At 40.8% G+C, this 288,358-nt stretch overlaps 7 protein-coding genes across 8 annotated transcripts; 3 read left to right on the top strand and 4 right to left on the bottom strand.

Annotated features, from left to right (window-relative positions):
- Positions 1-2,091: 2,091 nt before the first annotated feature.
- PSMA6 (proteasome 20S subunit alpha 6) lies at positions 2,092-14,452 on the bottom strand (the record flags this gene model as incomplete). The annotated part of the gene is made up of 7 exons (XM_082000382.1): positions 2,092-2,149; positions 3,842-3,936; positions 6,140-6,318; positions 8,677-8,832; positions 9,083-9,164; positions 9,916-10,010; positions 14,377-14,452. 7 exons carry the CDS (start codon positions 14,450-14,452, stop codon positions 2,092-2,094), a joined length of 741 nt encoding a protein of 246 aa, XP_081856508.1.
- Positions 14,453-19,381: 4,929 nt separating this feature from the next.
- PRORP (protein only RNase P catalytic subunit) lies at positions 19,382-72,972 on the bottom strand (the record flags this gene model as incomplete). The annotated part of the gene is made up of 7 exons (XM_081999997.1): positions 19,382-19,510; positions 21,226-21,421; positions 22,896-23,044; positions 49,870-49,977; positions 64,877-65,009; positions 71,221-71,268; positions 71,984-72,972. 7 exons carry the CDS (start codon positions 72,970-72,972, stop codon positions 19,382-19,384), a joined length of 1,752 nt encoding a protein of 583 aa, XP_081856123.1.
- Positions 72,973-74,356: 1,384 nt separating this feature from the next.
- On the top strand, positions 74,357-89,942 carry PPP2R3C (protein phosphatase 2 regulatory subunit B''gamma; the record flags this gene model as incomplete). Its single annotated transcript, XM_082001073.1, has 13 exons — positions 74,357-74,405; positions 75,293-75,420; positions 76,583-76,687; positions 77,256-77,368; positions 78,194-78,291; positions 80,999-81,069; positions 81,653-81,785; positions 82,933-82,988; positions 83,062-83,137; positions 83,783-83,919; positions 85,575-85,712; positions 88,960-89,019; positions 89,724-89,942. The coding sequence occupies 13 exons, from the start codon at positions 74,357-74,359 to the stop codon at positions 89,910-89,912; spliced, it is 1,353 nt and encodes a 450-aa protein (XP_081857199.1). The 3' UTR covers positions 89,913-89,942.
- A 3,000-nt stretch (positions 89,943-92,942) lies between these two features.
- FAM177A1 (family with sequence similarity 177 member A1) lies at positions 92,943-107,593 on the bottom strand (the record flags this gene model as incomplete). The annotated part of the gene is made up of 5 exons (XM_082000147.1): positions 92,943-93,155; positions 94,002-94,099; positions 95,858-95,924; positions 103,164-103,340; positions 107,507-107,593. The coding sequence occupies 5 exons, from the start codon at positions 107,591-107,593 to the stop codon at positions 92,943-92,945; spliced, it is 642 nt and encodes a 213-aa protein (XP_081856273.1).
- A 4,828-nt stretch (positions 107,594-112,421) lies between these two features.
- Positions 112,422-124,401, bottom strand: SRP54 (signal recognition particle 54; the record flags this gene model as incomplete). 2 transcript variants are annotated; one of them, XM_082000037.1, is made up of 15 exons in its annotated part: positions 112,422-112,513; positions 113,173-113,268; positions 113,718-113,888; positions 114,671-114,779; positions 115,030-115,103; positions 115,519-115,605; positions 115,707-115,807; positions 117,167-117,315; positions 118,234-118,384; positions 119,092-119,149; positions 119,228-119,294; positions 121,083-121,187; positions 122,117-122,201; positions 122,759-122,850; positions 124,324-124,401. In XM_082000037.1, the coding sequence occupies 15 exons, from the start codon at positions 124,399-124,401 to the stop codon at positions 112,422-112,424; spliced, it is 1,515 nt and encodes a 504-aa protein (XP_081856163.1). The 2 variants fall into 2 exon arrangements, with proteins under 2 accessions (XP_081856163.1, XP_081856164.1); XM_082000038.1 differs by lacking the exon at positions 113,718-113,888.
- Positions 124,402-185,445: 61,044 nt separating this feature from the next.
- Positions 185,446-250,576, top strand: BAZ1A (bromodomain adjacent to zinc finger domain 1A). Its single transcript, XM_081999898.1, has 26 exons — positions 185,446-186,062; positions 193,247-193,525; positions 205,138-205,281; positions 211,519-211,620; positions 212,887-212,974; positions 214,885-215,019; positions 215,679-215,781; positions 218,460-218,626; positions 219,486-219,581; positions 221,465-221,603; positions 222,040-222,186; positions 224,548-224,643; positions 224,772-224,996; positions 225,660-225,825; positions 226,089-226,202; positions 227,406-227,530; positions 229,135-229,743; positions 233,088-233,251; positions 233,432-233,586; positions 235,982-236,130; positions 244,150-244,397; positions 244,499-244,725; positions 245,962-246,446; positions 247,566-247,711; positions 249,727-249,814; positions 250,367-250,576. Exons 1-26 carry the CDS (start codon positions 185,950-185,952, stop codon positions 250,555-250,557), a joined length of 4,701 nt encoding a protein of 1,566 aa, XP_081856024.1. The 5' UTR covers positions 185,446-185,949; the 3' UTR covers positions 250,558-250,576.
- A 15,445-nt stretch (positions 250,577-266,021) lies between these two features.
- CFL2 (cofilin 2) lies at positions 266,022-266,704 on the top strand (the record flags this gene model as incomplete). The annotated part of the gene is made up of 3 exons (XM_082000383.1): positions 266,022-266,323; positions 266,424-266,500; positions 266,592-266,704. The coding sequence occupies exons 1-3, from the start codon at positions 266,064-266,066 to the stop codon at positions 266,702-266,704; spliced, it is 450 nt and encodes a 149-aa protein (XP_081856509.1). The 5' UTR covers positions 266,022-266,063.
- Positions 266,705-288,358: the final 21,654 nt, after the last annotated feature.

The raw sequence follows: 288,358 nt of genomic DNA on the forward strand, positions 1-288,358 counted from the left end.
TTTCCCCATTAGGTCAGGTATCCCCATCTGCATAGCTGCCTCATCTTAAACAAAAAAACTGAAAAACCCTCATCATTAGTATGAAAAGAGAATAATGAATTTTTACTACAGGACAAAATACTATCAAAAAAGGCATTTCAGTTGCTGCAATTTTAACTTTGCTTATAAAAAAGGCAACTGTCTCAGTTAATATTGTAGACAGCTTATTTCATCACCTCTGAACACAGGATGGGATGTTCTGCATTGCAAAAGCATAAGGTATGAACAAACACCCATTGCTCTGAGAACCACCACCTGAGCTACACAATCACATACAAGCTCCAAACTTTAGAATTAAAGGTGTTGCAGGGAGTCTTAACACTAAATACTACACAAACATGCTCTAGTCGCTCTCCAGTTCATCTTCCTTTGTTTTGTTCAAGAAGTCGTAAGTGAAATTTTATACACATAATTAAAGTTGATGTAGAACAAAGTATCAGTAGATTATATTTCATGGCAGAGTAAATGATGACTTAAGTCTACTCAAATTCCAGGTTGTCATACAACTGGAGTATTAGAAAGAAAGGTCCTAGGAAGTTTCAGAAACTCAGCTGTCACTTGGAACAACACAGACCTTTCCAAATGTGCCATTAGTATTTGGAAATTGTTGCACAAAACCACACAGAATTCTCAGATAACCAACCCAAAATCAGAAGCCAGGGTGGCCTCATCTTGTCGTCTATACTACACTATTTGACACAAGGGAAGCTGAAATTTGGAGGCACTAGTGGAAATTCAGAAAGCTTGTGAAGTCAACAATTCACAGTACATTTGAATCTCCTCAACTCAGTTATCACATAACGGTAGCATTATCTTTTATTAAAACCACCAAACACAGAATTGCATCTCCTTTACTACAACGAACTTGAAAATTACACATTCAAGGGGTTTTAATTTTTTTCTTCTTGCTTTACAGTTAAGCAATCCCAGTTTCTGATGACTTATGAGGCCTTCCCCAAAGGTCTTAAAAAAAAAAATCAAAGGGAATATTGGAGTAATTAAAGACAATATAGGAATAACATGGCAGAGGAATGAAGGTAAGGAGCTAAGTCATACTAGCTTGGCATTCTTCCAAGATGACTCTCATGGCTACCCAACAGCTAAAAACGCCTGGTCATTTTCCCTTTCTCCTCAGTGTCCCCTCCCTCACAACTTCATCATCTCCTTTTTTGCTGCTCAGGCTGAAATCTCTTCAACTGCAGCCAAACGAAACCACATTTTTCTTCACCTTGACTCAAGTTTTTGCAATCTTCTCTTTTCTCCTAACCCAGAACTTTTGAAGGAGCAAGGGGAATTGCTTCCCAGAGACATTCCTGTTGATGGACTTTGTCTGTTGGCCCCATCTAGCCCCAACATTGTTTCTGGCACTGCCCAAAGCCTCAAAACCAGGTAGGTGACAAACAGCCAAAATCACAAAGCACACTGCATACAGAATCAGTTCCCCTAAATAAATGTTAGCTTCAGAGCTGTTTAATTATAGCAGAAGTCCGTTAAATTCACTACCCGCACCCCAGATAAATCAGACTAAAGGAATGCACTGCGAATCACAGCTCAAGTTTTTTCCTTCAACTTTTGTCCTACATCCTCATACAAAACCTGAGCAAATATTAAGATCTTCTTACTTTCCCCACAGTTAAACCAGTAATGTTATAAACCTTTCAACATCAGGGCAACAAAAGAATGCCTCTAAATGTAAGAATTATCTCAAGACACACACACCACATAATGTGATAGAAAACTTTACACTAGGAGCCAAATAGCTTAGATGAAAAATACAGCAGAGAGTATAAAATTTCTCTTAAGATATAGCTAAAAGGCAAGCAATCATCACAGAAACATCCAAAGTCATCGAGCATTTTGATGAGAATTTCATAGAAGTTAAAAAAATTACATTAAAAGATGACACCAGGTATTTCAAAAACCTCTGTTTTATTTGTACAGAGTAAAATACATCATATAGTGAACATTGTTTTCCACCCATAATCTAAAGCCATTAGGTAAGTGTTTTCTTTTCACCAAATATCCTGGCCAGAAGCACAGACAATGGGAATGCTAGTCTCTCTCTGCCAGAGCTACAAGGTGCACATCAATCTCTGCTTCTGTAAGGATCCTGAAAGAACAAAAAGAAATCTTAAATGGCTTAAATGATTCTTTCCCTTAAGCTCCAATATTACAACCTAATATCTACACAAGCAAGTTTTATACAATACATCTTTCAGCCCTTTAAAGCACCACTGCCAGGGCCACAGGCCGACATTCCAGTTCTTTTTGAAAAATAAAGGAAGAATCAAAGGCACTAGAGAGCAAAGACGTAACAAATGGCAGGAAAAGAACAGGTAATTCCACTTGAGTAATTTATTTGCAAGCTGGGACCTGGTGAGAGAATGGGTATGGTAATTAGTATGATTACTCCACGGGCCACAGGTTTTCATAGCCTTCTCCATCTGCTTGTTATCCATCCTTTCTGAAAAGGACCTAAGACCGGTAAATAAAGTTTGGCAGAAAGCTAGCACTTGACCCTTGAGCAACAGTAGAAAAGGGGTAACGCTGCTGCTGCATGCTTTCTCAAAAATGCTATGCTATCCTGTTCTAAACATTCAGCACCAAATGCAAAACTACCCACCATCACCATGTCAGCTTTAAACATGTTAGGAAGCATTCAAAAGACTGCACCTGTAGGACCCAAAGGTTTGAAGCCTCTCTCCAATCTCCACCAAGCAGCTAGACTAAAGCAGCAGAGGACCTTTCTTTCCCACCTAGCTGTTCCTCTCTGTTTTTTTTTTTTTAAATAAAAAAAAGCAATGAAAGACTAAGGCAGAAATAATTGTAGTCCTCTGCAGCAAGCCAGCCTTAACTAAATTTTAGATAAGACACACCTACAGGGTCCTTTTGCATTAATAAAAAAACCCCAAAACTTATTCTCTCAGATTTCATGCATACTTCTGCAGCTATATATTGTATTGTGAGAACGCTGTCAAGGACACTGTATCTGATGTATAGCTGAGGTATAGCCCTCAGCAGGAAGATTTCCAGGTGTTGTCTTGATAGATTAACCAAGTAACCTTCCTGCATGCAGTGTGCTGCATTCAGATTGAGGCAGTAAGTGGGGAGGAAGGAAACTGCATGTGTCTTGCTTTCATGCTATGTGGGAATGCAGCGTACTCAGAAAGTAAAAGTTCAGCTGGTTCCAAATCACTGCAGTGAGTTTTAAATCTAGGATCTTTCAATCTTGTCAAATTTAAAGAGAACATTTCAAATCATACAATTTGATAATCTATTAACTATATACTGGAGATGTTAAAAACTGCTACAGTTACAAGGTAAGCAAGAGTCATTTAAAGAAATGACTTTCCATTTTGAAAAGGAGTAAAAAAATTAAGGGACTTGCAAAATTTTCCCCAATACAAAACAGTCTTTACTGCATTAGTTGTCATGACTATGATTTGGAAGTGGACTCCAGATACTAGCACAAAAAAAAATTTTTATCCTTTTAAGCATGAAAAATCCTCTAGACCAGATGTAACTGCATTTTGATCATCGCATAAAGCAGTACAACACTTTTCTCTACTGGATCCCTTAACCGTGTTGAATATTTTAAAACTGTGTTATTTTTTTTAAACAGTGTCTTTTACCCCTACATGTTTTGAAGAATGTAAAAAAAAAAAAGTTAAAAAAAACAGCTCCAAAACTTCAACTTCTGACATTTTTCTCTTTTTCTCAATTTACCATTACACAGGAAGTTAAAACTAATTGCACATAGCCAGAGAAACACACCAAGTTTTACGAACACTGAATCACTTACCTGAATTTAGGATTTTCCACTGTAACTACACCAACTTCTATTTCTGAAGGTTTGAAATCAATGGATAGTACAGTAGACAGGCATGTTATTGCTGTCTGAAAGATGACAAAAACCCCTATCATTAAATAGAAAGCATCAAGGCTTTTTTTTTTTTTTTTTACATAGCACTAACAACTATCCTTCCTTCTAGTTTTAAGTTATTTCCTTCCATCTCAAAACTTCATCTGAAAAGTTTCAAATAGTTTCCCCTTGTTACAGAATACAGTCCCTCTCCGGTCCTCTCCCTAAAAAGCCCAATCTACAAAAACCAAAGGGACACGTCATTTCTGTAGCAGAAAAAAACCAAAACAAACCTAAAATCTTTTATCACGCAAAGATTAAAACCCCAGGTCCCAACGACAGAACATGTTTCATCAATGGCAAAGACGACATACATCATCATTACAGTCCAAGATTACTCAAAGCACATGTCACTCGCATAGCTTCCATTTTGGCTTTTCTTCTGGTAATTAACATTACACTGGCTGTTTTTAAAAGCTGCACTTCATCATGGCTTAACTTATTTTTTTCCACCCTAATCATCACCTGTTTTAAAAGGCATTCTTTGCAACCTCACTCATACTTAATGCTGCAGTAGGGTCATAATAATGCTAAAGATGTATTCCTAAAATGATGATTCAGCACAAAAAGAAGTTCCATAAAACAGCTATGTCGCCAGATGCTTATCAAAACAGTTATTCTGACGTGCTGGCATTTAATTCTGATCACTAATGTGTTAAGAAGTGTAGAACACCAGACAAGACTTTTCTAAAGTTTGTTTTCAATATGTTGATAATACATTGATTCTGCAATAATTCTGTAAGACTATATAGATGTCTTATCAGAGCACTGCCAAGTTGAAAAAAAGCCAAACAAAACCAAAAAAACAAACCACCAAAACACCCCCAAAACTCTTATCCATGGAGCATTACCTCTAATGGACCACAAGCTTCTAAAAAAAAAAAAAAAAAGGGCAGAGAGTGTGTGTGTGTGAAGAACATTACAAAAAATGTGATTCTAGCTTTTGTTTGACAGACTTGCTTCTCCCTGTCACTGCCAACTTTTAGAGTACGTGTCTGATCTACATTCCCAACCTCAGCATTTTAACAAAGACAAGAAAAAGGTATAGAATCGTATCCAGGATTTGACTGGCAGATTAATTAGCAACTAAGTATTTGTACCATACCATGGAAGTTTTATGAATTAAAAACAAGAATATGAGAAGACTGTTTCATCTACCTCCAACTCAAGAGACAACTCAACTAAGAGACAAGCACAGTATAATCAAGCAGTAATAGAAAAATACATTTAATGTGAAAATTATTTAGCCAGGATAAAGGGTCTCTGAGGGAATTTCAAATACACTCAATTCCAGTATGCTATGATTATTCAAGCCTCCCAGGATCTTGCCTTTAAAGGAATTACATATTAAGGAAATCAGTACCTATTAAAATACACAAATAAAACTTATAAAAACTTATGAAGAACTTTCTGTTTAAATGGTACTTTCACAGTAAGGTAGACTCCAGAACTAATTTAGCTGAAGGTCTGAATCTGCATAGCATTCACACGGATCTTAATACAATACTCTGTTTAATCTTACAGGGGGGTCAATTGCTTAGGTTATTATTCCTCATTTCAACTGCTGATCTTGTGATGCAGGAAACACCGTATTATGAGAGAAGAACAAGGCCTGGCAGGAGAAACAGGTGGGCCTTGGAAGAGGACTGTTTAGACAGATCTCTACAGTGTAAGTGAAAAAGTAAGGATAATTACAAAATCATTCCATTGACCTATTTTATAAATAGGATATGTTTTTATAATGCGCCTTGATCAACAGTTTTCACAGTAGGCATGACAACTGGTGTTACCTTTACTAAGCTGACGGACAAGCACTGCACCGTCCTGTTTAAAACAATCTTCATGTTAGAAAGCATTTCAAGTGCCACTAGAAGAAAACTGTACTGATATCCCCAGAATCAAGCACTGCAGTCACCAACCACCAGCTACAGCGGAAGTGCTACAATTACAGATTCTGCTTCAGCTAATATAAAGCACAAAAAGCACATGAGATGAGTATTTAAACACTTGCAAAATAAAACCATTTTCTGGTTGGAATAGCTATACTTGCTCTGGCAGCAATACAGAACTGTAAGAAAACAGGAAATGCCTAATTGCATTCCTCTACCTCACAAACCTACATACACCATGTTCATTAAAAATACTTTAACAAATCTTTATTTCCCTCCGCTGGCTTACCTCTACTGTTTGTTCGTATGTCCAATCAAATTTCTTCTTTACTTTCTTTTCAAGAAAACTGGTTGACTCTGTCTGCTTAACTCCTGCAGCTGTGGCCTTGAATCCACAATAGTAACCTGCTGGATCACACTTGTATACCTGAGGGCCGTGTTCTTCATCAATACCAATCAAAATCATACCTTGAAGAGAAAAATTGTTAATTTATTTCCTTCCCCAATTTTAGCAATTTCATGCAACTGAAGAATAGACTAGATACTCCTTCAGCAGTACAGCAGTACAGTTTTGGGAACCAGTCCAATACCTAGAGCTGTGACTTCCTCTTTATCTCGAATTTACCAGCATCTCATTACCAGGTGTGCAACTCAGTTTAGTGCAAACTAGATTTATATCATTCCCAAAGAAAGCTACTCATTAATCACAGAAATGTTTTCGCCATGCTCAGTGTGTAGAGAACCACAAAGTCAGGATATACAAAAGTTTAATCCTGATATGAAGCCAACCCAGCCACAGTTCGCTTGTATGACACTTTAAAAATGTAAACAATAGTTCTATTAACAAGTACCCTTTACCAGAAAGCAACTTTACAAATATGTTGAAATTAATGGAAACATTTGAAGATCAACTTTAGATTTCTCAACTTTAATCCTGAAAAGCACTGCATGACATCTCTTTTCCTCTTTTCTTTAAAGGAAAAAAAAATCTGGAACGAAATGTGGAAATATCACAACATAAAACTGAGTCTTTGAGGACCATTTGACTAAATGCTTTCAAGTTGGACAGACTTCAACTAACACAAACTGGTTACACCACTGAAATCACAGAATCACAGAATCACAGAATCACTAGGTTGGAAAGGACCTTTAAGATCATCAAGTCCAACCATTAATCCAGAACCACCGTGTCCCCTAAACCATGTCCTGAAGTGCCACATCCAAACGTTTTTTGAACACTTCCAGGGATGGCGACTCCACCACCTCCCTGGGCAGCCTGTTCCAATGCCTGACCACCCTCTCAGTGAAGAAATTTTTCCTAATATCCAATCTAAACCTCCCCTGGCGCAACTTGAGGCCATTTCCTCTTGTCCTATCACTAGTTACTTGGGAGAAGAGACCAACACCCTCATCGCCACAACCCCCTTTCAGGTAGTTGTAGAGAGCGATAAGGTCTCCCCTCAGCCTCCTCTTCTCCAGACTAAACAACCCCAGTTCCCTCAGCCGCTCCTCATAAGACTTGTGCTCCAGACCCCTCACCAGCTTCGTTGCCCTTCTCTGGACACGAAATGCATCTGTGTTCACCCACACTTCTAGATTTACAGTTTTATGGTCTCAATATGCATATTAAAAATAACTTGAAAGCAATACTTGCAAAAAACCCCAAAAAAACAAACAGAACAAGGTCAAGGTTTTAAATTATTTTCTCTTTACACTTGTGCAACTTTTAACTGGTAGTTATAGCTGATAAGCTTCTGAGCAGCTATTACTACAACAGAAAAAACATTTCCCATCATCTTTTCAAAAAAAGGATAAGGGAAGTTAATAAAAATACATTATTATTCATGTATTAAAAAAAACAATAAAACTTTCCAGCAGTATCAAGGCGTGGAAAATGCCAAGGGAAGAAAGAAACAATCATTCCTGAACATTTCAAGCATAGGAAAATTGCCCCATCATGGAAACTGTGGTGCAACCCTGAATGTTACTTCTTTAGTGAGATGTGATGGTGCTTACTATGATTACGAGAAGTGATTCATCAATTCTGAAACTATTCTCCTTAAAAGAAAAAAAAAAACCCCAACAAGCAAATAAAAAGAAACCCAGAGAGAATGTTTGATGAAAAAAGTAATTGAGGAAACATTAAGTCTTTTGTCTCAGTTCCCGGACAGCCTAACAGTATGGTTATAATTTTCTCACAGACAAATGTAAGAGAAAAAACAAGTCAGAACCAACCTCAGAACACACAGATGACCGCGAATATCTACAAAAAACAATTTTACACACATCTTTTTTTACTTAAGCTGCATTTGCTGTTATAAAACAAGACTGGTGTAGAAATGTTTGCAAGTGAAATATTTTTAAGCACTTCTCCATATTATATACACCATGGTTAAGAGTAAAAATTATGCAGATTTTTGTCCTGTACATGCTACTTAGATAAAAAAGCCACAAAATCTACACAAGCATAATTGCACTCTCCATATGTCTGTTTTAACAGTGATATTTACCCAGACAGACACTAGTAAAAAGAGCGTCTCCCATTCACAGACATCACTGTGCAGTGCAAACAGACAAGGCCCCAAAAACTAAGGTGAAATAGTATCGCATGTTTTAAAGAGGCTAAATCATTTACTCCAATTCAAATGCTGAGTCAATGGTAAAATCATGGCTCCAATTCAAGACTTCCAATACCGCTTTGTCATTTGGTTGTTCACCCCTTACTCCTTATCTCGCACAATTTGAAAATGGGTGACAATTTCTTATGCTTGAAGTTGCAAGCTTAGACAAGAAACAGAAAAGATGAATTTCTTACACTATACTTACAGCAACCAAGAGGCCTCATTTCAGCATTTTGCGTATAGACCTGAGAAATATCTGCAATCCTTTTACACAGCATATCCACAGGGATGTCATAGCCATACTTGTACTTCCAGTTAGCAGCCTCGTAGCGGGCTCTCTGCACCTGGGATCTGCTGTCAGCTGGACAGAAAGAACTAATATTAATTTCACTGCACATGTAGCATGTTTATTCCTTAAGAATGCAAATTCCAGGCCCAGCTTTAAATTGTCTTTAAATATACACATCAGAACTAGACAAGTTCTCCAAAACCAGATTGAGTGGAACAGATCTCCTAGAGCACTTATTTGTTTTATGTCATGCAAAGTTGGCGAACTACATAAAAAAAATCAGACAGACTTCAGATACTTAAAAAGATGGCAAATTAAATACCTGTCATGCCTGTCATCACACAGCCAATATTTTCAGTGATTCTGAATAAATGAGTCACTGTGTTGGAATCCAGTAACTTGTCCTAAAGAGGAAATAGAAATACTCTAATAGAAAACACTGTCCTTCAAGTAAAAAAAAAAAAATACTAACTCTGCATGCTCTGGTATCTGCAGAAGAGCCCAAAAGAATCAACTAACAGCTAAAAATTTCAGGCTCTCCACTATTTACTGCTATAGGCATGCGAAGGAAGAATAGGAGAGTAGGGAAGATAAAAACCTGCAATATCTGGTAAGGAATGACAGCCAGAGCGTGACCAACATCAAAGTCCTTTTCCCTCTGACAAAACTCTAAGAATACACACACAAAAAGCTTGCAGTCCTACGGCATGCTGCCCTTCAAACACAAGGTTTTCCCCTTTGTCAACAATACATCACTGCTGTGCTGAAACACTCACGAAAATCTGTTTGCATGCTATTGGTATAACATTTTCTGAGTAGGAATTAAAGAAATCATGAAGGCAATTACAGACAACTCAGCCCTTGGAAGCCAGAGTGATGTATGGATGCTGAAGTACAGCAGGACCAACTTTGTTTTTGAGCTTTATCCCTTCAACAACTACAGAGAAAACCAGTATTATGGTACTTGGTGAGGAAATGTACAACTGAGCACTAAACACAGCTAGAACTTGTAGTAGGCAGAACGATAATGAGATATTCAATTCAAACAGCAATATATGTCAATGCTAATAAATATAATATCCATGTTGCAGAGTCTCATCCCCAACTTTTTTTCTCATCTCCTTCCAGCTTCCTTCTCAAAAACAGACTACTTACAGGTACTTTCTTCTGTGTTACAATTACTGCAGAATCTTTCCCTCGAACAGCTACAGACGTAAGTCCACCTTGGTTTATGGCCTTAAAAGCATATTCTAGAAAAATATGTAAAAGTTAATAAAAAACAATGTTAGAGATATTTGCACAAATAACACCTGCCCCCAGACAGGAATCTCACCAAGTTCTGGCCTTTTTAACCTTTGTGCAATGCTTTGTGTCTTTAAGGTCTTTAGTACAATGCACAACAAGAACTTTCTGATGGGAATTAAGTCATTGATTCTCTTCACAAAACCACTATCACTACTTCCTTCAAATATTTCAAATAATTTGCCTTTTTGTTCAGTTAAAATGCTTAACAGCAATGGAATTTGTTTTAGAACAAGAAGGCTGTTCTGTACTTGACCAAAACGGTCCAATCTGAACACACAGTGACTGTAAATCCTTAAATAAAAATTTTTAACATGCAGAAGTTTAGTATTGCAAGCATTATCAACACTGCAAGGATGTAATTTTCTTTTGTAGATTTTAAGCTATACAGATGAAAACTGAAATGATGGACCAGGCACAGAAGATGGGTTTTAACCTTACTATCACATTTTCTGACTTGACGTTCAAACACTGCAATGCTTTTATTAACTTTTTAAAGTGAAACTTATAGACTAGGTAGCATTATTCAGATAAATGTAACTGACTAAGATGTACTTGGTATATTCCATTAAATAAATTTCCCTTGATTGATGGTTTCAAAAGCCTCAAGAACAACAACTTTAAAAATAATTTATCTGGCAATATATGATAAACGTTCAGAACTTCCTAATATCTGGTTGGGAGAGGGAAGTTTCAGGCACTAGTTAACTGTAGATTATTTTTTTGTTAGCTACGTGCTTAAGACTGCAATTTAGAACATGTCTAACCAAGAGCACAGCAAACTGCTAAAACTATCTTCTAAAATAAGGGCAGCAAGAAACTCAGACGTTTTAAAAGCTGCATTCAAATCTATGGAAGAGACTGCCCACAGGAGAGGAATAATCTGAAAACTGAAACACACATCTTGCAATACCATGATCTTGATGTTCAATCTGCTGAATCAGTGTTGTGGAAGGGCTGATTTCCATGTATTTATGGCACTGTATTTATTACTCTGAAGCATCAGAACATTTACTGGTTACTCAAACATGCCATAAAGAATGTTCCCTCTTTCTCTCTGCGAGATGCACAATTTCATTCACCTTTTCACTTCCCTTCCCTGGGATGATCAGTGCTAGCCTGCAGCAAAGCAGCGAAGAACCCAGTGAGACATGAGCTAGCACTGTCTGCAAACTGGTCAAGTTTGACGCCCCAGGCCAGGGCTCTGCAACACTTGTTTATTTAAGTGTACAAATATCTGAAGGGAGGGTGTAAAGAAGATGGATGAAGCTAGGCTCTTTTCAGTGGCGCCCAGTGACAGGAGTAGAGGCAATGGGCACAAACTGAAACACAGGGGAGCCCATCTGAACATCAGGAAACACTTTTTTACTGTGAGAGTGACCAAGCACTGGCACAGGTTGCCCAGAGAGGCTGTGGAGTCCCCCTCCTTGGGGATAATAAAAAGCTGTCTGGACGGGGTCCTGGGTATCCTGCTCTAGGTATCCCTGCCTGCACAGGGGGTTGGACCAGATGATCTCCAGTGGTCCCTTCCAACCTCAAAGTTCTGTGACACTTAGATGGAAGAGGAATAGGTGCTTTCGCAAACTGTTTTTGCTCACAAGTACTGACAACAAAGCTTGCTGAACTGCAGTGTCTTCTCACCCTGTTCCTATTGCCATCAGAAATACTCAGTTTTCAAAGAGACAAGCCAAAAAGCATAGGGGCTCTTACAGTATAACAAATCCAAATACATATATTGCTAGTGGTGTCTCTTTTCTGCTATGCAAGTATTTCAGTAGTACTGTGCACACATTCTTCCTGAAAACAGTAGTTCCTTGCTGTTCCTCAAATATGTCAGAACAATGAGAAATTTGAAAATAATAATTTTCTTCATCTCCTAAAATTCTGCTTAGATGAAACATCACTTTTGAAGACTGGAACTAATAAGTGGCAAGACTACACTGATACTCTGAAGGTTTCTAACTACAGCAACAAGAAATACACATGAAATAACTGTTACTCTTCTAATATGAGATTACTTCAAAGGCACAAGAGCATTCTGAGCTTTGGAAGCAGAAGACAGACCTAAGGCAAAGCATTGGCATTTCAGTCCAATATCACTATGCTGGAAACCTCTGTTCAGTGTTTCCAGAAAACCTTCCAGAAAAATCTCATCTTAAGACAGCCTTAAAGCAACACGTATCTATGCCCCTCCTTGACAGCACCTAGTTAATCTGCACCCAGCAGATGTCCAGGATTCAAGAAGAGAACAGCAGAGCAGAGCTAGATTCAGATATCTGACCCCAAGCAAACATGAGCTTTCTGCCCATGCTGTGGGTAGATGCTGGCCAACAGAGACGTTGGTGCGGCACCATGCCCGAGTTATCAGCCTGGCTGTGGGTAGAGTGAGCTCATACTTGCTTGAGGTTAACTATGCACACCTACATATTTTTCTTCCTATAGCATATAGGTACTCAAAATATCTTTAAGACAGCTTCAGGCTGTGTGCAAAGGCTCTCGAATACACATGCAGATACTTGCTTCTAAGACATGGGTAAAGGATATGGAGGTACTGCAGATTTCTCACACATTAACCTAATGGCTGAATATACCCAGGAGGTAGAAAATCAAGACTCAGTTTCCTCTTTGCTACAGGATGCAGAAACCATTCCCAACAAGTAGTACTGCAACAGCGAAACAAACAGAAAGGTGATGCGGACCAACCAGCCTGTTTTAATAGCAGAGGTCAGGTCAGAGCCTGTGACTCTTCCATCACAGAGCCACTGACATCCCATGTGGGGAAGTGCTGTCCCTACCATTCATACATATAAGGCTTACTACGCAAGTTGCATACAAACCTTATACACACTCCAGGTATAGCACCTGAATGTAGGTATCTAGTACGGGTAACTTTCTACCTGTGTATAGACACCTGCACAGAGGCACTTTCCTAGCTGCTCCTTGGAGAAAGGCCTGCTGGAGACTGGGCCGCCTGCCCATGAAGCCTATTCCAGATAGCCTTCTTCCCGAGAAAAACTCAAGAGCAGACACAAAAGAAACTACTGGCTACCATGGATAATTCATGCAGCCTGGTCTCAGCAACCTCATTTCCGCGAGAACAGATGGATGTATCGACATGCTGTGCAACACACGTGCAGTGAAGCCACTGTAGCTGGGGAAGAGCCACTAAGCTCCAGCGGAGATGATGCTGCCAAAACAATTCATCCGGCCCTGTTTTGATGATCCTTCAGGAACACTCCCAATGAACTGTCCTGCCAGACTGCAAGCTGACTATACTGTCATAGAGTATTCTGCACAAGGAGCACCATGAGGCTATTCTGCAGAGTCTGGTGAACTGTAAAAATAAAAATGAAAGATTCAGTGACCTACAGAAGAAGATGAAGCTGCAGCTTAATTGCAGAATGCCTTAGCAGGGCCTGTCGTGATAGGACATGGGGTAATGGTTTTAAACTAAAAGAGGGTAGATTTAGACCAGATATAATGAATGAATTTCTCACAATGAGGGTGGTGAAACACTGGAACAGGTTGCCCAGAGAGGTGGTAGACGCCCCATCCCTGGAAACATTCAAGGTCAGGTTGGACAAGGCTCTGAGCAACGTGATCTAGTTGAAGATGTCCCTGCTCATTGCAAGCGGGTTGGACTAGATGACCTTTAAAGTTCCCTTCCAACAAAACTATTCTATGACTCTAAGCCTGGAAATAAAGGACAGTTGCTGCTATCTCACAGGCTATGATGTATAGAACACATGGCATTCAGGTGTAACCAGAGGGAGCACAGGTTACCTCCAAAAACTGACTTTGTTACTCAGGCATGCAGTGTTTGAGGCACTTCAAACAGCTATTGTAGTTCTCAGATTCCAAAGCACCATGCTCCCAAGTTTAGCAAGATAAACTTAAAGAAACACTTTAGGGGGAATAAACAGCTTCTGGATAACTGTTAGTCTGGTCTTCAAACATCTGAAATCAAACATCGGGAAATCGCAGGAGGTGCCTCCCCGTGGCAGGGGACGCTCGAGAGGGCCGACCCTAGCTCTAAGCTTTCCTTGTCTCATGTGAGGATCCCTCCCCCGGGACCCCACGCCGGCAGGACCGGGACCGCAGCTGCTCCCACAAGGCGGGAACGGGCAGGGCGGGAACCTAGACTCCCCGGCCACGGGAGGCGCAACGCTCCCCCCCACCCCAAAGGCATCGAGGCTCGGCAGAGGTTTTCCGAGCCGGCTGCAGCCCTGCTCGGCAGGAAGCGGCGGCGGCGCGGGCAGGCCGGGCCCGTGACAGGGCAATTCAGCGGCAGCATCCCCGGGGCCGGACACCCACCGACTTGGTAGAGGCGGCCCTCGGGCGAGAAGATGGTGATGTGGCGGTCGAAGCCGGCGCTGGAGCCTCGGGACATGGCGGGTGCGGGGAGGGGCGGCACAGCCAAGGGGCTCACAGCGTGCAGGGCCCCACCGCTACTGCAGGCAGGGTACCCGCGGGAGCACTTCCGGGTTACGCGCTCGGCGCAGGCGCCGAAACACACGCCGCTCGCGCACCGTCACGCTCCACCGCTGCCAGTGCGCATGCCCGAGCCCCGCGGCACTTCTGCTTCCCTCGCCCCTGCCGGCCTCCGCCTCTCCTCTGCCGAGCATGCGCACTTGCGCGGCCAGGCGCTGCGCGCTTATCCTGACTGCGCCGGCGCCGAGCAACGGCCGGTGCGCAGCAGCGAGCTGTCGTGTGGCGACTTGTCACCTACGTCGTGTGCAAAATGCCGTCCTTTGCAGCGCGGCAGCTATAACGTGTTAACCAGCGGGGTGGAAGCCGAGCGTCAGGCAGTCCGACCGGCGGGGGGGGCGGGAGCAGATGGGAAGCTGCGACTTGCCAGGCTGATCAAATGATTTCTGATGCGTGGAAAACCTCGAACATGCTCGACGTGCATCAGAGAATGTGCACGGAAATACCACAAAACTGGAGAAGAGTATCACCATGAGCTGTACAGACAGCCAAGAAAACAAAACCCCTCTTAAATTTTCTAAACAAAATAGTTCCACGTGTTTTCTTCAATGAGTATAATTTTAAAGCAAAGAAATAGCACTAACATCAAAAAAGACATTTAAGATACTCCTAATGAGTAATTGTTGCCACAGCTGCATTATAACGTGATGTTTAAAAGACTTAACTTTTTATCAGTGTCCAGTACAAAGGGAAATTCCCAAATTTAAACCCATGAATATATGCTCTTTCTGCCTTTCAGCGTCTTGGATTTCCCCTGCTCTTTGTGGGAAGGCCTTTTTTTAAAGTCAGTCATTAAAAGAGTTGGAAAAGCTGTGTTTTGGTATCCACACCTCTATTTTAAAAGATTATTATTAGATGAACTTACTCTTTGTTGAAATAGCAGATACAGGTGCATTTTGTGTACGCCATACATTAAAAGTCTGCTTTCTTGATTTTTTCCTTATACTTTTCCTTGCTTATTAATACTGTGGGAGAACAAAATGTCTCTTTATGGACTACAAGCCATTTGTGGGCAGACATGAAACGCTTAAAGCTGTGATGCAAGCACTGGAACATGGAGAACATGCAAACGTAAGAACGTCTCCGCTGGGTTAGACACAGACCGTCCAGCCCCATGCCCCATCTCCAACTGTAGCCAAAAGTGGATGCCCAAGGAAAAGTACTGAGACTACAGAGAGCCTTTAATTATGCACTCCCTGCATCCTCTCCCAGTCTCGAACCGTTTGGAGGGACTTCCCAAGGCAGAGGTAGTGTCTGGTTATTTAATAACCCTTGCTGGATTTCTCTTTCATGAACTTGCTGGTCTCCCTTTGAACTCACATGAACTTCTTGCATCCATGACATGCCGTGGCAAAGAGCTGCTCAGCATAATGATGCGTTGTGTGGTTTCATCTGAAACTTGACCTTTTATCTGAACCTTCTATCTGCCAGCACCATTTGATGCCACTTTTGTACTGGAAGAGACAGCGAGCAATCGATCCCTCTGAAGACATCTGCTTCTCCAGGCTGAGGATTCCTACCCTCCCAGTCCTTCCACGTACAAAGCTCTTCCATTCTATAATGCTGGATTTTAATGTCATATTTTTTTTCCCTTGAGAAAAAGAGGATGGAAAAATGGAAGTAATTATCAATCATTCATCCAGATATCCAAAAAGTAACTGAGAAAATACTTAAGTGGTTGGAATAAAAGATTCGATATTTGACTTAGATCGAGGAAAGAGTAAATAGTTCCTCAATACCATGCACGTGGCGAAGTGGAAGTCATGCCACATTCAGGATATAGTTTCCATAAGTTTTCTACATCTATGCAGCAATTTTGTCAGTTTCCAAAATACAGTTTTGCTTCAGAAGAACAACCATGTATTTTTGATTTAGTGTTCATCATGTCTAATATGAGCAAAAAGTCTGTGTTGCAGGATCCCGAGGAAGACTGTTCTCACTGATATGTTTCTAACATAGTAAACAATAAGTGGGTGAGCTTGGAGATGAAGCTATTCACAAAATAGCTACAGCGCAGGCTGACACAGTTCAGTCTTCCTCAAGTCTATCTTGCCAACGCGTCTTCGTCTCCATGGCACACTCAGCTAAGCGCTAATTCCTTCCGATTCCTGTTCTCCTCACTCAGTGTGCTAGCAAAGGGCAGTCAGTGTCATCTGCCATGGTTTTGAGAGTACAAGTTTCTCCAGTGTTCGGAGGACTTCCCCTTCTGGCATTCAGTGAGGACCTATCAATCTAATATACTACTACCTGACGGACATGAAAAATCCTTGGATTTTTACTATACCACTGTATAAGCAGTCTTAGTTGTCAAGTTGTCGGTAAGCTTTCATTTCCAATGAAACCCCCCAGAATTCCTTTTACATAGTCAGAAGCAAATCCTCATATTCATTGTTATCTCTAAATTCCCCATTTCAATAAGCCGAAATTTGAAGACTTACAGCAACACAAAAGGAATATTATTCCACAAATAGTTTAAATAAAACGCAAATAGTTAACCTCAGACAGAACCGAGCCTCTGGAGATATCTGTATGATGTACATCTACATGGACTATATGGACAGGTAGTATGCAACCGAAAAGGTCTGTGGATTGATGACTAATGTTTCCTCCTTGGTTCCAAAGAGAGGAGGCCATTAATTCCCTCTAAGGATCTACAGTAAAGTGCATTAGCAGCAAACATAAGGAAAAACAAAATTCACAACAATTCTCACACTAATGTAGGGACACCTTCCTGTTGTAAACTCCAGACTCTGTTCTAAGAATGTGTACTTAAGAAGTGTTACTATTTAGAAGGTATTACGGTATCTCTGTAAGAACAGTTTTTGAGGTGAAACCCAAGTGATTGATTAGGGACACGTCTGTTCTCAGTCAAAAGGAAGTACAGGATGTGCTTATTCCAGTTAAATGTTGATATTATGCATGTCTGTTAATGACCAGTGTGAGCTAAAATACAAACTTCAATGGATGAACATGTCTGGCAATGAAATGGATAACCTGAAGGTACAGTTTCTGGTCAGCTAAAGCTGACCTAAGGCAAAGCTGCAGGGGCCCACCTTCTGCAGCCTGACATTTCAGTTTCCCTCCCACACAGGTACCAGTACTTGTGCAATGGTGCCAGTTCAGTACAACACCACCAATTTTGATCTAGCCAAATGAATTTTTTTTAAAGGGTTTGCATTCAGCTGACTCAGCTCTGAATTGCTTAGGACCACACAATCACCAGAGCTAGTACCAAACTGGGACCATAACAGCACTGATTCACATCAGCTTATGCTGTTGCAGAACTTCATACAGAGGTTAAGTAACCCTCATAGAGAGCCACAGTTGCTTACTAAACAGTCCTGTACAGGAAAAGACACTTAGTTTAAGAAAGCAGTATTTACATCTTCAAGGAGACCTGGCAGTTCTTTAGCTTACAGAATTGTAAAAACAATCTTCTGACAAATTAGAAGTAAATCGTTTTGAGGAGCAAGAGAAGATCCAATCTCTCTGCTTCCCCTGGCAGACTCCAGAAAGCAGGTGACGTGTAGGAGCTGGCATGTTCTGTCAGAAAATGGGTCTGTGATGAATGCTACCAACAACATGATGAATTTAAAACAAGGTTCTAGGTTACCTTAAGAGGTATCCAGCTCCTCTATACTTTCTGCACAGTACCTGAAGGAGATGACTCCAATGCAAATCACAGCGGTTGGTTTACAACCCAGGAGTAGAAGTAGTGTCAGGATAGCTCTCTGATGTGAAAAAAACATAGCAGGGAACATGCTTGAACGCTAAGAGTCCCAAAGGAGCTTGTCATGGGACACTGCAAAAGCTCAGAACTGCAAATACTATACAAAAAGATCCCTATGATTCAGCTCAGTTTCAAATGGGATTTTTCAGTGTGCAAGACAAATGTGACAAAAACATGATCATTCATCTGAGATTAATGTGGCACTTCCATGTGTTTTGGGCGATGGAAGTTTGCATTAAAGTGGTAAGTGCAATAAATGAACTTAGAAATAATAACTGAGAACACTTTTCCTGTAATACACACTATTTTTCTAGCTTTATTTATAACTTGGGATAGGCTTTGTAAAAGTATCTCCATAAAATGCAGTTTTGTCCTATTACTGCCTGTAAGAATGTCTAGTTACGATCAATTTTTGTTTAGAAAATCCATGCATTTCTATAAGCAAACTATTCCAGTGGCATGAAATCCTGTCAGAAGCAGCAAGTTTAAGAGTGTGAGAGTGCCACACAATATCCCACTGGTTGTTTCCTAATTCTTCCAATCAAGAATCTTAATATATGTTGCTACAACAAATCTTTTGCATTCTATGTGATCAAATGAGTTCCAGCTAATGTGAGCAGGTATTAGGGCTATGTGTGTCTGGCAAACGGTAAGCATACCATTTGACCCTGTTGTGCAACACTGTTGCAAGGTCAGCTTGTGCTCATTTTGAAGGTACTTTGGAAGTTCTGCTTAATTTCTTTGAAGTACAGAGTTTATGGATTTCAGCATAGATGAAAAGCTTGAGGGGAAAAAAAAAATTAAAAAATACAACCTGAAATTCCAAGAGGGAAAAACGAGTTTTAATTCAAATCACATTGAGAGGCTAAAGAAATTGCCTGTAAAGATGGAAATAATGGACCTAATTTGTCCCTGATGGACCACCATTGATGTTAACAGATTTACTGCAGGAATCATTTTGACAAAATGCAGTTACTGAATTTTCTTTCATTTTAGGCCTCACACATTAATCCCTTAATTGTACTGCTGAGTTGTCCTAGTCAGCAACAGTGATTAAAAAAAAAAGAAAAGCAGCTTCAGCTTGTGAAATTACATTCTTCATCATTTCTGTTGAATGCAGAGCCATTTTCTTGGTACTTGATATGAATATTTTTCCTCAAAAGTGTCTTTATAGGGGATATGCCAGGTATCACCTGTGGTCTGTACCACACAGTCGTAACAGAAAGTAGGCTGTTGGATAAAGACAGATAAAAACATTTCAAACATTTTTTTAGACTTTACACAATATATTACTGAAATATCAGTTACAAGGAGTTATAACTTCCAACACTTACCTTAGAAATCTCCATAGATTCATCTCTATAACAACTCTCATTTATTGCCTTCCACTAAACAAATTCTAAATTTTAGTACTGGAGGAAAAACTAAAACATCTTTTAGTATTTTGTGGTCTAGGAGTCATTGTAAATGGTTAAAATTATGTCTTCAATCTCCACCAGATAATAATGATTTGAACATAGTGCATTCAGTTTCTAGAAATAGCAAAATGATTGGCTTTCCGTTCAGTAAAATGAAATCATATGGGAATTAACACAGGATGTGGAGTTTACAGGCTTGAACTGATAGGATTTAATGACATTAATGACATCTTGTGTTTGTTCTTCCAGTGTACCTCTTTACAGAACTGACTTGCTCTGTGCTGAGGAGGATGTAAGAAAAGTTTAACATTAACACTGTCAAAAGTGTCTAGTTGAACAAATATAATGAACTACTTTTCTGGTCTATTATGTTACAGGTGTACTAACTCAACATATATATAACACAAATACAAAATAAACATTATTGGTTGGCAATTACAGTTCTCAGAACATACTAGCACTCTGTGTGTATAGTCTCAGAAGTCTGCTTTCCTATGACAGCTTCCAGAATAACCTAGAAGACAGCTATGGCTGGGAATGTCAGTCATGCAAATCACTTGTATGGGAATTAAGATATGAAAACTACTAGCTCTTTCATACACAGGAAAGAAACAAGGTGTAGCTAAAGCTGTGTTACCCCTACGTTCAGTATGTATTACATCCATAAAAAGAAATGTATGTATGACAACACGGAATGAAAGGCTGTTGTTCTTATAAGCCTGTATCTCTATGGTCTGTTTGTAATGATGAATATTATTTTACATTTTTAACCAGAGCAGCAAGACAATGCATCTGCATAGGTGCAGTATTCCTTTAAGTAGGCAATAACAATGCAGACAGACCAGGTAACAAAAATCTGCATAATATGGAATGTCACGTGATGAATTTTTCCCAAGAAAAATCTTAAAACAGCTGCACTCCTGTTAATTTACTGTGCATGGCTCATAAGCATACATGTCTCTCGAACAATAACAGCAGTATTCTGCTATAAGATGATACTATGCTTGTAAGACTGTAATTTCTGCAGCTGAATACTGACTATAAACCTCACTGTTCTGGGCTTTCCTTCATGAAACTCTATACATATGTTAGGCTAATATTACGGTGAATACTGAAATACCTGTATTTTCCTGCTTCTTTAAAATAAAGATGAAAGAAGTTCTATTGTACGATCGGAAGCATGATATTTTATAGTAGTTCTACAGAGGACAATAAGGTACTGCAAAGTTTAAAATAAATGAAAAAATATTGGCACTTACGTTTTACAGCAATGGAAAGATTTGTATACACAAACATGCATTTACATTTTAAACATTTAGGCAGCATTTCTTATCTTTTTGACAGTTTTCATGTTTGTGACATGCTTTGTGAATACAGTGCATTTTCAGTAAGCATGGAAGTTTTGAGCCCATCGGTACAAATCCATTTCTTAGGCTCCAGCAAGAATCTTTTCGCTTCCAGAGTTTGAAATTGTGTATCTTTAATGAATATGCTTTGTGTGCTTTCTGACTGCAGCAGAAAACTTACCAAAAAATTGATATGCTTTCCTTCTACAGAAGGGGAAAACACTATTTGGTGTCCACGCTGCCACTTACGGAACAGATGACGTGTCATACTGTCGGAAAGACAAGCCTTGTGATCCCGGAGGAAGTCTCTAGTAACAAACTTGCAATGCTTGCCTGATCGAAGAGTGGCATATAACAAGAAGGCATCATCTTCAGAGCTTAACAAAACAAATGGAGAAGACAGACGTCATTCACAAGGCAGTAAGTGGTTGCAGGAAATGAATCAAATGCTGATCTGAGATTTGTTCATCAGCAACACTGAAAATTCCCATCACTACTCTAGTCCCCTGGTAAAATAAAGAACTTCTGGTTACCACAAGGCACCAGCAGTTAGAGTGCAATAAAAATTAATTGCATGCTACACAGAGCATTCTTCCTTCCCATCACAATCTGATAATACAACACTATCTTCTTTTGCCACGTAACAGTAGAACAGAACTGCTAAAACTCCTAAGGGTACCCCCAAAATTTTGTTGGAATACAGTCATCACAACTGATAATAAAGTGTAACATTGGCAACAGCACAAATCTGAGTGGTCTTTACATGGGTAAATACACTTCCAAAAGATATTACGATTATTTGGAAAATATATTCAACATTAGCTGCTATTAAACTGAAACAATTTCAGGGAAACAATATCTCAAAATACATTTATAGTGGGCATGAGATACCCTATATCTGGAGAAGCTGAGGAGAACTTTGCTTGAAACCACTTTTTGATTGCTGTGGCTTACTGTAATAGTAAGTGACAAGACATGAGATTAGCGAGGATTTCCAACCTGGGGTAACAGTCCCCTTGGCTAGTGCTCAGAGAGCAGGAAAGCAAGCAATGGGATTCAACAGCAAAGAGCCAGCACTGGAGATTGGATGAAGGATAACAGATCTGAAACAAGGAGGCACAGAGAAGAAACTTGGACTGGCTGTTGGGACAAGGAACTTGGTCAGAAGTTCTGGGAACTGGGATCACAGAAGAAATGGCAGAGACAGGTGAAGGATCAACAGTGCCCAACTCAGAGATAAGGTGGAGCTGGAACTGAAGGAAAACTGAAACTCATTGTATGAGAAAAGCAGGGCAAGGAGAGGGGACACTGCGGCAGAGGCAAGTACCTAGTTTAGAGACAAGGACAGGCTTGACTAGGCAAGAGCAAGGGGGCCGTGCTTCTTGAATTAGGGAGGCAGAGGGTCTATTTCCACTCACAGAAATATTCTCCTCTGGGAGCAGAAATGAATTCAGTGCTCCAGACTCTCCACACTCCTGGGGTACCAAGCAACACTGGCCAGGCATGAATTTCATCTCTCTGGAACACAACAGACCACAACTGTAGGCTGATGCTATCAGGTATTCTGTTAAGTTCAGGCCACTGTGGTCTTGGCAGTGGTTTTAACAGTTATAAATCCAATAAACCATACAGATGTCAACATGATTCCAAGTGATGGAATTCTTCATAATGTAACTTTTAATATGTATTGTTTTTTGAAGCTAGTATAGCAAGGGATATGTTTCTCTTTCACACACACAGAGCCAGAGATACTAGTAATGGTACTAAAAAGTACAGCTGTTTATAGTGATTTAAAATGCACATAAATCAGGTGTTGATCGCCATTACATTAAGCCATTTTCTTAAACTTACATATTTTCAGCAAAGAAGAAGTCTGCCTTATTCTGCATCTCCTTCATAATCTCTCTTTTCCAATTTGAAGAGTTAATCAGCATGTGTTTGCGGCCCAGCACAAGCAACCGGGCATTGTCTTTTGCCAGGCAGTTGACAGCATGAAATAACTGCAGAAAACAAAGCAAAACCAAAGATTTTCTTAGCTGTAAAAACAGACTGACAGGAAACACTTTCACATCTGTGTCTCTACTAGGACTTCTGGCAAACACTGATTTCCCACAGTTCTTAACTGCAGTATGAATTAAGTAGATAAATAATTTAACTCCCTAATGACAAAAAAAAAAAACCCAACCAAAACCAGAATCACACAGAATCACAGAATCATGAAGGTTGGAAAAGACCTTTAAGATCATCAAGTCCAACCATCAACCCAACACCACCATGCCCCCTAAACCATATCCTGAAGTGCGACGTCCACACATTTTTTGAACACTTCCAGTGATGGTGACTCCACCACCTCCCTGGGCAGCCTGTTGCAATGTTTGACCACTCTCTCAGGAAAGAAATTTTTCCTAATATCTAGTCTAAACCTCCCCTGGCGCAACTTGAGGCCATTTCCTGTCATCCTACTGCTAGTTACTTGGGAGAAGAGACCAACACCCACCTCACCACAACCCCCTTCCAGGCAGTTGTAGAGAGCGATAAGGTCTCCCCTCAGCATCCTCTTCTCCAGACTAAACCACCCCAGTTCCCTCAGCCGCTCCTCATAAGACTTGTTCTCCAGACCCCTCACCAGCTTTGTTGCCCTTCTCTGGACATGCTCCAGCACCTCAATGTCCTTCCTGTAGTGAGGGGCCCAAAACTGAACACAGGATTTGAGGTGCAGCCTCACTAGTGCCGAGTACAGGGGCACAATCACTCCCCTACTCCTGCTGGCCACACTATTTCTGATACAGGCCAGGATGCTGTTGGCCTTCTTGGCCACCTGGTCACACTGCTGGCTCACATTCAGCCGGCTGTCAACCAGCTCCCCCAGGTCCTCTTCTACCAGTCGGCTCTCCAGCCACTCCTCCCCAAGCCTGTAGCGTTGCGTGGGGTTATTGTGACCCAAGCGCAGGACCCGGCACTTGGCCTTCTTAAACCTCATACAGGTGACCTCAGCCCATCGATCCAGCCTGTCCAGATCCCACTGCAGAGCCCTCCTGCCCTCCAGCAGATCAACACTGCTGCCAAACTTGGTGTCATCTGCAAACTTACTGCGGGAGCACTCGATCCCCTCATCCAGATCATCAATAAAGTATTGAACAAGACCGGCCCCAGAACCGAGCCCTGGGGAACACTGCTTGTGACTGGCCGCCAGCCGGATTTAATGCCATTCACCACAACTCTCTGGGCTCGGCCATCCAGCCAGTTCTTTACCCAGCGAAGAATACACCTGTCTAAGCCAGGAGCCACCAGTTTCTCCAGGAGAATGCTGTGGGAGATGCTGTCAAAGGCTTTACTAAAGTCCAGGTAGACAACATCCACAGGCTTTCCCTCATCCACTAGGCGGGTCACCTGGTCATAGAAGGAAATCAAGTTGGTCAAGCAGGACCTGCCTTTCATGAACCCATGCTGGCTGGACCTGATGCCTTGGTTGTCCTGCACATGCCCTGTGACAGCCCTCAAGATGAACTGTTCCATAATCTTCACCGGTACCGAGGTCAGGCTGACAGACCTGTAGTTCCCGGGATCCTCCTACCGGCCTTTCTTGTAGATGGGCGTCACATTGGCAAGCCTCCAGTCGTCTGGGACCTCCCCTGTGAACCAGGACTGCTGATAAATGATGGAGTGGCTTGGCAAGCTCCTCCGCCAGCTCCCTCAGTACTCTTGGGTGGATCCCATCAGGCCCCATAGCCTTGTGGGTATCCAGGTGGAATAGCAGGTCCTTAACTGTTTCCTCCTGGATTATGGGGAGTTTATTCTGCTCTTCATCCCTGTCTTCCAGCTCAGGGCGCTGAATAGCCTGAGGATACCTGGTCTGGCTATTAAAGACTGAGGCAAAGAAGGCATTAAGTACCTCAGCCTTATCCTCATCCTTGGTGACAATGTTCTCCCCCGCATCCAATAAGGGATGGAGATTTTCCTTGGCTCTCTTTTTGTTGTTAATATATTTGTAAAAGCATTTTTTGTTATCCTTTATGACCGTGGCCAGATTAAGCTCTAGCTGGGCTTTTGTTTTTCTAATTTTGTCTCTGCTTGACCTAACAAGATCCAATTCATTGTAGGAAGCGGCTCTTGAACACACAGAAAATACATTGCTATTATAAACCTCTCCTAGCTCTTGCAGCTTGAATGACATGAATGAGCTCAGGACGAGTTGTACAGCCATTTCAGAAATTTGGAGTCAGCTGAGGGAATTGAATCACATTGGGATTTAAGTAATACCTACGTTTGGAAATAATTCAGCATTGAAGCCTTTGTTGGTATTAGAGGACCGAGCCCTAAACCATACTGCTTTTCCAGCCCCACCTATTGTCGAAATATGAGAAGTACATGTGATCTGGGCTGCCCTGTGGGGAAGAAGCAAGCAGCAGTAAAAGGAAATCTGTGACCTCAGGATTAAGGGTTTATGAAAGCCACATCCAGACTAGCCTCCCACTTATGAACCAACATCCTGAGGTGGCAAATTCACTGCTACACCAGCTACTTTTCAGAGGGACTTTTCACCAGTCTCTTAGGGCTCTGCCTGTTCAGCAATAAATGCTTCTCAGGACAGGCACTTGAAGCTTTCCCTCCCCGGTTCACCCAGAGAGAGCTCATGGAGGGCAAAGGTTCTGCCTTTCAGCATCCAGTTTATTACTGTGCACTGCTTACAAAGCAGTGGCATTTCAATTCTGCCCAGAAAGAGAGAAGAACTGTTTCTTGAGACTGAATCATCACATTTGAAGGATGAGGACAGTATGCTCAACCTCCAGGGAACGGTGTTTCCTAATTTTTACCTGCATTTGCTACCACTATTTGTCAATATACAATCTCCTGATTTTTCTCTAATCCCTCTTCCTGCTTTTCTACCTATTCCCTCTCCCCTATTTTCTCCCTGCAATACCTCCAATTGCCTTTCCCTCTCTTGCTCTTTCCCCTCCTATTTGTGATCCTTATCATTATTTGGTATCATTATCTTTTGTTTCAGGGGCTAGAAAGCATTGTTCTTCCAGCCCTTGGGTACAACTTTAAAACACATTTAGTCTGATCTACCAGCATGTAGCAGTGGAAAGGGGTAGTCCCACTCAATCCTCTCTCAAGCTGCACATTCCCACTGCACATTCCCACCTAACAATGTCACAACTACCCATGAGCTCACTGATCCAACAAAATAATTTCTTTTTGCAGGGTTGAGCTTGCAGCCACAAAACTGATAGACCTGAGGCAAAGACGATGACTGATGGGGACACATCGCTGGAAGTGGTGAGAGCAGGAAGCGTGGGACTGCCCTTCTCAGCAAAGGACCTGCAGGTGGATCGAATTAAGTATGCCATGGATCTGGACCTGAGGATCTGAGAAAGGAGGCTAGAAGATTTTCTGCTTTCATTTCAACTGTTGACTTTCAAACTGCTGATACCAACGTTGACTCTGAGGGACTGAAGGCTCGGTTTTCATGGCGACATAGGATCTAATGCAAAGCACAAGAGCCTAACAGTACCTATCAGAACTGGCTTCGGGCTCCCAGGAGATCATGCTGGACATCAGCTATTTCTCTGCATTCATATAATCTACTTTTCCCTGGTTAAAACAAACAGGACATAATGTGAGCAGGAGAAGGCCAAATGCAGTAATTTCTGCCTATAACATGGCAGGTAAAAATAAAAATGGCATTCTCTCTATTGCATGTCCTGCATCTTTGAAGATACATTTCGGAACTCTTACTGGAACACCGAATTGAAAGATACAAACAGAAGCCAGCATTTTTATGTTACTGAAAGGCTTTCAAAGTAACTATACTAAGTAATAACATATCTTTTTGTCTATGTCACTAATTTATTTGATTATTAAATTATGAGGTTGTTAAAAATTGAAAAACTGAAGTTCAGTTTTTCAATACTGACATTTCTTTTTGGGATGTCTCATCTGGGCAATAAAAACTGGCTCGTCAATTTTACTTGTTTGTGGTCACTTTTATTTTCCAGTTCTCATGCACTGGCCCAGTCCTGCAAATAGCTGGATACAAATACCAAAGGAGAATCAAGTTTGTTAAGCTGACTTTATTAAACTTAGTAAAAAGTTAGGAATGTACCTACTACATTCACACACATTTTCATGTAGAGAAGTCAACAGTGAAGAAATACCGACCATGGGTAACTTAAGCAACCCCTTACAAATTCCAAATGAAAATACTTTCTCTTCTTGCCTAATGTTTTGCTACGATGAGGGAAGGTTAGCAGAAAGTCATGTGGAAAAAACAAAGTTCAAACATTTTTCAAAGAACACTCCAGAAAGAAGATCCCACAAAGTCTAAAATAAAAAACTTGACAGCAAGAGCACCCTGATGGGACAACAGAAGAAACAACTTTTAAAAGCAGACTATGAGTCAAAAAGAGCCTCAGGAACATAGCTGCACTAGTAGTACTGCAAGTCAAAAAAGAACTGCCAGTATTTGAGCTGCTGGAGTTTACCCTCAAGAAAAAAAGGAAACACCTTTTAATTACAATTATGGTTCAGCACAAAGGCATCTGGATTTCCAGATACAGATTGGTCAACTGGGGCTATTCCAAGTTTACAAAAAACTTTGCTGGCTTGGATCCAGCTCCCTCAAGTCTTTCTGAAGGCTATAACTAGTGTCACTTTGTACCTGCTAGTTATATGGACTTTCTTCTCCCACATACTATTAGCATATGAGGTTCTGTAGCATGAAGTGCTTCTGGGAAAAAACTGAGGTGTAAACTAGCTACAGTTTTGCAATGGAAAAACTCAAAACAGGCTTAAATCCCAATAAAATTAAAGGGAATCACCACTGAAAAATTTAGAAACTCCTGCTTGCATAACAGCATGCTGTCCCTCCTCTACTTGCCACAAAGATTAACCTTTATTTACACAACTAAGAGAAGATAGAAATTATTTTTGCTTTCACAAGATAAAAATAATTTTGTTCTGCACACTTCCTTGCCTGATGCAACTTTACTAAAGAGCATTTTATCTCATTTAAGGCTTGAGTGCTTAACAGGGGTGGCATACAGGGAGTCACAGAACTTACATGGGGGGTTTCCTAAGCGTGTCTACTCCTACGCCTGGGTGCTTCTGAAGAAAGGAAGACGTGAGACACACAGTACCACTTGTTTTAGTCATAAAGGAAACTGAACATAATACTGTTAACAAAGAAACAGCAGTAGTGATCTCTCACTTCAAAAGACACGAGTATTTTATTAATCTAGCATTTCCAAACATTATTTAAAAATTATTGTTATCTGCCACTACACAATGCAAATATGCTACATGCAATAAGCTCTATGTAAATACACCCTTTGAATGATCCCACATTATTTAGGCAGCAAACATCAGATGCTGAGTTGGATTATCTGTTCAAAAGGCAATCTGTGGAAAACATTCAAAAATATACAACACACATTTCCCATGCTATCTGTTCTCTTGAGAATGAGGATTACAAAACTAGTGAAAGAATGACCTTTTATTAATATTAGTATCTTTCAAATTTGTCAGCAGAGCATATAAAAACACATTTTGTCTGAAAACAGGAATTACAAGACGCCATTCTGCAGAGAAGGGAAAATAAGTATGAATAGACTGGCTGCTTCAATTCATATGGCAAGACGCGGCTGAGGCAGAGTAGGAAGAAGAAGTTGTGAATCGCTCCTGTTCTGCACAAATCACTGGTCATGCAACAAGGCACTAAAAGCACTACTGAATTATATAGATAACTATCGTTGCAGTCGGTCTTACTTTCTTTTCCTCTGACAGGCCAGATCAGGATCCATGTTTCTTTCTGAACTACACAGACATGTTAATCAACTGTTTGTGAAGATCACTACATCCTCCCCCAAGAAACTCAGGCTTTTAAGTATATGCTGAATACGTTCTGCTTGCAGTCCATTTCATCATTTATCAGTTACATTTAAATTGTCACAGTCTTTGTCAAGCTTCTCCTTGACATTAACCTTAACATTTTACTTACAATGCAAACAATTTTGTGATCACAGCACTTTAGCAAACGGCTCTGATGGAGCCAGGGTGCAGCCACTAAGTAAGAAACTACACACAGATCGATGGAAGAGTGAATACCAGCTGTTCACAAATGTATCAAGTATCTCCCAATGTGGTTCTTCTAAGCACACTGCTAATAATTATTTTTTCTATGATTTTTTTAATTATTAAAAATAATCCATAATTAAATGGATGTATGTATCCCGTGTGCATGTTCTAACTCTGATTTCTGCACCCTAATCTGTGACTCGGTGAAAACCTAGCACATTTGTACAATACTTTGCCTGAGTGTATAAATTTTCTCTTTCCTTGGGACGGTCCCAGAGATATGAGCTACCTCCCCACATGTAAATGAGTTCTTTTTTGTTTCTGCAGCAATACCATTTTATGGAATTCCCCCTCCACTACCAAGCTCCCGCCCTCATCTCGCAATGCACTTTATTTTTTTTCTGTTGTGCTGATATAACCTATTTGTTGGGCCATGTTGTCAACCAGATCATGGCACAATTACAACTGCGCTCATACAACAGGGCTTCTGGATCAGAGGAGCCGGGGTGAAAACAGGTGGGGAGGCAGAGCAGTAGGACAGAGAACGCATACTCCGCAGGATCATGCTGATGTTGAGCTCCTCATATCATGTAAAAAGCCTGAGCTTTGCAAATAGGAAATAAAGCAACTGAAAATGCTGTAACTGGCACTTAACATCTTAAAAATCAGCAATTTATACCTTAAAAGAACCACTTTTCAGGTAAGAATAAATATCAGCAGTTTCCCATCAGAAGGGAACTTTTCTATACAAATCACTGGATAGTTTTGCAGTGATCCACATTTACAATTCTGCACAATTTAATGGCGATCAAATGCAGGAATTAAGCTGTGAGAGCAGGAAATCCTTGTCACACTGAAAGATAGATCCTCATCCTTTACATTTCACAACAGCCCTATGAAGTAAATGTATAATTACATCTCCATTTTACACAAGTGCATGATGGAGCACAAGGAAGACAGAGTAATTACTCTACCTCATACAAGGAACTATGAACAGAGCAGGATACAGATTTCCTAAGGCTTCACTGCCACTCACCTGTGCTGATAGCTAGATCACGATGTGCCACGTGTCCCAGGTTCAAAGGTTAGCTTGCTGCAGGACAACCTGTCTCCTTGGACACTACTGGTGGTTTCCCACTTGTCAGATGGGAAACCCCTGAACACTTCTGCTGGGAGTCACACCATTCACTGACTTAGCAAAATGTGGCTCACCTCTATACAGGTAAAGCAAGAAGACGTATTCACCCCAGAAAAATTTAAATTGTTGTTAATAAATCATGTTTGCCATCACATATGGTTTCACTAACTGCCATTTAAAAGCAAAACACACCTACAATCAAGTACCTACTAATAACAGCAACAAACTGCTCTATTTTTGTTATTGTGTTATTTTCACCTGTTGTTAGTGCAGCCTCCCAGCAAACACTGTAGCTGTGCAACTGCAGAGGAAACCCCAACGCTTACCACAGGTACACAGCTGCTATAGACACACTGTCAGGTGGGGCTGAACATGAGCATTCTCTGCAAACCAAAGGTTAGCAAGGAATCAATTCCCACCATCACCACATTTATTTGACTTACAGTTTCATCATTTTTAGTTCACTTTTTACATACTGTAGACAAAGAAGCTCCAAAAACCTGTGTACTTTAGTACCACACCCAGAAGAGAGAGAGAGGATGCAAAGCAGGAGTTTCTTCCCACAGCACGGCCAGTTACCCAGGGAAGGCAAGGGTGCTGCTTGCAAGAAAGGCTGGGCTTTCTCACTGAGCCTGATAATTTCACCAATGCAGATGCAGTACCATTATCACAGCACCAAACACAACGGAAGCTGCTTCTTATATTCTCTACATTATTACTGATGACACAGTGTAAATTAGTCACAAAGTCCTCTTTACTCAAAGGCAGGGGCAGCATACGCATTTCTTCATCCCCTGCAGACTACCTGCCCCTGACTAGCATGGGGACAGCTACTTAGAAGGGAAAGCAGTAATGGATGAGTAAGTAACAGTCTCTAAGCTTAATCAGCCTGGTTTACTTTATGGTCTTGAGACACCTGACAGCTAACTCCTGGCAATTGCCCCTTATGACATTGGGAATCTCTGCAATACTGCAGAAACAATATTCTTGGGAATATTTGTATCCTGTGTTACAGTAGGACTATTCAGATTGATGCAACACACACATCATCATGCGAAACTCTACCAGTGACAGCACTTCACACATCAATGACAGCAATCACACATTATTTAACATGTTTTAACCTGTCTACATTGACTCCACACCTAGAATTGACTTATCCTCTCTTGCCGCACTCACTAAAGATATGTCTAACTCCTTATCACAATTCATTAAAATCTGAAGTTCATTTTTAGATGCCATTTTCTGCTCTTGACTTCCCAGTCAACTCTATTAATCAAAGACAGATTATTGATTGAGCAGGAAAACAAAACCATAAAAGCAAAGATACCCAAGCTGATTTAATATAGATTGAGGATTGTATGGTAGCCTCAGTTTGCTCAGATGAGGTGATGCCTAAATAGAGCTCTGCTGTTTGCCGAGTAAGTTTGTATTCAGAGACATCCTGAGGATGCTCTGGCAGCCAGGTCCAAACTGCCTGGGTACTAAGACACTCGGTGGCCCTGCACAGTCCAGTGTTCCCACTGACTGGAGGGCTTGGCTCAAGTGCAGCACTGGGTCAATGTAGACATATTACTTCCAGGTCAAAAGTAACTACAAGGATATTACATAGACTGCGTCCAAGCTAACGAGCTCTTTTGAATCCTGGGTGGTGGGGATAGTAAAACAGAGCAACCATAAACAGATTCAGCTCAGGTACCAAAGCAGTAACGTAATTTATATTTTCCTGTATTCATGGTACCCTGGCTGTTATGCCAGTAAGAGAGATATCTTTAATTACAACTCTACTTGATTTCAACTGAAGGTGGAACCTGCTCAAAATAATCTCCGAAACAGTTCTGAATGTAGAAATAATGTATTTGTAATTAGGCTCTGACATTATATTCTGCTATATTATAAACTATAGGTAAAATTTCCAATTGCAAACAAGCTGGAGGAGACACCTGTTTTTTATTCTACTGACCAGCTCAGAGAACAGCAAACCAAACCTATGTAAATTAACTTTAGGTTTGGAAGGACTGTTACTAATTTCTCCTGTGCAACCTGACGGTAGGGATAGGTCCTTCCCAGCACAGAGGCATGAAAAAAAGGTTTTGCAATAGGTATTTTCTAATATGTAATTCAATTACACCCATATCCTGTTCTGCCTTATTCCCAAAAGGCATCACAAGTAGTGATTTGGTGGATAGTGAAACAATATTTCCTAGGAGAATTAACAGAATCAAGGCAGGATGCATGCAGGGACTGAAGAAATCTATACACCACTTACTACACAGAACTTAAATTGTGTGTATGACATGGAGGATAGGGAGGCAGAAGCAGGATCATCAGGTGGAGGAGACACTAGCTTTTTGAAGTCTGACTTTTCAGAATGGATTGTCACTTTTAAAAGATCTTAGACACTTTGTCAGACCTTACACCTGACAAACCTTTTGGTGTGACCATTCTTGCTCACACTTTTTGAATGTCACTCCTTTTGAATGGTAGTGTTTTCATCATCATGATCTTTAGATGAATAAAGGTCAACCATGAATAAAAAGAAAGAAAAATGGGTAGTGACAATAGTTAGCATAGCATGTTATTAAATGAACAATGTGAAGAACTCCAGAAATGATGTCAAAAAAAAGAGATGGACAGTTGGGGAATTGCTGAATTTTATAGTATAAATTACAAGAGAAAAGCAGGCAATTTCTTCTGACTCCTACAACAATTCAAGAAATACGTGGACAAACAAACAAACATTCTTTAGTTGCATAATGGCATTTTTGGAAGCTGAATTTTGCAATTCACTGCAGTGTCAGTCAAGTTTCTCAATCCAAAAGTTTTGTTAGCCAACTACAATACCATTTTCTTCCCCAATCACTTACAAAAAAATGTAATGTTGGTTTTAAACATGCAAGCAGATCCTTTGATGTTGGCTCAGCAATTATGAAGTAGGCCTAAAGATGGCAGAGAAAGGGTGAATCTGAAATCCAAAGTAGCATTTTGATACGGCAGCAACTGGGAAATGTTCAATTTTCAATTAACTATAGCCCAGTCCTAGCAGCTTAAGTTTTGTATTTTAATTATGGACTGGCAGTAAAATGTTTCCTTTAATGAATTTGAATTTTCTGAATGTCCTCCTTTCTTAAGTCATGTAAAAGGGCAAAGATATTTCTCTTTTTCTTATCTCTGAGATATTTTTTCTATGTAGCTGATAGCATTGTATACTTTCATGTCTCCTCTTACTCATCTTCTTTCTTGCAACAAAGAATAAATACCAAGATCTTGACAATACATACGGGGCATCTTACATGGATATGTTTAAATCCAGATCTCTCCTAGGCACTTACTGGTTTGTACCAAAACCTGGAAATTTGCAAAGTATTAAAAAGAGTTATCAGTATCACCCTTCCACACCAAGGAGATGAGGTAGGTGATTCTGTCTATCCATGATTATACATGAGTAGGAAAATAAATACGTAAAAGCTGAAAGGACATGAAGTGTTACCTGCGTGTTTCCACATATCAATACTATCCTTTGTTCTCATCCTTGAACTCTTTCTGCCTGCTCTGCTGTTTCTTCAACAGTATTTTCTTACCGATCACTACTACACATTGCTTCACTGCACCAAGTACTATGTAGATCATCTTTATTTTCGTAAGGAAGCAAGTTACATAAAAATGAAAAGGTATGAGGTTTTACTTATTTTTATAGAGGCTTCAGAAGTGACACTTTACCTATCAGAGCCACGGACTGTAAATGGAATAATTGTCCCAGCTTCAAGGGTCTGACAATCTTTCACTGTACATCCAGTCTTTGCCATTACGTTGGTACCCCTGCATTTCTACTATTATTGTAGCAGCTGTATAAAACAACTTAAGGCCATTAGAGTCTCTCTTATCATTTCTCATTTTAGAAAGAATGTAAAAAGCTCACTATTAGAAAGGAACATTTGTGAACTAAATACAGCTGTGCCAGTCTTAAGATTTTCACAGTGTGGGTCAGAAGTTAAGTACTGAAAATCCAAAATGTGAGCAGGATCTCTGGGTGGTGATGGCAGCAGCGGTGGCAAAGGGGTGTTACGAAAATGAAAGCACAAACTTGACTGATCCTTTCCATAGATAGGAAATAACTTGGTGCAGGACTGAAATCGGCTTTGTAAGACTGAAACTGACAGTTTAAAAGATACCAGTATTTTAGATCGCGCCACTGTCCCATGCAGATGTCTGCACAGCGTCACTGACCTAGTCTGATGTTAAGTGTTTTCCCCCCCTCTCCAATCTGTGGTTCAAAAAGTCCCAGACGGTACTTTTATTCTTTGAGGAAAGGTGCTGCAGCAGCTGGGGAGATCACGGTTACAGAAGGCACAGACATGGTGCTGTTCAAGGCACATTAAACCTATGCTTCTGCAGCGACACCCTATGTTTTAATAAACTTGATAGTTCCACAAAAACTTTAAAATAAAGACGATTTCTATGCTCACAGGTCAACAGGCTTATCATCCAGGCAGAATGACACGATAACCAAGGAAACCCATCAGTAAATTGATTGCTTGCAGTCAAAAAAAAGAATCAGACTATGACATGCAGCAAACATTTGTAACACAATTTTCACACTGCTTTTCTTCTGTTTCTCATTAGTAATATTTTCCTGTTGCCTGCTACAGATTGCTATGCAGAGATAAAGAGGTTACCTTCAAAAACAATTGTTCCAATAAGAACAATTTTGCAGTTAGTAACCCAAATAAACAGATTAACAAACACTACTCAAGTGAGTGGTGATTTCTCTTTGAAGGACAAAAAGATGAAAAAATTGTTTAATATGAAAGAGAACATATAAAATGTTCTTCTTCAACAGGACGAAAATCAGCAGAAGCAAACTCAAGCACAAAGGTCTGAGGTGGAAGAGCAGCCGTGTGGTCACAGTCAGGCCATGTGCTCCGGCTAAAGCATACATCAAGGCTTTCAGCAACGAGGGACCAAGGAAGGAATCTGTTTAATATTGGTAAAAGCATAATACCAGGCTGGAGAAAACTTAGGGGACTTTCATGTACACCAGTACACCTTGCACTGCCAGTCCCATGAGGCAGAGGTTCAGCTATCTCATTTGGATCAAGGCTGCCCTCCCTGGTAAGTAACATACTGTTTCTGCAAAACCAGGAAAAATCTGATGCAGAGTGTATCACAAGTGACTGTAAACTATGGGTCAGCATTATTTTTCCTAAAACAGTCATCACCTTTGATTGTACATCACTGCAGACTCATGCCATTTTACTACTAGTAAGACTGCAGGCAATATCTACGCCTGAAGATCCTAGGCAGTGAATGTTTGAAAGCCCCCCACAATAGCTACAATCCACAAGATCTAATTTACTTCAATGCTTTTAATATACAGTCTACAATACTCAATAGCTGGACACTGGGCAGGCCACTGTTTTATCTAAAGTATTTTTCTTTAACTCAGGAGATAAGATACAGCAATTTGACAAACAGATAATATTGTCAGCTCTTACAAATTAATTATGGATGATATTTGGCATTTGTCTAAAAGCTCTACCTCCTGGGAACAACTGGTTATATGAAAATCTTCATCTACTTAGTAATTTTTTTGTCCCTGTAGTCAAGAGAAATAAGCTTGAGAATACGAAAATATGACCACCAGCACAGCCTGGACAACAGAAACCAAGTAAGAACCACCCACCCCCTATTTCATAAAAGGATCTCTTTTTTTAAACAAATTTTGCTTTGGGGACTCAGCATTATGGTTTCCAGGCATCTGTATATGACTGGATCGACAGCACATTTGAGGAATTCTGTTGCATCTTTCCCTCCTTTGTCCATTTCCATGGAAAAAATGCAGATACCCACCTAACAATTCCTGGAGCACCCAGGACCAAACAGTACTACTCAAGTGCAAAAGAGCACTACAGTTTCAGAAGTATTTTGTTTACCAAATTTATCAGATAGCTACGGGTTACAACTGTGTCATATTACTGGTTATGTTAGCTAGGCTGGCAGAGTGAATGGGCTTGTAGAAATGACAGTGAGTGGGATGAGAAAAAAGAAATCCCTAACCTATAGCATTTGTATTTCTGAAAGCCCATTTGGGGATGCCCATTGAATGGAAAGTTAGAGCTTTTCACTCTGCAAGGCATGAAAGTATGAAGATACATACATATCAATGAGAAGTGAAAATGTCAAAAGCCTCCAGTTCTTTTATTTAAGCCACTTCCTTTAACTATTGAGACTTAGGGCCATCATACACAAATGGATTTAAACAGTACAGTGCAATGTTTTACAGGGATACCATGGAAATTCCTTCAGACGCTAAAAGCAGTCTAGCATCATTAACTTTAGGCAAGCCCAGGATAACTACTCCTAACAAAGAACAGAGTAAATCAACATCATTAAGACTGACTGGTTCTGCTCTATGACTACCTGCTTGCAACCCTCTTACTACTACTTCATTTTATTTACTCAAATGCGTGCCAACTTAAGGCTGCAGTGGAAGAAAATTCCTATAAATCAATCAATCAATCAGGTAGTATAGGCAGTATTCAGGGAATACCAATCTTACACTGTGCTTTCCTCAAACTTGCACTGAATGTAGAGGCTCAGTTTCCAATGAACTACAGCTCTAATAAGCACCTGCATCACACTTCTACCCACCCACCCCCAGTATATAGTGTAAGCACTAGTTTACCCAAATATCACACAATGAGGAGATAAACAAGGAGAGAAGGCAACAGCAAGGTTGATCTTCCCACAGTGGTACACCACGTAAGTCCGGAACAACTCCACAGAACCAGTGGAACTGAACTGGCTTTTAACTTCTGTTAGAGAGCTTATGGCACACATTGTACACACCTTGCTCACAGAGCCATGACAACATGACTCCTTAAAAGCACAAGACTCAAAAAGATTCAAAATATTAGAAACGGAAGAAATATTACTGCCAACTCACTGTTTCCTTTTTGGTGATCGTAGAAGTGAGCAGGTAAATGGATGAGTGCTGGAGAATGATGAGGACAGACATAAGCATCACTACTATTTCCTGATTTACATAAAAGGTGACCTAGTATTGTCAATATGACAAAAGCACAGGTCCAGTTTTAACAGTCACTACAGGAAACATTGTGCAAGGACATGACAATGCAGTAGTTGGAAACGGTAGAAATTATTTGGAAAAATTAGAAGTATCAGTTAATACTTCATAAAATCGGTTTGAAAAGAGAATATATTTTGTTTGCATAATTTTGATAGCCTCTTTAGCTTCTGACTCACCTGTCTCATTAAAACTTCAACTCATATTTCCAGCTAGAATTGTGAAAAGAACTATTCAGATCATTAAAGAACTGACTGGTGAATAATAAATCAGGAAGAAACAGCATCACAAGCTAGTATCTCTGGGTGGAAAGGAAAAAAACAGTAGATACTTGTAAAGATTAGTATGAAATATGTAAATTATTTGAAATAAGAGAATTTCTCATGAAGAGGAAGGTTTCCTAACAATAACACAGGGCAGGAAGTGCAATGCCAGAGATTAAGCATTCAAAGTGACGTAAAATGTAATTTTGGGGATTATCATATTTAGGAAACAATATTTATAGAATAGAGAAGATGAATGTTCATTTGATGGAGAGACACGTAAAAAGGAGAACTCTAACACAAATGATGCTTTATCAGGTTGTGTCTTCAATGACTAATTTTTAAGATCTTGAAGTAGGCATCTTTCTTGGAGGATGGGGATTTAAGAGTTCTATTGCATAACAGATAGCACCTTGGGGCCATAGCACCATGGCTCCTAATAAGTAAATACATACATACAGTTTTAAATTTTCAGTTCATCCTCTACCATTTAGAAAAATACAAGCCAGAAGATCTAAAAAGTGGTAAAAACATGTAAGCAACAGAGGATATCAGGTTAAGAAGGAAATAAGGAAAAGTGTTCAGAGAGTTTCCGGAAGTACTAAGGAAAGTTCCACAGCACAGGAAGTTCCACCTCAACATGAGGAAAGACTTCTTTACTGTGAGGGTGACGGAGCACTGGAACAGGCTGCCCAGAGAGGTTGTGGAGTCTCCTTCTCTGGAGACCTTCAAAACTCGACTGTGGATGTGTCTCTGTGCAACCTTCCCTAGATGACCTTGTCTTGGCAAGGGGGTTGGACCAGATCATCTTCAGAGGTCCCTTCCAATACCCACCATTCTGTGATTCTGTGAAAGTTGTCTTGCTTTACCCACGCAGATAGGGATGACCTTATACACAAGATCGACCTCGGCAGCAGTAAGCCACTGACCTGCTAGACTAGTACAACATGCATATGAGGTGATCCAGCAGATACGAGGCTCATTTTCAGGAGATCCTGCAACTCAGGACCTCCTCCGCAGTTTATTTCAGCTTGGGTCACATTGCTATGACTTTTCTCCTAGAAGCAGTCCCAAGAATCCCTGTATTTCCTAGAGCTCATTCTATGACAGAGGAAGAAACCATGTAGATTAGCATTGCCTGTGCTGGAGATCAGCCTGTGGGTTGCTTTTTTTTTTTCCTGAAATTTTAAAGAACAGCAGCAGCAGCAAAAGTAGCCATTGCTTTCTTATTATGTTCTTGGTACTGGTATTCTTACATCACTCCTGTTCCTCACTTGATACCAAGCAACAAAACCATTTACAAGTCCCAGCACGTACAATAGTAGCTTAATTACATTTTGTATGGACAGATCAGGTCTGATTATAACCATTAATAGACACGCTTACAAGGCTTCTAGGCATTTCACATTTTGTACTATTCCAGACCATGTTTCGATTGCATTGGTGGTGGGGAGTTAGACAGATGATGCCAAATCACTGCTCCCTGCTCCTGCTATCTCCGTTGCTCTCTTGTAATTGAACCACAGCAGAAGCACACCACACATCACCCATGGGAGACTGAAATGGATTGCTGCAGTGGCACACACAAACTTCCAAACCTTTCTGAGGTGGAATTAATTTTCAATTTTGTTTAAAATCTTATATTCATCTCATCTCTTACACTTAAAAAAATAAAAATAAAAAGCTTATTAGGAATTTTCATTCTCTACAATTAAGAATGTATTTTAAAAAATGCTGAAAAATCCATAGGAAACTTTGTCTTGTTATACTAACGACAGGTAACCTGCAAGACCAGGATACTTCAAGCTGAGTTGCTCACAGTCAAACAGGAGATCAACCATTACACACTAAAATGCTGGTTTCCTGAGTCCGATTTGAGGGACATAGCCTTTAGCCCAACGATAGCCCTGATTGTCATCATACACACCTAGGCGGAACAACGACCCTATCAAGAAAGGAACAGTTAAAAATGAAAAAGAAACAAAAATCCGCATGATACCTATGTGGGTATACCTACAATTGTATACAATTTTTTTTTATTCCAGATAATTTATAAAAAGAATATGCTAGTTATTTGAATGGAGACTGTTCACCATTTCTCAGCACAAGCAGCAGAGGCCATCAGATAAAATTAACGGACAGCAGGTTTAAAACAAAGACAAGCACATGTGTTATCATATCCTATATAAATGTGGGACTCATTGCCACAGGATGGCTTGAAAACCAAAGGCAAAAATAAGTTGGGAAGGAAATTAAATAAATTTATCAAAGAAAACTCCACCAATGGCAATTAAATTTCCTAGTCAGGATGCAACTTCTTCATCTAGAAGTTCCTAAATGAGTAACAAAATCTGGGAGATTATAACAACTGGAAACATCCCTCCAAACTTGTCTTGTTCTTGCACTCCTAATCCACTGCTGACCACTGTCTGATTAGACAGGTTACATACTTTGGTTTGAAACAATACAAATGCTCTTATCTTTTTAATAGCAAAGAGGAGAAATTTTTTTTAATGATTTCTAGAAATTGACTCCACTTATGGTATGGTCCTGGTAGCAGCCTACAGAGAAGTGACAAGTATTTGAACAAGATCTCTTCTTTATATTAGAATATGTAAACATATTAGTTTAATCTAATTTGATGTAACTTAGATTCACACCACAGATAAAGGCGTAAGTCTGAATTAGTCTGGGGACTATTTTATTTTGACTTTTTTTTACCCTGCCTCCTTCCCCCTCCCTTGTTTGGAGGAACTGCACAAACATACCCTTAAATAAGCAAAAGATAGAACAGGGACAGCCTCTTGCCTGTCACCTCTGCATCTGATGTACAAAATCAATACTGTAAAAAGGTGGGGTTTTCATAATACGTGTTTGATGCAAGAGGTCACCTGTAATGGGCAACAGTATTTTGGATAAGAATTAAGAGTTTTTACAACTTTTCAGAAGTTCAGTTTGAAATAGGAATTCTTGAGAATTGGTTTAAGCAAGCATACTGCAAGTGTGATCATGTTCCCAGCATGGAATTTTAATTCTGGTGAAACTGGTCTCCTAGATTCAGATAGGAGTTCCTGTTTCCATGTTCTAGACAACATGAAACAATGAGTTTATGAACAAATTTAGATTAAAAGCTGTGGACAATTGTACTTGACTTGCTATGAGTCTAAGATGAATAAAAAATAGAATTACTTTAACTTTGGTTTTAAACTTCACTACAGATTATAGTAATTTTATAACCTCAATTTAAATGTATTGAATTACCTGTACATAAATGTCTCTTCCACTCTTGCTCTACAAGTAGAATGCAACTAGTAAAAAAACAACGAATGCAGCTTAATGGATTGTTGGATCGTTAATCAGTATGTAAATATATTGAAATCCTGGGGAATAACCTACTGTTCAAAATATTTAGGCTTTCCTAACTTCATAAATAAATCCAAAGGCAGTTTAGGCTTTTGTTCCATTGTACTGTTTTTCCTTCAGATAACACAGCTTCCAAGTATGTCTTCTTTCCTACTTTTACTAAAAATAGCATGTCAGATGTAAAAGCCAAGTGTGAACCCAAAATTGATTGCTTTTCAAAATATATAAATAAATCCAGATGTACATAAATGAATGCAATCGCTGTTCTGAGGATTTTATCTACCTTACCTTAAGACAATACTAAAAACCAGCATTTCTCAGGCTCAGATCAAATATTTATTCTTACACAGAATTGGCCTATAGTAACCCAACCTTCACATTTTCTGGCTTGCTTCCTACATCGTAATAGCACTATAGTGTCTCACTATTATGGAGACTTTCCATATGAAAATCACTTCTAAAGAAGCAGTTCAGTTCCCTAAAGACCAGGTTTCCGATCTGGAGGCCCAGCATGCCTCTTACTGCCACATTGATAACAATTCCATTAATAGGTGAATCAGTCAGGCTGCCCAAAGAAATCTCATCTTGTGGTTTCTAAGGGAGAAGTGAAAACAGCAAGATTGAAACTCAAACAGTTCAGAAGATACCGTCATTTGACTTCATCACCCAGATTCTCGCAGGACTTCACTAAAACACAGAACAAACAACTTGTTGCTACAGTTACCAAGTTCACTAGGACATAAATCATCAAGGCACGTTCCTTCTGCTCTGATGAATTTCAAGCTTATATTCCTAGTGATTAGAAGAATTCTTGTTATGAAAGATATGATGCAATTCCCCTCATAAAAAAGGAGTGCTTGGGTGCTCCTGTACTTACCTTTGCTTATGCTGCTATCACCAAATACAAAAGTAGGTATTATAAATACCAGACAGAAACCAACAGAGATCATTAATTTAATCACATAGTTTTTATTCAGTTTTATAGCCAGCAACAGAGGTTGCAAATAGTAAGGGGAGGCAACACCAGGAAGTATCTGACTTTGAGAGAAACAAACAGGGAAGAGAAGTCAAAATGCCTGATAGATTTTTTTTTTTTTTTAACCTGCTCAGTTTCTGCTGCTCTGTTCTTCTCACCAGGAAACAGAAATCAGATTGGAAACCTCTGAAAGGAAAAATAGTTGCTTAGAGTTGACTGTTGAGGCATTTAGTCAGGGAATCCTGCCAGCTTCCCTCCCTCCCCCATTTCACAATATTGGGAAGTTAAAAGTTTTGAGAAAATTGCCCTGTATACACTGATAGCCAGCCTGACTTTGTATTTCCTTTCTTAAGAAGTCCTATCTGCCTCCTACTCTCCCCTCCCAGTGCTGCAGAAGCAGCAAAGGATGTTGGAGCATATGCTTCCCTATGGGAAGGGCCAAACTTGGTGGCTCAAGGTATGTAGTCAACACCTGCGTTTTGTCGGTGGAAGCATACATGCTGACCACTCGCAGGAGTACTTCTACAACCTCTGACACACTGATGTCCAATACACCTTCACTTACTGTGCATTGGTATACCAAGTTGAATATATTAAATGTCCTTTTATTTCTCTTTTAGCCACAAATGGAAATTGTCAGGTTTCAAGAACTGCAAGGAGAGAAGGAAGACGTGCAGGCCAGGCCTTTCCCCTAGGTTTCACAGGCAAACGAGTACAGTCTCCTTCACCTTTCCTGAGAAGCTTTACAGCTTTGCTCTTCTGGATCTGGTGACCAAAATTTTTGAGCTTGATCTATTCTATTTTAGGATTGCCGCAATATAGGAGGGGAGGGGGAAGATTTCAGCATATCACTATCAGTCTCTTTTATGTGGGTTCAGAGAACTTGTCTCAGTCCACCTGCTGAGATATTCAAGGAACCCCAGAAATTAACTGATGAGAGATGAATGCAATGCTGAATGTTCCAGTCACACATCTCTAACACTAAAAATAGATGAAGTTTCAAGGGTACCCCTTAGTGCTTGAACTCTTCTCTTCTAAGATCATGTTCAAAATATTTAGGCTTTCCTAACTTCATAAATAAATCCAAAGGCAGTTTAGGCTTTTGTTCCATTGTACTGTTTTTCCTTCAGATAACACAGCTTCCAAGTACGTTTTCTTTCCTGCTTTTACTAAAAATACCATGTCAGATGTAAAAGCCAAGTGGTTTTTCAACAGAGGTTGAAGGTGATTTTCAGTGAAAACACCAAAAATCTTGATCTTTACAATTTGTGCAATACTTAAAGGAAATGGAAGTACAGGTCTAAAGAATGAAACACGTGTTGCAAAGATAGAAATCTCTCCAATCTTTAGCAATAGGGCAAATGTTTCATTATTGTGGAAATGCAAACTTGGACTACCATTAGAAGACCAAAAAAAAAAAAGAGACGGAAAAGGCTGGGAGCAAATGAACAAACACATGTCTGACTGCTTTGTTGAGTGGTAAGACAAGAGTTGGTGGGAGGAAGAATTGATGAACTGTCACAGTATGACAAATAAGACCTCTGTTGGATGTATTGATTCTGAACAGAGAATGACTCATGGATCTACTTAATTCTTGCTTCATTTACAGACAGTAAAGTACTTGAACAAATCACAGATGCTGCCAAACGAGTCAAAGAAGAAAAAAATTCTTTTCCATGCAAGACTTTTTTGGGACAAATTTATTAACAACTGCTTGTTTTGCAGGACAGCTCACACAGTAGAGCTCGTATTTTGTATCAATTCTCACTCTGCAGTTGATCTCTTATATGCATGTTGTACAGTTAAGACAGACTTGAAGGCTGGGAAAAATTACCATATGAAAACCTGAACATATTAGTACATGTATTTGTCAACTATATATGTATGCACAGGTGTTAATTTCTTTGTGTGTTTCGTGGCCTCAAGATAATTTTTAGTAAGCAGGACTTCAGAGAGAAAGTTTTGCTTACTATTTTCCCCAAACACTATAAGCTCCAATACTTTCTCTTCCCCTTTTTTTGGTCAGAGAGGATTTATAGGCACAAGAGAAGGGATTTCAAAGAAACAAAATTATGCTTCCAAATTTATTTGGGTTACTAACCCAAGAGAATGAAGAGTCATAGGTGCCATATTTATGGTTTTATTTTTACTCTTTTTTAAACTTTAACTTCATTTGAAGAGTTATTATTTTTGTCTCAATATTTGTCTTTATATTTGGAAAACAAGCCTTGAAAACGTGAATAAAGTGCATGCCAAAATGATGGTTCTGAGATGAATTTACAAAGCATAATTTGTCAAGGTTCTTCAATTCTGTGGCCAGGGTTGGGCTTTTTTCAAAAATTTAACATGACCATTCACCATTTCCTGTAGACTAGTATCCTACACCCTGGTTTTCTCTCCTATCCCGATGAAATTCTTACTCCCAGCTTTCCCTTCAAGGCTGCAACCTTTCTCTACCCACTCTCTTCCATACTGCTAAAGTAGGCAGGGAGTCCAGGAATAACTACTACAGAACCACTAGAATAACTAAAACTATAATATTAGTTTTAAACCTTGAATCCCCTTGATAAATATTTTTTAAATACTTGAACATATAGAAAACGAAAACACAATAACCTGTTCACACATGATTACTATGCTACTTGCAACCACACAATTCATTTAGTCAAAGAACCCTTTTCCAGTTCAGAGAGCAGCCTCCACTCAAGAAGTCTGCTGTTTTCCCCCTGGAAGTGACAAGAAATAGCTGCAAGGCATGTCCTGTCCCCTCCACCTGTCACAGAGCACCCCCAACTACAGCGGTCACAGCCTGGCTTTTTGTGGCAGCCTGCGAGGTGCAGGAGGACAGGTCTAGTGGCTTTGTTGGCAAGAGCCAACTGCTGCTGCAGGCGGGAGGTGTGGTAGGGGTGGCATGCCAGCTGCTGCCACCAGACTGGGACGGGATGGGAGGGGAACAGCAAGGATCTGGCTTCATCAGCTGTTGTACAGGCCTACTGCAATTTACATGGGAATTACATGCACTTACGCAGTCCATTTATAGAAATGCTGATTAAGTTTGGAAGCAACCACTTTGAACTACCCGCCAAGAGCAAAAACGATTCCTTTGTGCATTGTGAGCCTTCAGGAACTCAATCTGGAACTATTTTACCAATCTTTTAGATGTCTGAGTTTAACACAGAGATTAGAGAGGGTAAAGTTAGGGCAGAGCTGACCCCAGCTGCCAAACTGTTTGAAGAAGGGAATTGTGAGTTAGCTTTGATCCAACACACATTTGAAATATATATTCAGTTACGTCTAACACCAGATGGGTACAACTAAAAAAGGAGCTGGCTGCATACCTCATTTACAATATACTAATCTCAGTGTAAATTAAAAATAGCAAAGTACTCTTTAAATTGCGCTTGCTGATCGTGCTCCGTCACTCCTCTCTCGCCCCCCACCCTGGCCCTTCACAGTCTAGGGGTAGCGGGAGCACAGCTCATCGTAGTTCCTTCACTCCTCTCCCACAAGCAAACTGAGATGCTCTAGAGCCTAGATATCCTGCTTGCACTTGGATTCCCTCACTTCCAAGGAATACTTCTACAGAAGATTGTGATAAACAGGAAAAAATACATTTAAGAATTATGTAACAGTTTGTGTTTAATAAGAGAACCAGACAGTTAGCGTGTGGAAATTCCCTCTCTTGATGTTTACAAGGTGAAAGGTGGGGACACTATGGGGAGTTATGGCAGCAAAGAACAGAGAGTACCAAATGTCATTGTGGTGGCTAAGGATTTATGTAATTAGATACATCTGGAGGAAAGGATTAACTCAACGTCACGATACAGCCTGAATCAACTTTGCTTAGTTAAACTGCAAGGACATCTCAGTTTATAAACTACCATGTTTGCAGTACAAACAGTGACTGATTCATCAAGGCAAATACGCATCAGGTACAGTCTTAAACGGCAGCACAATGCACAAAAAACTGGAAAAAGACAAGACTGAATGATTTTAGACTTTATGGGAGTTTGTTTCTACTGTGTGCATTATATAGCAAAAATAATTTCCATTCTATATCTTCTAATTAAGAGTCAACTTTAACATCTAATTTAAAGTCCTGCAGTAAGGAAGCAAAGGGTTGAAAAGAGGTGCTGGCTAATATCCAGTGTTGCAGTTTTACAGTCACTGTGTGTGCAGTGCCTTCAAAACAGATGATCTCATCATTCCCTAGCCCTCAAAAATCTTTGTTCTCACCCTCATGCTGCCTCCTCTTTCCATCCGTAACTGATGCAGCCACATGGTGATCTGTACCAGGAAACAGACCTAGTATAAAACCAACCTGGAGAAAAAGGGGACTGTACTTACAAACTGTCAGTGCCATATACTAGAGAAATTGCCACAGAATATTCCTGTAAATCTGCCAAGTCAATAATATTTATGATGATCTGCTAAGGAAGTGCTGGCTGTGAGGACTGAAGTTGCCTGGGGCTGCTGGAAATCACACATCTAGTTTTCCAAAATGTCAGAACACTTCGGGGATTAAATGAGTAAAAAAATTCCTTCAGCTTCTGCTTTTTTTCCTTCTCTTCTCATCCCTCAAGGTACTCGTGCCTTAGTCCACATAACCCATCCCCTTTCCCAAGATGCCTAAAGAATGCATAATTGGAATGACAAATGTTAGGATGTTTGAAAAAAGAAAGGACTATTTTACCAATGCTTTCTTATTTCAAGCATATGACTAAGACTTAGCTAGAGTTGGTCTGCAGCAAAATAGTTACAGTTCTCAACGCTAAATCACAAAGTGGAACAGTATTTTTTGTTAAATTTAAATAAAGACCAGAATGCATTTAAACTACCATATTATTGTCACATAAATCTTAGGCCTTCTCCTGTGTTTAACAATGCCCTTTATTTTGCTATTCTCTCTAAAGCACATAAGGGACATGGTCCGAAAAACCTAACAATTTGCACGTAGTAACGCTTACAGTGTGTTGTAAATGGAGAGCAGCAATCTCATTTTCTCTTCCAACCATCGCTGTATCCTAACTATGCACTGGAACAGGAAAGTTTACAAAACAGTATCCTCTCTGGGTCTAACAGCTGCAGTGATGAACCCTTGAAAGCAGCATAGACTGACTTCCACCCGGAGACTTAAAATACTTAGCTTTTTGATAGTAAAACACGAGTTGGGCAGCTTTTAACACAGGCCCTTGGAAATACTGCTCCTTTATTATTACCTCTCAAGTCGAACAGAAGAGGTCACCAACGAGTCACAGCATGACCCTCTTCTGCAAAATGGCCCAGTCATGCTGTCCTAGCCAGCCAGCTTGACCTCAATGGCCTTCACTCTTAGATTTTTCCATCCTTTGTGCTCTAACGCCAACTTCTCTTGCATTTATTTCTCCTCTCCATCCTCTCAGTTCTGCATTATGTTTCCCTATGTACCCTGAGGAGTCTAATAAGGCAGGCTGTGAATGCCCCAGACCTGCCACTCCACATTTTCCATCCAGCTGCCTCTGGTGTGAGGACAGCAGCCTCCAAAAGAGGATGTTTTGTGGTAGAGTCAGCCCTCAAAGGACAGACTACAGCATTCAGAGAGGTCAGCATTCACAGATGGGGGACTACTTGGCAGCAACACCAGTAACCAGGAAAGAAACACATGCAGAGATTCCTGTGGCCTTCCCTTCCCTCATCTGGAAAACAAGTTTGGAGGCAGAAGAAAGGATTGCTCTGCTTTGCTGGTTTGGGTTTTTTTTCCTTTCTGTTTTTAGCAGTCTTGAAAAAAAAGAGTAAGAAAACAAGAATACACGCTGCTTGTCAAAAGTATCTAAAATAAGAACAAAGACACAGTCCCTTCCTGTCACGTTACAACACAGGAGTTCAGTCATGAAGAAATAAAAAGCAGGATTCGTGAGCATCCAGCACCATCTCACATTTAAACAATGTTTCCAGTTCAAAAATGTAAACTCAATAGTTAATACTGTAATTGTGTATAAAGACATCTATCATAAAAAATAGTTTAGAAGTATCTCAATGAAAAGAGAGATACAGAAAATAGCCTTTAGTAGTTCATATGTCTAGAAGAGTATTTCTTCTGGGCAGTGAAGGAGCTATTTTGTTGCTTAGAATGCAAATATACACTTCCCATGACAAAAAAGCAACTATCCAGACAGTGAATATCTGCAGGTGTAAAGCAGGAGTAATGGGCATGTCCATCCTATCTCATGTAATGACTCCACACTCTAAAAAACAGGATCCAGGTAACAGAAGCAGCAAAAGACTAGCTGGGGGAAGCTCCAATGGTGAATACTTTTTGTGCGTGACAAAATGCAATAATAATTAACAGCAACATAGCTTGTAAAACAAGTACATTTTAGCTAAGAGAATTTTCTTCTGGAGGTAAGATGGGGTGAGCCCAAGCTGCTGTTCAGTTGTGCAGGAAGGAAAGGCAGATCTGCCTAAAAATCCTCCTAATCTGTAAATACCTGGGATTCAAGAGAGATCTGACCTGTATCTATATGGAACAACCTAAATGGAAAGTTGATGCATCCTTATGGTCCTGCTGGAGCTCCCTGGCATCATGGATCCCAAAGTCCTTCCAATACAGCAGAAGCTAAGGAGGAACTCAAAGGTAGTTTATGCTGCTCAGCATGCTAGTATCTGCTAGTAAGACTCCTGATCACAAATCATCAGTAATTATCCTGCAAAACCAGGCTGGCTCATTCCTCTGTTCCAGCCTTTACAGAACGTTCAGGATCCTGTTCAGAGTTCCCACACGGGGACAGGCATGCACTGAGGAAGGAGGTTTGTTTCTCTTCCCCTTCTTTGGCAGCATAGCTCTGTCTTTCTAAGTCCTAAAACACTGTGGCACTACATGCTGCCTGGGATTCTTCTCAGATAATCAACACCTCCTCCCTGATCCCATCCAAACAACTTGTAAACTTCCTTTTCTGTTTTCAGAGTAAGGAAAGTACCCTCTTCGTGAGACAGTATCTCATGAAACTTCACTGCAGCTCTCAAACAAACATCTTTCAGCAAGTTTATCTAACCTCCCTAGCTCAGCTACTTTTATCTACATATATGAAAGCATATCCTGCTTCTTAAGAATAGTTTTAAAGTAATTCTTAGAATAAAAACTTATTTCTTGTAATTACTAGAAGTAAATTACTTCCTTTATTATCAAGCTCATTTATAACCTAGTTTCAATTTCAAGATTGTGAAAATTTAAATTCTGGCTTTGTAATACAGGTGAGCAGCTACTTTATTATTCCTAATTTAAAGTAAATATTTGATTGAAAAAAAAAAAAACTTTAAGCCATTTCTTAGTGAAAGGGTAAAAGGGAGTGCCAAGAATTCTCAAAAATCAATATTGGTAAAAAAGCAAGATTATTATTCTAATAGCCACCAAGTGGAAAGAACTGAAGCCAGTTTGAGCTGCCCTTGTAAGAACAGGGCTCAAATGCTTAAGGCAATAGAAGTGAAATAAAGTTTAAACTTGTACAGGATGTGGTTTGAACTAAGTAAGGGGTTATTTTAAGAACTCTTAGCAGCATAACTATATTAGACTATATTTTCTACATGGTAGATTTACTCTGTTCCCCAAAATCCCTATTATTATAAAAACATGCACACTGACACAACATAATAACGCTCTAATAATGTTATTATCAAGAACTTTGCTGTAACAATAAGCATTGCATACACGGGGAAATTTAGCTATGATTTTTTATGGCTAATACAGCCAAATATGTAAGAAGAATCATCTTCCCACTGATCCTATTTAGTCTGCAAAGTCTAGATAACCCTTCGAACTTCATTGTAATGTGCTACAAAATTGTTTGATCAGTTTCTCAAGAGATAAGTAATAATGAGGCAGTAATTGTTTTACAATCAGCCTAAGCATACACAAAACTCTCGATGAATATTTAACCAGCACTTACATTTTCACACTGCATCTTTCTGGGTTTTATGTGGGAAACATTGAGTCCATCAATAACAATGTCAAACGGAAGTCGATTTTCCACAAACATTTGAAAGGCTTCAAATTCCTGAAATAAATAAATAAACAAGGGGAAGAATATGTTGAGTTTAACAGAAACAGATTTAATTCAGTTTTTATTTAAAATAGAAACAAAGCCTAAATCTCTCACTTTTCCTTCATTGGCTCTATTTCCCATCTTTACTTGCATATTTGCTACAACCACAAAAAAAAATTTAAAAGCCAGAAGTGTTACAGTGGATACTTCCAATATAATTCTACATCACATTACAACTGAAAACCAAAACTTTACAGTCATCCAGATTTTCAAATTTATAATTGGAATGGTACTCTTTTATAAAGATGCATATAAAGATGCAGTCATTGTTATGCAAACAGCTGCAAAACAAAGCAACTTTACATACTAGTAGACTGTGACACTATGACTAACTCTTAAAATTTCCAAATGTAAAATAAGCATGGTATTTAGTTTCTCTGTAAGAATTATGAAATATCTGAATGCTAATCTTTGGATTACAGACCTATATTTATATAAACATTCCTTTAGAAACACAGCACTCCATTTGTGAGAAATACACAGCTTTAAGGCAGCAAAACAATGAACTTTCTTACTAGGTCAGAAATATAACACAGTGGTTGAGCAAACCAACAGCATCCATCCAGTTTTTCCAACGGAAGGAAAACCGCAACTGCTTTAGGCCTAAGACCCCATAGGAGGAGAACAGAATACAAAGTTTTAATAAAATCTTCAGGAATTCCTCCCTAGATTTTTGAGGAAAGATTTAGTGCTTTGAGCAGACAACTTGCATTAGATTTCTACTTCCTGCTTCTGACTGTTTTTAATAGGCACAGGAACCCTAACCCATCCTGGTGGGCAGTGACCTGGTTTCATAAATGACCTTTCAGTAATGGTTAAGACTTACTTATGGTGTAATAGAGGTTTCACAGTCCAAGGCTATAAGTAAACTCTCATAGGACCTCAAAACAATTGCAAATTTCATGCCTTCTGCTCAAAATTCAAGAAGCACTTTTCTAATCTCACCTTCTCCCATGTAGCCACATAGCAACATATAAATCTAAAGAAAAACCACCCCCCACCCCCCTAAACAAAAACTTGTATAGCATATAGCATATACAATTCTTCCTCGGAGAAATGAATGAAAGAAAGAACATATTTGTCCAGAAAATGCATTACTGTCAGGCAGTAAGAAATGATCACCAACTTCAAACTTAGTCAGAAGGCTTATGACAAGTATTAAGAGTACAAACCAACCAAGTGAGATAAGGATGCCTCATTCAGATGTTAAAATTTCAGGTAGTTTCCAAGCGAACAGAGGTGTACTGGTCAAACGCACACTGACGAGAACACAGGTAACGCAGGGCTCAGCTTAGCGCCACCAGAATCAGTTGCCTTTTGTGTGATCTTTCATTTCTCCATGGCTTAAATAAATGTTATTATTGAGAAAGTTTAAAAAGCTGGGCAAGAGAACTATCATCTTAAACAAAAAGACATTGTTGGCACTTGTGAAGCGTTTCCCCCTGCCCTCTAGCCCCGATCTCAATGTATTTTATATAGATGAATAAATATCCTCATTGCCATCTGCCGGGGACACCAAGACACAGAACAGAATTCACTAGCAAAAGCAGTGGTGGGGATAGGGAGGAGAAACAAATACAAAACCAAACAACAAGGATTCCTGACTTATAGGCTTATGCCATTCAGTGGACTTTCCCATGGTTCAAAATCAGATGAGTCATCACTGCAATACTGGATGGCTGTCTGAAATGTGGGAAAGATAAAAGAAGGAAAACACATGCAGACCGAACGAAGGTAAAATAGAAGAGCTTTGAGACAAAGAAGAGTGAAAGTCGAAAAGACAAAAGAAAGTGGAAGCAGATGAAAACACACGGTCCAACAGAGCATTATTTTCCTAATGCCAAAAAATGCCAAAATTATCTGAAGAAACATGGTTACAGCCAAGGAGACCTTTTTATAAAGTTTAATGTAATCTTGTCTTTAAGGGTCAGTTCAATACAAACCAAACACTTTGTGGAGTATTTCTAAAGCAGTATTTTATTTCAAGTGACAAGAGTTATAGAGCAGTCGCTGAAGGGGTGGGTTTTCCCTGACAGGCAGAATGCTTTGTTGAGGGAACACTAGAGCACAAGTTGGGGGAGTAGCAGAGGAGTTTGGTGGGTCAGCCATCCCCTCTGCCCACTCTTCGCTTGGCTCCCTCTCTTCTCCCAGCAGGGCAGAAGGAGTAGAAGCTGCCAGAAGGGTCCTGCTGAGAGGCACCAGGATAGGCTCAGCACCTCCCAGAAGCCAGCTCCTGGCTCTCTGGGGTTTACTTTTGAAGCTGGGGAGAAGCTGCAACCTTTTCAGTGTCATTCCCTTGGCCACACCACCTTTCCCTGCCATCTCTTCGTGGCCACATCTCCCACTCCATTCTCAACAGATGCTTAACAGTATGCCCCTGCCAGCCTCCCAGATCTGCTCAATTGTTTTGTCTCATTACCAGTAAACTGTGCAATACAGTGGGAGAGAAGGTTTGCTGCCACAGGAGACTCTTATCCACACAGGGAGATGAGGAGTTAATAGCAGAATAAGTGCAGAAGACAAATGGCCAAATTTAATTTATGCCACCAAATACAGAATACTCCAGTGAAAAGTCTTAGACAGACTAAAAGCCCCCAAGGATCTGTTCATTTTCTCCTTGCCATCCATATTTCCCCAGCAACGCACAAGAGTGCCTCTTTCCTTAAAAACAAACAAACAAACAAACAAAAAACAACAACCAACCAAACAAACAAACCAAAAAAATACAAAACAAAGAACCACAGAGAAGACCCAGGTCTGGTCTCCTGGGAGACAGTTTTTGAGTTGCCCTATTCCCCATCCTCTCTGGACACAGGGAAGGAGAAGGGCGAAGCCTGGGAATAAGCAGCAGGCTACATCATCCAGATGCAGTACAGAGTTACTCAAACACACAGAGACTTACATTATAAGAGAAAAAATACACAATTTGAAGGATGCTGATCTTTCAAAGATCATTATTTGTCTGGATTTTATGCAGATCTTACTTACAGCCACAGTAATAAAGAGATGATTCACCCACAATTCTCTGAAAATATTCCTCTCACTAGCTAACTGTAAGAAGAAATTGAAGATCATCTTTACAAGCAGTAAATTAAGTTGAGCTAGGGTACAGCTGATCAGAGAAGCTGGACACAATAATCATCAATGCAGTACAATGATGATGAGAAAGTTGGTTTAGGCAAAAAGAAATGAGCTATTCAAACAGGCTCCCCCTTCCAGAGAATGCAACGTATGATCTACATACAGCCCTGCGTTTGACACAGGAATGTTTACATGGAAACTTCCTGCTGAACATGACAAGGGGAACTTCTGATGAACCCCTACAACATGCCAGCAAGTAGTGAAACATCTCTCTCTCTTTCCCCCCACCAGGTAAGAGCACCAAAACAAACACAGCAAACCTTACACTAATTTCTAACTTGTTCTGACTGGGTTAATCTCACAAAGTTTCTGAGGAAAAAGTTCTGCCAGCTTTGGAAACACTACTCAAACTCACTTCAACAGACTTGGCAACTGAAGGGACAAAACTTTAAAAACACATTCAGCATTGCTTATTGACATGACCCTCTTAACGCTGGGGAGCGACAGAGAAGCGTTGCAATACAGCAAGGCCGCTACCTCACTGCAAGACTTCCCACCGCAGCCGGTGCACCACACGAACATGTCTCCCTGCAGCAGGAATACGTGCAATGCAGCAGGGCATTCGCAGGAGGCTCCAGTGATGCCCTGTCCCATACAATGTGCAAAAGAAAAGGCAACTTTAAAAAACCCACCTGATTTCATTCATTGCCTCTCTGGGAAAATAGGGGAATGCCAACTATGCAACTGGTAGAAATGATTCACTGCACCTTCTATTAAGAAAACATCTTTGCAAATGGACACCACACTAACTAAATCGATTTGGAAGTAAGAGGAAGCCATAACAAACCCATGATGGAATTTATCTTGATGTGAAGAATTAAAGACATTTAAAATAATTTTTTGTTTAACGACTAGAGTGTGGGTGGCTCAAGTCCATTCACATCTTGGCAAAAGTACAAAACCGTCTTGCATTTTTTTGGTACTTCACACCAGCTGGTTGACTCATGGGGCTATTTCACCATCATTTTATACTGGTATGTACTGGTGCTGCCACAGAAAGAGGTGTTTCTACCTTCTCCCTTCCCTCAGCCACTCATTCCTAGCCTTGCCCCCTACTCTACCTATGCAAACACGTTTGTTGGCACAAGGAAAAAGAATGAAGTGGATGAAGGACTGAGCCACCATGAACTGAGACAAGTAGCAGTCTTTACCCTGCACCAGTCCCCCTGTTCAGGTCAGAGCACAGAGGTTTGTCTTGGCGTGAAAATGCAGCCAGGACATGGAATAGGAATGAGACTGGTAGCAAGGGAGACTACTGGGATCACCCTTTTCCATTGACTATGCTAACTTACTGGATTGTGAAACAAAAACATTTTGTGATTTCTCTCTGAACCTGGGGTATTGCAGTGAAACAAGAGATAGAGATTGGTTTTAAAAAAACAGAAGTACAGGAATTATTATCTGAAAAAGAAAGAAAGAACAAAGATTGGTTTTGCTATTTTAAACCATTCATTTAAAAAAAAAAAAACCCAAAAAACCACCCTGTGACCTCAGACTTCAAAAGTCTGGCTTACACAGCCAATAATATTTGAAATAAGACTTTTCCATAAGAGTATTAATACTATTTCAACTCCTGTAAATACATTTATAAACAGAAACGTGTGTTTTTATTCCAGTACCAGTGCACACACAGACTACAAGCCTCAAAAGCACAACAAAAATGAGCAGAGGAATTAATTATTAGTATTTACAGATTTACTATGTTAAACAAGGTAACATAGAAATAAACATTACAATTGAAGACAAAACAAAGAAAACATAGCTAAACAAGCATGTCCTTTGATCAGAGCAATGAAAATAATTCAAATGAGTATTTTGAAATCATTTGAATTCTGTAACAGATCTAAGAGTATCGCAAGTTTCCGATCACAGAAAGGTTAGATCACTTGAGCATTTTTCTCCTCAAGTCTAAATAGGAAATCTAGTGGCAACTAGAAATAAAAATCATGGTGTTGCTCAAATTCTGCAGCAATCCAATAATCTAAATGTCAAAACCCAAAATAATACAACATATAAAAGGAGATACATGAGGTTATCCATAGAGGACTTTTGAATATAAGAAAGGCTATTAAGTTCATGCCAACACATGGAATTAGGGAAAAAAAAAAAAAGGGAAAAGAAAAGAAAACCTACCAAAAACTATTAAAATCACTGCAGGAAAGGCTGCGTGTCACTTATTCTAAGCAATAAAGTTTATGCTCACTCATCAGGAAGGGTGGAGAGATACTAAAGTCAAATTAAAAAGTGCAAAAAAAAGTACAGTATTCAACATATTTTGTTTCCAGAAGCATTCACAATAGTTCAAGCTTTGTACAACAGAAGAAGCAGTGCTTTCCATCTCCATAATAAACGGCAATGTACTCAAGTGCAAGGAAAAAGCAAATTCTAATTAAAAGAATATTATATCGCACTTAAGGATTATAATACTTATTTAACTCTACCCAAAGTATCACACAGGGTGTTTTTCAACACCATAAGAGCAGCTTTTAGAGAAGCGAAAACATTCACTTTTTAACAGTTTCATAAAACACAAAGTGATGGAGGTTGCTTTGTTTTCAGCAATGTTTCTTGGTGTCAGAAGGAAAACACAGGAATGAGCATGAGAGTGTGAGAAATAAAATTCAGCTGTCAAACTGAAATCCAGCCAATTTTTTTTAAGGCGCCTTGTTGGAGCACTCTTAAATCTGTTTGTTGCTCTGCCTGAAGGGTTTGAATATTTCCCCCACAGTTTCAAAGCTTGGAAATCCCCTTCAAACCCTTATGAGCAGGAAGGCTTTTCTCAGTATTGTGTACAGTATCACTATGTACTCTGTATTGCATACAATTTGTTTGCCCCCCTGTTATATGCTTCTAAAGTTAACAAATAATCCAGGAGTCACAAACTGCGGTGGCTGTTAGCCTTCAGAGATACCGTCGCAATCAGGAAGGTACTGGCAGGCACACTGACAGCCTGGCTGAGATGTGCTCTGTGTTGCCTGTTCATAGTCCTCCATCAACAGCAGGCAGTGTTGTCGTGGGACTTGTTCCTGCCCGCCCACATCAGACAGCAGAAGGTCAGTCACAAGCCCAATGCAAAACCTGGACCTCAACAATCCAGGCAGCGCAGTTCTGAAACGTCCTTCCTGAGCACACTTAACATGGAGGGGGGAACAAGCAGTTTGCACAGCTGTCCTCAGCGGAAAAATGCCCACATCTTTGCAAGGCTGTCATCATAAGTGCAAGAGTATATAAATGGACCATACCAAGCTTTCTTTTAAAGCAAACAAACAAAAAAACCTTGCAAAGTCAGAAATATTTTGAATTCACAGTGCTTTCAAAATTAAAAACACTATTTTGGAACCGTTTCATCTTAAGGGAAATCACCTAACAGAATGCTAAACCAGGAAAAGATTGACTTGAATGCTTAAATACAATGTAACGAGCATTATAGAGAGACAGTCGAATAATAGAAAAGCAGTGCATCATGAGCTGCATAGAAAAGACAGCGTCCCAAGTGAGGCACTTCGTTACAGACAATCCACAATATTCATGTGGAAAGATGCTACATGAATGTCAGACAGCTGGATATACCTCCGTGCTGCTTTCTCTGCTATGCTGGTACAAATGTCTGAAGCTAACCTAAACAAGGAACTTACCTAGCTGAAAAAACATCCACAAGAAAACAAAATATTATTTTGTCATCTAGGTTTGCCCCCTGCTTTCCATGGGGCTGTGCTCACTTGTTTCCTGGCACACTTGCAGAGGCCAAAGGGGGCAGGAATGAACAGCCGGCAGGGTGGTGAGCCTAGTTATGCTAGTTTAAAAATCACACTGCCACCAAACGCTTACGCTAACTAATACTTGCAGCCTCAAGAGAAATAGCAACTGTTCAGGGTGACTGAATGACACCCCCTGTTCTACCCCTATTTTAATATTTCTAGCAACTATCCAGAGAATTATAAACCTATGCAGCTGTACACTGTAATATAGTTGAATCAATGACTAAAAATCGTGCAAACTCTCTGGAATAATATGATCTGGTAGAGTTTAAGGTGCACACCTTTTGCAAAAGAGTATCACCAGAAATTCTTTCCTTGTGTCAATGAAAAAGTAAGTAAAATAGAAGCAGATGGCATTAATTAGATTTTCAAAAAACCTGACACAAGACTTCATAACAAGCTACTAAAGCACTGAACTAGTTATAGCATTAAAAAAAGGCAGAAAAGTAAAAACAAAGGGTCATGCTAAAAAATTAGCTGCATCTTTAAAAGTTCTGTACTAATTCCCATACATACGAAATATTCCACAGATATTTGGGAAAGGGGATGGCACAGAAGCAGCCAAACCAATGATGAAAACAAAACCAAATGAAATTTAGCATCAGAAAGATGAAGCAATGCATAATATAGGAAGAAAGTGTACATATATATTACAGATTTCTGGAGGAACTGTATCGACTTAAATGATCACCATAGTGTAACGAAAACATCTGCTCAAATTGCTGATGTTCTAAAACAAATCTAATCAAATCCTAAGAGATAAGGCATTGGATAGATAACATAAATTATTAGAACTTAGTAAGCTATTCTAATTATCATAAATTATAATGAAGCCCTATATCAGACAATTCCACATAGGCCTCTGCAGCATCAGAAGAATCTGTTTTTGACCATAGCTAGAGATCAGCTCCTCAACTTAGAAGACCCTTTGGTAATGAACCAAAGGACCAAATGGTAAAAGACCATTCGATAATGCATAAGTTCCAAGAGGTAACATTTCAAAGTGTATTAAATCAACATGTGCTCGCACTAATTTTACTTTAGAAGCATTATCAAAGAACTTAGCAATATTCAAAGACAGCAAACACTTAAAAAAAAGGATGGTAGTGTATGCAGCCTGCATTATGTAAACATATCTTCAGATCCTACTTAGTGGAATGTATGAGCTGCAAGTAAAGGACTGTGTGTCCAAAAGGTTCCTGATAAAAGAATTTCCTTAAAAATTAGCTACTCAGATAATTCAGATTAGTTTAATTCTTTAGTTAAAAGTTACTGTTCTGACTTCATGTTTATGGTCTTGTCTACCTCTGTGATCAGCTAATGAACAGGAAAAAATAAATAATTTATCAAGGTACGCCGTTCTTAAACCTTGGTGAAATTTTTCAATTTCTTCCATTTCTCTCTATTTCTTCTTATACGTTCTAGATAATGTAAGGAAGATACAGATCTGAGAAAAATCACTGCATCAGCAAACCGTGTTTGTATTTTGCTTAGCAAGTTCTTCAGATGATAAACAGAGGAAATAAGGTTAGCAACTGTATTTTAACCAAGCAACTGGTGTTCAAAAAAATAGATTAGAACCAGATTTTTCTTATCTGATTGCACAAACTGGAATATGAAGAATGTGTCATGTTAGGAGAATTTCCAAATACAGTGTTGACAAAGTAGTGGTTTACAAAGACTGCGTAGGACAACGAAACAGGTTTAGACAGTGGATTGGAAGAAAGGAGCGTTCTTGTGTTGCAGGGTGGCCTAATTTTGCTGCATAACCATCTGATGGCAAAGGAACCCAAGTGACCTGAACAAAATCCCAACTCAATCCTTGCTATATGAATCAAGAAAAGGAGGACTGTGGACCACCCTTGAAGATCTGACCCACCCCCAAGAAAGATTGTCTAATACTGAAGTAATTGAGGGAAAGAAATATGCGCTGAATTTATAATGTTTTCATCTAGATCTATTTCTTGCTGCTAAGGAAGCAGATAAGTCTTTTATTCTCCTGCCAAAAGACTCTCTGTGCTTCTGTTTGCTTCCATTATCAGGAGCCTCTGGGGTAAGGGAAGATGCAAGAGAAGCCTTAGAAAAAGTCCAACTGCCTTTGTCTCTCACCACCCATTTCCCATTCAGGGTCCCCTCTTCCCCTCCTTTTCCTTCCTTCCAGAAGTTGCCTCCCCTCTAGCAGACCATATCACAAGAAGAATGTAACATCCACCCTGAATTAAATGGAAGCAGGAGGACAGAAAGGAAGCAGGATAAAGGCTGCAGCTTGGACTGCGGTTCTCTCAAGATTCTGGGCACTCTACTACTGCCATTATCTTAACACCCACCATAAAACATTACCTGTCTTTATTCTGTGCTTACTAGACCTTACAAGATGGAGTAGTGGATCAAGCTCTGAGGCTAGTGCTCTCCCTAACCCCCAAACTAACTCTAGTTCTATCCAAAACACAGCTGAAATAACCTCACAGCTAATCCTGAGCCCCGCTCAGACAAGCTCTCCTCTATCCTTGTGGATGTTACAAGATCCATCAGCAAACCTGGCTCTTAAGGCAATGCAGGATCCTGTCCTACTGAATCCTGACTAAGTCCAGTGGCCCATATTTAGCAGAGATCTAGAAAATAAAAAAGCTGTTTAATCCTATCTGCAAATGTTATCTCATCTTTGTAGGTTTCCCTAGACCTATGATTGCACATCTTCAGAATCCAGGAATCTTCAGGCTTGATATCAGTGTATTTAATTCTAACTGCAATGCTAACCCTATCCTTATCTACAAGCTAATGACCATATCCTTCTCAGAACTAAAAACTAGCCACAAGGCAACACTGGACTTAGTCATCAATCTGCTATTCTGCAAAACCCGTAGAATTAAACTTCTCAGCACTGCCATCCTATAATCAAACAACAGCTATAAGCAAATTTTTTGATAAGCAGTGTTACAGACTAGATTACACATTTGTCCTTACCGATGCCACCTCTAATTTAATGCTCTGGCCTAACCACAGCCATATGAGGTGAGTATTTCAAGTATTTTAACTCTTAGATATCAACTCTTACCCTAGTCTTATCCATAGCCCAACAACACGTACCGAAAAGGCTACTAATAAGCCCTTCATCTCCACTAGCATTAGCTCCCACTCAATCCTAATGAACTTGCAGGACTACAACAATAACTCAAGTTCTCCAGCACCTGCTGTCCAAAACACTAATCCCTAAACACCACACTTTCAGGACTTTCTAGATTCAGCAATAACAGGTTATTCCATCCTGGATATCCTGAAACCCCAGCCTACCTACATGCCAGTAACACATACCCATCCAAAAATTAGTCATAATTTGCTCATCTAAGCCAGCCTCAGCATTCATCCTACTCTTGGGCCTCCTACAGGGCGGGGGGGGGGGGGGGGGGGGGGGAAGAGAGAAAAAAAGAAAAGAAGGAAAAAAGAAAAGAAGGAAAAAAGAAAAAGAAGAAAAAAAAAAAAGCAGAAGCTCAGAAATCTCTACCATCTTGAAGCCTAGGCTTAGCCCTAATCTTAACCCTAACTATAGCTCACAACCCCTATATCCCTCTGCAGAATGAACGGAAAGCTTTCAACCCATGCTGGCACAAGCAGGATTTTCATCCTGCCAGCACAGTTCTTGCAGAAGCTAGTTCTGAATCCAAGTGCTGACATTTTAAACAGAACCCTAGCAAATTGACCCACCCTGCCACAGAACTGACAAGAGGACTTTCAGTCTTTCCCACCTGAGAAGAAACCACAGGAATTGTTCCTGCCCAAAACCACCCCCATCCCAGTGCAAGGGGCTTTGCAGCATTCAGAAACATGCCAAATTTTTGTACTGTACAGGAGAAACACTTAACTGGAAATCTGAACCCTTTGCTGCAACATGGCACATATCTGGGAAGGAAGGGGGCACATGAAGAAGTTGGGAGAGGACACAGCTGGGACAACTGACCCCAACTGACCAAAGGGATATTCCATACCATATGATGTCATGCTCAGCATATAAAGCTGGAGGAAGACGAAGGAAGGGGGGCATTCAGAGTGATGGCATTTGTCCTCCCAAGTAACTGTTACACGTGATGGATCCCTGCTTTCCTGGAGATGGCTGAACACCTGCCTGCCCATGGGAAGTAGTGAATGAATTCCTTGTTTTGCTTTGCTTGCGTGCGCGGCTTTTGCTTTCCCTGTTAAACTGTCTTTATCTCAACCCATGAGTTTTCTCATTTGTCTGATTGTTTACCCCATCCCACTGTGGGGGTAGTGAGCGAGCGGCTGTGTGGTGCTTAGCTGCCGGCTGGCGTTAAACCACAACAGTGGTACACGTTGTGCACACAGGATCAGCTGTTTGCTTGGAAGGGGTTTTCTCCTCTTCAACCCCCAACCTTCTCAGGAGACACAGCAGGCCTAACCGAATTAACTACTTTTTTCTTCCTGAGGTCAGGCAAAGCAGCCATGACATCGACCATAATCACCCAGGCATCTCAGGGCAAGCAAGGGCACCTTGGAAACAGCTCAAGTGCAGGCAATTTAGCTGATCTTGACCAGAAGTTGAGAGCCGACAAAGCAGGTAGAAGAATGAGAAGATCACTGGAAGTTGGGAGTGAAGGCTCTGCCAGATGGGCTTAGGGCAGACTGTGGCAGACACAGTTTTCTTAGAGTTCTGAGTACATAGGGGTTTTTGGAAGTAATGAACTACTCCATTCAGAACGGGATTGACACATACCACACAGAGCTTTGGGGAAAATCATGGAGCTAGGAAATATTCACATGTGAAAGGAGAACCAAAGCATTATAGAAAAGGAAAGGCATCAATCTAAAAGTAAAAGATAGAGCTTTATTTTCAAGGCGCCTTGGAAACAGCACCACCTCATTCAGTTGCAAAAATAACACTGAGATGAATGGGCCACTTCCTCTTCCCCCTCCAATAGCTTATATTCTAGAAGAATATGTAAAACCCCTTTACACACACAGCCCAGATCTAGTGTGGGGATTTTACATGCCCACAAACCCATCTCTTCCTGCCTTCTTGACAGCACATACACATCTCCCGTGTGCTTCCTCCCCCCTGCACAACAGTCCTTTCAGGCTTATCAGGGGTATGAAGTAGCCACAAAGGGAATGAAATTACTTCATTTGCATATTTGAGAGAAACACCTGGGAGCAGGTGCGACATGAAAGCAATCACAGAAAAAGTTGATTCCGCCTCTCAGTATACCAATTATATCATCTCAGGCTCAATGGCATAGCTCCCAATTAAATGCAGCCAGAGTAAACAGGCATCCGACTGAAAACATCATACAGACATTGGTACAAAAGGTGACAGTCTTGTTACAATTGTTTTCTTTCTATGGCAGCCTGCAAGGTTGCAGCTCGCTATATTAGATCATCATATGACATCCTAGTAGACTTTTCAGTAGTTATGCATAAAGATTAAAATCAATGTCTATTTTTAATGTTACAGCTATTTCCTTATCATGGATAATCAGTTTTCTAGTTCACACAAGCCATCTTTTCAACATATTTGTAAATAGTGTTCACTACCACTCTGATGTACAAGCCTAAGTTGTTTGATTTTCTTTCCTAAAACTAAGTACAAAAAAGTTGGTTTTTTTAATCACAGTACAACAGACTACTTTTTGGGGATCCTCAACAAACCAAATCTTTGCTCCTAATTTTCTACTCTGATCGCATTTATTCTTAAGTGAGGGAAATAAAATCAAATAAAGCAATGATGCTATTGCAAAGCAAGACAAAAGACTATTCCTTGGGGAGGAGGAAGATTCCAAATGCATTACATATTCAATTTGAAATGCTGTTGGAAAAAAAAATGTCTAGAGCTCAAAACAACTCAAACTGTTTCCCTGACTAATCATTTCATTGCAAGAAACATAGATGCACTAAAGAAAACTAGTTAGGAGAAAAGAAGGAATAGAAAGCTAAAATGTTTTCTATTTGAATTGCAGCTACTACAAAAAAGTGATTGACTGGAAAACGGAAACCCCCCTCTCAGATATACTTGCTTACATCCTATTTTCAGCCTCTTCACCTAGTTTCCCCTCTGGAAAACCCTGGCTGCAGGAAAAGTCACACAGTCTGGCATACCTAAAATGGGCAGCATATTTTCATCACCACACATCTGCTTTCACAGCACAAGGGCAACTAAAAAGTCCCAGATTTATTTCTGGAAACCTCTGACACATCATGACACTGTTTTGCCTCTACCCCAACATCCATGCTCAGAATTCACTGAGGGAGCAGACTTTAAGCTGTATGGCCAACAGTAAACAAACTGAGTTCGTCTCCATTCAGCCTCCTGATGACCGCCTCGTTGAGCAAGGTCAACTTGGAACTAGCAAGTGAGTGGCCTCAGAGTGGTAAATGACAGAATTTCAGCTATCACACAGACTAACAAAATCTACTGTCATCAAAACTTAAAATAGCGTATTGAGTCTTTGTTTCATTAGACTGCATTCATTTGATCAATCAGGTTCTCAGACCAGGGGAACATCATTTCCACTACTGCTCAGCTTGGGCGTGAATTGGAGGTTTAGGAACTCCCTTCCTAAACCTCCCTGCCTTCAACTGGTACTGCTAATCTAGACCTGTGTATTTGACAAATTTGAAATTTTCAAGCCAGCAGTCACCACAGGGAACAGAAACGAAACTTCACAGGCTAGACAGTTAACTGGTTAAGGAATTAAAATTTTGTTGTTGTTGCTTTCTTTAATAAACCAACCTTATCCATAATTTTCACAAAGGCTTTTAGAGTACAGATAAGAGTTAGTTGTACAGTGTGCAATAAAACATATCCTTTTGTTTATCTTATAATATTATAGCACACCAGTACCTATTAAATACTTTAAATTATTGCTAGATTTTTAAGGATAATTTTACTCCCCTGTACAATTCACAGCTAGATCAGCTAAAAGTCCTGAATTGAAGAGAAAATCTGTGTGGAAATTAGACATCTGAACAACAGGCTGCATGTACTACAAGCACCCCACACTAACAGTTTCAAGTTTCTATAAAACTGTTACATATGTGCAAAGTCCATCTCTGCAGAAAGCCTGAAGAATTAAACCTGGTGTCCTCTTGCATAATTTCAGAACGAGTGCAGAACTGAGGTGCCAGCTGCAGCAAAATGACATCAAGACTTGCAAAGTTAAAGCGAACCCACCCAGAGATGTGGTGTGGGCTCCATCTAGCGAAGCTCAGCTTCATTCCATATGGCTATTGCTGAATGACTGATCTCCATGCAAAATGAGTAAGAAACAGAACAGCAATATAATAGAGTGTCTGGGAATTATGCCCTCTCGTATGTTTACAGTGATCTTTGAAAAGCTTGATACTCCTGATGTATACTGTAATTATAAATATGAAAGTGTATCTTTAAAATTGAGGGGTAGTTGGCTGGTTGGTGGGTTGTGAAAGTTGATTGAACAAAAAGGTAATTGGTTCTTTATTGTTTCTGGCAACAAGCTGCCCAACTGAAAAATCAAATATTCAGCACATAAATGTAAGCTTCAGCTATGATACTGAACTTAAGAAACACTAGGACTTCTACTTTTTTTGCAAGCTCAAAATACTAGATCTTATTTTGTTCTAGTTATTGTGTTTTATTCCATATTTAAAATTTAGCTTTTGAAGGATTAAAAGAGCTCCACATCTTTTAGATTTTTTTAATGTAAAGAAAAAAAATTACATTTTAATTATTTCAGTATCCATTAACAGCTGACTAAAAATATAAGAACAGAGACAATATGAAAGAGGTCAATATTTTGACCCATTTTATAAATACAACTGAAAAAGATATACAGGATACTGAAGTATCTAATGGCCTACTAATGTTTAAAGCAAAGAAAAAGAGATTTGTGGTGTTTTCAAAGTACCTGAACATTAATTGTATATTACCCTCCTAGTCAATGAACCTGACAGTGTGCAAGACCTACCTGTGGGCTTGTCTTTCTAAAAGTGTCAGTTCCATGTATCACGTCCCTTATTATTCTTTCTCTGAGATTATTATACTGCTCTTCGGTGAGGTCACCATCCTCCAACTGATGGTTGCAAACTGGGCACTGTCCACTGTAATGGTAGTAAAACAAGAAAATAAGAGGATAAAGGCTTTTAAATGAGAAATATCTTAAATTTTCCTAAATTATTGAGCATCTGTATATAATCACAATTCTTTAAAAGAACTCCAACACAGTATAATCATCAGAAAATTAATTGTACTCTTTCTGGGATGCATCCAAAACCACCTCCCTGGGCAGCCTGTTCCAATGTTTGACCACTCTCTCTGTAATGAAAGTTCTCCTGATATCTAGTCTAAACCTTCCCTGGAGCAACTTGAGGCCGTTTCTTGTCGTCCTATCGCTAGTTACTTGGGAGAAGAGACCAACACCCACCTCACCACAACCCCCTTTCAGGTAGTTGTAGAGAGCGATGAGGTCTCCCCTCAGCATCCTCTTTTCCAGACTAAGCAGTCCCAGTTCCCTCAGGCGCTCCTCATAAGACTTGTGCTCCAGACCCCTCACCAGCTTCGTTGCCCATCTCTGGACACGCTCAAGCACCTCAATGTCCTTCCTGTAGTGAGGGACCCAAAACTGAACACAGGATTCGAGGTGCGGCCTCACTAGTGCTGAGTACAGGGGCACAATCACTCCCCTACTCCTGCTGGCCACACTATTTCTGATACAGGCCAGGATGCTGTCGGCCTTCTTGGCCACCTGGGCACACGGCTGGCTCACATTCAGCCGGCTGTCAGCCCGCATCCCCAGGTCCTCTTCCACCAGTCGGCTCTCCAGCCACTCCTCCCCAAGCCTGTAGCGTTGCATGGGGTTGCTGTGACCCAAGTGCAGGACCCAGCACTTGGCCTTATTAAACCTCATACAGGTGACCTCGGCCCATCGATCCAGCCTGTCCAGATCCCTCTGCAGAGCCCTCCTACCCTCCAGAAGATCAACACTGCTGCCAAACTTGGTGTCATCTGCAAACTTACTGCAGGAGCACTCGATCTCCTCATCCAGATCATCAATAAAGTATTGAACAAGACCGACCCCAGGACCGAACCCTGGGGAACATCGTGTGTAAAAGAGTTCAATTTTCAGCATTACCACAAATTCCCACATCTCTAGTATTTCGAAGTTTCCCTACTACACAGGAAAGTCACCATGGATACATACAGCCCAGATCTCAACGTGGGAAAGTGATGCAGTTGCACTGGCCTGGGCAGAACATAGAACATAGAAAGTAGTTGTAGGCATACCAACCAGTTGAAGCTAGCAGGCAGGCCACAGAGCCTTGGTCTAGCTATAAATCCATTCCAAAGTGTTACAACAAGAAAATGCACCAGTGAAATGCTCCGCTATTGTGACACCGACTGCTCCTACAAAAAAGGTAAGCTATCTGTGCGGGGTTTATCAAGGTTTGGAATAACCAAACCTGCCACAGGTGTAAGAATAACCCTGCCCAAAAGAAGGAAAAAAAAAAAAAGAAAGGAAAGGTAACATAAATCTGCTGTATGGTTGGAAAAGCAAGACTACTGCCTTTGTGCCACTTGTATTTTGCTACCAGACTTTCCCTTATTTCTAGGCTAAAACTGTTCAGATCTCTCCAAGGTGGTCGAAGTGAACAGACTGAGAGCAGAACGTCACTAAAACAGGAATACTGTTTGCTTTGAAAGCCCTCAGCAATACTAAGTCCCACTGGCACTGTGTGTCTGTACCATGCCCAATTCCACCAGAGACATTCTAATATCAGGCTGGCTGCATCCAAACAGAAAGCAGCTTTACGTTGCTATCTCCTGATGACTAATCACTACTTGCTTCTTTATTGATAAGAAACTTCTGTTCTTGCTCTGTAGCAGGGGCTAAATATCATCACATGTATCTAGGAATGCGGACTACTGCAGGTGAAAAAGCTCTGCACCTACAGATTTAGTAGCCATCATTTAGTGTTCATTTCCCAGAGCCAGAAACACCACTCCATCATACACAGCTGAGTCAGTAATTACATGACTGCATGCAGCACTGGGACAGTTTCTTTTATCATTCACATCATCCATTTCTCAGTACTCTTCGTTTCCCTGTTGCAGGTCCAGCAGCTATGGTAATGACTGTGATTCTGCAAATCCCAAATCATAGGTCATTTTCTCTGATACACACAAGAACTCTCCACTGATTTGTCCATGCATGTTTTTAGTATTAAAAACCCAAAGAGACTGAAAATCTATCATACAAGAAAAGATTACAGAACAGAATAGGGCATGTGAAAAACCAGACCTCAAACTTTTTAGTTTCACAGAATCACAGAATCATTAAGGTTGGAAAACACCTTTAAGATCATTGAGTCCAAACATCATCCCAACATCACCATGCTCATTAAACCATGTTTCTTGAACACTTCCAGAGATGGTGACTCCACCGCCTCCCTGCAGTCTGTTCCAATGTTTCACCACTCTCTCAGGAAAGAAATTTTTCCTAATATCCAATCTAAACCTCCCCTGGAGCAACTTGAGGCAATTTCCTGTCATCCTATTGCTAGTTACTTGGGAGAAGAGACCAACACCCACCTCACCACAACCCCCTTTCAGGTAGTTGTAGAGTGATGAGGTCTCCCCTCGGCCTCATCTTCTCCAAACTGAACAACCCCAGTTCCCTCAGGCGCTCCTCATAAGACTTGTTCTCCAGACCCCTCACCAGCTTCGTTGTCCTTCTCTAGACACGCTCCAGCAACTCAATGTCCTTCTTGTAGTGAGGGGCCCAAAGAAGAGTGCTGGCATGTCACAACAGATCCTGAAAAATTTTCCAGAACAGCATGAGTGAGGAAACGCTACAGAGAACACACAGATCCATGCCAGCCAAGAGGCACAACTTTTTGTCTAACCAACCTAGTGCTGCAAAAACTCGCCAGCACTGGGAAAGGCCATCAAAACAAACCACAACCACAAGAACCATGTCAACTGCTCAGTTAGGTTTTTCTTCCTACAGCCTGCTAGCACAGCACACAAATAATTCCAAGATGCAAAACAAGACAGGCCTAACTTCCATGGCTACCTCTGGATTTTTGTATGATCCCCCAGAACTATATCTTGAGAGAAAGAACAAACGTCTCTTTTAATATCTAGCCTTTTCTGTTGTTTCACAACAGCCACAACCTCTTCCCTAACACATAGTCTGAAGGAAATCAAAGTGGAACTGTTATTGCTTCTATGTCCCATTTGTTCATTCTTTTCTTTCCCAGTTGTCTCTCCCATGAGCCCCTATAAACTAAACACATAATCAACACAATGCACAACTCCATCCCCAGGACAAAAACGTATGTCATGCATCAGTACCATGAACCTCTAGGCCCACCACAAAAGCCGCATGTAAGGTGGGGTAACAGTGGAGGACTGAGACAAAACAACCTGCATCTCTGTACTTGAATTGTGAACTACATTAACCTCTTTTTTTTGCTCCTAAAAAACTTACCTGAAAGTTTCGCAGATACACTTTCTAAAGACAAAACAATGAGATACATATATGTAGACTTCATGGGAACATTTCTTGACTTGCATCTCTGATTGTGGATTAAACCTAGAAATTTTTCCAAGCTTAAGTCTTTAATAACTACATGAAAAAGGAAGAAGAAACAGTCAGATATTACACTAACATACACTAAGGAAATGCAGTCAGTTGTGTCTCTTCCCAAGCACTTCTGCCAAGAATACTAGACATGAGACCAGCTTACATCTTCGTCACCAGACTGGGCACTCCAGCCACAGTACCAAGAAAGCAAGCAGAATCTAGTAGCTTCTCCAACAGACAGTAAAATAACACTTAGTCTGAATGGGTCTTTGGTTCCTCCTGGCTGACAAATAATGACAACTTTGCTACTTGCTCCCACTTAGGCTTCTCTTATACGCAGGATATGTTTGATGTTTCACATTTTTCCTTTCTATCATGCTCTGTTCAGAAGCCTATACTCACCCAGCTGCACATAATTTTAACTGAAGGAGTAACCATTCTTCTCTAAATCCATCCAAATATCTTATTTTCTCAAGCACAATCTCAGAACTGAATTGTAGGATTAGAGCTTTAAGTGTTAAAATGGAACAAGTTATTCTCCCCTGGCTGTCTTCACAGAGATATCCTAGAGACACCAAAGCTAAGTCATGGTAATTTTCTAAAACCATGGCATTCAGAAAAGCTAAATTCTCCCAACAATTGATGTCTAGTATACATTAATGCACAAGACCATAAGCCAAGGCTGCATTAATTGCAATACTGACAGCACATTTACCGAATCAAAAAAAGTTACACATGGAATCCCAACAATGGACATTCACTGCTGCATAGTCTCATACAAACAATACGTTCCAGTTGCTCAACCCACTGTGGCCACTGCAGGCTTAGCCTACATATTAATAAATGCAATGAGACTGGCTCCTCACACAGCTGTAAAGTTACCATTAAATACATCTAATAGCATTAAGGAACTTCACACTTTGGCAACAGAGAAGAAAGGCCTAACTATCTGTTATGAGACTATTTCAAAATCATTAAGCCTAAAGTTTAGGGACCTATCCTGTAGTTAACCTGGATCCTTTTTGCAACTACTGATTTCAGATTATTTGAAAAAAACAAATCTTCCCATACTCCAACAGATCAACCCACCCCAACTACCTATCAACAACCAAAGCTCCTGAAGCCATTTTCTTCTTGTGAATTCTTAATGTGGATTCCCAAAGAGAGCAGAGGCAAAGCAGGCACAAGAAACATTCAGCAGCTTGCAAGACTGGACCCTTAGTCTAACTGCTACTTTGTCACAACCATACCTTTAAAATTATGTTGCAATTTTTGCAGCTTCTCACTGATCATTTTAGGATTTCATGCCAAGAAATTCCCACACAGAAAGCTTTCACCTCTGTAGGATATATAGCCGTCCTTACAGCTAATTGACCACTTAACTACTTTTTTGAGATAGATTTGGAGTATTACGGTGCCTACGTATCAAGCAGAAGTCAGATATGCTACAGTAACATGAACACAGGCTCAAAAAACTTGAGCTGCAGCTTTCTATAGCTCATTTTGGAAATCCAAAGCTTTTGTAACTCTCAAAGAAAAATGGGCAGCAAACTTCAAGGTTTGTTTGCAGGGGGTTCAAGCTTCTGACTATCACAGTTCAAAGAAACTAGGAGCTCAGTGCTAAAGGACGAAGAAAATATCCTAGATATGAGCATCTTAGATATAACTGCCAGTATTTATTCAAATTCAGAATAACCTACAAATAAGCCTATTAAATTGCCAAATTCAGTTCAAGAAAAAACAGACAATAAAGATAACAAGCTACCACTTAACCAAGACAATCAAATTTAGAATTTTAAAATTCTAAAGGCTGAAAAAGGTTGTCTAGAATTTAATGAATTATCATAATACTGTATAGTAACACACACACATTCATATGTACTAATAATCCATCTTACAGTAAACAACAACTATTCTTAGGACAGCGAGTTATGCTGTTCTTTCATGGGCTTCAACAGCAGCAGACTCTGCATGTGGTTTTACTTCAGAGTATAAAACACTGTATTTTTATAAACCACCAAAAAACCCTATAATCTATTGGAGACTTATAATTAGTACATTTATAGTTGCCAAATTGCTACAGAAACACAGAACTAGGTTTCAAACAGAATAACATTTAAAATAGGAATTTACAGACATTAAGAAAACTGTGCTGTAGTAGAAACACATACCCAGGTTAACCCTGTGAAAACCTAAAATAAGAATCATTTTGTCTTCACTGAAAATCAGGTGGGAATGGAGAACCCTTCCATCTGCACAAATTAACTGCAGCATGTGGACAGTATGTTTTCAAGAAGACATCTATTAAATTGTCAAATTCAGTTTAAGAAAAAACAGTTCTGGATTCACACTCCAAAGCTGCTCTGTTAAATATGGTGTTAAACAATGGTATTATACAGCCAACCAAAAAAGTAAGCCCTTCACTCCACAGTAAACAGATAAGCCACCCAGTACAATGGCAGCTCTCATTTTTCTCGACGTTTTTCTGTCTTGGCTCTGCTTAGCATAACTCCTTTCCAAATGTGCATGCTGGGTCTTGCTTAATGCACAAGAATGAGTTGGAAACTGGAGTTTGGGAAATCCTAGGTACACAACAAGGGTTCATATTCTCAAGGATCAAAACATATTCTTATATAAGGAAAGCTATTTTTTACACTTCTGAAAGAAGAGTTCAAGACAGAATAATCAAGACAACACCTCACTTTTAAATAAAATGTTGCATTTACCTGGCTTTAATGTTGGTCAGCTGTCCTCTCCAGTTCCCTCCTGGTATACTAATATGTAGAGGGAAAGATGAACAACAACATTAGATTCTTATTTAACAATACCTGAATTACAGCTAAAGAATAATTCCTTTTTGAAATTATTTAGAAATAAAAGACCAATCAATCATCTACCCTGCAAAGAAATCATACAAAGATTAATATGTAACTTAGCAACATCTGAAAATATTATATAAAGAAACACCATTTAACAACTTGCAGAGAACTATCACCATCAGCCTCCCCAGTTTATGTCATCCCTCTCTCCTATTCTATACAAAGTCAACACTTAGTCTTCACTTCACCCATGCACCCATGCTAAATTTGCTGCCTCTTTCCTTTAAGGAGAGAAACTACCTAATTTTCAAATAACTTACTACTTCTACACTCTGACAGATTATAGGAAAAATCCTCATACCTGTCAATATTCCTTATGTACCATCCCCAGAAAGAGATTAAATCAGATATTTTGAACAGCCATGGCCCATCAGAATTTCCTACTTTCGGTACCAAGGAGTAACATTTAACAGATAAAATCTTTCAAGTAAAGGTGAAATCAGTAAGAATTTTACACTTCTACACTAATTTTGGAGCAAAAATAAAATATATCTTTTAATGACAATGGAATGCTGCTTCTCATGGAGAAGCAACAACCAAAATGAGATGCTGTGGAATAATCTGAATGTCACCCTCATGAACTGGAACTTCCTATTGCAACATTATTTACCTTTCAAACCATAGCTTTATACTCCGCATAAATGTTCTGTGAGGGTATATTTGGTTGTCTCTCAAATATAAGAGAATACTAAACAGCTCTTTTTGTAGCTCAGCACCTTTCATACCCCTGCTGAAGTCAAAAAAGGCCTGCAGGACATCCAACGTTGGGACCAAATCCTTAGTCAACATTTCATGGTAAAGTTCAAATGCGAGACTCATTTCTTGGTGACGGCTGGCTGCTTTGATACAGGATTCATAGTTTGTTCGTGAGGGAATCATAATCTTTTTTACTTCTTCCAAAAGAGTCAAAGCCTTTCTCCATTGATCTGAATTACTCAACCCCCTGATAAAAAGGTTGTAAGCCCCGCTTTCTAAAATCTTAAATCTGATTTTCATTATATCATACACATCACAAATTTCTGAAGTCTGCCCCTGCTGGACACACAATGCCAGATATTTGATCAACAAATTATATGCAATGTCACCATTACTCTCTGCCACGTGGGTCAGCAAGGACTTAGCCACATCAATGGGGCTGTTGCACCTGATCATACTGTTAAACATCACTTCTTCAAATATTTCAGGTGATTGAAAGCTTTCTCTCAGTCTGTTCCATTCTTCAGCCTGCAAAGGTTTTTCTGGAGGCTGTACGTTGGTAAACTTATGTCTTGACAGAATTTGATTCATTAACCGTTTCTTTGGAGCTCCAACAGACGAAGAAAAGTGGAGTTTCCCTTCAGTTTCCTCATCCCATCCTTTTCCTTCTTCATAATCAATTTCAGACCTCTTCTTGGTAGAAAAGACATCAGTTCCTTTGGGATCTACCGGTAATGCAGTACTGGAAGATGTCATAAAACTGAAATAGCTAACCTTTTCCCTCTTGGGGATGCCAAAAGACACAGCAAACAGTCGTTGGCATCTTGAAATAGGCCAGAACATACGACATTTCCATAGCAAAGCCTGAAAACTCTGTTGACTAGTTTGAAAAAAGAGTGTCATCACAAGAAGAAATTATCTCACTATTAGAAATTATAGAATGGAAAAAGTAGTTTAAATAGTGACGTTTATTATAAAAGCCAAAGGGCTGTCAAGCTGTATAAGCTTCAGTTTCAAAATACTTGTTCTACAAGCCCTTTCTGCCTCCTATGAAAATGGTAAACATCTTTTTTGACAAAAAATCGATCCCTTAGACAGTAAGAACATTCATCCAAAATGAGGGTATCTTTCTTTCTAGGGAAGATGCTTTGCAGGTTTGCAGCTTATCATTTCTGTTTGTTGGTTACTGTAAAGATGAGTGCTGAGTATGTTGTACGCAGATGGGCAACTGTGGTACAGCTAGGCAAAAAGTGCGGGTTTTTTTCTTCCTGCCTTCATCCAAGTCAAGTAGGAAAGTTTCCTAAAAATAAAAATAACAACACAACATCACAACCTGCTCTGTGCTTTCCTGTCATATTTACATTTGCATGCTAACAAACGCAAATTTCAAGGTAGCTCGATAATTTCAGGTCAGGAATCCCAATCCTGACCTCTCAGGCAGTCCCAGCACAGGATTCCTACACTGGGTCCCTCATACCTTTCAGCCTGTGACAAACTTCTGTTTAACTGGTTTCCTCAATCGTAAATCCTTGGTAACGCCGCTGCCAAAGAGGCAGAGCAACACCATTGGCAATAATTACAGTGAAATCCCACGTAAACGTTAGGTTACAAACGTAAATACCGGGAGGTTCACCGGCAGCCAGGCAGGCAGCTGGTGCGGCTAATGAGGAGGACCCCGCAGGGCCTCACGTCCCTCACCCGGTGCCCTGCGTGTCCGTCCTGGCCATGCCCTCGTACACTACAACTCCCAGCGGGCACAGCGGCCCGGCCTTCGGCAGCGCGCTGCCTACTGGGAAAGTCTCCCCTCCCCTCCCCTCCCCTCCCCTCCCCTCCCCTCCCCTCCCCTCCCCTCCCCCTCTTTACCCCGCCAGAGCGTAACGAAGCGCAGTCTTGCTGCGGGCTTCGCTCTTACTCCTCCGGTATGGGCCTACCTCGCTCGGTGCGCGGCGGCCATGGGCACCTCGGCGCTGCGAGGCGCCGACAGGGAGGGGCTTTCAGCAGAGGCCACCACACGGCAGCCAACACGCTCACCCCCCGATAGCCCGGAAGCGCTATCGGGCCCGCGCCTGGACTTGGAGCCAATCGCGTCTCACTGGGCTGGTCGGCACGTGATCCCTCGCGGCCTGTTAGGGCGGATGGGGTTGCTCCGCCATATTGGTTGCGGGTACGGCGCCCCGAAGATGAGGTGCTTCAGGCAGGGCATCGCGCATGCGCGCGGGGCGGCCGAGCGTAGGCGGCTGCGGCGCTCACGTGCCGCCGGGCGGGTGGAGTGGCCGCCGCGGGGGCCATGGACTGGAAGCAGAGTCTGCGGGGCCGCTTGGCCGCCCGCCGCGCCCGTGAGTGCGCCGTGGCCGGGGCTGGGATCGGGCGGCGGCACTCCTCGCCGCGGAGCGCCGGGGCCGCCTAGGCGGTGCCAGCCTGGCGGGGAAGGTGCCTGGCGGGGAAGGTGCCTGGCGGTGCCGGCCTGACGGGGAAGGTGTCCCCGTGGGTGAGCGCGGCCGCCGGTGCCCGCAGTGACAAGGGGGTGCGGGGTCAGGCCTGGCGGGGCGGTGGGGCCAGCGTCGGCGTGCCCGGTGTTGCTTTAGTTCCCCATGTGCAGGCTGCCGTGCGGCCGGGCAGGTCTCGGGGTCGTTCTGTGGCGGAACGAACACCCTTATTTTAGGGGCCGGTGACAGCAGGGGCGGGGCTGAAGAACACGGAGGAGCCGTGTGGCCCTTGGTGCTGTAAAGGCCGGTTTGTCTGTAGTACGTACCCCTGCAACAGCTTCGGCTGGTAACTCCTTACCCGTCAGTGAGCCCAGAGAGAGCTTGTGCAGGCGTATAATGATACCCTGGAGGTTACAAAAGAGTGAAGGGTGATTTTATGCTGCTGCTGCTGCTTACTGCAAGCAGCATCTTAAACAGTGGTACCACTGTTAAAGAATGCTGCTGCTTTGTCAGTCATAACCATGTGTCTTAGAATCGCATACCCTACAGAGAATCGGGTGCGTGCAGTTACCAAAAGAGGTGCTTTGTAGATATGTTGAATATGTCACATATATATTCTGTTTGAGTATCTGTTATATAGTTTACATAATAGACCTGTGCTCCATTCACTTTCACCTAATATTTGTACCGTTAAACAGCATAGCTGTATAAGCCTCAGCATTAACTCCTTTTTTCAAGCTCTCTGTTAGATGAAAACTCTGGAATACGACACAAAAGTTCTTTTCTGTGTTAATCAGCCAAAAAGAGCGAACAAGAGCTAAAAGATGAAGAAATGGAATTGTTCACAAAATATTACATGGAATGGAAAGGAGGACGAAAAAGTGGCAATACGTCATATACCAACATACCACGATTTTACTACAGGGTAAGTGAGGTATCCAGATAAACTTCAATGACAGGCTTTTCTGTGTTATAAAGAAAGTTGTGCTTACTCAAAGGCACAATTCAGCTTCAGAAGCTTAAGTAGATTGAAATCTGAATGATGTGGATTCCTAAGCATAATGTTTCTGTTTTGTACAATTGTTGGATCTTCAGCAGTTTCAGATAATTACTAAGCATCTCATCAAAGGCCATGACATAGTTTTCTAATCAGGCAGTAGGCTTGGCTGTTTACTAGAGATAGGAAGTCCTCTTTCAGAGAAACTTCTTGTTTTAACTAAATTTTGACATACCAGTGTTATAAATACGTATCTTCCCGCTTCTGTTTAGACATGATGGGTAGCTCTTTCATGAAAGTGGTGGGTCATTGGTCTTGCAGACTAGAGATGGGTCTGTTGCTTACATCATCCAGCAGAAATGCTTGGTCTGGCAACTTATGAGAGAGATGAATCAGATTAGGATTGGGGAATATAGGAGCACAAGTTTGACATCTTGATATTGCTGGCAGTTGTCAACTTGACCACCCAGTTGCTCTCTAACCTCACATGGTCCCATATTCCTTAGGATCCTGAGTTTCTGCCAATTAAGTTCTCAGGTACCTATGTATCAGTTGATGAATACATATGCAACCATCCAAGTTCTCATAGTGCTGTAGAGTTTTGCATGTAAACGTCGGCAGAACTTTCATACTAAGTGTTCTTCCACCTGTTTTGTTGGCCAAAACGAGTCTAGTAGACATTCACGCTTTTGAGAGTCACACCTACTACAAAATAGAAAGTACTGCTCGCTCCCGAGTAAAATCTCACTAGTAGATGTCTTTTATGTGTGAGCCCTCATATGTTGCAGCTATGGGCAAATGCTTACTGGATGGGTTATCGGGTATGAGGTAGGTCTCTGTCTCTCATGTTAAAGATGTCCTGCTTTAAATAACTATTTTAATATTGAAATAGTTTGCAACAGTATGCAAGTGATATTACTGTAGAAGAAGCAGGTACCATACTGCATTCTGGTAGATAGGTCATTATTTTCTGTCAAGTAAACAGCTTCATCAGGGTGTATGAGTCAGGACTTCCTGAGAGTACTTGCTGGATGTGTGGTTTTTAAATGGTACCACTGTACAGAAAATTAAAACACCACAATGTTTCTAGCTGCCAGCTGAAGATGAAGTCTTGCTTCAGAAATTAAGAGAAGAATCTAGAGCAGTCTTTCTGCAAAGAAAAAGTAGAGAGCTGTTGGATAATGAAGAGCTGCAGGTAAGAAAATATTTTCTGTACATCTTGTAATGGCTTCTGACAAGACTTCCTCTTTCTGCAGAGTTTGATTATCTCCTGTCTGTCCACTGAATCTTGTGGTAAGGTGCTTTGTATTTGGCTGGTTCTGAAGTACTAGCTAAAGCTGCATAGTCTGGGGCTGGTAATGCCAGTGTAAAGCTTCCTCGTTATGATGTATATGAGGACTAAATCAATGGCTTCTGGTTTTCCAGCACATTCCAACAATTTCCCTAGTGGGCCCAGAAGAAGAAATAAATTGTTTACTTATCACTGAGGGAGACTGCAAAGACGGTTGAGTTTACTGCAGTGCAAAGACAAAAGGGATGTGACCCTAGAAATCCTAGTGATTGGGGGGGGCAGTGTTTAACACCAGTTTAGAGCAACGGAAATACCGTTTGCTTGCTTTCCTGGGTGAACTGACGATGTGTACTGTAACTGAGAGAACCTTGCAGCAAAACCACATTTTTGCTGCATTTCTTAGATGCTCTATCTTAAGCACTTTGACATCTCTAGAGAGATACCTTTTTAACCAACTATAAATGCCTTTAAGAATCTATGGTTTCTACTGGACAAACATCAGACATCACCAATGATTGGGGAAGAAGCAATGATCAACTATGAGAACTTCTTGAAAGTTGGTGAGAAAGCTGGACCTAAATGCAAGTAAGGCTTTCTTCTCTTGTATATGCTTACTTTGGCTAAACCTAAGTGCTGCTGTAACTTCCAGTTGCTAAAATAGATGGAAACGGTTTAACGGAGAGGGAAAACCATGTCCATGTAGTTGTTGATGAAATAGTTGCTGTGCATCCTTGCAAAGGTGTATTGCCCTACATCTCTGAGGGAACTTTTGATAGAGATGTCTTTGAGGGGTACTGCATCCTTTTCAAGAAGAAATTCTTATCAGCATGAGCATTTTTATGAAGTTAGTGTCCAGTAAACAGCACATCTTGTGTTTGAAGAGGAAATGATGTCTCTGGTGATATTGCCCAACGTTCCCTAATACCTTCTGATGGAAAATTTCCTACCAGATGTTCTGTGTGCAGCATACAGTGAATATTCCTTCTTTATGCTCCTGTTAGAGACTGCTGTGGTGCACATAGCTTTGTGATTGAGTTTTGGGCAGAAGCAGATTAGTTGTCAGTACTGGCAGTTCCTTTTATGTGCATATCATTGTGGAACATTGGAAGCTACCAAATATATTGTACTAAAGAGAAATTAAATTGACTGAACGCTCTCAAAACTCCGATGTCACTGAATAGTCTCATGAGCGGCAAAGGCAGCTGGTTTTTATTGAGTTTACCATTGTTACTTGGTAGGATCTCACTTGATGGGTGTAGTGTAGCAAATTAACACATTTGAATACACAGAGCACATTCTGTATTGTTAAAACAGTATTTTAAAGTGTCTGTAAGTTTTGGATACTGTAACTGGATTTGTCAGTGCAGTGTAATCAGATGCATAGAAGTAGCTTTGTGTTTGTTTTTACAGGCAGTTCTTCACAGCTAAGATCTTTGCTAAATTACTCCATAATGATCCTTATGGGAGGATATCTATCATGCAGTTTTTCAATTATGTCATGCGAAAAGGTTAGTTGATGCTTTTTCTGTGTTAATGAGAAGTTTTATTTTCAAGGCTATTTTAAGCTTTATTGATTACTTGCTGTTCTCTTCAACAGCAGTGAGATCTATCCCTTGATTGGTAATGCTGTTTTCCTGGAGGCTTGGGATTTTTTTCCGGTTACTAGGAGGTGGGAGCTCACCCTACCCCTGAAATCAACCTCTACTCTCAGCCAGAGATATCCTTGATCTGTTTGTTATGTATATTGTCTTTCTAATTTCCTTTATTCAGGCAGTACTGTAAACAGCAAAACAGTAAAGTTATGTAGCGAGTGTGAGCCTAACGGCTGTGATCAGACTGTCCGGCAGATAGCTTTGCTGTCTTTCCTTCTACGGAGTAGTGTTATCTGTATTTTCTAACTGCTTGTCAAATACGTCAGTATGTTCTTGCCACTATAGCCTTACCATATTTTCAGCTGTTTTTTATTATAAATAACCACTTGGGCTGAAAAATGCAATTTTTTTTTTTAATCTGTATTAGATCTCATTTAAAAAGATGAGGCTGGTGAGCAGAAAGGAAGGTTGCCTCATTGCCTTGTCCGCTGGCTACGGTGTTCTTGGGTCTGATAGAGCCTTTAGAAGGGGAGAATGGCACCTTTCCCCAGAGCAGCTCAGCTTGTTTAACTTAAAATCTTGTGGTGCGAGGGATGAGAGATGTGTTGAGCAAGAAACCTGGTGAGCAGATGTGCAGAGTATGCAAGAAAGGAGTAACAGGCCCATTTGCAACAAATAGCAAACCCAAAAGTTGCAGGATAGGAGACTTGTGAAGGAGTCTGTGAAAACTGTATGTATTTCAAAAAGGCCTACACCGATGGACCCAACAGAAATTCTTTCAGAGCCTTTCATTTCATTTGTTTCACCCAGAAGTTTTAATTCTCATGTATTTATGGTGAAAACCTTTTTCTAAAACAAACAACACAACCCCTTTCCCCCCAAAAACCCCACAACAACCAAACAAAATCCATTAAAAAACCCACCAAATTTAGAGACAGGAAGCCTTTTGGCATGTCCCATCTCAATCAGATTTCATTTTCAGACTCTGGCCAACATAAGGTCTCATCACAGTGTTTGTTTACAAGTCCCTCTTGGGTCAGTTGAATAATCCTTGGTCCTGTTGTACAGCGTTCCATATGAAGGCTAAAGACCAGGGCAGGTATTAAAGGAAGAGAAGACTTAAATTCCTGTAGGAACTTTCAGTTGATGCTTTAAACTGGAATTAGTGATTTCTGTCTCTACTTACTGCTAAATGTCCTTCAGTGTGGCACTGAAAGGAGAGGAAATTAACACCTGATGAAGAGAGTTATTCTGCAGCTGCTTGAGCTGATCCAAGTTGGGGCAGTGCAGTCCCACATTTCACCTTGTTTTGATGAAGCTCATGCAGCAGAGCAGTCAGCCTCCAGAGTGGTGCTGCGGCAGGGAAGAGGCCATATCACCTTGAGCTTAAAATGTCTTTAACTGCTGTGCCTCCGGTGTGTGATGATATTCTCTAACCAGCTGAATTCATTAATGAGCTTTTGGGATTTTTCTTTTATATGCTTGTTAAAGTCTTAGGGATAGCTGCATGTATTCTCTGACTTGTGGTGAATGTGTAGCATTCTGTTTTTCTCCTTCCTACCTCCAGCCGGAGGATTACAGCCTTTCTTCCTCTTTCTTAATGATCTACGCAGTCCTTTTGGAAGGATGATGAGAGAATGGTGAAGTTAACTGAATAATGGTGAAGCATTTCCCAAGGCACCATCTGCCTCCAGTAGCGCTCTCCCTTCAGGAGGAAGGGTGGTCGAGTCCATTGGTTTTGTCCAAACAAGCCTAGTAAAAGTGTCTTGAATCACTTCAAGGTGTATCATACGCTTACCTTTAAACTTCAGCCGATAGAAGTAACAGCCTCACCGTATAACCTCTCTCATCTCTGTGTGATTCTTAGTCCACCTTGATAAACACTTACCTTGAAGAGACAAATATTGGTATGAAGCACAGCTCATATTTCATAAGAGGAACTTCTATAGTAGTTTCTTCATAGAATGGAAGTTAAATTTAACATGGAGTGTGTGAATAATAGTTTTTATGCCTAATCTGTACTCCGTCTCTGTTACTGTGCTTTAACAGTGGCCTCAAGCACATTGTCCTGTAGCTTGTCTGATTAATGCACCCTCTCATTGCAAAAATAGATGCTAGTGCTATTCTAATTCTCCTGTTGTAACTCAGAAGTGAGGGCAGGACCTTTGGCTGTAGCTGCAACACCTTGTGCTGCACAAGGGGCTGTAGCAATCTGACAAGAAATCTGTATATGACATTGTACAACTGTTTTTAATGCACTGAAAATGCACTGCTACACATATCCCTAGGTCAGCGAGAGAGAATGAATCTGTGTGATTCCATGTACCAGAAAAAAATGTGGTGTCTGCTCAGCCGTTTCTCGCATCTAGTTACTACAAGGCAGTCTTGGCCAGAGCATACCACATATTGCCAGTGACTCTTACCAACTTAGAGACTGAAACGGCATTTCTAAGCAGGGCTGGTACATATCATGGTTTTGCTTAAATCTCAGAAAAATGGGAAATAGAGAGAGGCACTTAACATCCAACACTGCCGTGTGGCCTTTAGAATAACTTCGAATTTTGGTGAGGCCTGAAAACCCCCCTATGTTTCTTACATTGTAATTCTGTTTTCTGTTTTACAGTATGGCTTCATCAGACAAGGATAGGTCTCAGTTTATATGATGTGGCTGGACAGGGCTACCTCAGAGAATCAGTAAGTAAATTCTTGATTAACTTAATGTCTGCCTTTCCGATACTCTGTCGTTTGAGTAAAGGCAGACATTAAGATATAGTAGGATATAGTAGAATATATAGTAGGATATAGTAGAAATGACAAAAAAGCATGGCTAGAGTGGGCCTCAATGAATTATTAAATAAATAAGAAGGTTCTAGTTACCACCCTGCTTTAAAAAATGGGTGGTAAAACCTTTAAAACCTGCTAATAAACTTGTCTTTTCTACTCCGGTATATTCAGCAATAGGATAATCCAGTTAGGATTTATGCATTGATATTTGAAAAAGTTACAGTTGAGTGCATTTATATTTACATGTAAATATCATCTACTTTTAACACTATGCTTTATTTGTAATCTGTTTCAGTCATGGCGTCACATGTGCATGTATGTGACCTAGGATTCCTTGCATGGAGACAGAAGCGCTTTTGTCTGCTTTCATGCTCCTTCCTGCATTGTTGCAGGATTCTGTTTTTAACAAAATATACTTGAAACCCAGGGTGGAATATAGTAAACATGCAACAACAGTAGTGTTTAAAGCTTGTTTTCTTTCTTAATTCTGCAGGATTTAGAAAACTATATTTTGGAACTCATCCCTACTTTGCCACAACTGGATGGTTTAGAAAAATCTTTTTACTCCTTCTATGTCTGCACAGCAGTTAGAAAGTTCTTCTTCTTTCTGGATCCTCTCAGAACAGGTAGGTCCATGTTTTCAAAATTCTAAGTATGTGGGAGTATTTTCACTTTTAAAATGTTTCCACCGAAGCTACTTGTGTTTTCAAAGTAATATGTAGTTGTCTTTGTACTCTTTTGTTCAGCACTCTTATATTTGAAGATTAATCTCCACTGAAGACCATGAGTCTTTGTGTAGGTCTAATAATCTACTTCTAATGAGATTCACAGCATTAGTTTTAGTACTATAGAGTTATCTCACAGAAACTGACAAATAAGGTACTGTTTCATCATAATGCATCACTAGCAGTAGCTAACTTTATAAGTGTTTAGGGTGAATAAAAATCACAGCAACTAACAACAGAACTGCTTGGCGGAACATGCACAGAGCTGTGGAAATGCTCAAGAATGTTTATTGTGATCTCCTCCTGTGATTAAATCTGTGTGTACCATGTAAACCCATTAAAAAAGGTTTGCAGTTATGGCTGCTAATACTTATTACAGTTGTAGCTCCCTCAGACAACAGTTTGCTTTTTCGTATGCCCTTCATTTAAGTCAGAAACTGCATGTTTTTTCAAGATCTAGCTGTGCTGTCAGAGTTGTGTGGGCAGTAGTCTCTGACAGAGGTAATTACAAACACGTAGAGAGAGTGTGTGTGAAGTTATAATGCCATTATTTTGCACAGCTGTTTATGCGTTGTCTGCGCACCAGTCAAAGCTACACCAGCAGAAGTGCATTCTGCCACCTTAGCTTTGTGTCACATCTGTAGTTTCTGAAGATGTAAAAATATCACGTCACTTAAGAGACTCTTACTATTCCAACAAATGTTTTAAGCATGGTTTCTTTGCATTTTTAATTTTACATTTTGAGTTTATGTTGAACACTTGCTTTTTTAATGTAAGTTTCTGGATTTTAAGGTCTCCTGGTAACTCCTCTTCCATCAATATTAGGCTAGTTTTATTCAGTCATTTTAAAAGCTATTTTTGTCTCTTAAGTTGCAGCCTTATCCTTGACGTTAGAAGTTAGGTTTGTTTGGGTTTGTCTTTTTAAAAAAAAAAAATCTTTTCTGCTCAGAATACTTCTTTCTTAAGTAGAACCACCTAAATGAGAACAGTGAAAACAGGTATGTTGACTGGGTGACTGTTAAAATGTGTTTTTCTTTTCTTGCTGCAGGGAAGATAAAGATACAGGATATTTTAGCTTGCAGCTTCCTGGATGACTTACTGGAGGTAAAGATCTCTTAGTATATATTACTGTATTTTAATTTACTCTTTCTGAATTCTAACTTTATGTTTCACTTAGTTAAGGGATGAAGAACTTTCTAAAGAAAGTCAGGAAACAAACTGGTTTTCTGCTCCTTCTGCATTAAGAGTTTATGGTAGGTTCCTTTTATGTGAACGCTTCCCCCCCACTTTTTTTTTCCTCGCTCCCTCTCCGCCATGTATGACATAGTCACATTCTTAGTGTTATTTTTCTTCTGTTTTTGTCTCTTTAAAACCTGCTAATAAACTTGTCTTTTCAACTCCGGCAGCCATCCTTTCAGTATATCTTCCTGACTTTCTTTACAGTTTCCGTTCCCCACTGTTGCTCTTTTATCATTATTTTGCAGATTTTATCTCTGTCATTTTGTGCTTGTTGCATAAGTTACAAGATTCCTCTGTAACTTCCTCTTTTGACTGTTCTATTCATGCTTTTGCATCACCTTTAGCTCTTTTTTTCATGCTTACAGCAGATCAGTTTAATATGTTCTTAGCCTTCTGCTCCTTTCTCTGTATACACAAGCCTTTCCTTTTGAGCCATTACCTTAGAGTTGAACTATTAACACTTTGTTATGGGGATCCTGCTTCCCCTCCCCTCCATGTTCTGTGCTCGTTTATGATGCTGTATGAATATTATTGTGGGTCTAGCATATTCCCACTTAACTGCATTAACTTCATGATGAAAATTAAATAAATGTTTAAAAGATGCTACATTTTCTTTCTCTGTTGAAACAATTCTGTTTTGCCCTCTATATCGTTCCTAGGACAGTACTTAAACCTTGATAAAGATCACAATGGCATGCTCAGCAAAGAAGAACTGTCCCGGTATGGGACAGGGACTCTGACCAACATATTTTTGGATCGTGTCTTTCAGGAGTGCTTAACTTACGATGGTGAAATGGTAATCACATATTTTCACTTTGTTCACAATATAAAAGCTTTGGCTTATTGAGATGGGAGATGTCTTGTAATCAGTATCTTTAAGAGTAGCTTGAGGTAAAGTAACTTTTATTTATTATTGTGCATACAAATGACCATGCAGCAGAGTAGAAAATTAGTTTTCTTAACAGCAAGGTGATCGCAGCATGGCCTACAGCCAAGTTTCTTGTTTTGAAAAACAGAGGTCATACAAAATCCAGACAACTTAGGATAAAGCTTCTTGTAGATTCAATAACATAAAGTGTGTGTTGAAAACATGTATAGATGTAGAAATGCTTTTTAGTTACATGTAATTCTCATGCAAGAGAACCAAAGACAAGTGGCACACTTGAGACTAGTGCAGGATAGCTAAGCTGTCCACTTCTTCATGAAGACAGCAGTGGTTTTTGTTGTAAGCTTTCCATAGCTGTGAAAAATGGGAAGTCTAACTAAATTACAGTTAAAATAAAAACTTATGTCGGTATCTATTTTGAAAGCTGTATGTCATTGCTACTGTTGTTGCTTGCATTCAGATGACTGAACTCTGAAAGTGATAAATTAGAAATTCACTATACAGTCCTTCTGCCGCCTTAGCAGTTTTTGCAGAATCACAGAATCATTGAGGTCATGAGGGATCCTCTTAGTTGCCCTTTGCTGGACTTGTGTCACTAGGTCCGTCTCTCTCTTGTACGGGGGAAATAAGAACAGGACCCAGTGCCCAGATGTGGTTTAAGCAGTGCTGAGTAGAGGAGAAGGATCACGTTCCTCGACTTGCCAGCAAAGCTCTTCGTAATGCAGCTCAGAATGCTGTCAGCAGCCTTTGCTGCAAGGGCACATTGCTGGCTCACTTTCAGTTTTGTTGCCCATCAGGACGCCCAGGTCCATCTGTGCGAAGCTGCTTTCTGACTAGTCAGTCCCAAGCATGTAGTGGTGCTTGGGGTTATTCCTCTCCAAATGCAGGATTTTGCGTTCGCTCTGTTGAACTTGATGAAGTTCCTGTCAGCCCATTTTTCCAGCCTGTCAAGCTCCCTCTAAATGGCAGCACAAGTCTTTCGTGTTTAAGGTAGACAGGATTATTATATACATAGGACTGAAGGATTTCTGTCCTTGTCACAACTGTATTTTTATCAGGAAACCAAGAATAGGTACTAATGAAAAAGTGTGATACATATTTGTGATGTCTACTAATGCTTCTACCACATGATTTGCCAAACTACCTACCCTGATCTAAGGATTACATACTTCAAATGGTAGGCTTACTGCCACTGGATGTTTAATTTCTGGTCATGAAAACCTTTTATATGGCTTTTCTTCAATAATTACGTATGTTCAGCAGTCTAAAGATGTATTAAACATTGTTTAAAAGTGTATGTAGTAAACGTATATCCATGTTTAATTTGGATTTATGCTTGGAATCCTATTTTACTTCTAAAATGGCAGGATTTCCTATTGTCAGCAGTCATTAAAAACTAACTTTTCTGTTCACATTGGTGGTAGCAGCCATTTTCTATTTCATGTTGTCTTTTTCAGAAACTAGACTGATCTCCTGCAATGAAATAGCTGCCAATTATAAAGTTCCTGCTTGCAAAATCAATTTAGAAAGAAGACTGTAATAAACATGATTGTATCTACTTTTAGGACTATAAAACCTACCTGGACTTTGTGCTTGCATTAGAAAACAGAAAGGAGCCTGCAGCTCTGCAGTATATTTTCAAACTGCTTGATATAGAGAACAAAGGATACCTGAATGTCTTTTCCCTTAATTATTTCTTTAGGGTAAGTCTCTTTATACAGGTAGGCCATTTACTGTGTTTATAGTGTTACAACCTGTGTGCTTCTGCATGCAGATCTGCAGGAGATGACTTTAAATTACCAATACCCACTGGGAGGCTAATAACTACTTCTAAGAAGATTTAAAATATTATAAAAAAAAATTCTAAAACTTGGAAAGAATTCAAAAGGTATTGTCAACGTTTTATCTGCAGTTGAAATTAACTGTTTTGATTTCGTTTAGGAAAAATATTTTCCTTTTTTTTTTTTTTAAATTGAAATTGTCCTTAAATTGCCTAATGATTACCTACTAAAATCTCTTGTAATGGTTCTAATTGGTTATTGCCCATGGTTTTAATTTCCACTGTAATCCTAAAATTCAGTAGAAGAAATTAAAATGATGAAATGCAGTGATGGGTCTGTACAGCTGTGGAGTTTTTCATTCAGCGTATTGATGGCAAAAAACTTCTTGCATTTTTCATATTCTGTATTTTTCTGTTGCTCCCAGAATAGATTTAAAATAAGCTTAAGGTTTTTTTAGGTGCTGTTAATTTTAACATAAGGCTTGTAAAGTCTTCTTCCAAACTTTGGTTTGTGTGGGAGTGGTTTTTGTGGTGGTTTTGGTTTTGGGGAGGTGGGGTGGATGTTTTGGTTTTTTGTCTTTTTTTTTTTTTTGATACGTGGTTTAATATCAAGATACCCAAGGTATCTTGGGAAGGGAAATGTCATGCAGTAAAACAGTATTTTTACTGTGGATGCTTTAGGCTGAGTGTGGTGCTTTTTTCGTGTACAAGATCCCTTCAGTAATATCCATTCAGACAGAGGGACAAGCACTTCAGTTTTCTTTGTGTAGATCTTTGTTTATTTTTACAGTTAGAATACAATGTCATACCATATGCACAAAGTATGACGAACAAGGTGCGTACTTGATTCAGCTCATTAAGTAAAGTGTTCAGGCCTGCTCAAGGAATAATCTTACATCCACATTATTTCTATATTGTAATAAGTTTCCAGTGGACATGAAATTTGATAGTGAGTACAACCATATAATTTTGTAAAAATAAGATTTCTTATCTGGAAGACAAAAGGAAAGGCGCTTTTTTTTTTTTTAACAAACAAAAAACCCCACCTTTTTTTCTTTTCTTTTCTTTTAGTGCCTTGGAACCATTAAATAATTTAGGGTGGAATGGACCTTTGGAGGTTACCTGTTCCACCATCTGCTCAGAGCAGGACCATCTTTGTGGTTAGGTCAAGTTGGTCAGGGCCTTGTCCAGGCGTTTTTTGGGTTTCTGCAAGGAGGGAGACTCCATGGCCTCTTTGGGCAACGTGTTCCAGTGTCTGACTACCCTGACTGAGAAGACTTTTCTCCCCTCACCCTTTCTCTCATCTTTGTCTAACTGGAATGCCTTTTGCTGCAGTCAGTGTCCACTGCCTCTTGCCCTTTCACTGTGTGTCTCCAAGAAGAGTCTTGCTGTGTTGTCTCTAACAGCCTGCTAGGTAGGTGGTAGTAATTAGATATTCCCTGCCACCCCAGACTTCTGTTCTCCAGGTGAATTCATCCCCATCTCAAGCCTCTCTTCTCAGCTGTGCTGTGCTTTAGCCCCCCAAGCATCCTGAGAGCTCTCTGGTGAGTTCCCACTGGTTTGTCAGTGTCTCATAAAGGGGAGTCCAAAGATGTGAGGCTGCATCCCAGGAGTACTGTGTCCAAATGTTGAGTCAGGAGGAATAGTCACCTCCCTGAACCTGATAGCTATGTTTGTACTAATGCAGCCCAGTATTTATCTGCCTTCATCACTACAAGGGCACTCTGCAGATTCTTGTTGAACTTCTTGTGTGCCGAGATGTCCAGCACCTTTCCTGCCAAACTGCTTCTAACCAGCTGGCCCCTAGAGTGTACTGCTGGATGGAGTTACTCTGCTGCAGGTACAGGCAGGATTTTTGCATGTGCCTTTTGAATTTCATCATAAACTTTGTTTAGCAGATATATTTGTGTTGTACGCTTGATGGGCAGCTGTCAGGCTAGGAGTTGGCAATACTAAGGATCCTAGAGAAACCAAGCAATGACTCATCTTCTCTCCCTGCTTTTACAGCTCACCATTCCCACCACTTTCTCCACTTCTGTTCTCATGGCAGTAAGATTCAGTGGGGCCAGGGGCCGTATTGTCTGACTGTGATTTTAATGAAGGGTGTTAATTTATAGTTTGACATTTTACATAGTTTGACATAGTGTTGTCATAGTACATAAGTGGTTCTAATATGAAAGCAATTTAACAAGGTAATTCTTCATAAGCTACTGTGGCATAGCTATTTTTGTGCGTATCTCCAGTTACATACTTCTCTAAGGCTTAGTTATTGAAAAAAATTCCTCAACTACAGCAGATGCTTGATCATACTCCAAAATGTGTCCCTCCTTTAAACTTTTGGAAATGGAATGTTCTCAGTTTTCCTTGAAATCAGAACAGTTCCTTTTGACTCTGTGACTAATTGCTTTTTTGCTAGCGTAAGCATGGGTAGGTCTGCACCTACAGACATTATACTGATACATGTGTGCTGACAAGGCTAGGCAGCTTGTGCTAGTGAAACAGTTTTGTTTATAGCTGTTATTTGCAGGCAGAGGTTTGGTGATGCTGTTTATAGTACTACACTAAAAGAACTAATATTAGGGAATATTATTTTGTTCAAAACGAGAAATGCCCACTTACGACATGAACTGGGAGAATCCTTCAACCCTGGGAGAAACCACGGACAAATGCTCAAATAGACAAATACATTGTCTCCCTCACATTATTACTTGATCAACCAGAATACAGGTTCCATTTACAAAGTAACTGAAAGTGTGAGTAGCCACACTGCTTTGTCTGTCTGCTGGTTGGTCTTTTCCCTTCTCTCTTTCCCTAGTCTGTATTTCGCACCTTGTCAGAAAACTGAACCTTCTGGTTTGAGCTTATTACTATCTTAAGCTTTGAGTGATAATATTCAAGTGTCTGCATATCCCATTTGCAGAGTGCTCAAACACTGGCCATAATGACAGTTGAATTCTTATCATATTGACTAAGAACCGTGAACCCAAAGATGCGCATCATTGATTATGCCTTAACTCACCCCTGCCTCACTTGTGGAAGAGAATTGATTGCAAGCTGTACCGTGAATGCTTTGTAACAGGGCAATACAGCTTCAGATGCAGGAGCATTAAAAAAGTTTCATACAGTGTCAGTATAATACTGCACTAGCTATTCCTTTATTTTGTTTCTAGGCTATTCAGGAACAAATGAAAATCCATGGACAAGAACCAGTTTCTTTTCAGGATGTCAAGGTTAGTTTTACTGAATAGAGTACTACGTGAAATACTTGAATAAGCATTTTGTAATTTACTTGCGTTCTATGGTGGTTTCTAGGTTGTTGTATATTTACTTGCAGAGTAGTAGAGGTGAACTGACTTGTCCTACTCATAGGCTTGAAAACGTCTTTCTATTCAGCAATTGCTCTGTGAGAAATCTGGTATGCAACTGTTCTAGTAGTTTCCTTACTAGTAGACAAAGTACATGTTAAATACATGTCGCTGTGCCTTACACTTGAAGATACTGGGTATGTCTATTTTGTGGTTCAGGATCATCCCTCAGAGGGAGGGAGTGGACTGGTGGCTGAAAAAATCTGTCTATACAACTGTCGTTAATTACTGCCTACTTTACATTTAGCAGTTTTAGTACTTAAAAAAAAAAAAAGTACAAGAGTGTCTATAAAACTTAGCTCATACAAGCAAACTGAGTTTCATGTTTCCACTTTGAGGCCAAAGCCTCCCCAAAAAAGTGAATTCTTATTTGAGATGTGGGAGCTGAGCACAATTATATTGTGCTTTGCAACTTAAATGGTTTGGGACTTAACAGCTTTTTTCAGTAAATTGGTGTGGGTGGCACTAGTTACCCAAAGACCATTCTGTATATGGTATAAAGTAGCCATTATTCTGCTCATGAATGTGTGTGGGTTTTTTTCCCCCCAATTTTGACTTTTCTTTCATAGGATGAAATCTTTGATATGGTGAAGCCTAAGGATCCTTACAAAATCTCCCTTCAAGACTTAATCAATAGCAGTCAAGGAGACACAGTTACCAGCATTCTAATTGATCTGAATGGGTTCTGGACATACGAGAACAGAGAGGTCCTTGTGGCAAGCGATAATGACAACACTGCTGATGTTGATGATACGTGACTTTGAACAGGAGCAGACTGTAGCCATAGAGATATCTCAGTCTGATGCACCAACTGTTGGAAGCTGGAAACATTCATTATCTGAATCCATGTCTCTCCCATTTTACTTCCCTCCCCTCCCCTTTCCCCCCATATAATATAAAATGTGGTATGTAATGGGAATTGCAGAAATAATTTCTGAAACCAAAAAAGCAAGTGTTGCTTAAGGGGTAAATTTTTTTTTTAAATAAATATTTTTGAACTTTTTCCCTCTGTACTAAGCCCTATTCTTACTTGAATATTCTATGGATGTGGTTCTCAGTGTCTTCAGCACTGGCCTGTATCCACTCAGCCATCCCAAGCCTCCCACTGCATTCTGTGTGGCCTCCTCTTATGATAGCACTGTTGAGCATTCTGTTGTGAGGGCAGAAGTCTTCAGAGGTAAAGAGTTTAGGCCTCTTTCTTTTATAAATGTCCAGCTTTAAGTGCCCAACAGGAAGGGTAAGTAACTATTGGACTGACTGAACAGTTACCTAATTCTTCAGAGGTTCAATAAAACTGCACTAGCTTTAGGTCTAGTTAAAACCAATCCAAACACCTGTATAAAGGCTTTCACCCACTTAAGCTCCTGTGCAAGTATCTTAATGTGATTTAACTTAATTGTACAGCTGAGCTACAGCAGTAATTAAAGCAGTGAAACTCTTACTCTTTCATCAAGCTGTAGAAACATTTCAGCTTTCAGATAAAGTTACAATAGCTCTAGACCAGAGACAGTTGCAATCCTTTATTATTTATTAGCTTGAGGTAGTGCTGAATGCATTGAGTACGTTAACAAGTACTATGTGAGATTGTAAAGAAGGCATGGGGATAGTATATTTTAAATTTCACTGCTTGAATGTTCCACCAGGATGTGTGACTTGGTAAAGATGAAAACAGTGAACAGGCCGGTGCTCCTGTCTGCATGCATAAAGTTTCAAAGGCCACACAGTTTTAAAGGAAAAGCCATAGCCAACTTCCAGTTCAAAAAATTATATTAAATATAAAATAACCAGTTAATGCATTTACAGAAAAATCAAACCATTATGAAAGTAACCACTTTCATACAGTTTGCAAAAAACTGAAGGAAGGATTAAGTTAAGGCACAGTGAGTACAGTATTTTATACAAAGAAGTTTAAACCCAAGGCAGTGAGAGCATTTCTGATGCAACAGATAGTAGGGAGAGAGGGGAAAAAACCAAACACAACTGACATTAATTTCTTGGCAGAAAAGCAAAGCATCCTTCAGCTGTAAAGGTTTTACTCTTGAGCTTTGTGAGGCTTTCTATCTTTGACAGTATAAGAGCTCCCAACAAGCCGTTTTCCTGTGTATTCCCTGGTGCTGAACGCAGCTTCCCCTTGCAGATGTTCAGGGCTAAGGAATGATCTTACACAGCTGTCAGCAACCTCTGTCTTACTCTCTTCTTTGCTTCTTTTTAATTGTATCAAAACAGATGGAATAGAGCTGATGATTGAATCTTCTACTGAAGATTTTCTGTAGTGCTAGAACACCAAGGGCAGGTGAGAGGACAAGGAATTTGTGCCCTACAGGCCATGAGTTCAGGCAGAGGGTTGTCTGAAATACATAACTGGAGTTCTGGAAACTAACAGCTGAGTTACCTGGCCTCTGATGTTACAGCAGGCCCTTAGTTGGTAGTGGGACCAAGGCCAGGGACATATGAGGACACCCAACACAAAATTTCACTGAAGACTATTTTTAAATTTTTTTTTAGAAATCTCAAGGACAGAAGTAATGTTTCACATCGTAACTAGGGCAGGTTCTCTGCTCCTTTATGTACAATTCTCTATAGAAAGTGACTGGGGCACTGACATGTGATTGTCGCAAAGTAAAAGGTGAATGGTTTACAAGCTCTAAGTGGAACCAACAGTCATTGCAGTAAAATAGCCTTAATTGGTATTAGAGCTACTACCCATGCTTCACTTAAGACAAAAATAAAAACTACTTGCTGTTGCAGTATTGCAACAAACTGTTTTGTTTATTTAAGAAAAAGGAAGAATCCTAAGTTGGGTTTTGTGATGTCTATTTATTTATGTATTCTGCCATCTGCAATGGCATATCCCTTGCTGGTAATTTAACATTAAACAAATAGTCTGTTTAGGTTAATCAAGTACACTGACTCAGGTAATGTACATCCAAAAAAGTTGTCATAGTTCTAGATCGGTACCATAGGCAGTGTCCAATGCGTTCAGTATTATTTAGCAAGACTTCAGTTTCCCAGGACTATTCAGAGCATGTAAAGTATTCAAGCAAGTGCGTCTCTTAATTCTTGGATTTGGAGTGAGAATATCTTCCACTGATGCTAGTTCTGTACTTTGCTACAGCACTGAATGGAGCAGCTGAGCTCTATTAGCATCCAAGGGTGTTGGTACTTGTTAGTACAAGTTCTTAAAGGTGTTTACAGCCTCCTTTAATTCTTATTTTTTTTCATTAAAAAAAGTCAGTGGACCCTTAAATCTCATTAACATTAAATCTAACATTATCTTTTGTGTTCAACAACAGAAAAAAAATACATGCATACAATAGTGACAATAAATAGGGGAAATCAGATGCTATTATCATGACTTGTGAGTTACAGGATATTGATTCTTGTTAATCTATTCATAGAGAGCTGAGATGCAAACAATGTGCAAATCAGAAATAGGTGTTTAGAAGAAGGAAACAGCACTGCATCTGCAATCCACAGGTGTTAGAGACACAGCAATTCAAAGAAAAGACATTTTTACTTGCTTTACACAGAAATTGGCTCACACATTCAATTTTAGACCAAATGTTTGTAGTGCAATTTTCATTTTAAGTGAAGTGCCAATTTGGCAGAATGCCACAGCCTTTATTAGCCAGACAGACGGAACAGACATCACCTAGCTCTCTCCTGATCAATAAGAATGCTTGAAGTTGCATTTCGCTGAACAAGTATAATCCTATTTTTCCTGCTTCTTATAGCCAGATTATGACACCTGACACTTCCTATTTCCTACATTACACAGAGCTTTACACTTAAGGAGGGACAGGAACTACATCTTGTTTATTTTCCCCAATGGACTGGCAATCTCCCTCATTTTCAAAGTTTACATTCACGAATGAAGTGCATGCTGTTGCTTCAGGCTGGTCTGTCTGGACAGGAGCTTCAGCTTGTGGGTTGTTCTGCTGTTCCTGATGCTGTCTTTCTGCTTCTTCTGACATCTTGTTTTCCTGTTCCTCCTCTTCCTCCTAAAAACAGATAATCAGATTCGTAAGCTACTATTTACCACTTACATTCACTTTAAGTCTTTCTGTAAGAGCATACCAGTTCCTGTTAGAAGGCAAGGACATTTGTTCCACTAGAAAATGGTCAGTAGTTGATCATAAGATGAGGTATATTCCAGAATTCCCATTGCGGGGGCGGGAAGGAAATGCCAAAAGTGAAGGATTAAATTGTGTTGAACAAGCACAGAAAAAATGTCACGTTTCTAGATAAGCAGTTTTTAGTCAATACCAACAGTGGTAGGTCCACCTTCTCTAAAGCTTTTTCAGCTCTTAATAATAAAGAGCTATCAAAAATGAAAAATAAGTAGTAAAGCTTTAAATATGTTTCCCATCTCTTCCAAATGAAGATCATTAAGGGCTGGGGTTTTTTTTTTGCATAAAGCATTGGCTACCTATTGGTCATTTCCAGTTATGGTTTACAACAAATGGTATAATCATGTTCAATTTACCCTTGACGCTTTGTTGAACATGTTTTAAGAGTTGGAAAGTGTATTCCTCGCAGCTGCCTCTTTACAGTGTGCAGTAACTGCTCTATCCATCTTTCTCACACTGCTGATTTGAAAATACATTGTACAACAGAAACAAATAGAGCCGTGGCCAGGACCCAGCCAGTTCTAAGACTGATGGGCTGGTGAGAAAAGGCTGCTGGATAAGCAAGCATTAATCGTGCATCAAAAGAAAACTGAAGGCAAGCTGAAAGAGAGGGTCTTAAACTTCATTTTAATGCTGCAATACAAATTTTTTTTTTTTTTAAAATACCACGGAAGGCAAGTTGGGAGAAAAGGTGTGCAAGAACCGTTAAACGCATACCTCTCTCTTCATTCTGTAGTACTCATCAATGGCATATTGGTATTTTGGTGTGCTTATCCCCAGAACAGATGCAATCTTTTCCCCAAGGAAATCACACACTAAAAAATAAAGAGAGGTTTACATACACTTAGTATCCAGAAGAAAATTCTTAAGCACAGATTTCAAACACTTATTTCAAAAGGTATCAGCATCTTTCCTGAATGGTTTTCCATAGTCCTGCTTCACTCAAAAGACAAAACCAAAATCTGCTAGGCTAATCTACTTATATGTAACCATTAGCTCAATATATTAATAATTGTTCTTTAAGATACAGAATGAACAAATGGAGAACAACATGGAAGTTAATGAAAATCTAGATGGTGGTAGTGTTTGTTTGAATTCTACTAGTTTCAGCTTTGGATCTAGGTTTGTTTTGCCAGGGCATCAGTTAAAGGACAAGCTTTTAATTGAACTTTAACTGAAAATTAAGGTTAGACAAAAATACATGGCCACCAACTGCAGTGGCACTTTGGCCTGATGGTACCAGCAAACTAGAGTTATTTATTGATACATGCATACTTCAAGTCAGCAGCAGTCTTAATAATGCTCTGTGTTGCATACTAATGGATTCATAACATATTCAGGTTTCAGCTGTCTCAATTTTCAAGCTGGAGGCTCCATGCAGTGCTACTTTGCTAAAACAGGTAGCGCACAGTCAGAAGCATGGAGGAGGCGAGCTTGTGCCAGTCAGTCTCTATCATGATGATGGCTACAGCACTGGTTCTTGAGTAAAGTCAGGCAAGAAGTTAAATATATTGCACTTCAAATTGCAAATCTGCCCCTAGGATGCAAATGAGTTAGTCATCTTCAGGGAAAACAAGTTAGAAGTTAGCAATTGAATATTCAATGAATATTCACCATTTAATTGTAAATATTGTGATTCATGAATATTCACCGTAACTAATTTTATAGATATCCTGGCATCCAGAGCTCTGTGCAAAAGACCAGTTCAAATTACAAATGTAAAAAGCAAAACTGAAGTGGGAAGAAGGAAGTACTAATCTTCAAATTCATAAAAGAATTCTGAAAAAAGGAAAGCAATATCTACCTTTGTGCAGGAAGAACAGATATGACAAGGAACAGAATTACACTGTGTTTCTAAAAATAAGGATAGGTTAACAAACAGAATAAGCCACCAATAGTTTTAAAAAATATTCAACATGAGATATACAGATATGTATATCTGTATATCTCATGTTGATATGACAGAAACTCCATAATCTTTGTCCAAAAAACCTCACTAAAGATACTTCACACCTTGGGAAGAATACAGACTAGGACAAGCATTTTTAAAACTTGGCAAAATTTTATGAGGTCCACAGGTCAAATTAACTATGCAGTGAGTTTAAGACTCTTGACAGTAGTCTTATTTTTGTTTATTTTGTAACCTCAGAATTCTGTTGTAAAGCACAAGACTAGATGTCTTCTTGGGATAATTTCTAGTTGTTGTCTTCATAAAAACTGTCAGTTTAGTTACTTTAAACAGCATTCTTTTCAGATAATGTCACACAAAATGGTGCCATACAAAGCCTAATAGAAAGCTGATATACCACATATCTCCACATGGAGAAAAAGAGGGGGAAAAAAAGCATTGAGCTAAAGGGTATTTTCTGTTCATTCTTCCACTCAAGAGTTGTTGATTGAAAGTAAAAAAAAAGTAGTGCCTAAGGGAAGAGAGTACATCTCCACAGATTAAAATACAGATTCATTCATACTTTTGAAAAAATGGCCAGTAGCTCACAAGATGATTTACAGTCTGTCAAAGCAACTTTCAACATTCCATTCCTGGTTTACCCAAGAATTAAATAAAGCAATACCTGATAAGGTTGATGTGGCAACTCGCAGCATGTGAAACCACAAGTAGGGTCCCCATGTGAGTGTTGTCTGTAAGAACAAGAGTAGTATGAATACATATAGCTGTATGTTCATGGCACAAAATATTACATGCAAAAGCTCAAACAGATTGAGAAGATCAACAATGTTTCCTGTTTGCTAGCTACCATAGTATTTTTGCTTTAAAGTAAGTAAAGACCAGACATACATGAAGCAAGATTATCACTGTAAGATAGCATTATAACACTTTACAGGTGGGAACATTTGTTTCACTGTTTTTTGTTTCTCACTTCCAGACTTGGGAAATTGCAAGCATCTAACTCAATCCCGAAGTAACTCCGATAACTAGAAAGACTCTTCCACAATGTTCTGAATTCTATCAGGCCAAGCAGAGAAGTGGGCTAACCAAGTAGTCCCTCATTACAATTACTGTTTAAAACCAAGCTTTCAAAGTGGTCCCTGAGCAAGAGGCTGCTTCCAAGTATTTACAACCAGATACGAATTATCATTTGGAATTGCACCTGAAGAACAAAACCAGGAACCATGAGGAAGGGAGAGAGTTGCCGCAGCCCTCTGAGGGAGCGATGGACAGGGCTGACAAGTAAACGGCCTGGGGTGAACAGCGAGGAACACAAAATGAACAAAGCAGGGCTCAAGTGGGGTCACCTCAAACATTTGGATCTACGTAAGGAAGTCTTTCTGAAGTGCCTGCACACTAAGGCACACAGCATGGGAAGTAAACACGAGGAACTGGAGATCTGTGTGCAGCTGCAGGGCTGGGATCTTGTTGGGATCCCAGAGATGCGGTGGACGGCTTGCACGACTGGAGTGCTGCAACGGAGGGATACAGACTCTTTAGGAAGGACAGGCTGGGAAGATGAGAAGGGGGAGTTGCCCTTTGCACAACTATGGTGTATTCACCACCAGCCTTTAGACTGCAGCCTCCAGACAAATTGAGATACCTACACACAGGAACTTAAAGAAAATGTAGAAATTAATGGGCATATATAGGCTATTCTCTTCACTAAGGAAAGAGGCTGTATCCCTTTTAAAAAAAAAAAAACAAACACACACCCCCCCCAACAGGCCATGTAAAAAGAAGGGGAAAAGCAGATTCTAATCTAACAGGGAAAAAGCTGTAGGCTTTAATTTTTGTAAAAAGGCAAACTCAAATTTCATAGTGAACTAAAACATGTCTATAGTTAACAGTCTGTTGTATCCAGGCAAGCTCTGTTATATATTTCCCCCCACAGTAAAGATGTCTGCAGAGGTACTTTCCTTGCAGAAAGTAGCAATTAAAAGTGTCAGCTTTTATTAAATGAAACCCATTAGCTCCACTCAGTTACAGATGTATTTGTAACTTGTTGCTAAAAACTGTTTGATAGTAACCATTTTCTGTAATCTTATTTAATAGATACCTGTACAGGACAACCACTATTACTGTAAATAATACAGCTACAGAGACTAGTCGGTATAGCCTCAGTATGCACGTACACAAGCTACTAGAATTCCGTGCTTTCCAAGCAGAGCCTCTACAGATCAGTGCAGCAAGAAATCATCCGTCAATCCAGAAACTCAAGTTGGGCAGGCTGAAAAAAGCCAGATGCTATGTATTTTTGGCAGTGGGTATGGAAAATGCCCTGCCAAGGTAAAAGTGTAAGCAAAACCAGCTGCTATCCTGCTTGCACAAAAGCACCGCCAGCTTGTTGATTACGCACTCAGCTGGCAGACAGGCTAACGACAATCATTTCTGAGTTTGTTCAGCTGAAGAAGTCAAGAGAAGTGCTGGAAAAGCTTGTTGCCACCGGTGCAAATAATGGCGTTGACGAGGCTCTGTAAAATCCTTCATGATGAGGTGACAAGGTTAAAAAGCATTCACACAGCGCACAGGACGAATGAGGGCCTGAGGTGCGGCTGTAAGCAAGAAGCTACAAGAGCCTCCTTAACATTTAAGAGTGAGAATACAAGCTGAACTTCAACGTGACAGAAGTAACTCAGACAGAATATTCTAACATGTTTGTAGTAACACAAACGTAGGGAACGTCTGAGGCTCAGCAGAGACAGAGGTGCTGCCTATTTCTGCTGTTCCCCCACCACAATTAAAAACCAGTTTGGTATGTCAGGAGCACTTCTAAGTTCAGCTTCACAGAAACCTCTGCTTTCTGACAAAGCTCAACCAAACACCTCTTCACCCCCGCCAAGCAAGGCTTTGCCAGTCCCCTCAATTTAAAAAAAAAGCATCCTTTCAAGTGTCTCAGAAGGCCATATAAAACCTAAGAGAAGCTACTTTACACAAATTCAGCAGGAGAAAGGAGATGCCTTGGGGAGTAAACCACCAAAACCAACCAGGAACAAGGGAACCCATGCAGGGAATAATCCTCCTTTCTTTCCCCCTCAGCCCTTACTTCATCAGGGTAAGTTTGGGTGGTTTCCCAGAGCTCCTCAGAGATCGAAGCAGGAATGGCAAATGTAAGGAGAGAAGAGGCACTGGAGAAAACCAGAACCGTTCGAGTAGTATGAACAGGGCTGTTAGGCAACAGCTCAGTACAAACTCATCCTACTCCGTGAAGTAGCTTTAATGCATTAAGCAATACTGGAAAATGGTACCCAGGTCAGGTCCTACTAATGCTCAGTAAGAACCACATACCCAGATACTGTACGTCAATCTCCTTTGGCCAGAGAAGCCTTAATGTTCCTTCTTTAATCACTGCAAGGACACAGTAATACTGTATTTCTTCACTGGAAACAAGGGGCAGCAGTATGAAACACAGGACACTGGTTTATTATAAGAGGACAGTGTTTCTACTGCCACCGGTCTCTTTAGCATACGTTTCTACAATGCTTAATTATACTATTCAGCTATCCTGGCTCTAGTTTGTTGTTTAAAAGGGAAAACAATGGTTATGACTAGAAGAATACAAAAATTCTTAATATACGATTTTAATCCAAGTGCTGCATTTTAAGTAGGAATGAACATAATGGATTGAACCATTGATAAAAGCATGAGGGCTCTGGTTCAACAACAGAACGTGATTTTGTTTCCTAGTATGGGGCTGCCAAAGGGAGCACACACACACTCCCTTGAACTTCTGAGTGCACCATGTTCCTAAACAATCCGCACCTATACTTACTTTTGCCAGATTTCAGTCCCTACGAACACTTGAACTTCCCAAAGAACATAGGGTTTCTTTTTGCCAGAGAAAATGGCAAAGTGAGGAAAAGAAAAATTTCCTGATTTAAGAAAAAACAAATCCTGTATTTAAGAGTTAATATACACCACCAAACAGACACTTTTCCATTGTTTTCTGTGCCAAGATGAATTTTTAAATTTTAAATAGGTCCTTCAGTCTATGCACCATGTAAAACCATGGCATCTAAGACAAGCTGGTGAAAAGAAGATCAGAACACACACGGCATCCTCCATCAAAAAGCTTCTACCATGTTTTGAGTAGCTATTACTTGGTCAGTAACTATTTTTCTTCCTCATCCCCAAATTCTTGAAAGAAAATTACAGTTCTATGGTCCTCAAGAGAGGACTTGTTGCTATTTGAAGTTAAGCTCCTTTTAACTACAGGATATCCAGATAATCTTCCTGGAAGAATGTGCTTCAATCTTTCAGAGCACAGAGGGTTAATAAAAGTAAATCTCTTCTGGAGCTTTGTTGCAGAGATACTCTCTAAGGTTATCACCAACAGTTATACTGCTTACCACTGCTCCACAAAGACTTACACTCCACCTTCTGCCTACTCATGTAATAGGTGAATGCAATGAACAGTTTATAGCAAGTGTACCTCCAGGGATAAACAGAAAGATGATCTTCTAGAACAGGTTAGAGAAATTTAATTACTACAAAATAAAGTTTTGGTGGACAGAAGCAAAAGGAAATTTACATATAAAGTGGAAGTATCTAAATTTTAGGACAGAATAGATGACTCAAAAGCTAAGCATTTCTGTTTTTAAAGCATTTAAATTTTATTTGAGAACCCTCAGATAACACTGAATGCTATTATCTAAAAAATCCAGGGAAAAATTTATTAAGTATACCTTGTGTTCTGGATTCAACTCATTCTTAAAAAAAAACAAACAAAAAAACCCAAAACACAACAGAATGGACACTCCAGTCCAAGAATGTTAATGAACTGAATGCTGATCTATAGAAGTATCAGAATCGTCATTTCAAAGCAAAATTTATAACCCGTTTCTTTTTGAGAATTTGTTTTGTTACGACTGGCAGCAGTCCATCACACTCAATGCTTTGCTTATCATATTACCAGGATATATACATGTTCCTTTGCTTAGTCAGAAAGACGTTATCATTGTCTGCTTAGCTCTAAAACACAATTAAACCAAGGTACCTACTGAAGAAGTTTCTTTACAACATAGGAAAATATTTGTTTCCCTTAAACTCATTCAGAAGCTGACAGCATGCCAATACCAGCTGAGCTTTGAAATTTCATGATACATAGTTTCTATTCAAAATATTAAGATGTGCTTTTTCTAAAAATAAATTGGACCAGAAACAGCGATTACTTGCAACATACTTTTCCATATCCCAACTGAGATAACAAGTTTTAGACATGCTGGTCTCAGCAAACTGACTATTTAATTGCCCTTATAGAAATCCTATAATAAAAACATTGTTAAGGCAGCTGTTGGCTAAAACATCAAAGCTCAGCTTGGACTAACATTTCTTCAATTGACTGGCTCAGCTGGGATACACAAAGCATGCAGCAGATAAGGTAAACTTCACTTAATGGCAACCCTTGGTCTAATCAAGTTTATTCTGTCAAGGTAAAAATCAATACACAAGGCATACTGTGCTCCACAATAAACTATTCTGGTTTGGGGGGGTCCTTTTATTAAAAAGTGTAATAAAAATTAAGGACTTCATATACTATAAAAGGAGAATAAAGCAATCTTAACTGTGCCATACGATATTCTTTTTGTATTCAGAAAAAAAAATCCGTACTAGGGAAGCAGGAGAACAATCACACAGCGTTCCTGGCTGCTGCGCATGTCTGAGGGCTCTTTAGTTAAGTGTCCATTTGTACAGCAGCATGCATGTCTCTGGCCTCAAAACACGTACATGAAGGCTCATAAGCCTTCCATCACTGCACCACAGTGGAACTCTTCCACTGAGAGGAAATGGCACAAAGAATTATACAGATCTGGTCCCCTAATTATAGCTGGGAAAAAACCTCTTGCACATCCGTGGATATCTGACCTGACCTGCGTAGTGGGGAACAGATCTGACTCTGAAGATACCAGAACATTACCATAATATTCAGTAAGTTTCACAGTTCTTGCGTTTCTTCGAGTAGATCCTTAGGGAGGAAAAAAAACCCCAACAACCCAGCAAGGCAGCTTAACATCTACTCGTTGTGAGCAGAATACATTTACCTTCAATCTATAAACTTCAGGTGTGTTTTATACTGACGACATCCTACCCACTCTCACAAGAACTGCCTAGCAAGAAAGAGACAGCGGTACCATCAATCCACCCAAGCTGAAATGCAACAGCTTCAGCTGTGAATCACTAGGAATCACAGAATCCTATCGGTTGGAAGTTTGGGTTGGAAGGGACCTTTTAAGGTCATCTAGCCCAAACCCCCTGCAATGAGCAGGGACATCTTCAAGTAGATCAGATTGCTCAGAGCCACATCCAATCTGACGGTGAATGTTTCCAGCTGAATTCCCATAGTCTCACTGCAGCTCAGTCCTCAAACCACTTTCTTCTTTTCTTTCTTCAGGATAAATTCATTTTACAGATGGGGGAAAAAAAGAACCGATTGACAGTCCCTCCCAAAGCAAACCCCTCATGGTTTGCCACTTCTTCAGAAAAGAATGAGCAGAAAGTCAAACTCTTCACTGCAGTCCTTTCAACAAAGCCAAGCTCTCTCAGGATGGATTGCATATAAATAAATACAGGGCCTACTACAGTAGAGCTTCAACCACATCATTTCTTAATCACAGATTCCCAAATGATCATGCAGAAGTCATTTCAACAGCAATGTCAAGGAGAAAACAGGGCACTGGTTTCCATGCATGCAAAGACTCTTATCTGAAGCGTGGGAACGAGCAACTCTACACCAGCATCTGCCTCCTATGTGCAACCAGGCAGGACTAGCGGCTGCCCACAGCAAGGCCTCCCGCCTGCCTGACCACGCTCCAGCACATCAGGAAGGACCCAGCCAACTTCGGAGTCTCCACCTCTAGCTCAGTTCTGGCAACAAAGCCCAGAGAGGGCCTGGAAAGGAGCCCCACCAGCAGGCAAGAGATAGGACCACAGACCCAATTTATTGGGGTAAGAATTGTTGTAGGAGAGTAGAGAAACGAGGTTGTTGGGACACCAGTTTGTGGGAGTGTCATAAAAGAAACTCATGGGTTTTTAACGTGAAACTCATGTTTCCTCTTTTGCTGAGGATGTGGGAGATGAAGAGATGGATGCGGATATTTTCAGGGACTGACTGCCAGAGGGTGGGCAGCTGCTGCCGCCAGTGCTGGCACGCTCGGCTGCAAGCTTTACGAATACACCATCACTACAAAACAGATTGTCAGACACACCAACGGAATAAAACAGATTATATATTTCATTTAACTTCTAAGTATAGATCCAGAATCGTTGACAAAAAGGAAAATGTATTTTAGCAGCTATAATATATGCTATTAGAGACAGCCTAAATTGTCGAAACTCCACTTGAATTTGAACCAATAAATGGAGACTCCATTCACAGGTTGAGCAACATCTTAATGGCTTACAAGACAGATGAACATTACAAAAACAGACTAGGCAGGTCCTTTAAAACCTGTTTTTGATATATCATGAATTACACCAGTTTTCCTTTACTTCTGCAAGTCATCTGTTTCTTTCCCTTCTATACTCTTTCAGTCATATCAAATTGCTGGTATGGTAACACTAAATTACAGATTCAACTCTCCACTGTCACCAAACATAAGGAAACAAATGCCTTCCCTGCACATTTTTTTAAACAACAGTACAAATCAATAAGATTATTATTATTAGAGGGGGAAATGCCAGAGAGGACAGACAGAACCATGAAGAAATTAAACTCATTTCTAATTAATAGGGCTACTTTAGTGGAGGAGGACTCCAGGACAAAACTTCTCAGGAATACTTCTCACAGATTTCTCAGTCCCTAGAACCAATCAAATTAAGGGAATCTTTAATACTAAATGCTAAATCAGATTTGTGACACAAAAATTAAAGTATAAAATGTGGGTAGGTAACCAGTAGACCAGAAGTAGCAATTTATCAAGTAAAATACCTACAGGATCTACAGGCGGCAACAAGTCTTTTTTCTCTTGTTCATCTTCCTCTTCATCTGTGCTATATTCTTCCATTGTTTCTCCACTTGCAAAATGAATAACCCTTCTTGGAATTTTCTTTTTCTTTCCTATGACACCCAGCTCCACATTCTCAAAGCCTCTGTCTCCATTTGCAAGTTGCTATAAAGAAGAAAAAAAAAAATCATTATCTCAAGTATATGCTTCTGGAACTGGAAAAGTTCTCCCTTAAAAGACTTCATGAGATATTGAAAATATATTAGCTTGATTAGCATATACAATGGACATTTGCAAGAGCTTGGCTGTAGGTAAAAGATAAGACTGAAACATTATTGTTTGCAGATATGTAAAAACTGATCTCTTCACTAAAAATAACAAAAAGGTAAGTGCTTTCACTTCATCATGGACAGGTGGTATTAAAAGCATCTATTCTGAAAGAGCACCATGTTATGCAGGAGTTTCTTAGCGGGACACTTTTGTTTAAATAATTTGATGAACACATAAATATTAATATTTAAAACTATCATTGGTTTCAGAATGAGTATCTAGTGAAATTAATCAAGTAGTTCATAGGCTGTAGCCACCTCTTTGAAAGCTTAGACAGACACGTCTAGCACAAAAGAGAACTGAATGAAGGATAACTAAGTAGCCAGGCTTAAGCTTTAAAAAGATGCATGAAGGAATCTGCCTCTGTGGGCTTTCAACAGCAGTCATGATTAGTGATTTGGTCCCTTTAGCCCAAGGGACCATGCTGAAAGAACAACACTCTGAGTTTTGTGGCTAAGGACATATAAAAAGAGAAGTACAATGTCTGGGTTTTGTTCTTCCAGCTGCTGAATATGACGATGTAGTCTTTGGGTCACAAGCAGTAAAAAAATATACTTCTAGTTCAAAGGCCAATCAATAATTCTTTAGGCTAGTAACTCCTGCGGCCAGAGAATTTTAGCAACGTTTTGTATTGTATCTATCAAAACAGAGCCTTCACCTTGGAAGAGCTTTTAGGTACTACTGCATGAAATGCATAAAACTGTTCTGAAAACACTTCTGTCATGCAGAGAAGGACACAGAAATCAGGAAATGCCAGCCGCATGTTTTTAAGGTACCACGAAGGTTTTTAAAAATGCACGAGCTCATGCAATTTGAAACCATATCATAAGGAATGAGATGTGTGCACAGAATTCAGGTTGCATAAAAACGGGCACATTCCAATTTTCGACTTCTTGCCTATGCAAACTTAATGCTCTCCACAGATCACAATTCAAAATTATTAATAAAAATACATTATTTTATCACATAGTTGCAAGACATCCCTTAATCACTGCAAGCACAGCGACACTATTCCCATCTCTTATGCTAATAAATTAGCTTTGCAACACAAACAGGCTCAGTTAGCTGGGAAAACCAGTGGGAACAGTAGACAGGGGCAGGAGGGGGCTGTGCGGAGCGGAACAGCTTCCTTAATTCCAGGCACAGATTTTTCTCATGCCCATAAGGAAGAGGGAGGGAAAGGTAAAGATCACGTGCCGAGCTCTACAGCGTGGAGAGGGAGTGCACACATTCATCATCTCTCCCAGCCCTCGTACCACCGCTTCGCAAAACTGCAAGTCATCTCAGCTTCCCCTAGCGTTTCTTTAGCTACTGTGGCACATTTCAGGCATTCTCTTGGAGGAGCAGAGCAGAATGAAATGGCAAGTTTTCAATGGGGTAATTCAGCTGAAACGGCATTACATTTTCATGCAGAATTACGTTTTCATGTAGAAAGACAAAACCGACTATCTGGGGCCCAGCACACTCTTTCTGCTGCGTATCAGTCCGGGGAACAGAGCAGGAGCAGAACACCAAAGCTACAAAAATACGAATGCTGAAAACAGTGAAGCAACCTAAGTACAGGGAGTGCTCCTTGCCTCCGCAGTAAACGTGGGCGCTGCTCACTGTGGCTCAGTTCTGTATTTTTTGGAGCAAAGAGCACCACGGAATCGGCCTTTTATGAATATTTCACGCTCCTTTATTGACATCATACAATGATGCCATTTTTTATGTTTAGTCACAGTGCTGAAGAGCACTGTTTCTTGCAACACAGCATCACAAATACTACTGTGATTAATAACAGCAAGCAACACAAGCCACTCCTTAGAGCTCTTCTAAAGGCAGTCTCTTCATCTGATTTGGGCTTGTTGAACTCAAGTGCTTCAAAAAAAATCATAGCTAATATTTAAAGTTTAAAAAGCAGGCTTTAATGCCCGGTGCACCCATCCCACATTCCACTTACACTACCTACAGTAAGCAGCTCCACATAGCTGGTACTGGTACAAAGCTTCAGACAACTGCAGTAGCTCAAGACAGTAAGGAGTCATCAAGAATGATGAACCTAGTTCAGAGTCCTAAATCATTAAATAAAGTAATACCTATCAGATGTTGCTTTTGTTACCACCTAGTCAACAAACCTGGATGTGGGTTTTAGTTTTCATTGTAGGATTTGTCCTTTTATTTTTTTAAATGCACAACATCAATAAAAGCCAACTCTCCTAGCTGCAAGCAGGAAGTTCAACACCAGTAAATTTTATTTATCTTTCCAAAACTGTGGCAATGCAGATCTACTCTAGAACTGCCACCTAGACTCACTTTATAGCTTAAATGTTACAGTATCTACTGTTTGAGGCTTTACGCGATCTTCCTTTACAAATTCATCTTCCTTTCCAATTCAAGAAGTCGTTACAAAGATCAGCCTTCTAGGCCATGGCTTTAGGTCAGGTTGCCACCTCATTTTTTTTCCACTGGCCTGTCCCTCTCCAGCACATTATATGGGTCTGGAAAAAACTCAGCATTTGTCTTAACTTCATGCCATAAAAGCATTTACTTTGCCTTCTATTCCAGCAACTATTGGACACAAAAGCCAGTCACCCTCGGGCTTTTGCCACACTAGCTAACACTCTTAAGGTACTCGGTGACCACTGTAAAGCAGCTTCCGTTTTCTTTTAAATGCCCTCTTAGAGTTTTTCTTGGCTTTATGGCACCCTTGCAAACCTCGCCTGGCAGGAAGCCAGCATCTGAAACTGCTGCTCCTTTTTTACACCCACTCTCTTATCTCACCCTTCGGCGAGAGCAGGGCACATTTTGACAGTGTTGGTACAATAGCCAGCACAATGGCATTTCAGTCCACATCCAAAATGCCAAAATAAATAAACTACAATTAAGGATGAGGTGTTCCAGGACACCTACAGGTAAGCTAGGAAAGCTCGCACAACTAATATTAGGTGATGCAATAACATAGTTTCATCAAGGAACGGAAGAAGAAAAGCAAGAAATAATACAGAGAGCAGCCTACACACTTTGGCATATTTTAATCTGTTGGACTCCGGTATCCTTACAAGAGCTTATGACCCAGAATGCCAAAGTCTGTGATGTCCACTCTTCCTCAGAAAAATGACTAATTCATTTTGCACAGATCTACTGATCTGACAGTGCTAGTTACTAGAAGGCTGGTCATAGCTGATGAGTAATATTTCTACCCATGCTATCTTGCCTGTCTTACTGATTTCATTTGTGCTACTTTTTTTGGCTAGGGTTTTTGGGGGGGGGGAGGTAGTTTGGTTTTGGGTTTTTTTTTTCATACTGCTCGATTTTCCACCCTTGTGTTTCAACTGAAATTAAAGAGTACGAGTCTTTCTGAAACAGGAGATCAGAAAATAACAGAGGATGACTGTGAGAAAAGACAGAATAGCAAGCTGTTATTATAATAGCATATTAATAATCAGAATAACAAGCCTTGGAAAGGCACCACACTCGGTGAAGTTGCAGTGCACAGACCACCGAGGTTGAAGCTGCGGCCACTGCGAGGGACAAGCTGTGGAAGGGGTAGGTGAGCTCCCAGGTCACAGCCTAATTAAGAGCTGGTGTCCCTGACCGTCTCCACAGCCTTCGCGAACTTGACCACGCGGAGGGAAGTGGAAACCTGTCTCAATTTAAAATTTATCAGGCTCGTTTGTAAGAGGCACTATCTACCGGTGATCAGGCGACACCCGAGACACGCCTGCCCGCCGTGCTGACTGTAATTAATTACAGAGCGCTGGAAGGAAGGACGGACGGACGGACTGGCCTCCTACCCCCGCGGCCGGGCCCCCTACACTCACCACCCACTGCAAGACCCGGCCTGCGCCGGGGGCGGCCGCCGCTCCCGCACACCGCGCCGGGGGCTCAGGCCGCCGCTGCCACCCACGCCCCGGCCGGACCCCAGCGCCGCCGCCCGCCCCGGTCTCCTCCCCGGCCCCGCTGCTGGGCGGCCCGGCCGGAAGGAACGGGGGAGAGGCCACTCCGCCGGCTCCGCTCACCTGCTCCGGCTCCATGGCGCAGGCGGCAGCTGCGGGGCCGGCGGCGGGCGCGCAGTAGAGGGTGATGGCGGACAGCCCCTGCTCCATCCTCCCGCCCGCCGCGGCGCCGGGGGAGGGCGGCAGCGGGCCCGCCGCGGCCCAGGGAAGCGAGCAGCCGGCCGGCACCGCCCGTCACACCGCCCGCCGGGGCGGCGCCTCCGGCCCGCCGCGGCCTGCGGGGCGGCCGCCCGCTCCCCGTCCGCCACCCAGGCGGGAGAGGCGGCCGGTGGGTGCCCCGGCAGCGGGCCCGAGCCAGCACCGGCGCTGGTCTTTTTTTTTCTCTCCGCAGCCCGGCAGCGACCGGAGCGCGGAGGGCGACGGGGCCCGGACCAGAGGCAACCGGGCTGCCAGGCGCAGCCATACCTACCCGCGGAAGGAAAAGCGTACCCCCTCCGCAGAGAGGGAAAACTCAGCCTGCCGGATGTCATCATCCTCGAATGGTGTAAAAAACCTGCAAAATAATAACAGACTATTTTGAGAAGTGTATGAAGTTACTTGACTGTATTTAGGAGCCCTTCTCTCTCGCAGAGCCCAGCTTGCCAAGCCTAGCAGTACCTGCTGCTGGCTCGGGCACTGCAGGACAGTTTAAAGGCCAAACCACAGAACAAGAAAGAAATGCAGGCTGGGTGCCCTGGCCCCTGGGCTGTGTCTGGGTAAAAAGTAACGTTTATTCCCAGCAGGTGGGGGAAAGTGTTTTGTCAGGCACTTGGGTTGCTCAACTGCTCCAGGGCACAGGGGGGAGGCCTTTTCCCCCCCTCTGCTGAGGCCTCTGTACTGCAGGTGATGACCCAGCACTGAACAAGGCAGAAGGCACATAAGCCAATGCCAACTACTAGTGAAAACAGCTGGAGGTGGAAGTACCTTTTTTTATGCGACTGAGGAGTGAGTAATTTGCTGGAGCTAGTTTGGTTGGAGCCAATGGCTGCAACATACACTTAACTTGTATCACAGCAAGAGCCATCCTTCAGTCCCATATCATTAAGAATTGCTTCCAAAGAATTACAGCTTCTAGCATAGATGGGCTCTCTGGCACTTTCTTAGTCATATTATCAAAGCATTATCCAGTTCCCATAACAAATTTAAGTCCCAAGTTAGACTTACCAGATTTACAATGATACTAGCACAAGGCAGAAAATATTCCCCTCATGAAAAACACTGACACAGAGAATGTACTATTGAATGTGTGATTACAGAAACACATGAATAAAAGACTGAAGTACTACTTCAGGTAGCACAGGACTGAGCATCTGCTGTGTATGTTAAAACAAAGAGGTATTACTTAACACTGCAAAGAAACTGATGTAGGGGCACATAAATACCTTTAGAATATATATTTTTTTATATATATAAAAATACCCTTAGTAGAGTCTACATTCTGTTGTTAAGGACTGGTTGAAATACAGTAGAAGCTCTTAAGGAACAGCATTGAATCATGAACAAGCAAACTTGCTCTCCTTTGCCTCTACTGCAATTATAGCAGCTCTACAGCATCATAGAATAGTTTGGGTTGGAACAGACCTTTAAAGGTCATCTAGTCCAATGCCCCTGCAGTGAGCAGGGACATCTTCAACTAGATCAGGTCGCTCAGAGCCCTGTCCAACCTGACCTTGAATATTTCCAGTGATGGGGCATCTACCGCCTCTCTGGGCAACCTGTGCCAGGGTTTCACCACCTTCCTTGTGAAAATTTCTTCCTTATATCTAATGTAAATCTACCCTCTTAGTTTAAAAACTGTTATTCCTTGTCCTATCATTATAGGCTCTGCTAAAAAGTCTGTCCCCAGCTTTCTTATAAGCCCCCTTTAAATACTGAAAGGCTGCAATCAGGTCTCCCTAGAGCCTTTTCTTTTCCAGGCTATTGAATATTGAAGTATGTATCTCTCTAGTAGTATTGATGTTAACCTTTCACCTCCAAGAACAACTGGCATTTGCAGCTTAGACAAGTTGAACAGATTTAGCGAATGTCAATACTGAAAGTCATGAGGAAAGGTAAAGACTGTTAACAAATAAACCCATGGCTGTGTGTGCTAATAGTTAATTGTCCAGCTCCTATCACACAGCTATTGACCATCATAACTGTCTCTTAGTAGGCTGCTCAGCAGAGAGCCTTAAGAATAGTTGCCATGAACTACATGCATCCTTTGCCCTATCCACAATAAGAGGATATTTATATTTGAACTGCCAAGGTCCTCCTCTGAGGAAGTAAAAAAATTCCATCAGACCTGTTGTTCCAGCCCTATGGGTAGGATTTTCCTTAAAAAGGCAGCAAACTGATAAAGCATGCACCAACAATACATGGTTATTCTACAGCTAGTGAAGGTCTTCCACTTCTACAGCACCACCACCCTCTTCTAAAAAAAGTAAGCATGCAACAGATACCTATTTCTTTATCAGCATGCTGATGTCAAAGCTTATTAACGTCCTGTAACAAAAGAAAAGGGCGACTGCAGGATAGTTTTGAAATAAGGGCGCACTTCTAAAAGAGAAATAATCGAGCCGATTTCGTACATTACTCTTGTCCGTTGGCTCCTTCTAGTGGCCTTCCCCGGGCGCTACAATTACCTGATGACCCAAACCCTTTCTTACCTACCTACCTACCTCAAGGTCTCAACGAACTTCATTTAGCCATGTAATCACCAAAACAGCGGACAAACTTGTCTGAGCAGCAGCAACAGCTTTCAGTAAGATATACACAGAAAGACAGACCTCAGTCTTCTAAGTATTTCCACTGAAGTTTGTTTGCCTCTAACTTCTCAGGCTTCTTGTATGCCAGAGAAAACTACTGCAGAACATGGCGAGATCCTGTGGAGACAGAGTACAAAAAGCCTAATACAAGAAAATGGCACTGGGAGAGTTGCTACTCATGGCACTTGCAGGCAGTGTTTTACGTGGTCTCTCCTAGCTTGATGCAATTAAGTCTCCAATTCAGAATACCAAAATTGAGAGAACATATAGAACATGATATAGAACATTCTACCTAGCATGTTAAGGTAAGAGCAATATACTGCTGTTTATTCTAGTGTATACCTTAGAAATAACAATTGCCACATCTTAAAGGAAATGCTTTCTGAATTTGCCCTTGCCTCTGCCAACACACAGCTAGTGACAGCTCTCTTCTGTCTGGTAGCAGTGGTACTAGTTTGGAAGCGGTGAACTGAAGATTAAAATGAAATGTATGCAATGAAATAAAAATAGGAAGAGTTAATTGTTGGTAACTTGACAGTCTGAGCCTGGCCAGAAGCACAGTGCTTTGCTGTTCCTCCTCAATATGCTTATTCATGTTTGGTTTCCATCAAAAGCATTCAACTATCCACTCTCCCCTACTTGACCACATTCCAAACCAAGATTTATTTGCTACTCTTTGCTGCATGGTTTTGTATACTGCATTTGTTTGTACTACTGAAGAACTGAAAATACTACAAAAGACAACAGTTTTAGTAAACACACATCACTTAGCTGAGGACAGCTACCCCACAAGCTCGTGATACGCAAGGCCTCATGCTTTTGTTATATTACAATACAAAAATACTACTGATCCTTTTACAGATTAATACTATGCATAAAATGTAGTGCTGCAAGTAAATGGCATACCTGAAGATTTTTCATACATTGAAAACTACACTGAATACATGTACCACTAATCCTGCAGAAGATGCTTCTACATTATAAACTAAGTTACAGCATACCTTATGTTTTATTAGCACAAGAGCATAATTACCTATATAAGCTATTCACTGTCAGCTGTGTTAGCTGCTACCTTCTCAAAGAACTGGCTGAAAGGGACACTTATTTATTTTTTATCTTATCTAAGCAACAGAGATGGGTGTTCATTTACAACCCAAGCACTCTGCAGTATATTAAAATACATTCATAATATACCCTCTTGCCTTAAGATAAAGGTGAAAGATCTTACCATATTTGCCAAAATGTATGTTTGTTTTCAAAGTTCATCTGGCCTACCTTGTTTGTGAAGTGTGCCTGTAGATTCCACATTTTTGAGATCACAGTAAGCTGAAATATCAGAAGAAGTGCTATAGGAAATTAGTATCAGATTGTAGCTGAGTTGGGGTAGTATGCTCTCAGATACCGCTATCTATCTGTTTTAAGTTCAGTACCAGCACAGAATACCATCTAGTATGTTTTAGAAGTTACCTCTGTAACAAAAGAACTATTTAATTGGCAGCCTGGTATGATTATCTTCAGTATATGAGACAGCTTGGTATCTGCATACCTGAATGTTTTTAGTGACTTCATTCTTTAGGTATAGGGAAAGAACAATAAAATTCTGGAGAACAAAGTTTTCTACAAACCTGAGCTAGCACATCCACCTTCTAACAATGCTCCAAGGAGAACACCTGAACATCAACAGCACATTTCAGATACTGAATTATTCTTATAGTATCTATGCCAAACATGAGTTACAGAAACAAATCAAACTAGGGAAATAATCTCATTACACACTGATAAAAGACAGTTATGAAAGAACCGAAGAAACAGGCTATTCCCTTGTTTATAACCACTTAAATTTTATTTTACAGTATATTTGTGACATTTTATGTTACTATAACCAAAGATCAGGGTTGTTTACAAATATAATGGCTGCCATTTGATGTAAACAATTAAAAAGTGTCTCTACATATTAAAATTTTACATCATGATTTTGTTTTATTAAATTGAGTTACTCTTGTGCCATCAGGTATTAGTGGAGAAGAACTAATTTAAGCAAAAATAGTTTTCAGAAGTTAGATGTAGAAACTGAGAAGCCTCAATAAGATTTCAAAAGACCACTCCCCCATCACTGTAAAAAGGAAGAAAGCAAATTCTTTCACTGAAGTTGCAACGAAGGGTCAACCAAGTCCATTTTTATTAAGGCTTCTTTACATATTATTGAATCCCATCATGCCTTTCATATTCCCAGCAGCACCTTGTTGAAATTGTCTCATCATTGACTGCAATCCTGCCATGCCACCTGCAGAAAATAAGTCAGAACATAGATGTGTTAAGTAACTCTGAAGCACAGCTATCTTGCTTCTGAGGCCTCATTACAGCACACACAATTTCAATAATATACAAAAGCCCAAGACTGTCAAGCCAGGTTTAAATGGATATTGAAAATGAACAACTGAGTAAGTAATTACAGAAAGGTCTGCAAAACATCAAGCTTAAAGTAGGTTTTAAGATGACCTATGCATTACGATCTAGACAAAAGAAAAAGCCCTGAAGGAGTAACTATTATCACTTAGCAAGGTTCCAGTATGGGCATCTTTATTTATAGCTGCTCTTGTCAAATTTAATTATTTAAGGCAAAGCTTAGAAGAGAAGGGAAGTTTAGGAATAGATTTGCTTTTACCACAGTCATGCTTTAAGTCATTACTTTACTATTTCATCAGACACTACTCCAGTTGCTTATTTTGAGAGCTGAATCCAAATGAAGAGACAAGATTAAGCACTGCTAAGTGCAAAGCATTCATAACATATGGACTAAACCTTCTGATTCTTGTTGGAAAACCTGGAAATACTTAATACTGATATATAATACATACATTGTCATACCACCCTCCTCACTTCTGTATTTCAAATGCTCCACTATAATTGGCCGTCCTTTCTTGAAGCTGTAAAAACACATACCCATATGATGAAGAACTCTTGGATCCATCATCTTTGCCATCTGTTGGTTCAGTTTGGCCAGTTGAGATGGATTTACATTCTTTGACATATCACCACCTAAAAAAAATTAATGAAAGAAGCAAAGGTAAGAAAGGGGATTAATATATGGGGCTAAAAAACGAGAATCTTACCTTCTAATTCTAGATTCAAGTCCATTTGAGTCCATGATCAAAAGTTACTACATCAGCCACTTAAACGTATTTTAAGGATCAACAGTCCCCGTGCCCCACATACCAGACTGAAGTGTCAGTATTGTAGTAGTAATGAAGTCTACATTGATGAAGCAAAAAATACAGTAGTTTTCACTGCTAAGTTACACATTATTGTCATTAAGGACAGTGCAGCTCTTACCAGTTACATCAAAGAGCTTTCAAACATCATGAAAATGAGCAAGCTGCAACTCACTTTCTCCTCTCCCATCACCCAGTTGACATTTTCACATCTCCTCTTGTGTTCACACATGAAGTGACCTCCCCACTCAGCTAATAAATGTTTTTCTTTTTTACCTTTGAAAAGCCCTTTGATGCCTCCCATCTTTTTCACCATCTGTGCAAACTTAGTGTATTGGGTCAAAAGCTCCTGAACATCTCTGGTGGAAACACCTGAACCTCTTGCTACTCTTTGGATTCTTCCTGGCTGCTTACTGAAAACTTTGGCACCATCTGTACTGTCAAGTTCTGCAATTACAATATGGGAAAGAAAAATCCATTCAGTTACAGACATTAAAATCTGTTACAGCTGGTAGCAAACTTGTTCTTGTTATTGTTGAGAGTTTAGTTGAGCCAGAGAACAAAAAAACTAGTTTTAGAAGTGACAATGTAGAATTTTACATAAATAATTGAGATATAATATTCTAGGGAATAGTACTAAAAAGCTGTTATGTTCATATGTTAATCACCATGATAGAAAAAGTCACTTGAATAAATTATGCTCTCAGCATACTTGGTCTTAAGCCATATTAGTGGGTTTAGCTCAACGGTAAGAGCATACTACTCCTGCAACAGTTATGGGTGGATTAGAAACAACACACCTTGAATTCCAGAAACGAGGCTATGTCACCACATAAATTTGAGGGTGGGTAGGAAGAAAGACACCAATGACATATTAAAGATGAATGTAGCTTTTAATTGGCAAGTATAGCGTTAATAATTTAAGAAGCACAGTTACAGCATGAAAAGTAAAGATACATTAATTTCTAATAGAATGCTTCAAAATACCACCCATTCTACACAAGATAGAGCAGCAACAGGCAATTGTCAAGGTATCTCTCTAAAATTTTTGACTTATTCAGAAAATTTGAGACGCATTATGTACTCTTTGTCATTTCTAAGAGTGATAAATGCTCATTATTTTCTGTCACTATAGACGCTGCCTTATTGTCCAACTTGTTTCCAAAAAGACCTCTGTAAATAAGCTTTTTTAACAATGTTCAAAAAATAGTGAGTGAAGTTTGTTTTACCTTGGTCATTCATACTGTCCATTATAGTCATTAGTTTCTTTAGCCTTGCCATCGATTCCTGTTCATTGCCTTTACTCATGAAGTCAGTTCCAAAACCAGGGATCATACCCTTGTTTTAAAAACGGTAAAAAAGCTGTGTCAGAATAGCCAAAGCTAACTTTAATTAAGCAGCCAGAAATATGGACAGCAAGTTTAGTTCAGCAGTTATGTACCACAGTACATAATCATTTCACCTTTTTGAAAAACATAAAGCACAGACTGTAAAACTCTTCATTGAAACTGGTGTTAAGTTTACAGCAGAAGTTTGTCAAGTATAAATGAAAATCTGATAAAATAAAATGATTATTGGGATAACTAACCAAGATCTGACTGAATGGTCCCATTTTCATGATGTTTTGGAATTGTTCATACATATCTCTTAATGTAAATTGACCTGAAGTACAACAAAAAAAGGTTAGCAAAAGTCACACTAGAGTAGTCCTTTCTCAATTATTCTTTATATTTACCAGGTAAATACTATACTGCATAGATAACTAGATAAATAAACCTCTTCTCCACTATTAACATGGCTAAACCATTTTAGATGGCACACCTAAGAGTTAAGCTAGTTATTCTGCAGTTATAGACAGTTATAGTCTGACAGACCCACCACTTGACAAATGTACCTCAATTTACTTGCCTGCTACATTTATTAGAGAAATAACAACCATTCTTCACTATGCACATGAAACAAGTTACTTGTCTCTACACATAACACAAATTAACTCAGTTGCCTACATCTCTGAGAGAACCTGATATGATTAGGTCATGGTAATACACCCACTACTCAGGCCTTGGGAATAACTTACCATGTTTGAGCTTTTCTATAAGTGCTTCGTTATCATCCAATTTTAACTCATTTACTTTATCTATCAATCCTTCAATGTCACCCATACCTGGAAGAAAAACAGCAGCTCTGAAGTTAGCATTAAAAAAATTACACTGACTATTATCCAATTCAAAGTGTCTTTTAAGTACAGCTGTACATAGTACATACCAAGAAGTTTGCTGATGAAAGGCTGTGTTTTAAAGGGTTCAAAGTCATCTATGTGTTCGCCAGTTCCAATAAAAATAATAGGACTCTTCGTGGCAGCAACTCTGCAGTAAAACATATTTGAAATATATACAAAATGGCCTCTTAAAAACCACCTATCTTTTGTACCACCTATTAACATAATCAGCTAGGCATCATAAACACAAAGCATCCACTCTGAAATACCTTTCTTACTCGTCAAACTATTAATGCAAAAACATCCAGCATTTAGGATCGGTAGTTGGGAGTAGCTGACAAGATGTTTCTCTAATTAGTACTTTGTAAAATACAAACTCTGCTTTGAAAAATCAGAAGTTGCTTATTTTCATTGCTGAGTTTAAAGAAACTTGAGAGGAAAGAAAAATACAACATCCCCACTTTATCCTAATATTGGGAGGTCAGATGAGGCATTAAATACTTTTTCTTCAAGGTACCTCCTACAACAGACAGCAATTTCATTTTCATAGTAAGAAAAATCAGACCCTTTTCACCAATCATTTGCACTAGCTTTTAGATGAACTCAGCTTCCAGTCTACAGAAAGTATAGAACACAGCAGACTTAATGCATACAAGCACATGACAACTGGAACAAGCTTTTGGTGTTTTCATTTTGCTCTTTAGTTTTCCATCACTACGCTATAAATAACAGCAAAATACATATGGCAGTTTAACAGCTCTAACACTTAAGATCAAAGTCAGACAACGATTTAGTAAGTTGGTGTCAGTTAACTTTGACTGTTTTGACAAATTAATCTCAGCTCCATACAAGCTATACCATTGAAATGCAGCTGAAGATTAGTCTGACATGCCATCATGTAAGGCTGAAGATAAAATGTAACATTTTCTACTCAATAGAGTCTGTCAAGGTAGAGCACACGGGAAGTCCAACAAGAATGAAATTTGTGTAAGTATGACTGCAGACTGATTTTTTTTACCAAATTGCTGGACGCTGGCAATACAGAAGTTTGATTTGCATTGCAGTTTTAAGGCCACTAGATATGACTAACTAGAGTTTTTCTCCTTTCGGAAAAAAATTTGGGGCATTATATGAGAAGCAAAACTTTTCATGTACACCGTATCTATTAAGTCCAAATTTGTATTTTTGATAAAAACTCTTGATACACAAGAGGCAATAAATAAAATTGCTTGATGCTGTTTTCAGAAGACAGAAGTCTGACATGACAATGCACACTACTGTATTGGAAGTACATCATAATACCTCATTCTGACTAACATTAAATATCAGTGGGTGATCCCATGCACCAGAAGTAGGGTAAGAACATAACTGTTGCTGACTTAAATCTCAGATTCTGTGCAGTGTGACAGTGACACTTTCACAAGACAGGTTTCTGTGAGACACCAAACCATTTCATGGTTGTCCATGCATGGACAGATGTTGGACACTATTATATTGCAATACTTACGCACTAAGAGCTCCACCTCCTTTTGCATGTCCATCAAGCTTAGTAACAATAACAGAAGCTACATCTACTTTATCTTTGAAAGCTTTAGCTTGAGCTTCACAAGCTTGGCCAATGGAAGCATCCATCACATAAACAATGTTGTCTGGTTGCTAGGAGAAATAAGATAGACACAAAATAAGCACTTCCTGCTTTCTTAAACAGTGTTCATGCATTATGTTCAGTAGCAGAACTTACTGCAATAACAGTATGTTAAGGGCTGCGCAGCTTAAAAGAAAAGGGCAATTATTTCATTAACAGTATTGTCTAAAGACCATTCGAAAACTCTGATGCTGTATTACTACATGAAACTTATCTACAACACAGTATCAAAATTTAGTAGGTTTACAGTTATTGCTTGCATTTTGAGTCATTTTAGCCAGTATCTGAGCCAATAAACAAATTAATATCTTCGAGCAATTAATGGCTAACAACATCTTCCATTCAGTTTTACATTTAGAGCTTTAAGATATCCATTCCTCCAAAAACAAGTTAGCCATTAGCAGGAGTTGTGTGGGAAGTATCATTGTCATGGAAGACCATAGAATCAAATAGCCAGACTTTTTAAACTTTAAATACAAGAAACACCAGCTTCATTTACATATCAAAAATGTTTAAAGTTATCAAACCATCTTCTCCATTTCAGGGCAATTATTCGTCACAATCACAGAAAACTTAGTACACATAGCTACAGGAAACCAGATCAGACTGGTTCTTTTATCTAGTTTCTCAATGCAATGATCCTGAAAAGGAAAAGTTAAAGCAGGAATGGTACAGTCCTGCTAGGTATACGTCTGTGAGTATCCTTGAATTACAGATAGAAGAATTAAAACTGACACAGAACTATCAAGCACTGATCATCTGGACCTTGTTTATTCATATCTGTTTGTAATTTCTAATATAATCTAGGAGTTAAAGTACTGACACATTCCAGAGGAGCAAAATCCACACAGAACATTAGGAGAGAAACATAAATGAATTGTATTCAAATTACTGTAACAGAAGTTATTGTATTTCTTGGAACTACTCACTATGGCATTAGCAACTTGTAACATCTCTTCAAACAAAGAGTCTTCCTGTTTGTGACGTCCACTTGTATCAACAATGATGATTTCAAAGTTTTCATTCTTAAATTTCTCAACGCCTTCTGAGGCAATAATTACAGGATCCATTTCTGTATAACTGATCACATAGAGAAGCATATATATATGCACAATTCTTTGTTCTCCAAGAAATTAATTCAAACTTTCAGCACTTGACTGTAAACTTGTTAACTGCAAATCTATCTGGATTTCAAGAGGGACTTCCTCTTATATCAAGCAAAAATTGATTAAAAAAATATGCCTTCCTAAGCCATTTGCCCTTACTGTTCAGTGAACTGAAGCACAACAAACTCGCTGTCTCACCTGCTAAAGACTGCACCAAGTTCTACTAGCCCCTCTGAAATAAGATTTAACTGAGCATCTAGACAATATACCTCCAGTGAAGCTTACAGGAAAGTTACTTACTGCTTTATAAAAGCTATTTTAGGTCCACTGTTGCCTCTACTTGACAATAAGAATTAAGGATCCAAAAAATCATATCCTTTGGTGTGTAAAGATACTTCCTGAAAATCTGAATGTGGCTGGTAAAGGCCTATAAACTGTTATATGCTGAGAGAATGTTCTGGGGAATTTTCCCCCTGATCTCTTCTTACACTATCCCTACCTGCTACTACTGGCAGGCAATATATTGAACTAGGCACAATTTTCATCTGATCAGAGCAAATATTACAATAAAATCAAAGTAATTAAGCAACACCGGATAGGGCTTTGTTTGAGATGTTCAATAAAGAATAATACATCACTGGAGTTGAATCGTTCTCCAAACTTACTCTGAAAGATGCTTACCTCCCATAAAAGGGAATTCTTGCTTTTGTGGCATTCTGCTTTAACTGGTCGAAAGCACCTGTAAGACAGGTATAGTCAAGGGACTATTTAAAAAAATCTTTAATAGTTGAAGAGCCACATCATTCAAGACTATTACCTGCTCTGTATGTGTCTGCACATATTAAACACGTCTTCCAACCTTTCCTCTGATAGAAGTACGCTAACTGTGAAAAAGAAATCCAAAACAACTAGTTACACCAAAACCCCACTAGAAAGCATGACATTGTATAACAGCTTAAGTCACTGAAGTACATACAAAGGACAAAAAGACAAGCCAGCCTTCCTATAACTGAGACCACTTAGTAACACTGTACACCTATCAAATGTTAGTATGACCATTATTTAGAAAAGTATGTTATATATATAATTATTAATGGCAAGATGAAAACAGCTGTTTGATTCTGCTCCTGATGTCTGTTTCCTGAGCTAGGAATGACTACAAATAATTCCAGTTCCCATTTTACCAATTCCTGGATTCTGCTTACTGTTAATACTGCAGATAGGACTAGCTTTTAGGAACTACTCAAAGCAGTAACTACTTCAATATTAAGTACTGTAATGGCTACAATTTGTACATCTCTGTTCCTGTACTTCCAGAAGAACAAAGGTATTTCCATTGCAAGGACATGTTTTAAAGCAACGGATGGAATCCTTACTTTCTTTTAACATTCAGCTTCACTGGTACAATGTACATTTGCAGAACATTCAGTTTACCAAAGACAAACTTCCAAAATAGTTTGCCTACAGAAGCACTAGGAAAGTTTTATGAAATTCCATATAGACTATATGTGAATCTTAGCAGCAGATGACCAAAAAAACCCAAAAACGCAAAGATGCACTAGTCTTTCCATAAGACAATTTTTCCTCCCAACATCATAAATATGCTGAGTTGATTCAGAGCATTCTTTTTTAGCCTTAAAAATACAAATCCAAGTCTCCTCAATTAATTTAGGGCTAGAACAGGTTTCACACAACCCCCTCTCGGCTGGTTCTGGCTGGGGTAGAGTTAATTTTCTTCTAGTAGCTAGTATGGGGCTGTGTTTTGGATTTGTGCTGAAAACAATGTTGATAATACAGGGGTGTTTTAGTTACTGCTGAGCAGTGCTTACACAGAGTCAAGGCCTTTTCGGCTCCTCACACCACCCCACCATCGAGTAGGCTGGGGGTGCACGGGAAGCTGGAAGGGACACAGCCAGGACAGGTGACCCCAAGTGTCCAAAGGAATATTTCATACCATACGACATCATGCTTAGCACATAAAGCTGGGGGGGAGAAGGGGGCTGACATTTGGAGTGAGGATGTTTGTCTTCTCAAGTAACTGTTACACATGATGGAGCCCTGCTTTCCTGGAGATCGCTGAACACTTGCCTGCTGATGGGAAGTGGTGAATGAATTCCTTGTTTTGCTTTGCTTGCGTGAGCAGCTTTTGCTTTACTTACTAAACAGTCTTTATCTCAACCCACAAGTTCTCTCACTTTTACCCTTCCGATTCTCCTTCCCATCCCACAGCAGGGAGGAGTGAGCAAGGGGCTGGGGTTAAACCACAGCACACTCATACGTAACTGAGATATCTAACACAGGGGCCAACTTCCACTGATTCCCCTAAATAGGTAATAGAATGAGATAGCATTAGTACCATTCTTCGTACTATTCTTAAACCCAGAAAGCGAGGAATAGAAAAAAAATCTTTGTTATCCACATACAGTATTGTTTCTTCAAGAGTTTAGTTTAAAAAAACCTTGAAGGAAGTGCTACAAACCATAAATTGTCCCAAAAGAACAGGACATTCATCTTATCTCAGAAACCATCCTACAAAAATACCTCTACATTGTGATCAGTTAGTACTTTCCTACTAATAGAACAGATCACAAGCAAATCCTACCAAAGGAATCCAGTGACCATCCCCAACCACCAAGAAAAACACCCATGCAAACAGATTCAGTGCAAGTTACCTTTGAACATGTCGTCGTTTTACCACTTCCTTGCAAACCAACAAACATTATAATATTCTGTTTTCCTTTGGTAGGTGTCCATGCTTTGACTCCAGGATCTACAAGCTATAGAACAAAGCACAACATACGTTGCAGAACTGAAATTCAGAAGCACACAACAGTCAGTCACAGTCATGCTAGGTGCCTGGCTTTCAATGGAGCAAGCCGATTTTTGCATGTTCTAGTCTTAATTTGGCTTAGGTGCTTGCTGATTTACAGTGACAGCAACAACCTATGCAAGCTATCTATAGTACATAGTCTAATGCATAATAATCCTGTAACAGTAACAGTGTTAATTTCTTTCTAACCCAAGCATCAAAGTCAGGGTGGCCTGTATATAACGGCATAAGTATAACAACAAACACAGACACATGACCTCTACCCCACCATCTCTGCTCAAGATGGATCTCTTTTGGTGAGAATCCTACAGTACAGAAGACTTTTTAGGGTTGCTGCCTCACTACTCAAATGAGCAGAAAATACATACATTCCAGGCAGCCATCATACGGGTGGGCACCCGCTACAAAAGAGCAAAAGACTATAGTGAAGACAACACAATACTGACACCAAGGTGCTGATCTGACCAAGCAGGCAGATTAAAGTGAAATGTTGCCATGAATTTCTGGATTGTTCCTCAATACTTTCTGAAAGGCTTATAGCTTGAACAAATCTTCATTTGGGTACCAAAGGCATGTTTCTGGGACAACCAAAGACAGTCCAGAGGCTAACAGTACTTTACCCTTATTTTGTCTTTAAATTTCAATTGAAGAGTAAGAATAGCTGGACTTGAAGCTTAAATCAGTTAGTCTGAGAGATACCCAGGAAGTAGTGTCAATCAGACTACTACTAGTGTCTGCAGTAGTAAATAGCCTTAAAACAGAAAACATAACTGTAGGTACCTCACAGTAACATGAAAGCTTGGCTTGCGACTGTACTGCTTACATAGCCCAGGCTGTACAAGAAAAGTGACGCAATACAGAATTTCCAAGTCCTACCTTAACAAGTTCCTTAAAGACAGCATGCTGAATCATTTTTCTTTTGTTAAGGCCAGACGCCATTTCTTCAAGATCAATTGCAGACCTGAGTTTAGGAAAACCATGAAACACTAATATAACTTAAAGAATCACTTTAACCTAGTCATAAATTAAGTCTTTGCAACTGGAACAGCACACTGATTTGCCTTGAGTTTTCAGATAGGACATATGTAAGAAGAGACACATGCATTGAAGACATTACTTATGTATGCAGGACAAAACCAGGTTTCTGAAATACTTGCATCTGCTTGAATTACACATCTGAAAATAGCCAAGGTAACAGTACTGGTCATATACACAGATCTATTTATATCCAGCACAGCACATGTGAAGGAAGTAACAAAGAACTTGTTTATTATACCACTCAACTGATGAAAGCAACAGTTTTTTGAAGGAAGACTATAACAGCAATAACTGTCTAAACTTGACGAAGATTCTTTTGATGGAATTGGCTAGACATTTAGTTCAAACTGAGTTTCCCTGTTAAAGGTAAATTGGGTGTGTCTAACAAACTATATAAAGATGGAAGTTAGTTATTTTTCTGTAACCTCAAATTACACCTGTTACAAACATTAGAAGTTAAATGCATTTTATTTCACTTACTTGACATTTTCTCTGAGTTGCTTCACAAGTTTAATATTAACATCAGCTTCCAGTAATGCTGTACATACTTCTTTTAACATAGCATTTAAAACCTTTGGAGTATAAAGGAAAAATGGTTTTATAATACACAGTATTGAGTAGGCCAGTATTATTTCAAAATATGAATGTGAAAGTGCATTTATGACACAACCAAGGCTTTTACAAATTAAATGCATGCAGTCCTATCATTATAGTGACTGCCACATAAAAGAGTCTATGCATTTGTTCCTGTGTAAATGCAATTTAAATTTGAAAGGGTAACACTGGAAAAGAAGGGTCCTCAATTTGTAATATGCACACTATAACAAAGTAACACAGAACACTTCCTATTGCATTAAGGACAACAGCAGCAGCTCATATGGTAGCAAGGCTTCCTAAACTTCCCAAAGAGTACTCCTTAGAGACAGTTGTAACTGAAAGCCACAAAAGAATCCCTTAACACAACACAATCTCTGTAAATCAAAGTATTCCTTAAATGCAAGATGGACACACTGCTATCTGCATTTTCAGCAGAAACCAGACTGCTGCTCTGAGGTATGCCTTTTAGGCAAACAGGTGTCTCAGGAACCCAGTTTAGTAGTTCTACAACTTTTCAAAGTGAAAAGTCTTGAACAACAAGATTTTTTGAAAGTAACACCTGCATAAATGGCCTCGTTTGCACAGCTTGAGCTTTTGCAGAAGAAAAGTTTCTACTGCTGAAAAAAATTAATTGGGCTGTATTTGATTCAGTTAAGGATTTGATTCTCCCAGATGAAGATTTATTAAAATCTTCCCTTTATGCGTAAGTTCCAACCTTACAACCCTCAATAAGCCTACTTTTTAGATACTATAAGCCACTCGTTTGCCTGCTTGAACCGAGTTTCTAGCAATTTGTTTACTCAGAGGCACTTCTAAACCATCACATCAGTTTTCTATCTTGCTTTTCAGTCCATATAACAGAAAACATTTATAATTTCAAATTCTTCATTAAAAAAATACAGACTATACCAAGTCAAACAGCTTCCAGAACCATACACTGTATTGGCCTGAATATAAAGGCAGCAAACTTTAACACAATCCTCACATTTCAGACATCAAAGTTTACATTGAAAGCTATTTGCTCTTCCATGCTTCAGCTTCTAGCAGCCTAGAACACATCTCCATAGTCTGGCTGCGCACACACACATAAATCAGAACACCCTACGCAGTCTCACAGCCTACCTTCCACCCAAACTTAGGCACATACTGCCTCCTCCAGCATCCACCTTTTCAGAACACTAATCTCCGCAAGTACAGCCGCTAGGCTCAAGGACCCTTTGACCATGGGACCCATTATGCCCAAAGTGATTATACATGTCTAAACCTTGTTCTAAGTTTTTGCAGTACTATTAAGGAGTTAAAACCTCTAGCTAGAAATTTTACTGGAGAGAAGAAAAGAGCTTTGGGATAACACGAACCTACTTCAAGCTTCTCATCTGCCTTTGAAAACTACTTCTCAGAACTTTGATTTCTAAGTGTTAGTGCCTTCACATATGCATACTACATACCTCTTCATTGATAATTGTAGCATTGCTCAGTGAGCGTAATGCTGAAGTTATTTTTCTTCCAAGGTCTGCTAGAACCATTTTGGCGGCTTCAGGTACAACTCAGAAGAATCTGGAAAACAATTAAAAATTAAATTTAAAAGCAGTTGAAGCTATGCCTTCATAAATTAATTACTGCAGTATCTTTTGGGTTAAGAAGCCTGCTTTGCATTCCAGAAAGCACACAATTTTTACTTTTTTTTAAGAGTTATTTTTAGGAAATATTGACCCAAAGTTAATTTTAGGCTATCCTGATGGCCTACTTAAAGATACCACACTGCAATTAGGAAGCATTTCACTGTCTGGAATATTTGTGCATTGAAGTCGCCATGATAAAACAGTCCAGACTTCCAGAAAGAACGCTAACTGCTTTTTATCTTAACAGGAATACACTACATGACAGAATAAAAATCAAGCAGAATAGCATAGAAGCTCTGCATCCTGCAAAGACAGCAAGATCAGAAGCAAAATACTTTGCTAGCAAAACTGAACGTTATTGATCTGTTCTATTTTACCTACCTTACACTATATCAAACTGAACTTCCCATTTAAGCAACCCTACAAACATAATTGCATTTTAATAAGCAAAATTAACATTGTATTTTTTAACAGCTTTATTGGAAAATGAGACTATTTTTGTTCACTACAGGCACAGATCTTACATATAAGCCTAAAGCATACCACAACTTATAGTTAGCAAACCATGAAATGTTAATTTCTGGAGGGTACGCATAGTCTAGTCAACATGCTAAACCACTCCACCTCCTATACAAGGTGGCAAGATATTCAGCAGTACACATGGCAGAAACAGCTATCTAAAATTCTGAAAAAGGGCAAACCAAAATTTGTCTGAAGAACAAGAAAGTTGCAACACCATAGTTACTGCTGAAATGGAGCACTTCAGATTCTTCTTGTTTATCTTCAAATTTCACAGTTGTTTTCTTGTACCCGGCTGAAACTACTCCCTTGCTGATAGCTGAATTCAGAATCTCACATTGAGTTCCTCCTTTCAGAATTGAAAGCAAGCTTTCCAATAATGACAGTTTCTGTAGTCAGAGTAGCTAACAGTTTTCAAGATTTTCTGGACTTCCCCCCCTCCTCAAATGGGTAGAGAAGAAAACAGACAAGAAAGGCTGGTCCATTTAGTAAAATGAAGAATACATCATTAGCTTTATTCTTGTTTAATTTAAGAGAGGGCTCCAACCTAGGTAAAACAGAAAGAAGCTCATTATATACACACTGAGATTTATTAGCTGCACAGGCCCTGAAAAGCAAGGCTTACAATGTGTTTATAAATAAGTACAGAGCTATATTCCAAGGTAGACAAAACAAGTCACCCCTGTAAGCCAACCTCCTGACTGCTTTGCCTAGTTGAGAGTTAATATTGTCACAAAGTTAGCAGGTTAAAAAAAAAAACAACAAATTGCCAGTCCAACCCCTCCAATACTGAGGCTACAATGCAGAACAAAGTCTGCAGAAGTTTCAGAAGATGTGGGATAAATTCAGTCTAAGTACAGGCCTCAGATGCAGCAAATGATGCAAATATATTTACACATTGTAGATTTAACATACATTGTACATACAGGCAATTCCAAAGTGACATATATTACCATGCCGTCTCAATATTTAATAAAAAAATAGCCTATGGTTCCTAAGGAACTCTGTGAAATATTTGCAGATCAGTACGCTAACAGATATGGATGTCCATCTATGCTGGAAGAGGACTTCTACATGACATCTGAAGTGGGAAACTCTCAGTTTTCCTTACGGGGCACATTCTTTCAGAACAATTCTGGAAAAGCATTATCATCAATATGATCTACCGAATTATGTCAGCAAAACAGATGTTCAAAATGTTTTTCAAGCTCATTTCCCGTAGAAATCACAATAATGCAAAAAATCCACACAAACACTTTAAAAATAGCATTGCATCTCAGTACACTTTGAGCTGCTAAATCTGCAGCCATGGACAAAACCTAACTAGAACACTTAGATACAAAAGCTAAAAAAGCTGACAGAATGACCAACATAGAGCTGCCAGGTGAACACTCAATATTTAAAATTAGTTTCCAGAGTTCTACGGATCTCCAAATACAGAGAGTTAATTATGTCCTAATAAACAGAACTCCAAAAGCTTCTTCCAACAGCCTTACAATAGAATAATGCAAATATTATGCTAAGGGGATGAGTTTAAGTATTTTAATATCAACTGCTTTCCCTAGCACATTAAGAATTTATAAGGCATCAGAATTACTAAGGGATGCCAAGTACAGAAATGAATGTAACTTTACACGTACAGTCAATCCAAGTTGTGAGCCACACTAGAGACAAAAAGGCACTTAAGCTGTTTTAGCAGGTAGCCAACTTAGGTTGGCAAGTAGCCAGAACAGCATTAGCAGTGACCGCACTGCAGAAGGCATATATGCTGCGTTCAGAGCATCTGTAGTTCTGGAAGAGCTTTTTAGCTTTGATGCAGCACGCCACAAACGCACTGAACGGGTTTAGATCTGGCAGGGCCCCATAGTAAACAAACCAGGCTGTATCAAGCAGGCCTCGTGCTGTGGAAGGCCGTGAGCTCTACACAGTCTGAGCTGCCTTCAGAAGCAGCCTGGGCATCTCCAACCTGAGTTCCCAGGTCACCATTCTACTGCACAGGGTCCCAAGACCTCTTCACTTGCTGCTGAAAGGCTGACACTTCAGGAATAAAGGGGACAAAGGCAGCATTGGGTTTATTTTTAAACCATAGCAAAACAGCAATGAAACAACTCCAAAAAGACAGACTGCCTACCCCTGCCTATCCATCTAGTATAAACCTCTAACCAAAATTTGTCTAGTTAAACTAGCAGTACTCTTTAATACAAATAATTTTTAGAAGATAGCAGCTTTAACAGGTAACAGCTGTTTAAACAGCTGGTTTTAAACTAGAACAGCTGTTCAAAAAGTAACAAGCAAAGAGACAAGTCACTTAAAGTCTGTACAACAAAGTTATACTAAATACATACATACACAGGTTAAAATCTGCTGAAAGCCTAGTACTGTAATGCAAAAAAGGGCTGATTCACAAGTAGAAATAGCTTCAGCTACTGCAATGACACTCAATCCCAACTTACTGATTTCCACCGTCTAAAATTAACTGACATAGAGCCAAGGAGAGCACCCCCAGGGCCGCAGCAGGGACCGGCTACCCCGCTTACGGCCCGAATCCCTCGTTTTCGCAGAAAAGAAAAAAAACGCTAAAGGCACAGCCTTAGCTACACGCCTGGCCCCCGCCTTTCCCGTGCATCCAGGGCTGGCCACAGACAACGGACTAGGCACCGGGCTGGGCAGCTCCCGCCCCGGTGACGCGAACGGCCGGGGCTCGCCCAGAAGCCCCGCTCCCTCGCGGCCAGGGCGGCGCAGCCCAGCAGCGGCTCGGCAGACCGTAGGCCCCTGCTCACCCCGCGCCCGGGCTGCCGGAGGCAGACTCGCCCTCCGTTCCCCGGGGCTCGTTCTCTCCGCCGGGGTTGGGCCGAGGGCCCTCGCCTCGGACCAAGAAACCGCCGCCGGGAGCGGTCCCGCTTCGCGCCAGCAGCCCGAGCACTCACCGGGAGCGCAGCGCGGGGCCTGCGGGCGGAGCCCAGCCCAGCCCAGCCCGCCGCGGCGAGGGCGCGGCCGCCCAGCGTTCCGCAGCCACCACCGGTAACCGCAAGACACCGCCGGCCGCTGCTGCCCGCTGACCAGGTAAACGTCACCACTTGCCCTCACCCCGGGGCCCCAGGTTCGCTTCCGCTTCCGGGGCGCGCGCGCCCACTGCCTCCTTAAGGTGGCCCCGGGGAAACCGGCCTGCCTGCGCCCGGCGGAGCCCCGCGGCACCGCCAGGAACTGCGCCGCACCAGCTTAAGGACGGGCGGCGCGGCCACAGGCAGGGAAAGGGGACGCGGACGTGCACACCGAGAGGGAAGGCGGGGCCAAGCGCAGTGCCAGCAAGCAGACCCAGCGCCCTGAGCATGCGCGGAGGGAGGACTTTTAACGGCCAGACCAGGCATGCGTGCAAGGCCCCCTTCCGTGCGGCTGTGCCCTCCCGCATGCGCACTAGTGGGTAAGTGTGCGCAGCCCGCCCGCGCGCGCGCGGGGGGCGGGGCTTTCCCTTGGCACCCTGCGCCCGGTGCACGTGCGGGCGGCGGAAGGCGGGCGGGCGGTTCGCGCAGGCGCGGCGCGAGGCCCCGCCTGCCTCAGGCGGCGGCAGCGGCGGCGGCGCCCCCCTGCGGCGGCGCGGCGCGATGGAGCTGGAGGCGGCGCGGCGCGCGGTGCTGGCCGCCGTGCGGGGCACGTGCGCGGCCGAGCTGCCCCGCCTGCTGCACTGGATGCGCAACACCAGTAAGCGCGGCCTGGCCCGGGCGCCGTGCTCCGGGTGCCGCTGTCGCCGCTCGGCAGCTGGCGGGGCCCCGCGGACAGGCGCCGATCGCGGGGAGAGGCCCAGTGGGCGTAGCTGGCCCGGGCCGTGCCCCGGCCGGGGGAGCCGCTCTCGGCGCTGTGGCCTGGCTGCCCCGTCCCGGTACGGTGCTGGTGCCGGGCCGGCGGCGGGCCTGCGGGAAAGCACCGCCGGCGAGGCCAGGCGGGCGCTGCGGTATCCAGGGCAGAGGGGCGTCCCTCCCCGGCTGGGCCGCGCGCCATCCGAGCGCGTGCCCACCTAACGGTCGCCGGGCTGTGGGGAACCGTGCCCGGGCTGGCGCGTTCGGCTCTGCCGGTGGCACAAGGCTAACGGGGCCCGCCTAGGCGGGTGGGTGCCGGCCGGCACCGAGGCCGTCCGTTACGGAGCAGCCTGGCGCGCTGCTTCGCGGCCCGGCCTGGCCGGGGCGAGGGGGATGCCCGGGCGCGGGGCCGCCGTGGGGTGCAGCGCTCTGGGAGGCCTAAAGTTGTCTCTGAGGCCGCCCGCCCTCTCTTACTCATAAGCAGGAGCCGCTGTGCCTGAAGCTGCCCGTTGGCTTCAGGATGGCACGTCTGTCTGAACTGGAGTTGATGGCGTGCGTAGTGTTGTGAGTGTCGTGGCAGGGGTACAAGCACACAGTTCTGCCAGCTGTGCTGCAGAGACGAGAGCTCCTGTTATAACAGGACTGGCCTGGTAACCTCTTAAACTCCCTGGCATGAAACGTCAGAGGTCATATGGAGGCACTCTGCTCCTGGCACATCTGGAGATTTTTAGGCATTAATCTTGTGTTGCTTAACTTCACACATGCTCCCAGCAACCTTGCAGAAGCTTGGAAATAGCGGTTTAAGCTAATTTGCAAATGCTACTTTCCCAATTTAATGTCATCTTAAGATAGCATTCTGTTAACTTTCTTGTTTGTGCTTCAGTGTAATTGCATTTGATAATTTTATCATCAAGCATCTCGTGACAGGTGAAGAAAGGAAATGTGGGTCAGTGCACAAGCTGGCAATTTACAGATGAACAAAAAGGTGACATGGAAGACCTGAAAAAAAAGTGCACTAAAGCTGCAGGTACACAGTGCCATGCTGCATAAACTGAATGCTGCTTAGTCTGTGTGTATATCTGCGTTTTGCCATTGCAGATACGAGTCTTGAAGGTCCCCGGAATCCTTTGATCCAGTCTCAGGCAGCCAATAAGTGTGCTTTCTGTTTATTAACCATTGCCTGTTGGGATGGTAAATCCACTCACTGGTGATCATGTGTGATCATGGGTGGGAAAAAATTATCACACACTACATTACTTCACCAAGCCGTGCCCTGTTGTGCTAGGGTTATTCTTGTTCAGGTCTTTTGTTCCAGCATCTCCACTTTAGAGTAGAAACATGTTCAGGAGCAGACACATGGGGACTGTTGCACAAAGGCCAGCTATGACACCTAGAAATCATCCAGCTATCCAGGTACTTGGAACTGCAAACTCACTGTTGCCCTGTGGTTTGCAGCTCCCACGGCCACTCGGATGGAGAGGCAGGAAAGATCCTTTCTCTGGCTGAGCGGGCCCTCTGCTGGCATTATGGGAAAGGAACCAGCTGGGAACATGGCCTTTACCCTCCTCAGGTGGACACACAGCCCTCCCATGCCAACGTGTTCTTTTCTAGGAAAGAGGTGGCCAGATGTTTCAGGGCATCTGTGAGTCAGCCTTCATGGTTAGAGCAGAGATGGGAGTCAGTCTTGAAGGCTGAAGTTCGGTGGATGTAGTTAGTGTTAATTGTAACTAAGCATTGTTATTTTCTGTGCGTGCGTTGGTACGTACACATATATAGACGCATGTATATGTCTACATGCGTTTATAGACATAATGGTAGAGCAATCTGGTATAAGCAATATTTCATAAATACAATAAATAAAATGGTATAAGCAATATTTCATCCCTTTTTGAGTCCTTGTCTGGATGCAGTAGCATGCTCTGCTTGCTAAACGGTGCCAGGGTTAGTGTAAATAATCTTGTTAGAAGTGGTTTTCTTCCATCCAATATGCTCTAATTTAAAAATCTGATTGAATTTCGTATGCAATCATTCATATTGCTTGTTCACTTAACATAAATCATTACAGCTTCTTCTACACTATATTAGCTTGTGTGGTGTGCATATATGGCTTTCTCAGCTTATTGCCTCTTTTACAAATACAGTAAAGCACATGGAAACTTACTAGTAAAACTTGAAAATGCTAAACTGTTTCAGTTAGGAAACACGTACTTATTATTTTCTTCACTTTGATTCTATGATCGTGTTTTACCATAGGAATTTTTAGCCAATGACATAGTTTATGTAGTCTTGCAAAAATCCTTTGTCAGTGAGTAACTTTTAAAATTTTTATTTGTATCCTATAGCTTCCAAAAATTCTCATAGTTTCTGTGAAAGACAAGTATGCTATGGTTCCTAGCTTGTATTAGATTATGATATCTCAGGTTTTTTTATTCTGTATTTTAATGATCTAGATCCATGCCTAGGTCTTTCAGTGAAAAGAATTATATATTCTTGCTTCATATTTACTCTTCATAATTAAGATACAAGTTAAAGTGGAGATCAGGTTCCAGATTTTGAACTACTTTGTGTTTGGTACATCTGAGCAATCTATGTCCCATTTTTATATTGTTTGCATCAATGCTGATTGCTGCTACTTCACTATGTACATCATCTTAAAACTTACGTAATGAGTTTTGTAGTTGCCATTCGATGGCTTTTTAGCTCATATGCTGCAGATCAGAGGACAGAGCAGGCAGGCAATCAAGGTTCAAGCAGCTGAAGTAATGAATATAATTTCATCTCTCTCATCTCCTTGACAGGCCATCTTCAGGATCTTTTTTGTTTCAGTATTCTTATAGTCACTATGCATGGTATTGTATTGTCTTTGTTTATAGGCTTGTGCTCTGATAATAATTTATACTAATTTTCTCTCTCTTTTTAAGAAAAAAAATTATCATTGTTAAAAGTCCTGGCTGGATGCTCTTAATTTATTTTCTGAGAAATGAAGTTGCACTTTGGGCATCTGCATCTTTGGTATTTTCTTACAGTTTGTGATAGTAGTTTGCCAAGCGCTGATGCAGTATAAAGCTATAGGTAACCATACTTGTTCCCAGATGTGTTATTTGGGATATGTGTTACAGGCTAATTTTATTTGACAGATTGCCACATTTGTGGAGAAATTTGGAGCCTATAGAATTTGGTCTCATGCTACTGCTTGTAGAAGTTACCAGTTTCTGAATCTGTTGGTTACGATTAAGGTTAAAAGTATTAATTTTGTGCTGTCATGAGGTGCTGCAGTTTCCCCCCTCCTTAACATACATATGTGTGTACATGTAGGTATATGGTAGAGAAGAGGCAATTAGAAAGCTTTGTGCCTATCTATAAGAACTTTTTGTTGTTACCCAACTAAGGTATGTTTCATTGCCTCTTTGGGCCATTTACCTATTCATGTTTTTCCACTCTGCTTTTTCTGAATGGTTGTGTCCTTCTGGTTTATCTCCATATTTCTTTTTCTTCACCCTGAGCAAGTGCAGGACTGGAGTCAGAGAGAGATCTCTCTCTCTCTTTTGCTGGTTTTATTTTCCTGCAGCATTTAAGAGTAAGTAGAGGCATTTGTCCAGCAGGTCACATTCCGTTACCCTTTTTGCAATTTCCCCAGAGTTGCAAATATTTTGGGTGATGTGCCCAACACAACACTCTTGATGACTCTTCTCTTTGTATTGTTTCTCTGAGCTGCTTCTGTGGCTGCACATACTGACAGTAACTTTGACTGTGTTTTTTTTTTTTTCCCTCAGGATTGTTGCGTTTCAGTAATTACACTGCCCATTGTAACACCTAGACAGTGCTCTAATAATTAATACTGATTGGACAGAGGATAGTGAGAAGCTGGTACCTGGGTTTCTGCTCCTGTATCCTGAATACAGCTAGAGAATTTGGGGTTCTCTCAGTGCAGAGAGAAAACAATTCTATGGGAGATGCTAAAAAGTTACCAGATCTCTGTACCACACAGAAATAAAAGCCTAGTCTTTGACAATACAGATGTAGGGAAGAAACCAACTTCTGATGAACAAAAGAAAAAAAGGTGTAGGGACGGGGGATAATATTCTGAATGAAAAACTGTAAGCAAACAAGGATAGGGTAAATGGAAACAAAAATGGCATACTCACAGACAAGTTGTTTTTCTGTGGTGTGTGGGTTTTCCCCTCACCTCCTACTACCATCCTATTCCTGCATCTATTAAGATGTTGAGCTTATAGTTTTCCTTCCAGCTGAGGAGGACTGGGCATGATTCCAGTGTTAGCTATAGTCAGGCTTTTTTCCTTCCTCATGCGTCTCTCAAGTAAAGTGTACGTGCAGCCTTAGAGTCAAGCCCTGCATAAAGTGGTTGCCCTTTAGGATTAGTGTTGTTGCATTGGATTAATGGTTGGACTTGATGATCTTAAAGGTCCTTTCCAACCTAGTGATTCTGTAATTCTGTGATTCTGTGAAGACAGCCTTATTGATTAATTTAACTTGGTTGGTATTTTCTAACTCACGTGTTGTATGCATGGAATGTTATTGAGAAACTTTTCCGTGGAAGAGCCAAATGACTTTATAGTAAAGGAAGTTATCTTATCTAAAGTAATGTAAGTGGAACTGAGAGAACGTTGAATGGGTTCTCACTCTAATGTTCTCTGAGTAATCTTCCTTAGCAATTACGGGAATGTAAGCGTATGCAAGATGCTATTCATTTTCTTCTTTGTACAAATACGGCATAAAATAACTAGTCATGCTTTTTTTTTTTTTTAATTGCAAATTTTAGAAATTCCAAATCTTTACGTATGATGGAAGAAGACATTACTGTTTTAAGGCAGCTGCTTAGCAACACTGCTTTGCTGTTTCGCAATCAGCCAGCTCTTCCCACACACTGCAGTGAAATGTACGTCATTTCACGGTGACTTGCATTCCAGCTTTTCTTTTGAGTTAGTCTTAGATCTCAAAGAAAATGAAATAATAAGAGTTGGAAAGAATAACAGGAACCTTTGGTGTCTTAACTGAACTTTTTTTATAATAGAATGATTAATGCTTTAATATCCTTCTGCAATAACCACGTTCCAGAAGTTCTGGCTAAGAAAACTTGGGTGAAGCCCAAGAGCTAATTCAAACCACTTGGGGAAACCCCCCTGAAGATCCCCCCTCAGCTGGGTCCCAGCATTTTATGTATAGCTTCTATATAAATGTGCGCATGGCCATATTCCTTCTCACTCCTCCACTGCCCAAACTCTTAAGGATTTTCAGTAGCAGGAGAGGTTGCGTTTGGTAAGAGTGGGTGCTGGAGAAGATAAGCAGTGAAAGCAGAGTTGATCAAGCTATCTCTATACATGAACAGAGGTACAGGAATCAGAGGAAGTAAATACAGGAATCCTAATTTCAAGTTTGAGATTGTGTCACCAAACCACTCTACTTACTGGCAACCGCTGAACACTTTTGCTGTACTTAGAACTTTAATGCAGATTACAAAAGCCTATCTCTCAATTCATGTCAGTGAAGCACAGATAAGGTGACAATAAGACCCTTTATGGTTTTTCATGTACTGTCGTGGGGTCTAAGACAGATTAAAAAAAAAATTTTTTAATCAGGGTTTAAAACTGAATGTTCTAATACTAGCTTTTAATTTTTTTTTCAGTCATTTAACAGTAAAATAAAACAATCTTAGAAACTTTTTCCATTCTATGCATTTCATTAGAAACACTTGAATATAAAGCTAATATTTAAAGTGATGTACTGGTCTGAATTTTCAATTGTTCATACAGTGATGTATTACTCAAAACAACCATTAAATAATAAACATTTGCAATCCTCTAAGTTAAGGATAAACAACATGTAATTGAGGAAAAATTAATTTTTTTCTTGTGGATTCACTTGTACTGGGAGCAAACCAGCTTTTTAAGAGATTGGTGTAGGATTTAGTCTTATGACTTGAAAGTTGAGGGCAGTCAGTGCTGTAAGTTCAAGCTTTTAACAGGCAGTGAGGGAGGGGTATCTCACAAAATTAACATAACTGGACCATGGTGGACGTGCTGCTTCAGTACAGTGTGCTGCATAGGGAGAAGAATCTTCTCATCATACTCTTAGGAACAGACCAAGTTCGTACAGCTTTTTCTATTATGTACTTTATGATCTAGGCATTATTGTGTTTCCAGACCTGATAGTTAAAATTATCAGATTATGATTTTCACAAGACAAGAGTAGGAAATAATATAAGAAAAAACTTGACTCTTTTACAGGAAGTGGTCTTTAATATTTTCTATCAGTACTGTTGTCACTGCAGGTGGAAATAAAGTGGAATGAATCTCTTTAAAAGGATGAAAGCATGGGTTTCTGCAAAGTGGCGAGTAGAGTACGTAATTTTTATGTGTGTGTGAAAAAGCAATTTAGTACAAGGCTTCATATCCAAACTGGTAGAAGTGATTTATCCAAATAAAATATCCTTTCAGAAGAGATCAAAATAGCGTTGCAGAGCCACATTAACTGGAACGTATTTCTTTGTTAAAATTATGACATACCAAAAATCTTTTCCACTACTCTGTTGTTTGGTAAACTAATATGGGATGTTACCTGTAATTTGATGAATCGCCAACTTTGGGAATTGGCATTGGTTTCCTTCATTGTGACAAATGATACTGCTGTGAGAGAGGTCTTGAGAATACCAAGTGCTTCTAAGTTGTTAGTCACTGAAACTTAACAACAGTGGGGAAAACTAGTGATGGTAAAATAGCTATGGGACTTACCTTGTTTAAAATTTAACTTTTAAGCTTCTTTAAATTTATGAATGTAAAAGACTTAAAGAATTAATAAAATAAGCTCTGGTTATATTCCTATTGGAAAAAGCTGGTTACTTGCTACCAATACCTAAGTATGCTTAGGGGTAGAAATAGTATTTAGAGTTCCTGAAGCAGTTGGTATACTGAGGTTCACAGATTGCTTCTGAAATTGTTTAGCCAAAAAAGGAGATAGTAATGTTTCAGAGATATGGGACTTCCTCCTTGACCTGTTTGTTTAGTATCATTAAAACACACCACATGATTAAATTAACCTCAGTATTAAGTAACATGAATGTTAATATTTCCTTTTTATATGTATCTAGAAAACCATAACGTGCTTGCTGTTATGGTTGCCTTTGCTAAATCCTGTTCTTTCCACATGACATGTAATCTTCTGTTGTCATTTGGAAATCATGTCTTCAATCATGTATTTCGCCGTGCCAGGATGTTTAGATGTTGGTATAGCAGTGCTCTCTATCCGGTGTGAGGCTTTGTGATGTTTTCTTAGCTTGTGTTGTATTTGCCATAGAAAGGCTGAGCACCACCATGGTGTTAATTAGACTTTTTGCAGTGTGTTAATTAAATTTTCTAAACGCATGTTGAGTAGATCCAGTGGAACCGGTTTTTGAAGTAAAATACAAACACTATGCACTCAAGACTTCCTCCATAAACAAATGATTGTGATTCATCTTGCAGTATGTCATGAACTGTACGGTTCTTTCCTGGTTAGTTGTCTGTTCAATGAACAGAGGGGTTGGCTTGCACACTCTCCATTTCAGATATATATAACAGGCACTAAAATGGTATAAAAAGTAGTTTTCTATTTTTGTTTCTTCTTTGAAGATCCCTTGTAAGGTTATACTGAGATTCTCGAGAGTGAACAATTTGTTAAACATGAGGGTGGAGTTGACAAAACTGTACTGGTCTGAGGCAGAAATGCCTATTTTCATACTCGGCACCTGTGTTCTGTACTTGATGGCAATCTATGAATATTTACGTACTGCCAAAGTAAATGAGTTGTTGTGGTAGGTATTGCTGTTTCTTGCTTTGACAGTAATGAGGCGACTCTCCGCATCTGAGTTCAGTCACAGACAATACACGCAAGTGCAGAGCGCTGCATGTGCAACTTCTGCTGAAGCTGCCATTTTGTTATCTCGGAAGGAGTGCGTTCAAACCTCCTTCTCTTTTTTTATTCCTGCATGAAAGTGCTTTACAGTATTAACTGGTAGTTGCAAAGGAGCATTTCCATTAATTTATTTTTCAGGATCAGTGTTTCAACAGTTTTTCATTTGAGCTGCATGTATATCACTGGATTTTCCTTAGGACCTGTTTCATACAGAGCATCCACAAGAGCTCTTCTATGTCGTACTTTGTTTCATAAGGAGAATTCAGAGGGCCTCACGTAAGGTAGTCAGTGTTGTGACAAGTATTGTACAAATGGAAGTCAAGGCAGGGAAGGGGTATTCTGGATTTGAGGAAGATGAGTGTGCTACCCATCTCCCACTGAAAGTATCTGTTTCTCTACTGTAGAGCTGGGACACTGATACAGAGCTGTCCACCACTAATGTTGGCCAGAAAAGGTCACCCAGGCCATGAGGGAGCAGATCTTATTGACACAGCAGCTCTGGGAGAAAGGGAGCTGAAGTTCTGCATTGGCAGTGTGATGTGGCTGGCCTGGTGGTCTATGAACACTTCCTGCATTTAATTAAACGCTATATATGAATTTGATACTCCTAACAGGCAGTATAACAGCTGGATGAGCTCTCTTGCATAGTAATAGTATTGTTTTAAAGCATGTGCCAGATGTAGGGGCTTATTGCCCACAGGCACTGGTCTGTACAGCTGCTAATATCAGCTTTCTCCTCTCTTATTCTGTCTGTAGCACAATTTTTCTCCTTCTTGCTTCCTCAGATGTTATCCACCTCAGCAAAACTCTGGCTCCTTTGCACTCTGAGGGCCTGTCATGGTGCTCATGGTCCCAGTTAAGCACCAGTTAAATCTGTCCACCTTCCCTTCCCATAATCTCTGGGTGTACTTCTGTGCTGTGTTACATCCATAGAGATCTTCCCTGAGCAGATCAGAAAAATCACTCACTGCTTCTGGGATGTTTATAACGAATTTACAAGTTGTTGGATGGACCATGAGGTTAACAGGAGATGGGTGCTAACTAGAGGTTTCAGATGAAAATGCTGACAAGATGGAGCTGCTGCATTGCACCTGTTGTGGTGTTCGTGCTGCTGCTGTTGCAGCTGCTGCCTCTATCCCTCCTGTGTTCCTCAATGCAAAGTCTACAGCGCTTTAGGGATCGAGAGTTCTGAAGAACTTAACTGTGGGCTCTTTGGAACAGCAAATTGTCTTCGTGTTGTAAAACTACCAATGGTATTGTGCCCATCAGGACCTTGGAGCATTATTGCTATACATTAATAAATAATAAACCAAATATATGTTAAGGGAATCCAGGTGATTTAAAGTTTCTGCTCCTTACTATGGGTGATTCAGGATTATCTGTTGGAGTCAGTTTTGGGACATGTTGAAAGAACTGTTTACATTTACAGAGAGTGGCTTGCACTAATGAATGAGGGTTTCTTTAATCACATTGTTCTCACTACCATGCTTAGGCAAAAAGCATTTCAGAAGCATTTCATAGTTAAAAGTTTAGCTGGTCTCTGTTTCCTATAGTAGCCTTAAAATTTCTCACTGTTACTAGCATTGCCTGTGTTCCACAGGGAACATTAAGTAGAGAAACTTGTAGCATGTTTTATATTTATTTTGAACCTGCTTGCCATCAGACTTGTCTATACTAATGTTGCCACCTGGGACAGCAATGCTAACAAACATTAACTTTTTTTTAACACCCCTAAAATCTGTTGGATCTCCTTTTGGTGAGTGATATAAAAAACACACTCCCTGGCCAACATGGTGGCAATCTACATAGAACACGAAACAAAGCAGAAGGGGTGGGGAGGAGAAGACAAACATGTCTATTTTTAGACAAGAATCAATAGGTGGGTTTGGTATATTTTTCAGGATTATTTTTGTGGTTGCTTTTTGTTGTGTGGTTTTTGTTTCTTTTACAGGTATGTAGTTTTGACTTGAGATGTGCCTTTGTTTAGAACCAGTTCAGTGCACTCAGAGCAGTGAGATGTCCAGACAAAAAGGAATTTCATCTAGTCCTTTTGAGGAAAACATAACATAAAAGGAACAGAGTACAGGCGTACAGCAGATTTCATGCTGAATGTCAGTTAGAGGAATATCATACTCTGGGAAGAGAGCTAACATGAAACTGGGATGTGTAAGCAGGATGTTGTCTGCAAGATGTGAAAAGTCTGATTAGTGCAAATAAACCTTTAGCTGGATTAATGTGTCTAGTTCTCAATATTGCAGGTCATAAAGGATGAGAGAGTACAGAAGATCCACAGGGGAGTGAGCAGAATGATCAGACTCCTAGAAAAAAATCAGGAAAGGGCTGGATAAGTGGATCTTGTTTCTTCTAAAAAAGAAGACTGATGGGACACATGATAAGTCTTCAAAGAAGTAAAAAGCTATATACAGGAGATGAACAAACGTTTCTATTTCCATTGCGAGTGGGACAGAGAGCACTGAGTTTAAATTGTGGCAGAGGAAATATAGATCAGTTATTAAGAAAAGTATACCTTTGTAATAGTAGGTGTAGTCAAGCACTGGAATAGACTGCTAAGCGAGATTGTGGAATCTCCAGCATTAACAATCTTTTTTAATAGAATGGTCTGGAGAAGTAGTGACAGTTATTATTATGATTCAGCCATGGAAGAAGAAAGGATTGGTGACTTCCCAAGGTTCCCTTGATCTTTTTTTCTAGAAGTCTTAAAAAAAAAAAAGTGTTAAAGTAATGCAGGGATATCCTGGAAAAACAGTAAGAATTTACAGCATGGCTTTGCAAAAGTGTACTGGTTTACATCCATTCATATTGTCTTTCACATTTAAAATATTTTGATAGTTTAAGTTGTGTAAAATGTATTGTAAGTTGAACTGTTGAACTGTGCATTATCCGTGATTTTTTTGTAACCACTTTATTAGAAAGATGGTATCTTTTTTCTTTTTATAAAAAGAAACTTGTATATAAAAAAAACATTCAGGCAACTATGAGTTTTGTAATTTCTCCAATAGTTCAAAAACATCTTTGATGTTTTTATATCTTAAGTTGAAACAGTATCACTTTGGTGGCAGCCCAGACCATCATATGTGAGTTATAAGTTTATAAATATGAAAATAATTTGAGATTTCAAAAAAGCGCTACGTTTATTTTAAGTGGCAAAGTTATTACGATCCAAATCTGTCATTGGCTGGAAAAGCTAACAAAGGCTGAAAAATGCATTTCAAATAAAAACCTTATCCATCTGGTATTGTTTATGTCTTGCAACTGTATTGTACTGGTCATCACTTAGTCCACATGATCTACATATGATTGTTCAGGGGTTTTTGTTTGTCTTGATTTATAGATGACTTTGATGAGCTTGTGGTGAGTAACAATGATGTTCTGCTCAAAAATATCGCTGAAGATTTGCGGAATCGTTTACCCATCGAGGCAATGTTTAATTCAGAACATCAAGCTGTTCAGAAAGTAAGCTAATTGTTATGGTCTCCTTTTGCTGAACCACATCATTTATTTGGGGACTATGCTGATTTCAGTTATAGTAGTAGTTCCTAATAGTGAGTGAACAGTGGATTGAGGCATAGGAAATCTCCGTTTGGCTCTCAGGTCTGTTGCTGCATGATTGTGTGACCCCAGGAAAGTTGCTTCATAGTTCTTAACACTTTGAACATAAGTTATTTGGCATAGGTTTCATTCTATGTGATATGGCACCTGTCACAGTGATTCTTTAATGCTAGTTCCATAACAGACTCTTAACAGCCCCCTTAATGAAAACAGAAATACAGGGCCAGTGTTTTGCTGTTGACATAATGTGGGCAGCCCAAAAATGATTTCCAGCTCTTTTCAAATTCTGATGGCTCAGAAAGAAGGTGGGCTATGAGTCCTGTGGGAGGGGAGAGCACCTTTTCTACTTGAGCTGCCGGTATTGGTGGCAAGTTAACGCATTTCCCAGAAAAGTCATGTGTGGCTCTTAGACGGGAAAAGTGGATTGGCCACATGCAGCAAGCCTGGGAGAGGGAGGAAAGAGGAGTAGGAGGATAAAGATACACTCCTTGAAAAGACAAGAAGGCAAGCATCCCAACTGGTATGCTTTCGATTGAAAATGACACCCGTGTTAATCAGGTGTGTTTCTAGATTGAGGCATAAGGCAGGAAGATGAAAATGTTCAGACTGTTGAAGCTGAGAAGCAAAATTGCCCTTTCTCCTAAATTTAAGTTACATTCTCCTCATTAAAGTGGAAGAGAAAAAATCTTCCTTTTACCCTGTACCTCCTTTATAGCCAAACAAGCCCTAAGAAGACAAAATTCACAGCAGGTTTCCTACTCAGCTATGGAAACCAGTTTGCTTTCCTTTGTCCACTTCCACTTACTGGTATTTCAGTGGAATTTGATGAGCCAGTTTACATGCAGGTTTTCTGTGGTTTAATTTTGATATGTAGTTTTTGAGTAGGGAAAAACTTGGGTCTTGGGGATTTTGGGAATGGTAGGATAGTGGGACAATTAACTGTGTAACAATGTAAGTGAAATTAAGAGACTTGGTTATGCCTTTCTTAGGTTTTGTTCCTCTTCTCAGATACACCAGCATCCACTGCCTATGATTCATGTTGATGCATTCCTTTATGATGATGATTTTGTTGATTCATTGTGTGAGGAGGGGAAGTTGAGTAGGAGCTACTGCACAGAGTGTGGCTCATACAAGACTGCATCTTTAGGTAAGTGCTCTTTTGGGAACATGAGAAACAAATTCAGTTTAACTAAACCGGTTTGTGCAGTGACTCAGCTGGGCAACACAACATCCAACTGTTGGAGGACTTTGTCCAGGCTGGTGTAGTACAGAGGCCAGAATTCTTTCCCATAGCCAATGGGAGGAGACTCATGCACATGTAAGTTGAATTAATTTGCAGTGTATGTGTGACGCTAGTTGCTGACAAAAACTGGGCAGGGAAGAGGCAGGGCTATGTACCACTGAAAAGGAAGATGCCAGAGGAAGACAATACTGTAGGAGTCCATGCAGTAGCCTCAGTCTCCCCTCACACGCTGAAAAGCAGTAGAAAGCACCATCTGTCTTAAAGCCTGTATGTGGTGTGGTGCAGATCAATGCTGTCGCCAGTATAGCACAGGCATTGAAGGAGGAATGGTTTGTATGGAGAACATTCTGTTCCTTAAAACCTTGGACTTGAAATTCAAGCTATTAATATGTCTGCCCATAAAAAGGTTTGCATGAATTATGTTGAGCCTTAGGTACCATGTTTCCTTTTTCACTTAAATGATTCCAAGTTACTGTTTTTTGTATTCTTTAATATATGTCACGGTGCAGAAAAAGGTAATTCGGTTTCATGAAGAATTTCAAAATTCTCCATGTAGGGGAACGAATCCCCAGACTCGAGACAGACTACTTGGCAGGCTACCTCTGATCTGCAAGTCCTGGTTTTCCAGGGTCCCCAACACTAGTCCAGGCAGGAAGCCATACAGGTTTTCAGTGATGATAACTCTTCAGCTTGATTTCATTGGTTAATAACACAGTAGTTAGTACTGCCCACCCAACACCTTTGTTCTGTTCTTATTTCCCAGAGTTTATTTCGCATTCCTTTTCCCTCATGGAACTGAAGTTTCTTTATCAACATGTACTGCCTGACCTGACAGGAAAGGTAGTGGTTGACGTTGGCTCCAGGCTTGGTGCAGTGCTATTTGCGGTAACTTCCAGCACAGGAATTCATATTTTATTACTGTGACAAACATTTTCCCTCTTCTCTGACTGCCTACTCTCGCTACTCCATCTTGGATGGGTCATTCTGAGAGGCACCTCTGATCTGACACTGAACAGTATAAGGTGCTGTTTACTAGTGATTTCAGTTCATATTCTGTTCCTCACAAGAGGGAATACCCATGATCTTGCTTATGGAGAGGAAAAGTCTGTTGTCCAATAGAGTAGCATATTGCTGTCACACATGCTGCTCTTTTGCTAGTTCCTGCTCGGTCTCTTCTTCCTAAATAAGTTTGTCCTCTATGTCTTGACCATGCCTATATATAGATTAGTTATGTTAAATTCCTTTATGAAGCTGACAAACTGTTAAATTATACAAAGGAAGACTTTGATATGAATTTGTCTCCAAAAACATATTGTCCTGCTCTGCGTTTTAAAATGCACATAAAATACTTCTTCGAGAAACTTGAGTGCAATTTTGATTGCTTTTGGCATGGCTGGTGCAACATATGGCCAACAGCAATGCAAAGCACACATTACAACTTTCTTACAAAAGTCAATGGCTGTTTAGGGCTCAGTCTTGGAAACACTTGAGCATGTAATTTTACTCATCTGAATAATCTAATTTTGGGACTACTCAAAACGAGGAAAGTTAATCCCATTTGTAAATATTTGCAGCATTGGTCCTTAAATGGTAACACTTCTGCTAGCCTGAATTTGTTTTGAAGCACGAAATGCTTGTATTGTTGTACTGGAAGATAGTCTCAAGATAAAGCAGGGAAAATGTTTTTAAAAAAGAGGTCTCCTTTTTAATCACGTTCTTGGCTTGTATTGGAGGAGGGGTGACTTCACAGGTTGCTTTTCTACTCTCCGAGTTGAATGGTTTCAGAAAACTTTAATAATTAGATTGTAATACATAGATATCTCAGATATTCTGTATCTTTAGCATTGTTTGCCTTTGCCATTATTGGCAAAGTGCAATTATGGTGTTCAGTGGAGACAACAGCACTTAAAGCAGTATCTTCATTAGGGCCGTGTAGGCTCAAGAATTTGTACTTTTTTTTTTTCCTAACAACTCCAAGAACTTTCAAAAATCTCAGTCCAAAACTGAACCATTATTTTTGGTTTATTATTAAGGGATAATTTACCTTTTTTCATATGTACCTATATGAAGCACCTGCAAATGGCAGTAATACAATACTTAGAGGTGCTGACAAAGACTCTGTACCAAAATATCCCATTATATTACTGGTACATTGTCCTCCGTTTTCACTCACTTGGGCTATGTGTATGTCTCATGTTTGGTTTTTTCTCTTGCTATTTTCTTCTTTTATTCTCCCAAGAAACAAAATTGTACAGAGTTGCCTTTCACACTATTTTTGTAACTTGGTTTGTACTGCTTTTTTCCTTCTTAGACCATTTTCCATCTATTTTGCAACTGAAGTAAAGTTGGAGCTTTCCTTTTCTTTTTATTATTTCGACGTGACATTTTGGACCTCTTACTAAAATTTGTGAGACGTAAGTCAGAATTGCCAAATCAGGGGCTTAGCTCTGAAAAACATGTCACATCCACTGAAAGACATTTCTCAACTTACTGTTTTAAAATGCTTTCTTAATCTTAACCTGTGTTTTATATATTTTCCAGTTTAATTGAAATTTTGAACTTACTGTAAAGGCATCACAGTTACTAAATTTCCTTTTCCTAATGTAGGGTTATCTTTATAGCTCAGCATCCCAACTATATGGAGTAGAAATGAATACAGACTTTTGCCAGTTGCAAGAAATGATGGTTACAAAATACCAGTTCATTGACAGAATAAAGGTAACTAAATATATTGTTTAGTGTGTATATTTTTAACCCCTGTAGACTAGGTATTCTGTTTATGTGAGTGGCTGGTAAATCAGCATTCTGAGAAGAAGTTTCTGCCCTTGCTTGTTTTGGTCCTAAACAAAGGGTTTGCACTAGGAAAAAAAAAAATCTCATAGAAAAGAGGAAGAGGGAACTTAGCAAAATATGATAACATGTGTTGAATCACTTAGCCTTTTTCCTGAATGGACTTTACCGGCTCACGCAAAACAGATATGTCATAACTGTTTCTTCCAGTGAAATCAATGACATTATGCCACTAACTTCTGTTTAGTATATACTTCAGTATACTGACTGTATAAAGAGCTTCTGTCATGAATAACAAAACTAAATGTCTGTGTTTCATTAACATTGGCAGAAAGATGTTTGTAGGATTTGCAAATTTGCACCTAAAAACACCTAAAGACTTATGGCCATTGGTATTTCCTTTCTTGGAACGTCAGGGCATATGTGTCTTCCACAAACAAAATGGGTTTCAAACAACGTGATATCATTATGGGAACCATTTCTCTAGTTCTGTTATGGAAATAACTACTACTATTTTAATGAGGAAAAAAATATTTTTTATATACCAGTTATTTTGTTACCAGTGAAAGCTGGCAAGTAGAATATGCTGGGTAGAATACTGACTGTGCTCTCTGCATGTGCTCTTGAATGAAGTCACAGAAACTGCTGGATGTAGTAATTTCTTGGGAATTAAAGTAACCAATTTTAAACTGAGAGGAAACAATAAACATAAAATGTTTAATACAGGGTAAGCAGTATCATTGGGTTGCCCAATTCAGTCCCAGTTGTTGCCATAACCTTTGGTTTTTGCATGTTTTGTGTTCATAACGCCTTATTGTGATGAGACTGAAAGTGCAGTTAGGAAGTCCATCAAGTTAATTTAGTGGAGCTGGAGGTATATATGCATGCTCTTCAGCCTTGTATGTTGTTTATTATAAGCCTTTTTGTTTTTCCTTCACACCTTACAATTCTGCTGAAGTATTCATTTCAGAGCATAAAGATAAGAAGCTAATACACTTTCAGAGCAGTGCCTGAGGACTTAGCTGTTTGAGTCTCATTAGATGCTAATTTAGTCATGTGACTGCTATTATCACGCTGCTTTGAGCATTTCAATCTTAGATTTTTATTTCACCCCCAAATGAATCCTCTCTGGAGATACATACCAGCTTGAAAAATAGTCAGAATCCAGTTGCTGATAATAATTTATGATACAAAGCTGAAAAACTTTTAAGAGACCCTTCTTAAATAACAATTGTTTTTTCAGGATATTTTGAATTTTTATTAGAGTATGTTCCCAAAGGACAGCAGGGTGGTATGATATCTTTAGTGGCTAAATCTCTGAGTGAACCTTGTGTTTCTTTGGTCAACATTTACTTTGTTAAAGTACGTAGAAAGTTGCTCAGCATCTTTTGCCATTTGAGCAAACACTTAGATGCTAGGAAGAAAGTAAACAGTTCAACAGATCTTAGGAAACTTGAGACCTTAATTCAAAAATTGCCTGTAGTTATGAAAGGCTTGGTGTGTATTCCATTGGGCAACAGGTCTGGTTTAAAATCAGTTGATGCCCCCTCTGTTATGCCAGCACAGAGTCAAGCGGGTCAGGGAACTGGTCCAGCTGAAAAAGAACCCAGAAAAAAAAGTGGTGTTTTGGCTGGAGCAACACCTGGGTCTGGCTCATGGTGCAGCCACACATGCTTATGTGGTCCCAGATTCCCCAGTAGGAATGAGGATGTGTTTGGGGAGAATAGGGTACTTAGGTCACTTTAGTCAGCATAGTCACCTGCTCTGTAAATGCAGACTAATTTTAAGTCAGGGTTTAAGTGTTATTCAAGTCAAGGAAACATCAACATATGTTCAAAGTTTTGCAGTAGTTTAAGCATCTTTCTGAACTGACACTTAAAATACTAGGACTGCCATTAGTAGGGCATTAAGAAAGTTTAGTGCTAGTCATGATTTCGTGTGCTGCAAGAAATCCACTGGTGGAACAGTCCACAAGTCACTTGTGTTTGGATTAAAGGACTGCTGCTCAGGTTTTTTGTACAGAAATTCTGGGGGTTTGTTATTTTGCCCCTTGAAAATAAGAGAGTAAAGTAAAATATCTCCTTAACCTCAGAAATAGTGATCCAATTCCCACTTACAGTCTAGGTAAATTTGATACATGAGAGTTTTGGCAGATCTAGGTGAGGCATGTTTTGGCCCTAGCTGGCTGTCCTGCCCTGCTGCAGGAGACTGTTGCCTGTGTAACAGGGCAGCAGTCAAGTTTATGTCCATAATATCTCTTACCACCCCAATTTATGATCTTTCATTTTTAATCTACAGTTAGCAGTGACTTTATGCAGAGGACATGAGTTGATAACCAGGACCTACTGTATTTAGGATTACTGATGGTGGCCTAACCAGTCGGTCTGTCTTTCTCTGCTGCCTGAATGCTTGAACTTCTTAATCGGCTCCTGTACTGCTACAGTTTACAGTGCACTGTTTTAAGATAAATTATCACCAATCTTAATTGTCCTAAAAAGTTCTTAACTTTCATAAACCAGTGGATAAATAGTTCAGATGTCCACACACTAGAGGTGAAGGTAGAAATTTGACCAGTCATTCTGAGAACTAAACTGTCCCTATTTCTCAATGAGATAGAGTGTTCAAACACTAACCAGCCAGTTCTGGGTAAGGTGGAAAACCACAGTTGCTTCCTTTCCACTCACTACAGGCAGTGGTGAACAACTTGGCATGGTAATGTGTTTAAGGAGATAAAGCTGTTTGTTTTACTGATTTGGAGCACTTGCAGAAAACCCATGCAATACAGCTCTCTAAGATGAAATGCTGTGATGCTTCGTTTTTTATGAATGGTAGAGTTTGTTTCTGTTATTACTGATATTGAAATATTTGGCTGTAATTGCAATTGCTATAATGTATTCTGATAGCAATAACCGGAGTCATAAACTGTGGCAACTCATCATCTTTTCCACACTTGAACCCTTAAAAGTTGCAGGGGTGGTAGTATTTGTTTCCTCTGTCAATCAGAACAGCATGCTTTGCATGTTCGTTATGAGGAGGAATATGTAATTTACCCTCCCAGTATGTATTGATATATTAAGTGGGCAAAACGTTTTTCAACAGTTAAGTGTTTTTAATCTTCTATACTAACATTCAGCTTTCCTGTCAGAATTAAGAATTCCTTTTTACATCTGTTCAGTATTGGCAGGATTTGACAAAATGTGAACTGTCGAATCCATCAGGTTAGCATATATATTGCCAGCACAACGTAGTAATAGGTCACACAGGAAGGAAAAGAAGTTGTTCGGATTTTCTGTCCATTTTCAACATTCAGGGATGCACTTTCAAAAAAATAATTGTGGAATGCAAGTAATATTCAGATTGACTTTCTCTCCCTTACCCCTTCAAAAGATGTTCCAATTTATGTTTTTCCTCAGATTTAGGATGTGATGTATCTCTCTGTGTTTAAGAGGAAATCAAACACATCTTGTCAGAGTGTTAATGAGCATCCATATTCTCCTGTCACTATAATGTCACCTGTTTGAAAATGACATATGCTAATATCCTTTTTGGTAGGTGAAGGTAGATGAAATCAAACCAGCTCCTATGCTGACTGGGGAGGCAGTTGTTTAGTAAAGCAAAGCCCTTGCTGTCCTCCAGTGCCACTGAGCATCCTGCCTTTCCAGCATTCCCAGTCCCAATATATGTCGTGAGAATTCAGCTGTCAAACCTGGGTCTGTAGTGTCTCTTCTAGCTATAATCTTTCAGTAACCCACTGGGCCTGTGAGATGCCTTTAATAGCTAGCTTAGTTCCTTTCCTGCAATTACTGAGCATTTGTGAGAAAATATAGGTAAGTGAAATGTAACAGCCATCACATACATCATCTCATCTTTTATGGCACACAGTGTTATAGACCAAAAGTCAGCTGTAGCTGATTTCACTTAATGTAATGAATTGAGTATTTTAATTAGATGAGATAAATCTGATTTTTATCTTTTCATTTTTTAAAGCTTATTCTGTCTATGTACTTCAGTTTTATCTACTATGAAGCCAGTGAAATACCCATTTTTGTGACTGGTTCAAAATGGTGGTAGCAGGTACTATATTAGGTTGACAGACTTCATGGCTACTTGAAGGCTGTATTTGTCTCTTAATTTATGACTTGTGAAATTTTTCTCCTTCAGGTGGTTCACGCAGACATCTGTACTCAGGCTTCACTTCTTCAGAAGGCTGATGTTGTTGTAATGAATAATGTCTTTGAATATTTTCTTGACAGACAGGAACAGGCCAGGTAAGCTATGTGTCCAAACAAGTAATCTATTTCTTTTGCAATGTGTGTGTAACCTTGTGAGTTATGGAAAACCTTAAGGTTGTGCTTTTTGAAGTCACATACATAAATTACATAAGGAAATTGTTTTAAACTGCCTACGCTTAATTGTTATATTTAACTGCTAAGGTGTTATGGCAGTTGTTTGTTGTTAAACCCACTAAACACTGCTGCTTTGTTTACCCAGATCTTGCCCTGAATCCTTGTACTGATCTGTTGAAATAGTATCTTGCCGTTAAAGGATCTGAACTTACTATATCAGCATAAAGCTTAATCTTCAGTCAGAGCTTTGATATAGATGCACTGCAAAACATGGTTATTAATGACTTTTCTAATGTGTCTTCATAAGGATGTGGTAGCAAACAAACACATGGCTAAAGTCCTTCTCTTTCAAATACAAGACACTCACAGATGAGCTTTTGCTAGTCCAGCAGCATCAGTTTAAAACGTAAATAACTTTACCATCCAAAGTTACTGTGCCTTTAGATTGGGCAGTTAAAAAGAAAGGGTGCCTGTGTCTCCACCATCCCAGCCAACAGCCTGACATTCGCTAGCAGTTTCAGCTACGGCTTGTCCTACTGCCCTTGATACTGGGCAGTAATGTCAACCAGAGAGGCACAGCGTGGATGGGTGAAGGGTAGTGGATGTTTCAAGTTGCCAGGAGATTTGTTTCCAGGCACATGACTGAGAATTCACTTGATTCTTCAAGAACTTGGAGGTCGTGGTTTAATGTTGCATTAGTACCATGAAGACAAATGACATATGATGAATGCTGGAAATGAAATTCTTTTTAGTCTGAATTGCTGTGCTGTGAGAAATGATCTGACTTGCAAAATCAGAAAAAAGGAATGCTGGGGGCTATATTTAAATATTCCTATTGCTAATGTCTTAAGAGAAGTACTTTGTCATGACTGCAAAGTATGTATGTAAAGAGCAGCTTGTTGGTAAGCTTAATAAAACAGTGTGCTCAGAGACAAGATTTTCTTCAAAACCAAAAGTTTAAAGGAACCAACCGTCAGTGTTTAATCCTAGTCCAAGTGAAGGTGTTGACAGTACAAAATGACATGCATGCATGTATGTATCAGAGTTAGAAAGTTACAAAATGTAACATTGTAAGACCATATATTCCCTCTGGTTTTAATACTAAGTTTGATTTTGTTCACATAAAGATATTTTCTTAGATATTAATAGTGGCTGATAAGCTTGTATAGCAAGTCTTTAAGCTTAGTCTACCTCTGGCCACTAAACTGTAAAGTGGTAGATTGATTTTATATTAAATGTGGGTTTTTTCCTAAAAATTGGTGACCTACTTTTAAATATGTTTCAGAGCTTGGGAATTTATTGCTTGTAATATAAGGAAAAGAGGTTCCTTATTAGTGACAGTTCCAAGCCTTAAAGAATCACTCTCAAAGCTCCAGGTAAGTTCCCTCAGCCAGTTTTAGCCAACATACTTTGTCACTTTCTATGAAAGTGGTGGTTGTGTAGTTGAGATTAGCTGCTTGCCACTATTGCTGTGAGGAAGGATATGTAATTTTGTGCATAGATTAAAAGATGTAGGACTCCGGATTCTATTTCCAGGTTGACCACCAACATATCTTCCTGTACTTTGATTGTCCCCACCTGTAAAATGGAAATCCCAGGCTATATCAATAGGCTGCATGAATCATTGTATTATCAATTGTATTATTAACAATACCTTAGCTGTGAGGTTAAAAAAACCCCACGAAATGTTAGCAAAGCCATATTATGATACAAGTAAGTTTTGTGATAATCATATCCACTTCCATCAGACTTCTTCCAGGTATAGGCATAGAGCCTCGAAAGTACAGATGTATTTACAAACTTCTAGGGGCAAAGCCTTGATATCTTTTCTCTGTTTAGCTCTACATTTGCATATTACCTTGAAACATGATAAACTGTTTTGTTAAGCCAGTTATTAAAGAAGGACCATCCCTGATGATACTTTGTCTTCTGACCTGACGTCAGCATAGAAAATTACTCATAATATGCCAGTATGAGCTGTTAGAAGTATGGGTTAGGGAGAGATGTGGTCTCACAACTAGCCAAGTGATTACCATCATGCATCTTGGATCAGTGACATAGCTCTAAATTGCAGTTGGAAAAAAACATGATGACAGTGCAACTTTCAAAGGTGTTGAACACCCTGTGCTGCTGCTGCTGTTCCCTGAGTAGTAACTACTTCCGATGGACCAACCTCTGCTCTGTGTCCATTCTGCCACAGGTCATCGGTAGATTACAGTTGTTAGTGTGTATGAGGCCTAGACAAATTATGTGTGCTGGCTTTAGTTAGGAAACTAAATGCTGATCATACATGACAAGGTTGGCTTGCTTGCCATAGTAGTCCGCTTTAGAGAAATTGAATCACTTGCTGTCTGTATGCTGCTGGGTGAAACAGATCCTCAGCCCCAGGAGCAGCAATGGTGTCATTTGACTTTTTCTTGGAGCAGGCAGTAGTTACACAGCAGCTGAGAAGCCCTTTATAGCCTTAATACAATATTCTCTAGATGTAAAACAAGAAAAGTACCTGTGATTCTTCGATGGTACAGTTAGCTGCATCCGCAGCACTTCTGTCTGAATGTTGCCCTCTAATCAGGATGCTTGAGGCTTATACAAATGCATATAGAGAAGCAGTTGTAACATGCTAGCAAAATATCTAGAGTATTGACTGAGGTAATTTTTAAAAGTTATCTTTATTGTCTCCGATTTAAGTTAAATGGCATTTCCAGAAATGTATTTATCATTGCTGCATGATTTGGAATGACTAATCTGTCTTATTATGTCTTGCCTTCTTAATGTTGTACTGACCTTGAAACTTCTGCTACATTTCTCAACATTGTGTTAATTTAAGGATCTGTTTTCATTGTTTCAGACAGATATACAGCTTGGCCAATGGGTTGAAGAGATGCAGCTAAATTATGATGTGTATATGGAAAAGGATGTTGACAGAGAAGCACTTGAACAAATACATTTATACAAGATTCTCTAGTACCTGAAAAAATTTACTAGTATCCTTGTAATATCATATATTTTGGGTCTAAAATGAATTTGGATTGATTTGTGTGAATAAATCAGGTCAAAATTCTTATTGCGATTAATCTGAGTCATATCCGTGGTTTGTAATGAAAGAGAGTCTTTTGAAACAGGTTTTCTTAGGGAGGCATTCTGTCTCAACAGAGTATATTGACTTTAACTAGAAGATATCTTTATGGTTTAATTTTTGCAGAAAAGTTAGAAAGAGTGGCTACATACTGACGCTAAAAGAATTTGTGTTCACTAGCATTGTGCACTGCTAATGTTTGCTAAATATATCAAACCTAAGAATAGCAAATCATTATTAATGGCAATGATAAGAATGCATTTAGCATAATGTTACTTAAAAGCTGCAGTACATTAGAGTTTGCTGTTTTGTTTTGGTATAGATAATTTATTATTATCAGTAATAATATTTATTATTAACAGTATTATCTTTAATTTTCTTCCTATAGAATTTGTAGGTTTTCTTACCAGGGTCTGCTTGATAACTAAAGCATCTCCTGGCATCAGTTATGAGAAGCGAGTCCTTCCATTTAGTTAGTTGTCCTTAAGGTGACTATTAATGTAAAGTGCCAAAAGACACCAAGGAGCCATTGAGAATTAATACAGCAAGTCCGGGATGACAGAACTCTGTTCCGCTTCCTGCACTTCTGCAGGGGATGGTAGGAAGTGTAATAAGGGGTTAAGAAGCTGAAAATTCTGAACAGGTGTCACAGCTTAGTGGAGGCTTGGTGGTGGCGTAAAACATTGGAAATTCGTAACAGAGCCTCCTCAGAGAGAAAAGATCCACATACGCCCACCACATTTATATTTAGATTTTACATTCTAAGGATGTGAAGCTTTTAGTCAGCTGAAGAATGTTTCAGTCTTCAGCAAACATGAACGATCCAAGTGCAAAAGCATTAACTTCAGGAGTTTTGGACTAAGTGCGTTGTGAATTTAGAAGCATTGTTAGTGTCTAAAAGGTTGCTACACAACTTATGTCTAGTGCAAATGGGAAAACTTTAAATTGGATTTCAGTCTTCAAATGATTTACAGGTCAGTGAACTTGATAATATATGCTGTAAGCAAAAAGGAGCAGTGGCCATTAGGCACTCACACAGTAAGTAAATAGTACTGTAAGAAGGATAGTGAGTTTTAAGTCTTATTTTTCATGGTCTGTTTGGAGTGGAAGAGGATGTTTTAACTTGAGTAATACTGAACCGTTGCCCAAATACTGTGTTGAATCTATTCTTCATGCATTTAAAAATGAACAAAGATGGAAAACTCTTCTTAAAATGTTTATTTTATTAAAGTACAATAACTGAACTGTTGAATTCTTAGTTGTCAATGAGACAAATGCCCCTAGAAGGGGAACCTCGGAGAGGCTAAGCAATGGGGTGGAGGTAATGCAAGGCTAATAGATCTAACAAGGAGAGAATAAAAAATGAGAAAAGAAATGCATGTCCAATTCAGAATGAGGAAATGAGCACTACAGTACTCAGTACAGTAAAGTGGAAGCTGTGACTGAATTTGGAGTGTATAAATAGGCTGCTGTAAAAGGAAAACTAACTGGGTCTTAAAAAGCTACTTCATAACCCTACTATCATGTGAGAAGAAAACACCATGTTGTAATGTTGCTTACTTCTTCCAGAGGTCCTGCAAGATCTCTCAAATCAATTGTCAGGACTTTTGGCTCACGATACTGGGTATCATCTGTGCCCTGCACCTTGTTTTGGTAATATGGGAATTATAGCTTTCATGGCAGTTGTTTCCCCTCTTCATGCTGAGTCTTCAAATACTTTTTTTGGGTGTTGATCTCAGATAAAAAAAAAAATTCAATAGACTGGAGCAGATCACCAGCATATTTAATGACATCTGTATCCTCTGACTCTGGAAATAGCATGCATACATCTGGAGCTCATATGCAACAGAGGGTGCAACAGGGAAGCTCCTCCTGTCTTTTTTAGACATCAGGAGAAGCTCAAGAGGTGAGTTCAAGCTGCTGACACTTCTGTCTTCCTCTTCTGCCCTTAACAGGTCCTTGGTTTAAATCTGCAGCCTGACATGTTCACAGAGAAGAGGTGATGGTAATTCAATTTGATTTTGTTAAACTGATACTCAGAAATACAACTTCTCTGTCCCTTTAGACATCTCTTCCTAACTTGGCTTCACATGGCCAGAGCTCTTAGGGCCATTCTTAAGGATGATACGAGCTGCTGAACTTGCCTACTGAAGAGCTAGAAACAACTAGTGTGTTAAAGAAGGTATTAATTGAATTTGTCCCTTTTCCAGCTTTAACTTTTGTTCCCTGCCCCCTTCTAGTCCTGCTACAGATTCCCACGCACACGGATAGCAAAAGTAAGGTGTGAGGAGGTTTGCAAAACCCTGTGTGAAAATGGGCAAAGTCGGTCCTCCCTGTATACACTCGGAAGGCTTTGGACATCAGCTGAAATCTTCCCGAGAGTGTGTGTATATTGCCTCAACTCAGGTTGTGCTTGTTCAGCTCGAGGAAGCTGCCAAGAGTATATCCAGCATGCCGAGTCCTTGTTCTCAGTTCTGCTACTGCTGTATTGCATGGTATTTGGCAGATGATTGAACTTTTCTCTGCCTCAGTGTCTACAGTGAAAATGGGAATAACAAATCCAAAATCAGAGCAAGGTTGTGAATTAATTGCCTATCAGTAGCTCTGAGATTGTTGTATAAAAAGTGCTAAACATCCAAGCTGTTCTTTGTAAACTGACCTAATTTAAAAGATCTGAAAGGCCAAGAAAATATCCGTACCTCTCTGAGATAAACTTTCTGGCCCTTTTCTTCATTGCTGTTGGCCACTGGTGTTGGGAGGTGGGGAGAGGAGAGAAGCAAATGCCCACTGGTGTCCAGATTTTTGGTTTTGCATGCAGGGCAGCTCCGTCACAGCTACTGCAGATGGCATGGTGGCTGTTGCAAGCTGCTTGCTGCCCCAAGGCGCTCTTGGGCTGCACGGCTGGTGTGCTGCATCTTACCGTGAAAGACAGCTCCGCGTATGACCTGACGGAGGTCCTAACCCCAGCTATGACACCGAAACCCTGTGGTCATGAACAACTCATAAATCACAAAATTTCACATTTGTAGGCCTGAATTAGAACAAATTAATCTGAGGAAGCTGCGCATCTGCAGTGCTTCTTGTAATCGCCAGGAGTTTCTGGTACACACAGCAGCTCCGCTTTTCCCCAGCAGCGTAGCTTCCCATGTAGTACTCTGGCTTCTGCAGAACGAGCTATCTGAAATTTAAATCTATCAAGAACTGCTTCAATAAACCAAAGACAACTTTTTGGATCCACTGTAACAGCGCAAAAAACTGTGAAGCCGTAAGAATGATAGATTAACTTTGCAGACAGGAAACACTGCAAATATTTTTGCTTGAGATTGTGTTTTCAACAAAAATCATCAAATGTGTGGCAGCCTGGCACTCAAAGGTGAGTCATTTTCCATGTGGCCTTTTTCCCAGTAAGCGACACTGGAAGGGTCTAGTGACCCATGCTTGGGAAAACTTGACAGTGAGGCAAGCTTGAAAAAACCCAAATCCAGCTCCTTCATTTCTCACTATCTATGTCCTTCTCTCCTTCCTAGGTTTCTCCTGTCTCTTGTCTCTTCAGCCATCTTCGCACTTCCTGCTCCCAGTGCCAGGACTGGCCCGTGATGCAGCAGGAAGCGCGCAGACGCTCCGCCTGAGCGTGGCTGCACCTTGCACGTTTTCCTCTGTTACTGGAAGACAATAATAGCAAACATAGCCGGTCCCTTTAGCGGAGCAACTTCTAGGGGTAAATGCTGACCGGAGTAACGACGGAAACATTTCTGCGGGGCTGCTTTGCACTCTGCAGGAATTGTTGGTAGGGACTCCAGAGAAGGGGGCAGAACCAGCTCCCTCTCATCTCTGAGGCATCAGGACAGACTCGGGCTCTGGCTCCCGCCTCGGTAAAGCGGGAGCTAGGCATTCACAATGCCACTGCTCGTTGCCAGCATTTTAACAAATGGCCTCTCAAAATTCGCCCTCGGGCTGTCGCAAGCCCTCTGCAGTAGAGGGGCTTCTATTGTAGAAGTAAGTGGAAAAGGAGGCAATGCTGCTTGGCCAACAAATGCATGTTAAATGCTCTTTCTGGAAATGTCTATACTTCCACTCGTTATCTGAGAGCAGATTAATGTGGCAGAGGCTTTTGAGGTAGGAACAGCAATGGAACATCATGCTTAAATCTTTTTTTTTTTTTTTAATTCCTGCAAATCAGTTCAGCTTGTCACATTGAAGAAATGTCTGCATGGCCCTAGGGATTCTTCCAACAGGAAGAAAGCACCAGTGTGCTTGAAGACTTGGAGCTGATCACCTCCACAGTCCCTTGTAGCTTGTAACGCAGGCGTGCCCTACGTGAACGCATGCTGGAGTCATTCCCCGCTTCTTTCAGGAATGCCAACAAATAGATCTTAAAAACCCAAACCCTGAAGCTCCATATTAGTTGCAAGTCTTTTCTACTAAGTGTTTTGCATCCCCCCCCTTTTGTTCTGCTGCATGACATCCGAGCCCCTCCTGCCGCTGTAGACCCTATCTCAGGGTATTTACTTACTTACAGTAATACAGATACTTACAGGTATCTCATTTCTTTACCTGTAGACCCTTTCTCAGGGATTTTTGGATCCATTCTTTCTGGGAGGCTCCTCTCCTTCCACTTGCTGGGACAGAAGGAAGAGGAAAGCAGTTTTCATTTGTCATCTCAGGGTGCAGCAGAGTCTTCCTGGGCTCTTCCTGATCTGCCCCTTTCTGTGTGAAAATGGCTGGGAGGGCTCGCTTTTCCACCGCCTGCCCCAAGCCCCACCAAAGGCCCGTGGGGCAAGTTGGGGAAAGGGGAGGCTCTGCTTCTGCTCCTGCCTCTCTGCTCAGCTGTGCTTCCCCAGGTTTGCCGTAGCGCGGAAGGCAGCCAGCCAAAACTGTCAGCCCAGGCTGGAAATAGCAAGGATGGGGAAAGTTGGCAGGAGATTTCATGCCAAAATTTGAAGCAGAATATTTTACCAGAGTTGCTGGCAGCCCCAACACAGATCGGGCCCTGATTGTCTGCAGTGTTGTATGAGCGTGTGTATTGTGCATGTGTGTATATATATCCACCCACGGAACCAGACTCTGCTTATCCTCAAGAGTCTGCTACGTACATGGACAAAGGTAGAAGAAAGGAAATATTTTTTCCTGTCTTCCAGATGGGGCATTGAATTTTGTGTTGCTATTGCAATCGTGTAAATGAGGTAATTGCATGCACACGGTCTGCTGTAGGATCGGTGAGTGCACTTTTGGTGGTCCATGTATTCAGGGACTTCAAATTGTGAGCATGAAAATACACACATAGCTGCTAAAATAAATAGTCTCTATTTTAAAAATGAAATTAAGGAGATAAATAGTACACAGTTTACTGGGGAGGGAGGAAGGGAGGAGAACATCACTGACAGCTTCCTGGCAACACGTTTAAGACACTAGAAAACAGGCACCAAGCTGACACAGAGATAAACATTGCAAGGGCACTGGTGTAATGAAGAATTTGGGTGGAGCTGCCTGCTTCCAACTGCTTGAACAAAGAAACAAACAAAGGAAAAGTTAACAATTTTAGTAGTAACTTAAATGGAAAGCTAACAAAACATGAGACTTAGTGTCTTAAAATGAAACTAAGCATGATGTTGCAAAAGCACTTGCCAGCTAACTAGGGCTGGATGCTGAGGAGCCGTATTTTGTACTAGAGATAACAGATGTTTGGACATTTTTTCCAGTCCTGTGTAAGGTGTGCAATCTGAGGATGTGCATAAATTGGTAAATTTTCTTGGCAGTTTTGAAAGTGTTTTGAATAGTAAGTACATTTCAGTGATGAACTGTGACAGTGACGGAAAATGAGTGTTGAACTGACTCGTAATCTTACAAGTAATCTTGAAGTACTATGCTAGGTATGTGTACTGGAGGTATCTCTCTCAGAAGTCTGCACAGGAGTATCTTGGACCTTTCTCAGTGTTCCTTTCCCTCTTGGGCACGTTAGAATGACTGGACTGATGACTGGTAGGTCACCCTCAGAGCTCCATTCCTGCCGGGGCGATAACCTAGAAGGTCATCGGTGAAAAAATCCGAAGCAGAGCCAAGCAACGAGTGGGTCACAGTGAACATTCAAGGATTTTATAATCAAAACTACCACACGTGTAAGTACAACATGTGGTGTTGCAATACTTTAAGTCTGTAATTCTAATGCACTTACTGGAATTAGCAAGGACTTCCACTGCCTAGTTAGAATCTGTGCTTCGTAGACTGACTCTATTTTGGTGTCATCAAGGTGTCAGCCAAAAATTCTGAAGATGCACCAAGATTTGCTGTGGAAGAGAAGACTCCAAAATATGTACAGCTTTTGGCCTTTTTTCAGGAAAGGGCTGATTGTGGAGTATAGTACATGTTGTTGGGCTTTTTTTTAATTTTTTAATGACTCATATTTTGGACCTTATTCCTGTTTGTCTTTCAACGCCAGACAGAAATTGCTATTTAGGTCAAACTGCTGTTTTGGTACTAATAGAAGCAGACACCAGTTTTGTCTATGGATTTCACAACTATGCATTTTTCAGAGTGAAGTTCCCTCTTCAGGCTACTGCTGACATTTAGCTGCGGCAGTGTTACACCGGCTTTTAGTGCTACCTCTGCCGCGTTACTTGTGCACGCACAGCTGTGGGATATAGCTGGGGAGCTACCTTTGAGATGTAGCTACTTTTTTTGTTCACACAGGCTCTGACTACAGTATCTTCTCCTCCCAGCTCCTGCTTTCGGGCCGCCTCCTGCTGCCTTCGCGCTGGCCTGGCTCTTACCTTCTCAGCTCTTCGTACCCACTGGCGTGATTCTGCCTCTTGGCCCACCCCTGGCTGCTGCCAGCTCTGCTGTGTCCTGCCCAGCTGCAGGGCTGCTTCCTAACCCCCACTCCCGGGGCTCTCACTTACTGCTTCTTGACGAGCGTCAGCCTTGGAGAGGAGCCGCAGCTCACGTCTAGCAGAGGTTTTCAGCCTGCGTTCTGCCCCGTGCCTCGTCTGGGATGCTGGCGTGCCTCCGCAGTGAGGCACGCTGCGCTGCTTCCCTGGAACCAGTGCCTCGGAGGCACGCAGGGGAACGGGGGACCTGCTAGCTCAGAAGTCTGGCACCAGCACAGAGGTTGCTACAGGCCACTCTTCCCTTCCCATCAGGTAACCGAGTGAGTTGAAGCATCTTTGTGCAGCACAAAGTCTGCACAGTTTAAGCGTCTTCCCTTTGCAAGAGCCGCCGCGACCTATCAGATGCTGCTGAGCACGGAAATTGTTAGATAAAAGTAAAGGGGAGCGTGCTGGTTCGGATGCCTGCTGGTGTAATTCCATGCATGCAAGACTTCAGTGAATTTCCTTCAGTTCTTATCAGCTGAGTATCTGGCTTTCCACCTTTAACTCAGGGCACCGAGACTTCTGAAGATGGATCTTTGAACCTATTCAATGCACGGATACTCCGATCCTGAGCCACAGCCGAAGGCGTGGGCTGAGGGAGAAAGTACAAAAATGACTTTAAGCTACTTTTGAAGTTCTTCCATATCTGTATTGTTTTGCTTGCTCTGATGAAAAAAAAAAAAAAGGAATAGTACTTTAACTTGCGGAATAGCTAGATGTGAGCTGGTTAGCAGTTATCTCAGGCTCTCTACTACCAGCTAAGGTCTAGAAGGCCAAAAGCAGCTCTTAAGGCTACTGTTTTCTTCCTTCCCATCCTGCTCAGGCTTTCCTGCAGGTAAGACGAACCTTACAATTACTTGTTTTGTTCAGTTCTGAAAGGGCTGGAACAGGAACAGCATGACTGAGCACAGCATGAGAATTAGATTAGTTTTTTACTTACATAGATAACAGATGGTTTCTGTGAAATTTTCCAATCCCTTTTGAATTGATCCTCTTTTACGGTATATATATGACATACAATCCAACACCACATTTCTTTTTCTCTGAGCCGCCGTGGTCTGCCTTTCTTGTTCTTGTCTTTTAGTTTCATGTTTAGTTTTGTTTGGTGGGGTTTTTTCTGGTCAACTATTTTGCCCAAACTTTGTATTCAGAACAGTTGATACCACCCTGAAACTCTCTGGTAACAGAAGGATGTTCTTACATGTTTTACTGTTTTTTCCCTCTTACCACCCATGGGTTTGAATTGATATTCATGCTCTGAATTAACAGAAGTTAGTTGCAGCACCCACATTTCATCATAACTGTACATATGGTTTAGCTCTCACAAATAACAGGGATGCATTTTTATTTAGTAGCTAGAAAGAGGTACTTCACTGAGCCTTAGAGGCAGACCATTCAATCCTGAGCTACTGGCCTTTCAGTTATATGGATTTATGTTTTTTACTGTCTTTTAACTAGTGTTATGGTATCCAGGCTTGGGATTATCCCTTTGTCCTTCCTGCAAGCGGCTGCAAGGGCATGAAGGGAGTGGAAAAGACAGTCGGCTGGTCAGAAGCTAATGCGCCCTTCCCCACGCAGGCCTTAATGGTGGTGAAGGACCCTGGCAGATGGGAGAGCGGACAAGCATCCTGTACTTCTGGATGACATCCGTGCTCGCAGCCTAGATTAACTGGCCGGGCTATCTAGGCTCCAAGCAGGTATTCCCAGCCCATGGGAATGGGCTCACCTCACTGCTGTGATCACAGCACAGCAGAAACAAGGTGCAAACTTCTCAGCATCCCCACAGCAGCAAACCCTGATGGTCGTCTGGTGGGGAAAGCAGTGATACACGGCTCGGTGCCTCAGAAAGAAGAGGTAAAGCCTACAACCCTAATGATGACCTGAGCCTAGGGATGAGCCCTGTTTGGTGCTGCACCACAGCCAAGCCCTTTCCATCGTTTGCAGCCCTGAAGAGCCGAACCCTCTGCTGCTGCAGCCATGGGTTTGCTAAGTCAGGACCTCTCCCCACAGGCGAGCTTCCTGCTTTGCTTCGTGCATGACCCAGCCAGTTCTCTCTCCCCCGCCTTGCAGAACCACCCCACCTCTCCCAGTCATATTCCCTCCTTTACTCTTCCTGCAACGTTTTCAGCGCTGCGCGTGGGCTGTCCCATTACCCCTCACCTCAGTAAGGGGAGTTGGAGTAGCAGGTCATCAAGACTTGGGAACGTTTTCTGCCCAAACTGGTTCACCTGGATGCTGGTTCCCAGCCAGCCTCCCTGCGAGGTGGGAGAGGGGTAAGGCGAGAAGGAAAAGCAGGAGAAATCGGGAGCAGCAAGACTTGTTCTGAAAGAATTAGGGAAAACTGCTGCAGGCAAGCGGGCTGGCTGTGGTTTCCGCATCTGCCGCCGGGAGCTGGGGTGATGCTCCCCGTTCCCAGGGCATTTTTCAGGCACTGGGCATCCAGCATGGAGGAGGAGGTGGGGTAGGGGGAAGAGGGGCCAAGAAGCTGGTTGGCAGGAGGAAGGCTCTGCCAGCGGAGGACTTCAGAGACTGGCAGCACCCAGCGTGGACGCGGCGTGGGATGGCAGCTAGCACTCCTCCTTCCGTGGGGAAGTGCCCTCTTTCAAGTTCTCCCCTGCTGCCGTGCTCGTTGGTCTTCACCTGTTGACCTGTGTTTTCCACAAAAACTTGCTGTTTCCAGGCTGCTGGCGAGAAGGCTCCTTCCAACCTCCCCTGCACTCAGACTTGAAGGAGCTCTCCCTGCGAAGCCTGGGCTCAGCCTAACGCTTTTAAACACGCCTAAAGCCAGCGTTTTTTCAGAAGCCGTATTTATGACCACATATAAATTAGATACAGATTGTTTAATTTGCATAGGTGCCAGACACAGGGATGCACAAAACTTGGCAGGTATGCCCAGACACAAGGGGGGTGGGCGTTGCAAGCGGGAGGAGACAGGGCCCACCTTTCTGTTCCTATGGGGATTGCTGCCGGCAGGGCAAAAGGAGTTTACTGGAACCCAAAAAGTTTCAGATCAAAGCTGTGAAAGGGCTTTTAAATCCATCCTGCTCTCTGCCTGCACTTTACCAGCACTCTCTTACGCTTTGCTTTAAGAAAAAACTTTCACTGTGGTCAAATTATTATGCATGTGAAGAAGCTGCCAGCATGAAGCGGCTACAGAAGGTTTTGGCAAATCAGCTGAGCGTGAGACATCACGGTTGGACTCTGTCAGGTTCAGCAGCAATGGCTACATGTTGCCTGCCTCCCGTCTCCTCCCGCTCACTGCCCGGGGTCATTGCCTCCGCTCCAGCGGTGGCCAAAGCAGGGGCTCGCTGCCTCAGCCCGCACTGTCCCCCAGGGCCAGACGCTGAGGCAAAACCACCCTCATCAGCATCAGCGCTCGTTTCCCTGCTGCTGGGACAGACAGCAGTGGGAGGGGGTTACAGCAGACATGGGGGAGGTAAAGCGTTGACGATTGCTGCTGTTGAGTCCAACGGAGCCCATCTGTCGGAGCCCTTACAGTGTATACAGTCCCAAGATGGAGGTTTCCGTTACAAACCAAGCAGCTTAAGTTTGATGCTATTTAGTAGGGTCTGCTTATAACGAGGCAAAAACTTGGACAGGCACCTTCTGCCAAATCTAGCTCAGTGGCTTAATGCGTGAACACAACCAACTTGCCACTCTTTCATCCTACAGAACAGGCGGGTACCACACCTCACCCCTTCCCGTCCACAGGCCAATGTTTGGGCTTAAACCGATAATAAAGGTGGCCTTGCGCTAAGGCACCACACTGTAATTGAGGATGTCCCTCACAAGTGCCTGAATCCTGCTCTGCTACCTGGCAAAAGAGTAACTTTTCATGACTCTGATATCTTAAATCTTTTTTGACAAGGGTGACATTCAGAAGGGGAGATCCACCAGAGCTCTGCAGACCCTTTGCTCCCGAATGAGAGGATCTACGTAGGGTTTAAGATGTCTTAAATGTTCATGTTGTCTTCATGTCTTCAGCTGATTCATCCTGAGTTTTCTAAGTGGAGTCATGGCAGAAATTTGCTAAAAAGCCAATGGAAATTTTGCCTGTAGGCAAAAGGCCAACTACAAGCAATTATTGTGAAGGTACCTGTTAATGAGTGAGGTTACTTACATCCTCTTTGTTTTCATCACTTCTCTTTGTTAAGCAGAAGGCACTTCGGAAATTCTGCTGTCTGAGGATGACAGCAGATGGGGGATGTGGTTATCTGCCTCCACTCTCAACAGTCCCTCTCAGAGGCTGAGTGGGATGGCTAGAAAATAGGGAGGATGTGGTTTCTGAATTCTGAATCATGACAGTTTTCCCCCAATACTCTTATCTGTAGTAATTAAAAAATTCCAGCCTAGTAATTAGACTGTAGCTGGTCTCAGGCTCTGTGGGCCTTGACACTAGCTTCTTAAATTTCAGGACCAACCAGAGTAATCAAATTAAGTTTTTTAATTAACAGTTCTACTAAACTGCTACTCAATCGGAGGCCAAGCTGAGCAATAGCATTTTAGAAGCCATTCTGTTACTTCCACTCCTGTTTTCATTTCTTCCCTGGGGAGCTGTAAGTCCCACACTAATTCTCTTTGTAAAACCTCGTAGTGGAGTCAGACACAGGCTGCACACTAGAAACAGATAATGTCAGTGAAGATATTCCAGCAATTTGATCTTTGCTGTTTCAACCTGCCTTAGAATGGAGGATGGATTAGATGACCCTCAGAGATCCCTTCCAGCCCTAGTTTTTCCAGTCTTCATAATATTTATGGGAACATGATGACCAAAAAGAGATGGGTGCCTCTTGCTTCCAAAGATTTATTTCCAACTGGTAAACCAATTAACTGCATGTGTAGTAAAAAATCAAACCAAACAAAACAACAACCACCCACAAAAAACCTTGGGAGGCTTCCAGAACCTTAAACAGGTACCTCAGAATACCTGAGTTCTATTTTAGACAGTAGAGATGTGATGAATATTTCTTCTCGGATCAGGCTAGAGCACTTGGAAGGGAACTTGTGGTAGGTTGTCAGTTTTTACCCTAGTCCTGCCTGGCCGGGGGTTTCAGATGGTATTTGGGTCCCTTCCCTCCCGTGCCTGCGTTAACTGTGAGTGAATAAAGCCGCAAGTGATTAGTGTCGGTTCCTGCAGGACCCCGAGAGGTGCCTTTCAGAGATCTCTCGGCAGACTTCAGTTCTGTCAGGTGACAGGGTTATCTTGGTCCCTGATGAAGACCAAACAGGGATGCATCCACAGATATTGCCTGTGAGAACTTGTGCTTACAGCCTGAAGTTCTGCTGCACTAAGCCCTCGCTCCAGTAGTATGTACAGGATCAGATATTGGTGTAACGCCTGATCCTCTATGTAGTTTGACACCAAACTCAAATTCATTCATACATTCAAGCTTCACTTGGTTTAATGATGACCGAGTCCACTGTTTTCTTGAGTAAAAGATTAGCTGACACGTATGAACTGGTAGTTACTGTAATATTAACATTGTTTTCCTGGCTACTGCTCAGCTTGTCCCTGAAATTCATCTTCAGGCCTTGGACACCACTACTCTGAAAGCTGAGCAATACTAAAACACAACAATCTCAAATACTGTCACAGCACATCTTAAACTGCCTACACCTCATGGAAAAATCCGACAGATGCCTTACTTAGAAATGCTTTGGTTTAGGTATGTCATTCTATTTTGTTTCCTTAATACGTTTCTATGAAAACAGGGTTATGGTTTAGGATTTAATCTTCTGTGTATTCCTGACTTCAGTCATAATCTCTGTCCACACAAAAATTAGCTGGGACATCATCTTCACAGCACACACCAGATTTGAAAATGATCTTTTCATCATTTTTTTTTCTGTAAAGATCTAAAACCTAAGCAGAAAAATAATGAAAAGAGCTTACCTTCATTTCACTGATGTGTCATGCTCAAAGTTTTCTCATCCTTTTTAGATTATTCTCAGTGTGAATTGATTTTGCGGTATTGATTCTAGGAACACTGTCTGTAAGCAGTTTTGTTTTGTACAATACATTAAATGGTGAAAAGGATCTGGGTGCATGTATTTATAAAAAATAGAATAATTCTTTTATGCATATAACACATACAAACATATATACACACACATAACCGTAAAACCTCAATCAGTCAAGAGGTAGTGTTGGTTACAATACTGCACTTGTTTTTCAGTTCTATGTTCTCACTAGAAAAGTTGATAAGGACACTGCAGTTGTCTTTTCCAGTGCAGAACAGCATATACATTTGAAACTCACTGGAAAAAAATACCCCATGAATTTCCATGAGTAGCTGAAGAGCTGAGTAACAAAACTGGTGAAAGATGCATTGTAACAACATACAGAATAAAAAAACTAGCTGCTTACACCTAAAGTTACATATTCACTATGGGAAAGTGGATTTAAATTCAGTGTCAGAACACTGTCACCTGCCCTAGCTGAAACGATGCCTTACCTTATGCTGCTTTTAAGGAGGTTGTACTTTGAGCTATTAAAAAAAGAATCCCAAAATAAGCAAACCCACTCCTTCATTGGAAAGTTGCTCATTGTTTCTTCCTTCAAAAGGATCCAGGAAGTGGTGGACATATATATACCGCAAACCAAAGGCAAGAGCGTGATTAATAGACTACCTGACCTTTCCCAGGGAAAGGCAGCAGGGAGGGCTGGAGAGGGCCGGCGTGGGGAAGAAGCGCTGTGCAGTTCCACGGGGCCCTCTGTAGTTGAGGCAAGGACTGCATTTATGCATCTTTCCAGAGTAATTTCTGAACCATATATTCTCCAGTCTTTCATGAGTTGTCTGCTTAAGGGTTCACCTACATGCCGTTTTGGGGGTGAATTTAACTGTAGATCAGTTCAGAAAGAGGTAGCCATATAGGTGCAAGCTACAGTGGTAGAAGCACTGTCAGCCTAGTATAGCTGCATCCACACTAACAAGGCATGAAGTAACTTTAATGATATTTGTAAGTTGAAAACATTACAAAAATATGTTTAAATCATCACCAAGAGCAAAGATAACAGCTGAATGAGTTATATTGCAAGAGCTGCTTGGAATACTTTAGTGTTAATAGTGCTAGTGTTGGTACTTTAGAATAACCTGCATTATAGCTCAAAAATAATTGGATAAATCTTTCCGTTTAATTTAGTTGTGTCATCTAGTTTAGCTGAAGACAAACTAGTTGAAGACTAGTTTGTCTTCAGCTCCCTTGTCAGTGTGTGGCTGTTTAACAATATTTAAAGCTGAACCTTATGAAATGCATTTATCCAAAATGGTTTCTTAGAAATCTTAGCTTCCCATCAATTGCTTTAGCCCACTTTGGTATTGCAGGTCAGGACTCATCGGCCTCGTCAGGGTAAAGAGAACAATCGAGATCATTTCACTTGAGGTCTCGGCTAGCACTTTTCATCACCATGAAATGCTCTAAGAATTAAAGGATGGCAGAAAACTCCCTCAAATCACATTTTAAAAAGCATTTTCCAAAAGTGACTATGTTAGTAGACTTTATTGTCACCAGAAAGCCTCTGTTAATCTTTCAAAGCATCTGCAATGAATAATCTTCCCCTCCCCCATTCTTATTTGCTGCCAGAAACAGCTTATAAATGCTCAGTTGAAAACTCTGCCAAATTTTGCTTTTAGGCACACTGTTGGAAATAGAAAATATTTCTGCCGATTTTGGTAGCATTACTCCAGATTTACGCGGATGCAAGCGAAAGCTGAATTTTGCCTGGGTCTCTCCTCGCCCGCTGCCGCTCGCTGCCCTGGTCAGCACCAGAATTGCCGCCTCTGGTGTCAGTGGAAGGCAAGTGCTTGAGCTGAGTCTGCCCATCGTTTGACAAATTATTATAAACAGATTTGAACAAATATTTCTTTACAAAACAAACTGGTCAGCAGGCTCCAGGCTCTATTCTCCTGATGCATTTTACAGGAAATAATATCAAGTTAGCTATTATGAAACTACCCCCTCCTCACACACACATAATTGCTTCCAGCTTGCTGATTATTACCCTTTCCTTAACTGATAGAGTGAGAAGAGAAATAAAAATATCTCCCTACAGTGGGCCAAATCCTCATCTGGTATAAATCGACATAGCTCCATCAAAGTCAATAAAACCATGTTGATTTACACCAGTCGAGGAGCTGATGCACTATAATTTTTTTACTTGCTTTTAAAAATAAAACCTTATGTGATTGTGTAACCAACATTGCAACAGAAACCAGCATTTTCTTTTGTGAAGTCAAACGTGTGCCCTCCCTTTGACTTTCAAACATTTTCACTTAGATGTTAGTTCTTCTGTAGCATTTTTCCCTCACCTTCTAGCAGAATGCTCCTAACCACCCTTGTTACTGGGCCAGCGTCATGAGTGAGGTACAAGCGTGGCTGAATGATGATCAGACACAAAATAATAGTTCTGTGGAGTGATGAGGATAAGGAACAAAATGCTACCACTGCTCTTTCACACAAGAGAGGAAAAAGGGCTAAGCAAAGCAAAAGATAAGAAAATTATTTCTCTACTGACATTCTCTCTGATCTCCACAACACTTTCCAGGTAGCTAACATACATTAACAGCACCAAGAAATTAGTAATTCCTACCCACTGTAAACTACTATTATAGATTAAGTTTTTAAAATAATCTTTAATATAATATGATGAGACTTATTACAAGGTTTACTAAGGCTGATAGAAACTATGTGCTCTGCCTGGACAAACTCAGATTTATGAAGTCTTTCTTCAGTCTTTGCTAAGGGCTGTCAAACACATGGTGAATTTTTTGGGAATACTCTTTGTCTCTTGTTCTGATCAAGAGCATAGAGAGATGTTCCATCGCAAACCTTTTACATCCATCACAGGGGTTCTAGATATTTCAGTGTGGTATATTGTCAAAGAAAGGTCTGGTCTTGCCCAGAACCCTCATTTTTTTGGACTGATTGTTTTGATTGATCTGTATATTCAGAAATTCATGAAAATTTCAATAGCATCCTGAAAAAGATGAACAATTTTATTGTTAATGCTGACATAGTTTTGTACTGGTTCAGCAAAGACTTTTAAGAAAACTTTTATTTATTAATTCTTGGTGTTTATCAGCCCCTAATAGCATGCTGGTAGTTTTATCAAAGTTAATGGTGATATTTGCAGGATCATAGCCTTTAATTTCCAATAGCTATTTTGAATACTGTAACAGATTAAGGTGTAATAAAAAAATGCAATAGCACGCATTTCCAAATGATTTTGTGCAAAATCTGGGAAAGATTAAGCGTGCTTTAAAATACATATTCCATTGCTTTGAATAACATCTTGAAAATCGTTCTATGATGTCTGGAATTCAGTTGCAAAGACTGAATCAGAATTCAGTCACACATTCTGGTCTCTGTTTTAATATACATTTTTAAATTCATAGGCCAGTCTGAAACACATTCAGAATTGACTGGAAAACTTCTTATAGTAAGACTTGAAAGTTTCTTTATCATATTTGGTAGGTACCACTGCACTACTTATTTTGATTTTAAAAGATTGCTTATCTCTATTAAACTGGGAACCCTTTGGTTTTGGGATCCTGCTTTTACCGTAGCCATCATTTTGGATTGCAGCCTTTATTTTGTAATGAGGGTTTGCCACACAGTTGAACGACTGAGATGTTGATGCAGAGAAATCCAGTTCAGATCCTTCATTACCTTTCTGTTTCCACGGCAAGATATGACTTGAAAACACGATCTAATCCCCGGCGAAAACAGTGGTTCCCCAAGCACCCTATAAGCAGGTATTTATATGCAGGCACTCTCCAGATCTGTGCAGAGGATATGAAAATAAAACACAAATTGGCAAACACTTTCCATTCAGTGAGGACTGAAAGAGCGGCCCTGTCTGTAAAAAAAGGGGGTGGTAGATCTTGCCAAACAGTTCTGTCACACGTAGAGTAGGAGAGCCTTGCATAACATGGGCAAGAAGTGTCAAGTCCTGCTGGGGACAAACAAAAGTTATTCGAGAAGTCAGGTCCTGTCTTCCCTGGTACTGATGGGGACAAACAAGTCACTCCAAAATGAAACCACACTAAAAGACAAGGAATCAAAAAGGGGTTTACTTAGCTAGAAAGTGCAGCCCTGTGAAGGGCCCTGTTCAGGCTTGCTAACTCTCAGGAGTTTCTGGGGCTGCGGGAGGCTGGCTTTCAAGCTGCCAGTTTAATAACCCAGAGCAGTCAAGAGGCTGCTCTCTACAAAGCTGACCCCATGTCCTACGTGATAGCAAAGGCAACAGTCACATGCCAATGTCCACACTTGTGAGGCCTGAGCTTTTCCTGGAAAAGTCACAGATTGCTCTTTGAGGAAGTTCTGTCAGCCAGGATCGAGATGGATGATTTGGATGCTGTATCCACAGATCATTTGCCAGCGGGCCAGAGACCGGAGACCCCACCGGCGCAATGCCCCCTTTTGGGGAGCTTGGCTTCAGTTCTCATTGCTGAAAGTTCATCAAAGCAGAGCGCTTCCAATGAAAACGCTTCAAGCTCAGAGCTTGTTTCAGCAGAAAAAGCAAATCTAACTAGCTCCAACCGAAGGTTCCTTCCTCTGAGCATAAATCATATATGAAATAGGTGTAGAAGATTTAGGTAATGTCTCAGACATGCTTTTTTTTTATCTACAGCAAAACTTTTATTTTAGTCCAAAGTATGGGAACAAAGATCGAAAAAAGCATGACATTGCCTTAAGCATGCTGAAGCTTTGTGGCATCTTTAGACTGGATTCTTGGCTTTGCAGACTAGAGAAACCTGAAAGTGTACTGGATATGAAGTCAAAACAGCTTGTTACCCAACGTGCTTTCTTCCACGAAGTATTGAAATATTAAGAACACAGGCAAATAACACTTGGATATAACTCCCTTTGTTTGTGTCGAGTTGCATTTGTTTGTCTGAAGCCAAACTGGGTGGATAATTTTGCATTCTTTATCTTAGTGGTGAATTGTGCGGTTCTGAAATTTGAATAAGATAAGATCACAAACAAGTAAGAACATGTGTAGGCTGAAAAATCAATATGTTTCAAAGTAACAGTTGAGAAACAAAATATTCCTGTACTAATACACTGAAAACTAGGTTTAGGGATTCTGCTACGACTGATAGTATTACGAACAGCTAAAGCAGTATTATAAGGAGTTTGAGCCGCCTTCATAGTTAGATGTTAATCATGCCATCACCTAGAAATAAGGTACTCAAAAGGCTGGTAACGGTAAACTGCAACATTAGGGATTTTGTAAGCTACTCAGTCTTTGCATAATAATTAGATCTTAACAACTGTAGTTCTTTTAAATCACTTATGCTGAGGTCTGCTCTTTCCATTTACCCTGAAATTTTCTAATATTTTAGTTGAATTATTCAGAATAGCTACTCTCTTGCTAAGATGTTCCCATTTTTCAGTTCAGGACTCAACGTCATTGTCACCAAAGAGTGGCAGAATTCCTGCTAACTTAATCACATTCAGACCTATACCGTGCCTAACATCAGAAAGCCATTAATAACTAGCTTATACCAACCAAAGTCTGTTCTGTTGGTGATGACACATCTTAAAAATAGTTTCCTCTGAATGAAATCTACATTTCTGTACTGAGTTATTACTTGCTGGGAGTCACTCTTTTGGTAACCCTTATGCTTTGCTGAAATAAAACACTCGTTGCCCTTGAGAAACACCTGAATAAGCCATGCCTAATATGATACAATTCAAGAATAATTAAAGGCAATAACTGAAAACTGTAGGCTAGCAGCAATCTGAAGATTTCCTTTCCCACCAGAATCTGACTTTTCTTCTTTCAGCCCCTGCTTCACTTAGGGCATTTAGGAATGGTGTAGGACTCAAACACATGACTTTTCAAAAATAATCCTCGGAATCCCCAGTCTCTGTGTCTGGTACATAATTCACTATGACAGAACTAAACATCTCCTGTTTATATCTCTCTATATATGCTGAAGTCTCCTGAGTGCTGGCTTTGTCTACAAGCAAGCCATATATGTATTACAAACATCTGTGTATTTACAGCACAGAATTCCCCAAATTCTCATCACCTCACCAGATGACTGCCTTTTTAAAAAAGCTGCACATGCAATAGCAGTCTCATCCTCTCCGCAGGTATTTGTTTGGTCAACAGCATTCTTTAGAAAAATGCTGTGTTGACAGAAAAAGGGACAGGTTGTTGAGTTATGAGGCTGTGGAACGATTGTGGTAGGCAGGACTCAACAGCTACGAATAGAGTAGTAAACCAAGACAGGTGTCAGTTCAGTTCTTCAACAAAGCCAGAGTGACTGGAGTAGCGTGTCGAGGTACACAACACAGAGACTTATCTGCTTAGTTCTACAGAAAAGTATTAAAACAGAAATGCACGGAAAAAACAAGGAAAAAACCACCCAGAAATCAGAACTACATCTTCCCAGTGAGGATCATCCTAACAGCACTTAAGATGGAGTTTGGACTACAGGCTTCAACTGAGAACATGCGAGAAGCTCTGAGTCCAGTTTCTTTGGTTTTTATGAGACAGGGGAGCAGCTATGTAACTTACAAAAGGAAAATCCTCACACATGATGTTAAATGGCAGAGGAAAGACAAGAAATAAAAGAAGAATGACCTACTTTTTAAACTATTTAACAACGACTGTAAATATTTTTATCTTCTTGCCCCTGAAGTTCCAACTTTATTTTCTCAGAAGTTTTTAAACAGCTGTGAAATCACTTGTTACTTGCCAATTACAGTATAACTTTGAATAATCGATAACCACAGCCATTCTAGAAGAAAAGCAAGCTGGCTGCTGAGCATACATGTTAAAAGGGATGTTTATGACTGGATGATTAAGAGCAGCAGTTGGAAGGGATCAGGGCTGGAAGCAAAGGTAAGGCTACAGACAGTAAGTGGGACTGGGGCTTACAAGATAGAAATGTGTTGTTTTAAAGAAGGTAACAATTCTTGTAGTAGTGCTAGGAGCCTCACACATGTAGTGTGAGAAGCCACTGCCATTTCCAAGGGAGTGGGGCTTTCTAGGCTGGAGAAGCCTGAATGAAACATTAAATCTGGTCAAATTTGGCAATTCTTCTTAGAATGTGGCCTGGTCCTGTTCTAGGAAGACTTACGGTGTTGTGAATTATGGTTAGACTTGATGATCTTGAAGGTCTTTTCCAACCCTGATTATTCTGTAATTCTGTGAATTGATCCTATCATTTACAGGTCAATAATTCCTAACTCGGTTCTTCCAGTGCATTGCCAATTGTTAACTCCACATCTGGGATCCTTCTGGAGCAGTGGGAGCTTGTTTAGTCCCCAGAAATGGTATCCCAGACCTTCTGAGTTCCTAGTGGTCCTCCCTCTTGCTCCTCTAACCCAAGCCAGGACGTGCTGTAGCCATCTTCCCAGTTTGCTGGGGCAGCAGTCCACAACCACTTACCCTGGGGGAAGAGAATGCACTCCTGGAGAGAGGCTGCGTAGTAGAGGTGGGAGGAGGTAGCCTCCTGTCAAAGGAAGAAAGGGGCCAGCACTTGGAAGTGCAGGAATCTCTCTCCGCTGGCCTCTTGTCCAAGCCATTCAAAGGTTAGTGCTGTTGTAACAAATCCGTTTCGTACCCCATGGTAACACCATTCAGTGTGTGCCATCGATACCTATGTTGGAACTTTAAACATAACCCATTGAAGTCCATCATGTTATACTACCAAACTGATGGCTAAAAACCCCACTTAAGAGCTGTATTCAAAACAAAAATCAAAATACATGGCATTAACAAAACCCAAATGGGATTCATACAGCAATACAGACGTGGTCTTTATTTTTTCTACAAAGTTTAATGTGGGCCTAGCATGAAACATACTATAATATGCATTACACGTTATGAATAAGAAAACCACTTATGACGGAGTACTCGATGGCATCTGCCATTACAAGTTACTTAAAAGCATTCTTAAATACTATAAATATCCCAAGGAACTGTGACTTCTTTCTCCTCCGAAAACTTTTTATAACATCAGAGAAAACTAACTTTTGATGTACACTACTGCTGTAAAACTAGATATGACAGTCTAATACTGAGCTGTGTTTCTGATTGATAAGGATGCATTTAAAGTAATACTAGCAATTTATTTTTCCTAATGATCTAAATTATTCTGGAACTAGAAGTTCTAGGAAACTGTAACATGTTCAAAGATACATTTAAAACAAACAAACAAGCTGAAAAGGGCAACATTAACAGAAATGTTATAAATCTATTTTTTTTTACTTTGGGAAGTGAAAAGCAAGGTGAAATTCACCTTGTACAAATAACATTTATATCCACTTTCCTTGCAGAGTGTCAGAATAGGGAGTCAGCTGAATCATTTGGTGCATAATCTTTTTCTTATCTTTTCATGAGACAAAGTTCATGTAAAGTGATAAGGAGATGAAGAAAATTAGAAGGTAGCTGCTGAAATGATGAAAAGAGTTCTTTCAAACAGGTACCTGTGCTGCCTATTAATTTTTTGGCTGTCGTGTTTTCATCGCTGTTGCTGCCTGACCTTCCAAAATATGGTACTAATGAAAATCCTTCTTTGAAACAGGGTTTCCTGCACCTGCAGAAAGCGAGGACATGAGATGATAATTACTTATGCCAGTGAAGCAGCTTTAAACCAGCTGAAATCAGCACCTCTCTCAGCTGTCCTTGTTCTGTTCCCTTCTCAGTCAAACCTGGAAAGAGACTAGCCTGTGTTTGGAGAACCTTAGCCGTCACTTCATTTTGCTAAGCAAGCCCTGCAAGTTTATGGTGTCTCTAGATAAGGTTTTTTTATGTGTTACCTACTACATTTAAATGACTATGAACCTATCTCTGCACTGTTTAGGCTGCTTACTGTACTGGCAACCAAATGAGTTTAGTTTGAGGGTGTGAAGTTCTCTTTTCCTCATAACTGGCATCACCTATCTCTTAGATGCACATTGAGTGTTCCTCCCATTAAACATCTGATTGTCATAAAAGGGAAACATAACGTTTTCTTCCTGGCTTCATAAGTTATTATTGGAGTCTTTGAATTAGTGTGTCTATCAGGAGGACAAAGGGGCAGTACCAGCTCTAGCCCTTCCTCTAAAGTCTTTGTAAATAAACAGTAAGCAATTTCTTGTTCACAAATCCTGTGCTTGGGCCTCAGGCTCATTCAGTGCCCCAAAGGGCTCTTTCTCTCTCTTTTCTTTCTTCTTCCTGCTCACACAGTGTAATACCAAGTCAGCCCCAGGATTTGTAGCTAGTTGTAGAAGGGCAAAGGTTTTACATGACTCTAGGCAACAGGAACACGAAAACAAGATTTCCGTTCCCTTGCTCTAGGCAACTGCTAGACAGAGGGTTGTTTTTTTGTTCTGTTTTGTTTTGGAGTTGGTTTTTGTTTGGGGTTGGTTTTTTTTTTTTTTTTTTTTGCTCGTGGCGGCAGTGCCTTTGCTTTTAATTCATTCACATCAACCTGGGAAAATCACACACACAGCCTGGACTACTTTTTGCTCAGGTCTTCAGATTCAGCCCATTGTTTTGGATAGCTGCTACTACCTCAATGTTTCCAGTTGTCACTGTACAAAGACACGTATCTCAGAGCACCCTCCAGTTAGCCTGAAAGAAGAGCCAGTAGGACAGCCAGCTGTATAAATCAAATATATGACTGTCAACAGATTAAAGCCTTTTGATGTTGATTATTAACAGTTTTCAACATTGTGAAATGTTGACTCTTTTTTATTACTCCACAAATTCTCATTACTTCCTCAGCAGACAGAAGCTTGAGAGCGTGTTTGGATAAAACAAGCAACAGGAACTCTAAAATGATACCTGGGCTGATTCACTAGAGATCAAGGAAAAGCAAACATGCCCGAACCCTACCAGCTGACATTAAAAAAATAATAGTTTCTCAATGCTGATTCTATCCTATCTCCAAAGGTGAAGAATTAAAAAAAGGAAAGGTACAGTGAACATTTCGTTTAACTATCTTGGGGTTTGTTTTGTTGTTTAAAGAATCAGTCAGTTACTCCTAGGCCAGGGAAGCGTTCCCCAGGCAGAGAGGCACTGCAGAGCAGGTACATGCTGCCCACGCCATTTGTTTCTTTGCATATGTTCTGGGAGTCAGAGTTCAGAAGTAGGGAAGTGTAGGCTGTCTCAGTGGGTCTATGCCCTGCAGAGCTGTTCCTGGAGAAGTGAAAATAGTTATGGCTGGGGCAGTTAAGCTGGCTCTAGATCTGTTTTGAACCATTGGAGCAGTGCCAAGGACCTGGCTCAACTGATAGATTTTGTTTTCAAGTTGCATAAGCCCAAGTAACCTGCAAGACTTGATTATTTTTTTAGTACAATGGTTAAGTTCAGATAGGATTATTTAAACAGCAACTACAATAGGACCCATGTAAGCATTTTTCACTTTACCTTAATCGCCCTTCCAGGTGCTGCATCCTTGTTTGTAGGCCTTTGGGTTCTGATCTTACAGCTGTTCAAGTGTTTTGACATACCAAACACTACTGAATCTTTAAAGATATTGGCCGCAAGGGGTTTGTGTGTGTGTGTGTGTATTCACTTCCTCCTTCAGAAAAACTGCAGATCATATTAATCCATATTTTTATTGGGAAAAAAAAAATCAGGCTTCATAATGAACTAAAGAGTAATTTTAGTATGATTGAACTTATGGGGGTAACATTCCCTGCTTCTGGATACCTTTTAATCTTACTGCTCAGTCTACCTTTAACTTCTAAAGAAGTTCAAGCACACCAATGACCTTTTCTTCTCACAGACCTTTTGCAAAGGCTTTGGAACATACTCATATGAGGAAAATACTTGTGTCTTGAAATCCATGACTGTCACTATCTAAAAGGAATTAATAAATTACATTTGAGTGTTAAGAAAATAGCATGTAGGTCAGTTGATAGGGCTGGGTTTCTAGCTTTACTAATACTATACGAGGAAAGCATATTATATCACTTCAAGGCAAATGTCCCTTTGGTGGGACACGCATATACCTACACCAGTCATCTGATACAGAATTAGGCAGAGTTCCTACACAGACAAACTCCAGACAAAAGGAACTTAATTCCAAATAATACTAAAACTAGTCTATGCACAAAGCTTGTGCTGGCTCATCTAGATCACTTTTTACGCCTACTTAACTAAATATCTTAAAAACCCTGTGTTGATGTGCTAATATAAAGTTTACACCTTGTTTCTCAGTGTGTCCACCTGACAGTTCACACACCACAGCATCTAAACTGATGCCAAAATAACTCTAGTTAAACTAGTTCATGGTCTGGTCTGCATGCAAAGCTTACAATACATCTAAGACTAGGATTTAGGAGCAGACTATGTTAAAAAAAAAGAGGAGACAGGAAAGTTCCCGCCTGCATTCCCTAACACTGTGAAACTGTAACAATTTACAGGGTTTTTTATCCTTCCTTAAATCCTTAGCAACTGATAGTTTATAAAATGAAGGGACAGAAGGGACAGACTTAATTTTACAAAAATAATGGCCATATGCATAAGGTCTATACACCATGGAAATATGAAAGACTAGTTATAGAGGTTAATTTCAGTTTAACTGAAGAAACAAAGTCCAAATTATTCCCAGCAGCATTTTGTTGTTCGACCCCCACTGGAACAGATTACTTTTTACGACCCTCAGTAGAAGGACCTCTTAATTTCTGAGGGGTTTTATACACACCACACACCAGTGCCAAGCGCTGGGCATGATCCGGCTGGCTTATGAGGAACAGGGCAGCACATGGTGCCGAACCGAGTGCCGCTTCTTCACCGTCAACTATAGGGCCAGCCAAACCTGGTGCCTGTAACCTACACGCTTCAAAGCTTTCCCGGAGCTTGGAGCCAAAAGACAATTCCTACCCAATTTCGGCAAAGGCCTAAAACGTGGAGAGGGCTGTGGGCCTCCCTCGGGCAGGGGGTGACCTCCTTCATGGTGAGCTGCTGGCGCACAACTGTCCTGCTGCGGCTGCCGAGGCTCCTAACCCTCGGACATGTGGAGGAGGTCGAGGTGACGGGCTGCGCAGCCTTTCCGCAGCAGCCACAACCCTGAGCCCTTCCTCCTCGGGCAGCCCGCCTGAGGAGCGGCGGCCTTCAGCCTCTCACACCCCCCCTGGAAGAGGGGTCGGACAAACTGCGAGGGCTTTCCCTAAAACACCTCCTCCCGCCGGCGCTCGCCTCCTCGGCCTGCTCGGGTTAAGCTTTAACCAGCCGCCTTATCTACAGGCGAGCGCGCGGACGCTCCGACCGCCACGAGGCTGCCCTAACGAGCGCCTGGCGCGGGGCCTCGTCCTGCGGCCGCCATTGCCCACGCAACGGCCCCGCAGCGGCGCCCACCGCCCGGTACCCCCGCCCGCTCCCGCCGCCGCCAGGGGGCGCCCCGGCCGGGCCGCCTGCCTCTGGCCCCGGCCCCGGCCCCCGGCCCCGGCCCCGGCCCCGGCTGGCGGTGCCCGCGAGCGTGTTGCTGGCGAGGCTGGCGCCCCGGGGAGGGGCGAAGAGCCTCGGGCAGCGGCCCACCCTGCCTGCTTGGCCTCCTCCCTGCCGCCCGCCGCCCAGACGCGCTCTGCGCTGGTGGCTTGAGGGACTCGAGGCCCCTGGGTGGATGCATGTCCCCATCCCCACACCGATGCCCAACTGCTCATGGTTTAGGCAGGCGTGAAGCGGTGAACAGGGGCATGAAAACAGCCAGACGTCCAGCCCTTCCTCAGGGAAGCTGTGAGCCACACGTGGAAGCTCCCACCATCGCCCCGGCACTGCGGCAGGGGTCCAGCTGTTAAAAACCGGCTCCGGCCTCCTCCACACTCATCACAAAACGCGTAGTTCCAGAAAGTGTTTTTCTTCCAGATCCCACAGTGAGTGCCAAACGCTGTTCAAACCCCGCTGACAGACCAGCCCGCGGAGCTGGTGCCCGCTGGGGTGGCAGCATCAGCCTCATGCTAAGATACAAATTGACGGCAGCGAATAGAACTTCTCTGGCAGCATTTACTCGTTCACACAGTCAGACCAAGCTTTGCCAGCCAGCAGATCGCTGCTTTTATTTGCTTCTGCAAAGTCATTTGGAAAGTCACAACTTTTTGTGACCAGGTTTTAGGCAAACGTTAAGCAGAATTCATATGTGCTGGCCTCAGAGATGGGCTGTAGTCACGGGCTGTTGTGGAGCTCACCGAGAATCCAACCATTGGCGCAGGCCGGAGCTCTGTTTCCTGGCATACCTTTCCCTTTCCTCTTCCCAGTTTTTATGGCAAATCGTCCTCCTGCCAGGAGATTCCTTCAGACTCTGTGAATGAAGTATTATTGGGGGGGGAAGTGTTTTATTTCAATGTATGTCAGCTGTTAAACATTTTTATCCAAGCATGTGCGCATGCAATATGCACAAGTATTAGATAATGCTGAGGTTGTAACTCCTTTTGCTACTAAAATCTCAATTGCACAACAGGCAAGAAACGGAGAATTGAGGTTATGCGTATGCCTTGCATGGTTAAAAACTGATCTACGAAGCAGGAAATTCTCCCACTGAACTTTAGTTTTGTCACAGAGGCACAACACACCCACTCACAGACATCAGAAAACAAAAATTGAGGTAGTTCAAGGCAGTGATGGGAAGGCATGGGCATTTTTAAACGTGATCTGAGCTTTTAAATCTTTCTCCTTGGTACGGACTTTAGTGAGGCACTTACCGAGATAACGTATAAAAGAACCATCTTGAACACTTCCTCCTTTTTCTCATTATTAGCTCCATTTCTGTCACTGGACCTCAGGTGAGTCAGTGGTACTGAGTGTAATGGAAAGCTTTTTATAAAGTAAGGGTCTAAGCTGTTGCAACCATTAGGGACTAGGCAGAGCTGTAAGTGACCTTTTGTTTTGCCCTAAAGGAAGCTTGCAGTTAAAAGTAACTTTCTGATTTCTGGGGGACAACAGCATGGTCGGTATGCTGCTTTAAGTGTTACTGTCTCTGTAAACTTGGGTTTACATACAATTTTTTATGACATTCTGTAATTGTCATAACTAGGGTACAAACTTTTAAAAAGTATTTTAGCCTGAGATATTTATACCAATTCAACCTTAAACATGGGTACATGTAGAGATGTATAATGATAAATTGCATCACTAGAAAGTGTTCCTACAGAACAATAAACTATGTGGCTATAAGCATTTTTACAACATTATTTCTATGTCCATGGTGTGGGATTGTACTAAATGAGGTCTCAGGTACTGTAACTTCCATGTATGAAGGTGGTCTTAGGATTGTAAAGTCTTGCCTTTGCTTTTTGTTTAGGAACTTCTTAGATGACTGGAAATTAGACTGAAATAATTTTCACTTTTTAATTCACAGCTTATTGAATCTTTAACTATTCCATTCTATCAATTGTTGCACTAAATTGGTACTGGTAACAAAAAGATTTACATTTTCTTCCTTGCTATGAATGCTTAGAAACCGTATGATAACAGTCTACTATCTTTCCAGCTGTCCCAAGTCTTCCAAAGCCAGCAAGACCAAAGCACAATTGGATTTACCACCTTTTAAGTTGTTTTTCCTTTAGTTCTTTTCTACATGCATGCTTTATATAAACCAAACACATTTATGAGTGCCTGGCTTTTAAGAAATGTAGAAATTCCATCAGTATCTCACTTTCTCTTGGGTGAGATGCCCCGCCAACATGGGCATCATGGGATAGCAGTGTCCACTTAATATATGCCTGTCCCTGGATCTGTGGGAGGAGGGAGTGTGATCATCTAGGCTGTACCTCAGGAGCTCTCCTTTCGGAGGATCTCCCTTGAGTATAGCGTTCCCCTAAGGAATAAATTCTGTGGCCATGACGTAGTATGGTGGGCTCCCCTCCAGCCTTCAGACTCAGCACACCAGGCTTGGATCACTCTGCCAGCACCCTGTTCATACAAGCAATTATGGAAAAGCAGTGTCCTGCAAAAGCATGAAATCACAACTGCAGCTAATTTTGTACCCCGGGCAAGCTACCGCTTTACTCCAGCCCTCATCTACCTGGGCTGAAGTGGTGGCCTAGGCCTGAGCACCTGCAGGAGCACCATGGTGGGGCCGTTCCACTCACACATGCCATGTGTATTGTCAAGTGGGGAGACATCCAGAGTTGCCACTGAGCCAGGCTGAGGCTTCTTCAACTCTGCCTTTATTTGGCATCTACCACTGGAATAGTGCCTAGGTAATTAATCGCTTTGCCTCATCCTTCCTAAAGCCCTCTATGAGAGATGAGTAACAAGACAGAAGAAAATAAGGTGGGGGCCAAAGAAGTCTCATATTAAATGGATAACTAAGTCAGAATACTAGTCACAGTCGTGAATCATCACATTTGTCAAATGAGTGACTCTGTGAAAATCCAACACGGTCTGTATTTGAGAGGAATAATATGTTTTAGATTGGCTCATTATGGTAATCTTTGACTAAATAACCCAGATCAGCTACTGGACCAACTTCTCTTCGTGTGCTCCTCAACAGAAACTGCTCTGTGTGAGATCTCTTTCAATAAGCAAGCAGGTTTGTCTAATCTCAGTATCACTGAAAAAAAAGTTGTGACTCTATAGTCATATAACAGAATCATAAAGAAACATCCTTGAAATTATTGGTTCTTATTGGATTGGATTATATATAATCCAAATAAGATGAATGCAAATTTAGGAAATGGTAGGTTAGCGTTATGCAGTTCAAGAGTTCTCAATATTAAATTCAACTGCTTAAAGAATATCTTATCAGTTCAGATCCAGGTTTCATGCAGGTTGATGCAGGATACTTAAATCTATTCTAAAATGCCATACGTCACTCCAGGAGTGACAATGTGCATATATAGCAAAAGATAGAAAATTCACCCATCATTCATTCAAAATCATTCATCTGTCATCATTGGTTGGCAATGAGAAATACAGAATACTTTAGTGTCAGAAAATTACAGTAGTGCCAATACTCTTGTATGCTGTGCACTACAATTGTAACTAAGAAAATGCAGTACCAATCCTCTCAGAATTTACGTTGGTTTCAGAGACACTATTAGGAAATAAATAGTGGTTTCACAACATCATTTTATTGTTTTGTAATTGTGTTAGAGGCCAATCATACATGGTGATCTCTCCAAAGCAGATGAGGTCAGAGTTTTTCCCCACTATATAAGGTTATCAGCTTAAATACCTTTAAAAGCACTTTCTGAGAGGGAAAAAATAGGGTATGATTAAAGTAAACTTTAAAGGAACATATCACTTAATTTCTGGAATTGCGTGGAAATTAAGCATGCGGTATCTGTTAAAAGTAGTGAGAACTGTACGTCTAAATCCTATTAAACTGTGAAAAAACAAAGAAGAAGATGGAATACCTTTCTGCAGAATAACTGACCATACGAGCAGCATCTCGGTGCTCCCCAAGGGCTTTGCAGAGGAATGGGCCCTGCTGTGTTGGGTGGTATTTAACCTTAGCAATAGGCAAAGCAGACTCCAGCCGTGACTTACTGCCCTTTATGACAGCAACAGAGCCAGGGATCATGTCTGCATTTGCAACTGCGGAATGCCTGGGTTAAGACTATCAAGAAACTATAAAAAAAAGGTGACTATACCAAAAATTCACTGACCATAGGGATTGATTCTTTTACCTTTATTTGTAACTCATGTGAAAGCAACAAGTGTTGAACACGTCCAGCAGCTGCAGAATAAGGAACCTCCTATTCTTGTGATTACAGAACGGCTTTAAAAGCATGTTGAAATACAACTGAGCTAGAATGAAAGAAAAATGAAATGCATTGTGAAAAATCATCTGTGTATCTCTTCCTTTTTTTTTTTTTGACTGAAGTGTGTTATTTATAAGTGAGTATGTTATTAAAAACTGAGCATAGCGCTTTACAGCCAGTAAAAGACAATAGACCAAATGTTACTGTTACCCACAGCTGGAGTGGATTGATAAAACCGGCACATTGTCTTTGCTCACATAGTTTAAAGTCTAAATAAAGATATATGATCAAAAGAGTAAATTGGCTCAGCAAGTGGTGGAGAAAGGGCAAAAGGTGAAAAAAAGCTATATTGGTAAGTTATAAAACGCATAATCGGATAAATAAGGTGTTTTTGTTGGGTGCCATAAGTTTTTAAAAAGTGATCTACGATTTGTTTTCATTACAGAAATTAATGATTTTCAAAAGAGCATTTGGAAAGAAAAGGGGTGATACTATCCCCCCAAAATCTACTCATTGCATTAAAATGAGTCGATGCTTACATATATGTTATACTTCTTTTTTACATGCTCCAGTCAACTGAGAAAAAGGTAGAGTTTACTGATAGTATGTCATTTGATTGAACAACTCACCAGCAATCTATCATTTACGCAAATAAGTACATTTTTCACATTTATCTTTTCAACCATTTTTTTTTACAAAAATTAGAGTTGAGAACCTAGCGTTCAAAGTCCGTTCAAAGTCCAAGGAAGTTCTTTATGAAGAAATCCAGTGATTTTTTTTCTCTGATTTCAGCCAAACCCTGAGAGAACAAAGTGGCAGCTTTAGAGGAAAAATAAAAAGAACAAAAAAGCAAGCAGGCAAGTGGTTAAACATACTCCACAGCAAAAAACTCTTCGAATTGCATGATAATACAGGTAAAACTGGGTAAAATTTTTGCTTTTGCATGATTCCAAGTATACGATTTGGCTAAATATTAGTTATTCCAATATAAAGTTAGGTGTGAATTCAAAGTGGCGATGCTCTACTAAAATAATTCCATGTGCTCTACTTGTTCCAGAGTAACAATAGTCACATATGGAATTTTTTGGTAATGGATATATAGCTGAATAGATATTTTGGAACATCTGAATAGATATTTTCAAGTATGTTTGTGTAAAGCAGTTCTTGGTGGTTTAAACACAGAAAGAAATAGGATCGGACAAGGAAAGAAATCTGTGATAAAGTGGGGAGCAAGTGAAAAGAAATTAAAAATTGGCAAATTGTGGGGAGCTTTGAAGGAGCAGCTGGGGGGGTTGCCCCGAGCCTGGGCCGACACTGGCCCTAGGAAATTGTACTACCCTTGTAAAGCATAGAGTCCAAGTGGTTTATAAGATTTTATGTTCTCAATACAACTATTTTTAAAGTTCTGTGAATGAGAACTGCAACTTCCCTGGCTAGGGAACTCTATTTAGTACAGCTGTTAGTGTGTAAGTCATCTTTCAAAAAGCAAGCAGCTTCTTTTTTTGCTGCTCTGTGGCAAAATCCACATCAACAACCCCACTGAATGTCATCAATAATCCCATTCTTGTATCTTAAATCAAAACTATACTTTCAGTGATGTGTTAAAAAGACCGAATTACCGCAAAAATTAAACACAGTGTAGAAATGCAATAAATATTCCCATGGAAGGAAAGTAACCTTTTCCTGATTTCTCAGAATTAATTACCACTGAAGTCTCAATGCCCACGTAGTAGACATTAGTTAGTGCCATAAAAAATTGTTCTAGTTCGTGCTGACCTCATTGGGAGCAGAATCAGAGCCTGGAATTGTGGATTTTGAAGAACAGACGTGAAAACTAAATGACTTGCTCCTCTGTATCCTAAGAACATGAAAACATAGCGCAACCCTGTTACTGTTCACTGGAAAATCACTGAGGGAGTAATGAGCAGGGATGAGCAAGAGGAGGAGGAAAAGGTGAGAAGAAAAGAGAAGAGGGCAAGAGAGAGCAAAAAGGAAAAGGGAATTTGCTTTTGATGTCACAGTTCTATCAGCTCATGCATTTTTCATGGGTACCAACTAGTGCTCAAATAATGCTGTGCTGACAATCCAAGCATGAAAAAAATCAGCCAAGTTCCCAAACATCATGATACTGGCTTAAAAATAATGAGATTTACAAAAACTTGAAACTCAAAGCTTTTCTTTCCCTTCTAATTTGTGAGCCTTCCGGCTCTGCATATTCAAGCTTTGCTCTCAACCTTGAGATTTAGGAATGTAATTATTTTTCAGGAGACCTGAGGTTCAATTTAGTCCCATCTGCTGAAGAGCTAGAGCTTAAAACAAAGCTAAGTGTTGCAAAATCTCACTGTAATCATAGGAGCTGGCAACACTAAATGTCATAACCATGGCATACTGTACAGTTTTGATGCAAAACGAACTAAAAATTACCAGATGTTAGATGCAAGTGCATTAACTCAAAGCTGCATTTGTGCCCTTTGCTGGAAAGTAATTAAAAACTGAAAGTGAAGCCAACTGGCAAATGAAAATAAACTCAGGAGTTAACCTGTTTTGTAGCTCAAGCTTCGTATTTTGTAAATTTAACAGGAAGAAGCAAGCATTAACATTTCTCAGTGCGTTTTGATTAAAACCTGATCGCTTTTCAAACAAAGTAATTAATGGAATGGATGTAAACATTCCTTTAGGTTTTAGTCGCGGGGGCTACAGCAGTGCTGATTATTCCTTTACTTGCAGAGGTAAAGAAAACAACCTATGCACAGGTGCAGGAAACAGCAAGGGACCTTTATTTGCAGGAAGAGCATTTTAAGTTGTAAACTTAACCTATTTAGATATCAGCCTTTGGATATTATTCACCTCGATAGGTCTATGGAGTTTCTACAATTATTCTGTAGCTTTTTCATGTAAGCGCTGGACTTTGCAATGATGAACTATAATGGATGTGGACTTTCTGTGGTTTTGTGTCTTCAAGCTGGTCAGCGCTCTTTAGAACACAATTAAATTAACAACACAGTTTTAATTACTAATGGCACTGTGAACGCATTAGTGCAAAAAAAAGTGAAAAATTAATACACTGGTAAAACCATGTAGTGACATTTTCAGCGAACTGGGAAAAAAAATGAAGCAACGTGAAGGAGCCCACGTACGACTCTCAGGCACATCTGAGTTAGGTGTAATCTCACTTTCAGCAAAATACATCCGTGTGCCCCGGATAAAAGACAATAGACCAAACGCGTAGTGCTCGGGTAGCGCGGCGCTCCTTGGCTGTGGGCTGTAACTGGGAGAGGAACGTCTGGGGCACTGCACTGTCAAACGCCGAAGCCGCTGTGGGTCAGCCGGAGGGGACAGCCCCGCAGGAGCCGCGCCCGCCCTCGCTGGCAGGGCAGGTGCTGAGGACGGGGGATCCCCCCGGGACCCAGGGGCTGGTGGTCGTCTCCCAGGGGCTGGTGGTCGTCTCCCAGGGGCTGGTGGTCTCCCAGCTGCTCGGCGGCTCCTCGGCTCCCGGCGCCCGTTTCGGAAGCGCTGGTAATGCCGGTGGCAGGAGGCTCGGTGGCCGTGCCGTGCCGTGCCGCCCGCAGCCCAGCCCGGCCCGGCCCGGCCCGGCCCAGCCGGCAGCGCCGCGCAGAAAGAGCCGCCTTCCCCCCACGGCGGGCAGCCGGCCTGCCTCTCCCCCCGCACCGCACCGGAGATCTCCGGCTGATAATTCAAAAATGGAGGATGCGCCCTCTCAGCCATTAATTAATAATGTAGCTCGCTGTCTTCCTGTGTGACACACGCTGGAAGGCACCGAGCGGCCAATAAAGATGTAGGAGAGAGCAGGGGAAGGCTCCTCCCCGCAGCTCTTCCTGATTGAGGGCTTGAAGAAGTAGATCAAAAACTTCCCAGGAGCCGGGGGGGGCAGAGGAAAGGGGAGAAACGCGGCGAGGGGGACCGCGCTTCGCAGCGGCCGAGCAGCAAGGGCAGCCTGCGGCCGCACCAGGTGGGCAGGAGCGGGGAGTCCCCCGCTGCGGCAGGCCGGAGGACCGGCAGCCCCCCCGCACGGCGGCCGCGCTGTCCCGGCGGGCGGGCCGGGGCGAGACGCGGGGCTGGGAGGGCGAGGACCCCCGCTAGGCAGCGTCCCGGCAGGCAGGGAAGGGACGGGACGGAGGGAGAGCAGTGGTCGGCGCTGCCCCTCCCGGGTGTTTGCTTTGCGGGGAGGCGGAGGCGGAGGGGGAGTGGAAGTTGGTGTCCGGCCCGGCGTGTGTGGGTCAGAGGCGGGGGAAGGGGGTGACCCGGGGGCAGGGGAGCCGGAGGAGACAAAGCGCGGCGGCGGCGGCGACCGGGGTATCCCCGAGCCGAGCACGTTGCGCGGCTGGGGCGGGGGGCGCCGCCTCCGCCCGCCGCTCGGCGTCATGGCCCCATTGTGAGGCAGAGGGAGGCGGAGGCGGGAGGAAGGATTCGCCGCTCGTTCCGCGCGCAGTCCCAGGCAGGCAGCGGCGTGTCAGGCACACAAAAGGCCGCCGCCGCCTTCTCCCGCTCCTTCTCCGGCTCCCCCGGGGGGAGGGACACGCCGGGCCCGCTCCCTCCTCCCCGGGCCAGGGGCCGCCGCTTCCCGCACTCACTCCCTCCGTATTGTATTTATTTTTTTTTTTCCTCCCCCCCCCCCCCCGCCCCCAGCGGGTCCCGGGGCAGGAAGAGAGCGCGGAGCGGGGCGATGCCGCTGCTGCACCGAAAGCCCTTCGTGAGGGAGAAGCCCCCCGCCGACCTTCGGCCGGACGAGCGCGTTTTCTACTGCAGGGTCACTAACGAGATCTTCAGGGACTACGAGTAAGAGACAACCCCCGTGTCCGTGTCTCCCTGTCCGTCCGTGTCTCCGTCCTGCACACACACAGGCCCCCCCTCCCCGCGTCGGCGGGCCGGGAGCGGTTTAACCCCCGAACGGCTGACACCTGGGCGGGCGGGGAGGGGATTCCCCGGCAGCGCCACGGGGAGCTCTGCCGGGGGGGCGAGGGGGGGCGCGGCTGGCGCCGAGCCCGTGCCCTCCCGAGGGGCGTGGGGGGAGAGGGCGGATCTCTCGCCCGGGGGCAGGGGGAATCCCTGCCCCTCCTCGGCTGGGGTATCCCGCGGCCCCCTCCCCTCGCCGGGAAGGAGGGGACCCCGCTCCTTCCTCACTGCCCCGTCCCCCTGCCCCCGCCGGGGAAGTGAAAGTTGCGCGTGTGGGAGGCGGCGGGCGGTAACGAGCGTCCGCGGGGCCCGGGCTCGCCCCCGCCGGCAGCCGCGTGTCGGCGGCGGACGGCGCTAGGCCGCCTCGCGGAAGGGGCCGCGCCGGGCCCGGGTTCAACCGGCGCCGCGGGGCAGCGGGGCTCGCCCGGCATGTGGCGGCCGCCCTATTGTTGTGGTAGCGGCCGGGCTGGGGGCGCCGCCTGCGGAGCCCGTTGGGTCCGGTCCGGCCCGGCGCCCCGGCCGGCTCCCGCCGCGATTAACCCCTTGTTGCCGTCCCTTCGCCGGGCCGGGGTGTCGGAGCGGCCGCGCTGCCCAGGGCCGCGCTCGCCCCGCCTCCGCGGGGAGCCGCCGGCTGACCCGGTTGGAAATGGCTGGCGGGCCACGGCGCGGGGGTCGCCGCACCTGTCCGGCGTGGAGCGGGCCCCGCAGCCCCCCCTTCCCGGCCGGGCGGCACCGCCGGAGGTTAAACCCGGCCTGAAACCCAGCGAGCACACCTGACCCCTCAGGATCTCCCCTTCTTGTCAGGTTTTTCTCCCTCTTTCCGTCCCTTCCTTTTACCCCCCCCCTTTTTTTTTTCCTTCTCTGTGTCTAAAAAGACCAATGGAAATTGTGAAATTGTAGTTAGCCGTCGCAGGCGTATTGCACGGATAGTCCCGAATTTACTGCCACTTACTTTATCGCTTGTAAGAACAATGGACAGAAGGTATTTAGCGAGAGGTTTTTCGAAAGGTGATAGACGTATGTGACTTCACCCTCAGTCTGATCCAGCACCATCCCACCTACAAAAAGGCCCCTCCATCCAAACTCTCTTTTTATTATTTTTTTAAAGACGTGCAGACTAATGAGATTAAATCTGAAATACTTTTCATTTGCAGCACATGAAATTAGAGCACACCTAAGTCTTTTTCATGTTTAGACTTGTTTTTCTTACTCAAATACACTTCACCTAATAAAATTTTAAAGAAGTTGGATTAGGTAACTTTGGAGGGTAATGCCTTACTGTTTCCTGGACGATATACTGGGGGGGGGGGGGGAAGGGGGTGTCGAATATTTTGTTGGAAGTTTTGTAAGGAGTGTTTTCATTATAGGGTGTACAAGAACCTAATGACCAAGAGCTGACAGCCTCCTTTTCTGTAGGAATTAAGTCCCCCTCCCCCAGCTTCCAATATTTTGAAAGCTGCTTTTCTGGTTACAATTATTATTATCACATAATTAGATGACTCTCATGTATTTGTTGACACTGCACTGAAATATGTTTCAGATACGTGTAGTTTTGCTAAAGTTTCAGCATGAAAAGTATCCTTTTAAAATACCTTGCTGCTCTCAAAGGGTTTGGTGAATATTTTAAGTACTCTGACAGGCTTATTTACACTGCAAAGATGTTGTCACTAAGAAAAAGTATGAAAGACCAAATTCCATATTTAACCAAAGTTCATGAATTAAGGGGTAAATTTAGACTTGTGTTCACACAGACGATCCCTAGAAACGTCAGTGGGTGGTTAGCTCAGAGGCTGGGGCTTAGAATATGGTATTAGGGAAAACTGCAGAAAACTCTGCTCTGCTTGTTTTTTATGTATGTGTGGTGTTGATTTTTTTTTTCTTTTTCTTTTTAAATTCTCTTATGGCTCTTTTTGTTAGGTTGGGTAAAATCGGTGCTTTGGATTGAAAGCGTAGTATTTTTTTGCTTAGCAAGGTGTCTTGGCACAGATGAGTAAGTTATAAGTAACATTAGTTGTTTGTGGCATAATCTACTGGAGAACAAAGGGTCATCTTTCACTACGTTTTAAAGATGCTGATCTTTGTCTTTGCTGGTTGCAAAGTGATGCTTCAAATAGCTAATATCTTCTGAAAACAACATTTCACATTTCTTTGCCTAAGCAAGGGCAATTAGATTAATAGGGATAGGGAGGGCCTACTTTTTAAAAATTGTATTAGCTGTTTCATGAAAGAAAACCATTGTCTAAACCAGGCTTCTCTGAATCTACTTTTGCAATAGCAACTTGGAATTTTTGTGAAGGGAGAATTTAAGTTATAGAGTCTGACTAGATCAAGCAGGCTGTATAGATACACATGGTAATGTGAATTCACCCCCTTCCTCAACTATATGAATGCTTTTAATTACTACAAATGGTTAAGACTTAAGTTGTTTTGTTGTTTGTTTTTTTGTTGTTGGGTTTTGCTTTTGTTTTTTTTTTACTGAGCACAAACTTAATATTGAAAAGCTTCTTTCATGCCTGTGGCAGCTTTAGTAGAGATGAATACAAATCATACGTTAGTATACTCTTCTCTATATAAGAAATCATTATGCTAATGTGAGGAGAATTTGGCAAGACTAGGATTTTGTAAAGTGACTTTCCTGTTAATGTATTTCCTTTTAATCTGAAATACCATCACATAATTTTGTAACCCTTTAAAAAAAGGGGGTACAGCAAGGTGGCAGTGTTCGATTGTATACATCAGGAGCAATAGGAACTGGGGGAACTGATGTTCTTCATGCTTGGCTGTAGTCCTGGTTAGAGGGACGGACCCGGGGACAGACCAACAAAAGTCTCTGGAGCTGTAGTAGTAGTTGGAAAAGCAAGTACGAAGGTGCACGAGATGCATGGGATGTGTGAGAAACGCATTAAACCAGTGGGATGTTACCACCAGTCTTTGACACCTCATCTGTGAAAGTTAACAGCTGATACAGAAGTGCAGTGAGAGCTACTATTAAAGTATGGGAAGTCTTGCTTGTGAAGGCAGCCTGAAAAAGAAAATCATGAGTAGTATGGATAGAGCGGTAGGAATGTTCCCCAGGCAAAGAGCAGTTTTGCATCTTCAGAACTTATTGAAACTTCTTTATAGATTGGCCTGTGGAATTCTTGGTTACAGTCAAAAAGAGATCTGTTCGAAAGGCTTTTTAAAGTGTCTTTAGTTAAATTAGGTGGATTTTTGTGTTTTGTTGAAGAGAAACTCATAACTTAATATTCTTTAATGCATAATTAACCAGTAAATATTAAGGAATAAATGTCTCTGTTTCTGTGTTATTTTGTAATCTGTATTATTGACCATGTCTGGAGACAAGGCAGAGTACAAGAAGGCTTTTGTGATCCAGAATGGCAAGAGTTGGTCTTCTGTGATTACCCTCCTACCATACACTAAATAGATTATATATTAGAGGCTCATACGGGCTTCAGGATTAAAAATAACAATTATTACAAATTAGCCATTCAATAGATTTATTTTTCCCCCTGCTTTTTCCTCTCTCCTATATTTTTCTTAAAGTGACTTTCTTATATTTTACGTTCTCCAATATGTCATTCTTCTGTTTAAAAAACAGAACACCAACCCCCAACTTGTTTTTACTATATGCTCAGAAAATGAATGAAAGTGGTTCGAAACACACATGTTCTTGAAAAACACTAAAAATACAGTAGATCTTGGACTCAATGGGAATACTTGGTTAGTTAAAGCACAAAGCATTTGTCATTTCTAGGCTGGATTTGTATATCCATTGCAAGTAACTTATGTCTAGCTTCTGTTAATGAACTGCCTCCTATCAAATACCTACAGAGCAGCAGTATTAAACTGCTTCTCAATGATTTGCTGATAATTTTGCTGTTTACCTTGCCTTGCATAGGAAACTAACTATATAATGTAAATGAAAAAAAAAAAAAAATCCAGCTGAGAAGTTGGCATTAATTACTACTACAAAGACAACTCGGTTTTTAGTCCCAGCTCCTGGAGCTGGTGTGGACATCTGCACCAGGGTGCTGCAGTTCCGGTTTGACTTCTCGCAGGCTGATGGGGCCGTGCAAGTGAGCTTTGTGGACGCGTTTTGTATGAACTTCCTTCTCCATGTTGTCAACAGCTAGAGAGATCTTGAACCAGCGAGGAAGCCCCAAAGACCATAATACGCTAGATAAAGGTGTTAGGTAAGGCTTCAGACGTGACGTAGCAGCAGATGCACTTGCTTTTGTGAGTTTAAGTTGAATGTAGAATATGATCAAGTGCATTATTACTCTTTAAGTAAAGAGAAGGGGTATCACTGTTGCTGCTACCGTTCTCTTGGTTTGGTAGCTGTCATGTCTGCTCTTTGTAAATCTTTTTGTGATAACTGACGTGCACCAGAGAGAGACGGGGGCCGAAAGAAGTACTACAAATAACATCTACTGCTATACTCTTGGGATTTTGTTTTCTCCTCTCTTTCAAACCGAGTTAAAGTGAGATCGTTAAAACATTGCAATAAAACTGTGTTAACAGACTAAGCCACAGATGGTTTTGATGTGCTATAGGTAATGACTAGCTAAAGACAAATAATGCTTTCAAAATCAAATGTAATTTTTTTTTGCACAATTTTTTTTCTTCCCTATAAGTTCACGGGGGAAAAATCCACACAAAAGAAAAGAGGAAATGAGGGAGAATGAAACTAGATACACAAACTACTCTTGTATGCAAATGGAAAAATGTTTTCCTCATACATGTTTCAGTTAAAGTAATCTTAGAATTTTGCACTTGTAATAATCATAGATTAAAAATTTTTAGAGAGGGGTTTGTGGGGTTTTTGTGTGGTGTGTTTTTTTTTGTGGGGGTTTTTTGTTTGTTTTTTAGTGTTGGTTTTTTTTTTCCTGTAAGTTCAATGCTGTTGCTTTAAATAGCATGACTGCCCGGTGTCCCCTCACAAAGAATAACAGCAGCTCTTAAAGGGACACTGTCAGCGTCAACCTCAGTCTCTCCCTCCCTCTCTGCGCTCTCTTTCCCCCCATCCCCCTTTTACTTCCATAATTTTTGAAAATTCTATTCTGGTATATTTTAAAATAATTCCTAGGGTGATTTTTCTCTGTCCTGGCGAAAGATAATTATCAAGAACCTTTTTGGTAAGTGAGAGACAAAAATATATGTAGCTACATGAAGATTTAAGTAAATGTTTCTTTATTCACTGAGTCGGTAAGACTACTAAAATTACTGTGAATGTAATACAGAAGTATTGAAATGTAGGGCAGGAAGAGACCTGAAGAGATCATGTTTTATGTATTCCATCACCTAAAAAAAACCCCAAACAGATTTTTATCTAACCTGTTCTTTAAAATGTTTAAGTAACTTAAAGATACTGATTAACCATGGTTGACAGAAAAAAAAAAAAAGACTATTCCTGTCCTATGCACAAAGAATGACTGACAGCCATCCCTTCTTCATATATTGAAGAATGATTTATCTCATTCTCTCCTTTGTTCTTCTCCTTTTCTTGTTTAGAGTAAGCAAACCCAAATTACTCCTTATTACTTACCAGTCTTAGACCCATCAACTGTCAAATATACTAAGTAGATGCAGGTGAAATAAAAATCTGAAATTTTGTAGCTATTAAATATTATTCAGATAATATATCTCTCCTTCTGTCCTTTTCCCCTTCTTGCAGCTAACGTTCTTCCTAAAGCATCTTTCACTCGGAGGAATCCTGTGCTCGTACAGAAAGGATTATCTGAGCCAGGACCCTCCATTGTCCTCAATCTGGAATTTCCATTTCCATTTGCAAAATGTTGTGGTTCATCTCTCCATCTGCAGCGAGCATTGTCATCTGCATCAGTCTAACTGATGCACGTTTGCCAGCTTGAAGTTTGCAGGGAGCCTGCAAGAAAAAACTCAGTGTGAACTGTCCGACTCGCTAACCCCATTACTAGAAATGATTTGAACAGTTCTGTCCTTCTAAAAATAGGAACACTGCGCAGTGCAAATTTATTTAAAGGAATGAAATTTCTGCATGGGTATCTTGTGTAGCATGCAGTGTTCTGAAAGTACTGTGTGTATGCCTTGAAATAGCTTATACGGAACTGATACGAAGCAAAACAAAACTCAGTTTGTCCTGTTGTGTGTTGCATACTTATCGATACTGGTCTGTTAAGATTTTTAAAGGAAGGCAAGTAAAAATCACTGTCTGAACTGGGGCATATTGAAAGACTGCTCTGCTGTTCGATCACTGATCCATAGTGTATGATATGTTTTAACATGGGTTTTGTGAATAGCTACATCATCTACTTCATCTAGAAAGTGTTTTAACAAACCGCTGTTTTTCTGATACCTGTCAAAAATGGACAGATATTGACTAATGAAAGCTCTTCTTTCTTGAGTCCAATATAATAACTAGTAAGCAAGCAATAACAACAATGTAATTTTATCATTAACTGGAAATACAGGGAGAGAGGATAATCAATATTTGCTAATGGGACAAGAGAGGAGAAGAATTTGTAGGAAAAAATAGTTCAATGCTTTTTCTAAGAGCAATGCAAACAGTGGAGGAGTGAAAACTATTTAGAGAACTACTTGACATTAATTTTTTACCTCTGCCATCTTTTTGTTTGTGAGCTAGCGCACTCAAAATCTGAACCTTGTTCAAGTTTCGACATGTTTCTGTGATCTTATTTTATGTTTGTACAGTTTTAGACCCTCCTCTTGCAAATATTTGTGGAAATGTGGGGGATGTGAGGAGGATATGACACCTATTAAACTCAGTGTGATGAGTATTATGCATAAAGCTTCTTACATGTGAATATTTGTTTCTAGCACTTCTAGGCCTTGATGCTGTAGCTGTAGTCTGTAGTGAGAGGAGACTTTGGTTTTACAATAGTAATTTACCATGCCATGGCTAAAAAGTGGTAGATAACCCTTGATTATCTAGAACCTGTACAGGAATAGAGCTGCCTTTGCATTTCAGGCTTGTAAAAGAAATTTACTGCTGTGTTGTGAGCAAATTTAAAATGTTAGTCAGAACTCAACCGTTTTCTTTCTCTCTCCCCACCCGCATTTCTTTTCAGTGATTTTTTTGAACGCACCATTCTGTGCAACAGCCTTGTGTGGAGCTGTGCTGTCACAGGTAAACCAGGACTCACATATCAGGAAGCACTGGAATCAGAGAAGAAAGCCAGACATAATCTTCAAAGTTTTCCAGAGGCACTCATCATTCCAGTTCTCTACTTGGCCACCCTTACCCATCGCTCCCGACTTCATGAGATCTGTGATGAAATCTTTGCTTATGTAAAGGATCGGTATTTTGTTGGTGAAACAGTGGAAGTAGTTAGAAATAATGGTGCAAGGTAAGTACATTAAAAAATAAATATGTGTTTATTTTTGTTTGGTATGGGTGGTTTTTTTGTGTGCTTTTTTAAAAACCAAAAATCAGGGTAATAAATTCCATCATACCTGAAGTGAGGTATGATGCTTAAGCTAGTAGTACTGTTACTGCTCCTCCCTCCTTTAATTAAGAGTAGGATTGTATTGCTGGGCTTGGTATCTCTTACCTTAGCTTAGAAGCAGCTGTGGAGCAGGACATCTCTTTCAGGTCTTGACACAGCAGTTCTTTTGTCTGCATGGTGGATTTGCAAAGGAATGTCAGTCCCTGGTGTGAGAAAGGTGGGTTGTTTGTAGAATGAGATTACTGAGAAATTAGGGAAAGCTGTGAATTAAAAAACATACGAAAGTTTCGATGAAATCATCCAGAATGTAATTCATCATGTGGTGTTTTGTGTAGTCTGAGTGGCTGAACTATTGAAAAGCTAAAGAACTGATGAAAGTGGGGTTTTTGCTTTTCATGTAGTGGTGAAAATTGTGACTGTACTCTCAGAAAAGTTTGGGAATTAATCGTAAAATGTTTGTAATAGGCCATTATCTGTGTTTTAGTGTGATGGGGTTTTTTCCCCACTTGAAGTTAGTGTTATGCTTAGTCTTATACTGATGTATATATTGCAAGTGTTTTTGCTATTATTATCTTAGACTGAGCTTCAGATGCTTTCCTTCTCATATCATTGGTACATATGTTCTGCAGTATAAGTAAGTTGTTTTACAACACGTAGCTAACTTGAGTCTTTCCTTAAAGCAGCTTCTGGGAGAGGACTAGAAAAGGTCCATGTTTTGTCTAAATGAGTTTGCAGTCTCACCTAACTGAGGTTTAAAATGCGAAAGACTTAAACATGCTCAACTTGGAAATACCTGCAGGATGTGTGCTAAAGCCTTTGTAGGTTCGGCTGTTGCTGGGGGGTTTGTTGTTTGTTTGTGGGGTTGTTTTGTTCTGCTTTTTTCAGGAGGAAGGTGCCAGCTTACACTGCAGAGTAGATGCCACACAACCTATCAGTGTTTGTAGGTAGCCTGAGGTCTTGGCATGTAATCTGGTGTATACTGGGTGATAGGAGTGGGCTGATTCAAAATGGTCATTGGAGAATGTAGTTATTCTGTACGAATTTTTTTTTAGTGGCTGATCCAGATCTTATTTAAAGCAAATTTTGTACTACACTAGGAAGAAAAATCTGTTGCTGTGAGATAAGTAAGTTGTAGGGAAATTTATACGGGTATGTACATAAGGTCAGTGCTTAACAGAAAAACTCTCTCTCTCTTTCCCTACTCTATTCCTTTCAACCAGTGAAGTCTCAGTCTGCAAAGCCAGGACAAGAACAACTTCAGTAGAGTTGCTGCTTTCTGTACAGAAAACCTATATCCAAAGTTTGTTCCTATCTTTCTCATCTTTATACTTGCCTAATGACTAGACCCAGGTTACCACTAGTATTAGTCATTTTTCTTAGAGAATAACTTTCTTCTTTTTTCTTTTTTAGAAACCTGAATATTATGAACTGTCAGTGTAGTTCAGCTGTTGGTTTTCATTTGCTCAATGAAATGCCTTTGTTTTCAATCTTTGAAGATAGTGTCAGTTTCCAAGCTAATAGTGAAAAGAATGCTTTAGAAGAATTAACGTTTTTCCCCCAAGAACAACCCTCCTGTCTTTCTATTACTTTTCTAAACTCTTTGCTAAAATATTTATGTGTGTATCTTAGTTTTCATTTATGCTTTGAAAAGCTAGGCTTATATCTGATAAATAAATCTGTCTCGTTTCTTCATTTTTTGAAATTCAGAATCTTTTTCACTTTTGTTTTTAGACCATCATAAAACAGTTTTTAAGTTTGCCCTAACAAAATGCTTTCCACTTACCATGAAGATAGTGCTATCATTTTTTAATTCAATCATCTTGATTATTCAAAGTTGTGTTAAGATACATATCTAACAATTTTGTGTTTATGTTCCACTTTCACTGATCAATATATTAATAGGATATAACCTAAATTTCTTAAACTTTTGAGGTGGGCTAGATATCATTCAAAATACCGGCGATGCAGATAAAATCTATTCCAATTGAAAATTAACCTGATGGAGATAATGTTTTCAACTACATAAGTATAAATTTGTGTCTGGTAAAATGAAGCATGAAAAATTTGCCTTAGCTGGTTGTGTGCCACTGATATTCTAGACAAACGTAGAGCAGAGAGCTAGTACAGACCTTTAATACTAAATCCAGGAAACAGTGCAAATAACATGGTAATGCAGGGGGATTTTTGTGCTTAGAGGTACATAATTAAGAATACGAAGTGGGAGGAGGTGAGGCATAGTTATTCTTCTGTCCAATTAGCAGTTGACTTCAACCTATGTTTTGAAGGACTACATTGAGGGATTAAGTATGCCAACTCATGTTACTTGTAAATAACACAGCTGTTTACCAGAGCTATTTGCACGTGTTTGTCATGTGCAAATACATTTTTGTGATCTTTTCTAGGAAAATGGTCACAGTCCATCTATAGCGTAACGGCATCCTATGAGACCGACAGAATTGGCAGATCATGAAAACCCAGTTGTATTGTGGTGTTGTAAAGTGTCGTACTACATTTATGTATGAAGTTTTTTGCACCTGTAACATCAGCAGGATCATTTGTTATCTGAGTTCTATGCATCATTTAATGCAAAGCCTACAACATAATGCATGTGTAGCCGCGGGTTACTCAAGAAATTTAAGTATTGGTATTTTATAACTCCTAACTTTGCAGATGTAATATTCCTGTAGGATAAATTGCTTTGATGCAGCTTTCTGGACTTTGAACAAAGTATATGGGAGGGAACCCAAACACTAGAAGGGTTAGCATTTTGGCTTAATGTAAATGTTTTTATCTTGAGTATATGAAGTCGTCTATAGTACTGTAAGCAATGGACAGGTGATCTAGAAAGAGGACCAGTGCTTTGTGCAGAGGCTAGGAGAAGATTTTTTTGAGACCAGTGGATCTTGTATCCAACCCTTGTGTTCTAGTGGTTGCAGAATCTGATGCCCCATTGCTTTTTCTGGTCTTATGTCCTTATCAGGCTCTTCTGCTTTCTAGCCCTTTGTTGTGCTACTCGGTTTTGAATTTGGCTGTTTCCGCCTTGTTGCTGAGGTCTGGTAGGAGGAACTCGGAGAGTTCGGGAGGTGTTCTGTCTTCTGGTTTTTTGGTATGTCTGATGTCTTAACAGCTCTTATCAACCAGAAAGGACTGGGGGGCTTTCTCTGCAGTTTCTATGATGTGGCTTGTTCAGGCAGTTTCTGAAAGTGGCACGTGCAATTTGGTAATCTAGCAGAAGCAACAAGGAGATAGTTCTGCCTGCTCTTTCAGATGATGTATTGATTAAAAACGGCCAGCTTTCTTGGCTTGCACATGTTTGACTTTTTGGCCAAAATGGGGCTGACTTTTCTGCGAAGTGACAAGCTGTGCTATCCTTTAAAACATGAAGCTGCTTGGATTCCCAGTTAAAGAACTGTAGGAATTGTGTAACAACATTTTCCTAGTACTGGCTTCACAAAAGATGCAATTATTTGAAACACTAGTCAGAAACTTCATATAATATAGACAGAAAACTTAGTTTGAGATTAAGTTTATCTGAGTTGCCAAGGAATTGAAATTGAAAACAGCTGACACTACTGTTACATAGAATGTCAAATTGCTGTTTATGGAAAGTAATTTATTGAAAAAGGCATGGCAAATATTTAAGATTTTGTTGGGGGGAAAAATTAGAGCAATATTTCATGTTAACCATGGTCAGTTAAGATGTAAAATAGGCAGCTAATGTTTTAGCTCACACTTTATTGAAGCAGAGGAAAAATGTTGACCACGTCATTGGTATTGCTTCCTATATTTGCGCTTCAGAACTGGAAGTTTAAGACCCATACTGTACTAGCTGGATGTCTTTTTTTTTTCTCCCCCCTGCAGGGGATGGCATCTCTTGCAGTAACCTGTCCGTTTGTGGCTGTCTTAGTACTCTGTTGTATTATTGGTACTTAAAACTTGTGAAATTGTTTTTCAACATCTTGGCATCTGAAGCCAGTTACCTGAAAGTTGGAACTATGTGGTGTGGAAGGCCTACCTGAAATAACCTCAGTGAGTGCCTCAGACACACCAAATAAAACCTACAGCTGCTTAACTCACTCAGCTGTAGGACCTATTCTTTGCTGCTTGAGGTCAGCAGTGCGCTTCCTTTTTTCTTTTTTCCAAATTATTTTAATTTGCTGGAGCAAATGCTAGATGTAAAGCATGTGTAAACAACCAATTATGACTTATCAATGTTCTGAGTCTGGGTGCTATCAGAAGAAATAATGGCTGTCTTTATTAGGGTGTACAGGTGAGCAGTGTGATAATTAGTTAATTAATCTATAAGCTTGCAGTCTGATTTGAGCGGTGACGAGATCTGAGGTTTTAGGTTGGACAAGTCTACTAGCTCTTCAGCTTCCCCTCCCTGCCCTTAAAAATAGCTTATGTGATGATGCCTTCCCTTTCTGATGGAGGTTGGGCGACAACCAATTGTTTTCCATCAGTTAGTATGGAACTTAATTAAAGAGTCAACCATGTGCAGACTAAAATAGGCTGCTTAAAGGTAGTGTATAAGAAGGAAGAAACCGTACAGAATGTGTCAGATACAGAAAAGGAATATCTTTTTTCATTGAATTTGACCACTAGATGACACCACTGCAGAAGAATACTTGCCTAATGTCTGTGAGCAAGCAACACCAGCATGCTTTAAGAGAATGTAGTGTTTTTAAAATGACCCTACTTACAGAAGTAGTAGACGAAGTTCTCTGTTAGGAAGGTTGCTGCATCTGATCACACATTAGGTATAGGTTAACATCCTTTCTCTGCTCTGAATGATATGAGGACCATTGCCAAGCTGTTGGAAATGTAGATAATCACAGAGCAACCTTGTCTGTCAGTGAAACTTCTTTTTTTAACTCGTCAGTTGTTTGGCTGGTGTCCCAGTGCTTTAGGACTGTTCATAGTGGATTAACCACTGCATTAGGCCAATTAAAAGATTTGCATACTGTTTTCATCTCTGTAAGTCTTAACTAGGGCACAGGAGGTATGTTGCTGGTCATGACTATGCCTAGCTGATACGGAGTTAGGATGGTAGAAGACAATCCTTGTAAGAGACCAGGTTATGGCTAACTTTCCAACTTCTTCATTCAAACTGGCAACAAGGTATTACTTGCTTATATATATAGTTGTCTTCTGAGCACTGGGATAAGCTAATGTAAGACCACTAGGTAATAAAAGGCAAAGTGCCTTCCATGTTTAGATTCTAACGAGTTACAGTGAATTTAAATTATTTTCTAGTCCACCAGTGAATTTTTCCCTTTGACGTGTAGGCTTCAAAGCTGACTGGATGCAGAGGCACTGGAGCTAATGTCCACAGAATCAGAAAGTTATAGTGTGTTTTTGTAGTGGTAAGGCTTAAGCACAAGTTCCTGCATACAAAGAAAGTTTCCTACTTTATTTCAAAAGGTGAATTTGAATTCCGATAGCAAAGTTAGTGTAGTGCTTATGAAACAGCACAGCTGACAGTACTGGAGAGCAGCTTACCTATTCATAGAGCAAGTACAGTTTGCATTCTTCAAGCACTGCCATTTAAGGGTCAGTCAACTTCTGGCCTTGGAGAATCACGTTTAAGGAATTAACTTTCCACTGCCCTTAAGTCCTTTGAGATATAAATATATTTGTATTTGTTGACTAATAAATATATTTGTATTTGACTAATGGAAGCTATGAGATGATGATATCTCGGTGAGAACCTGCAACTCTTTTCTTACAGATTGTTGAACAGCTGTTACAACTATTTTTGGGTGCTGCCAATCTCTGTTAGCTCTCATTTCTGTGCACACTGTCTACTTTTCTAACTATAAATTTAAAGGTACGGGTTTTGGTTTGTTTGTTTTATAATTTATTTTTTTTAAATCAGTACAATACTATGAACTGAAGGCTGAGCAGTCAAAACAATGCATATACTGCTGTTACTGTTAGTGCTGTCCTAATTCCACAGGAGACAGCTGATGCAGCTACTGTGTATATAGGGTTCTCTTGTCCTAAGAAAAACATGCTACTTACTAGTTTCTTTGAAGCATACAATCTTACCTGAAATCGACAGACAAGCGAAGATGCTAAAACTCAAAAACAGTAATTCTTGCTGTACTTCAGGAAGCAGTTATGTGCATAAAACTTGTCTCCTTGTTGTGTGCTTTTGTTTTGTGTGTGCATTACACTGTACAAGTTAGCTTAGTAAAAGATGTCACTTATTCCTTCAGATCTTGTCTCACTTTTATCTCTAATTATTTTCAAGTGTATGAGAACTGTTAGGACATGGATATCAGTTACTGCACTTATTTGACATTTACTTTTTAAAAACTTACTAAAGGCTGACAAAACAGAATGAGGCTATAGCTTTCTGGTATTTCTTGGTACTTGCTACTGTATCTTCTTGTATTACTCTTTTGGTGTTTCCTGTATTCAAGTAACTTTACATACTATTAGAAAAGGTGTGCTTTTTTGATTTGGGCATTTGAAAAACTTTGCTTGCACTTGAGTGTCTGTTCTAAAAAGTGAATTTCCTTTTTGCTTCTGACTTGCTGATCATTGTTTTCTTTATGTTAAAAGTTGGCCTCTAGGTGTTGCAATATTTGTCCACCGCCCCATTTGCAACAGCCTTCTGCATCCAAGGGATGGTTTTTGTCTGCTCATTGTAAAGCATACAAGAGGCACGTTTATAACTCACCTGGTCCTTCAAGGGATCTTGTTTTTTGACTTGAAAAGAGGATATAGCAGAGTGCCAGGCTATTATATCTATCACAGTAATTAGTGCCAGCCAGATCAAAAGCTCTTGTGCAGAACGCTCAGTTAATGGGTAGTGAGACATGGTCTCTCCTCTCACAGCTTGTAACTCTGGCCTTGGTTGGATGCGAAGGCCTACTCAGCATTTGGGAAGAACTTCTCTGAGTAAGTGAAAGTACTGATAATTGCAGGATCAAGGTTTCTGCTTGACATTCTGTGATGGCTGGTTTTGGCCAGTTACATAGTGGAGTGCAGTTTCTCTTTCTCTTCTTCAGATTGTGTTCTTCTACTGCTCCAGCAGAGGTAGGTGGAGATACCTGCTTATCCTGCAACTTGTAATAGCTTGTGTACATGCCTTTGAGTTGCTGAGCTGAATGAAAGAGAATTGGCAAGTAAGTTATACTTACCTTTTGTTCTGGGTTTTCCTGAATCACTCTCATCTTGGACTACTGGTGAGTTTGAAGCATGTACCATATCTTGCCCAACTACCTTGCTAGGTGTGTGGTTTCCCTGCAACAGACTTTCCTACTATCCCAGTGTTCACTTGCCTAGATGTCACTTTTCAGTTAGGAAGGATAAACTACGGAAATCACTGAGCTACTCAAGAAATTATAGTGTCTCAGGGCCTCTAAATGAGGGAGGTCCTACTTTTTCTTCCTCCTCTGCTTTTGTCAGTAGCCAGTGTTTGCGTCTTGCACATGCTGTAGTTCTCATCAGATCCTTCAATGAGCCACTTGAAGCAGCTGATATGACACAAACTTACCCAGCTCTTCACATTGGGTTAGTTTTGGGTTGTTTATTTGGGTTTTTTTGGTCAGGTAATTTAATTCAATTTAATGGCACTCAATAAATGATACGGAGTGCCAGAGCTACAAAAAGCAACCACTGCACCCAGTATGTGGCTGGAAGGAGGAATGGCAAGGGAAGATTTCCGCCTTTGGCAGTCTTGAACTGTTAAGTCATCTCTGCATCTCATGGAGCAGCAGCCTGAGGCTCCAGGTGCAATTTGCTTTTGTACACCTTCAGCCTGCTGCTTCCTTACCATTCTTCTGGGAAGGTTCAGTCCAACCTTGAAGTTTTCTGCTAGGTTGTGTTAAGCTGCTCTTCAAAGCACAGCCTAGAATCGTTCTTCTAGAGAGGGACTGACTGAGTTGGGTTTCTGGAGAAACTATGTCCGGCACTGCAGTCTCCCATCAGTGTCTCTTGCCCCTAGATTGCTGGAGTCAGTTACATTCTTTCACCTCTGCAGCTGACCACCCCTACACAAAATTCATGGAAATCTGTGGAAGATTTCAGGGTTATTTTCTGTTTGAGAGAGGAGGAGATGTGCACGGGTATTTTAAAAAAATTACAGTGGTGGTATCTCTTCTGGCTTTGTGTTTTAAAACCTTTGGGCTCCTGTGGTGGTGGTGTTTTTCTTCAAAAAACCCCCAGATTTAATCATATAGGCCAGGCACATCTTGGAACCTTTCCCATAACATGAGACCTCAAAGAGCTTGGTTTCTGAGCATAGCAAAACATAAATCTGTCAGCATAAATGCCATACTTGGGACCAAGTCAGAGGACCTCTATCCTGTTGTTGATAGCCTGTAGTGCAGAAAGAGGTATGCAAACCTGTTTGAGTATAGGGTAATCCTTTTGCAGGTTTACTGTTCTAGCTTTTGGCTGTCCATGTCTGAGCTAGAGTTACTGGGGCTGTTGTGTAAAAGTTCACGATGGCTCTATTCTCAATTTATCTGATCCTTTTTCTGAATGGCTTTGGGATTCACTTAGTGTGGCTGTAAGCTTTTTCACGATATTTATTGTTATTTGAAGAAAGTGCTTTCTGACTGAGTGGGATATGAGGGTATGTATTTACTTAATGCTGCTGTCATCTCGGATTGAGGTGCCCCCAGTTCTTCTTTTATGGGAAACAGTGAGCGAGCATAGTTTGACTTTGATATAAGCTCTGTAAAGATCTTTAAAGGTATCCTCTTTAGAAAGTATTGCAAGTAGTTAAGACTCAGTTGAGTCTCTTGCTTCAGCTTTCACCTCTGCTGTTTTACGTGCCTTATGATACAAAGTGAGAGTTGTAGTAAGTGAACTGAGGGAATGACTAGGTTATTGGGAAGAACAGACCTTCATTTGCACTAGAAGCAGAGCGTATTTGCCCCTCAACCCAATTCTCAGTGAATTGGCTGCTACTAGCCATGACTTGACTGTAGCAAGACTAAAAAAAGTCTTTATTCATAGACGGTATTATTTCTGTAATGCCAGAAGGAACGGTTGCATCACTTCCTTTCATCTCCTGTCTATAAGTAAACACTAAATTTCGTTGGATTATGCTTTTATTGAGCCAGCTAACCTGTGTTTCACTTGATTCCTTCTCTGAAGATTTCTGGTCATGATTTGAATGGAGGCATAGAGGATGGAGAATCACTTGCTTCCTGTGGTAGCTTATTCCATTAGTCATTCTCTCTGTTCAATAATAAAAAGAAAAAAAAAAAAAGGCAGCTGTGTTGGGGATGTTGCTACTTACTGAATCAAGTTTATAGAATATATAATTTCCGTTCCTACAGAAGGAGATTGATACCCTGTAAATTACAGGACTGTCTGATGGATAAGCAGGTAAATTAAGTCTTGGTAAAATACTCGGTGACTAAATAGTCAAGTCTTTTGGTCCAGGAGGATTGATGCGCGTGTGTGTGTGTTAGCCTCTTTGTCCTTTCCTGGCATTGGGTAGCGTAGGTTGCGATTTAGCTTTCATGTGGCTGTTTTACTGCGATTGCAAATTTAGTGTGTATGCGCTCCCTCTAGTGGCCTTCAAATAGCGAACAAATTAGAAAAAGTGTCAGTAGCTTTAAACATTGGTGCTTTTGATTATTTTTCCATTAGAAATGAATATAAAAGTATTTTTAAAATTGATTTGAACTATCTAGGAAATATATTTCATAAGAAGAACAAAAATAATTCTACGAAGAAGTCTTTTTTTTAGCAGGTGATCTTTGTTGGATTTAAAAAAAACATCCTAATAGTACCCATTCTACCATGCAGTCAGCTCCGTATTATTTAGTATGAAGGGGAGATTGTGATGTTCCCAATATTAGAACACCAAAATACTGTAATGATAGACTTTTCTCTTGGGACTCAGCTGGAGTCTGCTGCTGGGCCAGAGCTTAATAAGCCTGACTGGACCTGGACTTACCTTGTGAACAGCCACTAGACTCTGTCTCCATTACATACTTCAGTGCTCTTGGTTCCTTACACAGAGTCTGTATAGATTTGTACAGTTAATGAGCTTGGGGTTCGCTCACAGGGAAAACGTGTCTTCCAGCTCCAGACCAGCCAGCTTTGCAAATGGGACCAGCTGCATTGGAACGGCAGTGAGTCCAGCAGACTCCAGCTGCCTCTGCTTGCAGGCAGCTCAGGTGTCGCTGTGGATAATTAAACATTGGTCATATTGTTGTCTTTAGGAATATATAGATTTAATAGGTTGGTGGTTTTTTGGTTTTTTTTTTTTTTAAATGACATATCCCATTGGAGCATCCTGGAGCTCTCTCCCTGTGGAGAGAGGCTTGGGGAAGACAGCTGCAGGCACTGTGTTACCAGTCCTAGCTAAATTCACAAGTGAATACAACCTAGGATATTTCAGTGTTTTCAACTTTTCTCCCTTTGTCCCTTTCTTTTTTCCCCCTCAGTGTGTGCAGGTTTTTGGATAGTACTGTCTGCTTGCAGAAAGAGGTGTTTAAGAAACACTGTGACACTGTTTCCTTTTTGCCAGTCTTCAGTTTAGATAGAAGAACACTTAAAATTTGTCATTATAGATTTGTTGGGTTGGTTTGTTTGTTTCTAACTTAGGCATGGTGCCATGCTAATTCAAGCCCTGTGCTTCACATATTCTTCATTTTAGTCACTTCAAGTGACAGTGTTTGGTGCCCAGAGAAGAGAATAATTATGTGTTTTTTCTCCCCCCTCTCTTTGAGCAGTAGTATCTGACAGCATCCATTGACTGGAATAGTTAATTTTCATGAAGCATACAAGGCTTTAGGAGATTAAACAAAAAAATATGAACTATGGAATTCCAGAAAGAGGTGAAAGTTAGTGGTTAAGAAACAGCTATAATAGTTACCCAGCATGAAGTGTCGATTAATTATTCTTTTAATATGTAGTTAATTCTGCCTTTTATAACTAGCATTCAGGATGGCAAAGGGATAGACTTGTTTGGTCAATTGTGTGCATGCCAGATGGAGCCTTAATATGTGTCAGCAGATAAATGGGCCATTATTAAGATTAGATGCATAATGATCATTTCAGCCTTGTTTATTTAGGTCATCGACAGCCAGTAGAAGATGATCTCTTACAAGTAAAAATACTTTGGGATATGAAAAATCTTTTGCTTTTCTTTGACTACTATAAAAATAAATGTAAAAGGTTTGATTTTAAAGTAACACATTAAGTTAACTTTTAGTTTACTTAAGTGAGAACGGAAAAAAAAAAAAAACAAACCCCAAAACCAAAACCCAATCATAAATAGTTCTACCAGTGACTTGATTTGTTGTCCTGAGTGGTGAAGCTAATAGCTGTGTAAGCAGATGAATTTGTTCATTTATTACATGGAACTCATGAAATTAATATTTTAGCTAGTATTTCAGTGCAAGGCTCTTAGGTATTTACTTAAGTAGACAATACAATTTTATTTATGTATTCTTAAAATAAAATCTGGTGCAACTTTAGAGTCCTTGCACTAATGAAAGACTTTGATGGTAATAAATGTCTGTGTTTTATTTCAGGTTGCAGTGTAAGATTTTGGAAGTAATAGCTCCAGCCCATCACAATGGAATGGCGAACGGCCACGCCAGCAGCGCTGACGGAGACACAATTATCATCAGTGACAGTGACGACTCAGAAACGCACAATAGCTCTGCACAAAATGGGTAAACGATACTTTTACAGTAGAAAGCATTTGGGCTGGGTAATGAGACTAAAGCAGACGTGGCAGGGTCTGACCAAAACAAATTATTTCATCTGTATGGATCGTGAGTGTTCAGCCAGCTGAAGGTGACAAGCTGAATATTCACAGGTGCCAGTTATGCTATGTGTAATCCACCAGAGAACTGTGCATTATGAGGAATGGAGTACCTAAAGAATAATCATTGTTAATCTGTTTGGAATGACAGCATTTCTGTGGAGAGATGGTGGAAGAGTCATGTATGCCTATCACTAGTCCTCTCTGTGCTGCGATAGCTTGGAAGATGCAGTCGTGTTCTGCGTTTCTACAGTCTGGTACTACTTAGCATGATGTATTACTTCACTTCCATCATAGGGCTCAGAGTTGAGATCGCCTTATAATAAGAGGACATGCTCTTACTAGAACTCTCTGGAAAGACTTTTCAGAGACTTAAAGTGTTTGTGACCAAAATATAAGAATGTACAAAACTTGCTTCATTGTGTATGTGTCCATATAAATATATACCATTGTATTTAATTGATTTAATTATGATTTTAGGTGCAGTGAAACAGTGTGTGTCCTGTCTTAAGGCACTGCCTATAGGCTAGCATAGGTTAATAACATTGTATAAGCGAGCTTCTTGGCTATAATTGGTGTTTAATTTGGAGTATCCCTTTACTGACCAGTAATTGAGCTTATATATACAGCTTATACTAGCAGTATGATGAGAAGAAAGATTTCTGTGCTTCACAAGCACAATGTTGATGCAAGAAGAGGGTTTGAAGTGGGCCCCAGTCTTGTATCTAGAAACATACAGGCTTTACATGAACTGTCATTGACTTTGAGATGTCACGTGGATGCAGAAGTTATTCTCATTGATTGCTGCATGAGGACTTCCATGTCCAGACATGCCTTGAGTAACTAGGGTGGGGCTCCTCACTTGGCTAAGAAAATAACGTGGGATAAATAATTCTTTAAATTCTCTGCTGTCTCTTGAAGGCAGTGTCCACGTTCTTCATGAAGAGGTCCTACATCTCGGAGAAAATAAATGCATTATCTGTGTTCCACAAGGCATATGGCACTTGAAAGGAGCTTATTCTTGGAATAATGCAAGCGTGCACAGAGCTGACTGTGGGATTGATCCCTTTATGTTGCTGTCACTTCCATGCATGCAGGGCTGGTAGTAAGACCGAGTCTTACGCTCCCAGTCAGTCTGTGGTCCTCCCTAGCTGATTACTTATTTTGACAATGCAGAGAAGGGGGGCAAAATAATGTCTTTCTCTTAGAAAGAGAAATCTTACGAGAATATACAAGTTTGTGAAGCACTGTTCTATGGCACATGTAACTGACATTTATGCTACCAGCTTAAATTGCAAACCTCTTACAGCTTTAAAATGCTTACTGGAAGTTTTAAGCAAATCTTTTCATAACAAATGCAAGGGTTCGGTAACACTCTAATTAGTTTCTGGATATATTCTGAGTGTATGCAGACTTGGAAAGTATTATTTGATGTACCTGTAAAACCTATCTGAAAGTAGAGCACTGTTACTAGTTTTTGTATATTGGCATCTAAGCTTCTTTATACCCTTCCTCATAACAATAAGCTATCCCACTGAACTGAGTGACATCGTTTTGCAGCCCTTATCCTTCAGGGACTAAATGCTACTGCTTATGGCAAAACTTGGATGTGGAGAATATGGATGTTATTCGCTTTGGGACCAGTGTGGAGTTGATATGTGCAGAACCACAGTTCTGCCTCCGTCTGCACACAAATCTCCAGGTTTTGAGACCCAGCCTCGGCGCAAAGCTGCGGTGCCGTTAAACAATGGTACAGCAGATGCTTGGTGTGCCCGCGGGGGGGAGGGGAGCACAGCACAGATTGATGGGCCATCTGCAAATATTTTTCCTAAAGAATCTGTAAGGCTACAGAATCTTAACTGAAAATAGATGTCATTAGAGATCCCAACCTTTCTCTGACCCCGCTTCTGTCTGCGTGGGGCAGAAATAGCCACGTGTTCTGTACAAGTGTTCCTGCTGACCTTTTTTATCATGTTCTGCAGTAAAAGCTGAGGTTGTACAGGGAGAAAGAGGCCAGGACACTCTCACTCCTGCATTCCCTCAGAAAAACAGGCTGTCTTGTAAGGCTTGGGTTCCGAAGCAAAAGGTAGCACACTTCTTAGCTCTTAAACTGTTGATGCTATGCCCTGGGACCAGCTGGTACTGTAGGGTAGTGGTCATCACAGAATAGCAGTGTTCATACCTTAAACCGTTAGACTTAATGATAAGATTGAACTCTTGCGTTTGCTTTAGCACTCAGCAGCAGGCTGGGGATTGAGGGGCTTGTACTGCCAAATATATACAATGCTAGCCACAACTTAACTCATGGCATTCCTCCTGCCAGGACTATGAGTAATGTGAACCATCAATGGCATCAGAAATACTAGAAGAAAAAATTCTTCTTGGCTTGCTGGCTGGTTCGTGGCAGTAAATTTGGGTGTTTATTCAATCTGAAGTATCATCTTTATTTTGGGGAAAGGTTTAATAGTTTCTGCAAATTTTGTGATGCAGACAGAGGTAACAGAAAGTTTTTGGAAATAATGCCAAGGGAACCTTACCATCCAGATTTCTTTTACCACCTTCAACCTAGTTTTCTGCCTCTATTTAGAGAAGAAATTATGAACAGGATATTTCAAAAAGTGCGGTCATAGCTTGTCATTGAAACTATACAATGTCTTCAGTAGAACAAATCTTTCCTCATCTTTAATTCTTACCTTTCCTCTTTCCTTTCTTCCTCTCATCCCCCATCCCCTGAATCTAATAATAATGGTGGTAGGTCTTAGTCCACTTTGTGTTGTAGGGAAAGACCAAAGTACTGGGTCAAAGGCAGCTTAAAATCTTCATCAGAAGATTCAAAGTCAGGATTTTGTTGCCAAGTGCTATTGTCTTGTCCCTAGAGCGATATAACCAGGATACTGTTGTCAGTCTTCAGGTTGCTGTATTTCCATGGTGACGTTTTAGTCAGATTCCAGAAAATACTTGCAGTTCCAATTGGGCAGTTGTAATTGCTCGGTATAAAGTAGCTTGGCAGCAGCAACCTTTAAAGGTGTGCAGAAGGCAGCTTTTCTATCAGGATCGATATACTGACAGATTACCTCTGTGTAAGGCTTGCACTGGAGCATAAGGGACCACAAATGATTGTGTTAGCAACCAGTCTTCAAGGGAACTTTTCCCATTCTCAAACTTAGTCAAAGAGAAGAGAAGCCGCTGCCTCTTTTTGGAAAAGAGGGCAGCATTCATTTTAGATCCATTCCTGATCCTCTAACTCTCAGTATCTTTCTGTGCAATTTTTCTGGTTCTATTCATACTGCAAGATATAGGTAGCTCCAGCAAGACTCGGACCAGATAGTGTAGATAGTCGTGTCCTGGACAAGGTAACTCAGAAGGACAAGGTCTCAGAAGTTCCTTGGTAATGCTACCTTAAGACCATCCTGCCTGACCATAATACAGCAGGACTGCAAGCAGAAATTTTTATCCAGGTCATGTGATCACTGTGCCAAAGTAATTGAAGAGCTGATTAGATTATTATCTGTCGGTGGTTCAGAATAACCTCATTCAAAAAAGGCAAGACTGCCAGGTGCTAGGCATGTTTACTTGAGTGCAGTAGAAACTAGTATAATATGGGCGAGTCAGTTCCAGTATTCACCTGCTAATTTAGAAGATATTCTGTTGTTATTTTCTCTGGATCTGGTGGTCTGTCAGAGCTGTTCCGTGAGGACTTGCTGTAGGGGATGTCTGCTGTGAAATGGGTCTAACCTTTGCTAACTCTTGGGTGTTTTGTATGATGCTTTATAAAGAAAAAAATAACAAAAAATGTTATGACTTCTATGCCAAAGTGACTAGATAATCTATGTAATTTTTGAGGTTTTCTATGTGTACTGAATGACCTTTTTCTTCCTCTTCTACCCTAAACAAAATTTTGAATTAAATTTACATTTATGGAGCAGGATTTCAGGAATATGTTAACTTCTTAGGATAATCATTGGAAACTCAGAAGCTAAGCAGGGGAAAAATTAGTGTGTTTGGAAATTGGGTTGGGGCTATTATATATGACTCGTTGAAGGTGAGAAGAAGGGTTTACTCAAAAAGTAAAGGTTAACAGTACATAGAGCTAACCATTTGATTATTCTTTGGGCTCTGCTTTTGATTACGGACAATAATGCAGGCAGCTGAGAATCTGCTCAAAATGTATAAATAAGTTAATATGCTTTTGGTATAACATTGGCACTCTGCCTTTTATTTTGTATCTGTCTGGGTCCTTCTTTAGCTTGTTAGACTAAAGGACTGGAAGTGTAGGGGTATATGGTAAGGGAACATGTTTGTGTTTGGTACTATCCAGAAATTCCTTGCAACAAGCCTTCCTTACTTTAGCTTTCCTGTCTTGAGACTGAAGATGACTGTGGAAGACCAAGTCACGGTATGACCAAAATACAAAGCCTCTTAACAAGCTTTAAAATTATAGGCAGCAATGTTAAAATCTTGCCAGTGTGTATACTGATTTACTTTGTTTATATAGTTTATCTCTGTTTTGCTAATATGACTGGCTGGGGGGTTTTAAAATTATTTTTCTTAAATTGGAGTTGGTCTGAGTGACTCAAGTTGGGACTCTGACTTGGATAGCATCATGCAAGGCAGACAGTGTATATCATAGTGCTTATCTGTAGGTCCAGTAGGCATGTTGCTGTTTCCAAAGTCTAAATCTTCTTTTCTGTCCCTTCAATTGTTTTTAACGATGCTGATCATTAACCATCATAAACTAGTTTTCTCCGTAAATCCGTGAATGATGCTCATCTAAAATGACACTAACTGTGGATAAGTGCTGTTTCTTTTACACCATTTGTATGAATTAATGTATTTACTATTAAGCATCTGAGTGGTGCATTTCTTTGGATCCCTATTTCACACAGTTAGCCGGGAAAAAATAAGAATTGGAGCAAATTTCATATTCAACAACCTTGCAAAGTACCGTTTGCTACATCTTGTGTGTTTTCTTCATAGGGGTGAAGCAAGTGGTATATTGATTTTTGTTTTGTCACAGACTCCACCTTCAAGCATTTTGTAAATGCCAGAAGGACCGACAGTGATGATGAAATGCATAGCTGTAAATCTCCTAGTTCATCCACGTAACTCCTTCACTCTCTCTCGCTGATGAAATAAGATGATGGTCGAATTCTTCCTGATAAAGCAATATGACTCTTGATTACAAATTACCACCCTAGGAGAAGTTAGTTCTGTTGTTATGTAGCAAAATGCAACATTATTTAAAGAAAATCTCATTAGCTTAACTCTGTCGTGAAGTCCGTCCCTAAATATACCACACTATTTAAAGTATATTGCCTATGGCAAAACCCCTCTCTTTGTTTTTTTTAAAGGAATGAATTTTGTTTTGGTAGCACACCAGACCTGGGTGGTTATTCTCCTAGGAAGAGGTATAAGAAAACAGTTACTGTTATGTTAAAAATGAAGAAATATTTTCCATGGCAGGGGGGAGGGGGAAATCTAGTTCTCTGTAGCTGATAGCTGTAAAAGGGAAGTACACTTTGGGAGGAGAAAACCCGTGTAACTCGATAAGCATTTATTTTAAAGTGTAGATGCATTGCCTTACGATTCCTGTTATTTTAAGGATGTTGTTGGTGAGGGTGTTTTTTCTAAATTGGTATTTCAGAAAAATATTCTACCTGGGGTTTTTTTATTCATTTTGAGATGTGATCTGTAGCTCTAAGGCTATGTTTTTTATTAATTTTATTTAACTCTGTCTTTTGGACTCCTTCCTCATCATCTTTTTCTCCTTTTTCCTGCCTTCCTGTTGCCATCACAAGTACTGAGAGTATTAAGGAGGCGACTTTCTGAGGGATAGGGATGTCTCTCTCTTTGTTCTTCCTTCCCTTCTCATGTCCCATCTCCCTTCTAAGAACACAGACATCCCTGATCCCTTTTTGTGTTCCTTGCAGGAACTGGCTTTGCAGATCTAAATCTAGCAGCAGAAAAGTTGGCAGAAGTGAATAGGTCCTCTTTGGTACCAATGGACGTTACAGCCTGTATTAAATATGGCTGGGTATTTTCAAGAGGTCCATTGTGTAGGCGTATAAATATATTAAACGTGTGCAATATAAGACTGATGTTTCATGATTGTAGCTAACTTTTTAATTTGTTCTACTTTTTTTAGGGAGAAGAAAGCCATAATTGATCCTTCTTTGTTCAAATACAAAGTCCAACCTATTAAAAAAGAACTATATGAAGCTGTTATTGTTAAAGCATCTCAACTAAGGTAAAAATTAGTATATGAAGGTTAAAATTGTACTTTGTAACTGTGCAAGTTGTATAAGTTACTATAAGATTTTTTTTGCTACAAAATGTCATTTTAAAATAATATGTTAGTACTACTAATTAAAGGCACTGGAAAAAAAAATCTTGTGTTTCACAGGCTTTCTGTAGCAAGGGTTCCAAGCTTTGCTAGTATTAACACAGATCCCAACTCCTTACAAGTCTCTGTACTTTTCATTGGCACACAGATGAGACCTGGTGTTGCTTCTGATACTATGCCTACTGCTGTGACTGATGGAGTAGGTGGAAAAAAAATCTTGAGCTTTGTTCTGTAATATTGATGAACTATTGGCATGGTGAGCTTTCTGTGTGGTGGAATTACTGGTTTGGAATGTTGGAGCAGATGTTGGCAGACTGCTATACTGCTTTAAAATAGAAAGATGCAAAGAGTTTTTGTTTCTTAAATAACATCATTTTGTCTTGAAGAACACTTTTTAGAGTAGATTGTGCATCAAAACTTTATGAACTGGATGCTTAAAAACCAAAACAAAAAAAAAACCCCAAAACAAAACACAACAAAAACCTTCAGTGATTTCAAGTCATTTAGTTCCAGAATGAATAGAGATTAGTTTTTTCATTAACTACTCCTGTGTAGTTGGTTTTCTACTTCCCATGAAGTACTGCAGGTTCCCTGGGATGCCAGGAAGCATTTAGAACGCACGCTGTCCTGTAGCGGAGTGCCACAGCCTGACCGAGCAGCGTGTGAATTTGCCCCTCTCACTTTTGGCTTGAGACTTTTGTGCCTTACCCTCCCTGTTTGAGAGATGTGAATGCTGCTTTCCTGCTGTCCTGTTTCCTTTTTCACTCTCTTCTGAAACAATTGGACTTCAGTTTTATTTTATTAAAACCAGGGGATTTTAAAGCTACTGTGATAGAAGGGAACGTCTGGAGGATCTAGTGGGGATAAGAACGTGTATGTAAAAGAGGATATACCAGAATCCTCAAAACAAAAACTACAGATGCATAGAACAACTGTTTAAGTATTACTTGGGCTTTGTTTTGGTTTTTTTTGTAAGGAAATTTTTAATTGAATTGGGGTTGCAAAGAACAGCTGTTAGTTACAATAATAAGGGTGTAATTTATAATTAAGAAAATGAGAAAAAGGTCAATCGTATGATCTGTTACATTTGTTCTTGCACATATTGTCAGCTGTCATTAAACAATAATTGAAGATGTTAGTTGATAATGCTACCTTTCTTTCCTAATACAGCCGGAGGAAACATCTGTTCTCTCGTGATAGACTTAAACTTTTTCTGAAACAACACTGTGAACCACATGATGGAGTCATTAAAACTAAGGTAAATAAGAAGGAATAATTTGTTGGATAGAATATTGACCCTACTCAGTCTTTTTTTTGCTCTTCTCTGATCTTCTGCTCAGATCTTCTTTTTTAAACTACATCAAATTTAGTTTTTTGTAAGTATAAGTATATATATATGTATATGTATATATATAAAATACTTTTTGTAAGTATAATTGAGCTAGTATTTGATTTTTACAAAATAAAAGGATGAATACTGCAACTTCTTCTGTAAAGACAGGTTTTTGTTAACTTTTGCTCGTAAACAAGATGGTAGTTTTTCTGTACATGCAGCAGAATTTAATTTTGCTAATTTCTTCCTTAGCTACCAGTTTAGAAAGCCCCCAAAATAGAAATGGGAGCTTTTACATTGAAAAAAAAAAATGTTATTTATTAAAACATGATATATTTTTGCTTAGTCTAACACATGAATTGTTTTCATTCTTCAAGGTACACAGCTGGTATTTCTAAGTCAAATGAAATAGTTAACTTTTTGTTTTGGTACAGTAAGCTAATACTACTCTGTTGTAATGCTTTTAGCTGGAAAATGTTTTATTGTAGATTGAATTCAGTCTCTAGTTCTTCAGTGAGACAGAAGTAACAAAGAGTTCAGGTGGCTGGAATGGGCTTTTGATGAAGCCTTAGATGTTGAAGATGTTAAGATGCATATTTTTGTCAACTTATATGGAGGTATATGGCGATATTTAATACAAGTTCATACTAAAGTTCACATCATAGTTTGTGCAGGTTGACTCAGAGAATTTCTGTTTCCTTGTGCTCAAGGAATTGAGCAGCTTTTCCCACACTTACCAAGTAGGCAGCAATTTCCCTTGCCTTGCTTGCTGTGCTGCTGGAGATCCTTGACCCTGAATTCCTTCTTATTTTCATCTTGTTTTTAGAAAGCAGCATGTTTGTTTATTACATCTTGTATTTTGTGTGTGTTTAAGAGGAATCCTTATACAGCTGTGTAACTGCTCATTCTGCACAGGAAAGCTCTGAGAGATGAGAGTCTTGCCTCTGGAAGTTGTGGAAAATAACAAAGGCAATGAATTTCTGAAGAAGTTTCTAACTTTAAAGTCTGTGTCTTTTAAAGAAATGGAAATAGAGGAAAACAGAACTGAAAGGGATAATCTGCCTCCTTCCTTGGGCTTGTTAGTGATCATTTTGTCCTTGATGTGATACAGTGTGCTGGGTCTAGTGATCTATTAGCGATGCTTTCTGTTGCCTCAGGAAAATTGTTATATTCTGTATATGTGTGCATTTGGCATCTTCTCTTTGTTTGGGCTTTTTGTGGAGTGTCCTCTTGTTCCTTTGCCGACTGCCTTGCATTTCAGCAGTTAGGTGAACATGTCCTGTTTGGAGTGTCTCCTTTGTATCCTCATCTGTATCACTTGATGAGGGCAGACTTCCTGAAGTCACCAGGTTGAGAAGGCAGAAAAGAAACTTTTCTTGAAAAGAAACTTTGACAACTCAGAATGAGACATCATAAATTTTCTCCTCCAGAAGAGGAAATGTTTTAAGTATGACAGAGGATTATATGATTCTTTAGTAAACTAATTTTCCAGCTTTCTCTGTCAAAAGTCATTCTTGACACATTTCAGTAAATTGCTAGAAAGACTGTGTACAGCTGTGTTTGCTAAAAGACATCTAAAGAAATAAGATCTTGCCAAATGAGGCCAAATTCTATTTTCATTTCAAATACGCACTGCTTACATTATTATCCATTTGGTGGATTAACTCTACAGTTACACTATTTCAGAGTTTTATTTCTTATCCTAAGCTAACCAGTTGTGAATCTAGTTACTTTTATTGTCTTTTTTTGTGAATTAATGATTCGTTAATTAGCTTATATTTATGAAAAGGTGAGAATTTCACAATGGATATCTGTTTTCATGTTTCTTGCTAAAGGCAACATCAATTGCAAAATATAATCTAGCAGAACAAAATTTCTCCTACTTCTTTCCTGATGACCCACCCACATTTATCTTCAGTCCTGCAAGCAGACGGCGAGGGAGGCCTCCAAAGAGAGCATCTACTAGTCTTGTAAGTAATAACATCTTTTGATTCCAGATGAAGGCGCATCAGTGTAGTCTTTAAGTTCTTCCATTTTTTCTGAACTTTCGGAACAGCTGGAATGCAAGGTTGATGATGTGCTTTTTTTTTCTTTGAGGATGAATAGTGTAATATTACATAATTGCTATTGAAGTAGATTTGCTTCATAGTTAAGCTGGTAAAAGGGACCATATCTGATATGTTATCTTCTTATTTTTATCTTCCTTATTCCTGTGATTTCCCCCTCTCCCCCCTGCCCCCAAGAAACTAGCTTTTCAGCATGTTGTGCGTAGCGTACTTGTCCCTTCTGGGAACTATTAATAAATAATTTGCTAAAAAACTTGAATTTGTACTCTGAGATTATGTCACTTGCCCTCTGATACAGTTATGTCACTTGCCTGTATTTAAACACAGCAAAGCTTAGTGCTCTGAACTGCTTTATTTGAGAAGAAAGCTGGAAGAAAACCTTTTGGGTTTTCTCCCTCTTTCCCCCCATCCCCTGCCAACTAGGAGGCAGGATCTCTGAGTACTTAGTATGTTTGTGGGAAGTTCTTACAATGTGTTTTTACTCTTGTTTCTGAGAACTGTTGAAAAATTTCACTGTAAATACTATGTTCTTTTTTCCACTCCCCCTCTGAATTCTCTACCAGGAGGACGAGATTACTGCGAAACAAAATACCCAAGGAAACAAAAGTAAAGTAGCAAGGGAAAAGACAAGGTTCCAGAAGCAAAAAGAAGATATGCAGGCCATGGGTAAGCTGAGGTTTAGTCCTATGACTAGTATAACCAGTTTTTGCGGGTCTGAGAGCAGGCCATAATTAGAGTATTTTTGGGGTTGTGCCTTCCAAAGGTAAAATGTAATAAGAGTGCACTGCCACAGCACCATTGTAAGGTGCTGCTTTCAGTGGTTAGAATGGTTGTTTCCTAATTTTTTTTTTTTTTTTTTAATTTTACTAAATGGGAAAGGTAGGAAGCTTGTGGTGTAGCTGTGTTGATTTATATCTCAGATAAATAAAGAGCAAAATTAACTTTTGCAGAAGTTTGGATTCTAAAGTCATATATAAATTTTGCCAGCTGAAGGTCTGTCAAAACATGAATGTTTAACACAAATCAATCTTTTGTATGAGCAAAATCTGTAAATGGAAAAACTACCTCAAAATTTAAAAGAACTGCAGTGGTTTCTAAACCTGTAATAGTCCTTAAGGAAATCTTGGGTCTTTCTGAAGATGTCTGTGGGTAGCTATTTAAGGTATGTCCAAATGTTCTGCAAGATTACTTACAGTATGTTTACGAATTTTTCCAACTAAAAGAGCACAAATCGCTTAAGAGATTTTTATTTTGGACTGATTGAATTATTTTTGGCTTAGTTTTGACCTGTTTCTGATCTTTTTAAACTTAATTTGAAATAAAGTAAGGCGACCCAGATACCTTTAGTATGGGTTGAACTGGTGCGTCTTCTTGAGGAGACAAAGCTCAGACAAGGACGTGTTCTGGATTGTAAGCACTGATGTCCTTCATAAGAAAAGGCTTTCGTCTGTGGAAATACTTCAGTGAACTTCTAGTTTCTACCTCCTGTTTCCGTTATCATAGAATGTTTTAGGATGGCGGGGATGTCTGGAAATTATCTAGTCCAATATTTGCTTAAATAACTGCAAAGTTGTCTGAGGCTGCTCAGAGCCTTTTCTTCATAGGAAACTGGGACACTAGGGTTTAATAGGCTCCACTAAACTTGGGTGTCCACTTTTTTGCACAACTAGCATCTATTTGTTTATGTGCTGGAAATGACAGCACAGAACAAGGTAATAGCTGATCAACATCAAAGCTGCTTCCTTTCTTGTGTGACATTAACTACAGCTTCTGGAAGGCTAGTTAAGACACATTCTGGCTTAATTTTATCTTTGTGTTATCCTGTTGCACCCCAAAACCCAATGCCCTTGAAACGTATAGTTTCAAACAATGAAAGAGCAATCAGCCTTGAAATAAGTTGTATAACATGGAGATCCAAATGTATTCTTTGTATTTTCTGCCACCTCACTAGAAAGCTTGCACAGCGTGCCAATATTCAGACTTTGTAAATGCTTTCTGCTCTTTGTTGAAGACACAAAATGATGGTGACTGCATCAAGTAATAACAATTAAAAAAAAATACTGAGGTATCACACTTGTTTTGTGTGTTTGTTTTTGGCCCAATGTTGGCCCATGATTATGAACTTTCTTTTTCTTTTTTTTTTAAAGATACAGTTCTTTAAATTGTAACCAGCAACGCATTATACTGGTTGTCTGAAAAGTGTGATTCCATCCATATAATAAACATAAAAGTACACTTGTAAATATACTGTATTAATGCAATTGAATATTAATCTAAACATTTTACCTGTAAATAATGTTTAATTGGAATGGCAATTACTGACATTCATAAAGTCTCTTATAAAGAGCTGCTACAGTACTTTGTTAATGGTGTGAAAAGGTAGCAAACACCAAGTACCTTGGAAAAAGCCCCAACCTTCTCAGTATGTAGAAGACTCCGGGGATCAGCTTCACTGCTTTTGTTTGCTGGTCGAGAGCCATTGCTGGTATGTGTAGTAGCTATCTGTAAAAGCCATCTAGCCGATTTTCAGAATTTTGTAGGAAAATGTAATCAAAGTCTCTTTTGAGTGCCATCCACTTGGTAATAGAAGTAAGGATCCTTTTTCATTTTCTTCACTTGTGATTCTAGCTTTCTTGTTTATTCAATTAAAATGGTAAGCTCCCAGACTCCCTTGTATTTGTTAGCCTCTGTGTGGGTTGACAGACATTGTCTGTCCGCAGAAAGTGGAAATTTGTATCCTGCCATTCTTCTGCAGACAACTACAAAGAAATCTGGATCTCCTCAGGCAATAACGTTTATTACCAATTAAAGTTGTACTTAAACTTAAAGTAAAACTTGCATAGAAACCACTGAAATACTAAGTACATTTCAAATGTATTGACTTTTCAGTAATTCTGTAATAATTAAATATTTACAAATCACTTATTTAAAGGTTTTTACTGTCACAAATGTTTCATCGTTACATGCCACACCTAGTTGTGACATGCTTTTATTAAGCAATCATTACTAGATACGTTGCTGTAATTATATGCAGTTGGAATCAGTTCCCATCTTTATATGTCACTTGATAGAAACCAATAAACAAGTAATAAACTTCTGTATACTCATAAAACCAGAGGAATTTGACTTTATTATGGTGATGACAACCTTGTAAAACATACGCTTAAAATTCTGTTTCTCTAAAGAACTTTCAAGTGATTGAATTTCTGGTTTGCATAGAAACAATTCAGTCTTCCAACAATATCTTTTTCTTACGGTAATTATAAAAAGATCAGTCTAGCACAGTTAAATAAAATTAACATTTTATGAAAGAAAAAATAACTTTGGTTTGTTTTCCTTCATAGCTTTTGAAAAAGCTAAATTAAAACGAGAGAAGGCAAATGCTATAGAAGCTAAGAAAAAGGAGAAAGAAGATAAGGAAAAAAAGAGAGAAGAATTAAAGAAGATTGTAGAAGAAGAAAGGATGAAGAAGAAAGAAGAGAAAGAGAGACTCAAAATAGAAAAGGAAAAAGTAATGCATTTGCAGTATATGTGTTTCATATGGGAACAGTATAAAGGCTTCCTATTTACTTGTTTCTTAGTTGCTCTCTGCTTCAAGTTATTTTCCATTAACTGTTTTAAGTTCTTAGAAACATACTTTAGAAGAGTAGGCAGTTATAAGATATGATTATGGATTTGAATTTCTGGATACAACACATAATTATAGTTCACAAAAATTCACTTTGAACTTTCTTCTGAAGTAATGTGGTGGTGTTTTTTTGTTGTTTTGGTGTGTGTGTGTGGCGGGTTTCCAATAATGCATGACAGTATTTGATTTGATGGTTGTCTTCTACTTAGGTTTTGAAGACACTGTACTGTGTCAGATTCACACCATATTAAATGGTTGTGGGTTTCCTTGTGGTTTCTGTTTTGGATAAAAATTGCTAAAAATCTTCTTGTCGCTTTGGTTAGGAAGAAATTGTTTATTCCGCTATATTTTACCACAGCCACATCCACTATCTATTTTGATGGTCTCTTTTTGTGTCAACTTTCATAAATACTCTTATTTTTAGATATTTTTTCTCAGACACTTCCATTTAAAAAAAACAAACACCCCACAAAAAAACAAACACCCCACAAAAAACAAACTCCTCCAAAAACCCCAACAATACTCCACGTCTAATCCAACAAAGTATCACTACAGTCTACTTCTAAACATTTTTGCCAGTATCTTCTTATACAAGATAAAAATTACTAGATTATTTCATTCTAATTAAATATGCTTTAGTTTTATTTTTCAGTGTGACTGAAATAGCAAGTGGTGCAGTTCTACAAACTATAATAGGGTGATCTGACTGTATTTCATATATAATTGTGGTGCTCTCTTTCAGGAAAGGGAGAAGCTGCGTGAAGAAAAAAGAAGATATGTGGAATATCTGAAACAGTGGAGTAAGCCTAGAGAAGATATGGAGTGTGATGATCTTAAGGTATGATTGAATTTGGAATAGCTCAAGCTCATACTTTATAGGGTCCCCAAGCTAGATTCCCTAGTGCAGTGGCAGATCCAGATCTGATCTCAGTGCTAGGGGTTGTGAATCACCTGTAGTCATGTAATATTTCCTAGTGGTGATGCAAACAGGATCATCTGCATTTTCACCCTCCAGAAAAACTTTACAGGCTGTTCTGTCTTAATGTGGAACAGATGTATTTTCACAGCGCTGACCTTATTGAGCAGAGGGTATTGACTATGCCAGACTTTCCTGTTTAAATATACAACATGAGCTCACCTAGAATAAACCTGAGTTACTCAAAAGATTTGAGTAGTCAAGAACGCAAATTTTTGGCCCTAAAAGATAGGAAAGACACTAGCTTGTTACTCCTTGTGGCATTCTTCCGATTTAAGCTCTAGCATTATTCTTGCTTAATGAGCATCTTTCTGTATGATCCTGGAAACCTATAGAAAGGTAACAAGATTTGCCTCACAAAGAACTTGATGTTCTAAACAAGACTAGTGTGGCTGTACATAATGGAAGATTGTCTAGTGTTATACATTTATGTATGCTTTATTATGATTAATGTTGGCAGAGGATAGCAAAAGGAGGTAAGTTGTCAGAAACACAAGGGCAGGGGTTTATCTGAGATACATACGGAAACATGACAAGTGCAAAGAGGACAAATGGGAATAGAGAGTGTTAAATGAAGTGATAGCACTGGTTGGGAGGAATAGAACTGAATATATTTGCAAGGAGAGCTGTATCGGCCCTTGAAGATGAGAGTGAAAACTCCTAGCTGTGTATAGAAAGGGAAAAGAAACTGAAGAAAGGGAAGAGCATTGTCAAAACGAGAGGAAGCTGTGTAAAACAGTGCTGTTATGTTTCAACTGGAAAACAAAAAGGGAGGGGTGAGAAAGTAGTATAATCACTATGGTGAAAAGTGACAAGCATATGAATAAAGATAAGTTTAGGTGAGGAAGCAAGAAGGAAGATCCACCCATAGACTGCTTTTCAAAAAATTCCCTTCTCGGGAAGCGTATGAAATACCTTACTGTGTGTTTCTGAAAGCATAGTATTTGGCGTTCTTGTTAACGTTTGTGAGCTACCACCTTTGTGGAAAGGAGACATTCTTCTGGAAATTGTTTGACTCTGCTAAGACACGTTAAGTGAAGACAAATCTTGAAAAGTTACATCAAGATATTAATTTGAAAGTCAAACTCAGTGTTAGACACTGTCACCTGTGATTTGGAAGTGGTGTCTCTTTTCAGTGGTCTTGTTACGTGATTACATCAGCTCCCTTTAAAATGTCTTCAGCTATCATAACTGCCTTACCAATGCAAAACCCCAAATACCAGAACACTCAGTCATTAGGCATGATCTTGCATATCCTAGTATTAGATGGGTGTGTGTTTATGTGAATGTGTTGGGGTTTTGTTTGTCTTTGCAAGCAATAATGAGTAACTTCTTAAGAATACGTTTATTTTTGCTTGTCTGGACAGTTCCTGCAAACTTAAATTCAAAACTCCTTATGAAATAATACAGGCTTAAAGGAAAAATCTTGACAGCCAGTGTTCTTAACTTGTAGTAGATTTGAGTTCCTTTAAAGAAAGATACAAAATCATTCATCTCCATGAACGTGAATAAACTTTTATCTCAAAAGATCTATGTCCAAGTTGCATGCTCTTCAACTTCTACAGCTCGTACAACCACGAAGATCTTACCGTGATAATTGATTATATGTCTTGTGGAACTATTTTCAGTAAAATGTAAAGAAACCCAACAGATATACTCCTTGGAATCATAGCCTGTTTGGTTTTAATCACTTGGGTACTCTGCAGAAACCAAATACAATATTAAGTTGTCCCGTTGGATTGCAGGAACTTCCTGTTCCAATGCCAGTGAAGACGAGACTTCCTCCTGAGATCTTCGGTGATGCTCTGATGGTTTTGGAGTTTTTATATGCTTTTGGGGAACTTTTTGATCTTCAAGATGAATTTCCTGAAGGAGTGACTTTAGGCAAGTTGTCGTTTATGTGGCGACGTGTCCCTTCTCTTACCAAATAACCAAACATCTTAAGTGCACCCGAGTACCAGTGCTACAAAGTTTTGTGTGCAGCTCTGGTATGTCAGTGCTTACATGTGCATATCTATCCAGTTTTCTCTTCAGAGTCAACATCTGCAGTGTTTATAAAATCAAAATTAATTTCATTGTAGAAGCTGTTAATCTACTTATTAATGTCTACTTGTACTTTATTCTTGCAGTTATATCTTAAGAAAATAATGTTGTTTTGTCAGCACTCTTTCTGACAGCATCACCTTAGGAATATTTGCAGTAAATTATGGAAAAGTAACTTGATTATCATACCTGAAGGAAAAAAATGTTTTCATTCTTCAGTACATAATCGTTTTCCAACTTTGCGGCAAAAGTGACGCTTCTTAAACTTTATTCACAGAAGTTTTAGAGGAAGCTCTTGTAGGAAATGACACTGAAGGCCCACTATGTGAATTGCTGTTTTTCTTCCTGACTGCCATCTTTCAGGCAATGGCCGAAGAGGAAGAGGAAGTGGCCAAAGATCAAATAGCTGATGCTGAGACCAAAGGTCAGATCCTTAGTTTTACTGCTGAAAAACTGAAATTCCACTGGAATTAACTTTAAACTGCATGATTTATGGCATTCCTTTGTTTAACCTTGTCTTATTATGCATGGATATTGTATGTAAATGGACTTGTTTTTTCTCTTTTATCTGACATTGAAGCTTTAAACTGGGCATAGAGGGTACGATCTGGGGGGAATAGAGAAAAAGCAAGTTCATTGTTACTACGATTGTATCCAGCAAAGCATAATAAGCTTTTAACAGCACTGCTTATGTTTTGGAAGTGAGGGAAACTTGTCTTCACCTTCCTCTTTTTCCTTCAGCACTGTTAGATGTTTCTCCTGAGGGTCAGGAAACAAGGCATTTTCCTAAATCTTCTCGAGGTCTTTATCTGTACCTAACTAGATTAAAAACTAGAACTGCCTAGCACAACTGTAATGGAGAATTTGTTATTCATTGTTCTTCAAGACTTAGAAGCATGCATCCACAACTCCTAGATACTACCATCTCTCTCTGTTTTTCCAGTAAAGGATCTCTCAGTCGCTCTGCCTTTGGTCTTTACTCTAAGGCTGAAGTTGCCCATGTTTTCAGAGGCATTTGGTATATGCTAACCACTGATCAGAATAAAGTGCAGCCTTTGTTCCAAATTTATGTGGTCCTGTGTTTATGGACTGCCAAATTTGCTTTGACCCTTCCTTCTAGTCTGTATTTCGTTAGGGGTAGATAGGAACGTAAGAGCACCGCCGTTTGAAGTCAGGTGAATCCCGTGGTTCCCTGATGAGATGCATGAGGTACTGGGAGGTTCCTTTAATTCCTTAGTTGAAGACTATGTGTATTCTCAGGCTTAAGATTTATGTCCAATCTATAAAATGTCTTTACGTAAAACATGGGCACTATCTTCAGCAACAGAGGCTGCTCTTGGTAAGTGAATAAAGTTACAGATTTGATACAGTGTTAACAAATTTAGACTGTATTTTAATTACTTTTGAATTTAGCAATTAAACTGTATCTCTTAACTACTGAGAGCATCACTTGGGCAATATAAGCAAGGATTCCATTATCAGGTAATCATAGAATAGTTGATTAGATTCTTCATTATTCATAGGACTGATCAGAAAAGACATAACTTTCATATTTTGTCTATATGGGGCTGGCAATTGCAAAAATCTGCTGTTTTGCTTCTAGTTTAGCAGAGCTGTGGGCAAGGCACTTTATTATCTTTTACTTGCCTTGGAACTTTCACTTCTTGTCACTCTTGTTTAGGCATTGTCTTTCCCGTAAAAGAATTAGGTGTTCTCTGCTTTGTAATTCTGGCTAACCAAACTAGTAGCAGTCAGCATGTTTGCTCACTTAAATTCCGTACAGGCAGTGTTTCTGCAACAGCAAACACCATGCGTGTGGGGGTCTGGTGTGTACAGTACTTTCTCAAACAGTGTTACACAGATAGAGTGAGAAGGGGAGGTGCAGCAGTTAATTTTACAATGTCTGAGTGGCAGTTTTCAAACAACATCAATCATCACAGAGGACTCTGTTGTGGATTTGCTTTTTATGTAGTCTTAGTTTGGATTTGTGGCTCTCTATTGACTTGGTGACTTTGTAACTGCTTAATGATTTGGACTCGAATAAAGTGAAACTGTTGAAATGGCATACAACGCTGAAAAAATTCTGCCAACCCTGTGGAGAAATACCTGTAAGTGCTAAGGAAACTTTTGTCTAAGAAACAGGAATTTTGCTGTTCCTCCCTTTCACTGCCCTGCTTTCCTGGAGAGTTTGCTAATGTGTGATGCTCCTTATTAAGTGCAGATGCTTGTTTTGGTGAAGTGTGGTTTCTTTGTAATGCATTAGTAATTTATTTGTGCAGAACAGTAAGGCTGTATCTAAGTTACAGATTAAAAGTATACAGTGAAGAGTGATAACCAGTATCAAAATGTGTGATTGGTTTGATGGTCCTTCCTAAAAACAAAATTATGATAGGAAATAACAGTTAATTTGAGGGAACGAAATACAGGTATTCTTGTGTTGTTATTTGGTTTTGCTTTCAGGTGTGTTTATGGATTTGTTCTTGCTGCATTTTATGTTGCCATTGTGCATGTTTTGAGCATTGTGGTTACTTTAACAGTTTATATATAGGGGGGACTGTGTATAGCATGTGGTGCATGTCCTTAGCTTTTAGTTGGATTTCTAGTTGCATTTAAAGATAAGTAAATTTTCATGTGGGTGTTGAATTGAGTTTCGAATACATTGATGTTTTGTAAATATTGGCCCCCTTTTCGCTTTGTCTGCAACTTTTAAAAAACAGCTTGCTTTCCTCCCCTCCACAGTACAAGTTTTAATTTGCACTAGAATAAAGTGTTTATTTCCTTAAAGATTTAACAGAGGCTTTGGACGAAGATGCAGACCCCACAAAATCTGCACTGTCTGCAGTTGCAACTTTGGCAGCTGCATGGCCCCAGTTACATCAGGGTATGTGTGGGTTTTGCTTCTTGTTTTGTTACTGTTCTTATTTTGCTCTGTATTTTAAAGCACATTTTTAATATTTATATGCATTTAAATGTCTATATAAAATAACTGTTCATTCTTCTCAACTGTAGGCTGCAATTTGAAAAACTTGGATCTTGATAGCTGCACTCTTTCTGAGATTCTCAGACTTCACATTCTAGCATCAGGTGCTGATGTAACATCAGCCAATGCAAAATACCGTTACCAGAAACGAGGAGGGTTTGATGCTACTGATGATGCTTGCATGGAGCTGAGATTAAGTAATCCTGGTCTTCTGAAGAAACTTTCAAGTACCTCAGTGTATGATTTGTTGCCAGGTAATAAAAAAAGATGATAAATGTTAGAGATTATTAGATTGGTCATTCAGTGATTGGTTTTGTAACTGCTTCAGATCAATAATGGTCAAAATTTACTGTGTTATAGAATAATTTAGGTTGGAAAAGACCTCTGGAGGTCACCTAGGCCAACACCCACATCCTATGCTTCAGCCCCCACAAGCAGGTCCCACCAGATCAGAGATTGCAGAGCTTGGCAGTCTCATTGCTTCTGAGTAGCATTTTTAAAAAAAACTGATAGTTTTACTTGCAGAAGGGGATCTCTATGGGAGAAGCATCTGAGTGTTTGATTCAGCCTCTGCTTTTTATTGCTGTTCTGATTTGAGACTTCTGTTTGTTATTTTGAAGTGGAGGGGCGGGAAAAAATGGCTGTCTACTGCTCCTTTATCTACATTTTGAAGATAATATTACATTTTAGTTCTTCTTTTGGTGCCAGAAGTTAATAAATTAAAAATAGAGGCTTGCATCTCTGAGCAAAGCAGATATTTCAGAAATGCCTCTTTACAAGTGCAGCTGGTGTACTACAAATGTTTGACTGCTTACTTTTTCTTGAGTGAGAACCAATCTTCAGTCTGAAGTGAGTAAGAGTAAGGCTTATTTATCAGTTGTGTGATGAAATATAACCAGTGCTCTGAATTTTACTAGGAGAAAAGATGAAGATCCTTCATGCCCTCTGTGGGAAGCTTCTGACTCTCGTCTCCACTCGAGATTTCATTGAGGATTCGGTTGATGTGTTACGACAGGCAAAACAGGAGTTCAGAGAATTAAAGGCAGAACAGCATCGCAAAGAAAGAGAGGCGGCAGCAGCAAGGTAAAACCAGGATATGGAAAGCTAAATTTTGTTGCTACCAATTAGATTAATTCCTCGATTCCAAAAGGCATATGAGAAACAATAACAGTGTTTGTGTTTTATGCTGGTTTCTTGAGACCCTAGACAGGAGTGAAACTTCATTGTGCTAAAATTGTGCTTTTCCATGTTACTGTTATTTTTAGATGATGCTGTAGTATAAAAGCAAAAAGATGTGGCCAGATACTAGGTTAATTGCAACTGGTTTTCTGTATTCTTACTCTTAGGATACGTAAGAGGAAAGAAGAAAGGTTAAAAGAACAAGAGTTAAAAATGAAGGAGAAACAAGAAAAGCTGAAGGAAGAGGAGCAAAGAAATCCTGCTGTAGAAGTATCTGTTGGGTACGATACATGGCATTACTGTGATACATACGTATAGCACTTTCCAGTTATGTGGCCAGACCTTACCTATGTAGTTTTCATTGACTTGATCATATACAAAGGTATATTTTATGTATGTAGCCCTTAATGTTAATTTTATTTTTCTTACTAGTGTTCCACAATTGCTTTATGAAAGTGATTTTAGTTTTAAAATCAACTTTTATTATATTCATAATTCTATTGAAAGCTTGACAGTTTTACCTACTGACAAGGAAAACTTGGAAAATCTAATTTTTTTTTTTTCTGCGTTACTTCTTGTCTTGCATTGAATATTTTCGTGATAGACCATTCTAGTTCATTCTCTAATTTGAGGACTTGGTCTGATCTGAGCTAGATAATACTGACCTCACATAACAGTTTATGAAACAAATTTAATAGCATTTTTTTAAAAAAATGCCATGCTATCCCAGGTGATTTCCATAAAACCAAGGTGTTTTGTTCTATTAATAAAACTGTATGGTTTCAGGTGGTAAGATTCATGCACATGCAGCTGTATATGATTCCAGAAAAAAAAAGCAAAGTGTATATACAACACTGTATCTTTACCTGCTTGAGGAAGGGAGTTAGTTAAATAAATCTGCTTGCAAAAGGTGAGCATGGGCCAAAGCAGACTTGTGCTATGTTCTTGAAACAGTAATTGAAAAGAAAAATAAAGTAAGTGTTATCCTGTAATGGTTGCATCTAGTTATGCAGGTTTTTAATTATATTTGCTAGATGAGGGAAGAATGTGTAGTCAGGATTTTATAAAACAGTACACATTTTGTTGAGGAAACATATTTTTTTTTTTTTTTTTTTTTTAGTCATGAAAAAAATTCAGGTCAGTAGAACTACACTAAGATGTCTCTAAAAAGGATCTGATTATAATAATGCTCTTCAGGTGAAAGTGAATACCAAAGAGCAGGTTTTAGTCTTTAATATGGAACTTGCCATTTACAGTCCAGTGGGTTTCTTCTGGTTTTTAATATATTCTATGACTTAATGCTTTTTAAAAACCAACTTTGTAGGTCTTTTATTAGCTTAAGTACTTCTGAGAGGAAAATACTGTTTGTGTTGAAGACGCCATATTTTATTGTGGGGTGGTTGCTGGTTTTTTTTTTTCATTCCATTCAGCTTTTAATACGTGGTTGGTCAGTTAGTCAGCTTTTGTTTATTTTATTGTGTAAGGGAGGAGGAACGGGAAGACCTTGATACTAGTACAGAGAGCAAAGAAATTGAACGTAAAGAGCAAGACATGGACACAGTGACAGAGGATGAAGAAGAGCTGGGACCAAACAAAAAACGAGGAAGAGGTAACGCTATAATGTATTGGTTGGTTTGTGTACATGTGTGCACACACATACATGCATGGACCCAGGAAGTTCTTGGGTTTTATAGTAAATTTGTATAAAGTATCAATCTTTCCTGTAAACTTTTAAAGGAGAAGAAAAAACCCAACACCCAAACATGATCATAATGGACTGTTAAGTGCATTGAGCTGGCCTGATGTAGTTCTAGTGGTCAGCTATACATTCTTTGACATTTCTGTTTCTTCTTGTCTTCCATACTTGCTGACTGGATTCCTTTCTTGTTTAGAAAAGCCCAGGCTGTTGCCTGAAAAACCACTGCAGTTGTGATTAGTGCACACATAGAGAGAGAGTTGTAGGAGTCTCATCTAATAGGGTATGGTGTGGTTTTGAATCTTTTCATTAGAAAGCTGCAAAACCAACAGGTATTTTAAAAGAAAATGATATATTGAATGGTTGGGTTTAGGTTGCCTGTGTTAATGAAGCAGCGTGCCTTCTACACAAGAATTCAACCATCCCCAAATTTAGCACACTGCTGAGGAAATTATGGTGCAGTAAATGGCACAGTCTGCTATTTGTAACTAAACACAGACATCGCCAAAGGGGATGAATTGTTGATGGCTTTGTGCTGCTAGCTTATCTGTGTCTTTCTCCCGTGAAGACTTTGTGCTAGTGTCTGCGCCAATGGAAGTCCTGGATCACTGTAGACTTAAGGTTGCAAAGTTGTACGGTTCCTAACAGTACCTGGGGTGGAAATTCTGAATTGTTCAGTAATACAGGTTTGCGTGTTTACTACAGCTTTATGATGGTGAAACAATGAGATCTTAAACAGAATTTCAGGTTTCTCGAATGCCCATGTTTGAGACATTGTGACTGGAGGGCAAACAAGTGTTATTTCTACAATTGGAGAAACCGGAGGTCATGCTGGAAATCAGTGGAAGTTGAGTGCTGACAGCATCTTTCATTGTTGCATGTGTCAGTTATAAGATGTGCTTTTCTAGATGACTATCAGGACCTCATTCTCTGGTAAACTAAGATGTGAACTAGAGTATTTTCATCTGGTACAAGTTGAGGGAAAATAATACTAGTATATATATTTAAAAACCCTAAAATTGGTATAGTAACTTAACTGAGTTTGCAGTAAAAGCTCTTATGTAGGGATTCTGGTCTTGCTTGAGGTCTTTTGGGAGTAAGTTGATCATTTTGAGTATGATAAATTAAGTCCAAAACATAGTTTGTTTTCAATAATGAAATTGCTAGAATCTTACTTTATCATGGTAAGATACTTCTATAACATACTTTTAAGTTCTTAAAATTTTGATTCTTATGCTGTTAAAAATGACAATGTCAGTAAATAAGGATTGGTCTAGTTTGTGCAAAGTGAAAGTATACTAAAGATGGCTACCGCTTTATTGAGGGATGGGGGTTAATCACTTGAATTTTTCTGTAATAAAATTAGTATTGTTTCTTGACTGAGCTGATGGTCCTTGACAGTTTACATTTAGATAATTAGAAAGGGATAGAACCAAGAGCCACCCTTGACTTGAGTTTTTGGTTAAAGAAAGAATTTATAAGCATATTGCTATCATACATCTTCATTTAACTTTCAGGAAGGAGAGGGCAAAATGGGTATAAAGAATTTACAAGACAAGAAGAGACTACTTGTGAAAAGAATGAACCTCTTACTGCTGAAGATGAAGAAGCTTTAAAACAGGAGCAACAAAAGAAAGAAAAGGAACTGTTAGAAAAGATTCAGAATGCAACAGCCTGCACTAATATCACCCCGTTAGGTCGTGACCGCCTGTACCGACGCTACTGGATTTTTCCCTCTGTTCCTGGATTGTTTATAGAAGAGGACTATTCTGGTCTCACAGAAGACATGTTGTTGCCTCGAACCTCTTCCTTTCAGAATAGTGTACAGTCTTGCACAAATGAACCTCAGGTATTCAGTAAAACTGGAGAGTCTTTGAAATCCTCTGAATCTACCTCCAATATTGACCAAGATTCACACACCAGTGTTGTCGTAGAGGTGCCAAGGCCAGTATATAAACCAAACCGTTGGTGCTTTTACAATTCTCGGGAACAACTGGACCAACTCCTAGAGGCTCTCAATTCCCGAGGACATAGGGAGAGTGCCTTAAAAGAAACTCTTCTACAAGAGAAAAGTAGAATATATGAACAACTAAGCAGTTTTCCTGTGGAAAAATTCCATATTCCAGGTAAATGAAAGCTTCCTGGTCTTAATTTGCTTCCATAGCTGTAACTTCCGTATAATATTCTAGAAACTTCTAGTTCTCATTTAATTGTAATGCCTAAGAAGTAAGACTTATTCTTAAGCATTGTTTCACTCTATGGAAAACAGGTTTGTTTTTTCCTTTTTTCTTTTTTTTTTTTTTTCTGATGGATCTTTGTGGTATTTTATGGTGTCTTATGCTAAAAATAGCAATAATTTTTCTATTACCTCACTGCTTAGTACAACAGGATTGGCTTTTAAACAAACATCTTCAGGAAGCAATTTGAGCTTTGGGAAAAGATTAACTGGGGAGTAAAGATTAATATCTACTAAAGGTAAATCATAGTATTGATCATCTGATGACCTCATTTCCAGTATGATGAAAGGAGACACAAGATATGACACAGGAGACAAACATTGCAAAGAGAGGCAACTACTGTGATTTAATTTCTGAGTAGGACGTGTTCTTTCATAACATAGTAACGCATGACATTATTCAAAAGCCTTTACTGGCCTATTGTGAACAAGGGAATGATCGCATATTGCAGGGTCATACTAAAACCCTTGGGAGGAAAAAAATACTGTAGCTGTGTTGGTTGTTATGTGGCTTAACATCAGTGCAGTGGATTCTGCAATATTATTCTATCCTTTTCCTTTTGGCAGATGCTTGTTACAGGAAGAGACAACATCTGCAGAGCAGTATTGTTCTTATGGGTTTCAAAATGTAGGAGTGTACCTAAACATCCTAGGCCTACGATTTAGGTTTTTTGCCTTTCCTCCTAGCCAAGTATTTTTCCATTTATTGGTAAGGCATTAGCTCAAATCCCTGATAAAATTCTGTGTACACAAGCTTACAGCTGGCTTGTTTGGTGTGTTTGTGGGCAGAGGATGTTACCAAAATTCCCTAGGGTAATGTTTAAGAAACTGCATTTTGTTTTGAATTATGCCAAATTACTGCGAGGATTTCAGGTTATCTGTGTTGGGGCAAGGGAGGATTATTCACAATAGAGCCGAGTTTTGATTTACTAGAGTGTATAAGCCAGGACATGGCACAAACGTGCCAGATACTACTAAATTTATAACTGATCTACCATTTCTTTTGGTGGAAACTAGCACAGGACAGTTTCTGCGTAGTATTTAAGTTTTATTTGGAGGCCTTGTGGCTATGTTTGAGGACTTTGGTGAGAAAATCTCTACCATTTTCTAGTATGTTTGTGTGTGTGGTTCCTTATTCTCCTAGTTGCTGCACCTTTATCTGTATTTCGTGTGTTGCTTTCTGACCGGAAGTAACTTGATGTCCAGTGTCATGGATTTTTCTTCTCTTTTATGTTAGAATTATACAATAACATGGATTTTTTATTAAAAAAAAAAAAAGGTAGCTTTGAACTTCACTTTAATAGAGATGAAGAAAACTCAAATGCAGTGGTCCAATTCCAGTGCCACCTCCTCTGTGTGATAAACAGTGGTAAGTGGCCACATGTAGCTGTACTTTGGAGGGAGCTTTACTGCTGTGGACTCCAGATGCTGCCCTGTCCCCTTCACTGAAATGACTTGCAGGACAAGTGAGAACTACTCCATGATTCTCTTGTGCTGTAGATGGCCCTTCTCTCTTTTCCAATTCCTGCTCAGAAGAGCATGGAAATAAAATTGGTACGTGCTATTACTTCATTTTATTCCAGTATCCACTGACCCTTCCTCATCAATTATTTGCAAGCCAATTGCTGCTGCTTCAGTTCTGCTCAAGAATAAACATTTCATTTCTTCTTTTTCTTTTAAACCAAAAAGGAAGTTTCCCACATCCAGACATCAGAGTATGCTGGTATACATTCTGAGAATATTTGCATAGTTACTTTCAGTTACAGGGAATTGTTTCCACAACTGAGAGCATCTTAGAAATTCATCCTATACTTCCTTAACAGCTTTATGGTAATTTTTTATTAAATACCTCTTAAGTTCTTGCATATACCTCCTCATCACTGTGCTCATAGGATCTAAGGTAAATCCTGTGAACAGAAACATTTGCCACCTATGCAGATTTGCAAGCACTAATTTTGAGCATACTTTCAGCTCTTTCCTGTGGCTTTTGAGCTTTTGCATGAATTTTCAGTTCTCTTGTGAAGAGATTTTTGCTTGACAAACCTTTTTGCTTTTGTTTTTTTTTCTTTTTCTTAAATTATCTTGCAGTCTTGTTCCTTTTTTTTTGCCCGCCTTTCATTAGGGGATGTAGTCAGTCTAATCTGTGCCTGTGTCATCTTACCTTTATCTGTTTGTTTTGTTTTAAAGTTACATTTTTAGCAGAGAATATATCTTGTTCTGTTTTTGCGATTGTCAGTTGCACATGCTTGTTTTAAATGTTGCCATGATAAAGATCCATGCAGGAAAGAAAAGTGAGGCGTTCACCCGTAAAGGCCATCAAATATGAAAAATACCAGAAATGTAACTTTATTCTTTTTTGTGGTGTGTTTGGGTTTTTTTTTTTTTTCCCCTTGCACTTATAGCAGAGAGTTGTTGTTGATTATCTACTACTTTAGAAAGAATTTGGAGTATTTTGTCCAGTTCTGGGCTCCCCAGTTCAAGAGAGACAGGGAACTTTTGGAGAGAGTCCAACGGAGGGCTACGAGGATGATTGAGGGACTGGAACATCTCTCATATGAGGAGAGGCTGAGAGACCTGGGGCTGTTTAGTCTGAAGAAGAGAAGGCTGGGAGGGGACCTTACCAATGTCTACAAGTCTCTGAAGGGTGGCTGCCACGAGGATGGAGCCAGTCTCTTTTCAGTAGTGCCCAGTGATAGGATGAGGGGCAATGGGCACAAACTGCAGCACAGGAAGTTCCACCTCAACATGAGGAAAAACTTCTTTACTGTGAGGGTGACGGAGCACCGGAACAGGCTGCCCAGAGAGTTTGTGGAGTCTCCTTCTCTGGAGACCTTCAAAACCCCACTGGATGTGTTCCTGTGCAACCTGCCCTAGGAGATCCAACCTTGGCAGGGGGGTTGGACCAGATGATATTCAGAGGGCCCTTCCATCCCCTACCATTCTGTGATTTTAAAACAAATGAAGGACTTCAAAATTGACAAGGATGTCTCATCCTGTGTGTTGGGATGAGCAGATGTTAGCCTATAGGTCTTCCCTTAAAAGCATACTCCACTTGGTTGGATCGGATGGATTAGTTGGCAGGGAGGTGGTGTTGGTGGCACCTGTCGCTACAGGAAGGCAGTTTTGAACCTGTGTGTTTAGTTTGTTCTGCCCTGTACTACTTTTGTTCCCTCCACCAGCAGCTATTTTAAGAAACAAAGTCCACTAATGTGAAGTTACTTGGTATTCTTGTAGACAAACCTCAAAGTGACATCAGACCTCCTTCAGGACGAGGAAGGATGCAGAGTGCCCATGATGGATCTCATGTATCTGCAGAGAAGCAGCTTGAACTGAGACTTAGAGACTTTCTTTTGGACATTGAAGACAGGATCTACCAAGGAACATTGGGGGCTATTAAGGTACTTGTGAACTGTAGAATACCTAGGAGCATGGTGGTGCCGTCAAGTCTGTAACTTAAATGAGCAGTCTTGCATGCCATGGGTTTTACTGAAAGCATAATTAAGTGTAGACAGTAATTGGCACTAAACATTTGTGGTCTTTGATTCTTTAGAAACTTCAAATTTGTATGTTTGCTTCAGGTCTCAGACAGACAGTCTTGGAGAGCAGCCTTAGAACATGGGCGGTATGAGTTTCTGAATGATGAAAACAAAGAAAATGGTATAATTAAAACTGTGAATGAAGAATCTGTAGAAATGGAAACTGATGATCAAGATAAGTTTATTGTGAAAGACAGGTAAGAGCTATGGTTTAAATAATGGCTCTTCCTTGTGAGTTTTAAAGCAGTGCACTGTTTTTTTTTAACCTTCAAGTTGCTTTTGCCCTGAAATTCCTTGGAATGGTATTTTTTAAGATTTGAGTTGTAAAATGTGGTATTTTTTGCATTGGTTTATATTTTAGAAATGACATTGTTCTATTACCATATAAGACTAAGACACCAATTTTTACAGCTTCTACTGTTCAGATATTACACTGCTCCAAGTGAACTTTAATTATCAAATAAGGAATACGTGAATTCACTTTAAAATAATTTGAAATGCAGACAAAAATTTATCTGGCAATTTCTGTTTTGTTTTCCAGAAGAAAAAAACAACCCAAAAAAGCAACACCAAAAAACCCCACCACTTTGTGGAAAGAGTAGGAGTGTTTAAAAGGGAAATTGGTAATAGTAACAAATTGCTAGTTGAACTGGCCAGTGTACCTCTTCATGAGTCACAGTAAGAACCATCAGTGCAATGGGCCATGGTCTGCGTTAACCTTTAGCGCTGCAGCAAAACAGAGATATAATCTTATAACTTTATGAATGATGATCCTTCTGTAGAGCAAGCTGCAACAGAGTAAAAGAGGGGAAACCTCAAATCATATAGTGTTGCAACCACAAAAGTGTTTTGTTGTTTTTTTTGTTTATTCCTTTTAAACAAACATTTGAGACAGATGTGGGGTTCTATATCGGTGTTTGGTGTAAATCAGACTATAGAAACTGAGAAGTTTTCTAAATATTTAATTCTCCAGAAGTTACATACTTATCAGAAATAAAGACCTACCTTAATTTACTTAATACATATAAAATTGTATGTCTTGATAGGATGTGAATGTTGAAATATTGTAGGAAAAAGATTCACTGGAGGCAATTGTTGTCCTAACATACTGTTTGCTTATGCATTCTGTGAGGTTTTCTGCAAGTAGACTTCTATGAAAGCTGTATTTCTGCGTGGACTCTTGAATGCTAGTTTGGATATAGGAATTTAAAGTCCTTTAAGGTTTTTCCCTTTTTATTTCCGTTTGCTGAATTAGTATTTTCATACAAGACTGCCCTTTGGATCAGAGTTCTCTACTTGCATGCAAAATGGATAGTGTCACCCTTCTTTATATTAATGACACAATTTACAGGCATTTGCTTCCTGGAAACCACAACAAAGAAATATTCCACCCTGTTAATTAAGAAGCTAAAATTTATCTGTCTCCAGTTACCTTGGGCACTTACTCCATTGCCAAGTCTCAATTCAACTGCAGAAGCTTGTTGCTTCATTTTTTTTTCAGTTTGATACTGACTCTGTCAAAGTTTCTGAATAAAGTGTACTCTAATGTAAAGTCTTGCATATTAAAACAGAGACTATGGGATTCTGAAATCATGTGACAGATTGCTTTTGATGCTGAGCTTTTTATCCACCTCAAGAGCGAGTGACATCTCATTAAGACCTTGGAGTTTGACTAGTGAAATGTAAATAACTATGCAGGTTTTTTTCTGATTGCTTTCAGGCTCTCAAAATGTGTGTGCCTGCTAAATATAATGAAAAGCTTTTAAGTGTGAAAAAAGAACCGGGACATCCAAAAAGCATTGCTCATTCACCAGAAAAAAGCAGAATCTAGACAGTCATAATTAGTTGGGTTTTTTTAATAAACCCCAAGTAGAAATTGAATTTTATTTTCATTAGTGTGAGTTGCTCTCCTACACTATACTTAATGTTTGTGGTTCAGGAAGATTAACTACACTTTGAAATGATTACTCAGTCTTTGGTCAAATAAGCCTGTTTTATTAGAAACCTATCCTTTTTTTTTTTCTTCATACGTGAAGAGTTAGTATTTTAGAGAAGTCCTCCAAGGATGAGAACATATAAGCTAACAATTCTTGATTTAACGTTCTAAAATTACTTTCTGGTTTTATTTTGTTTACTTTCTTTTCAAAAATCTTGCTAATGTAGGGATATATGTAGTTGAACTTCTGCAGATGAAAATAATTCTAAAAGGCTACAGCTCAACACTGGAAGTATTTTCACTGAATTACTATTGGGAATATACCTTCTCAGAAATCTCTCAAACTGTCTGATGGATGTTATATCAAATCTTCTGGAAATATTAATAAATGTATTGAAATATGTCATCCACATATCTTGAAATTTAGATAACTTTGTTACCTAAAGATGATTTATGTAGATTAGCTAATTAATTAAGCAAACTTGAGAACTGGAATAACTGATCACACCTGTGCAATATCTGTTCATGTCCAGAGTCTGTGCAGGTAAATGAAGTGAAAATAAAAATACTGTGGATACAGACCTGTACAAATATTATGGTATTAAATTCAAAGTATCTTTAAAAAAAAAAGATAATTTAATACATTTCTGTTTTAGACTCGTTGGGTTAAAAACTGAAGCTCCAAGTGCGGCATCAACAAGTACAAGTACTCCTCAGCCAGTTAATAATGTCGTCCACTACTTGGCATCTGCACTGCTTCAGATAGAACAAGGAATTGAGCGCAGGTTTCTCAAAGCACCTCTTGGTAAGCTTTCAGAATTGAAATTGTATGTCTCTTATTTTGTGTAATAGTTTGTCAAAAAAACAAACAAAACAAAACAAAAAAGGGGGCAAAAACAAACCAAACCCAAACCCACTTCCTTTTTTTGTAAGACTGGATGCTTTAGAGGGACGTGTTGGGGAAAAGAACAAATAAACTAACCTATTGTTATGTACCATTGTAAAATTAAAAAACGTTAGATTGTCAGTTTACAAGGACAAAGATCATGAGGAAATATTAATATTTTTCTTATTTTTCTGCATGTCCTGAATTACGTGTATTAATTAACAGCATGTTTTACTCTTAAATACATGCCTATTTAACCTGGAACATTTCAGTGATCTTGTTTACCTGGCCCTACAATTAGACTGATGCATTGAGAGACAAATTGTACCCTTTGGCAGAAATGAGTGAGCTTTCTGGGGGAGTACTCTGTAATTCCTCATTACTGTTGAGGCCAGTGCGTCATACAACTATACAATGAGTTTCTTCTGTGTGTTTCAGGTTGTAAAAATGTATGCACCTTTTTATACTGTTTCTGTGAATAATACAGGCCTGGTTTTTCAGGATCACCTTGTTCAGCATTAACAGAACATTTACCGTAAATGAATAATTTAAATATTTACCTTTACACAGTAAAGGTTTCATTGCAGACTTTCAGATCCTCAGGTTTTGTATTTATGCTGTAAAACACGGAAATAAAAGGTTGCAAGAAAAATTTAAGCCAAAGCACGATTATAGCTTGACTTCAACACCTATTCTTTCCTGGAATTCCTCCGACGTGCTCCAGAGGTGGGAGAGGGGATCCAAAGCGCATAAAGTCGCTTCATTTTCCAGCCATCCCTCAGGTCTGGATTCCTTAGGAACCTTTTGCGATTCAGAACTGGGGTTCTGTCTTGGAGAAGTGTGTAAAAGTGGCCCGAGGCAGCTGTCTGGGCCCGGCTGCCCTTCCAGGTGCCACACGGAAGCCCAGCGGCGCTCTGCGCTTGGCGGGGCTGCTCTACCTCTCGCCCCCGCCAGAGCGGCGCCGTTTGCCCGCGCAGCACGTGCCGGGGCTCCGCCAGCGCACAAACCGCTACGCACCCTCTTAAATTGGTACTCTCCTCTGATGATGGCTGCGTACAAAATCCTTGGGCTCTGGCAGATTTTGCTGCAGTCGTTTAAGCTGAAAACGCAGGTTTTGGTGTGCTAACACTAGACATTAGCGCCCCATGGCACAGTTGACCTAAAGCTGTTTCTGCATCTCGGCTGCTCCAGAATGGAGTCTGGTGCCTGGATATCAGTTGCCGCTGAAGATCGAGTTTGAGCTAGGTTTGTGCCAGAGACTGACACGCAGGCGTGCGTTCCCCTCCACAAGCTTTCGCGGTCAGTGTGGTGACCTCTAGAAGAGGGAAATGCAATGATTGAGATGAAAGGGGAGAACATAGGAGTAGTTTAAACTGCAGCTGTTTAAAAGCTTTACTTGGCTGAGTGTTCGGTCAACTCGAGTATGTCTGTCCTTTCCAAGCCAGGCATGTTACAGCTTATTTCCTGCTATATGACTAGATTTACAACATGTGTATGGGACAGTTAATTGACAGTACATCTAGCATTTATCATATTTACAACCTGCACATAAATACATTGTGCAATATATGCCTCCATTTCCAAACTCTCTCTGAGAGTATTTTGGCAACAGCATCTTGCTGACAGCTGTAAGTTTACCACAGTGTGCCCTTAAGGGGAAGAACATGGCTGTTAGTATCTCATGGTCATAGATTGGGCATCCTGACTTAGAGGAAAAGGACTAAAAGAAGAAAAGTGTCCCTGAAGTATTGGAGAGAAAGTTCTTTAGCAATCTTCCTGTGTTGTCTTTTTCAGTGGTCCCAACTCTGCCATAATCTAATGATGGTTCATGTTTTTGCCTGACATTTTGATGGTGATGATGGGGTTTCTTGTTTGTTTTTAACTTGGGATGATGGGGTTTCTTATTGGTTTTTAACTTCAGAATCCTGTTTTCCTTTACATGCTTTCTACTGTGTGACAAAGACAGTGTACAGGGAAAGCAATCTTACGTGATTTGTGTGTCTTGGATCTCACATGTTCGTTTACCATACTGTGCTTGTGCATCTCTTCTGCTCTGAAGAATGGTACCGCTGTAAGATTATGGTAATAAATAGAATAACCTACATAGCTGAGGGAGCAGGAAGGATCCCAGGTCTCCTCTGCTGTGGCTTACTGCCCTAATCATTACGTGACAGTGTCAGGTTCCCTCTTCCTTGCTTTACCGTTGGTGCCAAGCATCTCAGGTTTTCGGTTGCGTAATGGGCCGCTTTTAGCAGGAGTCTGAATGAAGGCAAGATTTTAGTTTTGTCACTCGAGAGCTCTTGGAGAAGCTGCGGTTTTGAGTGGCTCTGTAGTAAAGAAAGCTTAAGACACACCTATTCACTGATGATTTTCTGACTGCTAGGCAGTTAGTTATACGAAAGGTGCTCTGACTCGGGAATTTCTGGACGTGACCAGAACGCGCAACTGCAAAGTGTCAAGGAAACCTGTGTGTTTGAGAGGCATCTGGCAAACTTAGGCCCTGTAGAGGTCAAGCAGCAGTTCTGGATGCTGTCCTTTCTGGATGTAACTCCTCCGTGTTTCAGACACATTTCAAAAAAACAGGAGGGTAAAATTTGCATGATCTTCTATTCAGCTTAAGCTCCCCAGTTGGAAACAGTGTCTTTGCATGGTAACGCAGCAAGTTCTCTTTCTTACTTTGCAACTTGCATATGTACAACAGGCAAAGAAAAGTTCTCTACTTGGCTTGACAAGGAGGTTTTAGTGTTACTAAAGCTTTTAATCAGAAGTGGACGCTGCTGCTTGCTCAGGGACTGCCTTGTGCTCAGAACTGTGACTGGTGCCCTCTTTGATTGACCCCTCTAGGAAGTGGCCAACAGTACTCTGATGACAGAAGTTAGCTTTAAGTTTGTAACCACTGGGTTTTGGTTTGTGGTTTTTTTGGTGTTCGTTTGCCTGTTCTTACATAGATCACTATGTCCGTACACACATTTTTTTCTAGCGGGAGTGTTTTTTTTATAGTTGTTCCAACTATTTAATGGAACCGTCTCCTAGACAAAATGCCTGCATATCTGTTTCTAATGCTAAACCTGACAAACCCAACTTTTTAGGCTGATGTAATTACCACTGAATTAAAAAAACATTGGAAGTCAAGTAAGTGCTAGGAGTTCCATTTTGGTAGCTCCACAGGGGAATGCTTTCGGTAAAAAGACTACCCCCACATTTCTGCTTTAAACCAAACTGAACGTGCTTTGTCATTATTTCAGTTGTTGCCCTCACTGTGTAGTTTCTTCTCCCTCTCCGCCCCCCTTCACTGTGCTCCTTCCCTATTAGGGAACAGAGACATACTTAAAAATTTTTAGTTTTCACTCTATTTACAGCTTCTAGTACGAGAGACGGGCAGTGAAATCCACTGCAGTCACTGGCAAGTTTATCCCGGTGGCCTCCAGGGCGCAGAGCAGACAAAGGGACCCAGCGCAGCAATAAAAGGACCAGCTGCTCCTCTTTGCTCCGTTTTTGTTCTGAGGCTCTATCAGGCTGCCAAGAGCCTCGCTGGTCATTCTGATAAGTTCAGAGTTGAGGTGCATACCAAATATTCAAGTGGAAGAGCAAGAAAAGACCGACACAGAAGATAGCAATGCAAAAGGAGATCTAGAAACCCCAGAAACGGCACCCTCTGCCTTGCAGAGCTGCTAGATGGCCACTAATCTTCTGTTGTCTGGTGATTAAATGTAACACGACTTGAATGGTATGCATTTCTTAATTATGAATTGTGTTCTACAAATTCTTTCATTACTCATTAGCTATGAAAATTTGGTTTGTCTTCCTTCAGTCCAGCTCAGGGTAATGTTTGGTGAGAATCGCAAAAAGGGGGTTCAGCTTGCAGTACGTGGTTTTTTTTCTGCAGGCATTCTGAGTTAAGATGTAACAAAGCCCCCCCCCTTTTTTTTTTTAATAGCTGTTTGATGGAAACTCTGAAATGTTACTTCTTGGTTTAAAAGTGTGTTTGAGGGGGAAGAAATACAAGCAATTTTTAGTGTGGATTTTGCTTCTTTTTTGGTATAAATTACTTTTGCTTACATTTCAAAATCCTTTGCAGTGGAGAAGTAGGTCTCATCATCCTATTACACAAATGTGAAAACTGAGGTGTGAAATGAAGTGATTTGGTTGCTCGTAAGTTCAGTGAGACAGCCATTAAAAAAAAACCTGCCTTCTGCACTACTGCAGGACTTCAGTCATTAAGCATCCTTCAGATTTCCATACGAAAGGTTGGATTCTAATTCATGGGAGCACCTTTGTGACTGATACTGGGAACCATCTACCTCCTTTTTAACTTGTGCCATGCACTTCTCACGGGACAAAAAAAAAAACCAAACAGCTTTTTTGCTCCTCTTCGCTTCTCTTTATTCCATTCCTTCCTTTCTAGATACTGATTATTTTTGTTTCCTCTACTCCCAAAGTTGCTTCCTGATCTATTTATAATTGTTCTCCTCATAATAGCATCAGACATCTGCCAGCAGTGAACTGGGGTTGGATTAGTGTATATGCATGCTTCGTTCTCGTGCTTTCGTTACGTCCCTGTGGAGTTTCATGAGCAGAGGCAGTGAAGGTGGAAGTGGGCTTTTTTTATGATGAAGAACTCTTGTTTACTCTTCAGAGCGGGTAGTCAAAGAAGGCACCTTGCAGTTGGAACAGATGAGGCTTACTGTGGCTCTTGCTTCCTGGGAGAGTAGTTTCATCATTTTAATACTCAAGAACACTCCTGCACAAAAATATCTTAAGTATGTCGCGTCACATGGACAGACGAGCTAGTTCTCTTGGTCCTTGAGGACTGTGCCCATGAACTGGCTATATTTTTGAGATGTTAGGAAGTTCATGGTAGTATAGAGCAGACAAGTTGGTTGCTGAGAGAAACACCGGTGGTCAGTAAACTGCTGCTATAGCAGCTTGTACCAGAGATGGACAGAAAGGTAAGGGAGGGTAGGTTTAAAAGCTTTCAGTTTAAGCCTTCTGTTTGTAGTGGGGGTCAAAGTGAATCCTGGGATGTTGCAATTCCTCTGTGCACATTATTCTCTTGTCCTTCCCTGCCTATCTTTTTCCACGTGCACGTGTTGGGAACCACTGTTCTATTTACATTTTTAGACCGCACAAGTATGGATTATAAAAAGTAATTAAAAATAATCCTCCATGCCTCAAAAAGGTATTTGAAATAACTTTATGAATTTAATGTTAGGTAATGCAGAAGATGATGAAAGGAACCACTGGGGGGATAGAAAGAGGAAGAGAGTGGAAGACAAGACTAGTCAGAGAGATGGTAAATTTTAAATGTTACTTGTATTGCTAACAATTAGAAAGTATTGAATATTTTATGAGGTTTTCTTTTTTAATTATTTTTAATAATTTTGTAGATGGTTCCTTATATCAAAGGAATTACAGTGTTGAAGCCAAAGGTTTAAACATGGCTAGTAAAACAAATACAGCTCAAAGATTTAAAAAAAAAAAGAAAAAAATTATATATTTGTTTTTTTTAAGTTTTCTGCAGCCAGAGATAAAGAACTGTATTTCTTTTTATCACTTTGGGACAGAAATCTGCATGTTCACATAATCCTCCCTCCACCCCCCCTTCCTTTTAATGCCCCTGGGTTTTTTTGAAACTTTGCAGCATTGTGCAACTGCATATCCTTTCTAGAAATACTAAAATGGAAAATCCTCCCCTGAACTCAATTAGCTATTGATAGATGAGTGCTCAGATCTGTCAAACAACTTCATTTGCATTGTAGCAAGGCTTGGAGGGTTTAGCTGACAGAGGGGTATCCCACTGCGCAATGTAGAGCTGCTCAGACACAAAGGAAGAGGCTGTTTCTCCCTCCAAGTTAACAATATAAATGAGAAAGATGATGGATGGAAGAAAAAAGTGTTTTTCTTATGTTACAAATTGGGATCTGAAACAGCGGGTGTCGTTTGGCATGTTTGTTTCAGCAGCAGGACATGCTGAAGCAGGTCGTGGTCAGTAATTTCCGTCTCAATATTGCAACTGCCATTTTGCAGTGCAAATATTTGTTGTGTTGTGTGATGAGCTATATTGGTGAACCAATCCAGGCTAGAAATAACTGCCAAAAAATAAAAAGCAATAATGCTGAAGCTGCTATTGTCAGCAAAAGAAATGCTTGCCAAACTATATATACACTTAAGATAAAGTATCTTTGCCAGAGTTGAAGTAGAAATCTGCAGCAGAACTGAGAGCTGAAGTGGGTCTCCCATTAGAGACTAGTGTCCTGACAAGCGGTTTTAATTTTCTTCTCAATGAATTTTAAAAAAATACAGTGAGATGTACTGCAGTGCTGTGAAAAGGGCTTTGTCCACTATCCTTAGTAAGACTGAACTTGAAACAGGAAACCTCGGGACGAAGTAATAGAAAGCTTTAGGAAATCCAGGTTTGTATTTGCAGTTCAGGAGTGGCTGTATTTTATTTATGAAGCTGTGTTGCCTGTTTATCCTTTGCCTTCTCCCATCACTTCTTGTGCTGCTTGCTGCTAATGCAAATGTATGCAAAATTAGGCAAATCCTGGCAGCCAGTTGATGAGAAGGCAGAAAGGGCCTTGCCAAGAGAGCAATTAGTCTCATTTTTGTTCTTTCATTTTATTTGTTATTAGATATTTTCTCTTCCTATTCCCAAGAGAAATCATTTGTCAGGCGGGTGGATCGTAGGCCATTCCTGTGCCCGCTGTGACTAGTGCAGCAGGCAAAGTGGCATTTTATACTGGAGTGCATCATTGATCAGCTAGAGACCATCCAGGAATAACTGCACGATCACTTTTAGAAGGGAACTCTGTGCACACTTCTGTAATCCAAAGTCCTGCTATATTGGCTCTCCTTAAACCTGCTTGCTTTAAAATGCAAGAAATAGCTTTCAGCATTCAGAAAGAAATTCCCTTTCTGCTCAGCAGCAGCAGTGCAGGGTGTAATTTAGACCTTCTCGTTTCTCTAGCTCCCCAAGCAGCCCCTTTGCTTCTGCAGTTCCCAGCTGCTCATTCCTGTTTGGTACTACCCCCCTCGCTGTTCTGCGTGTCTATTTGTGTGGCCGCTTCGGTGGCCTGGGTTGCAAACCAGACCTGTTTGAAAATACAATCAAATTTCTTACCCCTGCCCCTTGCTGCCCTGCCGTTTATTTCCAACTTAATTAGGATCACAGGTCTTACTTGGTTTGTCACTAGGTGTGTACCACAGATCCATGTGTGCTACGTTGTTTATAGAATGTCAAGAAAACGGTTATATTTCAACCAGACCAGCCACCCCATCTGGTTAACCACACAGATATGTGGGTTCTTGTGGAGTGCAGGGCAGGAATAAAGGCACTGAGGTGTGAGGAGAGGGCTGAAAGATTGGCTTAGCAGCCAGACTATACTGGGGCAAGTGCAGGTGAGAAGAGCCCTTTAAGCTGTTTTTTTGCCAGTGAAGTCTGTGTTTAATGCCAGGCACTTTCTTTAAATGTAAATATTTTGGGATTTCAAAGTGTACATACAAGGGAAAGTATGCAAAAAAAGTGATTTTTTTTTTTTTTTTTTATCTTAAGTAATCTTCATATATACACTTTATAAATTGAATCAAATTGTTAGGTTTCCAGGTTGACGTCTGAGTAAGACTTTTATGTCTTATTCATGTCCTATGTATGTGCAAGTTCTAAGTTGAATTGCTATTGAAGAGTAAAGTCTTACAGCTTCAGCAGCTTGGAAACTAAGGAGGAAATACGCAAGTATTGAAGAGATAAGACAAAGTTTATAATATTATCCCAGTTTACTACTGCTCTCTGTTTGAAAATCAGAGCCTTACCTCATAGTCTAGAATAACCTGGATGTTTGAAATAGAAGTTTTTGATCATTCTGCTTTTTCTTTTCTCTCTCTTTTTTTGTTTTGTGCTTTTTTTGTTTGTTTGTTTGTTTTAATAATCTTTAATGTAAGATGCCAGTGATGGTGGACGGTCCTATAAAACAGTTTTGGACCGCTGGAGGGAGTCGCTTCTTTCTTCTACCAGCTTGTCCCAAGTTTTCCTTCATCTGTCTACGTTGGATCGAAGTGTCATCTGGTCAAAATCCATCCTCAATGCTCGCTGTAAAGTGTGTCGAAAGAAAGGCGATGCCGAAAGCATGGTGCTCTGTGATGGCTGCGATCGAGGCTATCATACTTACTGTATCAGGCCCAAGCTGAAGGTATCTGAAGAAGTTGTTCTTCCTTTTCACAGAAAACTTGAGTAGTTCTTACAACTTAATTGCATATTTCTAATGCTTGCCTTTTTTTCTTCTATTTCTAGGCCATTCCTGAAGGAGACTGGTTTTGCCCAGAGTGCCGACCAAAACAGCGCTCTAGACGCCTCTCCTCCAGACAGAGACCTTCTGTGGAAAGTGATGAAGAGACTGCTGAACGACTAGGAGAAGGGGAAGAAGAGGCAAACTATGACGAAATGGGACAAAGTGAGGAAGAGCATTATGAAGAAGAGCAAGATGAGGAGGATGACTCTCAAGAGGAAGAAGAGTTAAGGTAAATAGGCAGCTGTTTAAGTGGTTTCCCACTGGAATATCATCTGAGGTTATTAGGTGGAGTAATTGTTCACATAAGCACTTGTCTTGAAAATCCAGTCTGAAAAAGATCTTTATTTTTAAAAATGGCAGCTTGTTATGAATTTGGCTCTTACTGGTGGGTTTAATATTTACAAAAGTTAGGTCCACTAGATTTAGACTCAGTTTTGGGGATGAAAATTCCATCCTTGGATGTATGGGTGAGAGATGGCCATCCGACTTGGTATTCTGTACAGCTACTCTTTGCATATGAAGTGGGGAGAGTTTCAAACAGTAAAGATTTTCTGGAGAAAACCTGGAATTGTTTTTGTCTAGTTTTGAATTTTGCGGGGCTAGATGCATACAGTAAGTATTGGAGCATTAGGGAAGACAAGGTCATCTGTTGGAGGCTATGTGACATTGGGAGGACTTGAGGACTTCTGCAGTAGCTGTTTAAAAAACAAAACAAAAACAAACAAACAAAACCTCAACCCCAACCAAAACCAACCAACCAAAAAAACCCCCAAATGACTAAATAATGTAATGTGATAATTTCAGTAAAGTGATGGATTTGATACACATGCCAGGAGTGTATGTTGAAGTTGAAGGAAAGTTGAAGAAAACTTTCCTGATCTCCGAGTTTTTCTTCTTTTGGTACAGTCTTCTGAATTGGCTGAAGCAAAATTATTTGTGGCTCTGGCAGTTGGGATTCAATAGTTGGAGAGAACTTGCATCTCCTTGAGAAGTGAATTTATCTCTGGGATCTTCCTTCTCCTCTGTAATGGAAGAGAATCTTGAGTATTAGTTATAAACCCGCACTAGAGCATAACTTTTGTACTTAGTGTTTTAGAACTGCAGTTTGTTTATGTAGCTGATAATATTGTTCAAAAATCCTAGTAGTTACAGTTGCTCTGAGAAATAAGTGAATTAAAGAAATTGATAGCTGGTGCACCAGTTAATGCATTTGTATTGCACAAGCTGCAAGGGTGATCAGAATTCTGAGCATTTCTTTAAAGTATGTGCTCCATGTAATATTTAAGAGTCTTCAGAGCAGTATTTATGATGATGATGATTGGATGACTGCATCAGCTTGAAAGCCAGCTGCTTATTGGCCCAACCTTGAATGGTTGGGTTTTTTAAATGCTGAATTAGAAAACTGAGGGAGAAAAAGAAGAATGGAATTTTGGGATAAATAAACTTAATTTTTCACTTTTTGTAGCCCATCGAAGCATGGAAGACCCCAGGTCAAGTTTCCATTAAAAATGAGAGCAGCCAAACTCAACAATCCATTCTCAAGTCAGAACAGCCAGCGTCAGGCAAGATACGCTTCTCGGAGTCAGCAAAACACACCTAAGCAAACTGAATCTTCATCTAAAGTTACCAGAAGGGGGTTAAGAAAGATAAAATCAGCCCCTCCATCAGTGACAAAGCCTTCTTTAAGACTTAATAGCCGGACCACTCGTCAGAGCCAAAGTTCATTACAAGCAGATGTATTCGTGGAATTACTCAGTCCTCGAAGAAGACGAAGAGGAAGAAAGAGTGCTGATAACACACTGGAAAACAGCCCTTCCAATTCTCTTGGATTTAGAATTGTTGATACTGCAGACTCGAACGAACGGCTTAGGAAGTATCCAGTTTCTGCTTCAAAGCTTTCTCTTCCTGTTACTGAACCCAAGAGAAGAGGCAGGAAACGACAATCCACAGGTTAGAGAAATGTGTTTGTCCAGAACAAAAACCATGTTCTGTTCCTTGCTAAAATATTTGCATGGTGGAGCAAGGAGACTAGAAGTGGTGGTGGAAGGCATTTTTACAACTTCCAACAAGACAGTTCCCTTCTTTCACAGTGACAGAAGTGAACCTTGTTTTAAAAAAAAAAAAAAAAAAAAAAAAAAAAATCAGTCATCTAAAGAACAAATACTTAATTTGCCAAGATTTATCATATCCATATTTGAAATTTCGTATTTGCACACAAAATGGAGCAACTGCTAAGAAGTGGATAGAAAATGTGAATGTGATATTTATGCATTAACCTGTGCAAATGCAAATGTTTGTTTACACCTTTTATGGTTTTGTTTCATTAAAGAGTTAAACGGTGAAGAACACAGGTGAAGGCAAGGTAGTGAAATTGGGAATATACTCATACAACAACAAACTCCTACCAGAAGAAAAATGTTGCCTATCTGGTACAGGGCTAAGTGTCCGTGCTTGTTAAGCTAATACCAAGTATTTGATGGTAGGGGAATACTTGGAAAGCTACAATAACCTTTTAAAAACAAAAAAGACCCCGTGTGAGACTGAAGAGTGTAAAAGAGCTTGCACTCCAGTGTGGCAGCCTTGTATTCTGCACCATTTCTGTCCTTCACCACTGTGAGTTTGTAGGCTTATCCTCTAACCACCCTGCTGACTACACTTGAAAGCAGATAAAAGCACTCTGAATAGAGGTTTTGTAGAAGTAAAAGTTATGAGCAGGCTTATTCTGTTTTTCTCTAATAGGGCTTTTAAATGGTTAACAAATAGTTTTAAAATTGAAATTGGTGGAAAAACCTTTCCAAAATTAATGTGACAAAGGAGAATGGAAGAGAAACCCAGCTAAGTCCTGGTACTTAGCATTTTTGTATGGCAAGAGAGACGTTTAGTGGTTAATAACAAGGCTGTGGTATACTTAATACCTGAAACCAAACTACAGGAGTTGCACCCTGAAACTACAGTTTTAGTAGCCAAGAATAATGGTGTTTCACCTTTTTAAATTTTTTAAAAAATTATTTTGCTTGTCAGGTTTTTATTTTTATCTGGGCGGGGGGGTGTGTTTTGTTTTTTTTCCAGAATCACCTCCTCAAACCTCATTGAACAGGAGAAGTTCAGGACGTCAAGGGGGTGTCCATGAACTCTCAGCTTTTGAACAACTCGTAGTGGAACTGGTACGACATGATGACAGCTGGCCTTTCATGAAACTGGTTTCCAAAATCCAGGTAACTGATAGAACCGTAGAGGGAATGATAATGGTTCAGAATCCTGTTTGCTGCCAGTAAAACTTGGGATTTTATAACATTGCCCCAAACAGAGGGATACAGCTAAGCAATGGGATTCAGGAGAACTTCCGCATTTCAGCTCAAATATTGGTGCTGGAAATAACTTTTCAAATTGACATGTTATTGGGAAAATTTTAAATATGCTTGCCATCAAGTGTTTAAAACAATGAAATGCTTTGATTCATTAAAAAAAAAAACAAACACCCAAACACAAAACCAGACAAATAGTGTACAGGACTGCTAAAGGTAAGCTTATGGTTATTAAGGAATTAGTTGAATTAATCTTCAATTTATACAAAGGTATTTTGAGAATAGACCTGCAATAAAATAACAAGGTAAGAACAACTTCAATCTGATGTTAACTATAATGTAGTAAAAATATGGCTGCTTAGCTTAGTTCTTAATTTAATTTCCCTCTTGTTTATATTTTAAAATACTTGATGGCAAAATAGGTACCCAAAGTAAGTGCCGCTTTAGAGGTTTGTATTACAATGAAAGTTCCCAAAACACGTTTGCTTTTCTGCAGGCTGCACTAGCTTCTCAGTTGCAAGGCACTGCTGGAACTATCCTCCCCTAACAAAGCGCCTGTGCTCTCCAGGCCCTCTGGAGCAACTCTGCACAGACGTTCTTGCAGGACCCAGAGCTCAGTGTTTAAGTGCTCTATTAAAATTAAGTGATAGCTGTTAGCTATGAGCTGTAGACTTGAAACTGAGTCACAGATAGCTGGAAAGGTTGATGTAACTGGACAAAAAGAATGATGCACCAAACGGGAACGAAAGATGTAAGCACAGAGGAGGAGGAGAGGAATTTTGAACGAAACGGAGTGTCTGCCTTACTAGAGTACAGGAATTACACGGGAAAGTGCAAGAGTCTGGTGAATGCGAGGAAGCTTCTTAAGGAGGGATGGAGAATTCAACTTAATTTTGATCCTGAAAAGAAACTGATAGAGTTCAGGGCATTCCAGTTTACCTGAATCAATCACTAAGGGATAGTCTCTGTATAGTTTGGAAAGAAAAATCCGTACTTGAGTCACCGAAATTTTCTTCATCATGATAGAAATTTTGGTTTCAACTTTCTACTGCCTTTAGGACAATGTAAAGAAAACATTGAATGATCAGTGCACAGCAAGCCAGAAAGAGAAAATTACCTCTCTTTTTTTAGCACTTATGTAACCAGCACTCCTAAAGGGAAAGGAATGAAAAATGCATCAATCTAATTCTGTTTCTCTACTAATTCTTTCTCTAGGTTTGTTTGCAGGTTGCGCTTGATACAGTAAAGTTACAGGCCATAACCAAGAACGTTGTTTTAAAACATGCATGATGGTGCATGTGGGTATCTTTTCTTGTTTAAAAAAAAAAGTAAAATTTGCATCAGATCTCTCTCCATTTCGTCCCCCCTTGCCCCACTTTGAGTGAAACAGAGTCACCCTAAGTTTGGTGCTTACCTGGAATTCAAAATCTGTGATACAAATGGTCTGTGCCCTTAAGGGTTCAGCAATCCTTTTCCTCCCCTCACTTTTATCACATAAACACTGTTCTGAGTGGCTGTTTATCTCTGGTACTTGCATACTGCGTCCTTCCTGCTACAGAACTACCTTCTCTTCTACACAGCTAAATGGAATCTCAGGATTTTGTTTCTCTTGCAAGACTGCAAGGCGGTGAATAGTAGTGGAGTAAAAATGGACATTACTCATGACTAAGGAGCTTTTAATATTGTAGTATGTTACAGGAAAATGAAAAGTTTTAAATTCTTGGGAATAATTTTTGCGGTGGACAGATGGGAATAGCTGGAACACAGAAATGTCTATCTGCTCATGCAGTTTTCTTACAGTTGTTCACAGGGTATTTAGATTTATTCATTGAATTGCTAATGCATGATTTGCTTAATTTTTTATGTAGGTAGAATCTTAAGCTTCCATTTGTTTGTCTATGAATCATTCTTCTTTTTTTTTTAAGGTACCAGACTACTATGATATCATCAAAAAACCTATTGCCTTAAATATAATCCGTGAAAAAGTGAATAAATGTGAATATAAGTTAGCATGTAAGTATTATTTATTGAAAGAGGTTATGAACCCTGTTAGCTCTTTAAAATAAATTCTTGTCCTAAAATAGAGCTGTGTCAGAGGACTAGAAAGCTGAAATTCTGTTTGGTTTGGGGTTTTGTGGTGGTTTTGTTTTGTTTTTAAGAGCATTTACTAATTTTTTTTTTTTTAAATAAGGTTTGTTGAATGTAGTTCTTTCCCTACCAAAATACATGATGTACAGATAGGTAAGAAATGAGCACCTGAGAAACTGCTGGTAATTTCTCAAGCCTTTGTGTCAGTGAGTGACACTGATGAAATATTTAGTAGAGGTACTGTTGTTACTGCTTGACTTGTATTTCTGTTATTGATAATCAGAGAACTTCAAGAAATGTTTACATGGCACTTCACTAATATAATGATAGAAACTTGACACATACGTAAAGGCATTTTTGTGCTGCAGCTCTGTGTAGGATCGCTGTACTAATTCAGTGGTGTCGTGCTGCTTTGTCATACTGCTCTCTGATAACTTGAGACATGCTAAATTAATTTACTTACTTTTTATTTACTAGCGGAATTCATTGAAGACATTGAGCTGATGTTTTCGAACTGCTTTGAGTACAACCCTCGTAACACAAGTGAAGCAAAAGCTGGAACTAGACTTCAAGCTTTCTTCCACATTCAGGCTCAAAAGCTTGGACTTCCGATCACATCTGGTAATGTGGACCACGCCGCTCCCCCGGCAAAGAAGTCACGAATCTAACCTCTGCCTTCCAAAGGATTTTTTGAGGGAATCTGTTATGTTCATTAAAATGAAATGTTAAATCACGCAGTCGTCATACCTGTCTGTATAAAGCAATAACAAGTGTTTAACCACCTTGAAGTGTGGCCTGCACTATATTCTCAATGTAATATTAAGCACTCAGGAGAACGTAGGAAAGATTACCTTTGCTACAGTTTTATTCAGTGTCTAATAATTTTGATAGATGTACTGGATACAGTACTGGTTTACAGAGGTTTTGTACATTTTTAATACATTCATGTGTCCAAATATCTTCCAGAAGTACACTGTTTTTTCCTGCACCAAATGACCTTGTTTCATCCTCTAGATTTTGTAGGAGCTGTGGTATTGAGGGCTTTATCGACTCAGATAAAATCTTCTGCTGTAGCACAGTTGAAGAAACTGTGTATGTTTAAAACTTGTTTGAGCATATCTTCTCAACACTACACATGAATGAGTACAACTGCATATCTTTTAAGTACTGTACCAGTGCTGGCTGGAAGTATTCAGTCTGAGTTTATTAAGTAGATATTTATTTAGCATTCAAAGTAATTTGTGAATTTGTTTTGTATTTATAAAATTTGTACTTGGGGATTAAAAAAAAAAAGAAAAAAAAAAGAGAGAGAGAGTTCCATAACTTTTAAATTTTTTCCCCTGTTTGTTTTGTTTTGGGTTTTTTTGTTTATTCCCCTCTAACTTGATGATCAATCAATAAATACCTTCCCCTGTCCCTGGCAGTTCTTCTAGCAATGAGTAAATTTACAGGACTGTACTATAAGTTTCTACGTACAACTTTGGAAGTGTACAAATAAAATGACACATTTTTCAAAGTATTTTGAGGTTCTGGCATTTCCTTTTGAGTTACACTGCTACACCATCTGCCCCATTAATTTACTAGGACAAGTTGCTGGAGAGAGCACAGCAGAATTTGGTTTCAGTGTGAGTACCCCAACCCGCATTTTGGGCAGCTGCAGCCAGGGTGATACCTGGTTTCTGAGTGATGCAAATCTTCATCAGTATGTAAGCAGTAATGTAAAGAAGTATGTCTGTAGATGTATGGTTCTTTAATTAAGATCTTTATTCTAACAGTGTAAAACCTCATAGCTTTGCTCAGCTGGCCAGAGCAGCTTCTTTAAACGATCTTTACTATCCTTGATAATTTTACTTTCAGTATTTATTAATTTAAATTTATTACACTTGATTTGAGTCAGTAGCTTCAAAACCCTTTCAAAACCAGTTTTGCCCACTGGAGGCATGCCATACTCTGAGGAAATAGCACAGAGCAGAAGTTTGCAGGTAGGAGCGAAGAGAGTAGGAAGCAGTGAAACATGAGGCTTGCTGCTGCGGTGACTTCTCTCCCTGTGTTTGCGCTAGCTTACGTTGTAGCATGGAGACCTGTCTGTCCTGCAGACCTAAGCAATTACTTGCTTTGTAGTTGTGGGTTTTCTTTGCTGCTGTAGTGCTTGCCTTGCCTTAGAGGTGGCAAGAATGGGCATTCCCTTGAGCCTTGGGAACAGGTGGCGATGGATGGGAGACTGAGCAGCTTAAAGTCTTGGGGTTTGGGGTTTTGTTTTTGTTGTTGTTTCTTTTTTTTTAAATCTTAAGAATGACAACAGTGGGGGATACTGTTTAGATAAGTCTGTTAAAACTTCAGTGTTTCTATGCGAGCTTTTCCATGTTCAGATCTGACATCTCCCCTGTCCAGATCAAAGGTGCATTTCTTGTTCCCAGCACAAAGAATGATAAATTCTATAAGGAACATGAGCAGCAGAAGACTTCTTTGCAGGCTGTAGGTTGTACTTAACATCCCTGCATCTGTCTAGTCCCAAGAGGATATGAACATCCTGACTAGCAGGTTGCACAAACAGTTGTGCAAGTTCTTGTTCACATGAATAGTCCCCATTGACTTCAATGTGAACACTTTTTTTTGGGGTAGGGAGGGGAAGCAGAGGGAGTGGAACAAGTCTGTCTGTGGCAGATGCAACTTAAATTGTTACTGTCCCCAACCCGCTCTCAGCTGTTCGTTCCTATCGCTCTTTCTCCAGGGTTATTTCCTTCACTAGCTTCCCCTCAGCAAACACAACTATCATTTTGAGTTTGGGTAGAGCGGGTGGGAACAGTTTAACCCAAATCTCTGCTTGTGACAGTGCTGTTTCTGTGCTTGTGCTACGAGTTATCAACCTGTCATTAAGTTTGTACCCCAAGGCCTCAATTAAACATGCTGAGGCTGAAACACAGAAAAGTGCCCACTCCCCCTTTGAGCAGCTGTGCGTAACATATTCGTACATGGTGCATGTGGAATGCAGATCTGAGTGTCGTTGGCTTTAGTGGTGCTCACAGGAGATGAACCAAGCCCTCTATTCCTGGCAGCAGGCTGCCAGAGTTGGTACTTTTGTTGCTGCTTTTTCAAACTTCAGCTATGCTTTTTCTGAGTTGTATCAAGATGTCTTTTTATGGCTGTTTATTTCCCCCAAGCACACCCCTTTGGAAAAAGGGGAATTGCTTCATATCTCCCCCCTTGTCTTAGGGGCTGAGATGTTTGTACTCCTTGTCCACCTTTCCCCTAAAACAAACCTGTGTCTTAGCGTGATCGGTCATCCCACGTGCCGTTACCACCAGGGTAAGGGATGTGCGGTATCTGCAGGGGGCTCTAAGCCAAAGTTTCACAAAGGTGCAGGAACAGATAGGGTCAACGCCTTCACCTCCGATTCAGAGGCCCCGACTAATCAGGCTCCACCAGACTCTTCAGGAAAACGGGCAGTAGGCTGCTTTGAACTCCAAGTTCAGCGTCTGTCCTCCAAGCAGCATTGTGACAACATCCAAGAGTGAAAGTATTTCCCCTCCTGGTACCTCCAATATATCTCAGCCCTGGCAGTTACCCAGGGACTGCTATACCAGCTGTTTTTCCTGCTGTGCAAATTCTGCCCCTTCCATTCATGTCAGGGCTAGGAATTACTGAGTAACCACCCTAGGCAATTTCTTCAGATGTTTTTTATGCATAACTTTCATAACCGTGAGGGCCAGTTTCCTTAGAGGAACTGGACTCCAACCCAAAGGACTCTCTCTTCCAGGAAATCTCGGTGTTTCCTCAAAGACAACTTGCTCAGCCCCTGGCCACCACAGACTGTCAAAGATTCAGAAGACAAATCCTTACAGTGGCTGCCGTTATTGGAAGTTGCCCTTCCTGCCCAAGCCAGGACCAGTCAGAAGGAGAAGGCCAGTTCAAATACAGGATGTAGCCTTGGGTGGTGGTTGCAGTCAAGCTGATGCTGGCTGTTCATACTTAGGAGTCAGCTAGCAGTACCAACGTAGCAAAGCTGTTGTGCCAGGTCCTTTCACCTGTAGTAGGAAGCGGGTGATGGCCCTGACTGCTCTATCCATTGTCAGATTCACCTGCTGGAAGTTTAACTCCTGGAAACCTATAAGGATGCTGGAAAGCTCGAGCTGCTTTGGTCTGGCAGACCACATGACAGATGTGATCCAGCACTCTTCATTGTCAAGGGCTTGGGCTGGGGCCACCAGCCACTGCACCCAGTGTTGGATGGCTCTTCTGTGGAGGGTGAAGTTTCAAGTATCGTAGAGGAGAGCACGTAAATGTTAGTATTAACAGTAAAGAAAGATGACCTTGGCATAACCTTAGCAAATATGGGCATTAGAAACCAGCAAGAAGCAGCTGAAAACCAGCTTGAACTTGCATGTATAAAGATGGGGAGGCAAAGATTGACAGACCCTGAACAGCCCAACTTGATGCAGTAACCGGCTGCAATCTGCCCCCGAACCAGCCACCTCCGAAACTTATCATCATCTAGAAATGGAGATTCTGCTACGGATGTATGCAAGGAGGAGATCCCTGCACATGCCAGTGTTGCTGCTGGACTGGTAATCTATTACTTTAGGATTTAGGAGGTCACTTATGTTTTTTTAAATTATTGATATAAGCACTGAATTCCCTGCAACGATCCTGTATTTTCTATCTGTATTCAAATAAATAATATCTAACATCGGTCACGTTGTCTCCAGTGGGGCATCATAACTAATTGCAACAATTTCAGCTAACGCTTCCTGAGCCTACCAATAACTATTTCTACTCTGCAAGAGCCTTCTCACTCCAAAATAATTGCTGGCGCCCAGGTGACTGCAGGGAGTTTTCCGTACAGCAGTGGGCTCGGCTGCTGTCACTCCAGGAGATCTCTCCCCTGCACTGCTAAACCGCCACCTCGATCTTCATGACAGTGACTTCTTGGTCTAGTTCTGCAGAGGTGCTCCGTGTGCTTTACCCAGCTTGCTGTTGGGGGTATTCTGAGATTTCTCAGCCTGCTACCATCGGACCAACTGATGTCTTTTTCCTCCCGCGCTTCATCAGCAACCTATTTCCCTCAATTTGGTGCTTCCTTAAACAGTGCTCTATTAAAACTTTGCCTTTAAGTGCTTGATTATGTCCAGTACCCAGCCTGTATAACAACCCGAACACGCAGGGGCGTATCGGCCGTCACTTTGCGAGAGGCTCTGGGTATCGCGGGAGGCTGGCGGGGCCGGAGAAGTTGAGCCCCGAGCGAGAGTCCCTCACCCGTTGCCGGAAGGGGGGAAGGCAGCAAGCACCGGCGCTCTGCCTGCGCCCTCCCCGCTGCGCACAGAGTATATCCAGCTGTTCAGGTCGCTCGCTTTTGATGATAGAAATGTCTGATTGGGCCAAGTTTCCTACAAAGATGTTACGTGACAGCATACTCTCCGAAGCGCTGGCTGCTGCCCACAGAAGATCAGCTTTCACTTAATTCTTCTCTACAGTCGATCACCTTTCCTTTCTTAGATTTGTTTTGACTAACCTCAAAATAAAGGGTCTTTATTCTAGTAACGGAGTGCCGCTGCGCTAGCATCGTGTCGCGGCGCAGGGTCATTCTGGCGCTGTGTACAGCCTGATTTAATAGTGCCATGTGGAGGAACGGGAAACGGCACGCTTGCGCTATAATTTCCCTTGTAATAAAGTTGTCTCACAGAGGATATTCCTGCTCTGCTAGCGTGATATACAGTCCAACCTAAGTTTGTCAATTTGCTATTCTTAGCTTACCAATTTATTTAGGCTTTATATAGCAATTTCCTAGATTAGCAGTCCTATAAGAACATATATAATCTATGTGCTTTCCAATTTTTCTTCTCCAAGCGCCTTACAGATGGAATTACTTTGGAGAGGAAAGGACTTTGAAGAGACGGGCTGTGCTGTGCCTTGGCTGCTGTGAATCATGCGTTTGAAACGGCAGAAATGCGAGCCAGGATGCTGAAACATTCGGGTTTTGGATGGCAGTTCTGCATTTGATGCTGGGCGGCGCGGGGATTTGCCTGTGGGATCAGGGCTCCATAGCTGCCTTTCGCGAGCATTCCTGTGCAGATCCCACCGTCAGTCACATGCTGGGCTCTGCAGCCCTGGCACCGCTCGAGAGCGCTCCCGTCACCAGAGGACACTTTCGCACTGACCGACAGGTCCCGCCATCCAGCAACGGTTATAAATATTCCTGTGCCCCTGTCATCCTAAAGCCCACTCTCAACCACCAGAAAGTGATCTCAACTCATGTATTTAGCATGTTAGGCTTAGCTAATGTTTTATTTTTAGATTGCTATCTGAAAAAAAGGAAAAGCTTAGTGGTTTTAAAAGGCAAGATCAACATTTTAAGCAGCATACTTTGTGAGGGGGCTCTGCAATGCTTCAATAGGTTTAGTTTGTGCATCTTTTGTTTCAGTAGTTGTCTGTCTTTGCTTCTAAGAGGCTTCTTAGAACCAGTCCTTGGGTTCAACCTTCATCAAACAGAATCTCCTTCCATTCAGATGCAACGCTACAAACTAAGTCCTAGGTCTGTCTGCAGCAATTTCAGTAGTGTTAAAACTACACAGCCAAAAGCGCCTGTCCTCCTTTTTGTCTGGTCTTTGCAACTTCCAATCTAAAGAGGCCATATGAATTCATCTCCCCTGTCTTGGCACTTTTGTAATGGCTTCCTCCAACTCCTGGACAGGATTTGATCCTTTCCTGGTGACTATTTTTTGTATCACAAAGATGCCTCCTTAAATCAGACCTACAACATCATAGGAGTGCTGATCATGATTAGAAACAGTCCATTTTTTAAAGACCTTATTCCAACAAGATGACATAACCCCAGTAGGAAGGGAAGCATGGAGTGATGAAGGTTAGTAGCAGAATCAGGCCAAGGCTGCAAGACTTGGGATGAGTGCCCGAAATCTGCATGCAATGTGTGTACAGCGCTGCTCTGCACTAGCCCAGCCACAGGAAAACAAGGATTCCTTGTACCACCAGGAACCTCGGTTGTCTCTGGCGCCAACTTTTTGGGCCCTTCTTCTGTACAAAAGAGCATAACAAAGTTGAATCATTATATTCCTTACATGCCAGCCTGCCAGAACATCTTGATGGTCTGTGTGCATCCATCCAGAAGGGAAAGAGCTTCCTGAAATCATTGCCACCTTTTCCTGGAGGTGCACCAGTTTAAATTGTGTCATCTGCTGAGATGTCTGACTGCATCCTAACTTTTGGCAGTCGTCCTCCTGTGAACCAAGCTGAAGTCGTTCAAGGAATTACCCCTTCCAGCTGTCCTGCTCCTCTGCTGAGTGGAGTCGCTGCTCTGTGGCTGAACAATCTTTCAGAAACCCAAACAAGATGAAACCGCCATTAGGAAAGTTGTAGATGTGGACTTTATTTTGGTGACACTACTGTTGTCCTTACTCCTCCTTTGTGTAAGTTTTATTATATTTATGTACTACATTTTACATACCACGAGCAAGCGAAGAAATAACTGTTGAGCCACAGCACTAAGAGTAAGAAAACAGACCCCATTTTTATCTCCAATCTGATTTTAAAAAGAAACAAAATAATTCTGCTTCTGTGCTGTGGCACATCTTTTGAAATCCTGGTGTAAGAGAATTTGACTTCCTAAGCTTGGAGAGAGAGAAACAGTGCTCGGAGACTGCCGGCATAAGGGCTATCACTGAACTTGTCAGACACAGGAGAAAAAGCAAAAACCATGGTATGCTGCTGAGGCTCGTGCATAGCAAAAGGACACTGCAGCAGCAAGAGACACGAGGCACGAGCGAGACATACAACAGTGCTGAATATCCACCGTAACAACTTTCTTCTGGTGGCAAAGGCAGGGAATTTTTGCCATAGACTTGAAGAGGTTAGCGAGGGGTGAAATTGCTACTGAAGAAGCACCTCCGGGGACCATCGCGTTGATTAACATCCCCACTAAGCTTAGGCATCCCGGTTTCATAGCTCCGCTAGAAATTCTGGGCAGAAACCAGCAAAACTCTTAACGGTATCTCCTCTGTGTTACTCATGTACGTGTCCTAGTCCGTGGGCAGTGCTGGGAAGGAGTACGAGGCTGTTGGGTTCACCTGCAGCTGTGAGAGGATGCCGCGGGCTGGGGGAAAGGCGCTTAAATAGGGGCTCCCAGGTGTGACTTCCCATGCGTTACCCTCCTCTGTGCAAGCAGCTCCTCTGCTGCAGACACAGATAGCGAGAATAACGTATTTCAAACTAAAAGCGGTGTTCTTCAGCTGAAAACAAGCTGGCAGTACCGGAAAAATGTTTTGTTTTTTCCTCCTACTGGTTTCACAGCTGGTATGCTTTTAGGCTGAGAGATTCACACTTTTTAGGGGACTGTGCTGTTAGCTTGTTTTATAGGAAAAAGTTACATACATGAAACAAGAACACAAAGAGAATGGAAGGTTTTTCAATGTGACCGATAAATCTAGCAAATTACACCATTGCTTTTTTGGCTGCTTGCAGAATATTTCTGGATTCTTATTTTATTAGAATAATTAAATGATAAAATCTATATCTTGTTTAGTGTTACAACCTATTCTTCTAAAGCACGCTGGCAGCTCTTCCCCTAATCCACTTACCTGGCGTATAGGTCAGCTATATATGCCTAGTTTTCTAAAGGTCACTTTGGCTCCCTTCTTGCCATTTCACTGTAATAAGCATTATTTTGTGATGCACAGCAACTACCGTGCCTCCCAGAAAATAATGCTGCTTTTTTCATTTCCTCTTTCCAGACAGGATTTAGCATATTGCATCCCTGTCTCCTATACAGCCGGGGTTCCGCTTCAGTGTATGTATGGATATACGTGTCTCTCCAAAGCATTGGTAGTTGGAGAGAACATCAAACTTGTCAGACCTCGTGTTGTCAGAGGATGCTTACTGAGAAGGAAAGTCTCACTCTGCTGTTTGCTTGAAACAGAGGTTTCAAGAAAACAGTTGTTCTGCCTGACCCACATTTCCTCCCTTAGTTGGAGGGATGGTCTGGGGTTTGAAGCAGGGACAGGGACCCAAGCCTCCCTGCCCTGCGCCTGGATTGCCACAGACTTCCCAGGTGACCCTGGGCAACCCGTCGAACAGGATAAATAAACACATTGGGCAGGGATACTTCATTAATAATTCGAATAAAGAGCTTTGAGACCTCAGAATAAAAATGCTCCAAGTAGAAGTGAAAAAACCAAACCTGTCTTTACCACGAAAGTGAAAGCTGTCTGGAAAAAAAGTAAATAAGCTGCATAAATTATATAGTCAGTGGCTGATCTTATGAATGCTTCCTTACCTGAGGTTATGCTGTAAGTTTATCTCAGCTGAGAACAAGTAGCAGCAAGAAGAGAGGGAAGAAACTGCTCCTGGGGAAAATGCATTTTGCAGGGCATTTTGGAATATGTATTCCAAATAAATACAGGAATTTATGAAGGCTAGTGGGGTAAATAGTAGCTACTTTTTCTAGTACTATAAATGTGCAAATCTTTGCGAATGTCAAATATGTGCTAGTTACTGAAAAGTAATTTTTATCTTCTGTTTTTATTAATAAGGCTGAGCAAAGTGTCTCTGTATTTTAGACTTCAGGGGAATTTTTTGGTTCCATTTAGCCATTTTTCTACCATTAGTTTCCCCATTTCTCTCATAGGAGGAATTTTTATTTCCTTTTTTGTTATGTTTAAATACCACCCCTAAAATGATGTCATCGCAAGACATCACATTTTAATGAAATCTCTCTTTTATTGTCCATTGACCAATGACAGGCCCGTGGCTGCCCGGCGTTATGATTCACAGGCACGTGTGACTTACCAGCAACGGCGCTGAGAGTCACGGGGGGAATTCCACCCTGCTCCGAAAAGCATGTGGCTGCGGCTCCTCGAGCATCCGCGCCGGTCGTGCTGGGCTTACGCTGCTGCTGCTTCCTCCTGCCTCCCTCTGCCTGTTCTCCGGGCGTACGGCCGTAAGGTGAACTCAGCCAGCGAATGCAGACTGTTGAAGAGCTTTCCAAGGAAAAAGAAAGCGGGAATAAAAAAAAAAAAAAAAAAAAAAAAGGCTTTTCTTCAGTCACATCGCTGCATGGTCAGGAAAGCAGCTCCACTTGGCAGGGAAAGGGGGTGCTTAACCCAACCGAAGTATCACAGCACTCAAACCGGCATCACAGCTTGAGGAAATCCGGCCCCAGCTCTTACAGCCACATCTCCTTGCTGCGGCGAGAGGGTGCAGGAGAGGCCTCCTGGAGCGCCGGGTGGTGGCTGGGGAAGGCGGTGGGGACGGCAGGCAGCCCTCCCGGGCCGGGGGCTGCAGCTGGCAGGCGGGCAGGCAGGCAGCACCCTCGGGGCCACGCCGGGGCTGCCAAGCGTGGCGGGAGCAGGGCGGCAGCCGGGACCGTGACTCAGCCGGAGGAATGTCCTGGCACCGAGGCCGGGGCGCCCGGCAAGGGTGACGCAATGCGCCCAGCTCGCTCCCGTCTCCGCGGTGGGCAGAGGCCAGCAGGCATGGCCCGACTCCTCATGGAGCAGCGGCCAGCACCTCGCTCATCCTCACCCCTGCCCAAGTCATTAAGGAGCTGACTGATAGCTCGGAGCCCCAGAGGGATTTTGGGACCACACCGGTGGCAGAGGCTGCTTAAAGCAGCAGAAGTGATCCTGCCAAGGAACGTGGAGCTTGGAGCTTCCCTGAGGGTGAAATCCAGTCTCCTGGTCCGTGCTCCACAGCACCCTGCGCCTCGCTGCAGACTCTCAGGATCAGCGTGCCTGGGAGAGGCTGCAAGTCTCGCTAACTTGCAGCAAAATCGCACTAGGATCCACTACTTAGAGTCAAATATATTAGTCATGAAATTCTTTTAAAGAAATGTATCGTAGTGTAAGGAAAGACATAAAACCTCAGTGTTTGCTTTTCACTGGGGTTTTCTCTAATACTCTCTTACATCACAAGAAGTTAGATTTTATCTGGCATTCTTTGCACTCCCACTGAAAATACAGAACTGTTGGAGGGAAACTGGACATTTTCGAGAGGTACGCAGGAGAGCAAAGGGGGAAAGGAAGCGCCCTGAGCAACAGATCTCATTAAATGTAGTTTCCTATGGATTTCTCTCCCTTGAGTGATCGATTTTTTTAACTTAAGGGTATTAAGACTTTCTGTTATTTCAGCGTACACCTACGCCAAGTTCCTCTGCTTTCCCTTTGTAGTTCTCTTCCTGAAGGTAATCTGGCTACACCATTAGAGATCTGATGTCTCCTAGCAGAAAACAACAAGTTACTGAGTTGAACTGGTAGACATAGAGCCCCACTTTCTTCTGTCTCAAATGAATTATTTTATGAAACTTAATTACTCAATTAAGGATCTTAATTACTTTTGTGACCTCTATCCTTCTGCCAGATTTAACTCAAATAAGCTAACAAGTTAAAAAGTCACTGGGACAAGGACTAGCCCAAGTGAGAGAGGGGATGCCCGAGGAGGCTGAGGAGAGGCCTTGCCTCCGCAGGAAGTGAGGACGAAATGGTAAAGTTGAGTTTACTGATGTTGACAGAGAAGCAAAGAGGCTGTACAGCACACAACAGGAAAGGACTATGATTTCAGAGAGCTTCAATGCATAAGGCAACTTAGTTCATTATAATTGCTTCACATTAATGAGCATCCAGGAGTTGAATCCAAATGAACAGTGCCTTCTGCTTCACGGTGAGTCATTTCTTCCATCCACAGAGGGTGAGGGGAGGCTTGGAGGGCTTCCTCGGAGGCATGCGCTCCACATAGGGTATCATTCACAAAGCTTTTAGTGCTGCTGCTGGGCTCTCTGAATCATAGGGCTATTTCGGTGGTGCCTGGTGGGATGCAGGTCTTGTGGCACAAGGGTAGTGAAACTCGATGCTCTTTGCATGCAGCGAGATGCCAAGGTGGGGAACCGGCTTTGTCTGAGTGTGCTCCAGCAATAAGATTTGCTTGGTCATTGTTGCTCTTGGCTGGATGCTGGCCATTTCTGTGGCCTCCAAGGTCACCACTGGACTCTATCACAAGTTCCTTCTCTGATCGCTGCAGTCATCGGGAGTCCATCGTTCATTTTCTTGAAAACGAGAAGCCCCCTTCTGTTTACCTGTGACCTGTTTTTCACCCCTGAGAAATGCTCTCCGATTCTGATAAAGTCATTTCTTTCTCAGAGATTTCTATAAAGTCATAAAACATTCCTTCTTCAGCCCTTGCTGCTTCTGCGCTCTGACAACTGCCAGGTACCAGTCAGTGATGTGCAGCAGCAGCCCCGCATGCCTGGGTGCCGCAGGTATGCACCTTGTGAGGTGCAGGGAATAACAAGCACCCCTGATTCATTATTCAGTTTCCATGGTAGTAAAGACGGAGGGTGAGTCATGCACAGTTTTGGAGTTGTCATCCCTGGAGCATCAACCCGGCCGTGCAACGCTGCAGCTGGTAACTCTTTCTCCACCTTTCGTTTTAGGAGCCTGGGATGTGCAGTGCAGAGGCCCTGCATGGGTGCCTGCAGGTGCGCTGCAAGGGCACACGATTAGGGCACTCACACACAGCAGTTTCATGGTATTGTACAAGCGTTAGAAGCAGCCTGCTGAGCCCATGGCAGCGACTGCGGTCGCTGGCACCGGAGGACGTACTGCACACGTGCATGGCTATATCTGTTTACAAAGGCGAAGCAACCCCCATGCTGCTATTTGCCGCAGTGGCCTCTGGACATTGTGTATGGCTGCAAAGATGCAGGCCTCCGTTTGGGACACTGAGAAGGGCATGTGTCACACACAGCATGCCATGACACGCTGCAGTGTCATGAAGGCTGTTTTGGAATACATTAAACCATCCTGACAATGAGGATCTGAAACTGCTTAAGTCCACCCCGGTCCATGAAGCTGCGCAAGAGCAGCAGATGCCCAGAAACAGGGCTGTCACGACATTTCCATGGACTTGGTTGGTTTAAACCAACCATAAAGCTGTGTCTTGAGAGTCATCCGTTTTAGGATTTGTGCTATTAATTCCCACAATTTTCACCTATCCTAACTAAATAATTATTTGATCAAAAAGCAGCACATCCTTTATTTGAAAACTGAATTGGGTAATGGCTGACTTTTAAAATGCAAATATGCAATAAAGTTACTCCTTCCTGGGTCCCACATTGCTGGCACTGAACAGGCAGTAAGAGCAAACAAGTGGCCATCAGCTTGAAAGAAGTGGAGTCTAATGGGCCGTCTGTTTTCATCTCAGTGGCATGGGGAGTCCTGAATGTGTGGCTGCAAGGAGCTGAGGGGTAACAGTAGCTCCAGGTTAGTGATTTCAAGGCTGACGGTCCAAACTTTGAATCTTGACGAATGCAATTCAGTCTTGAATTCTGCATACAGAGAGGGTAGGATGTAACTCAAAAAGGACATTGGAAACATAGTAGCTCAGCTGGTCAACATGATGGTGTATAGTAATGGAGAAAGGGGAAAAAAATCCCACATCCCTCACACAAGGCAGTGTGAATGTATTATCTATATATGTGTACACATACATGCGTGTTGACAAACACTAGTTTGCTGGTTTCCACCAAGGTACTATTAGCAGTTCAGGTGTTTTGGGGACATGGCTGACCGATCACAATGCAGGCTGGGTGCTCACACATACAGCTCTTTGAGATCGTGCATGTTTAGGGTATCGGTTTTCAGACACACCAGTTTGGGGAGCAGAGTGCTGCACAGTACTGGTGATCCTCTTGTCCACTTGGATGGGCTAGAGATAAAATGCTCCATGTTTGGTGTCCTGTGCCTGAAGCCACGTCCAGCTAGGTACGGACAAGTGAAACACTCTCAAGAAGGCTATCGTTCCTTGTTTTCCTATCTTTCAGTCATCTTCCTACCTTTTAATGCTGCTCCTTCCGTCTTACATGTTGTCTCCCATCCCATTGCCTGAGCCACTCCTTCACAAACAGAGAAGGTCCTGTCTCTGCGCCACGGCCTTTCCCTACGGAGACCGGGGGCAGCCGCAGCAGCGGCACTGCTCCTGCTCAAGGCGGGGACAGAATCGCGGCACACAGCAACGACAAAATGCCCCCCTATGCCGGCTCGTCAGGCCAGTGCAGGCAGGCGACGGTGCTTGGCCAGGAGGTGTGTGCGCAGCGGGGCGATGCCAAAGCTGTGACTTCAGAGCAGTAGAACGCACCCTGGCAAAGGCAGCAGCACCGGGCAGGAGGTGCGAGGCAGCCGTGCCTGGCTCCAGAAGGAGCCGTGCCGCCATCGTGCCCCGACCTGACGCGACTATCGGCGGCTTGTGCTCCACACCGGGCGGAGGGGCTGCATCGCCCCCTCAACAGCCAGCGACCCGCGGCGGCAAGGGGAAACGCCGGGGGCTGCGAGGCCGAGGCGGCTGCCCGGGCGCTGGCCGCCGCGCCGCGGGGCAGCGGCGGCGCCTCCCCGGGCCGCGCGGGCGACCGAGCCCCGCCGGCGGCAGGCCCGTCCCGTCCCGTCCCGTCCCGTCCCGTTCCTGCTCTGCCCGGCGGGGGGCGGCCCGGCCCGGCCTGGCCCGGGGCGGCCCGGCGGCACGTGGTGGCAGCGCGGCCCATGTGACCGGCCGCCGCGGCTCATCCCCCGCCCGGCCCGAGTCCCCGCCCGCCTCGCCCCCAGCGCAGCGCAGCGCTCTCCTGCGTGCAGCAGCCCCGCACCGCAGGCAGCCGCCGCCGCCGCCCCGGGACCCGGCGCCATGGTAAGGGCGGCGCGGCGCGGCCGTGCGGGGAGGCCGGCGGGGGAGGCCCGCGGCGGGGGCAGGCGCAGCGGTAGCGCGGCCCGGCGGGGCGCGGGGCTGAGCTGAGCAGGCCCGGCGCGGCGCGGCCCGGCCCCGCGGCCTCTGGCGGCCATTTTAGTCTAATTTTAGCCGGGTGCGGGGGGAAGGGGCGGTGGGAGCGGCCGCGGGGCAGGAGCGGGCGGCGGGGCGGGACGCGGCGGGGCCGGAGGCCGGCGGTCGGGGCCGGGCGGCGCGGCGCAGCGCTGCCGGCGGCATCGCCCGGGCGTGCGGGCGCTTGACTGCGCGTGTGAGGGATGCGGGGCGCCGGGAGAGCCGCGGCTGCGGCCGCCCGGGGCCCGGGCCCGAGGGGTGCCCCCGGCCGGCGGGGGGAACGGGGCGGCCGGGAGTCATCGTCGGGAAGCGCCGGTGCCGCTGAGGCCGCAGCGAGGGTGGCCGAGCGCCGGGCGGGAGGACGCGGGCCGGCGGGACGCCCCTTCCCCGGAGGCGAACAAAGCGGGGCGAGGGGCAGGCGGGCTCCCTCAGGGACAAAGCCGCCGGCTCCAGCGAGCCGTGCACCTGCCTTCCCCCAGCAGCCGGCTCTGGCAGCGCCCGCCTCTTCAGAGGCGATTGTTGGAGTCAGAGCAAGGGCGCTGCGGGTGGGCTTAGCTGCCTCGCTCGCAGTGGGGTTCGCTAAATTATTTTCTTTCTGCCGTGAGCTCCCCGTTTGCCCTGTCAGTGTTTTGTTTTCTTGCTGGTTTTTAGGCTTGGGTTTTGAACGGTTTACTGGGGAGCTGTACACATTGTAACTGGTATTTGTGTGTGAAGGAAGAGCAGGCAGATAATACTTGTGCAGCAGTACGAAGTAAAATTCAGGAATTTTTCAAGTGCGGCGTTGAAGCTGACACAATGCAGAAAACATTTCTGCTGCTTGTAGAGCCTTACATCACCCAACAAAATGAGAGTCATGACAGTGCTGGATGTGAGCTGCTGCTGTAGTGCTTTAAACAAACAAACAAAAAAAGAACAAAAAACCCACCCCCCCATCCCAGCCCAAAACTACAAACTGCTTTCCTATGTTCAGTTCCTCCCATCCCGCTCTCCTCCTCACCCCAAATAAGCAAAATATATGATAAGGTAATGGAAAACTGCTTGAGTAGTATAGTTGTGTGCCTAGTTGTATAAAGCTGCTATCCAGAATCACAGCTGAAGATGCTGAGATCTGCAACAGGAGAGTACAGAATTTACACCTCCTTTATATCTTCTGCTCCAGTCCTGCAAAGATTACCAAATTCCTAGTGTGTTCAGGTTGAGTATAGTATTTTTATTGTTACAGGGGCAGGCAGACTTCTTTATCTAGCACTGTGGGCTATCATCTTTTCTAGCAAATGTTGATTTTTGCTGTTTAAATTATTCCTTTGATCTCATTTTACAGGCTTCTGGAGTAACAGTGAATGATGAAGTCATAAAGGTGTTTAATGACATGAAAGTAAGGAAATCTTCAACCCCAGAGGAGATTAAAAAAAGAAAGAAAGCCGTTCTCTTCTGCTTAAGTGATGACAAAAAACAAATAATTGTAGAGGAGTCAAAGCAGATACTGGTTGGTGACATTGGAGATACTGTGGAGGACCCTTATACAGCCTTTGTGAAGTTGCTACCTTTGAATGATTGCCGATACGCTTTGTATGATGCCACATATGAGACAAAGGAATCTAAGAAAGAAGACCTGGTATTTATATTCTGGTGTGTAAAAGAAAAGCTTGCTGCTAAAATTGAATATTCTGGAGTTAACACTGGATGACTGAATAACTGTTTTGTTGTGGTTTTCCTCTTTCCTTTAAAGGGCTCCTGAAAGTGCACCTTTAAAAAGCAAGATGATCTACGCAAGCTCTAAAGATGCCATTAAAAAGAAATTTACAGGTACAGTCCTAAAAATGTTTTGCACATTAATTATAATGCTGTTTAGATGTTGAGGTTCTCACAAGTACACTGTTGTCCGTCTGTCTTTCAGGTATTAAACATGAGTGGCAAGTAAATGGTTTGGATGATATTAAGGACCGTTCAACACTTGGAGAGAAATTGGGAGGCAACGTGGTAGTTTCACTTGAAGGAAAACCCTTATAAAAAGACAGACAAGTGCCATCTGGATCTAAGGAGCTTCCATTTCTGCAGCTCGTTCAATTGGAATAGTATTAGTCTCCCTGTCCCCTTTCCTTCTCAAAAAAATAAGTCCTTTCCCTAATGCCCCTGAAGGAGATGTCATTGTTAAGCAGTCTACCAGTGATTGCCATTAGACTGTTTAATCCTGGTAGTTTTACGTAGGATCCAAGGAATGCTTTCACGTCATACTCTTAGCCAAAACTGACGTTGCAGGCGTTCCTTGCAACATGTACAATGAATGTGATAGTTAATGTGAATAGTCTAGCAGACAGCAAAGGGTAAGCTAATTGAATGCCTTGAAAGTATTGTCCACTGGTCTGATGGTAGACTCTATACAGTATTACTTACAGTTGCACTTGATTGCAGTTCCATGAGGCTCTTGTGCATTCATACACCTCACCTGCCTTGACAAGCCTATTTTTGTGACATGGCAGCACACAACACTATGCATTTAAAGCACTTTTTTGTAATATGTTTGACCTGCGCCCCCCCCAAAGGAATGCCAATTAAGTTGCTGTAACCGTGTCATCAAGTTACTGTAGTACCTCAGTTTCATTCCTGTTACATGCATATCTTTATAAACGAAGTAGCTGTTACGATGCCTTTTGTTTTCCATTGAATGTACACTACTGAACAGGAGTAGAAGTTATCTGTTTACCATGTGAGTCTTGAAACACTAAAGTTTTGTAAAACAGCAGTCATGGTGGCAATTTCTGTATTAAAAAGAGCCTTAAATGGAACATTGTTCTTTGAGATCAAAAACTGGCCACGTTGCAATAAAACTTGTGGCATATTACAGAATGTTGCCTTGTTTTCATTGGAAAATACAATTTTTAAGTATGTTTAATTTAAGCATATTTCAAATAACTTCTGTGGAAAGTATTGTAAAGACAAACGATCATTAATCTCATCTTAAATAATGCAAGTTTTTCATTCCTAATCATGATTTAGGCACTCCTTTACAATACTTTGTGGCTCTGTTCTGATCATTCGATAAAGGACCTGATCCTAGTTTACCGTTAAAGAAGCTACCACTACTAGAGACTATTAGTTCCATGAAACACTTGTGTCAGAAATGTAAAAAACACAAATTAACCACGCAGTGTGTCTCGTACCTGAATGTTCTTAAAGTTCTACGTGTCAGAGTAAAACCTTGCACGAAATCTTACAGCTCACTGTCGGTTTTGTTTTTGTTTTGTTTTTTTTTTTTTGTTGGTAGGATGATGTGTAGTGACAGTTATATGATATGCAAATATGAATCTGGTAAATAATTTTTGTTTCTCGAGTGTTGCAGTTAAGATGGACTTGGTACAAGAAATAGCCTAAATGAACCGTTCTACTTGTTAGCTTCTATGTAAATAGAACTGGAAAAGTGTTTGCCACTACCAAGGCTTGCGTCGGGGACGTGTTTTGGCTGGGAGCCAGATAATGCTGTCCTTATAGAGAATTTGATCTGCTCTGTGTGAGCAATCCTCCGTTAGCCAGAGCTATTTATGGCAAACACATGCTTTTGTATCTTGTCATCGTTATCCACAAATGGCAAAACTGGACATGATTCTCCTGGTATGCATAAAGGAGCGCTGTTAGGCAGCCACTCGCAGCTGAACTGTACATGCTGCTAGAAGGAATGCTCATTATCATTACCTTATTTTAAAAAGTTGTTAGAGTAGAACTGTGGAGCTTTTCAGCTCGGGCCCTTTATATTCAGTCCATAACCCTTTCTCAACAAGGAAGTGGATAATCGTAAAAAATCTTTTTTTTTCCTTTTTTTTTTTTTTTAATAGTTTAAATAACCTAGTGGTACTGTGTTTAGGCTTTCTTGTCCTGTAGAACTTTAAGACTTTGTTTCAGGCTTCTGGCTATCCCTATGACTTGCACACCTCATTGTGTTAGCTGTTCTATGTAGACTAAACTTTACTAGAATTAAAAAGGCATGATGACCACTGACTTACTAAGTGTATTAATGAGTCTTTGTTTTGTTCTACAAAACTCTCCTTTCAGGTACCTTTTAAGGTTGAGAAGTAACTGATGGTATGCATGTTGTCTAGATAAAATCTTTTTTTTTTCTCCTCAAAATAGTCTCTTTATTTCTGATTATTCACATTGTGTGCAAAGCCCAGTTTAATGTAAAGATCTACTTTGTGCTTTATGTTTGAATTCAGTACAGTATAATTAAATACTCTTAAATAATTTTCACAAGATATAAATGGTTTCTTTGGAAAAAGCCAAAATGAAAATGTTAAATTTTAATAAACCGTTTGAATTTCATTTTTGACAGTAAACTTTTTTAAGCAGTACTGTGTTTAAATTTATTGTTTGTTGCTGCTGCAAACAGTCTGGAAAGATGTCTGTGGCTTCTAAGTTGAATATTAAAGGTTACTTTTTTTTAAAAGCAAACAAACAAACGTAGCTTAAGTGTATATTGTATATTCACTCAGTCCAAGTAGATACAAAATTGAAGCACAAACTGTATTTATGTAAGATTTCTCCCGAAACAAGTTTTGGATCCAAAAGGATCATCCTGCCTTCAGTTTGTTTTTGAAATGACTGACTGATGTGAGGTCCAATTTAGATGGCTTGTTTTAAAAAAAACAAACAAACAAAAAACCCCCAATAAAGTGCTACAGAACTGTTACTGTTTGAATTGTAAAACAAATGAGAGACAGCTGGCATCTGTTCCAAAATGGTTTGTCAGCTGTTGTTTTCTGTCATTATGTAAAATGGTGAGGGCCTCATTGTGATCGAGAAGTGGAGGAAAATCCTCTCAAGTTGAATATCTTCTGTGTATCTCCGTGTAGACATGACTTTTGGGTATCTTGGCTTCAGTTATTTTATTGATAAAGAAATGTTAAATAAAATTTTCATGAGAGTAGCTTGTGCAGAAATGGCATTTTTCTTCTAAAAAAAGACTTAAAAACCAGCAGTTGTTTTGTTTGATTTGGTAAATCCTGGAAGAGGTATAGACATACAGGTTTGATTTCTCTGAAAAGGGAAATCAGTCCAAGACTAGTGTGAGTAGGTGAGGTTTATGCTTGTGGTGATTTTAGAAATGCAAAGCTTAAATTTATATGGACTTGAGTATAAAAAGTCCATTGAGTGTAAGAATCACTCCTAGTCAGATCTTGAAATTGATTTTGAGTATGTTCAGTTAAAACCCAAAGTGCTTCTCGAAGTGGAAGAGTTTTTCTGCTGTACCATTCCCTCAGAACGAGTGATAGAATACAGCAATTGCCACCATTTGATAATAAGCTTTACTCTCGTATGCCAATTCCAGTATAAACCAAACTTTCATGTCTGCCTATTTTTTATAAGCTTCTGTAAGTTCCCCTTAGTTTGTGGTTGCAAGTTAACGATTGTAGAGTGAAGACACAGCACTAACGGTGGATGAGAGATCATCAATGTAGCACCTGTCTATAAGTATGGAATTTCTTTGAAATATTTCTGATTTTGAAAACCTGGTATAAATAAAATTAATTTAAATGTCTTCAGATGTTGAGTACGTTTGTGTGCTAGGCAGTATCTGCCCTAATCACTTTGCTGTTGTCTTTGGAGCAGCCCAGGCACTGAAAGGAGGGATCGTGGAGTAAATACGTGGAATATCTGCGTTTTTGTAACAGGTTTCACCTACAGCCCATTCAGTTCAATACCCGGCTGTAGCAAAAGCCAGCACCTGTGGCTCTGGGGATAGGTGTAAAGAAGTTTTTAGTGGGTTGCTGCTGGATAACCTTTTTCTTGTGTTGGGTGCTAGCTCATATGTTTAGAAAATTAGATTTATTATTTTTTTAAAAGGTAGCAAAAAGTACGTTTATACTGGCAAGTCATTTTTAATACTCGGAAGAAAGTGATCTGATGCAGTGTGAATAAAGGTGGCTCCATGAAGAATGATCAGAAGATCATCATTTTGGTATCAGTGGTATCTTTCCTGTTAATGTCAAATTTCTTGGATCTAGGAATTGCTTAACTGGAAACATGTTAATTTTGGAAAAAAAGCCATCAAGAAACAGCTTCATTGGATTCTCTGGAGAAGACAGGCTTCTACGCTGTAGATGAACAATCTTTTTTAGTGTTTATGTAACAAGCTCTCTATGTGGCTGTAGGAGACAAATATGGGGATATGTGTTAAGAATGAGTAAAAGGTCTCTATGAAATTAAATAACTTTATACAAATTACTGCTTAGTTAAAAAAATGTTCTATTCTTACTGCATTAATATCTAGTGCTTGGTACCTTGTTGAATTTGGGCATTTCTCTGCTTCACCCCCCATGCCATTTGAATCTACAATAACCCCTACACATCTTGCTATGCCTTGCATTGCTTATCTGTATCGTCTACTAAGAATACCTGAAAAAAGCCCAAAAGTGAAAAATTAAAGCTCTTCCTAGGAAATTCAAACAGGTAACATAATTTATGTTGTTTATTTGATGATATGATAGGATTTTCTTTTTATATTTTAAGGCTTACAGCAAAAATGTGTGCTGTTTGGAGGCACTGAAAGTAATTTTGACATTGTCTTTTTAATATCTCATTGTAGGTTAATGGTTCTGTTGTCCGCTTTACTTTGTAGTTACTTAGCTAATGATTGGAAAAGAAACTTGAAGGTGCTGCTGCTGTTTTTAAAAAGTTTCTAAATGTCAATTCAGATGATAAATATACTGACTTCAATTTCCTACTGTTAGCTTAATTTTTATCCTTGTGTGAACAGGCTTAGGAATGTGTGTGTAGCTGTAATCATGCCCTCTCCTCTTCCACCTCTTTATTTTTAAAAACAGCTGTGTCACTGCAAATCCCTGCCATCTGCCCACCATCTTCTGTAAAGCTTTGCGGACAATCTCCGCTTGTACCTTTTAGTATCTATTTCTCACCCCGCTCTCTTGTCGGTGATTGTAGGGATTTGATTTAGAAAAACTAAATGCTGTAATATTATGCTCCTCAAAAGCTTTTCTATTATGCAGAAAGTTAACAGCATCAGTCACTCACCGGTGAGCACGGCTGCAGGGAATGCATTGGCTTGGGAAAAAAAAAAAAAAAGATATGTGATTTTGCGAACCGGTTCAGAGAGCCTTATTTGTGTCTGCCTCCTCTTAGTGGCAGCACTGCTTTCATCTCTGACCTTCTATTAAGGCTAACGTGAGAACTAAGCTTTTCTTCCATTTTAGCTGTTTCAACAGAAAATTGAATGTCCATGTAAGCAAACAAGGTGCAGAGAAGCAGAGGAAGGTTTAGAAGCAGCAGCTTTTCGTAGAGACCTGTACATCCGAGAGGGGAAAATGAGGGTTACAGCACAGGATTTGTTTCCTTTTAGTTTCAGCAGGAGCTTGCAGCTGTAAAGACTGAGCTTAGCTTATCTTCTGCTCTGCCTGAACATACTGGTTCCACAGTCTTCAACTGTCTGGGTGCTTTTAAGCAATGAAATGTGAACACACAGCTCTGAATCGGCGAAATTTGTTTTACTCCTATAAATATGAAGCCATGCTATAATGGGGCTTTTGGTTAGTGATATCATACAGGTGGTGCGCCTAAGCTGCATTTGAACCACCCTTTAAAAATGTGTATTTTTTACAATAATTATTACGTTGGGGGTGAGGGTGATCTGGTGTAGTTCTTAATTAGGTGACTGCAAGTGACAAATGTAATTTATGGTCGTAGTTTAGAGTCTGAGCCCTGTTATTTAAGCATGACTTAGAGATGAAACACTTCCCGGTCCACAGAATTCATTGCCTGCATAAATTCTTTGAAGAAGCAGTAGCATAATTTTAGATCTTTGTCAACTATACTGATGCAGAATCTGTCACCTGAAGGTTTTTATTCTTCTGCGTTGGTGAATTCCCTTTGTAGTGCTGCATTATTTCTCTGCATCCGTGCTTCAAAATCGGTTCCCAGAACTCTCCTTCCACGTAACCAGAATTCCTAAACAATATTTATTCTGCGTGACTAAAGTAGAAAGGCATCTTGTAGAATGCCCGTAGGAAACAAATGCACGGCATTAGCCTACGTGGCCACTGAACGTGTTTGGCCCTGCGTGCCATCTCTGACCATTGGGTTATTCTGATGAGAACGTCAGCCCATTCAGGCTTGTGTGCAACAGCCCAACCCAGAAAACTTGTGGAAATAGAAAAGAATGTCTTAATTTTTCTCAGATAAAGACTTTACAAGCTGGCTGAACGCCTCGTTCACCGGTAAGGCTGAGTGAAACAGCTATCGAGGTCACAGCGATAGCCACTGTTTAAATTTTTTTTTTTTTTACCTGTTCTGACAAAAACACCTGGCGTTGATTCTAGCCGGTTTTATAGATTTACTTTGACGGGTGCAATGGTTGGCAGTATCTTCAGGACAAGTTATATTTAGATATATAACCTTTCAATAATTCTGGTAGTTGCTTTGGTCTCATTATTATTTTAATTTAGTCACTTCAACTCCATTAAATTTTAACTGCCTGGAGTTCAGCATTGCCAATATAATGCTCACAACACAGCATAAACAACATTTAAAAGTCATCATCATCATCAAAATTAGTAATAATTTAAATCTATCGTGTTTCTATAGCCTGGTCTCAGTTTTGCAAGGAGGATGACAACTCCCTGAGAAGTCGAGTGGTCTTCCAGTGGGCTCCTGACTGAACAGCTGCCATAGACCTTCGTGATAGGTTTGAAGAAATGTTGGAACATTCACATAGAGCAGTTTGCTTTGCTTTCTTGCATAGCTGGATAAATTTCCTATCCTGGGATATACTGAGGTTACTGTGGCATCAATGTTTAAAGCATTTCACCTCCTTTTTCATTCTGAATAGGGTGGATAGACTGCAGTTACAGCTTTATCTTATGTAATACAGTCAACCATCTCAGCTATGAATTTTATTTTTTCCTTCATTACCAGAAGGGAGAAAAGATTGCCTCTCGCAGCACTGTGCAGCATAAGGCCACAACACAGCACTGGAATTACATGCGGGCATCATAATTGTTTTCAGCTATTGTGGCTGTTGTAGCAGGTACAAAATGTGATCTTGTCGAACTTCAGTTGTGTGGCCATCTTGGTAGTCTCCAGAAAAGAGCTGCGGTGAGAGCCTGGGTGTCTGGCGCATCTCTGTAACGTCACGAGGCTATGCCTACTCTAGAATTTCTCTTTCAGGAACTGTACATTGCTGCGCTACCCTACTTCAGGAGTCAGAGTGACTGATAGCTCGAGACATCCTCAGGAACGCGAGGACGGCTGTTGCTCTAATAGTGAAATACAAAGTTGAGATATTTCCAGTAATAGCTTTGTGCACACCAGATTCAAGAGCCACGTGGCTCTGTGTTTATGTGCACAAAGTCATAAAAATACATAAAAATACATTTAACACTGACAGTAATTCAGAATATTACTTTAATTTAACAGCTGTTTTCTCTGGAAAATAGTGAGGATAAGATTTTTCCAAAGGCTTACTAATCAATATCCAGGAAATGGAATAATATATTTTCACATTTGTGCTTTAAATATTACTTGTCTAGATATTTCAGCAACCTGGAATTTCCTGCTTTTACCTCTTCTCTTTTTTTTTTTTTTTTTTGTTTGTTTGTTTAGAAATGGTGTTAATGAACCAGTCTTTCCGCTGAACTAGCAACCTCTGGGAAGATGAGAAGAGTTATTTCTTTTTGCATCAGCATCTTGTGTGCAAATACAGATTCTCTCAGTTTCTTTTTAAAATAGTGTTTGGATCAGATCCAGTGGTTAACGGACAAGAATATAGGATTTTTGTAAGTCATGTTTTACAGTATTAACATGAACATGCACGTGTTTTTGAGCTACGAGATGAAAACTTTTAATTACCAGAGGGCATATTCAGGGGGAAAAAGTTAGTAACATTTTAAAGCTTGTATTTTTCTCTGCTAACAAATTTTTTTTATGCCATAAGTTGCCCATGAAGTTCTGTTCTTTCTGTTTCGTTAGTTACTTGGTTTTGGTGTTCTCACTTTCCCCACACTGCCTCGTGTTTCAGTCTAATGTGGACTGCTTTAAATTGTTATCAGAGGAAGGGGGTATTATGTGTATAAAATATACAGTAACTGTAGGAAAGAGTCAACTGTTTGCTTTGCCCGGTTTTATGGAGCTATTTCTTTCTACAGGGGTGGGATCACAGTTAAGGAAAAGGGAGGAATGGGTTTGCTGAGAGTATTTAGGAGCCCGCAGTGGGAATGAGATTACTACTGCAGTGCTTAATCCTGAAATAGTCATAGACAATCTCCTCAACCTTGCACCAGCATTTGAGAGATGAATATTCTAGCTACTTTATATTAGTCTGAGATAATTTTCCATTGTTATAAACTTGGAGCTCTCCAGATAAATACAGAATAGAATATTTATACCTGTGATGAATGTTTCAATGTTTTCACATACGTCTGTTTTTTTTTTTTTTTTAGAAAGATGATTCATAACTCGTGGAAATGTAGTTCTTCAATGTCTCTTACGGGGCTGAAAATTAAAGTGAATGTTATAGAAGCAACCGGTTCACTTAATCTATTTTGGGGAATTGCATAAAGTTATCAGGCTTGCTTTTCCATCTGTGGGGCACAGTATGAAAGAGTGCATAGGAAGGGTGTTGTGGTGACCTAGTCTCTGTTGTCACTGACATTAAATGCATTTAATGGTAGTGAAGTTACAGGTCATGCTGTAAGCAAAAGCAATAAAAAATATTCTCAGATCAGGATTTGTCATTTTCACGGCCAGTAACATTTTGTTGCCTTTGAACAGGTTTAGGTGTCCCGCTGTGTCTTTGCTTCCTTAAAGAGGAAAATGACAAAATTGAGCCATTCCCTCTGTGAACCTTCCCCTCCAAAGCGTTTTCCCCACCTCTGGCAGAAATTGCTCACCTGCTCCCTCTAATCTTCCCCTTTCTCCCCATTACCCCAGTTTCACCTCCTCTCGCCACCACCCTTTTTGCTCCCTGCTAGCTCCGATTCTCCTCTGGTCCCGTTCTCTCATATTAGCAGTGTGCTTTAGTCTTTATCATAAACACAGAGCAAACAAGAAGAAAACTCAATGTTTTGGTTCCTAACATCACTGTAATGAATCGGCTAGATAAGAATTTTTGGGTCAGGTCTTATATGAAAATACATAAAAGAAGCAATCCATTGATAGGAGGACCAACAGGGTTTAATTCCTTTGTTAGATGGTTTATCCCCTGGTTGGGAGTTAGTGAATTGGAGAAAGCAATCGTAAACATTTCAGCTGAATTAGACAGCATAGAAAATAAAACTCTGGATGCAATTATGGCCTTACAGGAAGAAGTCTCGCAAATAAGTGAAATAGCTCTACAAAATAGGATGGCCTTGGATATGTTATTAGCATCACAAGTTTCTCTTGTTAAAAAAATGTAACCTTATGAAGAAATTGTTCAAAGAATAAACTTGGCTACAGTTTACCACAGTAGTAAACAGTTTGAAATAAGCTCTTGAGATATTTGAACAGTTCCATTCTGTCCACAGGTTTTAACTCTGAAATCCAGACTCCACCATTTAGATGGGGAATTGCCGTATTGGGTTATTTTATGCTTTCCTCAGTGCCAGAAGCCTGAACTGTCCTTTTTTGCAATCATTAAAGCATCTGGTTTCAGCTGTTGACTTCCACAAGAATGGTAAGTACTTAGAGTGTGGGGAGATGCCATGGATGCCTGAATTTATGGCATACTGAGAACTGAAGCTGTAGAAATAGTGTGAAATAAACTGTATATCAACACAGAAACCTGGAAGTTAATTGCACAGCTCATTGGTTCATAGTCAAATGCACTGCTTCATAGTAAGATCAAGAAAATCTCAGTATTATAAAATGTATAGAAAACTGGGGCAAGGATTAAAGGCCATATTACAACCTTACGTGTTTAAAAGATTCAATAAATCATGAAGTAGCCTTTTGTATAATCAGAAGTTTATATTAATATAATAACTTTTAAGAGTTTTCATCTGCTGCTTTTTCTGAAAGCTTGTATTACACTTTTTTATCTCCTTGGGCTTTTCTCAGCAGTCACAAGCACTAGAAACTGACAGCACTGCCGTGAGAATTTATTTCCTTTTCCTGATCTTAAAAAGAAAAAAGAAGTCTGATGAAGAGATATATGAAATAGGGCCATCTGAGGGTGCTGTTCGACAGCATAGCGAAGGCGATCTAATGACACGTGTGGGATGAGAGGGGAGTTCCTGCAGAAGCTGGGCTGAATGCTTCCCCTCCTTTCTGCTGGTGCTTATATCTGCCTGACCAGGCACTGAATTTAAGAACCTACACTTCTCACTTATTTTGGAAGGGTTATTTTTTTGCTTGTTTAGGAAGGCACAATGCCTGAAATGTTTGAGATGTTTCTGAGAGCTGCCTGGGTCTTGGTAGTTCAGTAAATGGTATACAGGGTGTCTGTGGAGGAGCTGAACTTACTTTGTGCTCATGACGGCCGCCGCGCTCCCGCGTGTTGCTCTGTGTGTTTCCAGACACCGCCGGGCTATTGTACTGCCTACATTTTGTACACGAATTCCAGCTCTTACGAGAAGAATTGGACGTTCTCTGTCCATATATTACACAGCAGATACGTACACGCACAATATATTTAACACAGATCAGAAGCATCGGGTGTTTGGGTCTCTGGTAGGTAGCGAATGATTCTGACATAGTCATACGTGTCTCTGCTGGCAAATCTCAGGCAAAAATCTGGAAAGCCCGGTAATCACTTGCATCTCAGCTTCTTGTCATGTACGTACTTTAAACGGCATATTCTTCAGTACTCTGACTCCTGTACGTATATACAGCAGTGGTGAAATTCGGTCCATCAAATCTCAGCTCCTGATAATGCCGCACAAGACATGTAAAGGCATTTTAATGTTTAACTTAAGGTGAAACTTGGAGTTACACTACATCAGACGTGCATGCCTGATTCCAGCTCTTGCTTCCTCTCTTTGCTCCTTTTAACAGTGTTCTGGCCACCCTTCCCCCATGAAGATCCGTGATATGAATTAACTCGAATTCCTCAAATTCTGAAGTTCTGACTACAAGCTTTTCAGAGACTGGGAGTCCTGCCATGCCATAGTATTCCTACGGGTGTAGGCAAGCATGCTCCACGTGCAGCACATCATGGACCTTTGAATACCCAAGGGCCAGCGCTTCCAGAGAGTTTGTGCTTTGCTTTGTTCATTTAGTTAGCGAGACAAACTTTGTTTGCTTGACTTCAGCTTTCTGGCAGCATTCTAGGTGAATTGTATCTAGTGGTGTTTTGAGTGGAAAAGTAAATTGTGAGTTTACTACAGGCTAGGTAGAAAACAAGAATAATAGGCAAAATACCTCACCTGATGCGTATTTGGAATTCAACCGGTGCACGCATGTGCTAAATATATATGAAGTTGGGTTTTTTTTGTCAGGATTGATGTAATCCAGGCATAATCAGGGGTAGCTCTATTAAAATCAATGGAAGTTAGAAATGCTTATTACCAGTTCATTAGTGTCGGGAATCATTCGAACAGTATGGTGTGATGTTAATGGCAGCAGGGGAATGCTCTGGGTGTACAGTAGATGAAGACAAATATTTTACCAGCGTTATGCATATTTCAGAGCATTATCACAGATTTGCAGCTTTAGACAACAAGGATGATACAGTCCAGACTGAAATGTGATGAGTCTCAATACATACATGAAATGCAGCCGTGATTCTTTTAATCAAAAGGTTATTTTAATTATGCATGATTAATTTAACCTAATACAGCTCACTTTTTAAATGGATAAAATGCAACGATAAATGCTGCTGGTTTACTATGTGGCCATTTATATCTATTATGACCTTTTTGGATCAGCACCCATGTGCTGTACCCTTGTGTTCTGTATGTGCACAGAAGCACACCTCATTTTTGTGAATTTAAGTTCAGAAAACAGCATTGACACCAAGGCCCATTTGTAAGGCAGAAGCTGTGCTCTCTTGTCTGAGTCTCTCCAGTGGCCCAGTGTAGTAAGGGTACTTTACATGTGACTGGCATACACTGACAGCACTGGATTCAGCACAAATATTGCACAGCCCAGTCTTGTTGCCATATTAATTAGAAAATGGATGAGGGCCCTGCATTTTTTATACAAAACCATAAGAAAAAACACTAGAAAATCCACTCATTATGGAAGAAACCTGAATTCACCTCTCTCTTGACTAGTTATGGTTCTAAGTCACATGTTAGTGCCCTAACCAGGTCTGTGAACTTCAGTGTCTCTTTGGACTGCAGTTTAGGGATTTCACTGGTATTCCTGTGTGTCAGCCTGGCCTCATGGTCAAGACTCATCCTTTGACACTGCCAAGGTAGAAATGTCATGCTCATACTGAATGCAGAAGAACTTTACATCTTGAAGGACACTTGTTACTGGTTAGGGTCTTTGCCTTTGTTCTTTCTGCCTCCAGAAATTTACAAATGTTTTGTATGAAGAAGTCACTAGTTAGTGATTAGGGAACAGACATCTAGAAATCAGACATGGTAATGTCGGTATCATTGTGGTGGTGATGGTCCCCCACAACAGCCTTCTCTCTAAATTGGAGAGATATGGATTTTATGGGTGGACTGGTTGATGGCTGAGGAATTGGATGGATGGTCACATCCAGAGGGTAGTGGTCAATGGATCAATGTCCAGATGGAGATCTGTGATGAGTGGTGTCCCTCAGGGGTCTGTACTGGGACCAGTACTCTTTTAATATCTTCATCAATGACATAGTAGGATTGAGTGCACCCTCAGCAAGTTTGTAGACGACACCAAGCCGAGTTGTGTGGCTGACACTCCTGAGGGATGGGATGCCATCCAGAGGGACCTGGACAAGCTCAAGGAATGGGTCTGTATGAACCTTATGAGGTTCAACAAGGCCAAGTGCAGGGTCCTGCACCTGGGTCAGAGCAACCCCCCATATCAGTCTAGGCTGGAGGATGAAGGGATTGAGAGCAGCTCTGCCGAGAAGGACTTGGGGGTACTGGTGGATGAAAAGGTGGACATGAGCCAGCAATGTGTGCTCACAGCCCAGAAGGCCAACCGTATCCTGGGCTGCATCCAAAGCAGCGTGGCCAGCAGGTCGAGGGAGGTGATTCTGCTCCTCTACTCTGCTCTGGTGAGACCCCACCTGGAGTCCTGCATCCAGCTCCGGAGCCCTCAGCACAGGAAAGACATGAACCTGTTGGATATGATCCAGACGAGGGCCACAAACATCATCAGAGGGATGGAACACCTCTCCTCTGAGGACAGGCTGAGAGAGTTGGGGTTGTTCAGCCTGGAGAAGAGAAGGCTCTGGGGAGACCTTATTGCAGCCTTCCAGACCTTAAAGGGGGCTTATAAGACGGGGACAGACTTTTTAGCAGGGCCTGTTGCAACAGGACAAGGGGTAAGGGTTTTTACCTAACAGAGAGCAAACTTAGACTAGATATAAGGAAGACATTTTTCAGAAGGCAGGTGGTGAAACCCTCGCACAGGTTGCCCAGAGAGGTGGTAGATGCCCCAACCCTGGAAACTTTCCAGGTCAGGGTGAGCAACCTGGTCTAATGGAAGATGTCCCTTCTCACTGCAGAGGGGTTGGACTAGATGACCTTTGAAGGTCCCTTCGAACCCAAAGATTCTATATTCAATGTATCATCACGTCCAGCTCAATTTGCACTTCATAGATTCAGTTCTTAGAGATTATAACATGAACATCTCCACATCTAACTCGTGCCTTACTCATGTTATTGGTCTGTTTAGTACTTCTCTTTAATAAGCCTGGTGGGTTTTCTTGCAGAATCAGATTCAGCTGTCAGAAGAATTATTTCTTTATTTTTATGGCATAACATCACTGTGTGTTTAATTTACTTCCTCCAGAAATCATCACTCAATCACTGTGATCAGAGGTGAATGTTTTTTTTTCAGCCTAAGCTCCAATGACGAGATGCCAAGAAGTATTTCCACGCACTCACAGTCTGGGAAGTGAGAGAGGTGTCCCTGTAAGCTACTTCTATAAAAATCGGTTCCTGCTGCAAATAAACACTACCCTTGTTGCCAGGGCTTGCAGAGTGGATTCACTGAGCAGGTCAAAGCTATTTTGTTCACTTCTTCCCAATTGCTTCCCAATTCCCGTGGGAATTGTTTGGTCTTCTGCATTGCTGCAGCGCCGGGCTGCCACAGCCAAAGGAACAGAGACTTCCCCTACCCATATTCTGGCCATATGATGTTCCACGGCACCTGAAATGTCTGTGAGTCTGATCACAGAGCTCCAAACCTGCACTAAGCAGATGTGGTATGGGTCAGGACTCCATGTTGTGCACGTGAAAGTTTGCACATCATTTTTCTATGCAAATCTAGCTGATAGGGAATGGAGAACCTGATGCCATCCAATGGGGCTTTCATTCCAACTGCTTGGTATTGCCAGCTATCAAGCCATATAGCCCTCCTGTCCCCCTTTTTTTTCCTCAAATTTAGCAAGTTCACCTTAATTTTTTTTTTCTTTCTACTACTACAGTGGAGATGATGTTCCAGAATCCTGCTTTAATGTTTTTAAACCTTATTTTAATTCTAGCCTAAATATATACTTGGGCATTTTATTTTCTACCTGAATTGTTCTTTACTTTGAATAGCCTCTCCTTTCCCTTTTTTAATCCTCTGATGTTATATTATCTTCTTTTATTTGTTCACACTAAGATATTTCTGGTAAAATAGCATTCTTCATCCCCTTAATTGTCCTAGCAGCACCTCTTGGTACCTGGTCCAGTTTGAATCTGTCTTTCCTGAACATGTTTGTCCAGGCCTTATCACTACATGTTATGAAGACATTAATGCATTGCTGTCTCTGCATCGCAGGATCCTATGCCTTCTTCCATCAAAATCTGATATATATCATGTGATTGATACATCTACTTCTTTCTCCTCCTCTGCTCTTTCCTCATGCTTACAGAAATTTCTTTTGGCCCCTAAGATCATCACTTTGCATTAGAGACTACTAAATTCCACCCTATTTCTGTTTTTGCAGTCCTCATGGTCATGATGGTCTTCCTGCATGATACTCCAGTCCTCTTCTGTACCAGTAGTACCTTCCAGTTTTGTGTTGTCAGCAGATTTCATTAGCTCATTTATTTCCTATTTATTTTGCCCAGGTCATTAATGAGAAGATTAAATAAGATTCTTCCCAGAGTGAATCTAGGAAACGCCATTAATAATTCCCCCTCTTTGGTCAGTTTCTTATATGCTTTAGAGTTCATATGTTAGTCTTGATTTTCATCTTAAGTAATGTTATACAAAATACATTCAGGATTCCAGCAAGATTAGGTCTAGTGTCTATCTCTGTAAAGAACAGGAAATCATTTTATCAAATAAATATATCAAGTCTAGAATAATTTATCAAAGATAAGTGGGTATTTTTATCCCACTTCCATATCCCTCTTTATCTTTTATTACGTTTCCCTTCCAAATGTGTCATAAAATCCTGATCATTATTCAGCTCAGATGTACATGCTTTGGCAGCTGCGTAGTTCACTTATTCCCTTTCCTGACTATATCTAAAAATTAATATTAAGAGATCAGTATCTCAGTTTTATTGTTAATAAATAAAGCCCCAAATATTTGGCAATTCATAAAAAATAAAAATGCTAAAAAGTTGAATAAATTAAGTGACTTTCTAATATTCTGTTAATAATTATAAAACTGTCTCAGAAATGTACAAAAGGGGAAATATGAAAACAATGAAACAGCTATAAACTTTATTGTGGGGTGGCATTCACAAATTCTACAAGCATCATTTAGCCAACTTTCAACTATGGGGCATGCTGTTACCTTACTGTGGAGCCCACATGATGGCCTTGTTGCCCAATATGAATCAATAGCTGGCAGCACTTCAGACTAAGCTGTGACATTGCACATCCTTAAAATAAATTTCAGCTTTGATGTGTTTTAGATTCAGTACCAGATGTGAACTGCAGGTGACCCAAAGAGGAGGGGGTTAGAAGAATTGCTAGAATGCTAGGAGGGGACTTGAGCTGAAAATGTCCAGATTTAACAAAGAACCTGAACCTGATTGAACCTTGCTTGCTCTCGTTGTTTTCTTTAGCTCATCACGCATGTCACACAATCACATCTCGAGCAGCCAAGGCATTTTATGATTCATGTGGAAGTCAGAGCCCCGTGTACCTTAGGGCATTGGTTCAGAACCGTTGCAGGGGGAAGAGCATCACCTAATGAATCACCGGTATGACACTTTTTGCTGTCCTTTGCCATGAGCTTGTCCCACAGGTACCTACTTGGTGTAACTGAATTCTGTTGTGCTTGCAGGATTTGATACAGTATTGCACCACTACAGCACGCTGGGGTGTTTTATGCAACAGAAATTAATGTACATTCTAAGATACAGTAGTCATGATTAAGAAAAAGTCTTAGCTGTTTGTGGCTCAGAGCTGATTTTGTGACTGTATGACTGGGAGACAGGATTACATGACGTCCAGAGCTGAAAGGTCAGCCCAGACTGGAGGGGGAATCCATTGCCAGGACATGTTACTGGAACTCCTCGGTCTTCAGTGCTACTGTTGGGTGATTATATTGAGATGTAAAGTAACAAATACAGCAAAGAAACTCTTCTTCTATGAAATGTGAAAGGCAAAATTTAACCTAAGACTTTTATTTGGTGCATTTGCAATTGGGCTTTACACTGGTGCCTACCTTTGTCCTAGAGCACTGATCCTCTGGGTGCGGAGATTTCAAAGTGTGAATTCCAAGAATAGCATTGCCTTAAATGGTGGGAAATGAGCGGCATTGCAGGTTTGGTAAATCTGAAGGTTTTGTTCAGCCACTTAGTCATAGCTGCCCCCTCAAGTGAGAAATAACAAAAGGAATATTTTTGAGAACGTGGGACTAGAGCAAAATATAATAATCTGAATCTGTATGGGTCCTTTGTGCTTTATAAAAGAAGCAGAGGTAAAAGATTTCCCATTGTACAGTATTATCAAATGACTAGAGCCAATAAATTGTACATAATGATCTTAACTTCATGCAATCAGCAAAGCTCCATTGACTTTAATGGAAAAACATTGATTTGCACTAGCGGAAGAGCTGAGTGGAAGGAGGTGCATTCCTGATTGTCTTGCTCATGTGGGTAATCTCCCTGAAATAATTCTCAAAAATAAAGATTATTAAGGGTCTGTGTTTCTTTTGTAGCTCCATTCTGCAGGTCCTTATACTTTCAGTGCCAACGCTGTCTTTAACAGCCCTAGTGCACAAAATGCAAGGAACGCGCCCCACAGGAGAGTCTGAATTTATTCCCTTTTTTTCCCTTGGGCTGGATGAGGGTGCCTCACCAGTCCTGAGGCATAGCTCCCTGCTCCGCTCCTGGTATCTATTGCTTTGTGAACGTGTACAGCGGCTGCCACAGGGGCAGGGAGCTGACAGGGAGGCCTGGCAACTCAGCAGCAATGACTGGGACGTTGTCCCCCCTGCCTTTTGCATGGAGTCAAACACTGCCCTGATAGAAGAATTTTTGGTGCCCATGTTATTCCACTCTATTGGGTGTGCGTGGCAAGGTTTTGGCAGCGGGAGGGCACAGGGGCAGCTTCTGTGAGAAGCTGCTAGAAGCTTCCCTTGTGTCCAACAGAGCCAATACCAGCAGCTCCAGGATGGACCCGCTGCTGGGCAAGGCCGAGCCCATCAGTGATGGTGGTAACGCCTCTGGGATAACAGAGTTAAGAAGGGGAAAAAACCCGGCACACAGCATTTGCAGCCAGAGAGAGGAGTGAGAGTATGTGAAAACAACTCTGCAGACAGCCAGGTCAGTGCAGAACGAGGGGCAGGAGGTGCTCCAGGTGCTGGAGCAGATTTCCCTGCAGCCTGTGATGAAGACCATGGTGAGGCAGGCTGCCCCCCTACCTCCCCACTCCATCACAGAGCTCCACGGTGGAGCAGATCTCCACCTGCAGCCCGTGGAGGACCCCATGCTGGAGCAGGGGGATGCCCGAAGGAGGCCATGACCCCGTGGGAAGCTCGCGTTGGAGCAGGCTCCTGGCAGGACCTGTGGACCCATAGAGAGAGGAGCCCAGGCTGGAGCAGGGCTGCTGGCAGGACTTGTGACCCCATGGGGGACCCAGGCTGGAGCAGCCTGTTCCTGAAGGATGGCACCCCGTGGCAGGGACCCAGGCTGGAGCAGTTCATGAAGAACTGCAGCCGGTGGGAAGGACTCACGTTGGAGAAGTTTGTGGAGAACTGTCTCCCGTGGGAGGGACCCCACGCTGGAGCAGGGGAGGAGTGTGAGGAGTCCTACCCTGGAGGACGAAGGAGCGGCAGAAAACAATGTGTGAAGAACTGATCACAACCCCCATTCCCCGTCCCCCGCGGCGCTCAGCGCGGAGGTCGTAGAGAAATCAGGAGTGAAATTGAGCCTAGCAAGAAAGGAGGGGTGAGGGGAAGGTGTTAGGTGAAGATTTGGTTTTATTTCTCATTATCCTACTCTGATTTTGATTGGCAGTATATTAAACGAATTTCCCCGAGTCTGTTTTGCTTGTGATGGTAACTGCTGACTGATCTCCCCCGTCCTTATCTCGACCCACAAGCTTCTCATTACATTTTCTCTTCCCTGTCCAGCTGAGGAGGGGGAGTGATAAAGTGGCTTGGTGGGCAGCTGGTGGCTAACCAAGGTCAACCCACCACACAGGTATCAGCAGGATTTGGCCGTACATGTTACAGTTGCTGTGATAACTGTGGACAGATCTGAACACAGCAGTTGCAATAACACAGCTGACCTTCCCAAATCCAAGCTGATGTTCTGGATTTGTTTTTGTACCTTGGGAAGGGGAGAGTTGACCCCAGTGGGAGGACTGGAAGCATTTCCTAGGCTGATTCCCATTGCTCAGTTCCTGTTTGCAGAGCCACCCATGTGGCCCAGCATTCCCTTTGGCCACGTGTAAAATTCTCAGCGAGGCTGGTTCACCTGTTCATCATCAGATCCACCCACTCAGATGCAAAAATCCGTAAGTCAAAAGGCATGGGTGTGGAAAAGGAAAAAACAAAGTCAAAACGCTTTGCTTTCTTCCCTCCACCATGCATTGACCAGCTGGGACAAAAAGCATCCATAACACTGCTTGGTTCTTCTCTGAAGACCTGATCCTGTAACAGTGTTCAGGTCTTTTCTGAAGAGCTGATCCTGGACCTGCTCATGAATATTACAAGTATCTCTCTTTCTGACCACATGCAGTACAGGTCAGTGTCTCAAATACTGAACGCTTCACTTCCTCACATTCCAACACAAGGCTTTTTTGCTCTCAAATACATAACTGCAGTTCTGATTTCTGCCTACAAAGATATAACCTCTTGTATTATCATATTATCTTTGCCTTGACGGCAAGACTATTGCAACTCAGTAAAGTGCTAATGGAGATGCAAATGCTATTCCATTAGCCTTCATTCCAGATTATAGCCTGGCCTGGTCAACATCATAAAGTTGTGCTGACTAGAGGCTGATGGACAAGTCCTTTCGTTATCTGTAGCCACGTGTGCTTTGTGCAGACCTCTGCTGTGATGTAAGCTATCCCAGCTGAATTTGTGCTGAGACAGGCTCAGTGTGTTTTCCCGATGGCATGTCCTGTCCATCAGTGAAAACCACCACGCTACTCTAAATCACCATAGCAAGAGCCACATGAATTTTTCCTGGCGTGCCCACTGGGTTTTCACAGCAGGGTGCTTTAAATGCAATGTACCTGTGGGCTCATCGTTGCTGAAGTGCAGGTTGAAACAATCCATTAGTAATGCCACAAGAGGTTTCCTGATTGGTTTAAGCCAAGCTAAAACTGCACTGCTGCTGAAAAGTGGGGTGCTACCCTTCATACTCTCCCTATGTGTTCCTACCATGCTGGCTCAAGTGAGCCAGCTGGAAACTGATCCTGCAAGAAAGGCAGGTAAATTGGGTCAGCTCCCTCATCTGTTTGCCCCTGGGGCTGTACTGAGGGAGCGCTGGGAGAGCAGAGGGAGTAGGGGCACACGGGGAGGTGCGACTTCCCCTCCAGCAGTAGCGTGGCCTTTGATGGGCTTAGTCCAAACTGCGCTCTATGGTTGTTTCATGTTCAGCATCTCCAGATCCAGAGAGACGGTGTGATGAACCAGACAGAACTGGCCTGTCTGGAAGCATGGGCTGCAGCTCAAGTGCTGGCGGTCACACTGTGGGAATTAGTTATTCAGTGCAGCTATTACGATCGCGCTGCACATCTTGGCTGTTTTGCAGTGAGCACCATCAGTCAAGTCAAGCTGTCTCAGATGTTCACTCAAAAGCAGACAGCTGGAAGTAAAACTGCAGTGAAGCCTAACAGTGGGTGCTCTGTGCAGCCGCATCTTAGCCCGCGCCTCTTATTGCAACCGGCTATACAACACAATTTAAAATTAACAATTATCTGCATCTCCATAGCCGTTAAGTCAGGAAAAGAGAACCAAGAGGGTGATACATTTGGCCAGCCAATGTCTACGTGGCCTGATTTATTTTTTTTTTCTGACTACCGCTCAAGTCTGTCCTAAGGCCCCTGGCTCTGATGATACTATATAGAAACGAACACATTTGGTTGCAGCATAGAGGGTGTTTTTTTTTTTGTCTGGACTACTGGGCAAGCAAGCATTTGAGACTGTGAATGAAACACAGGGTGTGTCTTAGGGTTGCTGCTCCCATGCAGCTGTGCTGCAAACGAGTGTCACAGCGGATTCACCTGCAGATGGAAGCAGCTTTGGTTTTGAGTCAGACATCATCATGTTTGAAGAGCTGTCCTTGGCCATTAAATAATGCCTCTGCTGATTGTTGTTTTAATGCTGGCTGATGGCATCTATCAAACTCAGCTTTTCCTCTGGTAAATATATATCAGAAATAATGTGGTTTTGTTTTTTTTTCTTTGGCTTATCTTTGATCATTTTGAATGCGACCCCTTTAGTCAGAAAGTCTTTAGGATGCTGGTCAGGTAAGGCTCACCTGATACGTGTAGAAAGAAAAAGGGCACACGGTTATTTTTTGGCAAGCTTGTGAATGTTGCCTCAAGCAGACCAGGTCAGTGGTCATCATATTCTCTCATGCTGCAAGTGATGCTCTAATACTACTCGCGTTCATAGGATGTGCTAGGAGACATCCAAGGTTTTCAGGGGAGAACTGAGAAAAATATGGCTACCTGCCAGACATGAAAGAGGGCAACAATGAAATTCAAGCGAGTAAGAAGCCAGCGAGGAGCACATTGGGAGAACAGTAGACTGAACGTAAGACTGAGAGCAAGAAGAGATAAAATGGAATGAGCTGGGAGAGATTACAGAGAGGCCCTGAAGGATTGGGAGTGAGGGGAGAGGTGTAATTTTGCAATGAGCTGGAGAGAACAGACAATTGCCCTCAGGCAAGACCAAAGGAAATTGGAGCATGGAATGGGGTGGTCTAAAAAAAGAAGAAAGAGACAGGCTGGAAGGGGAATGAGAGATTAGGAAGGAAAAATGTTAAATACTAATAAATAATTGAAAAGAAAACAAAAAGTATTAGGAGAAAACGAAATAAAATAACAGGGAGCAAAAGACAAAGAATAATGACTAATAGTCCCCAACAATAGGTATCTACTGAATTAGGCAGAAAGTGTCATTCAGTCTGTTCTGGCAAAATAAGCAGCATTGTGCAGTCCTTCCTGATACCCA

The sequence above is a fragment of the Phaethon aethereus genome (assembly GCF_964289735.1).
Source record: "Phaethon aethereus genome assembly, chromosome: 5".
NCBI classification, from domain to species: Eukaryota; Metazoa; Chordata; class Aves; order Phaethontiformes; family Phaethontidae; genus Phaethon; species Phaethon aethereus.

Bases quoted from the DNA above. Each gene is read 5' to 3' on its own strand.
- BAZ1A (XM_081999898.1), top strand. From the start codon at position 185,950: ATGCCGCTGCTGCACCGAAAGCCCTTCGTGAGGGAGAAGCCCCCCGCC. The intron at 225,826-226,088 runs GTAAAACCAGGA...TCTTACTCTTAG, and splicing joins AGAGAGGCGGCAGCAGCAAG to GATACGTAAGAGGAAAGAAG. The intron at 229,744-233,087 runs GTAAATGAAAGC...GTATTCTTGTAG, and splicing joins GGAAAAATTCCATATTCCAG to ACAAACCTCAAAGTGACATC.